The following is a 288358-nucleotide window of genomic DNA, read 5'->3' on the forward strand; positions in this document are numbered from 1 at the left end:
AAAATTTGCAAAAACACCTGGACACTGTGATGCAGACATGTCAGCTATATGAAGCCTTGCCTTCAAACAACAGCTATTTAATTAAATCTGTGCAATAAAGCTTTATTGGTGAGACTGTAGAGGTGGACACAGGTGACAATGTGAGAATGGATGGAGAGATGACAGAGAATAAACAGGAATGGGTCCTAGCAATATGTAGGTTAGTCCTAAGACACAAATGGCATATTTTAGGCAGAAGTGGGAAAAATATTCTAGCTGGATATAATATATAAAATATTCAAGGCAGCATGGAGTGATGCAGGATCATATATGAGTAATGACAAGTAACTTAGCATGGCTACGGTAGAAACTGGGTTCTGTAAAGAGGGGAGAGACCAGAAAGTAACAAGCTGGAGAGGTAGGCAGGGCCCAGATAATATGGAACTTTATAACCAGTTCATGATTGGGGGTTTGATCCTGAAAGCAGAACAAATCTTCATGAGTTTTTTTTTTTTTGCGGTACGTGGGCCTCTCACTGTTGTGGCCTCTCCCGTTGCGGAGCACAGGCTCCGGACACACAGGCTTAGCGGCCATGGCTCACGGGCGCAGGAGCTCCGCGGCATGTGGAATCTTCCCGGACCGGGGCACGAACCCATGTCCCCTGCATCGACAGGCGGACTCTCAACCACTGCACCACCAGGGAAGCCCCTCTTCATGACTTTTAAGTTGAAAAGTACAGTGGGCCTGGGCTGTCCAAACTCTATATATTCCAAAGGTCTTTAGGACTGGTCCTTGACCACTCTTTGGAGATAACTTCTGAGCTTGGAATATGCCACCTGAGAAGAGTATTTTGTATACCTGGGCTTTGGACCACACCATATAGCTTACACTAATAATGTGATTTATGGTGAGTGCCTATTTTTGTATACTTAGGGGCTTTAGGCTACACTACATCAGTTTGACCTTGGTGGGGAGGGCTGGAGACTGTGCCTACGTGCCTACATAACTGACCCCCAATAAGAACCCTGGACACCAGGGCTTGGGTGAGCTTCCCTGGTCAGCAACACTTCACACATGTTGTGAAAAGGCTGGGAAAATTAATTGCTGTCTGTGCTCCTCCACTGGGAAAAGATAGTTGGAAGCTTGTGCCTGGTATATCCTAGACTCTGCCTTATATGACTTTTTCCTTTGCCAATTTTAATCTGTACCCTTTAACAATAATAAACCTTAACCATCAGTATAACAGCTATTCTGAATTCTGTGAGCCCTTCTAGTGAATTATCAAACTGAGGATGTTCTTGGGCACCCCACACACAAGACATAAAAAACAACATTTACATTTAACATTTAAGAATTAATACAGTTGGTCATGAGAATGATGGATTTGAGGGGGCTGTTATTAGGGAGTCCAGAAAGGAGACGTAAAGGCCTCAATGAAAGCAGTATTAGTAGAGACGGGAGTGTTGATGACAAATGAAAAAGCCTTGATGACCGATGGTGTGTGCAGGGGAAGTTGGGGAGTAAGTGGTGTAGGAATTGGGATCAGCTGTCTTGAGTAACTGCACTTATAGTAGCTACATTTTCTAAGATTGGATGCAGACCAGTTCTGGAATAAGAAGGATGAATTCTGCTGCAGGTATGTCAGAATTAAATGCTTGGGCAAGATCTAGGTAGATAGGTCTAAGGGGAACATCTCCAATCTGAGATAGATGTAACCAGGTGTGGGAAACATCCCCAACCAGAATGTAGCCGAGGCTCTGGAATAAGAAAGATCACCCTGAAGAAATATGCAGAGAGCAATGAGAAGAGAGTCAAGTCCAGCACCTAGTGGCACACTGGCTGGTTGTTTAACCCCCATGTCTTCTGTAAGGCAAGGGGCCGTGCTGGCTCTTCTCTACTAAATTTCTCCTTACCTATGAAGGTCCTCTGGCTCTCCTCCAACTCAACAGAACACTTGTCTATTTCTTGCAGATTTAGTGCCTGTCATATCATAGTTACTCAAATACTTCTTTAACAGGGTGATTCTGAAACAAATTAAGAACAGCTACTACAGGGGGACCTCCCTGGCAGTCCAGTAGTTAAAACTTCACCTTCCAATGCAGGGGGTGCGGGTTCGATCCCACATGCCTCGCAGCTAAAAAACCAAAAAACATAAAACAGAAGCAATATTGTAACAAATTCAATAAAGACTTTAAAAAGCATCCACATCTAAAAAGAAAGAAAGAAAGAAAAAAGAACAGCTACTACAGGAAAGAGGTAACATTTTTGGCTACCAGAGTTGAAATCCTATGATTAGATGAGAAAATCATCACTCATTTAAGTGCCACGTACAGTTTGTCAGCTGGAAACAGTTATAAAAGTTGAGAAGTTGGGCATGGGAGGGCAGAAAGACATGCACAAGCCAGAAGGACTCTACTACCTTTTAGAGCTGGTAAATCTTTTACAGTAGATGAGGAATCTCTTAAGTTACGTCTAACTCAGCTATTGCCAGCACTTAAGTATTTCTTTGATGGTGTTCCACAGAATGCTCATCCCCAGAGAGATGCTTCACAAATAGAAAGTTTCTTTGTCAAGTGGGTTTGCGAAATGCTACATATGCCTGGAGTTTCATCATGCACAAGAGTACTCTAAAGACTCTGGGAGGGCTTCCCTGGTGGCGCAGTGGTTAAGAATCCGCCTGCCAATGTAGGGGACATGGGTTCGAGCTCTGGTCCGGAAAGATCCCACGTGCCACAGAGCAACTAAGCCTGTGCACCACAACTACTGAGCCTGCGCTGTAGAGCCCGCGAGCCACAGCTACTGAAGCCCACGTGCCTGGAGCCCGTGCTCCTCAACAAGAGAAGCCACTGCAATGAGAAGCCCATGCACCGCAACGAAGAGTAGCCCCCGCTCGCCACAACCAGAGAAAGCCCACACACAGCAACAAAGACCCAATGCAGCCAAAAATAAAAATTAATTAATTAAAAATAAATAAATAAACGTAAGTAGAAGCTTTAATCTTTTCTCCCACACCCCAGTGCATTTTCTTGTTTATTCCCTATGGTTCATGCACCTCTCTATGAAGACCCTAGATGATGTCCTGCCCCCTCCATTTCAGCTCTGACCTGTAAAATGGGTGAGAGGGAAAACCTTATATCTTTTATGAGAGTGGAGTTTTAAACTGAAGTAGAATTTTTTAAAAAGACTTCATTTTTAAAAAGCAGTTTTAGGTTTATAACAAAATCGAGAGGAAGGTACAGAGATTTCCCAAATACCTCCTGCCCTTGCACATGGGTAGCCTCCCCCGTTAGTAACATCACCTACCAGAATGATACATTTTTTTTTCTTTTGGCCGCATCCCGATCCCCAGGGATCAAACCCGGGCCCCCACAGTGAAAACGCCCAAGTCCTGACAATTGGACCGCCAGGGAATTCCCAAATGGTACTTTTTTTTTTTAACCAAAGATGGACTTACATTGATACGTCATAATCATTCAAAGCCCATAGTTTACCTTAGGGTTCACTGTTGGTGTTGTACATTCTATGGGTTTGGACAAAAGTATAACAACATATATCCATCATTATAATACCTGTAAAAAACAAAATTCAACCAAGTAAATTTAAAGATCTAATTGGCTCTGTTTTAACTTACTGTGAGTATTTAACTTACTGTGAGTATTTTCACTGCCCTAAAGTCCTCCATGCTCTGCCTATTCATCTCCCCCCAGCCCCTGCAACCATGGATCATTTTGTTGTTTCCATAGCTTTGCCTTTTTCAGAATATCATATAGTTGGAATCATATGGTATGTAGCCTTTTCAGATTGGCTTCTTTCACTTAGTAGTATGCACTATGGTTCTTCCATGGCTTTCCATGGCTTGATAGCTCGTTTCATTTTAGCACTGAGTAATATTCCATTGTCTAGATGTACCACAGTTTATCAGTTTACCTACTGGAAGACATATTGGTTGCCTCCAAGTTTTGGCAGTTATGGTTAAAGCTGCTAAAAACATCATGTGCAAGTTTTTGTGTGCACAGAAACTTTCATCTCCTTTGAGTAAATACCAAGGGGCGTAATTGCTGGATCTTATGGTAAGAGTATGTCTAGTTTGGTAAGAAATTGCTGAACTGTCTTCCAAAGAGGCTGTACCATTTTGCATTCCTGTTAGCAATGTATGAGAATTCCTGTTTCTGCACATCCTTGTCAGCATTTGGTGTTGTCAGTGTTCTGGATTTTGGCCATTCTAATAGGTATGTAATAGTACTGCATTGTTGTATTAATTTGCATTTCCCTGATGACATATAATGTGGTGCATCTTCTCACATGCTTCTTTGCCATCTGTATATCTTCTTTGGTGAGGTGTTTGTTAAGCTTTTTGGGCTGCTTTTTATTTTTTATTTTTATTTTATTTTATTTTATTTTTGCGGTACACGGGCCTCTCACTGTTGTGGCTTTTCCTGTTGCAGAGCACAGGCTCTGGATGCGCAGGCTCAGCGGCCATGGCTCATGGGCCCAGCCGCTCTGCGGCATGTGGGATCTTCCCGGACTGGGGCACGAACCCGTGTCCCCTGCATCGGCAGGCGGACTCTCAAGCACTGCGCCACCAGGGAAGCCCTCTTCTGCCCATTTTAAAATCAGGTTGTTTGTTTTTTGATGTTGAGTTGTATGAGCTGTTTACATATGTTGAATATTAGCCCCTTATTGGTCATATAATTTGCAAATATTTTCTCCCATTCAGTATGTTGTCATTTTGTTTTGTTGACGATTTCCTTTGCTGTGCAAAAGCTTTTAAGTTTAATTAGGTCCCATTTGCTTATTTTTGGTTTTATTTCCTTATTGCTCCTTATTGCTTTAGGAGACAGATCCAAAAGGATATTGCTACGATTTATGTCAAAGAGTGTTCTGCCTGTGTTTTCCTCTAGGAGGTTTGTGGTTTTCAGTTTTAATTTAGGTATTTAATCCATTTTGAGTTTATTTTTGTATATGGTCTTAGAGAATGCTCTAATTTCATTCCTTTACAGGTATCCGTACTGTTTTCCAGAGCACCATTTATTAAAGAGACTGTCTTTTCTCCATTGCATATTCTTGTCTCCTTTGCTGTAGAATAATTGACCATGAGTGCATGGGTTTATTTCTGGGCTCTCTATTCTGTTCCATTGATCTATGTATCTGTTTTTGTGCCAGTACCATACTGTTTTGATTACTGTAGCTTTGAAGCATAGTCAAGTCAGGGAGCATAATTCCTTCAGCTCTGTTCTTCTCTCTCAAGGTTGTTTTGGCTATTCAGGATCTGTATGATATCACTTATATGTGGAATCTAAAAAATACAACAAACTAGTGAATATAACAAAAAAGAAACAGACTCACAGATATGGAGAACAAACTGGTGGTTACCAGTGGGGAGAGGGAAGGGGGGAGGGGCAATATAGGGATGGGGATTAAGAGGTATAAATTATTATGTATAAAATAATCTACAAGTATATATTGTACAATATGAGAATATAGCCAATATTTTATAATAACTATAAAGTATAACCTTTAAAAATTGTGAATCACTATATTACACACCTGTAACTTACATAATATTGTATATTAACTCTACTTCAATTAAGAAGCTGTACTGTTTCTGATGAAAACTTATTCAAGTTGTAAGGTTGTACCCTATTTATTCCCCTATTGATAGGCATTTATGTTTTTTCCATTACTTTGCTGTTATAAAACTGTTAAAATGAATAGCCTTGAGCATATGCCATTTCATTTTTTTGCCAATATATTTTTGTGATAGATTCTTAGAATGGGATTCCTGAATCAAGAGGTAAATGCATATTGTTTTACTCTGTACTCATTAAACAACAACTCCCCTCTTCTTTCCTGCAGCCCCTGGTAACCACAGGGATATAAAGTTTTTTCAAAAACCACAAAACAGAAACCCAAAATGGATGGGTATCTTTATCCTTATATCTGTGTCTCTGAGTTTTCAGAATAATATCAAGATAATTTTTCAATAGACAAGCTTTCTTGAATTACAGTTTATTAATCTGATTTTGTCTTAATTTTTTTCTCTGAATCACAAGAGTTTAGGTTCTCATAGAAATTTGGAAAATAAAGATACAAAGATAAAAATAAGAATCGTGCAATTGCACCAACAGAAGATAACCAGTAACCATTTCGATATGCTTCTTTCATTTTCCAGATTTTTCTTCTTCACTCTTCTGCTTGTTCCAGAGACAGCCCCATGTAAGCATGTGTAGTGGGTATATGCATATAGATATGTCTATATATGGCTCTCTCTCTGTTGTATGATCTGTAAGTATAAAGGCAGTATTATACTGTAAATTTCTACTTTTTAAAGTATTTTTAAATGACCATTAAATATTCTTCAAAAACACTCTATATTAGAATGAATGCATATTTTACCATATGAAAATCTCATAATTTAACTACCTTTTAATTGTTGTATACTTAGGTTGTTTCTAGGTTTTTGCTCTTTGTTAAGGATCAACTTTGTGTATAAATCTTGTCTGAGGAGTTTATTTCCTTAGAGCTATTTCTAGAAATGAGTTGCTGGGTTAAAGGGTGTGCTGGTCTGTATCAGGATTCACTGCTCTATTATTTGTGGTCTCAAAAACTGGAGCATGTGCATAGATTCACATGCTCCACTGTATGTATAGAGTTATTTTATCTTCTAATCATAGAAGAGCACCCACTTCGATCACCTAGAAGAAATCATTTTACTCACCAAACATTGTAGCAACCTTTTGTCATAGACCAGGATGAAAACTGAAGATGTAGTTAGACTGAGACCAACACTAGGACACAGTTAACTGATATGCTTAACTCACCCTTAGCAAGTGAGATGCTTTGGCTCCATTCACATTGTGTCATTTCCCCTCATCTCTCAGCACATTCAACGGAGGCCCCTCTGGACCAGACTTATAATTTAGGTTATTTTAAATATGTTAATTAAGGAGAGAGTAGGTCATTAGTATATTTGGTGATGGTCTCAATGTTCCAATTATTTAACATATTTGGGAACAAATTATTCTGCATAAATGAGCTTTGCAGATGATTGAGGATAACCAGTTAAAACAGTAGTTTGGGGTACAAAAGTTCCAATATTGCGAACAGATTTCCTGACTTCTTAATTGTAATGAACACATCAGTATAAATGAGTTTTTCTCCATGCATAGTGATTGGGAACTTCTGAAAGCAAAAGTCTTTCTCCCTAAACCAGAAGAGGATCTCAGGCACAAAGCCTTGCAGAGGTGAGACAGACACAGCAGCATCTTCACATTTGAAGGAGGGCAGTGCGAGGTATGGACTCTTCATCAACTGGATTAATACATTTTTAAAAAATGTATTTATTTTTGGCTGTTTTGGGTCTTCGTTGCTGTGCATGGGCTTTCTCTAGTTGTGGCGAGTGGGGTCTACTCTTCGTTGTGGTATGTGGGCTTCTCATTGCGGTGGCTTCTCTTGTTACGGAGCACGGGCTCTAGGCGTGCAGGCTTCAGTAGTTGTGGCATGCAGGCTCAGTAGTTGTGGCTCGTGGGCTCTAGAGCACAGGCTCAGTAGTTGTGACGCACGGGCTTAGTTGCTCCGCGGCATGTGGGATCTTCCCAGACCAGGGATCGAACCCATGTCTGCTGCATTGGCAGGAGGATTCTTAACCACTGTGCCACCAGGGAAGTCCCCGGATTAATACATTATTGACACTAAATTGCTTTTCTGATTCATAAAAAAAAAGTCTTTCTCCCTAGATTTATGTGGGATATTTTATCCCCTGTTGCCCATGGAGACCTTCAGAAGAAAGAAAATGGTTTTTACCCCATGTTTTGGAGAGTCTGAAACCCATAAGCTGTTTGGACAAGCCTTAATTGGATACCTGTTTTGTGCCAGGCAAGCCAGTGCTGGGCGTTCAAGAGGAGAGACCTAGGTCTTGCCTTGAGGAGCTCACTCCCGTGGGGAGAGAGTAACCTCAGAGTGTGGCACATGGATGCCCTGATGCCGCAGGCTTTCATAGGAGGCAGACAGGAGTTTGGCACCATGTAGAAATGAATTTGAGTCTGGCTTCCCCTGCTTCTTGGTTCTTAGCTTCTCTGAGCCTCAGTTTCTTCCTGTGAAGATGGGGACACCAGGGGTCTGAGGTTGTGATAAGATCATGCACCGGATGCCCTTAGCACACTGTAGCAGGTGAGATGTGACGTCACCTTAGGTGCCAGTATCTTTAGGAGGGCTTGGCAGTGGGGATGGGGAGGGGTCTAGGGTTCCACTCTCAGAAGTAGTTATGACTAATTGGGTAGGGCTAGCACCAGGGACAAAGGGGGACAGATGTGTGCCACGACTGTCATCTCTTTTTGATACTGAGCACCTACTGTGTACCTCTTTCCGGCCTCACAAGGGCCCTCAGAGGCCTTGTTGCCCTCGACCAGATGAAGAGCCTGAGAAGGGGAGGGAGTGGAGTGGGGGGCTTGCTCAGACACAGCTGCAGCTTCACTCCCCTTTCCCACCACTGGTGCTCTGTCTTTTACCAGAACTCACTCTGTGACGTTGAGCAAGTCTTTGCCCCCCTCGGGAGAGCTGGTTTCAGGGGAATCAGGGACGCCAGGCTTCCCACATTTAAAGTTTTAAAGAGCGTTCCAGTCCCTTCCCCTCCCCCAAGTCTCCTCCCGTCGGACGCCCAGGTGAGCTCTGGGAGCTGCCCGCAGGTGATGATAATACCAACAGAGTATCTCGCATTTGCTCCGCGACCCGACCTGTGCTAAACTCCTTGCCTCCGTAATTCTCCGCAATCCCCAATCCGAGACATCCCGGGGCCGAATTCGCCCCGCGGGCCCGGCCCCCTTTCGTGATCAAGATGCAGAGGCCCCGACGGCCTCCCAGCACCGCCCCACGTGCCGCCCCTGGCGGCTCCGCCCGGGTCCGCGCGAGGGAGACCGGGGGCGGGGCCTCGGGGAGGGGGTTCGGCCGGGCTCGGTGACTACACTGGCCCAACAGACCGCCCCACTCCTGCCACCCTCCGATGGGTCCACTGTCTTTGTGCCCGTCAGTAGGGCTGTCGCTGCTGCTGCTACTGGGACCCGGACTCGGGCTCAGCTCAGGTGAGTGAGGGATGGGCCCCCTCCAAGGACCCAGGAGTTCCTGGGGCTCCTCCAGTCCTCCCCAGGGTGCCAGGAGCCCTGCCTCCCCAGCCCTCCCAGGGGATCCAGGAGCCCTACAGCCCCCAGCCCTACTTTCTGTGGTCCACCCACACGTTGCTTCCCAGCTTCATGGGATCCCTGTCCCCCCGCACCGTCCCCCCTGTCCTCCCCTAGAGCCCCTCATTCACTGCTTCCAGGGATCCAGAACTAGCTCAGTCCTCCCCCAGGGCCTCAGTGTCCTCCCCCAAAACCCTCTCCACTCACTGGCACCCTCTCCAGTGACCAGACCTCCCCATCCACCTGGCCTGGTGCCCTGTGAACTGAGCCTTCACTCCACCTGTCCCTGGGGTCTGCAGTAGGACCACCAGGGGGACACGAGAGGCTGAAAGGAGCAGGGGAAGAAGGGGCCCAGCCCTACCTGGGGTCAGGGAAGAACGCAATGTCCCCTTCTCAACCACCCCTAGACGTCACCCTCGGATAGGTCCCCTTGGCATATTACCCACAGGGACATGTGCAGACGCCACAAGCACAGAGACACACAGGCACAGGACGCCCCCAGCCTCATCTGGTCACTCAGGTGCTGGGCTCACGGACAGGCTCACACACAGACACAGGCAAAGACACCGCGAGGGAAACGCACACACCCACACACCCACACTCAGGGATACCGAGACAGCCCCATATGGACACACATACAGAGAGAAGCACACACACACAAACACACACACACCCTCAGACCCACAGGAAGCCTGGACAGCCTTGGCACTCCCAGCAGAGGCTGTTGTGGGCAGACACAGCAAACAGCCCCCAGAATGACCTGCCCCACCTAAGCTGGCACGGAGGGAGTGTTTGCCTTGGTTACAAATCCAGTGCTGGGTGTCCACCCATGCCTGGGTTCTCCCTAGGGCTGAGTCCAGGACCCTGAGATGCCAGAGGGTGGGTCAGGTCAGGGTGGGGAGACCTCTGGGGACAGCTTTAGGGTGTGGGTTTGGAACTGGGGTCCTGTCAGATGTGCTTATTTCTTTTTCAAGTTTTTATTTTATTTTATTTATTTTTGGTTGCACCACGTGGCACGCAGGATCTTAGTTCCCCGACCAGGGATGGAACCCACGCCCCTGCAGTGGCAGCACAGAGTCTTAACCACTGGACCGCCAGGGAAGTCCCCAGATGTGCTTAGACTGGGAGTGTTCCATGGGGCTTGGTGGATCCAGGGGTCAAGGAAGCTTTTCTGAAAGCCCACTGCATGCCAGGGGATCCGGAGCTGCCCGCAGCAGAGATCTGTCCAGGCTGAAGGGTCATGCCCATGAGCAGACAGTGGCACAGCGTGACAAGGGCCCCTGTGGTCACATGGGGGTGAAGCAGATTCTAGAAGGAGGTGATGGGTGAGCTGGGTGAGGATGGGGTGAGGGCACTTGCAGCGTGGGGTGTATGTGACAGGCAGTTTAACTGGAGGAACAGGACATGATGAGTGGGGTCCATGAGAGAGGGTGCTGGAGCGGGGGGAGGGTCAGCTCCTGCAGGGCCTCTGATCAGTGAGGACCCTGAGCTTTACCTGGAGGGGGACGGGAGCCTGGGGAGGTTTCAAGCAGAGGTATGGGCAACTGGGGGCAGCACTCAGGAAGTCCTGTGAGAGGAGGACGGGTCATCCAGAGAGGAAGGCAAAGCTTTTAACTCTAAACTCGTTTTTACATTTTGTTTCTATTTAACTTATCTCCAGTCCCCTATACGAATATGCTGCTTTTCCCACTGAGGAAAAAACAAAATTGAGGGAATTCTCTGGTGGTCCAGTGGTTAGGACGCTGAGTTTCCATCGCTGGGGACACCACTTTTATCCCCGATCGGGGAACTAAGATCCCGCAAGCCACGCGGCACAGCCAAAAAAAAAAAAAATTGAATTGAATTGAATTGAATTTTGGTTTGGACTCTTCAAAAAAGTCAGCATGATAAATTCTTGTTCCAGATAAAAAGACTTGAAACAGACATGATGATTAAAGGCAATGCAAAAATCTCCTCTGGATCCTCAGTCCTGGAGCAGTGGGCAGAGAGCGGGTTCCCAGGAATCAGGCCGACCTGGGCACGAGTTTCCGCTCAGCAGCTCACCAGCTCTGAGACCTGGGTTGGGTCCTTTTGCTTCTCGTAGCCTCAGTCTCTCCATCTGTAAGTGGGAGAATAGCCACCCACGAGACAAGGAAGTTGACAACAGATGTCGCCTATAAATTGGGGAGCACAGTGCCCAGTGCAGGGCGAGGTCCCAGTGATAGCATCTCCTTACCGTGGCTGATTGTGTATTTTGACTAAGCGCCAGAGTGGACTCATGGCCCTCACCAGAAGAAGGAGTGGCTCTGGGATTCTCTGATGCCCAGCTCACAGCAGGTTTGGAGGCCCCTTACCCCGAGCAGTGGACCCCTTGATGCCCCTAAGCTCTGTCACCCTGGCAGGCTCCCTTCCTCCTTGGGCAAGGAGGAAGGAGCACTGGATTGGGAGTCAGAAGCCCCCAGTCAGGTCAGGTTCTTGTGGGCTGTGTGACTTTAGGGTTGTCCTTCCCACCTGGGCCTCCTCTTTCTTCCATGTGAGATGCAGGGGTTCCAGTCGCACCAACTATGTACTGCTATGTGTCACAGCCACATGGGGGATCCAGAAAAATGGCTGGGATGTGGCCGCAGGGCCTCCCCGTGTGGGAGGAAGCTGTGCCGGGCAGTGAAAATAAGAGATGCAAAGGGCCCTGAGCCAGAGTCTGGAGGGCAGTGGTGGGAGCAGTGGAGACCCAGGGAGAGGGAAGCCCCCGCAAAGGAGCCCGCCTTGATGGCAGGGACTCTGTTCAGCTCACTTCTGATGTCCAGTGCCCAGCACGGGCAACTGGACAGACGTTTGATGCGCGACTTGCAATCTGACTCTGTCTGGAGTTGATAAGGGCAAAGGATTGGGGATCAGGGCATTCCAGGAAGAGGGAACAGCCTGTGCAAAGGCCCAGAGGTGTGAGTTGTTTCAGATGCTGTGGCTCTGTGACCTGTTTTCTCCTTCATGGCTGCCTTGAAGGTATTGATAACAATAGTTAGAGCTCATTGTGTGCCGGGTGCTTTACATGCATGATCTCATTCCATTCCTGGGAGTGAGATCCCCTGATTCCCCTGTTTCACAGATGAGGAAACCAAGGCACAGAGAGGTTGAGCTGTCCAAGGTCACACAGCTAGGAATAAGAAGCAGGATTCAAACTGAGACAGTCATCCAGGCCCTTTTCAGGCTGCTGCCCTTCCCCAGAGCCAGGGCAGCCCCCCACCTGCAGCCTCTAACATTTGTCTCCCCCTACCCACCCCAGCTTCCCAGAGGTCACATGTGCACCGACGTGGGCTCATAGAACTGGCAGGGACTGTGCACTGTGCTGGCATCCGCACCGCCATGGCCTACATGAACTACGGCTGCTATTGTGGCCTGGGTGGCCATGGCCAGCCCAGGGATGCCATTGACTGGTGAGTGCATGCTGGGGCCAGAAGGTTCCACCCCCTGGGGTCAGGAAGGAAATATCACCTTTGAGGAAATACCCCAAAACGAGGTTGGGGTTTGGGCTAGGAAGATCCCAGCACGCGGTACTACTTGCAGGCAGAGGGCATCCTGGGCAACACGGCCAATGAGGCCAAACTGTGGTGCCAGCTGCCCCCCCCCACCGTCTGGCCATGGAGTGATTGATTATGTTAGCTGAAAAAAATTGCATGTCATTGATCAGACTTATTATGCATCAGAACTGTTCTGAGAACCCCTTCAAGTCCTCACAAAACCCCATTTCAGAGATGAGGAAAGTGAGGCACAGAGAGATCAACTTGCCTGGGGCCACATAGAGGATGAGGGGTGGGAACTGAGATTTGAACCCAGGCAGCCTGGCTAGATTCACGCCCCCATCACTGCCCTCTGCTGCTGTGTGAGAAGGGCCAGTTCTGTGCGAGGCTGCAGGCTTGGATCTTGCCACGACTTCCTTTCATTTGCCCTCAGGGCCATGGCCATCCGTGGAGGCAGGTATGATGGTGATCCTGAGGCTTAAAGAGACACAGCCACTCACCATTTCCACTTAGTGCTGGTGGGGGGCAGGGGCGTGGAATGTGACTGTCTCTTCCGAGCTCGGAGGATGTAGCTGTCACTGACAGGTTTTTATCCAGCCTCGTGCCTTGGAGGCTCCTGCCATGGGCCCTGCCCTCCCTCCCACACTCTGGTTGTCTAGTTCCTGCACATCTTTCCAGGTGCAGCCCAGGCCTCACCTCCTCTAGGAAGCCTTCCCTGAAGCCCAGCTGGGCCTGGCACTTCTCTGGCTCCCAGAAGCCCCTCTCCTTACCCCACATCTCAGCACTTCTCGCCACACACGTGGCACCTGGTGGCTTGTCTGCCTCTCCCCGCCAGACTGGGAGCTCCTTGAGGGCAGAGTGGAATCTGGCTGACGTCTCCCTGCCAGACCCTACTGAGGGGTCAGCGCAGGGTGGGGCTGCTGGCTGGCTGGAAGCAAGAGCAGTGGATGATTGCACGATGGACAAGTTTACAGACATTGGTGGGTGTTTCTCAGGGAATTTGTATGTTATTATTATCATTACTGTTGCTTTCGAGGTGCTCTTCCGTGGCAGGCTGGACACCAGTGACAGCGTGGGGAGCAGGACAGAAATGGCCCCGCCCTCACAGAGGTCTTGGTCAGGGAGGACAGCTGCTAATCAGTCTTCTCCCTAATTAGGGTCTCATCAAAAACCTGCCCGGAGGGAAGGAACCTGGGTTTAGGAGAGGGTGTGATCAGGAGACTGTCAGAGCCTGGGGAGATGTGGGATCTGGATGGCATCCTGGGGGTGGGGCGGGTACTCAGGCTGAGACCTAGAGCAGGAAGAGGGGGCATGAAGTTCTCCCAGGCAGGGGGCAGAGTGTTGGCAAAGTCAGGAGATGGGGAGGGTGTGGCTCGCTCCAGGAACAGAGAAGAGACCACTGTGGCTGGAGCTCGGAGCCTCAGAGAGTGAGGCAGGCAGGGGCCAGGCTGGAGTGTGGCAGAGGGATGGAGGCAGCGCAGGACACACTGAGGTCGGTGGAATTATTTCCCAAGATGGGGATTCTCAGGGAGAAGGCTTGGACCAGAAGATGCTGTCACCCTGTGGGTCCTCACTCACCCGAAGTTCTGGCACAGGAGGGTGGCCAAGAGAGCATCCCTGCCTTCACCCACCCGGCGGTCTGCCTTCTGCCACCCACAGGTGCTGTCATTCCCACGACTGCTGCTACAAACGTGCCGAGGTTGCTGGCTGCAGTCCCAAGATGGAGCGCTATTCCTGGCACTGTGTCAATCAGCACATCCTGTGTGGTGAGTTCCCAGCATCAGACCCAGTAGCAACCACTGGCTGGAGCATAGAGGGACTTCCAAGTATAGGCAGGGCCCATCTCTCCCCATCTGCCCCAGTCTCCACTGTGCCCTATTGTCTGCCTGACATTGAGGCCAAGTGTCAATTACTATAGCTCATTTCTCCTGTGCTGTTGATTTTGTTATGGAAAAGGAATATTTCTATCAGACCCAGGAAAACAGAAGGTAGGTCAAAAGGCTGAATGCTTCAAGAAAAATGGGAATGGTGAGCCCATTTATTTGTCAAAATGAAGAGTACACCTGGGTCTGATGTATCCCCTTTGCTTCGCTCATTAGCACTGCCTGCCCCAGGGGATGTCTGAGTTTGCAAACCCTGGCCTCTGGCCAACAGCTTAGTCCATGATTCAGATTCTGTGACGTTGCCAAGCCTTGATCTCTCAGGGCCTCAGTTTCCTCATTGGTAAACTGGGGGCGGAAATCAAGCCGGCCTATTGTAAGGATGAAGTGACAGTGTCACTGTGCTTCATGCCTAGTAGATGTCATTAATGTCTGGTGAAGAAATGACCCAACACAGAACCTCCGGTGAAGATGACCAGGCACTATTTCACTGAGCAGGATTTGGGGAAGGACAAGAAGACAGTTCTGTGTAACCCTGAACCCCCCAAAAGAAAGTAATTTCTCTTTCAATTTTCTTTTAATCCTTCTAATTTTGTGAAATTAGGAGAAAGTCTCAGTTCAGTGTTACGTTAGCTGAAACATCCCTGGGTCACTTGCTGGTCCTTTTTAACCAAGAGAGTAGGTTTCTGGCTTATAACGTTATTCAAAAACCATTCTATTCCTAAATTTAATTCTGGCCTTAAAAAAATTCTTCATTATCTATCTATCTGTTTATTTCTCTCTCTATCTACCTATCTATCATCTGTCTTTAACCACAAGCAGCGTGTATTTAATGAGGATAATTATAACATAATCTGGTATCACTGTACATTTTACATGACCGGCCACTTCTTTTTTTTAAAAACTATTGTTAACTCGCTCCATATCATTTTATTTATTTATTTGTTTGTTTATTTATTTATGGCTGCATTGGGCCTTCATTGCTGCACACGGGCTTTCTCTAGTTGCGGTGAGTGGGGGCTACTCTTTGTTGCGGTGCGCAGGCTTCTCATTGTTGTGGCTTCTCTAGTTGCAGAGCATGGGCTCTAGGTGCCCGGGCTTCAGTAGTTGTGGCTCGTGGGCTCTAGAGCGCAGGCTCAGTTGTTGTGGCGCATGGGCTTAGTTGCTCCGTGGCATGTGGGATCTTCCTGGGCCAGGGCTTGAACCCATGTCCCCTGCATTGGCAGGCGGATTCTTAACCACTGCGCCACCAGGGAAGCCCAGTCTTGGTACTCTTGTTGAAAATCACTTGGCTCTTAGATCAGTGATGTCTCTGAGCCTGTTTCCTTACCTGGAAGATGGGTGTTGCAAAGATGGAAGAAGTTTTATAACGTGATAACCAAATTGGATGGAAGTTGTCACCTTCTTCCCTACCCTCTTCTCCATCCCTCATCCTCATCTGAACCTCTCTCTGACCCCCACTACCTCCACCTGAGAGAACTGAGGATCTGGTGTGATTCTCCACTAAAACCCCAGCTTCTGCAGACTTGTTCTCCTCTAGAGGGAAGGAGGCTATCCTAAGGGTTACGTAGAAAGATGTTCTTAGATATGCATGGATTCGCAGCTGTATATCCTCTGAGTCTGAATTAGGAGTTGGCACAGAGCAAAACTGAATTAATATGGAGACATAACATCAAGGACTGAAAACGCCCCAGACATCATCTCATCCAACCCTCTCACTTAGAATTGGGGAAAATGAAGCCCAGGGAAAGAAGTGACTTGCTTAACATAGTGGTGATAAGCCCACTTCTGGGCATATTCCCTGTCCCCAAACTGCCCCCTTCCACTATGGGTGGAGAGGAGAAGTGGGCCTTGAATGGGAAATGTGTTAAAGACCTTTCTCTTCTTCCTTCAATCATTTTTACAAACCATGTAAAAATGATGTTTGTAAAATATTTATTGGTGTGTCTGCTGGTGGAGTCTGTGACTGTTTGCAGAACTGCCCTCCCTGAACCAAACGAAGAGAACCAAAATATCTATTATGCATTTTTTTTTTTGCTAAAAATATTCTTATTCTGTTTGGAAACATTCTGAACATAGTTGTTTGCTTAATTATAGGTGTGGCCCATTTTCCATTTATGGGCCTGACTTAAATATATATTTTTTCAATGTTAAGCATATAATAATATTTACTGGCAGGGCTTTATTTTAAACTTAACCCTTGGGAGCTAGGTTTCCTCTTCAGTTTTTATTATTCTTGAATAACATGAAGCTGTTGGGCTCCTGAGGCCATGGAGCAGTGAGACCCAGCCTTGCTTTTGAAAGGATCTTTCTTGCTCAGGGAAAAGGGTGGGAGCACAAAGGAGGCATAGGCAAGGTCAGCTTTGTGACCTTGGATAAGTTACTAAATCCCTCTGAGCCTCACTTTCCTCATCTGTAAAATGGGAATAATAAAACTCTGGTGTTGGGTTTGTATAAGAATCAGAAACAATGTATGGCTTTTCTGTATTCTCCCAAAAATTATTATTGAGAATCTACTCTGTGCCAGGCTCCCTGCTAGGTTTTGGGCAAAACAGAGAAGCAAGGCTCTGTGGTCTAAAAAGAGGAGAGCAGTAAATAGCATCTGTGCCAATTGTTTTTACAAGTGCTGTGTCGGAAGAGAAAGCAGTGAAGTATTATACCAACTACAACATAGATGAACCTTGAAAACGTGAAGCTCAGTAAAAAAAAGCCAGACACAAAAGGTCACCCATTGTATGATTCCATGTATATGAAATGTCCAGACTAGGCAAATCCACAGACAGAAGGCATATTTGTGGTTACCAGGGACTCCGGAGAGCGGAATTGGGGAGTGACTTAATAAATATGGGGTTTCTTTTGGTCTGATAAAAATGTTTTGGAACTAGATAGAGGGGATGGTGGCAGAACATTGTGAATGTACTGAATACCACTGACTTGTCACTTTAAAGTGGTAAATTTTGTTATGGGAATTTTGCCTCAGTAAAAATGTATCCTCACCCCAGAATGCTCAGGGGTCAGAGAAGGTCTCACTGACAAGATGCCATTGAAGCAGAGACTTGGGGAATGAAGGAGTCGTGGGAAGAGGTGGTGGGAACAGCCAGTGCAAAGGATGAATGTCTGGGTGGTTTGAGGAGGATGAGGCTGGAGTAGAGTCACCCAGGGAGAGAGTAGTAGGTGATAATAGAATGATGAGGGCCAGATCCCCCAGGCCGTTGGAGGCTTTCCTTTGAGGGAGATGGAGAGCCAGGGAGGGTTTTGAGCAGAGGAGGGACATGATCCGATCTGCATTTTAACCGTAGTGCATTTTTGGCTGCTGCATAGAACATATGCTGGAGGGAGCAAGGGTGGAAGCCAGGCACCTGTATGAAGCTGTCCCAGGGATCTGGGTGAGAGGTGGCTTGGGCAGGTGGTGGCAGTGGAGATGGTGGAAGGGGGGCTTCTGGACATGTTTGGCTGGAAGGTGGAGCTGAGGGACTCGCTCATGGATGGGGGAGGGAAGGGGAACTGGCTGGAGTGTTCATGCGAGTCACCCTGTCCTTAGACAGCTGTCCTCCGCTTGCAACCCTGGAGCTTCAATGGCTCTTTCCTCAGAAGTCCCTACCCCACCAGGTCACATTGCTCCGAGGGTGTACATGTCTCTGTTGTGCAGCGGCCCCTGGAAATTTTACAGGCAGAAGGGCTGGCTCCTGCACCAGCTGGTTCATTTACCAATTTTTACATATTTTTATCTATCTATCTGTTCATCTGTCCATCTGTCTATCCATCCATTTATCCACATGCTTTTTCTGATTCAAACCTAATCCACCTTTCTTGTGAAAAATTAAAACATTCCAGAAACACTGTAATGTAGAAAGTTACACTCCATCCACCAGAGTTAACTAGCTTCTGTTAAGTTTGGCATCTTTTCCTCCAGATTTGTGCATGTGTAAACAAACAATAACAAAAATCAGATCACACTACGTATATTTTATTATTTTTTTCACTTAATATAGTGTCTTGGACATCTTGGAACATCTAGGTCAGCCTCATTCTTTTAAAGCCAGACAATCACCTATGGCAGAGTGTCTCCATCTTGACACTTTGGACATTTGGGGCTGGACAATTCTCCAGTGAGGGGGCCGTCCTGGGCATTGTAGAGTTTAGCGGCGTCCCTGGCCTCTACCAACCAGATGCCAGTAGCACCCCCAATCCCCCACGTGACAACCAAAGATGTCTCCGCACACTGCCAAATGCCCCCCGGGGGCCCCAACTGAGAATGGCCAGTGACACGAATGTACTTTATTTTGCAGAGACCATGGCTGTTCCTAAGTCTTTGTGCACTTGTGAGAGGGTTTTGTAGCATGGAGTCCTAGAACTGTTGGGTCAAATGGTGTATCTGAGGTGCCCTTAGAATTTATATGTAGAAAGGACTGGAGAGCAGCCTGAAAGGGGGTTAGAGAACTTGTCCTGGATGGGTATTTACTCGGCAGGAGCATTTAAAAAATGTAAATGGTGTTTATTGTAGAGGCTGGGGAGAGGCTAAAGGGAGACCTGGTAGAGATTAGGGAGGAGGAAGGCCACCAAAGTCCCCACAAGCCACCTCCTTTCGGCACTGAGTGGTATAGGTATTTTAAGTCTAACAAATAATGTAAACTAAACTTTGAAATAGCTGCCCTTCAAATTTGGTTAATTGAGATTGCTTTTTCCACGATGAAAGCACCGTATGGCTCAAAGTAGAAGAGTTTCAAATTACAAAATGTAAAAGTTTGGTGGGAAATAAAACTTCATTGACACTACCCAGACATCCATTTGATTAACCTTCTGGTGGTGGTGGTGGTGTTTTGTCTTTTTTGAGTGCATAATACATAAAAAACATAGCAGTGTGTTTTGTACCCCTTATTTTCCTCTTAAGTATAAGCTCTTTTCCATGTCATTAAAACTCTATTAAAAGAATAGATATATGTATAACTGAGTCACTTGCTGTACACCTGAAACTAACAAGATCAACTAACTAAACTAACTAAATCAACTATACTCTAATATATATATATATAAAAACTCTATTAAACAATCCTCTGTTACAAACTTGAACTTGTAAGGGTGGGCGAGTGCCCCGAGTTGACACCCTACTCCCTTCCTGCAGACAAGCCAGGAGGCCTGGGGTTGGGCAGAGCTGAGTTGGGGCCCAGTCCCCACACCCCTTCCTGGATTTTTCCTCTGTAAGGTTGGGGTGCCAATGGCACTGCCCTGAGAGGACTGGGTGAGATGGGGACCATAGAGCCAGCTCTTTGCCCAGTGCCTGGCTCTGCATAACTGCACAGTTAACGCCAGCTCCCATCATCCTGACTTCTTCTGTTGTTATCCATTTACTGAATTATAACCAAGGCAGTTTTTCTTTTCTGGGCCGCGCCGCGCCACATGGCTTGTGATCTTAGTTCCCTGACCAGGGATCAAACCCGGGTCCCCTGCATTGGGAGCGTAGTGTCTTACTCACTGGACCACCAGGGAAGTAAGTCCCTGGGAAGCTTAATAAATGAATTTAAGGGAGAAAGATTTTCCCTCTCAGTCCTTTGTTAGTTTTTCCAATTAGGCAAGGAGGAAGTATCAATTGCACGATAGTCTGACTGCTAGAGAGGGTAAACCTCTCTTACACTTGCTAATCTCCCTTTTTCTTTAAACCAAGACACTCCAATTTGGGGGCTCACAGCTTTCAGGTGGGCAACAGCATTTAACTAGACTTTGATATCAGGACTTTATCTTCATTGGTTTTTGTTGTTGTTTTTGCTTTCTTTGTTTTTTAGTCAGTTTCTTATATTTGTGGTATAAGATTTTGGTTTTCCATTTATGTCAGTGATAGAATTTATTTGATGCAATTTAATACCACTTAATATAATTAAATCATAATTTATTTAATAATTGACTGACTATTAGAAATAAAGGGGATTTAAAGCTAGCATCTTGAAGCTGCTATGGGTCTGAGTTTGGGAAACCCTGTGTGCAGTCATGCAGATAAACACCTTTAATCAACTCAGCTCATTACAGAGGGTCCCGGGCCCCCTGCCTCCTGCTTGACATCCCCCACCCCTCCCCCACTCATCACTCCATCCCCTCCTGGTGCTGCCAAGCTCTTCAAGTGTTGCCCTGAGAGAAGCTGATGAATTTTCTGAGTCTCATGCTTCACCTTGCTAGGATCTCCATGGAACTTGTGCATTTTAAGAGGGGATCTTTAAAGATTAGCTGACAGCTTAAGGAGGTCAGCTGCAGCTCATAAGCACCTGCTGTATGCTCTGGATTTTACTGACTTGGTCTCTTTTCATTCTCCCAACAGCCCTTAGAAGTAGGTACTTTTAGTATCCTCATGTGGCCCCTGTGGAAACAGCCTGGGAAGGATGAAGTGATGTGCCCAAAGGAACTATATCCATGGCCAAGCTGGCTACCTCCAGAGTTCATGCTTCACTGTGCCTCTGGAAGAAATTTGGCAAGATTTAATAGTGGGTGTTTTTTTTCCCCCCATTTTGTGGATAATTAAAAAACCCACAGTCAAAGGCAGATGACATATCCATAGCTGTTATACCTTCTAAATTAATAAGATACAACTTGAAGATCACAGAGTCTTTCCAACCTAAAGGAATGACTGTCTAGCAGTGGAATTCCCAAGGCAGAAGGAGATTTATCTTTGGGTGGCAACCTTTGCACCTCTGTATAAGGTAGGCCCAGGGTGGAAGGAAGAGATGGAATATATGATTGTTACCTAAAACAAACTATTTTCTTATTCAGTATCATGTCATGTGCATATAATGACATTTTACTTCTTCTTTTCCAATTTGGATACCTTTTATTTCTTTTTCTTGTCTGATTGCTGTGGCTAGGACTTCCAATACTGTGTTGAATAGAAGTGGCAAGAGTGGGCATCCTTGTCATGTTCCAGATTTCAGAGGGAAGTCTTTTAGCTTTTCACCATTGAGTATTATGTTGGCTATGGGAACAAACTGTTCTCTTGAAGGAGCATCTGAAAGAGACCTGGAGAGAAAAGGCAAAGAAATGCAGGTAGAACCAACATTGATGGAGTTACACGCATAGGGCCAAGCCCCTGCCGGGCACTTTACATAGGTTTTCTCACCCATGCTTCCCAATAAACCTGCAAAGCGGATGGTGCTCCCATCTACATGAGGACTTGGCTCAGAAAGTTTAGGTAAGACCACACAGCTAGGAACTAGCAGAGAAGGCATTCTGAAAAAAAAAAAAAAGCCTGGATGGTTCCCAGGCACCTACTGCTTATCTAAATGGATCCTTAAATGCACTAGTGTAATACTGACGCAGAAGAGAAGCTAAAAGGGCATATGGACTTTGGACTTCCTCTCTGAAAACACTCCCCTGGCAACTTCAATTTCCTTTTCTGTAAAATGGGCTGAACATCACCTCCTTCGGGAGTTATGACAAGAGAGATAATGTGGTGAACTGTCAAAGTGTCAGCCATCTGCAATTTATGCCCTTCCTTGTCCCCAGCTTTACTGGCTTCCCTTGCATTTATCTTCAAGTCTCTCCAAGTCCCTGCTCTAACCTCAGTTTTCCCACTTCTTCCAGGACCAGTGGAGGACAAATGCCAAGAACTCATGTGCAAGTGTGACCGGGAGATTGCTTACTGTTTAGCCAAAACTGAGTACAACTTAAAGTACCTCCTTTACCCCCGTTTCTTGTGTGGGAAGGATTCGCCCAAGTGTGACTGACTAGCATGACTTGAAATGTCTTTTTTGCACAAGGAAATAAAACTTCTTTTTGCGGATCAACAGCCTTATTCAGTTCTTTGCAGGAGGAAGCTGGGGCCAATTGTTAAAGCTGAAACCCTTGTGTTTGCTTTCACTCCTGTCCCGAACTTGGGGCTGGAGCCAGTTTGGTTTCCAGCTTAATGTCAAAAGTCCCACGCCTATTTTATAAAACCACAACTTTATGACTGTATTTATGACTGTATTAGGTTTGGTACCATTTGAGGTTCAACCTTTATGAAAAGAGCTGAGCCTTGTCTTCTAACCTGCTCCCGATGGCAGGTAGTCAAAAGTGAGCAAACACCTACCATGCGCTTGGCCTTGCTTTCGATTCTGGGTTGAAGCAATAAACAAAATGGCCACATGATGCCCAACCTTGTGAAGTTCAAGTCTAGTAGTTGTTAGCGCGAGTCTTCTGCCCTATCCCACTCCACCTTTAACAACAGTTAAAATTTATTTCCTGATTACAAAAGTAGTACCTATGCACTGCTAAAAAAAATAAATTAATAAAAAATAAAAGTAAAATTGAGAAATATATAAAGGAGAAAACACCCCACTCCAGTTCTCAGTCCACAATAACCACTTTTAGTATCTTAGTGTGCTGCCCATCGGTCTTGTCTATAATGTGTTAAAAGTGTAATTGAGACTCTATACTGTATGATTTTCATAAGCTTTTTTCCATTTCTCCATGTCTTTAAAAAAAATCTCTGGAAACTTCATTTCCAAATGTATTAGATACATTTCCAGCTGTACTAGATACTATTTTATAGACTGCTACCTTTTGGACATTGGTGATACTTCCTATTTTTATCAATTACTGATGTGGTGAGGATGCTTGTGAATAAATCTTTGCCCCCCTCCCACCCTTTTATTATTCCTTAACTGAGATTTGCAGAAATGGAATTCTTGCATTAAAGGGTCTGAATATTTTAAGTAGACTCCCCATTTTGACACACCAAGCCAAGAGGGTCTGAGGGCGGAGAGGCAGCCGGTGGCCCTGGCTCTGATATGCCTGTCCCTCCTGCAGGCGATAAGGAGGGAGAGCCCAGCCCAGCCTGTTTGCTCTCCACCAAGACTGCTTTGCAATCCCCACCCCAGACAGAGCACGCGTGGGTATTACTCATCTTTGAAGCATGATTTGGGGAGTGGGTGGGGATGGTGTGGGGGGAGGCCAAGGGGGGGGGGCAGGTGGGGAGTGCTGGACTGGGAGTCTGGCCTGGGCCCAGCTCCACCAGTGCCACCCAGCATCCCTCTCTTCATCTGAAAAGAAGAGTAACCCTGCGAGGCATGAGGCCAGGGACATGAAGGTATTGCATGCAGATCGGCTGGGCTATCAGCGTCTCCGGCAGGTCACGAGGGTTAAACAGGTAAAGTCAGGCAGCCTCAGGGCCTGATGAACAGACACAGGAGGAAAGAAGACATTCTCCCTCCTTTCACTTAAGAAACCTTCCGTGGCTCCTCCTCGGCTCAATGTCCACGTCAGGCTGGGGGACTTAAGTGTGACCAGTAGGTTGTACTGAGCAATGCAGATTTTCTTCATGCTTCCTAAACAGTTTATTTTTCTCTATATAGAAGTTTTACCTGTATAAAAGAATCTTTATTTTTATTTCAAGTAACTTCTTTAAACTTTCAGAAGCAAAGTTTGAGTGAAATCTTCAAAGATACAAAGGGTTAATGAATGGTTCATGGAGTCACAAAAAAACATTTTGGATGCCAGCTTATCTCTGCAGGGCCAGTCTTCAGGTTGACCGCCTTTCACACCTGCTGCTGTCACACTGGAAGGGAATCAAAGGCCACAGTTCATTTCATATTTACAATTACAGCACTTGGAGTAATTATACTTGTTGTTTTATACATCAGAACAGAGTGTACGGTGGGAGGTCAATGTACAAAATGTTTCCTTAAACAAATGGACTAGCCTGGATTTGACAAATTAAATTCGTAAAAACAAAACAAAGTAAACCCCAAAACAACAATTTTAAGTAGCACTGAAGCAGCTCGGCCTGATGTGAATTACTCTCCATGAAATGCCTGACATCCCACTCAATTCCCCCAGAAAAAGAGATGCAAACTTTCAACGATTACAAGTAGAAAACAGTGATGGCAAGTCTAACCACCATCATTCTAATCTTGAACTGAATCCTTTCAGAGGCTTAACTCTGAAACCGTGTAGCAACTCTTAAATAAGACAGAGTCGTCAGCCGGATTTTGGTTTTTCCTCTGTGTTTTTTATATGCAACTGCCATGCCTATGACAAAATCTCCTGTTCTCCTAAACTTAACTTAGAGGACAGGCCTGGGCCTGGGCTCAGTCTCAGGGCTCCAACTTGCCCTGGGAGCCTTGTGTCAGTCTCTGAGGTTATTAGCGCAAGCGGGACTGAGACCCACTCCATGTCCTCTGAGAACCCTGGGTCCCTGCCAGGTGTCGTGGACTGGGCCTCCCAAGACCCCACGAGGAAGGTGGCTGGGTGGGAGGCACGGTGGCTTTGTCAGCCAAGCGCTGGGGCGCCAGTCCCTGCTGCCACAGGCAGAGGGAGAAGACCTGGCTGTAGCCTTTGACAGACAAAGCAGCACCTTGTTTACCAGGGGCAGAAAATAGGGTGTCCGCTCCCCATCCCCCTCGCCACACTTAAGCATCAGAGCTTGGCTGGCAGGGAGGCTGGAAGAGTCCCTCAGAGGCTGGGCAGCGTCAGTCACAACACTTGGGTTTCTAGCCGTCGGACCTCCTTAACCACGTGATCAATGTTAATAATTGGGTTAAAGTACAGGGCCCAGTAAAACAGACAGTTGCAAACAAATTGAGGGATGAGGGGCCAGAACATGGCCACAAAAAGCCCCTGTGTTGATACTTTCCAAAAGTGGCTCCACATCCTCTGAGGCACAGTCCTGAAAAAGGAAGAGAAGCATTTGAGAGGCACAATAGTGATGGCGTTTCTAACGACAGCGCCGAGGCACTCAGACCCTGGGCCTTTGCCTGATGCAGTCTGGCTGCCAGTGCTGCAGAGACCTTGTTTCCTGTCCCCAGTGCCCCAGACATACCTTTCCTGACCACTCCACCTTCAACTCCCAGGACGCAGCCTAGAGGGTGCCTCCTCAGGGCACTGTCGCCCAGTCCCCACGCCTGGTCCCACAGGCGAGGCCTCCCTAGCACAGTCCCAACTCCACCTGCTTCTTCGCTGGGTCGCTCTTGTACGTATTTAACATAATCTTTTCTCTGCTAGGCTGTAGGCCTTCAGAGTATAAACTGTCTTCTTTACCAAAAGATCTGCGGTGTCCAGCAGAGAACCAGGGGCAGAGTAGGGGCTCAATCAACTGTGCCTGAATAAGTGAGTTCACTGAATTGAAATAAATGAGGGAGAGTCTTGTCAGGTTCTCAGAACTTTTTATAAGGCTGCTCCTGATGGATGAGGCCAAGACCCCTTCACGTCATGGGCTGTTTCAGGCTGAAAGGATGCTGGTGTGCTGATGCATTACTTCTGCCTGCCCAGCAGCCATACCCTGTCTTCTGGAAGCACCTTTTGAGTTTCCCTTTAGAGTGTCTCCCTCTCCTATTCTCTTCCATGTGGTCTGGTTGGGGCATCAGCTAGCCCCTGGTTGGGGGAGAGGCTGTGAGTGCACACCTGCATCTGGACACGGGGAGCCCACAAACCCCTGCACTTGTGGTGGGTTTGGGGTGGCAGGGGGAGGCTGTGACCCAGGCTGGGCCAATCAGAGCAAACGCATGTGAGCCTCAGGCTTTCACAAGCCTCAGAAGTGCTCTCTTTCCTCCAGGGCTGCTAAGCTGCTCAGATCGACACCCAGAGTGATCAAGGACCCCCAAACAAAGACGTTGTTGAGGCTGAACAGAGCTGTAAGGGGGGGGGAGGGGGAGGGAGGGAGAGAGAGAGAGAGAGAGGGAGAGGGAGAGAGGGAGAGGGAGAGGGAGAGGGTGGCCCTGATGACAGCATTTGGGTCTCTGGGTCCAGCCATGCAGGAAGCCTTCACTGGGCATGTCCCTTGGTAGGAAAGCCAATTTAGGTTGGTTTCTCTCACTTACAACCAAGAGTCACTTGACTCAGTGACTGTCTAGTCCAACTCTCATTTTATGCATTAATCCAGAGAAATTATCACTGTTCCAGCTGGTGGCAGTGCAGGATTAGAACTCATGCCTACAGAATTCCTCATCAAATCCCTTTATGCTCTGCCACACTGCTGCTTTCCGTAAAGTACCCTCTTCTTCTCACTTGTTTATTCCTCAATTACTGAAGCCCGTCACGCCCCGCGCCGCAGGAATTAGCCAGCACATCGCATGGGGAGAAGGCGCATGGGACGCACTTTGACAGTGAGCGCCACCAGAGCCACCCCAGCCCCAACACAAAGGCATTTTCCTGTTTGCTGCTTAAGCAGTATTTCTAAACCAGAGCCCGGGGCGTCTTCTCGAGTCTGAACAACACTCCACAGAGGACTTCTCCTCCACTTGGTATTTCTTTCCCAGTCTCTGTTGCTCCAACCGTCTCCTACATAAAAACACACTTACTTCAGTTCACTTCTTGACCAGGTCCTCCAAAAGGAGAATAATTCCAGAACTGAGAGTAACATGGCATTGACGATGAGAAACCGTGACGTCCAGTAATGGACCTCCAGCCAGTCCCAAGCAAATTCAGCAATCAGCTGGTATGGAAGGAAGGAGTACTTGACAAGGAATTCTCTCCACTGCTTCCATGTGGGCTCTCTAAGATCCTTTAAAAATAACACACAAGTAAATAAAACTACATAAAAATGGACACAAAAAATCATGAGGATTGACTTTTACACAAAATACTGTGGTTATCCCAGTGAGTTTTACATTTATTAAAACATACATACACATACACGCATATGCAACAATCTAAAATGAGATTTCCATCCACAAACTCACCTTGTAATAATTAATCTTACACTGGATAAATGTTACCAAAGAGGCTGAACTGAGATGCTTGTTATATAATTGTGGAAGCTCAGAAGTAAAAAAAAAAATCTAAGCATGAGTAATCTAAGCATTATTAATAATGAGGTTGAAATGAATAAAAATTAACCAGCTTTACAATTTCTTCACCACTGCAAGGGTAGCTCAAACAATTTCAATTCAACAGCTCATCTGTGGTAGAATGATAACAGGTCATGGGAAAAGTAAACATATAGCTTTAAAAAGTAATTTTGGGAAAATGAAAAATTTTCCTTACAGAATTAGCAGGTAATCTGTAACAAGAGCATTTAAACAACTCATAAGCATCCAGAGGCTAATGAAAGCCAAGCAAGACTGTGCACAACGGAGCAGACACTGAGCATCCCAAGAAGAAAGTCAGCGTGATAAGCGGGCAAGGGTTGGTGGGGCTCTTTAAAACGGAAAGGTCAGGGGGTCTCTGTGCTCCCAGTCCAGCAAGGGCAGGGAACAGCTGAAAACTGGGTAATCAGAGAAACACTGTGCAAAGGGGCTAACCTGCAGGCTTAAAACTACACCCAAGGCTGAGGTCAGTTAGGCAGGTATTTGATTCAAGTGTTTAGAAAAGGGTCTTTGGAGATTTAGGAATTCTGTTTCAACATCATATACGATGATTCCTATATCCATGTGACTTTTGATATAAACGGATCAGAGGGACTGCCCCAAAAGTACCAATGTAAAGGACATTACCCTCCGATGACCAACTAGACACAATCACCCTGAGTCAATGCGATCCACTGACAGTTCTGAAGGAATCCATCAGAGCTGTGGCGGGTAGCTATCCCTGCCAAAGGCCCTGTGGTCAGCTGACGTGATGACTCCCATCAGTGAGCTGGATGACAGCTTACTATTCTGAGGCCAACAGGACGGATACTAACCCTGCCTTGTGGTAGGACAAATAATCATCCTTTGGGGATCCTGTTAAGAGACAGATTACCAAGCTGGAGGGCCCACAGATCTAACCCTTGGGCAATCTGGACCTATGCTATCTTCTTTTATAACAGAAGCAAAGCTGGGTTTTTTTCCCCTAAATATTTCAAGTCCAGAGGGTAACCCCTCTTGCTATGCAATGCAGGAAACAAAACAGGCTTCTGGGAGTGGGGAAGTTCCTGCTGTATTTTCTTTCGTAGGGGCTCTCCTTGCAAAATTCAAATGAAGCCTCTGTTGTTTCCTCTTCCCTGACAGGCGCCAGCCATGTCTCCAATTCCATCCCACGCTGAGGAATGGCAGCATGACGCCACTCAAGGCCCTCTCCAGACCCACCAGAAGCTTGGTGATGACGTCCTCCCCGGAGCTGTCTTCTTGCAGAGGGCAGATGGTATGGATGAAGGGCAGGAAGGTGTCTGTGTAGTCAAACAGGTAGAGGTACAGCAGACAGAGTCTCGGGGAGCTCTTGAGGGCGTACAGCAGGAACAGGGACCTGCCTGGGTTCACGGCCTGCAGAGGATGAGGCGGGTGCAGGGACTTGTTACAACAATAGCTGCCCGCTCCCCACCCAGGCTCCTTCCGCAGTCTCACGCCCTCCTCCACGTGGTTTGCACTGGGAATGAATGAATGAATGAATGGGAAGAAGGGGCCAAGTAATCCATCTGTTAGGCTACGTTATAGAAAGATCCAGTCTCTCTCCATGGGTGGGGAGGGATAGGGGGATGAGAAGCAAGCTCCTAGGCACATTTAGAAGAACACAACCTTTCGGGAAAGTAATCAGTGGGCACCACTTGATAAAAAAATCAGAAGGCCTCACGCACAAAATATTTAGTGTTGCATTGTGCATAGTAGAGAAAAAGTGAAATCTGTGACCTCAGTCCTGAAGTTACTGTAGATATTTAGCCCAGAATTCATACAGCCATGGAGGAATGTATAGGAGGGGCGTTGGATAATGCTCACGTTACAATGTTAGGTGAAGAAAAGATCTAAGATGTGTAGCCATCCACCTCCACAGTGTCAGTGCCGTGAAAGCAGGGCCTGCCTGATTCAGGACTCAGATCCCCTTTCTAAAGGACCACCTGGCTCACAAGAGATGTCAGTACATGTTTGCAAAATGAATACAAAAATAAAACAGCTGTTTTAAGTACACTCAGAAAATTGTCTAGAAGAAAACAGAGCAAAACGCAATATTACCCATGTCTGAATCTCAGGTGGGATTAGGGTCAATTTATTTTCATTTTCTTCACTTCTGTAAATTTTGCTATAATGAATGTACATTTATATTTTTCCTGATTATAAAAGAAACTTAAAAATGATTCAACTTACTTGATGCTACTAAGCATCAAGTAAAATGGGCAAAAGATGTGAATGGACACTTCACCAAAGAAGATAGAAGGATGGCAAATACGCACATGAAAAGATGCTCATTATCACTAATCCTTAAAGAAATGCAAATTAAGCCAGTGAGATACCACTGTACACTAATTAAAAAGGGGAGGGATGGGAAGGAGGGCTTACAAAGGGGCGGGAAGAAGCTTTTGGGACTGATGTATACGTTCACTATCTTGATTGTGGTGATGGTTTCACAGGTGTGTACATATGTCAAAACTTAGCAAATTGTACACTTTAAATATGTGTATGTCAATTATAGCTCAACAAAACTGTTAAAACATATTCAACTTATTTGATGCTATTAGTGGCTTACCAATAAAGCTTTTAAAGTGTGATAACGGTTACATTTAAGAAGACAGTCCTTCTCTTTAGAGCTTCACACTAAAGTATTTAGGGGTGAAATAACATGATGTGTGGATATGCTTTGATATAATTCCAGGACTGGGGGTGTGGGGAGAGGGTGGAGGGGTACAGATGAATTAGGAGTGACCATGAGTCGATGCTCGTTGAAGCTGGGTATGAGTACTCTCTTCCCTCTATTTTTGTATGTACCTAACATTTTCCATATTTAAAAAAATTTTTAGGAGGTCCAACTTGTGAAATGGCTGATTCCAGGTCTGGGGCAGGAAAGGTACATGAGTAACTTGAACATCTTGTCGTGTGAGAACGGAAACTATCAAAGACTAATAAATCATGTTAAAAGGACTCATTAGCAAGTACGCTGTACCTCAATTCAAAAGTTAAATTTAAAAAATGGACTCAGGGAATAATTTGAAGAGACTACTATTCAAAAAAGATGGGACAGTTGGAGCATGAATTAGAATAACTATTGAAATGTATTCAAATACATCAAGAATGTCAAAATACTCAGTTATTAATAATCCTAAAGAAAGAAATTGGTCACTTTTGGAGGACAACAGGGAAGCAAATTCTGAAACTGGTAAGGAAATGGAGAAGATCAAGCATTTAACCTGCCCTTCTGGTATAAACTGTACTTAGGATAATCAAAATGGCTGTTGACAGAAGATTTCCTTTTTATTAAAGATGTATGTCAGCTAACAAGATGAAAAAGAAATGAGAGAGTTACAGTATCACCATTTGGCAACCCTTAATGAACTAATGGATCTAAACAATCAATGATCATGGGACATTATGAGCCTCTTGATGGAAGAAAATACCACACCTATAAAGCAGCCTTGCCAAAACACCAAACCTAAACCAAAGTAAGCCTCTAGTCCTAACTCCTAGATTATAGGATATGCAGGGGAAGAAGGGACCTGTTAGGTGACACCACAGAGAGATAACCGGCAAAGTACAAAACGTCAGAAAACTACAGGAGAAAATGATCTGGTTTCTTCAACAAATAAATGCAGGGTAATGACAGAGGAAGGGAGAATCTACAGACTGAAAGAGACTTAACAGACATGACAACCAACAAACAACCCAATTAAAAAAAATTCAGAAGACCTGCATAGACATTTTTCCAAAGAAGACAGTGAGATGGCCAATAGGCCCATGAAAAGATGCTCAACATCACTAATTATCAGAGAAATGCAAATCAAAACCACAATGAGATATCACCTCACACCTGTCAGAAAAGCCATCACCAAAAGCACCACAGATAACAAATGCTAGAGAGGGTGTGGAGAAACGGGAACCCCTGTATACCGCTGGTGGGAATGTAAATTGCTGCAGCCACTGTGGAAAACAGTATGGGTGGTCCTCAAAAAACTAAAAATAGAGCTACCATATGATCCATCAATCCCACTCCTTGGAATATATCCAAAGAAAACAAAAACACTAATTTGAAAAGATGCAGGCACCCCAATGTTCATAAGAGCATTATTTGCAATCGCCAAGATATGGAAGCAACCTAAGTATCCATCAACAGATGAATGGGTAAAGATGCTGTGGCATATAAATACACACACACACACACACACACACACACACACACACACACACACACACACACACACACAATGGAATACTACCCTTCCATAAAAAGAATGAAACTTTACCATTTTGCAACAACATGGATGGACCTGGGCGTATTATGCTTAGTGAAATAAGTCAGACATAGAAAAATAAGTAGGTATATTTTGACTTATATGTGGAATCTAAAAAATAAAACAAACAAATGCCTATAACAAAACAGAAACCAACTCACAGATATAGAGAACCAACTAGTGGTTACCAGTGGGGAGAGGGAAGGTGGGAGGGGCAAGACAGGGGTAGGGGATTAAGAGGTACAAACTACTATATATAAAATAAGCTATAAGAATATACTGTTTAGCACAGGGAATATAGCAAATATTTTTATAATAACTTTAAGTGGGGTATGATCTATAAAAATATTGAATCACTATGTTGTACACCTGAAACTAATATTGAAAACCAACTTTACCTCAAAAAAAAAAAAAAAAAAAGACATGACAACCAAATGTGGACCTTGTTGGGACCCTGGGTGGAACAAATCAACTGAAAAAAAAAAAGTAGGGTATTTGAATACTGACAAATTATTTGATAATATCAGAGAATTATTCATCCTGGGGGGGTATATTGTGGTATTTTAGTTTTGTTTTTCAAGAAGTCTTTACTTTTTAGGGCCTCTCCTGGTGGTCCAGTGGTTAAGAAAACGCCTTCCAATGCAGGGGACACGGGTTTGATCCCTGGTTGGGGAACTAAGATCCCACATGCCACAGGGCAACTAAGCCTGCGCGCCACAACTACTGAGCCTGCACCCTGTGGAACCCGTGCGCTGGAACTAGAGAGAAGCCTGAGTGCCACAACGAAGATCCCGCATGCCGCAACTAAGACCTGATGCAGCCACATAAATTTTAAAAAAAAAGTCTTTACTTTTTAGAGAGTCAATAAAATGTTTACTTATGAAATATATGCTATCTCAGATTCAAAATAATCAGGGGTAGCAGGAGTAGGTATTACTGAAATAAACACAGCCATGAGTTGCTGTCGTATGGGCTGATGGAAGTTTTGTACTATTATCCTGCTTTTGGGTATATTTGAAATTTTCCATAGTAAAAGTTTTTTGAAAAATCTAACTTCTAAAAATTATCTCTATATTGTAACGTAGGTGAGACATAGAAATATGGAAGTAGTTCTTCATTTTAAAGCAATGTTTCCCAACCTTTTTTTCATTATTACCCCTTGAGGAGCCTTTTAGACATTTTTTTCATAAGCCCTCCCCTGCCCCATGAATCGTTAACACCACAGACATACCGTGTGTCTGATTATGTCCTGTGGTCTTTGGAGGGCCACAAGTCACTGCAATACTTAACACTTTTCACCCCTCAAGAACCAATGGCCTTGGGGGCGATGCTGCTCCTATTGGGTGTGCAGGCTCTAAAGGAATACAGGTCCCAGAAATAGAGCCCGAAGGCACCCAGCCACTTGGGTGTCTTGGTTAGTACGAGACAAAGGGAGATGACTGGGTTACATGTTTGTAGGTCTGGGATCAGCTGGACCAAAATATCCCAACTCTGGGGCTACCTTCTGTCAGAGAAGGAGGATAAACCAACCTCCCAGTTAGGTGGTTACGATGACAGCACTGCTGTGGGGAGCTGTCCCTCTCAGGTCTGACGAGAACAGTGGCACTCAGGGGCAGCCGCACCGAGGGGTCTTACCACACAGCCTGCAGGCTGAACATCAAGCGACCACCCCTGGGGAGGGGCTGAAGCGCAGATCTGAAGGAGCAGACTGATGATAAGATTCTGCCTGCTCTTTACAGTGGGACCAGAATACCATCCCCATTCACTCTGGTGAATATTAAGTTTACTTTGACAGATTCTAAATAGAGGCTCATTGCTGGATACAGGACCCAGAAAGGTTCTGTCAGATATTAAAACCCACCACAGGTCTAACATTGGCTACAAGAAGTCCAGAATTTGACCGCATTAACAAAACTAATAATTTATGATAAAAGAGAAGTAGGGATTTTTTTTTTAAACTGACAAACAACACAGAAAACAACAAATCATCTATCTTAGGACCCTATCCCCATTCTTCAAAAATTCTGAAACTAGTGTTTTTTCAGCTTTGAAGCAATACATGCACAAAATAAACACAATTTTTTCAAACGGCACAGAATTGTATTAAATGACAAATACAATTCACCCTTCCACTCAAGTCTCAATCCCTAGATGAAAACATTGTTAACAGTCTGTGTATCCTTCCAGAGGTTTTCTATGACACATACAAATGTGTAGCTTTTCTAACGTGTTTTTCTTTATTTTCAGTTAACAACTTGGGTATCATTTCTTGTTAGCACACCCAGGGTCACCTCGTTCCTTTGTAATGGCTACATGTATGGGTGAGCTGTATTTATTTAACCTGTTCCTAACAATGGGTGCTGAGGTTGTTTCCCACGTGCTATTACCAGTGACACTGTGGTCAACATCTTGTTTAATAATTTCTGTGACTCAAACATTCAATTCTCACTGTGACTCTCTGAGGTCATTGGCTGAGGAGGAAACGGGACCAGGAGGCCCAGGGACTTGCTGGCGTTCCCACAGTCCGTGTGCCCTGGAGGAGCCTGGCGAGGAGACCGGGAGTCAGGCTGCCGAGCCCTCTCTTGATCACAGCGCTATGCTGCCTGTGCTCTAAATGCAAAGAAGTGAAATTGTAGACCAAAGAGTAGGGGCGGTTTAAACTTTAATAGTTATTGATAAACTGCTCTCCAAAGAGACTGCGCCAATTTAGGATCCACACACGTGAGTGCCTCTTTCCTCACGTTATGAAAGTTCTTATCCTTGATAATGTCACAGGTGAGAATGACGCCAGCGGGTTGTCTCATTTGTACCATAATTATCAGTGAGCATTTTTCCCCCATAAACTTATTGGTTATTTGTATTTATTTTTCTCCATGATGTCTTTTTTAGGGTATAGGTATCTGTACTCCAGACACTCTATGACTAATAAAAAATAGAGTATTCGTTTTACACTACAGTATTCGCTAAATTCTCTCTGTGAAGGAGAACCAGGTACAGTCACACTGAAGAACAATTTATCAGCATCTGGTAAAGCTGAAGATGTGCGTTACTTGTGACCCAGTAATCCTATTCCTCAGTGTATAGCGCAAAGAAAGTCTTACACATGAGCACACGAACTTTCCAAGAATGTCCACAGCAGCCCTGTTTCTCATAGCAAAAATGGAAATAATCTCAGTGGCCATCAATGGGAGAATGTATAAATGGTCATGCACTTGTGCAGTGGAATATGGCACAAGAGAAAAAGAGAGCCACAGACAAAAGCTACTTGCAGAAGGATAATAAGCTCAGTTCATGCCTTTTATGTTAAGGTTAAAAACCTAGAACATTGTTCCTAGAGCTGTGGATATATACCCATAACACAAGTAGAAAAATAGGCTCAGGAAGGATACACAGGCATAGGGAAAGTGGGGATGCAGGGGGCTTCGGTTTTGTCTGATGTATTCATGAGCAGTGGGCAGGCAGATAACTGATATCTGGTGCTCAATACTTATTTTCCATTGAAAAAATAGAGTTTACCTTGTATTCCCAGAGGTTTTGCGGGGGCTTCACACCCAGTGCTTTGACTCGCTCCAGTTCCATGAGGATGGCTCTTCGGTGGCTGCTGTTTTCTATGGTATATGGTGCCCTGGAAAATTCTTCCTCTGTCAAAGTTAAAAGCAACCTAGGGTGTGGGCAAGGAGATAGGAGGAGATGTCTTTTGAGATTACATCCTGGAAGCAAACTTTCCACAGTCGGAGTTCCACCTTATCAACACAGATAAACACTTTAGGCTTGAGGTAAGACACCTAACATATGAAATAAGATTAATAATAGCAAACAACTGAAAGCTTACTATTTGCCAGTCCCTCTATTTTTTAAAGTGTGTGTGTACAGAAAAAAAAAATTGGGAAGAAATCCAATAAAACATTATGACATTAAGAGTAGTTGTTTGGGGACTTGCCTGGTGGTGCAGTGGTTAAGAATCCGCCTGCCAGTGCAGGGGACACGGGTGGGATCCCTGGTCCGGGAAGATCCCACATGCTGCGGAGCAACTAAGCCCGTGCTCCACAACTACTGAAGCTCACGCACCTAGAGCCCATGCTCTGCAATAAGAGAAGCTACAGCAGTGAGAAGCCCGCGCACCACGATGAAGAGTAGCCCCTGCTCGCCGCAACTAGAGAAAGCCTGCACGCAGCAACGAAGACCCAATGCAGCCAAAAAAAGAGTAGCTGTTTGAGGATAGTGATTAAATAAAGATAAGTGTAGATCCCTTATCTGTTCCCTTTCATCAGAAGACGTGAATTCACCTCCACAGTGATTCCTTGTTAAAAGTGCCCCGTAAAGGTTTATTCCCTTTCACTCAACAATTCCAGTTTTGGAATCTCTCCTCTGGAAGGAAGACAGTTACAGAAAGACATATTGTATTAAGTGGGTAGAGAAGTTTCTTTAACTACAATTCAGGGCGAGGGTGGGGAGGTGGTACAACTTCTTACAAAAAACAGACAAAGTGGGAGTATTTTGCTTCCTCAATAGAGAGTCAAGTGTTAAAAGCTCAGTTCAGGGGGAAAAAATGGACCAGGGTGGGAGGTGGGGCAGTCTAGCAGTGAGTGGACTACACGTCTGACTCAAATGGGTTAGAGAGCGGCTGCCTGGTGGTCTAAGTAACACCCCTACGTGTTCCCCCTTCAAGGAAGGGAGGGACCCTAGTAAAGATGGACAGGGCTCCGGAAGGGGCAGGGGGATTTGCTGATGGGCAGAAGCAGGCTGACGCATAGCTCAGCGATGAGTGAGCTCCTCAAACTAATAGGTTCCTCAGAGCATTTGCACAATGTAGTCTGGTACCGTCTGGAGCAGAAAAAAGGGAAACACCACATATGTGTGCTGGTAGAGATTGATTAACAGACTCTAGCCTATACACATACATATAAACACAGGTTTGCTTAGTACAATCGTATTTCCAGTTTAAATAAATAAATAACATGTTATTTAACACATCTATATGTATGCCTGTATAAACATTGAAAAAAATCTGGACAGGTGTCCAGCAAGATGATAATAGTGGTTTTCTCTGAAGAGCAGGATTATGAAGGTATTTCATTTCTAATGTCCTACAATTCTACTTTATTATTTTAAAATAAATAAATATATGTTACTTTTATAATCAGGAAGCAACAAACAATTAAAATGTCAGTCGATGACATAAAATGGTTCAGCTGCTTTAGAAAACAATTCAATGGCTCCCCAAAAGGTAAACACAGAGTTACCTTATGACCCAGCATTTCCACTCCAAGACAGTACCGAGTATTGAAAATACACGTCCACACAAAAACCTTTATATACAAATGGTCGCAGCAGCACTGTTCCTAACAGCCCCAAAATGGAATCAATCCAAATGTCCATCAACTGAAGAATGGATGAATGAAGAATGGAAATACTCTGAACAGGCAAATCCAGGAGACAGAAAGTAGAATGGTGGTTCCCGGGGGCTGCGGGAGGGGAAAATGAGGATTGACTGCCTTTAGCAGGAGCTCTCTTTTTGGGGATGATGGAAATGTTCTAAAACCAGACTGTGGCGATGGCTGCACATATCTGTGAATATATTAAAAGCCACTGATTATACTCTTTAAATGGGTGACTTTTGGGGTTACGTGGATGGTGTCTCAATAAAACTGTTTAAAAAATGTCAGTGACGTATCAGAAGATTTTGCTTCTCACCTTCCATTTACTCTTTCAGATAAAAACCTGTCTCTGTAGAGAGAGGCCCAAGGGCCCAGCTGCTCCAGCCAGAGGACAACTTCTTCTGCTGTCCATGTGGCCACAGTCTTGTGCACCAGGAGGTCGTGCTCAGATTCCCTGCTGCTCCAGTGATACACCAGCAGGACCACCTGGGGAAAAGTGACATGGCCCTTATTCCACAGCAGGATCAGAGACGCCAGTTTCTAAATATGTGAGCGTGGGGCCGGGAAGGAAAAAGCTGAGCTGGAAGGGGATGATGCCAAGTCCATAGATATGGAAGCCGGCAACACCACTGCCACTGAGATCTGGGGAGCGTGACCCTTGGTGGGCTCATCTCTGCTGAGTCTCAGGTCGTCAGGGAACAGAGACAGGAATAGGACTCACTGCAGGGCACCAGGGAGCACTGCACCCTTTTCCCCATCAATTTGGCCAGTGTAACTGACTCGCGTGCCTTTTCTATTGGAAAATTTGTAATAGTTAGATTTTTGTAGCATGGATAGATCTTAAAAAGAAAATAGTCTCTACACTGGAAGTTAGTGAAGGGCTGTGCTCAAGACATGGCCTTGAGTTCCAGCTTTAACACCTTTCTGCACCGGTTTGCTCCTCTCTACAGCAGGAATAATAACAGTGCCTATTGCATAGGTTGTGAAGAGGATGAAATGGGACAAAGCTAACATTTACTGGGCTCTGAATATTACGTTGCATATACTTGCATAGGCAACATACCCAGGTTTCAATGTACATAGTGAATTACCACATTCGGTCACATCATTAATCATTTAGGGGTATTTCAACAGAACTGACTTCACGGGAAACTGTGGGAGGGAGGGGGACAGAGAGACATAAACTTACTGCCACACCAGTTAAAGCTGTGAGCACTCCGGAAAAGAATCCCCCTCCCCTCTGCTGATTCACTCGGCCAGTGTTGGGAGCTGAAAGAATCTTATCATTCCCATACTTCTGAAAGGCTGCGAGACTCTGGACTACATCATTATTCTGCTGAATGTCTGCAGATCGCATTCTAATTGCATCAGGAAATAATTTTTCAATGGCATCCCTATGGAGAACAGAAAAAAAAAAATCACAAGACAGTTTTTTGACTGAGTACACTTATAATGTTTAGAGGCCAAAATAAAACTACTATCAACATTTAATAATATATAAGGATTCTAGAAGAATGGACAAGAAGATTGGTTATGGCCCTGTTGGTAGCAGCAACAAATCAGAAACACCTATATGTCCACTGTTAGGGCAACAGCTAAATAAAACATAGCATATTCAAACATACAGTGGAAATACATTCATACAGTGGAAACATACATAGTTTTAAAAATGAATTTACTGGATATCACTGTGTATCAAAATGAATAAATTTATCCACATTGTTGAATGAAATAGTAAACTGCAGAAACACAGTACACCACTGATGTGAGGAAATATTTGCATTTCCTATTGGCACATAAATGTATAAAAGTATTTTTAAAAATCTGAAAGATGACAACTAAGTCATAACTGAAATTATTCTGAGAAAAAGGAAGGAAGAATTGTAAGATGGGGGAGGAGGGGTTGAAGGGGTCTTTATCAGCAATGTTCTGATTTTTTTAAAAGAATGTAAATGACTATATATGTACTGCTTATGTTATTAAAAATTAACTCAGAAAAAAGGTGCAGTTCAGTAGTGAGAGTGAGACCAACCCTCAGGTCATACTGTAGGCTCTTCATTTTCGATTATACACAATCAGAGAACCCTTCTTCAATTTAAGGTTAACCCGCAGGTAAACCAAGGCTGAAAGGTCAGAGCAAAGTGGTGTAAATACATCTCCTGTGAAAAAGAGAATGCTGGGTTAATGTTTTCAGTGGAACTTCCTGGTACTCTGTTGATAACAAGAAGGCAAGAGAAAAGGATTTTAGCCTCAAAGACCTCACAGGGACATGATGAACATTATGAAGGGAAGCAGAAATAAACCTGCTATCTGAAGGTCTTAACAACTGTTGTGTGATGCCATGCATGAGAAACTCTATTAATGTGATAAATGCAACAGAGTTTAGTCAAAGATTATGAAAACCAGCATCAAACCAGTTTTCGAGAATCATACAGTTAGACCATCTTCTCTATGAGACCTAGGGTGTTCTCAGTGAATACACATCAATAAGAAGTATTATGTGCATAGGGTTACAGACAATGGTCTGATAACCAGCGTTTCTTTCTTTCCCCCATTTATAATAAACAAACAAATCACGGTCACCTGTGAGGAAGGGAGTCGGGACTTCCAGGTCCCTGAGCTCCCTGACTCACATGCCAGCAGATCCAGAATGACCCCTGAGGCAGTGGGCTCCACCCCTCTGGCCTTTCCAGATGTGGCTGCTCCCAGTAAGAGAAACCACACTGTACAGGCCCAATGAGCTACCCACGTGAGCTGAGCATTACCTGAGGAGAATATTGACTTTGGGGAAACCTTCCCATTTTTCTCTGCATTCTGGACACTCTGTTTTCTTCGAAGAGGCCCACCACAGAGCTAGGCAGTGCCGGCAGAAGCTGTGCCCACAGTTCAAGGTGGTTGGGTTAACCAGGATGTCGTAACAGCAGTGGCAGGAAAATTCCCTAACAGAAATCCGAGGGCTGCTGCTCTGGAGAGGGTCCTCTTCCTCAAGGCTTGTCATGTTCAGATCATTCTGCGGAGACTCTTCCATCTCTTAGCAAATTCTGGGATCCACAGACATAGAAAATTCGAGACTCAGAAAACTGCTGCAAAGCATCGTGAAATCTAGAAAAAAAGAGACAACAACAGAAATAGGAAAGATAATATAGTAGGTGTTTGAGATTACAGTCATTCTATTGATATTAAAGCTCTGATTTTTATATGTGACAAATTTGGTTTCTAAAAATTTACATTCCATAAACCACATAAACATCACTAAATTTTTCTGACCTATTGTCATAGTTTCAAAAATTAGGTAAAGGGCTTCCCTGGTGGCGCAGTGGTTGAGAGTCCGCCTGCCGATGCAGGGGACGCAGGTTCGTGCCCCGGACCGGGAAGATCCCACGTGCCGCGCAGCGGCTGGGCCCGTGAGCCATGGCTGCTGAGCCTGCGTGTCCGGAGCCTGTGCTTCGCAACGGGAGAGGCCACAACAGTGAGAGGCCCGCGTACCACAAAAAAAAGAAAAAAAAAATTAGGTAAAGCAAAATAGTATAGTGGAAAGTTCAATGGACTTGGATGAGGGAGGCTGGAGAATTCTAGATCCTTCCATTCTGCTAACTTCCTTTGAAGATGTAATTTCTTTGGCCTCAGTTTTCTCAATGAAATTTCTGAAGTCCTTTCAACGTACATACTTTTAAATAAGCCAGCTTCTTGGCCCATGAAAATGTCTGGAGTCGGCAACAACAGATGTACTTCATATAAATAACAGAGTTTATCCAAACAAATCTGCCTTCCCCTTAGGTAATTAACTCTTTTGACACCTGATTTCAGAGGCTTCCACAGGAACAGTACCTGGAAGACAGTGAGGTCTGGTTCTCTGAGGTGCCCTGTGCCAGGTCCACTTGCCTGGGGCTTAATATCCACCCCCCCACACACCCCAAATCAACCGAAACATGCACATCCTGCCTTCTGGATCCCACCAGTTTGGTGCCACAGAAACACACTAATGTCACTAATATGCAAATGGCTAAGGACCATTCTCTTCTCATCCTTATCTGGGTCTTAAGGGATTTTTTTATTGAGAAGCAGTATGATGGTGCCATGGAGTTAGAAGCTCAACTCTCCATCTCCGGGATGGTGCCTAAGTTACCTGGGCTCTCTGAGCCTTGTTTCCTCAGCTGTGGAATGGTGCTTACAGTACACAAACCTTCAAAGCTTCTTGTGAGAGTTAGAGATAGTGAACTAGGGTGGTGGATGGTGTAAACAGGGGCTAAAGAAATGATTATTCAGATTGTTACTGGAATTAGCATGGCGTAGGCACTGGTGGGGAAGAGTTTCTCAATCTCACTGTTGTTACAGACAAGAAGGTAAATTGCTCTCGATCACCAACACTGGTCACGCAGAGAAGGGCTCTTTGCAGGCAGTGGTTAAGAACACAGGTCCCTGGGCTGGGCTGCCTGCATTCTTACCCCAGCTCTGCCATTTACTAGCTTTGCGCTCTGGATTTCTTTGAGTCTCAGGTTTCTCATATATAAATAGGGATGGTAATAGTATTTACCCCATTGGGAGGTTTTGAGAGTTAAGTAAGAGAATGCAAGTAAAGTGTCTGGCATACAGTAAGTAGACCATAAATGGTAGTAATTTCCCTGATTTTCAGGGAATTTTATCACTTTTTACAGGGCACAAATTTTATATAGAGCATGATAACACTATATTTTAAACAAGCAAATCTATAAACAAAGACTAGAAGAAAATACAATGAAGTATTAGTAGTTGGTTGGGTGGGGGAGGATTGTGATTTTCTTGGTTTTGGTTTTCTGTATTCACCAAGCTGTTCTTAATGAAAATGATGTTACGATAACTGCAAAAATATAGAGAAAATTATAAAAAGCAATCATATTTGCTCATTATTTGTATGTTTAGGAACATCTAAACATTTTCTAACTGCTTTCCTTTGGGCAGCCTCTTCAAATTACTAAGGAAGTAGGAGATCTTATATGTATAGGTTTTTAGAAAAAGGAATCATCATTTTGATAAAGTAGTTCCTTTATTTGGCTACTAAGGATTAAACAACTACCATGTGGACAGTATTATCCCAGGAAATAATAATTGGACCATTGCTCGCTACTGACCATCTCTGGGGAGCTGGGCACTGGCAGGCACTTTAAGTACATTCATGAGCACATCTTGATTCAGTGTTGGAAGAAGGATTATTATTATTATTATTATTTTTTTTAAGAAAGGGCCTCCTGCTCAGAGTCTCAGGAGACCAGAAATTGGTCACCCCAAAGCAGTGCCCCTCAAGCAGACCATTTCACAGGGAAACCATTAGGGAGTAAGCTGGGCTGGGCCCAGGCTGCAGGGCAGACAAGAGGCCGAGAGCACTGTCTCCAGGCCCAACCAGTTCTCCTCTGCCCCCTCAATGTTGCCTACCAGGTGACCCCCAAGGACACACCCTCCAGCTGACCCTGCAGGATCTTGCCCCCAGGCCACAGGCAAGGCCTGGATGGAGGCCAGATGTTCCTTGGCCTGGTGCCAGGCCTCCCAGAGGGCTGACACTGTGGCCGCAGCTTGCTTGCCCACCAGCCTGCCTGGCCCCGACAGTGTCCTCGGGTGAGGAGTGGGCCTGCCCTCGGCAGAGGCGTGACCACCACTGCCCACCCACAGACGGGCTGACACAGGGACAGGAGGCTGCAACAGGATCCGGTTTATTCTGCTTTGGAAGGGTGGTCCTGAGAGTGGCAGGTGCCACCCTGTCCGGGGCAGAGGGAGGGCCCAAGGGCTGGTTAAGGCCAGTGGTGGGAGACGCAGGGGGATAGGCAGCCCCTATAATGCAGTGAGGCCAGGTTGAGGCCCGGAGGCAGCTGTGGTAGGCCGGGGCGATGCCCCTGCGCCCAGGGTGGAAGTCACCGGGCTGGGACCAGGCCATGGGTACGGAGCCATGACCCAGGCCACATGGGCACCCCGGGAAGTGGGGCACAGGGTCACAGGACACGAAACATGAAACACAGGCACATGAGTAAGCACGTGGACAAGTGGGCACAGATTCACAGGCCAGAGGAACACCCGGTCTCAGCTGGACACATGGACACCATGGTGGTGCCATACAGACCACAGGGGACAGACACATGGACTCGATGGCCACAGGGGACAGCCCTGAGCCATGAACTGCGAGGGACAGGGGAAGGGGGCCTTTTGGCATGACTGCACTGGAATTGCGAGAAGGGGGTGCTGGGGGCAGCCCATGTGCAGACACCGGGGCTCAGTCCGTCTTCCACACTTTGTTAAGCAGCTTCACCACCTCGTCGTAGATGACAAACACGATGTCCACGTCCAGGCACACCCGGCCCAGGCGGGGGACGGTGCCCTTGTAGAACGCCTTGGGGCCCTCGTTCCTCAGGATCTGCAGGCCGCGGCCCCACGTTGTGTGGTACTTATGCGCCTCCAGGCCCTGCATCCGGGTCTTGATCACGTCCAGAGGAGTGTTACCACAGACACTGGCTGTGCCTGTGATGGCGCCAAACACACCAGTGATCAGAAGGGTTCATAGGGGCTTGTTGGGGTTGTCCCCTTGGTACCAGTTGTGCAAGGAGGTCACGACGAAGAAGAGAATGGCCTGGTTGGATCCCTGCTTCAGCACAGTGGCCACGATGCCCTGGCAGGTCCCTTTCAGCCCTTGTTCCCAAACGATCTCCCTGACTCCGTGGAAGAATCCTCTGTATTTGGGGCTGGGGTAGGTCTGGTCATGGATTAACTTCACCTTGATGGTCTCCATGGGGCACACGACCACCACGGCATCTGCCACACCAGCGCCCAGGCCGCACAGCAGCCCGCGTGTGCTGTCTAGCCATCCCTGGGCGTCCCGCATGTGGTTGCTGAGAAACTCGAACATCCCGAACCGGACGGCCGCCTTTGGGATGGAGCCGTAGAGCAAGGAGATGAGGCCGCGGTACAGGCCCGGTACGCCATGGTTGTGGACCGTCCGCCGCACGCAGTCCCCGATGCCCTCGTAGCGCGGCGGGTGCAAGCACTCGTCCAGCTGCAGCTGCGTCTTCACGTGCTTGGTGGGGAAGGTGATGCAGATTTCCGTGTCGCCTGCCAGGATCGCCTTCCCCGGGTGTGTGAGGGTGGCCTTCCTGGGTGCGGGCGCCCCTGCCGCCAGAGTGTGGGGCGTGGCCATGGTGGGCGGGGTGGGGGGCCCGGCGGCGGGCCCGGCGGCGGCCTCTCTTCTAACAGGGGTTAGAAGAGATGGGCTTGAATTGGGCGCTGTTCTTGGTGTTTCCTGGGGAGCAGTGAGTGATATACCTGGAGATACAGGTCTGATACAGGGTCTTGCGTGACTGGTTAATGAGAGGTGGGCAGATGGGAGCACATAAAAGTTTCGGAGGCATTGAGATCAGCAAAGCTGTCCTTGAGGATGATAAATCTCATCAGGAAGGCAGGCTGAGCTGGGACAAGGCAGAGGTGAGGTGCCGTCACTTCTGAGACTAAGGTGGCAAACATGAAAATGCAAAGAAAGGGATCAATCTATCCAAGAGATGTTACAAAAATCCTTTATGGGCTTTGGTGATTAGAGAGCAGAATGATCAAAGATGTTGTCTAGGTTCTAGAACAGGGGAAGAAGAACAGTTCTGCTGATAGAAATGAGTCACTGTAAACAAACGGAGCCCAGCTTTAAGAGAAGTAAGTTGAATTTCGGAAGAGTCGAGTTTGCAGTGATGACCAGAGCTCCAGGTAGAACTGTCTAGTGAGCAGGTGGAGATCTGAAACTGGAGCTGGGAGTTAAGGGGGAGGCCAAGTGTATGGATCTCGGAGTCATTTGAAATGACAACATACATGGAAATTAATTTCTCACAAATTAACCTTTTAAAACTAGAATGCACTAATAATTCTTAGTTTACCAGATCTGAAAGTTTATTTCTCATGAGAGAAAACAAATCACACACAGACATCAGAAGTGTATTTTATAAGTCATGTTTTGGGACTTCCCTGGTGGTCCAGTGGTTAAGAATCGCCTTTCAATGCAGGGGACGCAGGTTCGATCCCTGGTTGGGGAACTAAGATCCCACATGCCGTGGAGCGACTAAGCCCGCGAGCCGCAACTACTGAGCCCGTGCACTCTAGGGCCCGCGTGCCACAACTAGAGAGAAGCCTGCGTGCCGCAAGGAAAGACCCTGCATGCCACATAAATAAATAAATACTTAAAAAAAATGCAGAGGGAACAAAATATGAAGGATCTGTTTTTTTTAAAAAAAGTCATGTTTTGAAAAGCTGAGGTGGCCACTAACTCTGTTTTTTAATTGTCTTTGACAATCTAGAAACTGCATGGACTTTGATTACTTCTTAGGAATCTTGCTCATTTCATTTTACCCTAAATTCAAAAACTGGAAGTTAACAGAGAAAGAATGCACAGCTTAACTGAATTCAGCTGATCTCTTCTGCTACTTCTGTCTGTAAGTATTTGGGTTCTTTCCATTAAAGAAAGCAGTACTTTTAGAGGACGAAAGTGCCTCTTACGTGATAAAAAACTAGCTCAGATACTAGAGTTCCAAGTTGTGGCCTTCTGACTTGGATAAACACACCCTCCTGCACTGGCAATGGTTAAAGGCTTCTTTGAGGAGAAGGCCCAATGTTCCTTTGAGGATGCTGATAACTGTTCTCTACAAACTTGGCACACACACCAGCAGGTTGGAGCTGGTTTGCTGGCTGAGTTCCTTCACAAGGAAGCACGTGTTAGAACACGCCCGCAGCCTACTGCTCTTTCCACCTCGTCGCAAAGCCTCAGAGAAGGCTTGGGGGACATGGTTAGGACAGGGGCGAGAAGAATCATTCCATTCCCACTCCCAGTGCCCTGTTCACATGGAGACACTTTGGTTTGTGCTTAAACATCACATGAGGGCTTCCCTGGTGGCGCAGTGGTTAAGAATCTGCCTGACAATGCAGGGGACACAGGTTCAATCCCTGGTCCAGAAAGATCTCACATGGCCGCGGAGCAACTAAGCTCGCGCCACAATTACTGAGCCTGTACTCTAGAGCCCGCAAGCCACAACTACTGAGCCCGCGTGCCTAAAGCTCGTGCTCCGCAACAAGAGAAGCCACCGCAATGAGAAGCCCGTGCACCGCAACGAAGAGTAGTCCCCGCTCGCTGCAACTAGAGAAAGCCCGCACACAGAAACAAAGACCCAATGCAGCCCAAATATAAATAAATAAATTTAAAAATAAAATAAAATGATGGCTGGAACACCACATAATTGAAGAGCACGGCGAGACCACTGGACTGAGTCACTCTGAAGAGCTGCAGTTTCTGAAAGTTGAAGTTGTGTCTTCAACTGATGTCTGGATTGGCACTTCAGGGTGTCAGGGCACACTCTGAAATCACTTGCCAAGCTTGTGTTTGTGCACACGAGTGTTTTCCTGAAGGAAATCTATAGTTTTTATCTGATCTCAAAGGGGACCAAGACCCAAATTAGGTTAAGAATCATTGTTTATCCAGTGGGATAAGGGCTTTCTTAAAGTACCCACTGCCCTGGCTTCCTAGAGTGCCTGTAATGAGCCCAGGTGAGACTTTTCACAGTGTGGCTGCATTACTGTCAAGAGCAGCCATCCTCCGTGACCTGTCAGTCTCAACAGTGGTAGCCACTGCTCAGTGGCGACATCTAGTCTTTTTCTTCACGTGGTGCTTCTCTTTCTCCCCCTCCCTCTTGCTCTTTCTTTCCTCATCTTCCTTCTTCTCTTCTTTTCTATTGAATTTGGTGCCAGCATTAAAAAAAATCTCACTTCACATAAAAACCCAGATTCCTGGCTGCTTCTGAAAATCAGAAGATCTGGCAACACTGGGCTCTCCTTTTGTGTGACAAGAATCAGCTGAAGCTGAGTATCTGAGCAGCTGCCCCCTTCACACAGGGCCAGCTGGCTCCAGTTTGCTGCAGTCCTCACCCAGCTGGTTTCCTCATTTCCACTAGCTGCCTGACCCTGTGGAGATCTGTGTTTTCACAACCTGTTCCATAAGGTAATGCCTTCACGGTCTACCGATGAGTGTTTGACATTTCTAGTTAACTGGCCTTAGGTTAGAAAGCTTCTGGAGTTCTATCAGCTTACTTATTGCTGACAAAGTGATTGCTTATGAGGTTTCCCACACAATTTTCTACATTCTGCTTTAGCGTCAGAGGCTCAGTAGATTGTGTGTGTGAAAGGCTGTGGATGAACCTGAGGGCAGGGGCCAAGTCTAAAAATTCTAAGTCAGCTTTATTCTCACCATATTCTCACAGACCTAGCTCAAAATGAGTGAGAGTCCGGGGGTTTCCTATTTATCAAATATTTCAGTAGAGGCCTTTAAAACACTTATTTTAATTTTTTGGACCTATTACTTACTTCCTGGTTCTGAGAGACAGTGTAATGCATCTCAGTTTTAAAATCAGAAGACAGGTTCTGATTCCCAGCTTCACTACGAGCTGTGAGATCACAGGCAAGTTATTCATTCTCTCCAAGGCTCACATCAGCATATATAAGCAATGGGGTTACTGCTCCTGATCTCACAGGACTGTCCTGAGCATTAAGAGCACAGCACACAGGAAGTGCTCGATAAACGTGGTCCCTTCTTCCACAGCACGTTCCAGTGGGTGACATTTCCCAATCCATACAAGTAACGAATCCCTAAGCGGGTGGTTCTCATGCCCATGCCCCATAACCAACAACTTCCTCTACCATGTAACATTTACTTATTTATTTACTGAAATGACCATTTGCTTTTATTGCAAGAGACATGGACACTTTTATTTTTTTGGCTGCGCCACACAGCATGTGGGATCTTAGTTCCCCGACCAGTGATTGAACCTGTGCCCCCTGCAGTGGAAGCGTGGAGTCCTCACCACTGGACCGCCAGGGAATTCCCGACGATGTAACTTCTAAAACACCTGGGGAGATATTACTTCCAGAGGAGCACACCATCTCTAAAGTGGCAATGTCAAGAAATGGCATAAAATCTTAGAAAGCATTAACATGTGAAATATGACATGAATATGCACATATGAACAAACTGTACAGATGACTTTTTCTAGAATGTTCACGGGTTAGGTCTGTTGGCACAACTGATAGGAAACAATTATCACAAGATATCTATCACCACGACCCTATGTATGTTCTCCCAAAGAAATACCTAACTGACATGGTATAGTTATCTGAAAAGCCATGGAAAAAAAAAAGGGCTGGGACACATATACTGTCCCAATAATTCTATGTAACTGAAGACCCTAGAATGAATTTGGCTATTTTGTCCCTGGAAGGAAAGTTGTTGGTCAAGTGCTTCTCTGTGGATTTATCCAGAGGGTTATTCTCCAGGAGGCGGCAGGGGCACTGCTGTAACCTATTTCATTGTTTAATCACTCAACTCACATTTAAGAAAATTAATATAATAATTTTTATTGAGTTTATCAAAGAAGATTGCATTAATTCTGAGTTTAAGAATTTTTATACCTTAGCTTCTGAAGACTTCACTATGTGATGACTGTTAACTCTTTAGAAAGTGTAATTATCAAGCTGTTTGGTTCAGTGTTATATAATTATGGTTCTACCTCTTCACTCAACAAAACACTGATTGTGACTAAAATACATACCTAACGTTTTAGGAATAATCCTTTGAAGAGCTAATTTATTGGGATTCCGGCCTGAAAAATATGATCTCAATCACTTCTTACCAGGTTCACTGCAAGAATAAAAAGATTTGGGCTTCCCTGGTGGCGCGGTGGTTGAGAGTCCGCCTGCCGATGCAGGGGATACGGGTTCGTGCCCTGGTCCGGGAAGATCCCACATGCCGCAGAGAGGCTGGGCCCGTGAGCCATGGCCGCTGAGCCTGCGCGTCCGGAGCCTGTGCTCCGCAACGGGAGAGGCCACAACAGTGAGAGGCCCGCGTACCGCCAAAAAAAAACAATGAAAAGATTTTGGCTTTAGATGGGTCTCTAGTTAGTTTATTTCTTCTCATTACGTATTACCCGACAACAGAGAATAATTACAATTGCTGATATTTACTGAGCCCTTATATAATGTGAGAGGGACAACAATCTTATGGGATAATTATTACTATCATCTCCATTTTACTGATGAGAAAATGGAGACCTAATTAGTATAGGGCAGAGCCAGGTTTTGTTTGTTTTTTTAAACAACAACAACACAATTTTTTCTTCTTTTTGGCCATGCTGTGCAGCATGCGGGATCCCCAACCAGGGATTGGACCCATGACCCCTGCAATGGAAGCGTGGGGTCTTAAGCCCTGGACCACCAGGAAATTCAGAGCCACGTTTTAAATGACGGTCTGACATTAAGCCTGTCCTCGTAACACTACGTTGGTCTATGTCACATCATAGAGGGGCCGCTGCGAAGCTGAGAAATCCAAACTAGAATCTGACACCACTGCATTTTGGAACATGTGACTCCAGCTTGTGGCTCTTAGGGTGAGCATGCTGTTCCTCATATGAGATAAATAAGCAGAAATATTCATAAGAGAAATAGGGGTGAGGGTGCTTGGGTGAATCCCAATTTCTGGCACTCTCCCCAGTCCACCCCGGGACACCACTATAAACACTAGCAGAACGCTACAGACATTATCAAATGTCCAAAGAGGGACCACCCATTTCTAGTGATTATGAGATAAAAAGAAATGTGTCCAAATCTAAGCAAGGCAAAGGTCAGAAACAGCAAATAAAACAGAACATGGTATGTACTTCTTGGAGGTGGCGGAAACTGGCTTTCATTAACATAAGAGAAGCATTTCCAGGCTCTTCCTGCATAAAACTTTGTGTTTTTCCAACTCCAAATAGACAGATTTTCTTTCTAGACAGGGTCAGAAATCACTAGGGCAAAGGCAGCTAGCTAGCTCACTGGACACTGAGCTGCCTGCAATTTGAGACCCTGTGATTTACTGCCTGTGAGTGGTGGTGGGCAAGATAAGTGCACACAGGGAAGCGTGTCCTGGTCTCTCCTCTTTCGTGTCTGCTCTGTGGCATATATTCAACGACCTATCTTGTATGAAACACTGGAGATACCTAATGACTCAGAAAGTGATCAAAAACTACTGGTAGTTACCAGTAACCCATACCTTAGCTATCTGTTTTTAAACTATTCCGTTACAATTCACACATTCTAAACTAACGAATCCTTTTCAGGACTTGCACACTGATGGTTGAGTGCCTCTCTGACCAAATTCTGAGCTCCTGAAGGTCAGGAACCAAGCCAGAGAATTCTATCATTGTACCTGAGAGCTACTGGCACAAAGCTGAGTTCTAGATATTTGTAGCTGAAAATCAAATCCACAAATCTTTGACTTCTTTCACAGAAGTTTCTTAGAACTTCCATCAGAATCACCTGGGAAGTTTGGTGAACTCAAAGATATTTGGCAGAGAGGCCCAAGAATGTTCATTTTAAACAAGCCCCTTAGAATATTCTTGTGTACATGGATGTTTGGGAACTAGAGAGCTGTTACATACCAATAAACACTGAGATACCTAAGTATATGTGTCACACAAGGTACAGGTGAGATATTAACAAAATCAAGTCTAAATAACACTTCCAATCTCATTTCCTCTTCTCTCTAGTCCCTCCTCTCGCCACTGTCTGAATCATCCTCCTGGAGCAAAATTCTGATCAAGTCCTTCCTTTGCTCAAAACCTTCCCAACTGTGAGGCTATAAAACCCATGGTCATAAGCTTGTCATTTAAGAATCTTTATGGCCCCCCTGCAATCAACATAACTTTTAAACTAAGAGCACAAACTCTGGGGCCAGAATGCCTGAATTCAAATCCCAAAGCCTGCAATTATTAGTTGCGTGACCTCAGGCAAGTCACTTAACCTCTCTGTGCCTCAGGTTCTTCATCTGTAAAATGGGGATATGAATAGGACCTGTCTGATAGGGTTGTTGGCAGGATTAAATGAATTAATGCATGCACAGCACTAAGAATAGTGCCTGGCACATAGTAAGTGCAAAATAAGTGTTAGATATTACTATTATCCTGATTACCTCCTCCTCTTCACCTACTCACACATTATACTCTAGTCCCACTTATTAGTTCCTGCTCCTTGGGCATTTTTTCATATCACCCTGTTCCCTCCATCTGTAACACAGCGCCACACCATCTATGGGTCAAAAGTGTCCAACTGACAAGACCCAATTCAACTGTCACTGGAAAATCTTTAATAACTAACTCCCCTCATAACCCAAATTAATCCTTCCTGCCTCTGTGCACTAGTGTAACTTTTATTTGTGCATGTTTTCTTATCTCCTAGACTATGATTTCCCTGGAGAGGCTGAAACAGTATGGTCTTAAAGGTTAGACAGACCTGGGTTCCAAACCAGATCACATTTATCTGCTCTGAGCCTCCTATTTCCCATTTATAAGTTCAGGATAATAACACCTCCTTTGAAGGAGGCTTAAATGACAAATTCTATCTATAGATATTCAAAAAGTCTGCTGTATGAGTGATTGGTATTATTAATAGAATTATTAATAGTGGTATTTATTTAGTGCCAGCTATGTAGATAGTACCAGTGCCAAATACTGCAGCTTAAAAAAAAAAAAAGACAGAACTGCCCTGGAGAAGCACAATTTTTCCATCAAGTTTATGGAGATATGGGTTTGTATATCCCTAGGCTGGCTTGTTTACAAAATAGCTGTGACAAAAACAAACAAAACAACCCAACCCACACGTGCACTCTGCGTCAGCTCTGGGGTGCGTCCAGGGAAGACAGCAAAACTCCTTTCTATTGACGTTTCAGAGAGTGACATCAAGACCACCTACAAAGGACCGACAAACGGGCTTGGGTGGGGAGGACCCAACGGGGACTGTTCAGACCATGACAGCACCTGGCTCTTCCTCCTCCCCACCAAAGTTGGGGGGCCGCCTTCTGCCCGCCAAAGATCCCCAGCTTGACATGTCCTCTCTTTTGCCTTTTTTTTTTTTTTAAAGAAAACTCCCTTTTGCATAAGTCCAGATTTCTGAGCCGTGAACTCAGAATCACAAGAGCTGGGGCTGCGACTCCGGGATTTCACTTTGCCCTTTCTGTGCGTCCGTTACCCTCTTTTAAAACTAGAGCAATCGTTCAGCCTTGGGGCCGGAACGTGCCCGGCCAGTCAGACCTGAAGCCCAGTCTGGCGTCTATCAGAAGCCTGGTCAATTCTGTACGCGCTGTCGTAGGCTGCGACCCGCGCTCCCGGGGGCGGGCGCCCCGTCGTCTCCCTCCAAGGTATGTGGAAGCGACGTCCCCTCCCTCTCGCCCTAGGGAGATCCCGGAACTACAGGCTCGGACTCTGACCCTGGAGGGGACACAGGTGAGGCCAACAGACCGGCCGTTCCGAGGTGGGCTCTCGGGAAGGGATGGAGAAGCTGGCCAAGCGGGAGTCCACTCCCCGAGGCCAGGACCGCGGCTGCTCAGGACCGGGGCCTGGGAGGAGAAAGCCCGTGCACCCCTCGGAGTCCGTCCTACACATCCGCGATCCACACCCCGCCCCCAAATCGAGCCCGGGCCGGCCCCTGGCCATCCTCCGCCAAACCGCTGCTTACCGCCGCGCTCATCCGGGGGCCGAACTGGCCATCGACGCCCGCCTGGAACCCAGCGTAAGCAAAGGAAGAGATAACGGCTGCACTTCCGGAAATAACCTAGGCCTGACTGCGGAGGAGAGTGCCCCCGGCCCGCGACCATAGAGGAGAGGCTGCGCTCGTTCCCTAACCCCCTCGACCCCGCGCCCTCCCCGCTGCCTAGAGAGGCCACTCTTGGGCCGGGGAGGTCCGCGCAGGCGTACTACCGCCGGTCCCTCCCCTTACTCTTGGACGCACAGACCTTGAGCCAGGGCTTTACACTGAGAAGGTGAGGCTGTTGTGTCTATTTGATCCTCCAGAGTGGCTGTTATTGTATCTGCAGGAAACAGCTTTGCCCGGAAATTAAAATTATATTACAAGACCGTACTGTACTCGCCACAATTTTTTTTTGCCTTTACATTTTATGCAGAAAATCAGAGAACCATGGCTAGATTTCCATTTGCAGTATTAAGAAGAATCGGAATTAACATGACTTTCTTATCACCACGTTTTTGGTTTTTTTTGTTTTTTTCCCAGCGTCTTGGTTCGTTAAGAATTCATGAGGATTACCTGTTTTAAATCACTGGCCTGGAGATTGTTAAATCGATAATTTGGGATGATTTTTTTTCCCTAGCAATCAAATGGGCAAAGAGTAAAAAGATTGGTAATGTTCTGTGCTAGTGCCAGGAGTGTATGACTCATTTTCTGGAGGATAGTCTAGCAATAGGTATCAGCATATTTTAAAAAAATTGCCGTGAAAGATACGTAACAAAATTTACCATTTTAACCATTTTCAAGTGTGCAGTTCAGTGGCACTAACTGTATCCACATTGTGCAGTCATCACCACCATCCAGGACTTTATCATCTTCCCAAACTGAAAGTCCATACCCATTCAACAGTTACCAATAGTTCCTTCCCCAGCCTCTGGTAACCACCATTCTACTTTCTGTTAAAGAATTTGACTACTCGGGGCTTCCCTGGTGGCGCTAGTGGTTGAGAGTCCGCCTGCCGATGCAGGGGACACGGGTTCGTGCCCCAGTCCGGGAAGATCCCACACGCCGCGGAGCGGCTGGGCCCGTGAGCCATGGCCGCTGAGCCTGCGCGTCCGGAGCCTGTGCTTCGCAACGGGAGAGGCCGCAACAGTGAGAGGCCCGTGTACCGCAGAAAAAAAAAAAAAAAAAAGAATTTGACTACTCTAGGTACCACATATAAGTGGAATCATATAGTGTTTGTCTTGTTGTGACTGGCTTATTTCAGTTAGCAAATGTCCTCCAGGTTCATCTACTTTGTAGCATGTGTCAGAATTTCCCTCCATTTAAAGGCAGAATAAAATTCCATTGTTGGTATACGTGACATTTTGTTTATCCATTCATCTGATGATAGATGCTTGGGTTGTTTCCACTTTTTGGCTATTGTGAATTATGCTGCTATGAACATGGGTGTACAAATACCTATTCAAACCTCTCCTTTCAATTATTTTGGGTGTATGCCCAGAAGTGGAATTGCTGCATTATATTATAATACTATTTTTAATTTTTAAAAAAGGACCATACTGTTTTCGATAGTGACTGTACCATTTTACATTCCCACTAGCAGTGCACAAAGTTCCAATTTCTTACCTAATAGGTATGAAATGATATCTCATTGTGGTTTGGATTTGCATTTGTGATGTTGAGCGTCTTTTCATTAGCTTGTTGGCCATTTATATCTTCTTTGGAGAAATGTTTAAGTCCTTTTTAAATTGGATTGTTTGTTTTTGTGTTTTTGAGTGGTAGGAGTTCTTTATATATTATGGATATTTACGCTTTATCAGATATATGATTTGCAAGTTTTTTTCCCCATTCTGTGGGTTGCCTCTTCACCTTCCTGATAGTGTCCTTTGATGCACAGAAGTTTTTAATTTTGATGTAATTCATTCATCACTTTTTCTTTTGTTGCCTATGCTTTTGGTGTCATAGCAAAAAATCATTGCCTAATCCAACATCATGAAGCTTTTTTGCCCTATGTTTTCTTCTAAAACCCTTATAGTTTTGGCTCTTACATTTAGATGTTTGATTTATTTTGAATTAATTTTTATACTGTGTTAGGTAAGGTTCTAACTTCATTCTTTTGCATGTGGATATTCAGTTTTCTTAACACCATTTGTTGAAAAGAGTATCCTTCCCTCACTGAATGGTCTTGGCATCCTTGTTGCAAATCATTTGACCATTTATTCAAGGGATTATTTGGGGGCTCTCTATTTCATTAGTCTCTATGTCTTTATGTCAGTACCACACTGTTTTGATTACTGTAGCTTTGCAGTAAGTTGATATTTATTGAACTTAAATTACTTAAAATTTAAATTTAAGTGGCCATATGTGACCAGTACTTTCCATCTAGGACTTTTAAAGCTGATACTAGAAGGCAGAAAGATATTTCAAGTTTGAAGTTTGACTACTTGTCATATTGGTTTTCACATTTACTCTCTGCTGCTCACACTAGGAATAGAGGGCCTAATTAACTATATATAAATTTCCTTTCAATGAGTAGAGGAAAATGGACCTGTGGCACCTGGTGGGGAAAATATGGTCACACTCTTACTTGTTCTTTAGGGTTCTTAATATTTTCTTTTGGGAGAAAATGCTTATCTTCTTTTCAAAAAGCACAAGTGGTTCATACTCAGTATTTCTCTCAAACCTAAGGTGTGAATGCTGGGAAATGTGACAGCAGGTCAGAACACTGATCATATCTTACATTTATTCTTACAGTGCTTTACAATTCACATACATTATCACCACTGATCCTCAACCCTATTTAGTGGATGAGAAAATCGAGGTTTAGGAAGATTGAATAATTCCAGACCTAATAAATGGCAGAGTTAGCCTTTGAAAGCAGATCTTCTAACCAACTTTCATAGTAGGCTTTCGTGAAAGACCAAGGTGAATTCATTCACTCAACCCACGTTTATCGAGCATCTCGACGTGTCAGCAGTGTCGTAGGCTCTGGGAATCAACTGCAAACCACAAACCAACGTAAAACTCCATCAGGCAAGACCTAATCTGTTTTGCCCACCGTAGTACTCCCAGTAGCTAGTGCAGTAGATAAAGGTCTCAGGTTTGCGTTCCCCGTCACCTCTGTAAGTAACTCTCTTTTCCATTATTCTTATTGCAGCACCCTGCTCTTTCTTTTCACAGCGAACTTTGGGTTTCCAAGTGGCAAGTTCGATTCCTGCCTGACTTTCCCCTCTTCCCTCAAGTTAAGCTCCAGTGGGAGCTTGTCTTTTTTATTCCTCACTGTATCCCCACTCCTTTCAGGGTGCCCGGCACATAACTGGAACTCAAGAAATACATATTCATCAACTGGATGGATGTCATGTCACGCAAACTTCTGAAGTAAATGGCCCGGGCTTCCCTGGTGGTGTAGTGGTTAAGAATCCACCTGCCAATGCAGGGGACACGGGTTCGAGCCCTGATCTGGGAAGATCCCACACGCCGCGAAGCAACTACGCCTGTGCGTCACAACTACTGAGCCTGTGCTCTAGAGCACGCGTGCCACAACTACTAAGCCCATGTGCCACAACGACTGAAGCCCACGTGCCTAGAGCCCATGCTCCGCAACAAGAGAAGCCACCGCAATGAGAAGCTCGCGCACCGCAACAGAGTAGCCCCCGCTCCCGCAACTGGAAAAAGCCGGCATGCAGCAACGAAAACCTAATGCAGCCAAAAATAAATAAATAAAGTAAATTGTCCAAGTCTGGTCCTCACCAGTTAGACCACGCCTTGAAGGACTTTGATAGCCACGCCCCTCCTGTGTCCCGGGAAAGGAACCCAGCCTTGGCCCCGCCCCTGCCATGACGCAGGCACACGTGACGGCGCGCCGGCGCGCGCTGTTTCCGGAAGTCACCCCCGCGGTCTCCGCCGCCGCTGCTGCCTGCGCTGCTGGCGGTGGAACTTCGCGAGTGGAACGGCAGAGGCGGGCCGGACGGGGCCGCGGGCCTGGCCACTCTGCAAAATGGAGATAATCAGGAGCAGTGCGTGTCCGCCGTGCACCTCCCCGCGTACCCGCGGCCCCCTTCACCCGGCCTGCTAGGCCCGGAACACGGCCGGTCTGCTTGGCGGGGCCTGGGGCAGAGGCAGCCCCTCAGGGGTTTGCTCCCATTTTGCGCCTCTTGGGGGGCCTTATTCCTCTCTGGCCCATACACCCTTGGGGGCCTTGTCGTCTTTCTTACCCGGGCACCCCCAGGGCCTTATCCCTCTCAGGCTCGTGTCCCCGCGGGGCTTATTTTCCGCCCCTGTCTGTGCACCCCTCAGGGACCTGTCCTTCCGCCCTAGGAGACGTAGGAGTTCCCCGGGCCCTCCTTCCTTCCCAACCTAGTAGCCCGTGGGCAAGCAGCTAGGCCACCGGTTCTGAGCCTCTTCTCGGTTTCTCCACAGATTTTAAGAGTAATCTCCACAAAGTGTACCAAGCCATAGAGGAGGCGGACTTCTTCGCCATCGATGGGGAGTTTTCAGGTATCCCTCGCTTGCAAGCTTGAGGCTGGCACCTTGCAGTGCATAGCCAAAACTCCTGCACCCCTACCCCCTGCTCCCTTGCCCCGGACTTCTGCCTGCTGGCCGCTCCTCCCTGTTTGTAGCCTTGGGCAAGTTGCATGGGTCTCCACGTTTCCTCTTAAACGTTTCGAAAGCACGGAAGAGGTGAGGTGCGGTGGGTTTTGTGATTGGGTTTGTGGTTGTTAGACCTCTCAGGGTTGCAGATAGAAATTAAGGTTTTGGTGCTGCTTAAAAACTGTTGGATGTGTGTGAGACAGCTTGGGAGTTCGAGTCAGGCTTTTTTGTACGTGTGGTGAAATACACATAACATAAAATTGATCGTTTTAAAGTTCAGTGGCATTGAATACATTCACATTGTTGTGTATCCATCTCCAACCATCCATCTCCAGAACTTTTTCATCTTCAGAACTGAAACACTCTACCCATTGAACAATAATTCCCAACTCCTCTCTCCCCTCTGCCTCTGGCAACCACTGTTTCTGTCTCTGAATTTGACTAGTTTAGACATTTCCTATAAGTGGAATCATACAATATTTGTCCTTTGTGACGGACTTTAGGGTCGGACTTTTGCAGATAAATGAGGGTATTCCTCTAGGCATTAGTGGAAGTGTTCATTGCCTGCCTTGGCATGGGTGTGCATGTGTGTCTAATACTTTACTAACAGTTATAACTGCAAGATTTTTTCTTTTTCTCCTTTTGGATCAAAGATATCCACTTTTGGTATAGATAACACTTTTGCTACAAGCTTAACATGTTTGTAAGACTTCACCTCTTTCTAAAGGACTCCGTGCTGCGGGTAATCTTTGGCTTTAATTAAGTGTGCAGTTTCTAGTTGGAGTCAGTTCCCTGGAAAGCTAAGAGTTTTCACCGCAAATAATTGTCTCTTGACCTTGAGTATACCTTTGTTGTGTAGATGTTACTCCAAACTGTTGACCAAGACTGTACTCTAACAATAATTCGCATCAGTATTTGTTGATGTCTGAGTATGCATTAATCTTTGAAAGCAGCAAAACTTACTCAGCCATAGAGATTGTTTCCTTAAATCATGACTGTTTTGAAACCTAATTTTTTTTTTACTGAATTATAATTGACCAATTATATCAGTTTCAGGTGTACAACATAGTGATTTGATATTTTTATACACTATGAAATCACCATGCTAAGTCTAGTTACCATCTGTTAGCTACAAAGTTATTGTTGGCTCTATTCCCTATGCTGTGACATTTATTTTATAACTGAAACTTTGTATCTCTTAAACCCCTTCACCTATTTGGCCTTTCCACCCACCCCCTCCCCTCTGGCAACCATTAGTTTACTCCCTGTATGAATGTCTTTGTTTTGTTTTGTTTGTTTGTTTTGTTTTTTGGATTTCACCAATAAGTGAAATCATATGGTATTTGTCTTTCTCTTTCTGACTTATTTCACTTAGCATAATACCTTCTAGGTCTATCCATGTTGCAGATGGCAAGGTTTTATTTTTTATGGCTGAGTAATATTTCTATATATGTATGTGTATATATATGTATGTATGTATGTGTGTGTATATATATATGTGTGTGTGTATATATGGCATCTTCATTATCCATTCATCTATCTTTGGACAATTAGGTTGCTTCTATGTCTTTTCTATTGTAAATAATGATGTAAATAATGATGTAGTGACATAGGGATGCATATATCTTTTCGAATTAGAATTATTGAAGAAAAAATAATTTTTGTTTTCGTATAAATATCCATAAGTGGAATTGTTGGCTCATATGTTAGTTCTATTTTTAGTATTTTGAGGAAGCTTTATACTGTTTTCTATAGTGGCTGCACCAGTTGACCTTCCCACCAACAGTACATGATGGTTCCCTTTTCTCCACAACCTTGCCAACACTTGTTATTTCTTGTGTTTTTGAGAATAACCATTCTGACAGGCGTGAGGTGGCATCTCAAGATTGCTTTGGCTGTTCGGGGTATTTTGTGGTTCCATACAAATTTTAGGATTATTTGTTCTAGTTCTGTGACAAATGCCATGGGTATTTTGATAGAGATTGCTTTGAATCTGTAGATTGCTTTGGCTAATATGGACATTTTTACAGTATTAATTCTTTGGATTCGTGAGCACAGTCTTTCCATTTATTCCCATTGTCTTCAATTTCTTGCACCAATGTCTTATAGTTCTCAGAGTACAGGTGTTTCACCTTCTTGGTTAAATTTATTCCTAGGTATTTTATTCTTTTTGATGCAATTGTAAATGGGATTGTTTTCTTAATTTCTGTTTTTCATAGTTTGTTATTAGTGTATAGAAATTTACAACAGATTTCTGTATATTAATTTTGTATCCTGCAACTTTACTGACTTCCTTTATTAATTCTAATAGTTTTTTGGTGAGGTCTCTATAGTGTTTTCTATATTTGAAATCTATTTTAGACACTGAAACTGCCCATTCTCAAATTGAAACATTCACATCTCTAAATTCATTACTATAGAGTTTAGCTTGGTAGCCAGTGAAATTAATGCTAATTTTGAGAAAGTGAAGAAAGGAGCACTTCCAATTAATTTTAATTCATGAAAATATGAAATTATAGCACCATTGAATAGTTGACTGACATTTTTCCATTAGCATTTATTAACAAGTTAAAAACTTTTATTTCGGGCTTCCCTGGTGGCGCAGTGGTTGGGAGTCCGCCTGCCGATGCAGGGGTTCGTGCCCCGGTCCGGGAGGATCCCACGTGCCGCGGAGCGGCTGGGCCCGTGAGCCATGGCCGCTGAGCCTGCGCGTCCGGAGCCTGTGCTCCGCGGCGGGAGAGGCCGCAGCGGTGAGAGGCCCGCGTACCGCAAAAAAAAAAAAAACAAACTTTTATTTCTTAAAATCTAGGAATCAGCGATGGACCCTCGGTCACCGCATTAACAAATGGTTTTGACACTCCGGAAGAAAGGTATCAGAAGCTTAAAAAGGTACGTGGATGTGCTAGAAAAAAATTTTTTTTCCCATGTTGGTCCTGCATATGTTGAATTATAGAGGAATATAATCGTTAAACTTGTTCATTAATGTCTCAACCCCAGCTACAAAATGATATTTTAGTGGTATTTAAAACAACAGCAAAAATAATTGTTTGCTGGAAAACATTTTGGGGAAGGTTTAGTATTTTCAGTGTTAATTTGATTTACAGGAAATGTGATGTGGTTATTTTAATCATTTGGAAATAGGTTTACCATGACACTCTGGATGGTGGATAGGTGCCTAAGTTGGGAAAAATATTAAGAAATGTATATAAATTAATAATGCATCTGATACCTACTAGAGAATGGACTTGAGGATATGGGGAGGGGGAAGGATAATCTGTGACAAAGTGAGAGAGTGGCATGGACATATACACACTACCAAACATAAAATAGATAGCTAGTGGGAAGCAGCCACATAGCACCAGGAGATCAGCTCGGTGCTTTGTGACCACCTAGAGGGGTGGGATAGGGAGGGTGGGAGGGAGGGAGACGCAAGAAGGTAGAGATATGGGAACATATGTATATGTATAACTGATTCACTTTGTTATAAAGCAGAAACTAACACACCATTGTAAAGCAACTATACTCCAATAAAGATGTTAAAAAAAATAATGCGTCTGATAGATAATCTGTAATCTGTTCTAATTGGAACAAAGTTAAGTAATCAGAAAACCCACCTGATTGAGAATACTGTTGCTGACGTCGACTGTAGAGCACTGTTTTGACAGATATTTTATTTCCCTTTTCCAGCATTCCATGGACTTTTTGCTGTTTCAGTTTGGCCTTTGCACTTTTAAGTATGACTACACAGATTCAAAGTAGGTTGTTTTAATGAGTGGTGGGAATTCTTTTGTCATGGCGTAATGTAACGCCCTAAGTCTCCTTTTATCTTATTTTCCCCAGGTATATAACAAAGTCTTTTAACTTCTATGTTTTCCCGAAACCCTTCAATAGATCTTCACCGGATGTCAAATTTGTTTGTCAGGTTAGTAGTATAATTGAGTTGTTTTTCTGTTATGAATTGCTGATGAGGCAGTGTGGAAATGTGGAATCAGAATTCTCTCTAAAATTTGGTTCTACTACTAACTTTGCACTTTGGGCAAATCATTTCACCTCTCTGACTTTCAGTTTTAGGGTTGTAAATTAATGACACTCCCATCTTCCCTTTTACTTGAGAATGAGTTAAGGAATGAGATGTAAGTGACAGGCAGATGGAAATGAGAACGTGAGCTTTATCATTAGTAAAGCTGAATCTGAGACCATGGCTTCGTAGTGTGACTCTTTTGGGGATTTTTAATGTCTTACCCCTGAATTGAACCTACAGATCAGGACCTTCAGGCTTCTTCCCACCCCATTCTCATTGCACCCATCTCCAAGGGTAGAGCTTTATTTTCTGGAAGAGGCGGGTATGTGTGTATCCTCTTTGAAAAGAGAAAGCCCAAAAGGGGCTAAGCTATATATGTTCAGTTTCTTTTCCCAAGCTCACCAATTAGGAAAGAGAGGGTAGATAAAGACCACTGTTTCCTCCTGAGTAGGAGAGGGCTGACTTTACGAGCCAAGGTAAGGATACAAGGAGGTTCTCCTTTAGAACACCCTGTTTGGAGTTGTAGCTGATCTAGTAGACACTCAGTGAATATCAGTTTCCCCGTTCTCCCCTCTCTCTTTTTTTTTTTTTTTTTTTTTTTTTCTTTCTGCTCTCTTAATAATCTGATACAATGGATAAGGTGAATGTGAATAAGTGTATAGCGAATGGATATGTGATGAAAGCTGAATGTTGGCCTTTTCTCCCTCATGATCTTATGCTTGAGCTTCTCTCCCCGTAGCAACATTAGTTCCTTTGAGTCTTCCCATCTTTCCCTTTTCCTGCATGTAAGTAGTAATGCAGTTAAGAAAGCCTGGAGGGTAGGCTTCTGAGTGACTGAGTCATGTCAGGTTCTTTCTGTAATAAGGCAGGATATAAACAAATGAAATTGAGCATTAATTGTATATCTAGGGCTGAAGAGAAGGTAATTTTGGTTTTGTAAACCTGAATTTTTCTTAAATTAGCAAATAAACCATAGTTGATATTTCTTTACCCTGCAACCATTTAACAGCTATTTACCAGTCACCTTAGTATAGGATACTTAATTAAACAGTATTTGTAGATTTTCACTGAGAGAAAAATAGGCTCAGTTGGGAAATTTGTGTGGATGTAGTTTTCCAACAGTACCAGGAAAAGACAATTATTTAAAGTGGATTCCATGGCTTTAGCCAGGGGTTAATCAAACATGCAGACAGTGGCAATGAGATACCTTGGGGATGATGCTTTGTTCTAAAACACCAACACAAACACAGTTATTCTAGGAAATGAATTGGAAACAGATCAAAAGAACCCTACCCATTGTACAAAGCCATTCTGGGGCTACACCTGGAACACTTTAGGTAGTTATAGTAGCCAGCCACTCCTTAAAACAAAGAAAGACATCACAGACTTGAAGACAGGCCAGAGAGTAAAGTCTAAAATGGACAATGGGATAAAAATGGTACAATTCTCGGGTTTCCCTGGTGGCGCAGTGGTTGAGAGTCCGCCTGCCGATGCAGGGGACGTGGGTTCGTGCCCCGGTCCGGGAAGATCCCACATGCCGCGGAGTGGCTGGGCCCGTGAGCCATGGCCGCTGAGCCTGCGCGTCCGGAGTCTGTGCTCCGCAACGGGAGAGGCCACAACAGTGAGAGGCCCGTGTAGCGCAAAAAAAAAAAAATAGGTGCAATTCTCTGTTCTGGAAAAGCAAAGGCAGAGAAGAGGTTTAGACTCAGTAAGTAAACTTGTGAATTGTATGGATATGGTAAATGATAGTGTCTTTGAATTTTTTTCTTTTGTCCTCCATCTAAGGTGGATTTTGTTTTAAAATTCTATGGTGACAGCAGGGTTGCATCTTACAAGGAACTTATTAGCTTCTGGAGTCAGCGACTAGGGTGAAAATTGTGTCTGGTCAAAAATCAATCTTGAAAAGCTCTTATTACCCTTAAAGCAGGGAGAGTTTGGGGGCAAAATAACTTAATATGCTCTTTGAAAAATAAGCATCTGTATACATAGTGAGCTGCTCACACTGGGCGGGATATGGGCGAGCTACCTGAGAGCCAGGCACACTCCTGGAGCACGTGCCCGTCCAGTGGGGCGACAGAAGAACTGCATGGCATTGGCATTGTCTTCACCTCCTCTTTTTCTTCTCTTCTCCTTCCTTTTTCTGACTGAACATCTATAGTTGAATTCATGGAAGAAAATACATACGTGGTCATGAAAAATCGAGACCCTGCTGCTGTCTGTAGAGTAAAGAACGAGTTTCTTTTTTTATCCCGTCTTCCCCATGCCACTTCTTTCCCCATTTCACTCCTTTTATGTCCATATGTACATATACTCTTATGTCTACATATATATACATAATTTTAGCTTTTTTTTTTAATATACACAGGATCATAATATTCATATTTTATATAACTTGTATTTTCCACTTAACACACTGTCTTCATATTTCATAGTATGGATATGTTATAATTTATTTAACTGGAGTTTAGAAGTTTTCCAGTGGTTACCTATTTAAACAATGCTATAGTCAGCATCTGTGTGCAGCATGTCTTGGTTATATGTAGGAATGTTTTTATAGATTTCCTAGAAGGGGAATTGCTGACTCATAGAGCTTATATATTTAACATTTTGATAGATGCGTCAAATTATCCTCCCAAGTAGCCATGCTCATCTTTTGAATCCTGAAAATGGTACATTTAGGACAAACCAAAGATAGTGGTTAGTAAACCACAAATAGATTTTGTTGGTTCAAAGGGTTTTTCCTTTCTTTTCTTTTCTTTTCTTTTTATACAGCAGGTTCTTATTAGTTATCTGTTTTATACAAATTAGTGTATATATGTTAATCCCAATCTCCCAATTCATCCCACACCCTCCCCCCACCAACCCCTGGCCGCTTTCCCCCCTTGGTGTCCATATGTTTGTTCTTTACGTCTGTGTCTCTATTTCTGCCTTGGAAACTGGTTTATCTGTGCCATTTTTCTAGATGGGTTTTTTTCTTTATTATGGTAAAAAATACATAACCTAAAATTTACCATTTTAAGAGGCTTTCAGTTCAGTGGCATAAAGTACATTTTTTTGTGTGCAACTTAGAGGGTATTATTTGAGTGGAAAGTAAATAGCTTCAAAAAGGGGATAGGTGAATCTCTGACTCTGGATTTTTAAAGAAGGAAGTTAGGATGTTTTGGAGTCTAGTGACAGCAGGGACAAAAATGCCTTTCCATAATCCATCTTTTGGTGCCTCTGTCAGTGATGGAATATTAGGTGGGCAGAGTTTTAAGAATACTCAGGCATGGTAGATAAAAAGGCTTGTGGCCCAAGTCAGAAGTCATTGGGTCTTGTTCAGAACAAGATAAAAAGGGAAGATGTGGGCGGGGACTGGTTGCTTATTTGAAACCACAGGAAACCTGGACATGATGGAAAATGATGTGCCTGTACCCACACGTATGTGTGTGTGTGTGTGTGTGTGTGTGTGTGTGTGTGTGTGTATTTGGTAAGTTTGCCTTTTTATATCTCATCATATTTTAAAAAGAATTTGTGTTGGGTAAAAAGTATATGTATATATATATATAAAAGTATATACAGTATATGAAACCTTTTAACATAAGATTAAAAAGATAAGTAAGTGAAAAGTTGGAAGAAAAGAAAAATGAGGATACGATTACTGTGTTATGATTAGAACACAGAATTTGTGTCAAAGAAAGTCTCACCTTTTTGTCTCTGATCTTCCTACCAGCCAAGAATAGGGGGAACACACAATCAATTCTGTGGCCCATAGGATCGAAATAGGCCAGAGCTCAGGAGGAGTTCAGCTTTCCTCAGACTAGAGACCTCAGGACATTTCCCCTTCTGTTATCATAAAGAAATCACTAATGTAGAAGACCTTGTCTTCAGTGGCATCTCTAAAGAGAGTACTGGAACTGGTACAGCGTCCCTCAGCCTAGACTGATGGTATAATGTCAGGTAGAGGTCAGGAAGGTAGTTCTATGAGGGGTCAGATTAAAATGACTTGTGTGCTGCCCTCTAATGTTCTGACTTAAAACAAGAATAAAATTAGAGAAGCTACAGTGATGTTTCCCACTCTTCAGTCAGTTGAGTAAGAACTTTGTGAAAATTTTCCCATTCTTGTGTAGTATTATTTAATTAATATTTTTACTAACATTTACTTATATATTTTGACTTACCCTAGGTTTGAGATATGTATTTAATAAGTCTCGTTACTGGGAATTTTTCTCTATTTTGATCTTGAATGTAAAGAACATCCAATTAAGAGCTTGGGACTTCCCTGGCAGTCCAATGGTTAAGACTCTGCCCTTCCAAAGCAGGAGGCGCAGGTTCAATCCCTGGTCGGGGAACTAAGATCCCACATGCCACACGGCGTGGCCAAAAAAAGAAAAAAAAGATTTGGGGCTTTCAGAATCTAAGTTGAAGTGAATAATTGATACCTTATAACTTGTACATGTTTGCTACCTTAAACCTGAACCTGGGGTGAGATAATAGAAATACATTTAATTTTTATTTATAGTCTCCTAGTCAGTACAGCCACCAGGAGTTTCCTGCCGATTGGGAGAATATATGTTCACTAAGTAAAATTTTCTTAAATGTTGTGAAACAAAGGATATTTGTTTTATAGGCTATAAAGGAGAAGAGCCCAGATAGTTTAAGTGAATTAATGGATGATTTGGCAGCCGTGGAGTAGAAATGCCTTGTCCTCTGACCTTTAGCGTGCTGCCTTCTTGCCTGGTTGCCTTTGTTTACTTGCCTGAGTTCTTTCTCTGCTTCTATTCATACACCTGCCACGAACATCACCGAAACGCATGTTCTGTTTACTCTTGTTTCAGAGCTCAAGCATTGACTTTCTAGCAAGCCAAGGATTTGATTTTAATAAAGTTTTTCGCAACGGTAAGACTATGTGTGAACTCTCTTTAGAGCTTGTAAATCTGGATTTAGTTGAGAATTCTCTTTTTGTGCCTGCTGTCCGAGACAGGATCTCAGATTCCCAGTCCATCGTGTGCAGCCATGGAGTTTTTATTGTGCCCTTTTTTTAAGGCCTGAACAGGAGAGGAGCAGCTACTTCATTTAGCTCTAATGAGGCCCCTCAAGCTCCTGGTCTCACTGAGTGGAGCTTTTCTGTCGCTGGTGTGACTTGGTTTCCTGGCAGACCACCTGGGGGGACTGCATCCCTGTTTCCTTTCAGTGGTACAAGTGCTACGATGTAGCATTTTAAAAAGCAGCCGTATTCCAGTAATACAGAGATGGTCTTTGGAGGAAGAATGTCTACATAGTCTGCACAATCCTGATGGCTAACTTGCTGGCATGATAGACTGGCAAGCGGCCTGGAGGGAGGGACTACGTCCCTTCCTTATCCCCAGAGCGGAGCACGATTCCTCTTCCATATCAGGGAGGTGACAGTTAAATATTTGATGAATGAACACCGGACGTTAGACCACACCAGAGTGGTTTTCCTTCCTCCATTCATTTGTTTCCCGAAAAGTATTGGGGAAAGCCTCTGGTTTTCTCAGCAGTATTAAGTGCCTGCTGCTCTAAGGTCAATAGGTACTTTTCACTTAATTATTCTTGTAAATTGTATTCATTCCCATGGGGAATGTATTATTGAGTGAGGTAAGAAAGGAGATTTTTCTCAGCAAAGGTTCTAGAACAAAGACTTCAGCTAAAGTCTCTTCCCCTGAGCATGATATCCTTGCAGGGCCTTTAGCACCCATGTCATGTTGTTTTTTAAATTGCTTTAGTGGTGCTGCGTCTTCATGTCTAGTGATGATTTTGATTTTTGGAAATACTAAAAGAAATTTGGAATCCAAACTGCTTAACATGGTGGATGAACCAGCTGGGTAACACAGTTTGGGTATAATAAAACAATTTATTTGCTTTGGCTCATACTTGACTCTGAAAGCCATTATAAAACACAAGTTCCAAATGTAGTTAGAGCCCTATAATGGAATAGTTGCAGAAATCTTTTGAAGGAACTACTTTACCCAGACTCATATGAGTGTGTAATTTCCAGCCTGATGGTTTTATTTTCATAAAAGGAGAGAAACAGCTAAATTGGAGGATGCCTCACTCTCTAGTTTGTAGTCAGACCTTGTAATATTTTAGTCAGAGCTGCATCAGGGCTCCCAGGCCAACTGTTATTACCGAGACTCTAACCCCGTGCTGTTGTAGATGCTCTGTAATTCTCACCTAGACCTTCACTTCTCTTTTCTTATCAAATCTTGCCACTCAGGGTTCGCAAATGCCAGGCCCTTTTCTCCTGGCATTCTTCTTGTTAGTGCCTTTGACTTCCTTGTCTGAAGTGGAACCAGGTGACTCCTCTTACCGTTCCCCCTGCAGCCCTCCCAAGCACAGGTGGTTTCAGCTCTGTCTCTGTATCTGCAGCCAGGCAGTGGTAGGCATGCCACCTTCAATCCACTTGAGTTCCCTCTTCTCAGGAGCCATGCTTCTTCCCAGGGCTGCGTCACCAGCTCTGCCATCCCTCTTTCTGCTGACTTCCTGGGCGTGGCCTTCACCAGCAGCCCTGGCGACGGCTCATCGTCTTTCTCTCCACTCCTACCTCTCTCCTCCTTCTGGGTGACTCCAGCATCCACAAGGACAGCCAGCAAATGCTCTGTCTTGTCTGTTTCTTGGCCAGGCGGTCAGCAGTCCTCGCTTCTGCCTCCCCTTAGCCCTGCACTCCCTTGGTAGCATCATGGGTCTTATTAGCAATAACTGTGCCCATCTCCATCATTTCTCTTGTCTTTCTCTTCCACTTACTTGGGTACCTCATTTCAGCCATCAGTTGACCTCCATTGCTTTTTCATTATCGGTTACCTTCCACTCTCCTGTCTTGACTTCTCTCCTTGTCCACCTGGTCCATCATTATCCTTTCTCCCAGCCCTTGCTCCTCTTTCCCTCTATTGCCCTGGTCTAGCCAAGTCCCAGCCCTGGTTGGATCTTATCATCCACCTCCTCTATTTCTGAGCATCTGAATATTGCAGGCAAATGTGACACACCTGAGCTAATTTGTCACTTTAAATTCATGACCACAAGCTTCAAGAAAGGACTCAGTCGTGCTCAAAAATCCTACTTTTCTGACTTAGAAATTCCCTTTCCAACTCTCTGTGATGTCTGTCGCACTCAGTTGATGACCATGCCTCTCAATGAAAATAGAAGCCATCAGGGAAGAGCCACTTCGTGTTCTCACCACCAGACCCACAGGTCTCCCCCGAACCTGGGCTCAGCCTTTTCGTTTCTCTCCTTACAGAGAAGAGGAGTCCCTGCACCGGTCAGAGGCTAGTACCTGCCTCCTAGTCAGACACTGGCTCTTCCAGTTTGCCCTTCTCTCTCCTGGATATTTTCCCGTCTCTGCTGATCATTCCATCAACCTTTGTAAACATGCTTTGTGAAAGTGCAGAGCTTCTTAATCTAGGCCATGGCCGCCTTCCTGCCATAGATAGAATTCAGAAGTCTGTGAACTTGGGGAGGGCATTGTGGAATTCAAATCTATATTTTCTCTAACCTTGAACTGAATTTGTTTGTTTCTTCTGTTAGGAATGTCGGCAACAACCCAGCAGTGTTAGAGTAGCTGGGAGGTTGTCCTCAGTGAAATCCCAGGTATCTTCAAATGGCATTTCAGTTGTGACAGATATCTTGAATATTGTTTACCTTCATCAGTACTTTGAAATTATCATAGTTATGTCACCTGCCATTAGGTCTTGTTATTTAATGTGTTGACCAGGAAGCTGATTTCCTGTATTATTATCCCGTATTATTATATCACAGATTAAAAAAAGAATTTTTGGTAACTATTTCAATATAATTACCTTTCTTTACAATCTTGCATATTTTATTTTATGCATTTGAAAACATTATTCTGGGGAAGGGTCTGTAGATTTCACCCGACCACCGAAGGAGTTGGTGGCCTGTGAAGATTAAGCAGGCCTGCAGGAACATCTCTGTCTTGAAATAACTCCAACCAAAGCAAAACCATCCCCCCCTCACTTGATTCCACATCCCCTTTCTACTTCTGGCCTGTGATCCTCCCACTCAGAGGAAAGCATCTTGAATGAGATGTGTGTTCTCACTGTTCCTTCCTCTTCCCCTCTAGTTTTTTTCTTCACCCACCCCCAGCTGGCCCGCCATCTGCACCCCTCCAAGGACACTGCTGGTCCCCCGTGCCTGCCATGATCTCAGACCCCATAGATCCTTCTTTGTCCTCATCTTGTTCCACCTTTGGAGGAATTTGACCCAGTCGATTGCTCCCTCCTTCCCTAGACTCTGTCCTCTGGCTTTCAGACACTCATTCTCCTGGTTTTCGTCCCACCTCCCTCTGGACTCCCCCGCGTCCTGATTGGCTCATTCTCGTCTCGCCAGCTTCTAAATATTACTTTTCCTAGTTGGTCTCATATATTCCATGGTTTTATTTATTTTTTATTATTAAATTCTCATTTCGAAATAATTTCAGACTTATATAAATGTTGCCAGAATACCGCAAAGAATTCCTGATACCTTCCCTCTGATTTCCCAGGTGTTAGCATTATAATGTTTGCTTTGTTGTCCTTTCTCTCATTATATATGTGTATATATAATTTTTTTCCTGAACCATTTTAGAATAAGTTGCACCCATGATGCTCCTTTATTCCTAACTACTTCAGTGTGAATTTTCCTAAAAACAAGAGCTCTTATATAGCCCAGTAATCCAAATTAGGAAATTGACATTGCTACAGTACTGTTACCTCATTTGCAAACCTAATATAAGTTTTGCTACTTATAGCAAAAGAGGAAAAATAATTTCCCCTTGTCCAGATTCAATCCAGGACCACACGTTGCCTTTGAACTGTCATATCTCTTTGCTCTTTTAAAATCCAGAACAGTTTCTCAGTCTGCGATTTTAGTACCTTGACGTTTTTGCATAGTGGAGGCCAGTTATTTTGTAGAATGCCCCTCGATTTGGATTTTTTTGATGTTTCCTCAGACAAGTCCAAATGCATCTGTTCATCTCGGGCAGGGATACTGCACATGTGAATGTCTGTGCTGCTCAGTGCATCATATCAGGAGGCATATGACATCAATTAGCCGCATTACCGACGATAACTTTTTTTTTTGTAGTATGTAAAGTATGAAGTACACTAATATTGTTGTGCAGCTGTTGGTGTTTTTAATGTGGATCACTTTTTCACCAATTAGTTTTAGCATCCATTGATAATTCTTGCTTGAAACAATTATTATTGCTGACGAGTGATGATTTTCTAATTCCATCATTCTTTCTATAAAGTTTTTTAAGTGTCACATGGCTTTTAATGCCCCCCCCCCACGTCCTGATGACACCTACATTTATATCTCAACACCATTCTCTGGAGCTTTAGGCTTATATCTGCACCTCTTCATTTATATATACATCCCTAGATGATTTATTATATCCAGGAGGTAGCTTTTGATTTTCACCTCTTGGGCCCCAAGTCTATTCATTGCCTAGTTTTCCCCACTTCAGTAAGTGGCCCTACTGTTGTCCCAACTGCTTAAACCTAATAGTTAGATGTCGTTTTTTATTTTGCCCTTCCCTTTCTCCCTCACCCAAGTATGTTGGCAAGTTCTAGCTCTCCTATCTCTAGAATCATTCTCTCCATCTCTGTAGATTAGGCCAAGGTCATAAACTATGACTTTCTGCCTATTTTATAAATAAAGCTTTACTGGGACACAGCCATACCCATTCATTTACCCATTGTGTGGTTGTTTTCATGTTACAAAGGTCAGAGTTAAGTAGTTGCAACAGAGATCCCTGTATGGCCCTCAAGCCTAAAACATCTACTGTTTGTCCCTTTAAGGAAAAGTCTGCTGACCTCTGATCTAAGCGGTTGTCTCTGGCCTGGACATCTGCAGTGGACAGTTCCTTCCATCTGACCTCCCTACTTCCACTCTCACAGGAGTCCAGATGATCTTTTAAAAACATGGAGCAGATAATGTGATTGTCTTGCTTAAAACCTGATGATATCCCATTGCTCGTAGAATAAAGTAAATTCTTACGTGGCCTGTAAGGGGCTATGTAATCTTGCCCCATCCTCTCCAACCTGACATTACGCCATTCTCCTGCTTATGCTTCCTTGCTGTTTCTGGAACAGTCCAAGCCTTTTCCATCCTCTGGGCATTTATGCTTGTTCCCTGCCTGAAATACTCTTCCCCCAGATCCTTCATGTCTGATTCATTCTTACCCTGAGGTCCTCCCTCCTGGTGGCCTTCTCTGGTCAACCTAAGGTCATTCGCTTCACTACAGAGCAGGACAAGTCTACCTTGTTCACTGTTAGCTCATTAGTGCCTGATACAGTGCCTGGCACAGCGTAAGAGCCAAATCACAGTTTGTTGAAAGGAGAATGAATGAACGAGCGAATGGAGTGAATGAATAGACAAACACATTTCAAAATCATTTGTTTTTTCCATTGATTTTTTTTGAGCTGTAGTTAAATATGGTCTTTCCTGAGTCTTTTAGACGCCTTGGTTTGTTACAAAATTTTTATGATAAATGGTTACTTCTGCTAATGCATTGTTTTAAAAATTCTGTTCAGGAATTCCATACTTAAACCAGGAAGAAGAAAGACAGTTAAGAGAGCAGTATGATGAAAAACGTTTACAGTCCAACGGTGCAGGCGCTTTGTCGTACGCGTCTCCTAACACTTCAAAATGTCCCGTGACGATTCCTGAGGATCAGAAGAAGTTTATTGACCAAGTGGTGTAAGTTCCTAAACTGAAACCAAACGTGCGTTGAGTCACGTGTCTTGGAGCAGGGCTGACGTCTGTATCTCAGGCTCGTGCTTCACGTGCACAGTGCACACAGAGGTGTGATGTCTGAGGGGCAGGATTTAACTGTGGTGTATCTGAGTTTGTGTCACAGCTGTCAACTGTAAATCGAGTTCTGTGTACTGTACTTAGACTTCCCATGTGTCGCCAGGCAAGAGACTATCTTGGCCAAGTGGTCAGACCTGCGTGGACCACGGGCCTGACAGCCACCGTCCAGTCCCCATGAAAGCAGAGGCCCATCCAGATATTTGCAACACATCCATGTTTTTTTCTCTTGCAGTGAAGTTTCTGACAAGCAAATGTGCCCTCGGAGGAGCATCTGGTTTTGCTCTGTTTAGCTGTCAGTATAACTGCTTTACTAGTAAAGTAAAAATGCAAATCATTTGTATTGCTGAATCCTGGAGAAGTTGTTGAGAACTCATTAATAACAGCAACAAATGCCAAAATAAAGTATTTTTCTTTAAGCCTTACTGAACTAAAAAGTTATAACATGATTTGGTAAAATTACAGTGTCGTATGTTCTTGTATTTGGATTGCTTTTGAGTGTGATGATTCTGCTGGTTGACAACTTCATTCCTTAATGATGCTGATGGTCATGTTTTTATTCTAATTCCTCAGAGAGAAAATAGAAGATTTATTACAAAGTGAAGAAAACAAGAACTTGGATTTAGAGCCATGTACTGGGTCAGTTGCCCTGAATATTTTCATGTGTACTTTTTTTGGAAAGGTAGATGATTTCTGGCATGTGCTCCATTTGGTTGCTTAAAAATGCTTTCATAAATAGTCTTTTTATTATAGGTATGTTCCCAATATTTCAGCACTAACTTTAGCATTAACAGAATTGGGACCATGGTATATAGAGACACTGAATGAATGCTTTGTTCCATCCTGGAGGGGAGAAAACTGTTGTGCACCTTTGCTTTAAGTCATGCTCAAGAGTGGCATCATTATTGTAGCCTCGACTTGCGCTTCATACATAAAGGCTTCAGAAGAGCAGAATTTACTGTCAGGCTACTCCTGTTCCTTTTTTTTTTTTTTTTTTTTGCGGTATGTGGGCCTCTCACTGCTGTGGCCACTCCTGTTGCGGAGCACAGGCTCCGGACGCACAGGCTCAGCGGCCATGGCTCACGGGCCCAGCCGCTCCGCAGCATGTGGGATCTTCCCAGACCGGGGCATGAACCTGTGTCCCCTGCATCGGCAGGTGGACTCTCAGCCACTGTGCCACCAGGGCAGCCCTACTCCTGTCCTTTTAATTTCTCTCTGCAGTAAAAAACATCAGTGTTTCGTAGAGTCAGTGACTGAAACAGCCTGCTTTCCTTCCTTTTACTTTGTGACTAGCTTCACAGAAGTGTTTTAATACATCTCTCTACTTAAAACTCTTCATACAGCCACAGGAAGTAATACTTTGGTTAGACAAGAACTTCTGCCTCTTCTATAAAGGCAGTATAATAATAATAATAATAAAGAGCATTTCGATGAAGAAAAGTGGTGAGGAATCCTCCCACCTCAAACATCCTGTCTGCTCTTGTTTGCACATTACCTGTCGCTTCTGATGAAGTCTCCTTTAAAAATTAAATATTTTTCCCAATTTGAAAAAGAATAAATACATGTATATGAATAACTCAATCACTTTGCTCTACACCTGAAACCAACTCAGCATTGTTAATCAACTATACTCCAATATGAAATAAAAAAAATTCAATCCATCTTTATTTATTCTATCCATTATTATTATCATTATTATTTTAAATTTTATGTATTTTTGGCTGCATTGGGTCTTTGTTGCTGTACGTGGCTTTCTCTAGTTGCGGTAAGCAGGGGCTACTCTTTGTTGCAGTGCGTGGGCTTCTCTTGTTGCAGAGCATGGGCTCTAGGAGCGCAGGCTTCAGTAGTTGTGGTGCACAGGCTCAGTAGTTGTGGCGCACGGGCTAGTTACTCTGTGGCATGTGAGATCTTCCTGGACCAGGGATCGAACCCATGTCCCCTACACTGGCAGGCAGTTTCCCATCCACTGCACCACCAGGGAAATCCCCAATCCATCTTCTAAAAAAAAAAAAAAAAATTAAATGTCTTTCCCAACCAGTGCTTGGTCAGTTTGAATTTTCCTTTAATGAGCCAAAATTAATACCTTTTCATTTGTTTTTATAGGTTCCAAAGAAAACTAATTTATCAGACTTTGAGCTGGAAGTAAGTGTTTATATTATACACGAGAGCTCTGTGAGGGACCCAGGATTTAAAAACTAAATGTACTTTTTTAGCTCTTATTTCAGTTTTGATATTCTGCAGTGCTTGGTGATTTGACCGTACCATGTTCTTGGGCAGTGCTTTATTTTGTTATTGTTTTCCCCTAATTTCTTAAGTTGAATACCCACTTAATTTATTTCATACCCACTTAATTTATTTCCTTGTTATTCCTTCTTAGTAGATGTTGCAAAGCCTTTACAATTTTCTTTTAACTGTCACTTTGGCCTGTCCATTAACTTCTGGATGTGTAGTGTTTTTGTTCTTTGAAGGTATCAATATATGGTAAAGATTTGGTTTTAAGACCTGGGAAATACTCAGGTGAATGCTTTTTCTAAAACAGGGGTTAGGCCATGGGTAGGTTTCAGGAGGCCTATGAATCCCCTGAAACAATATCCAAAATTGTGTGTGTGTATTTTTCTGGCGGTGTTTCTATTGGTTTAATTATATTTTCAAGTGGATCTCTAACTCAAAAATTGAGTATCAGGATTAGACAGATGGATGTTTGCACTTGACTTTGTTTGGGGTTCTTGTTCTTTCGTTAGAGTCTGCCAGTGGCATGTATACTGGGAATTTACTTTGACCAAAACAGGAAAAGGGCCATTGTTGTTTGACCAGGCTCCTTTCCTCTCACGTTATCCTTGCCACGTACTCCACCCGAGTTCCAGATTCCTCTCCTGGGCAGATGAAACTACTTTGCCGGATTACAGCAGAGTTACTCATCTCACATCTCCCCTGTGCATGCCCCAGATCATCCAAAGAGACCTTCAGAATTTTTCTTAGGAAGTAAACATTGTGATATTTAGAAGCAAGATTTGACAGTGTAGTAATGAGTTGACTGTATTACGGGATGCCTGACATTTCAGAAGATGCCTAAGTCCTAAAAATATTAATTTGAAATCAGTTACATTCCTGTGTGTTTTTTTTTTTTTTTTTTGCGGTACGCGGGCCTCTCACTGTTGTGGCCTCTCCCATTGCGGAGCACAGGCTTCGGACGCGCAGGCTCAGCGGCCATGGCTCACGGCCCAGCCGCTCTGTGGCATGTGGGATCTTCCCGGACTGGGGCATGAACCCGTGTCCCCTGCATCAGCAGGCAGACTCTCAACCACTGCGCTACCAGGGAAGCCCACATTTCTGTGTTTTAAGAGGAGAGAGAGGGAAACATTTAGTAGCTGAAATTACTCTAAAGTCTTCCTAGTAGCGGTATTTATTTCATACTTAATAAAACTTAAGTAATGAAATTATGGCTATGTAGTTGTTTTTAAAATACGTAGGGTTTTAGCTGTTGTCTCATCTACTGACGTCATGTTTTCTTTCTTTTCTTTAGGTATCCCAAAGGCATTCATGTTGAGACTTTAGAAACTGAAAAGGTAACCTCAAGAATTATCCAGGGCCAACATCAAACGCATGAAACCTATGCAACAGTATGCAAATGCAAAATGCAATCAAATCGAGCAGTTGAAAGTCAGAGTTTACTCCTTGGCTCTGCTACATATGAACTGGGTGACACTGGGCAAGTCATTTCCCCTCTGCCAGCCTCGTTTTCCTCATTTGTGCATTGGGCATGAGCATGGTAATGAGCTATACCTATCTCACAGCTTTTTAAAAAATAGTTATCAAGTGGGTAGATGGAAGTGAACATGCTTTGTAAACTTGAAAGTATGCAAATGTTAGTACATGTTCTTAATCCTCACAGAAAGCTGATATACATGGTGTCCATGTAAAAATTGCTTCCTGTTATGTGGCCCAGTAAAATTAAATTTTAGAATCTGGGGCATAAACATAGCTATCATCATGTACTCCCAGGGTGCAGTGATAGAACTGTGATGGGTAAAGGTGGGCTGATGGTGAGCTAATAGTGCGTTCCTTCTACAGAATTTTAGAATTTAGTTCTTGTTGTTAAGTCAGATGTCTAATTAAATAAGAGATTAAGTAAATTAAGTCTTGCTAGAAGAAAAATCTCAAACTTTGACACAGGAGGTTTTGTAGTATATTTGATTGATACAAAATGCAGTATGTGAGAAAGAAGGTGCTAGTTATCTGACAAGTTACCAGAAAATCCAGGATTTTTTTTTTTTCCCTTTTTTTTGGCCATACCACACGGCTTGTGGGATTTTAGTTTCCCGACCAGGGATTGAACCCGGGCCCTTGGCAGTGAGAGCCTGGAAGCCTAACCACTGGACCACCAGGGAATTCCCCAGGATTTTTTTCTTATGTTAATGAAATGTAGAAATTTTTTTATCGAGGTGTGGTTAACTTACAATATTACAGTTTCAGGTGTACAACATAGTGATTTAACATTTTTTATAGATTATATAGAAATTATCTTAAAAACAACTATTTAGAAATTCATGTTCAAATGCAGCATCTTAGTGTTCATTATGGAGTGTCTTATTCTCACAGTCTGTTGATATTTATAATTGTCTTTTGGGGTGATTAATAAACCATGGGAAAATGTCATGGAAACACGGAGGTGGAGTTTTGGTTTGTAAAGCATCAACTCAACTTTTGGTGGCATTTCAAAATACTTTCAGTGTGTTTAGCCCATGAAGGACTGTGCAGTGAGAAAAACTGTACTTCTACTGGTAGCAGAATCTGAATTTTGGGGGGTAGGGGTCAGGTAGCTTCCAGAAAATTGTATATCTGCTTTATGTCTTTTAGAAAGAGCGCTATATTGTTATCAGCAAAGTAGATGAAGAAGAACGTAAAAGAAGAGAGCAGCAGAAACACGCTAAGGAACAGGTGATTGGATTATGTTCATTTCCTTTGGGTGAGAAATGGCTACAGAGTTGTAGATCCTGTGATAGATTCAATTTAATGAATATTTTTCTACTAGAGAAGAATCGAATTGGTAGCAAAACCTGGAAGAGAATGAGGGGAACCTAAGGTTAAGTAATTAGATGCAGCCAACAAAGTGAGGCTGGCATCATGGTTGACCAGTCTTCACTTCCATGAAGCAGTCTTGGAGAAGGAATTAGTGGTTATCATTTAAATTGTGTGTCACTGAGCTTCACAGCCCATTAACTAATCTTGCTGTGTCTAACTTCAGGCACAGTTACTAGTTTTCCTAAAACAAAGTTTAGATGATATGATTTGACAGATTAGGATGCACGGTCATATTTGCATCGTTGGAACCTCGCCCTGGTTGTCCTCTGGAGAATGGATTCGAGTAAGTCTGGAGGCAGGGAGACCAGTTCACCTGCGGAGTAACCAGCTAAGAGATGTCAGTGCCCTGGAACAGGAAAGTTAGTAGCAGTTTAGGTGGAATCTGGCCATCTTTAGAAGGTAGCGTCAGGAATTTGTGATTGGATGTGGGTGGTGAAAGACGAAGGCAGAAGAAAGAAGATGCTCAGGCCGGGAAGTTGGGCAGCTGGGTAGGCTGACATCAGTCCACTTAGATGGGGTGGCGGAGTGGTGTTGGTGGGGGAGCGCAGGTGGAGGAGGCCAGGAGTGGGTTTGGGCGAGGGTGGACGTCCAGCTCACCCATGCATAAAGCAGGGCCACATCAGACTAATGCAACCAGGAAAGACACAGCAAGCCTCTGTTAGATTTAGACAGTTTATGACTTAGAGAAGGTGACAGCTACACGTGGTGCTTGTCCCACAAACCAAAAAGACAACACTGAAACAAAAGGGGCCAGGTGACTGCAGAGTGAGCTGTGGATGCCCCATCGCCGAGCAGCCAACTCTAGACTGTGGCTAAGTGCTTTCATACTCTGTAGCTCTATTCTGAAAAGGCAGTGGGGCAGGAAGCCCCAGGCCTCATCAGAACCTGGGCAGCAGTGAGAAACTGTCTCATGACAGCCTCCCAGGCGAGAGAGGGAGGTGGCCTCCCATCCTCTCCTGGGGTGTTCCATCCAGATGCACATTAGTTACATCTCAAGCCTTTGCCTGCGTGGACTATCTGGATATGTGCAAGGTCACCAGGATACCGTGGTAGGGCTGTACCCCTACAGTGGACAAAGGTGTTACATTCTGCTTTTGAGCAGATGAGGTTTTCGATGTTTTGGGGGCATCTGAGCATTGGTGTCCTGTCAGCAGATTGTCGTGCTGGAGTGCAGGAGAGGGGTGAGGGCTGGACTTTGTTGTTGTTGGCAGAGAGACCGGGACAGGATGAGAGCACCTATCATATGCATGAGGAAGGAGCAGAGGGCCCAGGGTCGGATCCTGAGGACCACCAGCATCTGAGTGATGGGCAGAAGTGCAGAAATGTGCCTGAGGTTATTGTGACACCGCAACCAAGGGGAAGAGTGTTTGAAGAAGGGGATGTTGACAGGGTCTGATGCTCTTGAGAAGTAGAATGAGGACTGAGACATAGCCATTGGGTTTAGCCTTGGGAGTAGGTTTTTTTCTTCTTTTTTAAAGAACATTCTTTAAAAAGTTAAAATAATTTTAATTCTGGTAAAATGTATAACATAAACTTTACCATCTTAACCATTTTAAACTGTACAGTTTTGTACTGTAAAATATATTCACACTGTTGTGCAACCGTCACCACCATCCATCTCCAGAACTCCTTTCATCCTGCAAAACTGAAACTCTGTACCCATTAAACAATAACTTCCCATTCCCCCATCCCTCAGCCTCTGGTAACCACCATTCTACTTTCTGTCTCTGTCAATTTGACTGCTCTAGGTGCCTCATGTAAGTGGAATCGTACAGTATTTGTCTGTTACTGGCTTAGTTCACTTAGCATAATGTCATTTAGGTTCATCTGTGTTGTAGCATGTGACAGAATTTCCATTCTTTTTAAAGGCTGAATAATATCATATGTACTACATTTTGTTTATCCGTTTATCTGCTGTTGGACACTTGTGTTGCTTCTACCTTTTGGTTCTTGTGAATAACGCTGCTCTGCACATGGGTGTACAAGTATCTCTTTGAGTCCTCGCAGTTCTTTGGGGCACATACCCAGGAGTGGGATTGCTGGCTCGTATGGTAGCTCTGTTTCTAATTTTTTGAGGACCAGCCACACTTTTCCACAGTGACTGCACCACTTTACATTCCCACCAACAGGGCACAAGTGTTCCAATTTCTCCACATCCCTGCCAACGCTTGTTAGACTTGAGAGTAGTTTAAAGAGGTGAGCAACTTCAGTGAGGGTGAAGCGGGGGAGCAGGGGGCTTGCGGGTCCCTGGGAGTTGAACTGGACCTAGTGAGTGGAGAGGAGTCTTTAAGGAATTTAGCTGTGAAGAGACAAGAAGGAGAGTGGTTGCGTGGAGCTCAGATTAAAGGAAGGGGTTTCAAGATAGGAGAGAAATTGAGCCCATTTAAGTGCATTGGGAATAAAACAGGAGAGAAGAAACTGAATGGGGATGAGTCTCAGTGTTGTGCTATAAAAATTTTATAAAAATGCATTTGACCAGGAAAAAACAGTCTGAACATTCTTGATTTGACAGTCAGCTGCTGGGTGGGTCACCTCAGAATTGAATTCAGTATTGAGTTTGGCCAGCAGGTGGCAGCTTTTAAAAGTTTGTGTTTCTAAGGCAACTTGAGAGACTAGGAAATTTCAACAGTTGATGGGAAGTGATGGGTAAACCCTAGCACTGTTATTTTAGTAACTAATGAATAATTTGCCACTTTGCTCATTTTAAAACAGAAGAAAGTTATGTGCATAGATCATTTCAGATGCAGTTGTTTGGGGTGATAGCTCAAAGCATGTGAAACTAAAGCTATCTAACTCCATATAAAACTTCAGTCTTTTTTTTTTTTTGCCTAGATTTTAACCCGTTCAAATAAGCAATATGTATACGTCAATAGTGGTTTTTTTGTTTTGTTTTTAAATTAGGAAGAACTGAATGATGCTGTGGGGTTTTCTAGAGTCATTCATGCCATTGCTAATTCGGTAAGTGAACCAGACTTTTTAACTAATTTCATGAACATAACATTTAAGGTGAAATGCCCAGTTATCATTGCACATTAATCATCTGGTCACGTTTAGATTGTTTACCTGGTCTGGAGGGAGAAGTTAGAACTTCATAAAGACAGAATGTTGTTATAAGGCGCTTAGTGTGACATCGTAATTGCGGTATTATATCCAAACCATTTTTTTAGAAAGCATTTCTTGTAAAACGCAGGGGAGGATTATACAGTGACAGCCTTATGTGGCTCCATGGAACTAATATTTATTATTCTCAAAACCAATAAGAAGCAGAATAACAAACTAAAGAATATGGTGAGAAACAATCTAGTGTTTGAAGCGTTTTATTCCTTAATTAGAAGAATCTAGAGGGTAAAAATAATTGTATTGAGTTCTCTGCATAACTGTGATTGAATCTTATATCTCATAGCCTTAATAACATTTGATACATTTAAAAAAATGTATTGACCATTTGTGTAAATATGCTGGAGGGTTCTGTAATAGATAGGATAGACATTTCCCCTTGTTTCGTAAATCCTTTCAGGAAAGAGGCACCCACATCTTGAATAGATTAAACTGGGTCTTGCTGCTGGTTGTTTTGTGAGTTTTGCATCCGAGTCAGACTGCTTGCCTGGATGCTAAGTTGCCTGGAATCCAAGACTTTTCTTTACTAGAGTAGCTGGCCTAGGGAGAAGAAGTTGTTCCCCTGCAGGAGGAGTCATTTTGTCCCTTAGACGCTGAACTCTGCATCAGGGAAGCTTTACGGCCAGGCTCCAGGAGTCCATGAATGTCTCACCACCAGGTGCAGGCTTGTCAAACAGGAGCATCTGAGGAGAGGCAGCCACTGTCCCCCGTGGGGGCGGGGGGCTGTGGCCAGTAAACAGAAGTTAGAGAGCCTTGTGAAGGAGGAGGGCTGGCTCACCTGGAGCTCTTTCGCTCAAGTAAGTGACGTCATCAGAACGGAATAGAGAGTTGGATGAGCCTGGAGAAAAACCAAGGTGTGAGTCTCTTGAGAAGTGGCTAAGATTACGGGTATCCAGAAAAGCAGAGAGGAGTCACATTTGCTTACATTATACACTCTTACCAACCTTTAGAGCAGTGGTTGATTTGACTGAGGCTGTCCGTGAAACACAGAGATGTGGGGTGGCAGTTGGCTTTGAGCCCTCTTATAGCCACTGTGAGGGTTTAGGTAGCTTTTCCAAGATTGGGACGTTTGTTTGCCTTGTACAAACAATTTGGATACCTTAGCCTGCTGTGCCTCTGTTTATTTTTTCTCTCTGTTGTCTCTCTTCTGCAGAGTGATTCATAGTATGTTGCTGACCATTGGTAGTTCACGTCACAAAGCATACTGCGAGAAAAGCCCTATTTATTAGTGATCCAGACTTAAAATTTAAAAGTCACATACCTTAAAAATACTAACATAGTTAAACTCTGTAGAGCCAGTGAACAGTAGACTCTCTTTATATCAGATCAAATTCTTTTCCCATCACTCTTGGTAGTGAATCTGCTTTAAAAAATTTTGTATTAATTTTTCACCCAGAGAAAAGTTGCAAAATTGGTGCAGAGTTTCCATATATCCCTCACCTAGCTACCCCAATGTTATTATCTTACATAATATACGGTTATCAGAACCAGGAAATTAACATTGGTACAATATTATGAACTAATTTGAATTTCACCCTTTTCCACTAAGTCCTTTTTCTATTCACAATTCTATCTAGGATCCCACATTGCATTTACTTGTTATTTCTCCTTAGTTTTCTGCAGTCTGTAATTTTCTTTGTCTTTTATAACCTTGATATATTTTTAAAAATATTTATTTATTTATTTGGCTATGTCAGGTGTTAGTTGCGACATGTGGGCTCTTCCTTGCGGCACGTGGGCTCTCTAGGTGTGGTGCGTGGGCTCTAGAGCGCACAGGCTTAGTTGTCCCAGGCATGTGGGATCTTAGTTCCCTGACCAGGGATCGAACCCATTTCTCCTGCATTGGAAGGCGGATTCTTAACCACTGGATCACCAGGAAAGTCCCAACCTTGATATTTTTAAAGAATGTTGACTGTAATTTTGTCAGATGTCTCTCAGTTTGGATTTGTCTGATCTTTTCTCATGTTGGATTGAGGACATACATTGATTGAGGCTGGAATACCACAGAAATGACGGTTCAATGACGGTTCATGATATTGACCTGAATCACTTGGTTTAGGTGATGTCTGCTGGATTTGTGCACTGTAGAGTTACTGTTACCTCCTTTGTGACTGATAAATATTTTTGGAGAGATACTTCGATTGAGACAAGGAAAATCCTGTGTTTTTTTGTTTTTTTTGTTTTTTTGTTTGTTTTTTTTTGTTTATTTGTTTGTTTGGGGTTTTTTTGGCCGCACCACGTGGCGTGCAAGAGTTCCCTGACCAGGGATCGAACCCTTGCCCCCTGCGGTGGAAGCGCAGAGTCTTAACGAATGACTAGACCACCAGGGAAGTCCCGAAAATCCTGTTTTTCCTCAAGCTTTTGCCTGTAACCGTAGCATCTGTCGGTGGATCTTGCCTGCAGCCATTATTGCTGTGGTTTTCTAGTGGCGAGTCTGTGTTTCCCTCTTTCTTTCTCCATTCGTTCTTGGAATTCTTCTAGAAGGAAGAGCTGTCCCTGCTCCCCTGTTTATTTGTTAATTCTTTTTAAAATTTTTTTGGACTCAGGGAAATTTATTTCATTCTACAGATTTTAATCTACTTTTTTTATTGTTTATTTTGGGGCTCAGATGGTACCACCTTGGCCATTGGAGTTTCTTCAGGTTGACTCCCCCTGGAACAAGCCCCCACCCTTTTCTGAGCACGTCCTTACTTTCTGACATCACAAGATGTTCCAGACTCATCTTCTATTTTCCCTGCCTCAGCTGTAGAATCAATGACTTCTCCAAGGAGCCCTGGTTCCTTTTATTGGAGAATGGTGTTTCGAAACCAAGATCTGGTCCTGGGCTATTACTGTGGTGTTAGTGCTTCTAGTTCCCCTCACTGGACAGAGCTAAGAATGATACACGTGTGTAACCATGCATGTATACACACATTGATATTTCCATGTCTGACATATATGTATATATATTAAAAAATGCCTTTATACTGATAGACCTCAGATTGTAGTCCCATACCACAGGGTTTCTTTTCTTTTTTTAAAAAAATTAATTAATTAACTAATTTTTGGCTGCATTGGGTCTTCGTTGCTACGCGCGGGCTTTCTCTAATTGCGGCTGCGGTGAGCGGGGGCTACTCTTCGTTGCTGTGCTTGGGCTTCTCATTGTGGTGGCTTCTCTTGCTGTGGAGCACAGGCTCTAGGCGGACAGGCTTCAGTAGCTGTGGCACACGGGCTTCAGTAGTTGTGGCTTGTGGGCGCACAGGCTCAGTAGTTGTGGTGCACGGGCTTAGTTGCTCCGTGGCATGTGTGATCTTCCCTGACCAGGGTTCGAACCTGTGTCCCCTGCATTGGCAGGCAGATTCTTAACCACTGCGCCACCAGGGAAGCCCAGGGTTTATTTCCAACCTACTCTCTTTTCTTATTTGTACATTTTTTTCTCCAGCATTGGGAAATGCAGTTCTTATTATATGCTGTTTTCATAGTTCTGTTCTTATCAGCTTCCTTCAGTGTTGTTGAGGGATTCATTTATAATACAATTAGGTTCGTCTTTCAGGTTTGTATTCCATTTTGGGTTCCTTCCACGTATTCTCTGTGGTTTTAATCAATATTTGGTATTTTAGCATTGTATAGGTGTTCAGAATGTGCCCACACACTGAGCCAAAAGGACGGCTTGTCTTTTGGATTTGGGAGATTTTGTGTAAAATTATTTATTTCAAATAATTACGTTTAGCTCTGTGAGTCAAGGAGTGTTACTCTGAAGGGCCACTGGGACATAGTGAAAAGCTCCACTGTAGTGACCAGATGCTTTATGTTAAAAATGCTGTCACCTGGCTAGCTAAATCCAAGTTGATATTCCGTTTTCGTAGTTTAATTTTTATCAAAATGGACCAATTTATTGCACATATATTATACCTTACTGGTTGAAAAGCAGTGAATTTCATTGGAAATATTTCAGAACGAGCCCCATGAATTTTGACATAGATAATGAAGGAAACGAAAACTCATTCTACTTAATAAAATTAGAAATTAGTTATTTTTACCTTTTAGCATTGTTATGAATATATCTTTTGGAAATAAGTGAGTTGTTTTAAAGAATACACTCCGAAAATAGATATTTGGAGTTTGTTGACAAATTATTCGACAGTTCAAGGTACCTAGCATTTTCAGTTACTTTCTTGAGCTCTTCAATAAAAATTTTACTACTGATTCTTGTGGGTGGCAAGATGAATAAAAACGAGAGAAAAAAAATCAATGAAATCAAAGTCATTTGGAGTTTTACTTTGCATTTTGGATTGAACACCAGAAGAGGAATGAAGTCAGCCCAAATTTCTTTATTTGCATATTTTATACATTTTTTTTCCTTAGTGTCAAAAAGTAAGTTTAGTACAAAATCCTTATGGAACTGAACCATACATTTCACTCTCAAGTCCTGATATAATTTTGTACCAAGAAGTCTTTTCCTAATCTTGACTTTTTTTAGGGGAAACTTGTCATTGGACACAATATGCTCTTGGATGTCATGCACACGGTTCATCAGTTCTACTGCCCTCTGCCCTCGGTAAGTGACTTGTCAGCCTGTTTTAAAAATTCTTGAGTCTTTATTACTGAGAAAGTGTTCTCTGCTGGGTGCCATTTCCTTGTCTGCAGCATGCTCCCAGAGGGACAGTCTCCTGAACTTGGTTGTACATTTTTGAAGATATCTACCTACAAGCCATTTTAAGGGATCTTTGGTCATCTGCCATTGCCGGAGCACGGTTAAACATTTGTTTCATCGTGGCGCCAGTGGTTTGCTCAGTTAGTGCTGGGTGGGGGTTTCCTGGGCCGCAGGTGTGGTCTTCTAGTTTGATATTGCTAACAGGAGAAATAGCAGGGCCGTTGAAGGTGGGGTGGTGCTAGAGGTCATCTAGACTGGATCAGGTTGTGCAAAAGTCTTGCTTACCTCTTTTGAGGCTGCTTCCCTTAGGTTCTCTGTTGACCTTGGTGTTTTTTTTTTTTTACTCTTGGAGCCAGGCCATCTCAGTGCACCAAAGCATGAGCTTTGGGAAAAGAGCTTCTCTTCTATCTCCTCCTCTTCTGCTCCTTGACTGCCCGTGGCCTCGTCTCGTTTTCCCCTCGTCACTCTGTCCTCTCCTCTCCTGTATTTTCTCTCCATATTTTCTGTCCTTTAGTCATCTCACCCACTTCCAGGACTTCAGCTGAAGACACCCACATCTTTTTCTCCAGCTGGGATCTCTCCTCAGATCTAGGTCGTAATTCATGCTGGACCCCACATGTGTCTACCTGGATAGCCTTCAGAATGAGAGGTGTTTAAAATTCACATGCTGCAAACAAGATGTGTAACTTAACACAACCTTTCTTTCCTTTAGTCTCCAATCCAGTTCTTTCTCCTGATTCCTTTACTATAAATGATGCCCAGTCACCAATACTGTTTTTAACATCGGTTTGACCCTTCTTCTGTGCCCCAGATTTGGCCAGTTACAAAATACTGGCAATTTTGTCTCCGGGCTGTCTCTCACATCTGGATTATTTTCATTTCAAGTAGCAAGTAGCCTTATTTCTCATCTGGAGTTAGCAGAAAGAATCCAGCCAGGATTCTCTGTCTCGCTTTAACCTTCATCCCATCCTTTAAACCAGAGGTTGGCAAACTTGGTCAGATAGTAAAATATTCGGGGCTTTCCAGGCTGGACAGTCTTTGTCAGGACTCTCAACAGTGCCACTGTAGCCTGAAAACTGCCATAGAATGCAGTGCATAAACAAATGGGTGTGGCTTTGTCCCAGTAAAATTTTATTTAAAAAATAGGTGACGGGCCAGATTTGGCCTGCAGGCCATGGTTTTCCAACCTCTGCTTTAAACTACCACCAGATTAATCTTTTATGACTTCTGGATTGGATGATACCTACTTTAGAGTTCCGTGCCTTTTATATATCTGCAAAGCCTCAGTTACTTCATATTTCTTACGAGACATCGTTCCATCAGCATCTTGATTACTTTTCTTTGGAAAAGTCCAACACAGCACAGCTCTGAATACAGCGGGTCTGTTGCTTCCCTCCTCCTATTTCTGCAACCTTCAGATTGTCCCTGCTTTTCATAACAACTGTATCGCCCTCTGGGACTCAAAGACATCATAGTTGTGAGTCTCAAAACAAACATGATGGGTGTGAATTTGCATTGTGTACATCTAAAGAGCTAATGTTAATTTCAGATCATTCACTCCTTATTGGCCGAATGGTAGCAGTCTCTCTCACGACTTTTTGACCTTTAAAGCAGTGAAGGTATCTGTAAGGAAAGAGGAAAGTATTTAATACTGTGTTTATAGGTGTTTTGAACACCAAACAGAGCTTGGCATGTAAGATGCATTAAATATTGATTTAACAAATGCGAATCTTCCGACTGTGTCAGTTTTATAATCTCCTGATGTATGGCTCTGTTCACATCACTAACCCTGCTCAAAATTCTGAATTAATCCCACATTCTTTGTTTTTCTATGCAGTTGATTCTTTTTAGCCTGGCATATCAAGCTTTCTGTGATCTGGCCCAGCCTTCTTGTGTAATCTAGTCACTCGTTACCATCCTTATTCTCAGCAAGATTGGCTCATTTTTTCCCCTGGAAAGTGTCTTTGTATGTCTTTGGTTTGGGTATATAATTTCCTCCAACTTGAATTTTCTCTAGCTTTTCTCAATGTTTGCTATATATGGCTTTACCTGTCTTACCAAGGTCCAGCTTACACCTCTTCTGTGAAGTTTTCCCTGCCTGCTGCCTTGCCCAAGAAGTGATCTTTCCTTTCTCTGAACTCCCACAGAAGTTCAGAGAAACTTCTTTTTGTTTGTGTACCTCTTTTGTTGCATAAATTTTATCTTTACAACTTACTCCCCTTTTCCTTCTAGGTGATTCGCTCCTTGGACAAGGAATATAACCTTTATTTTTTTTTTAATTTTATTTTTCTTACTTTTTGGCTGCATTGGGTCTTTGTTGCTGTGCATGGGATTTCTTTAGTTGTGGCAAGCGGGGGCTACTCTTCATTGCGGTGCATGGGATTCTCATTGCGGTGGCTTCTCTTATTGCACAGCATGTGCTCTAGGCGTGTGGGCTTCAGTAGTTGTGGCACTCGGGCTCAGTAGTTATGGATCACGGGCTCTAGAGCGCAGGCTCAGTAGTTGTGACACACGGACTTTGTTGCTCTGTGGCATGTGGGATCTTCCCAGACCAGCGATTGAACCCATGTCCCCTGCATTGGCAGGCAGATTCTTAACCACTGCACCACCAGGGAAGTCCTGGACAAGGAATATAATTTTTTTATTATCCATGTCTAAATGCCTAGCATAGCACTTAGTATGTAAGCACTTAATAAATGTTATCTTGAATGTAACTAGTTTTGAATCAAATTCTACTAGAAAGAGCATATGATTTGTTGCAAAGTAGGAGGTGGGTTAGGATAAGCAGTTTCATCCCTTGCTTTATTACTCAGGTGACCTGAGTATGTTATTTAACTTCTTTGTGTTCTGTCATTGTTGGAAGGAGAAAATGGTTTTCTTCCATCTACCTTTAGAAGAAGCGATGACAATAAAGAGCAAGACCTATTTAAAATGGTAGAACTTTTACATATGCTGTTGTCAAATGTTGCATTTAAAAGTATACTAAAGAATCCATATTTGGGGACAGCCTTTTAGGGGAGAATCTCCTTTTAAAAGTCTTCTTGGTATTTCATTCAGCATGACCTTTTAGAAGGCACTGGTTTAGAACTCTACTGTATGCTGGCCGTGGAAGTTGCCATAATTCTATTTTTTTTTTTGCTTGTGAGGCTTTGTAATGGTATTGAGAGGTTACAGTCTTTATTGCATTTTTGTGTGACTTAGCATTGAAACCACTTATTCATGTATTGTTCATTAATTTAATGATAGCCATTGAAAAGCTGGTAAATATTTCAAGCTAGCTAAATAGTCTGTATTTACAGGCTTGAAAAGCTAATGGGAAATGGCAGTTGCCTATGAAGCATGAATAACACTGAAGAGAAGTATAGTTACAAAGGGTCAGGAGTATGACTGCGCAGTACAGTGTGGCAATTATGTATGTAAATGAGTTAATTCAAAATGAGAGCAATCTCATTTCAGCTCTAGACTTCCTGAGCAAATAAACTTGGGAAATGAATTGTCTAATTTAGGCACTTGCTATTGGTGCCACTTAAGCAGTTTTCTGAGTAGTTAAACAAGAATCATGTGTATTGGAAAGTCTGTGTTTTAGTGGCCATTTTAACCAGTATTTCAATGGTGTTTCCATTAAAAGTGTAACCTAATTTACAATATATTTCTTGCATGAACTGCTTTATTTTATTTTTAAAAAATTTTTAATGAAGTATAGTTGATTTACAATGTGTGTTAATTTCTGCTGTACAGCAAAGTGACTTGGTTATACATATATATATTCCTTTTCATATTCTTTTCCATTATGGGTTATCACAGGATATTATGAACCATGTTATTTAAATAACTCTACTAGTCTCACTATTATGATGAGTTGTGTAATAGAGCTATTACTGACAGTTTTCTACATATAAGAGAAACCTTTTTCCCCCTCCTATTTCAGCCATAAAATGTTCATATTTGTCTATTTTGGTTATGCAGAAGTTTAATATCAGGTCATATGATTCCCAGTCAGTGAGGAAATTGACAAGATTTTTAGAAAGTAATTATTAACGAGATATGGGCCTGACAGTTTAGCATAAAGGGCCTGTTTGAGGTATCACTGTTTGAGAAGAGAGCTATGGGACTTTAAATATTTATGTTTTAAATATTGTGAGTGTATGAGTAAAATCATAACAGGTCATCCTCTTTTTTTTAGGACTTAAATGAGTTTAAGGAGATGACAACATGTGTCTTCCCCAGGTAAGCTTTCTTTGAGGATTTGTCTTTCATTTATTTTTTTTATTATTTTTTAATAATTTATTTAATTTATTTATTTTTGGCTGCGTTGGGTCTTCATTGCTGCACGCAGACTTTCTCTAGTTGTGGCGAGCGGGGGCTACTCTTCCTTGCGGTGCGCGGGCTTTTCATTGTTGTGGCTTCTCTTGTTGCGGAGCACAGGCTCTAGGCACGCAGGCTTCAGTAGTTGTGGCATGTGGGCTTCAGTAGTTGTGGCTCATGGGCTCTAGAGCGCATGCTCAGTAGTTGTGGTGCATAGGCTTAGTTGCTCTGCGGCATGTGGGATCTTCCCGGACCAGGGCTCGAACTGTGTCCCCTGCATTGGCAGGCGGATTCTTAACCACTGCGCCACCAGGGAAGCCCCTGTCTTTCATTTAAAACAGTCATCAGAGCATCCATAATACAAACAGGTATTCAGTGATTTATTAAAACCATTAGGTCATGATGACAATCCCATTCACATAAGCTGGGAAATGGCTTAACAGCTCTACCTTTGTGATGGTTTGCTTTTACAATTGATGATTGATTTTGTTGTTAAAAATTAAAAATCAGAAACGACCTGAGGGTGAAAATGGTCAGCAGCTGCTTTTTTCTCATCCCACCTCGCGCTATCTGAGGAACTGGTGAGGTCTTCTTGAGTTGGCTCTTGTCTTTCTTGTATGTCGGGTGAACCTTGTCACGGTGAAGTGTCCAGTCGAGGGTATTCAGTTGACTATTGGAGACAGTTGAATATATAGTTGGACAGAGTTGAATACATCCAGTTGAGAGTATTCTGTAGTCAGTCAAGAACTGTCTGCCTAGAGAGTTTCTTTTTCTCAACTTTAAGTCAGTGCCTTAATCTGATAATGTCCACGGTTAGTACTGTGTGTTCTGATAGGTCCACGTGAGCCACATGGAGTCCGCAGAGCAAGGGTCTGCGTCTGAGGACCTGTCTGAAGAGGGCTGGTGGACAGTTGCTGTTTCAGCCAGGCTATTTCTGTCCTGTTATCTGCGGTGCTCACATTTATGTGAGAACAAACAGTTTTCATATTAGTGTCTCTTTCTTTTTTTTTGTTTTAGTATTCCAGTGTCTGAAGCAGAATAGTAAGAAATAACAACTATAGTATGAAACTGCCAAATGCAAATTTTGACCCTCCAAGATATTATGTCGAACAAATCTGGGTAGTGGTAGGAGATGGTAACAGCTTGAGAGTGTTAGACCTGCAACAGTAGTTGATCCATGTAAAAACATATGAGGATATTTAACTTACCCTTGAGGTCAATGTAGCCCATGCCCTCTCAGCAAATCTAGAACTTGTACTCTGGGTGTGGACTTTCCCACAGTCTCTTGATGAAGTCCCTGGATGAGGGGACTGAGTCCTCATCTAATGTAGCAGAGATGCCAGCACTAGGTTGGAATGGCTGATGTGCTTAATTCCTCTGTCCACTTTTAAGACTTTCATTTGAGTAAAATACATTTTGAACATTGCTATACATTTTGTTTACCTTATTAAAAATTCTTTTGCTTTTAGACTCTTGGATACAAAATTGATGGCCAGCACACAACCTTTTAAGGTATTTTTAAAATCTGAACTTTCAAGCTATAGTTTGAAATTTTCTGAATTACTGCTAAGAGCTTTGGAATTCTGGTCTATTGAAATGTCATTTTCAAACCCCCCCCCGAAAAAAAAAAAGAAAAGAAAGAAGGGAACAAAAAAGGAAAAAAGAAATCGGAAACAGACTAGAAATAAATATATCAAAATGTGAATAGCAGTTAGTTGTCTTTGAATGGTAGAATTTTGGGGTTTTTTTCTCCTTTATTCTTTCTGAATGTAAATTTTTAATATTATGTAATGTATTTTTGAATAGGTTACACATGCACACACTCCTTCATTTCTTTTCCTTATTTTACATATTTTGAATATATATTCTAATCAAGAGAATTCAGGTAAAAGTATAATCAGTTGCTACTTTCTGAAGTGACTTTATATGGCTGAGTGAAATGAATGCCAGAACAGTATAGCTTTCTGCCCAAAGGTCTGTAGATGTCTAACACATCTGTAAAAACCTTTCATACGGCTGTACTTTCCATATGGTGGAAATTAAACTTGCCGTTTCTCTTTCACATTGAAAAAAACAATGTGTTAAAGAAACACAAAACTCCTGTGTTTCTTTAAAGAACACAAGGGGGCAGTACTAGATGTTTTTGTTTTTGTTTTTTTCCTGACACTCAGTGAATCTCTTTAATGTATGTTGCACTGAGATGATGAAGGCTCATCATTCTCTGCTTACTGGTTTGCAGGATATCATTAACAACACATCCCTTGCGGAATTGGAAAAGCGGTTAAAAGAGACACCTTTCAACCCTCCTAAAGTTGGTGAGAATATAAAATGATCTTGAAAAGCCCTAAACACTTGGTGATAATTACGGATGTCTATCGTAGAAGAAAGGTGGAACTGTTCTAGAAATTACATATATTGTACATTTGTAGATTTTGGCTAAATTAACTTGCTCATGCCCTGGGTTGAATTACTGTTTTCTGAGTAAAGGTGGTCTTCTAATTCTACATCTGTTTTATGTGAGTAGGATTGGGTCGCCTGTTCATTGAGAAGTTTAGCAGTGGAAGCTTCAGGGCCTTTTTATTTCCTAATGCTTGGAATTCTCCCTAAACTTGATGTGTCTTTCTTTTTTATGGTGCTTTGTTTCAGAGGAGACAAAGTTGGTGATTAACTGCAAGGGCTAGAGTGAAAATATGCTTTCTGTCTCAGGAAAGCCCAAGAACTGGGTTTACAGATGAGGAAGGAGGGGCCCCAGCCCTTCCTCCTTCAGAGGTGGCTTAGGCACCCAACAGCAGCAGTGAGGAAAACCAAAAAGGGAGGAATGTTTCTTGGGGGCGGAGATGTTTTGCCACGTCTGGCCATGGCCCCTACCCAGGTATTTGGTGAACCTTCCAGGTGTTACTTCCTTGGTTCCTCTTAGCCTAGTTGTGCTGTTTGATACCGTAACTCACATTCCCTTAGCCGCAGCCTGCAAACTTCCCGAGACCTTGATAATAGGACTGATGGTTCAGAAATTGACAATGGAAGGTACTAAAGCAGCCAAGGCTACAGTTATTTGCTTCCCTTTCTGGAATAGTCCAAAACAGGAATTAAGAAAAGGGGGGGGGGGGTTGGTGGAGGGGAGAAAGCCTAGACCCTTTTCTCTAACTATATAATGGAAATAATTGATTTTGGAAATATGTGTTTCAGCTGGTGGCAGGGTAGAAGCTATGACTTAGTTGGGTCTCATGTTAAAAGACTTCTTTTAAGCTTAAAGTCTAATATTTGATACTTACTGAGTTTAAAGAATTCTTGCTTAAAGAGCACTGTATGGACATAAAAACAATTGTAGCCTTTTCATTATTAATTTCCACTCATGCTTTTGATTCTGTTGTAACCTTTTTGATATTCATTTCCAGAATGGTTCTAGGAAATAATTATCTATGAGTTATAGTTTTATCCTATTATTTCCGTATAATATTCTGGTAGAGAGTTTACTCTGAAGCAGCTTTCTCTTCTTAGACCTCATTCTCTCAGCATCTGTGTATATCAGTGTGACCAAAGAGTCATGTTATAAAATGGTCTCTCCTATGAAGTGGCCCCATGTTCCAAGGGCAGCATTACAGCAAGTTCTGATCTATTTTTGGACTTAGTTGTGCTTTCATCTTTAGATCTGTAAGCTTGGAGACATAGTAAAGGATAGTATTGAATTGAGCTGCCAATCTTGATTGGAGTCTTTTGCTTTTGGGGAGGGTTACCTGGAGGTATTGACAGATAAAAATTACAGAGCGTTTACCGTGTACCAAGCACGGTGTAAGAGCTTTACTTATATTAGCTCATTTGATCCTCACAAAAGCCTAAGGAGGGAGCTTTGATTATCATCTCCATTCTACCAAAATGGAGGCCCAGAGGGGGAGTGATCTGCCCAAGATCACATAGCAAATAAGTGGTGGAGCAAAGATTCAAACTCAGACAGTGGGACGCCAGAGGCCATGCTGTTAGTCATTACTCTGAAATACCTGTTGCGTCCCAATCAGAAGAGGAATCATTGTCACAGAGCGAGTTATGCATGATTGTAAATAGCACCCACCTGCGTGCAGTTGAGAGGCCTGTGGCTGAGTCTTTGATAATATAACGGAGGCATTTCTCTAGTCTAGACCAAAGCCCTTGTTTTCAGTGACTCTGTTATCTCAAGGTCTTGTGTGGAGAGAATTAAGAAATAGATAGGTTTCTTTCTGCCTATTTAGGATGTTTCTGCAGCACAGACTAATGCCATTTGGATTTGGCAGGGCAGTGCACTTACCAGTCTTCATGATTTGTGATGATCTTGGGAAAACTGTTTTTTTTTTTTCTTTTTTCCTCTTCAGAAAGTGCAGAAGGTTTTCCAAGTTATGACACAGCTTCTGAACAGCTCCACGAGGCAGGCTATGATGCTTATATCACAGGACTATGTTTCATCTCCATGGCAAACTACCTAGGTACTCACGATACATGTTTCTGTTAGACACACCGTGGTCCAGAGTGGATCTTCCCTGTGTGCCCTTTCCCTGGGATCCACTCACCCCGTGAGAAGTGGAAGGGTTTTGAGGTTGGAGTGGGAGGAGGGGGAGGATGTTAGGGCGGGGGATGGAGAGTACACGGGGAGAACCATCACCGCTTACCTGTGGTGTACTTGGCCTGGATAAGTACCTTTTACCCTTGCTGAACCATACCATTGATTTAAAGATATTTTTCAGTCTTTGTCTACTTGATTGTATATAATATTCTGCTTATTTTCATTAGGTTCTTTTCTTAGTCCTCCAAAGATTCATGTGTCTGCCAGATCAAAACTCATCGAACCTTTTTTTAACAAGTAAGTAATCAGGGTCCCAGTCCCCCAGCATTCTCTCACTGTGGAAGAGCCCAGTATCTGGGATGTCTATTAGGGGTGATTGGGAGGTCTAGGGCATTTTTAGATAAGATATTTTTCATCTCTGGTAACTCAGATGTTTTTTGAAAAATAGAAATTGACCTTTTCAAAAATAATTTATTAAATATATTGGCTAAATAAAAGAAAGAAAGAAAACATTATTGAAGGTAGCACATCTCTTCCAAGACAAAGAACTGGTGGTTTTGGAATTTAAATGACTCACAAGGGAGACTGTGTGTATGTGTCTGTGTACACAGTCAGACCTAACTTACCCCTAACAAGCCTTTATGTGTGAGATTATTATTTATGCTTGCATTATTATCTGATTAAATGATGTTCTTTCTAAGATGATGTTGGTTACACAGATGGCTTTTAAGATAATCTATGGAGAAGTTTTGATTATCATTGCATCCCGAGCCCTCATCTGAATGGATCCAATGAAGTAAAAGCTTGCTCGGATACCTTCATTGTTGGAGGAAGTCAGTGTGATTCAGGGAGATGTCTAAGTTCAGAGCATTTCCAAAGAATCTCAGATAGTTACTTCAAAGTGTGGTTTGTGCTTTCTTGGCACAGTTGAGGCTAAAGTTATGGATGTGATCCTCAAGCCGGCCACAGTTTGGCTCCGTGCCAGAGCCCTAAACCTTCATCTTTACCCCAGCTCTCTTCATGGGCTTGGTTCTAGGAGATTCAGGGCAAGCCAGACAGAACAGGGCAGCCCACATCGATCACTACTACCACTGAGAGAAAGAACTGTTTCAGGGTTGGTTTGGTTACATCATTTCCTTAACATTATATGCAGCACTTTACATTTCCATCAGTGCTGCACCGAGTAAGAATGCTGTCTCCTTCAGAGTCTGTATAAATACCAGTATCACAGTGCTTGTTTGTAGGTGACATGCTGCAGAGACAGATGTTAATTCCAACCATCTGGATTCCTATAGGCTTGGAATTTGTGTAGTCTGAGTTAGTGAATTTTATCATACTGTGGCTTCTTATTTTTTTAATCGTCGTTTTTCTTTTCTGTGGAAGTTCAGAGGTAAATGTGTTTGACTTTTCAAAACATCTTTCAAAGAGGACTGGGTAACAATGTAGTGTATATTGAAAATTAAGTTGAATTTTTCTGCATGGGAAATTAGTTCTGCTAACAGTTGAGTTCTAGCTGTCTATCCAGCTCAAAATAGGTTTTTCTTAGCTCTTAATTCTAATTTTGGGGGTAGTGTTTATCTTTGTAAATCTTAGGAAAGACAGTTATGTCATTGACTATGGAATCTGCAGGTGACACTAAATATTGTTTGGATTGGGCCTTTCCTTGCATTTTTATGTTTGTGTTTTTTTGTTTTTTTTTTGCGGTACGCGGGCCTCTCACTGTTGTGGCCTCTCCCATTGCGGAGCACAGGCTCCGGACGCGCAGGCTCAGCGGCCATGGCTCATGGGCCCAGCCGCTCCGTGGCATGTGGGATCTTCCCGGACCGGGGCACGAACCCGCGTCCCCTGAATCGGCAGGCGGACTCTCAACCACTGCGCCACCAGGGAAGCCCTTTATGTTTGTTTTTAAAAAATATTTATTTATTTAATTTTTGGCTGCGTCGGATCTTCGTTGTGGCATGTGGGATCTCTCATTGTGGCGTGTGGGCTCTTCATTGCGGTGCACAGGCTCCTCTCTAGTTGTGGCATGGGCTCCAGAGCGTGTGGGCTCTGTAGCTGTGGCACGCGGGCTCTCTAGTTGTGGCTCACATGCTCAGTAGTTGCAGCACATGGGCTTAGTTGCCCCGTGGCATGTGGGATCTTAGTTCCCTGACCAGAGATTTGAACCGTGTCCCCTACATTGGAAGGCGGATTCTTAACCACTGGACCAACCAAGGAAGTCCTGTATTTTTGTGTTTTTGATGTTAAGTTAGTTGTTTAACAATAGTTTCCAACTGGGAGATGTTTACTCGTGTTTAAATATTTAAAACAACAATCCTGCTTCTCCACTAAAATCAGCTTCTAATAAAATCAAGTGATGGATACAAACTGGGTTAGATAGAGGCTGTCTCTAGTTTTATCAGTCATCTGTGTGACCAAAATGAAGAGGAGTCAAAATAGGCTTTGATTTAAAAGTTTAAATAAGACTTTATATATTTCTAGATCAATTTATTATTGCTAATTATGTGCAAGGATATTACTCAGAAGAACTGGGCAGTAAACACATAACTTCACTTTAAATTGGGACTTGTGTCTATTCAGATTATTTTTTGCTGAAACCTAGATGCATATCAAAAATAGTTGAGGATTGAGGAATCCTCCTTTGATAGTGCCCTGAAAATTCTTGGCCACTTTGATTTTTTTTGCTCTATTTTTCCCCATCTGTAAAGGAAGAATCTTCATCTTCGAAGGGAAAAAAAATTCCAGCAGGATTTGCAGTGCAAAATAAGGACTGTTTTTATTCTGTGTTGGAATAGTTTGGTCAAGTACAGCTATCCATTCTTTTTCTTTTTTTTTTAACATCTTTATCCTATATCTCCTCCCTGTTGCATCTCCCTCCCACCCTCCCTATCCCACCCCTCTAGGTGGTCACAAAGCACCGAGCTGATCTCCCTGTGCTATGCAGCTGCTTCCCACTAGCTATCTATTTTACATTTGGTAGTGTGTGTCAGTGCTACTCTTTCACTTTGTCCCAGCTTACCCTTCCCCCTCTCTGTGTCCTCAAGTCCATTCTTTACATCTGCGTCTTTATTCCTGTCCTGCCCCTAGGTTCTTCAGAACCCTTTTTTTTTTTTTTTTTTAGATTCCATATATATGTGTTAGCATACAGTATTTGTTTTTCTCTTTCTGACTTACTTCACTCTGTATGACAGACTCTAGGTCCATCCACCTCACTACAAATAACTCAGTTTCGTTTCTTTTTATGGCTGAGTAATATTCCATTGTATATATATGCCACATCTTCTTTATCCATTCATCTGTAGATGGACACTTAGATTGCTTCCATGTCCTGGCTATTGTAAATAATGCTGCAATGAACATTGTGGTACATGACTCTTTGAATTATGGTTTTCTCTGGGTATATGCCCATTAGTGGGATTGCTGGGTCATATGGTAGTTCTATTTTTAGTTTTCTAAGGAACCTCCATACTGTTCTCCATAGTCAGCCATCCATTCTTAACCCATTTAGAAAGTGGGAAAGCAGCTGCTTCTTTTGACATCTCTTTTTGTGTTAATATTGACCTCATTCTTACTTAAACGTAGGTTTCATTTATGACATTAAACCTTGATTTTGTTACTTTTCTTCAAGATTTCCCTTGTAGAAAAACATCTAGCAGTTGCTGTCAACGTTATCTCAAGTGGTTGGTTTTAGAAAAATCTGTAATTTTTTCTGAGGGTTTATTTGTTTTGGCACCAGGCTTTCCTCAATGTAAGCTTAACCAAACATGCATAGCCCTAATATAAATTTGGATGGACATGAGACAATTACACATGCAAATAATATTTTGTTCTGCTCTCACCAGATTTATTTTTAAAAAGTAGACCTTGAGGGGAGATAAACTCCACCTATTTCCACATTATTCTGAATTAGCATCTGGCTGTGTTAGATGTGTTTTCTGGGGAAGCTTTACTGAGTCAACTATTGAGAAGATCCTGAGACAGTTGGTACTTGAGCAGAATGCAGACTGAATGCAGTACAGGGTGCTTTCTGAGCCCTGTTTGTCCAAGAGAACCTCCCAGCAGGACTTCACATGGTACCATTTGTCTCTTTCGTGGCCTTGGCACCTCCCATATTTCTCCCTTCCTTTTTGGACTCAGAATGAAAGTCCTAAGCTTGCTGAGCGATGGAAATCAGGGTGAGACCACTGCTAATGACGGGCTGTGTGCACTGTGCTCTTCCTTTATGTCATGGGCTCTCTGCTCAGGAAGTGGTTTACCTTCTTTTATGACCTTGGTCAGTTTTCATCAATGCATGGAAAACCAGACTTAGAGAAGAGCCTTTGGTGAAATCTTTTTAGTCTGGAAGGAGCTAAAAATACTCTCTGCTTTTACTTTTTATTGCACCACAGAAAGCACAAAATCAGACTTTTGCCTTAACGTTTTATTAACAGCCATCTGTTTCTGCAAGACACCTTGAACTCTTTTGTAGATAACCTTTTCTGAAGGGTTTTGGGGGAAGGTTATTTTCTATTTACCTCACTTCTTAGAAGGAGGAAGGAAATGAGCATGTATCTTATTTTGGCTAATTTCTAAGTAGTGGAGTTAAAAAGGAAGAACTGTCTGCACTTTACTGTACAGGATGGCTGCCTGGTGCTTGACACAAGTGTTTTGAATTTGAACAGGAGTCCTGTAGAAATCTGGGTCTTCCTGGGATGACATGGCTATATGTTCTATCTAAGCTGTAGGTGAGGAGACAAGCCATAAGACAATTTGTTTCCTCCTCTGTAAAAACAGGGGTGGAACTATTCCCTTCCCACGGAAGTTGTAAAGATCGCATGAGATGCAAAAGGATTTTGATAGTTCCTAGAACTTAGTAGGTGGCTAGCATATATTATTTTCCTTTCTTGAAATGCAAGAGAATTTAACACACTGGGAGATTCAAAACAGTAGATGTGGTAGCAGAATGTATTTTATGTTTTTAGTTTCATGATAGAGAAGAAAATTTGTTACCATGCAGATATAAAACTGGAGCAAATGTGAAGTGTCCGCTTTTCCAGTACTCACCTTTTAGTGTTTGCTTATGAAAAATCAGATGATGATGAAGTATGTCAGATTGGTACGTAACGGGAGCAAGATTGTTGTGATATGGAGCATTTTAAAGAGTTTTGTTATTCAAATGAAAATAGCAATTTATGGAAAGTTGTATAGGTATATAAAACAGTGATAAGTATAGAGTGGGAGGAATCATTGCGGCACCTGAAATAAAGCACACCGATACTTTCTCTTTTCCTCCGTGGAAAACAATCATGTTCCAGCAGCAGGTTTTTTCTTACAATACGCATGTGCTTCGTATTTAACATCAGAGAGATTTTAAACTGAAGGATTGTAGGAAAACAAAATACTTAAGATCTGCGCTGAACCTCCTTTCTTTCACTGGTACTGGACAGGCCCATGCTTATTTGCCTCACTTACCAGCACTGCCCTTCACCAGGTGACCCATGTGTCCGGAAGTGTAGACCCTGCTTGTCTCCCACTAGAGTGGTGCCTGACCCCCTGCAGGGAGGCCCTCACCTCACCTTCTCCTGTCCTGCCTGCCCCTCCTCATACAGAGGAGCAGAGGTACTGGAGCAACAAGAGGGCAATGCTAATCTGTCCTGGTTCCCAGCAATTGCTGTCGGGTTTTAGCATCCTGGGTGATGGAGCAAATGTGTCTTTACTGAGATCCTGTTCAGCCTGGTTATCAATAGAGTCTATTGTTTTTAAGTGTTACAGTAATTCCCCCCATGAAGCTTCCAATTTCCCAACATAAGCAAGAGTTACAACACAGTTTGTGCTGTTGGGAAGCCTAGCTGTGGGTGTCACAGTGCACCACATAATTGGTTTCTATTTGCATTTCACATGTTAGAATCATTTGATTAATTTCTACAGTAGAACTGCTTTACTTCAGGGTATCGTGTAGTAGAGAGCAGTTGTGGTCTTTGGGGTCAGGTACCTGGATTTGAATCCCAGCCCCAATCCTTATACCTGGGCCCCCTTGGGCAAGTTACCCTCCCCGTGCCTCAGCTTCCTCATCTGGAGTTGAGAACATTGGTACCCATTTGATAGGTGTGCCATCAGGGTGACATGGGAGAATGTATGTAAAATGCACGGTGGCTGGCATGTTGTGGGCCTCAGTTAGCTTGTCACTGCTGTGGGGACGTTTATACTTTGAAGACCTGCTTCTTTGACCAAGTGCTGGGAGCTTTTTGTTTTTATAGAAAATACCATATAATCATACCTTTAGTACTGTACACCCCCTATAAGTAGGGCTTTGTATTCAATTATGAGCCTTGATCAGAAAAGGGAGGGAGGGGAGGGAAAAGCATGCTTGTAACTAAATGGTGCTCAGGGAGAAAATTTGCCTGCGCATCTTTTTTGCTTGTTATTTTCCCCCGAGGCATATGGTCATATCTCAGTCTTTGGGCTGGGTAGCATTTTCAGTTGTAGATTTTTACTGGGAGAGGAAAGTAAAGAAATAACATTTATAAGTGACCCTTTGAAAGCTCTTTCTTTTTTATTTTTTTAAACAGCTTTATTGGGATATAAATTCACATACCATACAATTCACCCATTTAAAGTGTACAATTCAGTGGTTTTGGTTACCTGACATTATGCATTTTCTAAAATTATGGTAAAATATATGTAACATATAATTTGCCATTTTAACCATTTTTAAGTGTACAATTCAGTGGCATTAATTACATGCACAGTGCTGTGCAACCATCACCACTGTCTATTTCCAGAACTTTTCCTCACCCCAAACAAACTCCATAACCATCAGGCAATAACTCCCCCATTCCCCGTTCCCCTAAACCCTAGGTAAACCTCTCATCTACTTTTCTGTCTCTATAAACTTGTCCTTGTGTGAGCTGTTTCTTTTTGAGCAACTTATTGCTTCGGTGAGATCTTAATCTATTAAAAAGATTGCTATTTTGCAAACACCTGGAGGAGTTTTCTTTTCTATTTGCGTTGCTGTTTTGGGGAGTGGTGCCACACCCTCCGTAAGGTTTGCTCACAGGCAAGGCAGCAGGGGCCTCAGTCGGGGCCACCTGGGTTCTTATTATGCCGCCTTCTGAAGCCAGCTCTGCTTCTGTGAAGTGGGGGTAGTAAACATCCACCTTGGGGGGCCGCCCCGAGGCTGCAGAGTCCCGTCGGTCAGGCTGCTGGCATAGCACATGGCGTGGAGCAGTTGTGCTGAGTGCGGCTGTGACCGTCACTACAGTGAACTTCCAAGAAGATAAGGTGAATCTCATTTTTCCCGGTACTGGGGACAGTGATAGATAAACAAAGCGGGCTGTATGGACTTACCTCAGATCCTCGGGTGGCAGTCTCTCTGTGTTGACAGGAGGAAAGAGGCAGAAGTGTGTGGTGCCAATAAAATCTTTTTTTTATAGAGAACAGCAACCTAGAAGTCCTCTTAAGAAAGCACTTCCTAACTGTTTTCGTATCTTACTTAAAAAGGTCTTGCAGCGAGGTTGGATTGTGAATGAGGAGAGAATACGTCTCTGTGTGTTGGTCACACTCATGTGCACTGAGCCTCAGGATGCTGGTGAGGCTGTGTGATTGGTGAGCAGCAGAGTGAAGTGGACACCTCCTCCATTCGTCTGCCACCAGGAGCATTTGTGTTGTCGTTTTCCCCAGGAGCCCCCGGTCATGCCAGAGCGAGGAGGTCAGGGGAGGCAGAATGGAGGCGAATAATAGCAGTGCCGGGCTTCCCTGGTGGCGCAGTGGTTGAGAGTCTGCCTGCCGATGCCGGGGACACGGGTTCGTGCCCCGGTCCGGGAGGATCCCACATGCCACGGAGTGGCTGGGCCCGTGAGCCGTGGCCGCTGAGCCTGCGCGTCCGGAACCTGTGCTCCGCAACGGCAGAGGCCCCAACAGTGAGAGGCCCGCGTACCACAAAAAAAAAAAAAAAAAAAATAGCAGTGCCAATTATGGGACCCTTCCTTTCCGATGGGCTGGCTTTCCCAGGAGCTCGGTATTAGCTGTCCTTTAATTTTATGTTAATGGTGCTTGAATACAGGAGCAATGTCCTCTGTCGCCTCGGTTCTACCAAAAATGGATCTTGAACCAGGGATAGGGAACATAGCTCATCACTTATCCTAAACCAGTTAGAACTGTTGTGGACGCTGCTTCTTTTTTAAAACAAAATATATTATCCCATTGCTTCTGTCTAACTACCTATCTATCTACCTATCTATTTACTATTTTTGGCAGTGTTGGGTCTTCATTGCTGCACGCAGGCTTTCTCAAGTTGCGGCGAGTGGGGCCTTCTCTTCGTTTCAGTGCGCCAGTTTCTCGTTGCAGTGGCTTCTCGTCGTGGAACACAGGCTCTAGGCATGTGGGTTTCAGTAGTTGTGGCACGTGGGCTCAGTAGTTGTGGCTCGCGGGCTCTAGAATGCATGCTCAGTAGTGGCTCATGGGCTTAGTTGCTCTGCAGCATGTGGGATCTTCCTGGACCAGGGATCAAACCCGTGTCCCCTGCATTGGCAGACGGATTCTTAACTACTGAGCCACCAGGGAAGTCCCTGGACACTGCTTCTCAATTATTAAGAGTCTAGGGAGTAAGCCTTCTAATAGAAGCAGAGTCCGTTCTCAACCTCTTCCAAATTGTGCAAATTTTGGAGTCAGGTGCCATGAAGAGTAAGAATCACACTGTTACGAACGCTTAGAGCAGCCTCCCAGATTCTGGAAGACTTGAAACCAATTGCTCCCTAGTTTACCGAATGTATTTTTCCCTGGTACACAGGATGTATTTTATCCTCATATCCCTTAACCAAAGCCCTTTATTTTGTCCCAACTCATGTTCATTTTACTTTGGGTTTCCCAAATTACTAGGATGGAAAGAATCTCCAAGGATTGGCTTGGTTTGATTGCCCTGAAAGTTAGTACACTGATTTTCATAAAGGTGAAAGACAAGGCAAGTCTAGGGCACATTATAATATCCTGAAGCCTTTAGTGTGGGGCTTTTCAAGACTGGGAACTTAGTGCTTGTTTCCAAACTAGTTGTTGGCTTCTCCAGGGAAGGGGGTGCTTGCCTCAAGCTGATTTTGCCTTGTCTAATTTCTGCCTTGCAGTCTTGTTTGCCAAAAAGATTTATCAGGCAAGCTGCTACCGTGGCTTTGTCAAAAGGCTACATTTAGAGAAACCTTGAAGGGCACCCACTCCACATACCTCTACTTGGCATGCCAGCCCTGTGGGCCCCCAGGGGCTGTCCACATGTAGGCCCGTTCTAGCCTTGTATTTGCTCTGGTTGCTTTAAAGTACATGTCCCTCTGGTTAATCGTTACGATAAACAAGTAATTTGTTGAGGTTAAAAAAATCAATCCCTGGATATTTGTTTAAACAGCTTGCCTCCTCCATAGCAGGATATCATATTAGTTTCCTATGATTCTTATAACAAATCACTGCAAGCTTGGTAGGTGCCTTAAAACAACAGAATTTATTCTGTCACAGTTCTGGAGGCCAGAAGTTTGAAATCAAGGTATAGGTACGGCTGTGCTCCTTCCAGAGGCTCTGTCTCTCTAGCATCTGGTGACTGCTGGCCCTCCTTGGCTTGTGGCCACATCACTCCAATCTCTGCCTCCATTGTCCCATTGCCTCCCCCTCTTTGTGTGTCCTGTCTCCCTCTACCTTTCTCTTATAAGGACAGTTGTGATGGCGTTTAGGGTCCACTTGGATAGTTCAGGATATGTCCTCATCTTAAGGTCCTTAACCTAATTTCTAGTTATATCTGCTAAGATCCTTTGTCCAAATGAGGCAGTGTTCACAGGTTCTGGGAATTAGAATGTGGATATATCTTTTTGGAGGCCCACTGAATAGACATGTTGGTAGTGAAGTCAGCATTCTTAGGTATTCCTTGCCTTGTTTTGGCCGTGGCTATGAACAAGTAGGTAATAGTTATTTCCAAGACTATTTAACAGTTAATTTATACGATTCAAGGGTTAGCAGTGAGGGACTTCCCTGCTGGCGCAGTGGATAAGACTCCACGCTCCCAATGCTGGGGGCCTGGGTTCGATCTCTGGTCAGGGAACTAGATCCCACATGCATGCCACAACTAAGAGTTCACGTGCTGCAACTAAGGAGCCAGGGAGCTGCAACAAAGGAGCCTGACTGCTGCAACCAAGACCTGGTGCAACCAAATAAATGAATAAATAAATATTTTTTTAAAAAAGGGTTAGCTGTACTCGAAGAAATTTAGACTAGCTAACAAATATCTTCTCCAACGAACATCTTCCACGGTTCAGAGGATTTCACCTGCATTGACAGTAATTTCTGACAGCAGCCCTGAGGGGGTAGGTAATAGTGTCCCCATTTGAGAGCTGAGGCCATCTGCTGAGGGCCCCAGAAACCGCAGAGTCAGGGATAACCCAGGTCTGTCCGCAGCTGGGAATGGATTCTTCCTCCACAGCAACAGTCTCTAAAAGATACAGTTCTACAGTTAGTGGCACATTTTCTTAAGAGCTAATGCTAATATCTTTGAAAGATTTCTTTGTCTCTGTGTTTGGCTTGAGCAGTGATTCTAAAAGACATTGACTTTGACCCTTGGATTGTGGGGGACTGGTTTCCTCTGACATTTTACAATCTGCTGTTTTATAGGCCCTGCGGACGTTGCCTTTGTACAAGGTTTAGTTTAACACTTTTATTTGATGTACTTTGATATGGTTCATTTGATGGAGACTGTTTACATGAGCTGCTGGTTTTCTTTCTTCTTTCCTTTCTTTCCCCCCTCCTTGTTGCTTGCGTATTTCTCTGCTTGAGAAGGGACATGAGTTGGCTTCGGGACAAATGTCGGGTAATGCTGTATTTGTCAAAACATCAAGTGGCTAGATGGAAATTGCACGCGCCCCACCCCCCGCGTGAAATGGAAATAGCTGGTGCCCCAGTAACGCTCCTGTAGCCAGCGGTTGCCCTCTTATTTTACACGAGAGCTTTAGTGAGCAAAACAAATGAGCTTATTTTGTGAGAGATGTCTGCATGCTTCCTACCCTGGATGATAAAATCAGTTTTTTATAGCGCATAAATATGTATAATGATGAGCCCTTGCATACAAGGTTCTTATGAAGTGCTTTTACTGCTGTGCCCTGAAGGAAATACCAAGACCATTTGCAAGTACAGTAGAGCTGGCAGTCGTTAAAGGTTTCAATTTTCCTTTGGAAGGCTTGGGACTTGGGGTGAGGTACAAATTAATTCACTGCTCAGATTGTGTTGAGATTAGATTTTACTCGACATTTCGGTATTCCAGTCTTCAGTGGTATAAGAGGAGTGCAGTTTTACTTGGAAATCTCTTTTTTTTTTTGAGGTAAAGCTTTTTAGGAAGAGAAGTGTAGTCTTGATGAAAGCAGATGAGCAAATGCAAATTTTTACTCATTTATTGAAATACTGAGTTTCTAGATGGAAGAATGAGAAGCTTAGAGGCTGGAGGATTTTCCTTTTGCTCAGGCAGGACACCAGAATAAACACTGTTCTCCTTTATGAAGACATGCCGTAACATCAGACATCCTTCTAGATCATTCAGGCCTGTGTGTATGTGTACAAATCTGACCTACGTAAAATAAGCATTCAGACACCTCAGTGTCTCGCTCAACCCTGAGATGTGCTGAAGCACTGGCTTTCCTGATGGTGATCATGGTGTGTGGGGGCAGGTGTGACTGGAAGGCTCGATGCCCAGGTAGCCCAGATAGCAGCTCTTTCTGCACTGCAAACGTGGGAAGGTTGTCCTTTTGACCTGTGGCTCTATGGCTCTCTTCTCTGCTCGGTCATCCTAGTTGCCTTCCTCAGTGTACCCAAAGCTCTTCTCAGACAGCAACATCATTTCTTGTATCTGGACTCTGCCCCATCACACAAAGCTATAATTTTAATCAGATCTTAAAGCATCACCAAAAAACCCCATGGACAGCAGGCTCTCTGTTTCACATGGAGGCTTTGGAAGTAGCTCAGGTTAAAGCCCGATGGGAGTGGGTACCCAGCAGAGAGAAGGCAGGAGCCTTTAGTGTAGGGCTTGTAGTGGGAAGCTTTGGATCTGAGTCTGTCTCTGCTCCCATGATGGCCAAGGGTGAGCCACTGGACTTGGGAAAACCTGCTTCCTCATTCCTTGTATGACAGGACTGATGCCTGCCTGTCCTCCAGACACCAGAGGATCAAATGAGGCTGAATGTGCCATAATAAATACTGTTATTTTAGTCAGGAACTTTGTCCTTTAAAAAAGTAATATATATTTTTCCTGACTGAAACACAAATTACCCACTTGTAATTCCACCAGCCAAAAAGAAAAAAAAAAAAAAGCTGTCATTTTAGTGTTATTTCCTACTAGTGTGTTTTATCTCTATTTCATTTATTAATTGAGCTGTACTATTTATATAGTTTTGTAACTTAAAAAAACGCAGTAAAGGATTTTACAGAAGACAGTAAAACTAGTGGTTAGCAGCATCATGTCACTCACTGGCCTTCAGTGGTTTGTCAGGTGGATATATCATTGTCCACTTATAACCTAACCTTTGTGTTGGGCCTTTTGTCAGATGCACGTCCACTGCACTGCCCTGGGCAGTACTGGTTTTTCTGCCAGTTGCTTCTTAAAGTGGCCCTCAGTGCACCTCACTGATTCATTGTCTTTCTCTGCCATCAGTTAACAGCATTGGAAAGCATGCTGCTGCAGGAGCAAAATTAAATATTTTGTTTCATTTCTGAATAGAATTATTGGCTTTACACATAGACTCGGTCATGCAGAATTTTAACAAGCTGTAATGATCTTTTCGATTCCCCGAGGATTGAGCCTACGTGCAAAGTATTCCTGATTGACCTTCAGGACTTCCTGTGTGCATTTTTTTTTTTCAAAGGATATATCCAGCCATTTCTTTTCCATAGCACTTTATTTATTTATTTATGCCCCATGGCATGCAAGATCTTAGTTCCCCGGATCAAATCTGCACCCCCTGCAGTGGAAGCGCGGAGTCTTAACGACTGGACCGCCAGGGAAGTAGCCCTGTGTGCATTTTTGAATATCACCTTTGCCCTTTTTGCTTTTTTGAGCACAGCTGCATAAAACGGGTTAATACTGGCGCTGTTTTGCAATCCTTTTTTATTCACTGGACAACTAGGGAATGGTTCAGATAAGCCATAGTCCAAGGCAAGCTATTGTGTCATCAAAGAATAACGTTTGATCTTAGTGTACTTCTTTTGAGCTGCTCAGTGTGTTTTGTGGTTGCCAGAATCTGGCTCTGAAACTTGTTGGTAAGGTCGGAGAATTTTGATAAGGTTGAAGACATCTGATTCTTTGTATGTATGTGAGTGTTCCTCCTTCCAATGTTGGCCAGCCTTGGGTGCTGCTTTAGTGGTTAAAGTTGGTGATGCTGGAGGTGCTGATTTGTGGCCAAGTCACAGAAAGGGTTGGACTTTTGCCAGTGAGTTGCCAAGAGAGTAGTTTAAGTAATCTTTTTTTTTACTTTCTTCTTAAAAATGAGAAAAACAGCTGTCAGCAATAATTTTCCCCAATTTATCTCTTGCAGAGAACCTAGTTGCATGCCACAGTTCAGCTCCTGGTTTCCGGGAGTGGTGGAAGCCTTATGTTATTGCTTCCTGGATTTCGAGGTAGTCCTTGGTGTTTGTTGTAATCGTTTTGTGTTTTTCTAAGCAAAATGATTTACTGTAAACAAATCATTAAGACTAATACTTTTTTGGACAAGTTGACACAAGTTATTATTATCCAGCTGACCATTGAATCATCATGAATGGCAATTAACACAGCCTTGAACATACTCTTTTTCTGTGAACCCAGTGATTTCAGTTCCCAGATTCTGAATCAGTAGGGCTTAGGTGGGGCCTAGGAATTTACATTTCTGTCCAGATGCCGATCTGGGGACTAGGGAAGCACATTCTGATAAGTGCTCAAGGTTCTAGACTCTTAAGGAGCTTTATGTCTGAAATGAAATTCTGTGACTACGGGCCTTCTTACACAGTCTAGGTCACAGTGTCATATCGCTCTGGTCAGAAAAGAATGTTAGCAGATGGCTTTTCATGAGTGCCATGCAGCATATGGGCAGCAGAGGTGGGTAGCTGTTTGGGACATAAAGCCATTGTACACAGCCTATTCTGTGTAGCCTGTTAAATTGGCTGAGCTGAATTCATCCAGCCTGCTGAGTGAATGACCCCGAGTATGTTGTGTTCTACCCTTGGATCTTTCTAGACATGTTTGAAAGCCGAGATAAACAGCATTACCAGTATTATCATAGAACATTAACAAACTGACAAATGCCAAAAAGAGTAAAATTTGTGTCATAGCATCTAGAATATGAACTTGAGTCATGTAGTTTACCAGGATAGAATCCTGGTGTAAAATTGGCCCTTGTATCAAATGGGGATTTTAATTTTAGTCTTTGACAGAGTTCGTGTCAGTCCTTTGGAGAATAAGTGCTAAAATAATGTTTCACCAGGAAACTTGCAGGAACGTGGCAAGGGCCCCACACAGCCTTGAGTGTCTTTACCAAATTACAGCTGTCTTGAATCATCACTGAGATAGAAATAACGTTTCATGCAAGCCTTGGTCCGAATGTGTTTTTGATATCTGCAGATGAAAGGCCTCTTGGAAGAGACTGTTCTTCAATACAATCACAGGGAAGGAACATCCTTTCATGTGTTTATCGGCATTTCTGCTTGCCTAGTGCATTTTCTCATATGTTAAAATGAAAACTGTCCAGTCAGATGATCTACACGTAAGGTATTTTATCAAATCACTCTAGGGAGTCAATGTAGGCCTTTTGACGAGGCATGCATGCAATGAAATGTTTTAATTTTCCATCAAGAGGGCAGGGGTGCTACCAGAGCAGTGGCTTGCAAACCGTCTGACCTATGGGGGCAGGGAGGCCCTGGCGAGTTTACTTTGGTTCTGTTCCACAGACGCTCAGCTACAGTTTTAGAATTGGTTTCCCAATTGTATGGGGTGCAGTCTGCCAAGTCACACACAGAATTGGTTTTCGTGTTCTTCCAGGGTTTGGGGTGATTCACTTCTCTCTAAAGGCCAGGCATGAAGGTGGAGGCGTAGGGAATGAGTGAGAAGGGCTATTAATATAATTCATCTGAAATTTGAAAGGGGTTTCTATTTAGTTAAAGTATTGAGTAAGCAAACAAGGTAGTGTAGGATTAACTAACTTGAAAAAATCTTTTTGAGTGTTTTCACTGAGAATAAATTTTTACTTAGTTTAAGCAGAAATGATACTTAAAATCCAGATGAAATATTAGAGAACAAATAGCCAGTATAATGCTTGACAAATAGCCAGTATAATGCTCGACAAAAGACATCTTAAAAAAATTCTTTTTAAAATATTTGCATGGTGAGAGAATTGGGAAGGTCTGCTTTTTAACTGTCATCCTTGTTTGTATTTATAGGACAGTAGGTTTTCTAAGCTCATTGAGGCCACATGATCTTAGGAGGAAAACAATATTTTAAAAAGAAATAAAGCAATTGCAGACTCAACCTTGTGATTTCACTTTGTATTCGTCTCCCCCACAGCAGGTGAAGTAGTGCATAGGGTACACAAGATTGATTCTACTAGCATTTTCAATTGGACTTTCTCTAAGAAAATCTCTGGTTATTTCCCCTGGGCCTCTTGGTTCTGGTAGCCTCTATTTTCTTTCTTTCTTTTTTTTTTTAAATTTATTTTTTATTGAAGTATAGTTGAATTACAATGTGTTAATTACTGCTCTACAGCAGAGTGACTTGGTTATATATACATACATTCTTTTTCATTTTCTTTTCCATTACGGTTTATCACAGGATATTGAATATAGTTCCCTGTGCTATACAGTAGAACCTTGTTGCTTATTCTATTTTCTTTTCTTTTCTTTTTTTGGCTGCGCTGGGTCTTCGTTGCTGCGCGCGGGCTTTTCTCTAGCTGCGGCGAGCGGGGGCTACTCTTCGTTGCGGTGCATGGGCTTCTCCTCGCAGTGGCTTCTATTGTTGCGGAGCACAGGTTCTAGGCATGCGGGCTTCAGTAGTTGCAGCACGCGGGCTCAGTAGTTGTGGCTCACGGGCTCTAGAGCGCAGTCTCAGTAGTTGAGGCGCACGGGCTTAGTTGCTCCGCGGCGTGTGGGATCTTCCCGGACCAGGGATCGAACCCATGTCCCCTGCATTGGCAGGCAGACTCTTAACCACTGCGCCACCAGGGAAGTCCCTCTATTTTCTTTTTTAAGTTTAAAAAATAATAGTAAAAGGAATTTTTAAAAACAAAGTTTCCCAAAACGATTGGCGTTTTTTCGGGGCAGGGGGTGGGGAGTAGTTTTTATTTTTGGTTTAATGACATCGGTGTTTTACAAAGCTGTCAAAATAGTATAAAATTTCGTGCTTTTTTAAAAATTAAAATTGTACCACAAGTTATTGATGTTTTGAAGTTTTTGAAAATTATCTTGAAGTTAATTTTGATTGTTTAATATTCTGTTGAAATGATGAAATGTAATTTACCAACCCCCACATAAATTGAACCTGGAGGTTGATTTTGATTATTGGTGCATTTGATGGTATAGCAGTGAACATCTTGGTGATTCAGCTTTTATTCTTCTGTTGAAATTTGGGTACACGTTTTAAATTGTTTTTATGATGCTTGACTTTTATATGTTCCTTTAACTTTCACTGAAAGTTTTCTTGATGTGGTTTTTAAAGCTGGGAGCCATCTCTAAATTTACTAGATGGAGAATTGAAAATTATGTGAAGCATAAAAATAACCTTATAACCGAGGACTAACTTTTCAGGTTCTGGTTGTCAGTAGTAATAACAGTTACTTTCGAGGGGAACCTACTATGTGCTAGGTGCTTTATATGTCTCGTTGTCTTCTGGCATTGCAGGCAGTATTCATTAAATTGGGTAAACCAGCTACCAGAACCAGAATAGTACACTTGAGACTAAATTAGTGAACTAAAAATAAATTTGGTTTCTTAACCATAAGATTTGGTTTATTAAATTGTAGGCTAGGCAACAAGTTCTCAAACCACAGAGTACCAGGACTTCGTTTTTTCTGGCATTAACAGAACAGTGGTATTCATGCTGATGGTTCCATTTGTAAACCAGATCATGCCCTGCCTGGCTTTTGAATGCCTGGTAATAATGTGCCTTAATTGCGGGTCAGTGAAGCCAAACTAATTGCTTGTTGGGCACTTGGATTGCCTTTTTAATTTGCTGTATAATGTGGTCCCTACCAGAAATGCACAATATGTTATCTAAATAAAGCTCATTAAAATCATCTTACAAACAACAGAATGCCTGATATCTTGTCCATAATTATGCAAATAAAAGCAAATTGAATGGCATTACCGAGAGCTGTAACTTAGAAGTACTCTTTTAAAAGTGCCTTTGTATCCATTTTGGAAGTATACATAAATGATTGCTATGGTTTATATCCGTGTGATAGGTTTTTTTTTTTTTTAAGCAAGGATTATTTTGCTTTGCGCTCTTAATATGTTTTAAATGGCAGTAATGACATGAGCTTTTGAGACGGTCACTTATTTAAGACCATGCAGTTCACCCAGTAAGATTAGTATTCATCCAATGACTGCATTCAGTTAAAAAAAAAAAAAAAAAAGACATCAGTGACACGTTTTTAGCTCACAAAACACCAATCCATAGGGTTTACCTTTACAGTTGTGGGAACAGTTGTTCATAGGAGGTTAAGATGGTTAGCACTCTGTAGTACTTGTTTTCTCTCAGTTTCTCTGGACCAACAAGGCAGCTCTTTGACTCTTTGATTACTAATTTTTTTCATTTAGCTAATACATATTGAGTAGCTCCTGAGTGCCAGGGGCTGTTGTAGGTGTTGGCGGTACCAGTTTTTTTCTTCTATTTGTGATAAATATTTAGCCCTACAGAAAAATGTGAAGTGAATCTTAAGACCCTTTAAAATGATTTTAGAAATAGGGTAATATAATTAAGAAGCTTCTACAAAAGAATTTAATAGATGCTTATATGTTTATTTTTTTTAGCTAAATAAACATGCCTATATCAGTCTTTTTTTAATAGAAGTTAGTCCATTATCCGTTTTTCTTTTCTTTTGGTAGGCTATTTCTCATGAGAGTCATGGATATCCCCTATCTAAACTTGGAAGGACCAGACTGTAAGTGAATTTTTATTTTCTCGTTGCATCTGCATATTTAAGTGTGTGGTCTGGAAGGGATAACAGGAAAAGTATTACTGAAGAAAGAGCTTTATTCACTTAAAAATAGCCAGTGATTTTGTGGTTGATATGAATAGTATGCTTAAGTTAATGTTACCCTTGGGCCTTGATTAACTCATCTCTTTACTTACATTTTCCAGTTTATACATGAGTGGAATTTTAAAAAAATATGTCTTCTCATCATTACTTCATTTTCACTCAGAACTCTAACTTCGTAATTTTTTATAAATATATATGTAATAGATTTTAAGATGTGCTAGCCATGTCAATAACAGTACATTTTCTATTTTCCAGTTATTTGAGTATGTATATATTTAAGTTTAATGGGTGGATTTTTTTTTTTTTTTCATTGAAAACCTCAGAAAGCCAGTCTATTTGGGAGGTGGTTGCTTCTTCTGATTATTCTTTTCCATTGCTGTTTTCCTAGCCTGGTTTATTTGCCTTAATATATGCCGATAGGCATAGAGAAATGGGTGAACTACACTTTATACTTGATGATAATAATCATTGTAATAATAGTTTGAGTACATACTGTGTTGCACTCCATATTAGACTTACGTTTAAATCTGTCATTCTCACAGCAATTCTATGAGCTGAATATCGTCATCCCCAATTTATAATCATGCGTGGCTGGAGTGGTTAGGTCTCTTGTTTAGAGTTGCACAGTTAAGTGGTGGGTCTGGGATTAGAAAACAAGATTGTGACTCAGGACTGCCTCTGCTCAAACACAGTCCATTTAACTTGGATACTGCGTTATTATTATTATTATTTTAACTAAATAAACATATGGACAACTAGATTAAAAGGAGAAAGTTAAATGTTTAGTGAAACTTCTTGAACAGAGCAGTCTTTTTCTTTTTTTCTTTAAATAATTTTCCCAGGAACTTTATGAGCGAAGATGTTTCTGCATAGAATTGCTAGGGTTCAAATTGTTGTGGGTTCTGTAAAGTATCAGAGCGTGAGGCCTAAGCTCAGATGGCAGTGTCCTTCCAGTCAATCCCAAGAATGCTTTCAGGGGTCATTTGGTAATCATGAGGCATTCATAATGATTCCCCAAGTTAGCCAGGGCTTAGCTTCATCAAAGAACCACTGGTCTGTTGTCCACTTTTCAGCTATTAACCTTTCATCAAAAATTTGTCTTATAGTGCAGCCTAAACGTGATCACGTCCTCCATGTGACATTCCCCAAAGAATGGAAAACGAGTGACCTTTACCAGCTTTTCAGTGCCTTTGGTAAGTAAAGCACAAGTACAGCTGTACTTCTAGGATCCTGCTCCTCTTTTGGTCTAGATGGTCAAAGGTATACAGATGGCTTTAACTTGGGCACAAACAAGGATTAATATGCAAGGTTGTAGTCTCACTCATGGAATTTCTGGAGTTTGGTATGCTGCAGTCTTTGTGCTAATGTGATCTGAGGAACTTTCGCTAGCATCCCACAATAGAGTGCTATTATTAATCCATGGAAAGCAAGATACAGTTACTATGACTGCCCCTTACTGCCAACCATGGGAAATAAGTCTGGGCTAAGGATAAATTGTTTTTAAGATTAAATTCAGAGAGAATGTCTGTTTCATAAGGTCAGGCAGTTGCTGCTTGACATCGAATAGTCCAAGCAGACAAGCACAGATGTTTGAGAGGACCAAGATATGTGATATGTATGAGGTAGGGCGGTTCTTCTGTTACCTTTTTATCAGGTCAGGCGATTAGGTTAAATTGAACAGTCTTCTGATTAGGGTTTATAAAGGCCATTCTGATTGTAAGTCTTCAGCAATGTCTCTTTATTTTAACAAAGTATTTAAGCTATCGTCTTTGGAAATTCGTGAATAAAGTGGAGGCAGCAAAAACCTAAATGTCCAATAATATGAATGTTCAGTGAATGTTTATGTGTCTCCCCAACAGACTAGTATGTAGCCATTTTAAAAAGAGTTGAAGAGTTTGTTAAAAGATGGTAAAGTGTTTATATTTTAACATTTATAGTAAAAAGCAGATATAAAAAGTAAGTGAACGTAGGTATATTTCTGGAAAGTTATCCTAATCTTTTCAGATAGTCTAAATGACTTCTGAAATCCTAGCCCTGCTTTTTTTTTTTTTTTTTGGCTGAGTTGGGTCTTCGTTTTGGTGCGTGGGCTTCTCATTGTGGTGGCTTCTCTTGTTGCAGAGCACAGGCTCTAGGCACGCGGGCTTCAGTAGTTGTGGCACACGGGCTTAGTTGCCCCGCGGCATGTTGGATCTTCCCAGACCAGGGCTCAAACCCGTGTCCCCTGCATTGACAGGTAGATTCTTAGCCACTGTGCCACCAGGGAAGTCCCTAGTCCTGCTTTTTAATTTAAATGCAGGTACAGAAATGCAGTTGAATTTCACAGCTCATTTCTTTGTAAAGCTTTTTATGTTGTTTTCCATTCTGTATTGCTTTTATCCCGATTTAGTCAAACTTTAATTAGCTAAATTAAGCAGAACGCTCTGAGTAGAATTTTTTTCATTTTAATTAAAAAAAGATTAGCTGTGTGATATTGAACAGGTAACCTCTCTGTATCTGTGTTTCCTTCTCGGAGATGATGATGGTGATGATGATACTGCCTATTTCATAGGCATGTCATGAAGATTAAATGAGTAGATCCATGGAAGGCATTCAGAATAGTATGTGGCATATAGTAACTACTTATAAAATGTTAAATATTATTATTTATCTAAAAAACCTACAGGGTAGAGAGGTAAGGAAATAATAGTAAGTAAATTTTATAATTGAGAAAGTCCTGGCACCCCACTGTGCAGCAGGAAGTGAGTTTTTTCCTGTGGTGGAGAAACAAAGCAGTTTTCAAGTATTCCTAGCCTTTGAAAATTTTAGTAGATATTAAAAGATTATTTTCATTGCTAAGTTCTGGTGATGTTTACCCATTTTTTAAAATTCCAGTTTTCTGTATTTTTTTAGGAAGAGTGGTAGCTGATAGATCTCTGCTTTCCCTTGGTTTTCTCAAGCTCCCCGCCCCACTGCTCCTCTCCTGCCTCTCTTCAGGTCTCCTGCATTCCATTCTGTTTGTTTCGCTTTTTTTTTTTTTTTTTTTTTTTGGTTAATTAGTGGCACACATTATTTTTTTTTAATATTTATTTTTTTAAATTTTTGGCTGCATCGGGTCTTAGTTGTGGCACGTGGGATTGTTCATGCAGGCTCTTTGTTGCAGCGTGGGCTTCTCTCTAGTGTGGTGCGCGGGCTTCAGAGTGCATGGGTTCTGTAGTTGTGGCTTGCAGGCTCAGTAGTTGCTGTGTGCAGACTCAGTTGCCCTGTGGCATGTGGGATCTTAGTTCCCTGACCAGGGATTGAACCTATGTCTCCTGCATTGGAAGGCAGATTCTTAACCACTGGACCACCAGGGAAGTCCCGCATTTCACCTTTATTGAGGACTTGTCTCTGTATGTGAAAATCATTTTGTTCCACTATACTGCTTTCTGTCCCTCAGTGTTTTTCTTTTCTCTATTAGTCTGTCTTGGTTTCCTCTCTCTGACGCCATCTTTACCTCGTCCTCCATCCCCTACCTGTTTTCTTTACCTGTTTTCTTTACCTGACCTTGAGATCATCATTGAATTTTTCTTATTTCTTGCTACATTGATTCATTTCATGTTCCCCGTTCATAGTTCTCAGAGTTTGAATCTCTAAAAAGAAATAGTTGTGCTTTTTTTTTTTTTTTTTAGCGTACGTGGTCTCTGATTTTTATTAGTGGTCTTTTTTTTTTTAATATACCAGGTTCATGGATTTTGAGTCTTTTAGTACATGAACGTGGTATATTCCTTCATTTATTTAGGTCTTCATTAGTTTTTGTTTGTTTTTTTATTTTGGCCTGACTGCACGGCTTGCGGGATCTCAGTTCTCTGACCGAGGATTGAACCCAGGCCACGGCAGTGAAAGTGCCAAATCCTAACCACTAGACCACCAGGGAACTCCCTATTAGTGATCTTGATTGGAAAAAAGTCTCCAGCCCTGGCATGAGATTGGGTTGAATGATAAACTGCCTCAGGATTTAATCCAGAAGGATCTTTCTTTTGTTTTTAAAACAATTTTTAAAGCTGCTTCTTTTTTCCTGGTTTGTTGTTTTCTTGAAGTTTTTTTTTAATTTATTTTTGGCTGCATTGGGTCTTCGTTGCTCTGTGCAGGCTTTCTCCAGTTGCGGTGAGCAGGGGCTACTCTTCATTGTGGTGTGCGGGCTTCTCATTGTGGTGGCTTCTCTTTGTTGTGGAGCACGGGCTCTAGGTGCGTGGGCTTCAGTAGTGTGGCACATGGGCTCAGTAGTTGTGGCACATGGGCTTAGTTGCTCTGCGGCATGTGGGATCTTCCCGGACCAGGGCTCCAACCCGTGTTCCCTGCACTGGCAGGCGGATTCTTAATCACTGAGCCACCAGGGAAGCCCCTTTCTTTAAGTTATAACTGAAATAGCTGCAGTGGTAGATTTAAGTTTTAGTTCTCCGTAGTGCTGAGATTTTGATCAAATTTTAAACTAGCACCTCATCTCTCTTTAAATTGATGGATATTCTGAAATATATCAGATGTACAAATGGAATCTGATAGCTATCTAAATGGTTAAATGCTTACTTTTAATTCACTGTTGCAGGTAACATTCAGATATCCTGGATCAATGACACATCAGCATTTGTTTCTCTCAGCCAACCTGAACAAGTACCAATTGGTAAGTCTTTTGGACCTTTGTTTTGTGTATTAATGATAAGTGGGAGCTTGCCCACTTCCCAGTCTAAATGCTGTGGGTTCAGTCAGCTGATTCACAAGCGTTGCTGCCCGGTTTGTTTTGAACTTGTCTCTAAAATAAAGGAAATAATTAGTAAGTATCATGTGTAGATGAGAAAATAAGACAAATGTATTGATTCCTTAGATATACTATATCATATACTTTTTACTTTTCTATTCCTTTCCCGTTGCCCTTTTTCTGAAATGATTCGTATGTTTACTATTTGAGGGTTAGAAATAGCAAATTGAGAGGAATAGGGGACAGACACCAAAAGGTGATCCCTGTATTGACCTGTTTGCCTCTGTACTTTTCCCATTTATTTATAATTTTTTGTGGTTTATTTATTCCATTAAACTTGTGTCACATACTTGTTTTACAAACAAATAAACTGAAAGATATTTTATTTGCTTCTAAATTAGGATTGTAAAAAGGTGGAATGCTACCTCTCTTATTGTTGGACCCTAAATGATTTTGATATTAACCATCACAAAACAGTCTATTTTCATAGGATGAAAAGCTATTGAGTTAAATATTGAAGAAAATATATATTGTTAAGCTGCTTCTTCAGATAGATTTCAAGTTCCCTGGTGCTTAATAATGTAATTTTTCTTTTAATTAAATGAAGTGCCACAGACTAAAACTGTATAACTCTGATAATGTAGCTATATGAGCAATTATATGAAAATTTCTATAAATACACAAATTCAGGTCAGAGTATTTTTGGTATTTAAAAAGAATTATATAACCATTGCAAGAATATATGCTATGTTATAGAAATGAAAAGTTTAGGCTCTGGAGTCATATTACTACACTACCTTTGGTTGTGTGACCTTGGACACGGTATTTAACCCTGATAAGCTTCTGCTTATCTCTATAAACTGAGGATGATGTTATGGATTTTTTAGGGTTATTATGAGGGCTGCATGAGATGATTATGTTTATAAAGCTTGGCATCACTATGAACTTTTATTATGGTTATTTAGCAGTAGATTTCAATGTGAAATGTACTTCAGGAGCTCATGACACCAGGAAAAATGTTGGATCCAGGGTGTGAATGATATTGCTAGTTAAATGTTTTTTAATATTTGCTTATTTTTATGACCCATCCCCCCACAATCCTTAGAAAGACAGTTTACCTGGACTCCAAAGGGATTGAATTATTAGAGAATTAGTGGGGGGGCAGGGACCCTGAGGTTAAGACTGTAGTGAGACTTCGGTGTAGATGAGAGAACACTGAATGTTAACTCCCCACCCGAAATCTCGTCACACCTCACCTGCTCACTCAGTGTCACACTTCAGCTTCCTTGCTGGTCAGTCTCAGGAGCCATGCAGTGGGAGAGAAGGGGATGCGTAGGCTTTGAAGCCACGCTAACACGGGGAGTAGTAACCTACCTCCACCGCCTGTCAGCCATGCATTTTTGGGCATGTTACATAAACTCTATAAGCCTCAGGTTCCTCGTTTGAGTGACGCAGATGATGATAGTTAGTTCCTTTGTGAAATGAGATCATGGATGTTAAGTTCCCAGCAAAGAGCCTGGCACTCCACCAGCAGTGCTTGACAATTGGTAGTAATTATTGAAATACTTGCTTGGCCTCCCTTGCTATGAACAGTAAACATGAGTGTGTGTAAATCAGAAATTTGTAAGACACTAGTGAGTAGTGCTTAGTTGAAAATACAAGCATAATTCCTTGTTTATGTGTGTGAGGTGTCAGAGCTTCTTTTATTATTCCTGTTACACCATATTTGACGTGCAATAATGATTACTCCCTTACTTATTATTGAAAGTGTCTTTCAATAGTACAGTAGCTTTTAAGCTCAGTACTTTATTCAGTGATACCTGAAATCAGGGAGCTACATTTCAGAATCATGTAGGCACAGAAGTCCTCTGATTTGCTTGTTTGCCCATCTTATTCTCTGTTGGATCCTCCTCTCGTGCCTGGCACATGCCGTGGCCTGAGTAGATGTGTGTGTGAACAGGCGATGTGGGGAGTAGGCCAAGATGAAACTGTGACCTTCTTACCTTTTTTCCTCCTAGGTTAAGAAGTTAGATGACTGTTGTCTTTTGATACATGCGGCTGTACTAGTAAAGTCTAATTTTCCATGATAGTCTCTTTTCTGACACAAATGACAACTCTTAACATAAATCCCTGGCAGTGCACGTACTGTGCCTACGGACCTCAGTTTCTTTGCCAGCAGCCATCTTTTACTCAGCCATCCCCCATCCCCAGGGCTTGGCTTCGTCTTACTTGCCTCCTCGTCTCAGCCTAAACAACCGTGTCTTCAGATGTTTTCTCTGGCTCCCTTTGCAGGGGATCAGACCCCGTTCTCTGTGCTAGCCTGGTATCCTTTCTTAATATACCTTGCTTGGTTGTCTTCCCAGATAGACTGAGAGCAGGGACCATATCTCTTGTTTGCCATTGTGTTTTCAGTGCTTAGAGTCGTAATGTCTGATGTTAGTAAGTGTATGTTAAATAGTTGTTGAGCTGAATAAATGACATTCAAGGTGTTAGGACTTAGAAACGCCGTTTTGCACCTGATGGTTGTATCTCATGTCTCTCGCCTTTTGCTGTGATTTCTGAAATTATGCAGATGTTTCCCTGAAAGACAATGTAAAATTTGTTTTTTATAGTGGTAATTTTACCAATGAGAGAGACCCAGGGTATCTAATGTGCCGCAAATCCTATTAATGTTATCTTAAACAAATTACTTATTCATTTCAGCGGAAACAGAGGGCTTGTTAGATCAATAACGTAATGTTGGAAAAATCATTAAATGCCTATTTATATATAGCAGCTTGTAATGGCTTCTTTGGCTTGGTTACAAACTATTTTTTTTTTTTTTTTTTTTTTTTGGTTACAAACTATTTTTGATTTACACTTACGGAGTTGGTTTTTAACTGACACATGCCTTTTTCTTTTGGTAGTGCTAAGTCTAAGCAAGATTTCTTTAAAGCCATTTTCATGAATATGAAAACTCTTTTTCAGGTCTATTGAAATTATTAAAACTCTTTTACTGAGTGCCATTTAGTTCGATTCCTGTTGCGTTTTGTTTGCTGCTGCTGTGAAGATAAAAGAGTCCCTGGTTGCTTTGGGGTTCAGATAGTGAAAACCCATCCAAGCCATATTTTCATATTCTTCCCCTCTGGCTTTTCAGGGAAGGCAGCACGTGGCCAGTGTGGGACTTGATGCCATGGAGGAGATCACTTAGCCTCACCGTTTGAGAATTTTTCTCAGAGTAATCAAATAAGAAATCACCTGTAATGGTCACATCTGAATACCTCAGACACATTTAGGATTTTTATATATCTAATATAGTTTTGTTAAATGGGGAAAAGAGCTCAACAATATTTCAAATGTATTAGCCCTTCCTAGTCATACTCTCAACAGTTAGACATTGTCTTGAGTGTCCTTAGATATATTATAAGGCATTATCTCTCTGCTTGTAAGTTTTATAGAAATAGCTTGAGGAAAATAACCTTTTCATTTGTTTTGAAAAACCGGAGATTAGAGTACACCATGAATACTACAGGAAAATTTTAAAGAGCAAAAATTGATGAAGGCACCTTAGTAGAGGTAAAAACCTATTGGTTATTTTGTAAAGCCAGCCCCAGTTCAGGGAGTTACAGAAATTCCTGATATACTGCCTTAGGAGCTTGTTCAGGATGATTTGTTGGGATGGGGGCAGGTACTTGGCTTCACAGCTTCACTTCAGTCCACAGTATGAGTGTGTTTATATAAAATCATCCTTTTAAAAGCGTAGCTTTTGATTGTGCTGAACAGATAAATATTAGAGTTGTTATACGACTTTTGAGGCGATTATTTGGTACTGGATTTGCTAAAAAGGCTGCTTATTACTTTAAACTTTACCTGTGCTTTTTGTTAGCCTTTTAATGTTTACCAAATCTGTAGTGATAACTGTTTTTCATTCGTGGGATTGATTTGTGTTCTCATTTTTCCTCAGTCACTCTAGCTAGGGGTTCCTGATTTTGTTGCTCTTTTCAAAGAACCAGCTTTTGGCTTACTTCGTTTTTCTCTGTTGTTTGCTGGTGTCTGTTTTGTTGGTTTCTGCTTTTTTGTTTTCTTGGTCTTTTTTTGTTTTTTTTTTTTTACTTGCTTTGGGTTTACTTTGCTCTTCTTTTCCAGTTTCTTGAGGTAGAATGTTATGTGCTTTTTTTGTTTTTAAGTCTTTAAAATTTTTTGAGCCTGGCTTCCTATAGTTTAGCAGTCAGCCCGTGATTGGTCAGGTGTTGTGCTTGAACACCTGGAGCCAGTAAGGCTCTTTGCCAATGAGGTTGAGGAACATTCAGCATCCAACCTTCAAGCAGTTCACAGTCTACCTCAGTTTTCACTTTCGGCCGGATCTCCATTCTCCTGTGTGAGGGCACAAGGCCTCAAGCCCAGCTAACAGTGTGTGTGTAGCTAAGACTCTCTCCCAGTCATTGATTTTGACCTCTTTTTGTTTCTAATACAAGCATTTAAAGCTATAAATTCTCCTGTAAGCACTGTTGCAGGTGCATTCCATCAATTATACGTTGCTTTCATTATCATTAAGTTAGATACGTTTTTCTTTTTTTTTTTTCCAGTACGCGGGCCTCTCCCGTTGTGGAGCACAGGCTCCGGACGCGCAGGCTCAGCGGCCATGGCTCACGGGCCTAGCCGGGATCTTCCCGGACCGGGGCATGAACCCGTGTCCCCTGCATTGGCAGGTGGACTCTCAACCACTGTGCCACCAGGGAAGCCCGATATCAGTCCTTTTAAATGTACTGAAATTTGCTTATGGCCCATAAGATATGACCTATCTTGCTGAATGTACTATGTACACTTGTAAAGAATGTGAATTCTGCAGTATAACGTTTGATCTATCGATATAAATATCACTGTTGTTCAGATATTGTGTCTTTACTGATGTTTTATTTAGCAGTTCTGCCAGTTTTTGAGAGAGGGTGTTAAAATCTCCTATGATTGTGGAATTGTCTGCTTCCCCCTTTAATTTTGTTATTTTTCCTGTCATATATTTTGAGGCTGTGTTATTGGGTGTGTGCACATTTATGATTGTTTTGTCTTTCTGGTAAATTGACTCTATCATTATGAAATGTCCTTCTTTATCTTTTGTATTACTATTATTTCTAAGTCTAACCTGATATTAATATAGTCAGTCTGTCCTTCTTGTGTTTTTAATGTTTGGCTGGCATATCCTTTTTCTGCCATTTACTATCAACCCATCTGTGTATATATAAAATAGTCTCTTGTGGACAGCATATAGTTGGGTATTCCTTTTTATTAATCCATTCTGATAACTCTGGCTTTTTATTGGAGTATTTAGTCCACTGACATTTAATGTAATTATTTATATGGTTAGGCTTGTCATTTTAAAGTTCGTTTTTTGTTTAGTCCCTCTGTTTTTTGTTCCTTTGTTTCCCCCTTTCCTGTCTTCTTTTGGATTATTTGAAATTTTTAAAAAGAATTCCGTTTTAATTTCTGTATTGGTTTTTTAGTTCTATGCCTATATGCATTATTTTTTAGTGGTTGCTTTAGAAATTTCAATATATATCCATAACTTTTCACAGTCCACTTAGAGTTCATATTCTCACATAGAAGGTAGAAACCTTACATCCATATAGGTACATTTACTCCAATTCCTATTGTCTTCCAGGCTGTAATTGGCACATGTATTACACGTGCTTTGATTATAAATCCCACAAAGTGGTGTTATAGTTTTGCTTTAAGCAGTCATACATATTTTAAGAAATTAAAAGGGGGGACTTCCCTGGTGGTCCAGTGGCTAAGACTCTGTACTCCCAGTGCAGGGGGCCTTGGTTCAATCCCTGGTCAGGGAACTAGATCCCTCATGCTGCAACTAAAGATCCCGCATGCCACAGCTAAGACCCGGCACAGCTAAATAAATAAATAAATATTTAAAAAATTAAAAGGATAATTTTAAAAATTTACCCAGATATTTACCATTTCAGATGTCTTCATTCATTCCTGAAGATCCAAATTTCTTCAGGGTATCGCCTGAAGAACTTCCTTCAGTATTTTTTACAGTGCTGGTGAGGTGGCAACAGATTCTCTTAGTTTTTCTTTATCTGAAAATGTCTTTATTTTGCCTTCATTCATGTAGAATATTTTAGCTGGATATAGAATTCTGGGCTTTTCTTTCAGCATTTTAAAGATGTTCCATTGTCTTCTGGCCTCCATGGTTTCTGATGACAAGGCTACAGTCATTTGAATCATTGTTGCCCTCTATGTAACGGGTTATTTTTCTCTGGGTACTTTAAAGATGTTCTCTTTACCATTGATTTTTTAGCAGTTTGAATATGATGTACTTTGGCATGGCTTTCTTTGTAATTATCCTGTTGGGGTTGACTGAGCTTCTTGAATGTATAGATTTATGTCTTTTACCAGATTTGGGAAGTTTTTAGACATTATTCAAATATTTTTTTCCTGTTCTGTATTCTCTTGCCTCTCTGTTTGGGATTTCAACTACCTATATGTGGGAGACATTTTGCTATTGTTCCTGTGTTTCCTGATGCTCTTTTCATTTTTTTCTACCTTCTTTTTTTTTCCTCTTCTTCAGATTGGATAATTTCTGTTTATCTACAGGGCACTGACTCTTCCCTCAGTCATCATTATTCTGCTATTAAGTCCATCCAGTGAATTTTTAATTTCATATATTGTATTTTTCAGTTCTGTATTTCCATCCAGTTTATTTTAACCTTTTCTGTTTCTTGTTGAGATTTCCTATCTTTCTTTTATTTTGAGCCTATATTCCTTTACCTCAATGAACATATTCAGAATAGCTCTTTTAAAGTCTTTGTCTAATAATTCCAACATCTGTGTCACCTAGGTGTTGGTACCTATTGATTACCTTTCTTTTGAGAATGGACCACATTTTCCTGGCTCTTCGTATGTTCAGTAATTTGGGATTGTTTCCTGGACATTTTGAATGTTCTTTTGTGGACTCTGGATTCACTTATATTCCTCAGAAGAGTGTTGATGTTTTCGTTTTAGTTTTAGCGGGCAATTAGCTAAAACTACAAACCCCTTCATGCTTGTGGGAAGTGGCTCAGATCTTAGCTCAGACTGCTTTCAGTCTGCCACATGCATGGTTAAGGGTCAGCCGGGGACGTGGGCTATCTTTACACCACATTTGGAGTTCCCATTCTCTGGTTTCCTCTCTTCGAGGATTCCTTCCTCATTCTGTGTTGCCACTGGTTGCCCCTTGTGTCTTCCCCTGACTCCTCCTACCAGAAAGACATGGGATTTTTCTATCAGAGTTTTAGTTGCTCTTTGCCCTTTTTACTACAGATTCCCTTTAAGGCAGAGTCACATCCAAAAAAAAAACCCAGGAAATTCACCCTGTGGCAGTTTGCTTCCTCCAAGTTTTGACTCCCCTCCAAAATCTCCCTGTTTCTGCTTCTGTTCCAGAGCCTTTTGATACTTGTTTTTAGCATTTTTTTCCAGAGCTTATGTTGTCATCAGTGGAAAGGTTAGTTTGTTAGGAGGTGGAATGCCTTACCTTTGCTTTTTAATTGTTACCCTAATAGCATCTACATTTGACACAAAACTTCCTGCCATATTATACCATGCTCTACTACCTCTTTCTCTGTTTAATAACATTTTAAGAAAATCTAATGTTAATGCATTAAGAACCTGCTACTTACCTCCTTTAACCAATTAAAAGTGACTTAAGTTCAGTTCCTTTCAAATACACATATATACTGAGGGACAATATCCTGACAAAGTATTTGGTGTTTTGCTTCCATCTGTGCTACTTTTCATAGTTGGCTAGTGTGTTACTGTATGTTTATTCTTGTCGAAGAGGAAATGCACAAAACAGTCAAGAAAGAACCAGAAAACAAATGATGTTTTTTCTTGCATGTTAATTTTCCTAATCTTAAACTGTATTAGAGTTGGCTTACAACAATTATATTGAATTATAAATTTATAGCAATAAATAAATGAGTTCAACTATGACATGACTTTAAAATAAAAAGCTTGTTTTGGAGAGAGGCGATGGGTGACTTAACTTGTGGGTTAAAATGCTACATGATTTTTATTCTATAAGTACTGAAACCTGGAAACAATATATTTGTTTTTATATAGACAAGATTTTTTTTTATAGTATTGGCTTATGGAGTACTTTAGTTTGGTAAAGGAAAATCGTTATTAGTAAGAAGCATGCATGTCTCTATGTTTTGTGTAGATATCTTATTTGAAACCTTGTAAGAGCAACTGACTCTTCTTTCCCTCTCTAAATCGCTTAATCCACGAAAGGCACTGTGGAAATTTTTAATAATATTTATTAAGAACCTTCTTGTTTTACTAATTCCCTTATGTGTTTAATCATGAGAATTAGCAGCTTTATGCATCTCTGCTATGAAATCTGTATCAGGCAGATTTATTTAAGAGCGTGGCAGTAACTTGGACTCTTCCTAATTAAGGCATCAGCTGGTGTGAGAATAGGGCAGAAAGCTTCCTGACTGCCAGATAAGGCTTCCCGGGTTCTTAATATAATTGCCAGCAGTAAAGCATCAATGAGGAAGAGTCCTGTGGCAGTTTGAATGTAACCGGGAAAAATGCAGTGTTTGTGCTTCAGAGGCTGAATCTTCATATTCTGTTAAATTGCTTATTGTCCGAAGGATTGGGTTTGATTTTTTGTGTTTTGTGTTTTAGGGGCCATGTTATCTGGATCTAAGAACATTTGCTTTGTCAGAGTATTCAGGAAACCTATCAAATTTAGTTATAATGTCATTTGTTTAAAAATTACTTTTGTGGTGGTCTCCCGCCTCCAGTTTTAGAAGTAAATCAAACTCACTGTTGAAAATGTGAGAAATATTTGAAATTACAAAGAAGAAAACAATTCAACCATGGTCTCTCCATGTAGATATGAATACTAACAATATTTTGGTTAGTGTTTCCTGTCATTTGTTTTACTCTGTCTAGATAGTGTTTTCATAACATTTTTAATACTACTTGAGACCTGACTTTAAATGCATTTTTGGATCTGCTTTTTTAGTTAACATTATGTCACAAGCATTTTCCATGCCATTACACATTTTTCTATAAGAGTTTACTTTTTTTTTTTTTTTTTTGCGGTGCGCGGGCCTCTCACTGTTGTGGCCTCTCCCGTTGCGGAGCGCAGGCTCAGCGGCCATGGCTCACGGGCCTAGCCGCTCTGCGGCATGTGGGTTCTTCCCGGACCAGGGCACGAACCCGTGTCCCCTGCATCGGCAGGCGGACTCTCAACCACTGCGCCACCAGGGAAGCCCGAAGAGTTTCCTTTTAATGGATGCATTGTATTTCATTGTATAGGTACATGTAACTTATTTAACTATATTCCTTTTGGATGTTTAAGTTATATCCAAATTTTTACTATTTTAAATTAATTCTTTTTTTTAAATTAATTAATTTATTTATTTATGGCTGCATTGGGTCTTCGTTGCTGTGTGCAGGCTTTCTCTAGTTGGGGCAAGCGGGGGCTACTCTTCATTGCGGTGCATCGGCTTCTCTTTATGGTGGCTTCTCTTGTTGCGGAGCACATGCTCTAGGCATGTGGGCTTCAGTAGTTGTGGTGAGCGGGCTCCATAGCACAGGCTCAGTAGTTGTGGCAGGTGGGCTTAGTTGCTCCGCGGCATGTGGGATCTTCCCGGGCCAGGGCTCGAACCCCTGTCCCCTGCATTGGCAGGCGGATTCTTAACCACTGCACCACCAGGGAAGTCCTTAAGTTAATTCTTTAATGAGCATCTTTGTCTTTCTTTATATCTCTGATTATTTTATTAAAATAAATTCTGAAAACATGAAATCATTGGGTCCATAATGATCTTAAAAAAAACGGAAACAACTCATTTGTACCTCTTTTTTATTAAATAGTGATAATTTTTGTTAATGGAAAAATTTTAAAGTACCAAAAAATTAAAAATTTGTGTAGTGCCTCTTCTCTTCTCAAATACTATTGCAAAGATAATTGCAATAGTATTTGAGATTTACTTTTCAACTGTGTATATTATATTTAAGTATATATTTTACCTTATAATATTTTATTCTTTGCATATTGTTTTACTGTGTGTTCTTTTAACTTACCAGTGCTTCATGTCTATGTAATAAGTTCTTTTTTTGTGTTTAGTTGAATAACATTTCATCATATGAAGGTATCATCGTTTATTTAACCAGTTCTTTGCTGGACACTTAATTTAAACAGTTTTAGGACTCTTGACTCCTATTTCAAAATAAGCTTTTATTTATTCTTTGTATTGAGTGTTAGACTCATTCTGTCAGGGTCACTCAAAAAGCCCACTGGGATTTTTCACTGCTATTTTAACAAATTAATTCCATTGACATCTTTATTTAGAAATATTCAGTCTTAAAAATTCAGTCTTTATGACCAGGAATATGTATCTTTTCATTTACTCAGAAAATTTTGTGCATCTTTGAATGTAGTTGTATGTTTCATTGTTCTTGTTGTTTTTATCATACATACTTTTCAAGATTATGCAGAATAAGTTAGAAAGCAGGTTCCATTGTGCCTGATTTAGTACCACAGCCATAGTCAGCTCTCGGGAAGTATTTTAGGATGCTGGTGGTTTTAGGAAATTTGAAGCAATGAGATTAATCAGCCTGCTTGCTCTTAGGCCACTGAGAGACTAAGTTTGAGAATTCAACACAGACCCTGTGTCTCTGATTCTTATTCTTGAGGCTTCAAATGCTGTTTGTTGTTGTTTTGTCACCAGAAATAATGAACTGGTTGATTAAATAGGCTAGCTGTGTTAGTCTTTACATGTTAGCATTGTTTTCTCAGACATGATCCCTATTGTCTACAACCTTACTATTTTAAAGAAAGGAAATAAATTTGGTATTAGCAAATTTGAAATACTATAAGTGAAATGATTTTGGACCACTTCAGTGGCTGTTTCAGGATATTATTTTGTTACAAAAAATGTTACCAGCGAATCTCTTGGGGTGGTGAAATTATAGGAAAATTTTACTTTCGTGTGTTTTTTTTTCTATCTTCTGTTTTTCTTTAGGACAGATATTACCTATGTACTAAAATATTTAAGTTTAAGAATAATGTCGTAGTACTTTCTTTTTTATATGTGTGGGGGCACAGCAAAAGGAAACGTCCTGCTTCTGAAATGCTTAGACGTCTAGCATATTGTTGACTGTAGTTATTTTATGGTTATCTTTTTTCTAATCATGAAATTTATGGAATTAGTTTCTCTGGATTTTCCTTCAACTTTTTGGTTTAAATCTGCTATTCTGGGAAGGTGGATATGAAACATTTTTGATTTGTGATGTTTGTTGATAATATTTCCACTGTTGAGTATTTTTGCAACCTGTCTTTTCTTGTTTATCCTGGAAAGAAGCCCAAACATCACTTTAGTAGCAGGGTAAATGTCACTTCATCATGTTGAGCGAAAATGCCAGAAAATGCTAGACCACTGAAGTGTTAGAGTGGTGGTTACTCTAGCACTTCAGACCAGGGTTTTACCTTAACTTCTACACCTCATGTCACCTCATGTCAACATATCTAGATATTTAAGAGTGTTTTTCAGGTTTCATGATTATAAAAAGCAAGCATGGATTAAAATAACTGTTTAGTAATAAGGCTTTATATTACACTGTCCAACTAGTAGGAATGTCTTTTGTTCTTTCTTAATGTGAATTGGAGTAACGTGGGGAACATCATAGAGATTTGTTTTCTAATTGCTTCAAAGGCAGAGGAGCAAACTGCTACGGTATTGGGAAAAAGAACATAGAAAAGACACCAACACATGAAAATAAAACTTTGAAACTGAGACTTTTTTTCTCCTAAATCCTTTATTGGTATTATATAGATAATTTAAAGGAAAAGGAAATAAATTTTAATAGCGTATTATTTAGCAAAAAAGTATGAGCTACTTATAGGACATCTACTGATTTTAGTAATTGTTGTTTCCCCAAATATGAATTGTGTTATAGTGTGAGCAGGGTCACATTTAGGTGTGCATTTTTGTAATTATAGGTTCAGATGGATGTAAGCCTTATTAATTTATCCATGTGTATTGCTAGATACCTTGTATTTTTATGTTCAGTGTTCTTTACAGTAACAATAGAGAAGAGAATAATTATGAGGTATTTCGCAAGTTTTTTTAAAAAGATGTGTTTCTGGGAATTCCCTGGTGGTCCAGTGGTTAGGACTCCACGCTTGCACTGCAGGGGACATAAGTTCAATCCCTGGTCGGGGAACTAAGATGCTGTAAGCCGAGTGGCGCAACCGAAAATAAAAGGGGGGGGGGGTTTCATTTGAAAGCTGCAGTGTTAATCTTTGCATAAATATTTGCCTGTCTACTGTTGAAGAACCAAGGGACTGAATTTAGATGGGGAATAGAGATGAAATAATAAGCATTTCTGCACTCAAGGAATTCATGGTCTAGTGAGGCAGACAGGTATCTAGACAACTAGTGCATCAGTACATGCTGGGGGCTGTGATAAGGTACACTGCTCAGAGAGGGAGAACCAGTTCAGACTGACATGGAGACGCAGAAGAGGGTTAACAAGGAAGGCTTCCTGGAGGAGGTGGTGCCTGTGCTGATCCTAATAATGAGTTGGAGTTAGCCTAGTAGAAGAAGCCTGAGAAAGCTCTGGTAAAGAGTGGGACCAGCACATCCTTTGGTTTGATTGGAACAGGGGGTACATGTGGTGGAGTGGCTGGAGAGGAAGTTAGAAGGTGGAAACATGAAATGTATGTGTTAAAATTAGGAGTTTGCATCTTATCCCTTGTACAAGACTTCTGTAATGTTGATTTGGGGTAGTCTTTTAATTCAAGTTTCAAAATAATATATTGCATCTCACTGGTTTTCTTTTAAGTCTGAGGCTTTCAAAAGAATTTCCAGGTATGGAGTGCTTAGTTTGTCAACGTGAGCTGTTCTTGTAAAGCCTGATTGCTGTCAGAGGTGGCATCCCTGATGGCACTCTTCCACGTCTGTTGGTGGCATTGTAGCACAGGGTCAAAAATTGATGGATATATTCGAGCAGGTTCTATTTATTTTTAAGTGTCTAGGAGGTTGGTGTTTTTTGTATTTACTCTAGTTCAGAGCCTTCTCTTAGAGACTGAGGCCAAATTGAATTTATCTGCCACATTTATAAATGCTATGCAGAATAATAAATGGGCCATTGGCTTCCAAGAATCGGTGACAGTGCACTTCAGTTCCTAATTTAGAGTTCACGAAAATTAGCCCTTGACAAATAAGATTGCAAGAAAAGAAATCCTACTTGACGGATTCATCTTTGGACAAACATGTAAATGTTGTTTACACAAATGATACTGGAGCAAGTCAAGGTGGGAGAGAATAATTGAATGAATGAATGAATCAGTGCATACAGATGGCAAGTGTCTTGTGTTCAGAGGAAGGGAAGATGGCTTACGTAGGGCTTATCGTATAGTGTTCAATTGTCCCATCCAGGAGACTTGACTTCTTGAAGTGGGGACTGCCTCTTAGTCATTATTTTACATCCTTGGTATTTGGGACAGTGCTGGGAAGAGTTGGGGAAGACTTTGAGAAGAGGCCTTGATGGGGTCCTTGAGAGAAGGCTGATTCTGAGTTAGCAGAGAAGAAAGATGATCGTTCAGGCAGAGCCGATGTGGGCAGGAAAGAGGATGTTTATGACACAATTTGTCAGGCTGGCTCACCCTCTCACTGGGCTGTGAAATCATTTTAGTGAGTGTGACCAGCTTTTTTATAAAAAGAAAAAGTCAGAAAATGTCGAAGTGAGTCCCATCTAATAAAGATAGGTTTGCTTTTTTTTTCTTGTCTTTTTTTTTTTTTTTTTTTTACAAACCCTTGTGTTGAGAGCTTAGGTTTGCTTTTTTTAATGTTAAGTTTTTTTCCAGGTATAAATCTGTACATGCAGGAATACATGTATGTGTACTGGGTTGTAATAAAAATGTATCATTGTAGCTCATGGTCAAAAAAGTTTGAATTCATATGGTTTAGGAGACAGGTAAAGTTTTTATGTAATGGAGAGTCTTCTCTTCCATTTGTGCAGAGCACTATGGCAGGTGTTAGCAGTAGGGAGGAAGTAAAGGTGACTCTGACAAAGATCTCCATCCTAGGTGCTTCCTGTCTCTAGACCAGTGTGGGCTGGGGATTCGTGTGGACAGCATCTGGCAGGAGTGCTCATTCCTCCATTCTTATATCTCCGTGGACCTGGAGGAGACATCCACACTTCTCACCCAGAGAGGAACATTGTGGCTAAAGTGTCTGACCCCGCTCCATCCCCCCTGCTTGCTCCTCCTCATGGAAGGAGGCCAGTGGCGTATCTGATGGGTGAAATTAGGAAGAGGCTGGCACCCAAGGGCCTTTTTGACCAGTGGTGGGGTCACTGCATTGAAGAAGGCAGGCCTAGAAAACCAGCATCTGGGGTCTCTTCCTAATCTTGAGATTAGGAAATAGTTTAGATCTTAGAGGCTTCTTGCAACCATCAGGTCTTTTCACTGATGGGGTCTCCTGGTCTGGATTTCTGTAGGGGTGGTATTGGCTATGGTAGGAAGCCCTGTTTGGACCTCAGGCCCAAATCCATCTCCAACACAATCTACTAAGGGTCTTATGCTTTGGGGGAACATAAAGATGATGCTATGTTGTCATCAGTTCCTCCATCTTTCCAACAACTTGTTAGAATGCATAAGAGAGGATGATGCTCCCTAACTGCCAACTGGTACTAGTGGGAGATATAGTTGGAAAGGATGAGATTCTGAGGGCCTTGATCGCTGCCTCATCAAATTTCAACTTTGTGTGTGAGCTGCAGAGCGCCTTTTGGTGCACCCAGAGGTGTGTGGGTGTGAGTGTGAGTGATGACATGGTAAGGAATTTCTTTCATAAGGATGATGGGTTCTGCAGTGTGGGAGAACTGAGAGGCTGGCCGTGTTTCCAGAAGTAGAATGGCAACCAGTAATGACCTACAGTTAAAGTTTTTTCTGTTCTGTGATTGGTTTGTGAGGCTGTTTGTTTACTACCGACGTTATTTGGATTTTGCAGACACTGAATTTTCTAGCTTGCCCCTCTTCTGTGTTACTAAACTGTTGAAGTGCTTTTTTAAGTCCAGGTGTGACTTTCTCTGTCTTCATTCCATTTCACTGACCAGAAGATGGTGCTGTCGTACTGGCAACGAATCCACCTTTCCCTCTTCTAGTAGAACTTGTCACCTAAAATGCTTATTCATGCTAAGTAATGTGGACACTTAGAGCATGCCCTTTCCACAGTGTAAACCTCATGCAGTACGGCAGCAGTTAGGCAACATTTGCGGGATCAAAAACCTTCAGAGTCTGGAGCCTAGAGAAACCTACCACGAGGGTCTCCGTTAGGTGCTTGCTCAGGGCCACCTTTGCACTCAGGGTAAAGTGACACTCTTGTAGGAATCAGGATGAAGACCTCTGTTATTTGCTATTTGATCTGTGTGTAGTCTTCCATGATTTGGTTTGAAGATTTATGAATAGAGAGAAAATATTTTTTCCTCTTTTCTTTTTGTAAAAGATCTGAGTACCTAGAGGAAAACTCATGAATTAAAGTTTACCAGAAATACTGTGCTCAATTCATTGTTTCACTGGATACTCAATTAATTGAATTACCCAAGCAACGTCTCAACTTATTTTAGCCGTTTGGAAGAAGCCCGGATGGTATGATGGACTTGGAGTAAAATTGGGTGTGTGATCTTGGGTGCTTGACTTAACTTCTCTGAGCCTTCAGCTGTAAAATCAAGATGAGAAAATGCACTTTTCAGGGCTGGGAAGAATTGATGGAGGTAATAAAGGTAATGTTCTCACACAATGCCTGGCACTAGCTGCTTATTTAACATGCACTTCTTGCCCTATCCCATCCCCATTCAGAAATCCAGACATTAAAATAGCATTACCGAATTGATTTTATAAAAAGCGTGCATTGCCGCATCGTGGAAACTGTGGTGTAAACCTCGTAGAATGATGTGTCCCTCAGATAGAAGTGCCCTCCAGTTAAAGTCTTCTCCCACCTGCACCTTTTCAACACAAGACCAAAACTGCTGCCAAAATGATTTTTAGTTGTCTGTCCTTTGCTTTCCCGTGGCTTCCTGCGTTGCTGTTCTAATTCATCGTTTGTCAGTTGCAGTTAGGGGTCTCCCTCGGAGTCTACTCGGGGTCCCGACTTCACTAGTTCCTGGAGCCTCTTTCTGTTACAGAGGTCAGCTTTCGAGTAGGTTTGCATGTAATACCAGGACTCCACAGACACAGGAGTTTGTAAGATTTGCTGTAAGGTCGGGCTACGGATTTATTCCGAGTCAGTTTGGGAGGTTGGTTTGGACATGGTCTTAAAAGTACAGTCAGTCCTCATTACGCACAGATTCTGTGTTTGTGAATTCACCTACTCATTAAAATTTTTTCGTAACCTCAAAATCAGCACTCACGGAGCTTTTGTGGTCGTTCCTGGACATGCGCAGAGCGGTGGAAATGTGAGTCTCCCAACGCACGCGGTCCCCAGTTGAGGTTGAACAAGGCGATGCTTCTCATTGCAGCTCATACTGTAAACAAGGGTCCTTTTCACAGTCTATTTATTGCCACTTTTTTCACATTTTTGTGCTTTCTGTTGGCTATTTTTGCCATTTGAAATGCCCCCTCCCCCCAGTCATGGGGCCAAAGTGCTGTCTCTGTTCCCCAGCATGAGAAGACTGATGTGCCTTACGGAGAAAATGCGTTAGAGAAGCCGCATTCAGTCCGTTGTTGCTGAGTTCAGTAGTAGTGAGTCAGCAACGTATGTTAAATAAGGTATCTTTAAACAGAAGTACCCGTAAAACAAGAGTGTGTGTTGATTGGTTTAAGAAAGTGCTGTGGCCGAAGGCTCGCAGGAACCTAGCTCTAATCTCCCCTGGGGAGCAGTGGTTCAGTGTTGGAGGATACTTGATAAAGCATCGTAAGGAGCACGAATACTGAGACTGTTCCTTTCTGCCTTCATGTCTCCTCCGCGGTGTTCCACCCAGTGCTCTTAGGCAAAAGGATTCTGGGCTGCCTACTTGTTATTTTTCAGGGAGAGCTGCGAGAGAGTCCTGGCTCCTGCCCGATAGGAACACTGCTGCAGAAACGGGCTGCTGCAGGGCGCCCAGCCTTGCCTGGCCCAGCGGGCAGCCCGGGCAGTAACTGGCACAGGGGCGGTGGGCTTCTCCAAGTGCTGGATAATTAGGTGGATGGAGACCAAGGAGCTTCATTTGGTGAGATGAGAACCAGGGCCCGTCTCCTCAGTTTATCGTGACTTTGGGCGTTTGTTCTTATTACAGTTGTATGGCTAAAGGATCGAGGGTGGTTAAATTTGGTTGTATGTTGAACATCTGTGCCTGTAATTCCTACAGCTGTTGAATTTGACTTTCGTTGAAGGTGATTTGTCTTTATTTCTTCTTTTTCTTGATACCATATTTCTGCAGATGAATCCTCTCGTTGTAGATTTCCATCTTACCTTTTCTGTTGTGTGGTGAGGTTTGAGAAAACCCAGGATGTGTGGTTCACCTTGGCAGCCTCTTCGTTTCAGCAGAATTTAATTTGCATATTGGTCCCTTTAGCAGAGAAGGGGCCTGGGATGGGAGAAGAGTAAAAAGCTATGGAAGATTCACTTAATGCCTTTGGCAGGTACTTGGAGAAAGCAACGTGCAGCAGATTTGGTTGAAGGGCACTTGCTGTCCCATTACGCAGTCTTTCTTTTCACCTCTGTACACGTAACACATAGTCCAGTCTTTCCCAAGTGGAGCCCACAGTTAAGGAAAGTGTCACTTTTAGATCTGTTAGGCTAATCAGATCCCTGGATTCACTGAGCAGCTCTGACCAGTCATTTGGCATGGGGACACCTTCATGGCTGTGTGACAGTGAAGACAGGCGGCAGTGGATGTGGTGGACAGGCTGTGCCCTAGCAGATCGCATGGCTGGCACATCACTACCTTCACGTACCTGCCTGGGAGCTTGTTGCACAGACACGGCCACTCTGACTTTCATGTGGGTGGGTGTGTGCCCTACGTCAGGCTGAGAGCGATGGATGCCCTGCCTTGCTGGCCCAGAGGGCTTATCCCCTTCTGTGACCCCTGTGTTGACGGGACTGTATCAGTATTAAGTACTGAAACTGACAGGTCTTGGACAACTTCAGACATGGCTTCCTGCACTTTCCAGACACATCCTTATCTTTCAGATGGGCGGGAGTCATCTGTTTCATTTCTTGGCAGAGAACAGCCTTTATCCATTGGTGCCTTTACTTCCTCATCTGTAGAGGGTCACATTTAGTAAGAGTGGCAGAGGAACTTCATCTACATGTTTTTCTGAGAAATCTTTCAACTGAAATTCCATAGTGAGATTATCTCTAAGTATTCTGGATAACTTCAGTCAAGCAGAAACAAGGAAATACTTCATTTGAGACCACCATGTGTAAGCATATATATATATTTTAAGGAGTAGTAGTAGTATTTGTTCTGGAAAATGTCTGTCATAGACTGTTTTTAAAAATCTGTTGTTGTTTAAATTATCCTCTTCTTTCTCATGAAATTACTGAGAATTAATGTAGGAAGGCTCTTCCTTCCTCCCCATTACCTGTACTTGTACTGTGTTGGGTTATATTTAAAGGAGAGATTCGTTTTGATGTACAAATAAGAGTTTCAGTTTTTATATATATGTATAAAATTCTACTGTGATATCTGGTGGTACAAAGATTTAATGCATCTGAATGAGGAAAGATACACATAAAAACCATGGGGCAGGATCTGAATGGCACCGATGGCTATATTTTGTTAATGTTAACTCCTTGGAGAACTCGTATTGCTACATAAACACTTTAATGGAATACTGTTTGGAAAATTATATTTTTAAGTGGAGATAAAATGTTTTCAGTAAAGTATTTTAGGTACATTTAAAGACTTTCCTCTAAATTTTCATTGGATTTCTAATTCGAGTAAAGGGAGCTTTATCCCTCCTAGTCTAGTCCTTCTCTTACCTTTTTTTTTTAATGACTTTTAAAAAATTAATTAATTAATTAATTAATTAATTTTTGGCTGCGTTGGGTCTTCGTTGCTGCATGCGGGCTTTCCCCCAGGGGGCGGGGGCTACTCTTTGTTGTGTGTGGGCTTCTCGTTGGGTGGCTTCTCTTGTTGCAGAGCACGGGCTGTAGGTGTGCGGGCTTCAGTATTTGTGGCATGTGGGCTTCAGTAGTTGTGGCTCGGAGGCTCATTAGTTGTGGCACACAGGCTTAGTTTCTCTGCCACATGTGGTATCTTCCCAGACCAGGGCTTGAACCCATGTCTCCCGCATTGGCAGGCGGATTCTTAACCACTGCACCACCAGGGAAGTCCCCTTCCCTTCCCTTTTAAATGTTTGCAAGTATTTTGAAAAGTGATTATGTTAGAACTTGATCTTTGTCTTCTTACCTTGATAAATCGAATACTCCTAATGCCGCAGTTTAGTAGCAGCAGCAAACAGCTGCCCCTAGGAGTCAAGATCTTTCTTCATAATTCATGTTTGGACAGGAAAGTGTACCTGGTAATGAATCTTGATTACCTAAACTGCTAGGGGTGGACCAAGGGTATGATAATATACTGGTTTGCCCTCAGGCCCCAGCTCTTCTTTGAGAGCTTACTTACTGATGAGGAAAAACAAACCCAAACAAATTCATAACTAGGTAGTTGCCTTGGAAAAACAACAGCTCATGAAATGTTTTCAATTTCTTAGGCTAAAAAACAGAGAACTTAACTAAAGCTCACAGGTTAGAATCAACTGCCGTGTTGTATCTGGGCTCCCCTGAATGACTTAGTCCTTTATCTCCTTAATCCTTGCATCACTCCCAGGAGGCATACAGTGACAAGCAGGTTCTGTTTGGCCAGGCAGTTAGCTACTACTCTGTCTTTGATATTAAGTGGCATAATCATTCCATGTTCTCCAGAAATGTATAGCTTTTCCTAAGCCAGCTCACTCTCTACACACATACAGTATTAAGTTTGGGTTAGTGGGAGGGTAGATTCTCTGTGCTCAGAGGAAAGGGGCAGCAAGTGGAGATTATTTTTCTTTGCACCCCAGTCCCCACCATAGAGTTTCTGGTTTTATGACTTCACGTTAGAGAATGTGGTTAAGATAGTCCATGATATTTGTTGAGTCTTGCTCTGTGACCTGGTCAGTTTTTATAAATATTCCAAGTGTGTTTGAAAGGAGAGTACAGTTTTCCAATCTTGAAGTATAGGGTTCCATACGTGCAGATCAAGCTTGTTAAATATGTGATTCTAATCTTTTATTTATTTACTCATTCTTTTCCTTTGCTTGATCTATAAGTTTATAATTGGGATTTTGGGGTTTTTTTTTTAGCTCCTACTGTGGTTTTGAAATTGTTGGCTTATAATTCTGTCGGTTTTGGGTTTGGGGCATTTATTGTTCTAATTAGTGGTTTGTTGTTGTTGTTGCCCTGAACTCAATTTTGTCTGATATAACTTAATTAGACCCAAATTTTCCCCTTTTGGTTAGTATTTGCTTCATATCTTTTCTAGCCTCTTACTTTCAGCCTTTCTGCATCGCTTTAGATGTGTCTTTTGTGAATAACAAATAGGTGCACACTTGCTTTTCTTCAGTCAGAGAATCTCTGTCTTTTAGATGGTGAATTTGGTCAAGTTATCTTTGCTATTCACCATGCTTGCTTCTTTGTTCTTAACACCCCCTTGTGGAGCAGGCTTGAGGTGTGATTTCTCTTACAGACTTTTCTCTTCCCACCCACAGCCTTAGGCAGGGACAGACTTGGTTGCCACATCTCCAGGCCAGTTGGTGAGTCTTTTTTTATGTGCCCAGCTCTGTGCAGGGCCCTCAGTCCTGTTCTTGCCCCACACGGGCCTGAAACCGTGTCTGAGTCTCTGGCTTCTTGCTGTCAGGGCCTGTGCCCAGGTCTCATCCTCCCTGGAGCTGCCCCAGCCCACTCTTGCTCTTAACCCCTGGCTTCAAGTTCTCGCTCATTTCTGACACCTGAGGATTTCTTTTTCTTCCCTTTAAGCTCAGCTGTACATTAAAAAAAAGAGGAAAAAAGTCTTGGTTTCCTTTCTGGAGTGCTCCCTGCAGTTCTAGTGGGAGGAGGCTCTGCGTTTCTGCACCAGCTTGGCACCTTCCCCCACCCGTCTGTGGCTGAAGATCTTTCTGTAATGTTGGTGTTAGGCCTTTCTTGTCTTTACCTGGGGGACTACTTTTACCTCAGACTTAGCTCTTTTGTATTATTTAACACATATTCCAAGTAGAAAGCAGCCACATTTCTCTGTTGGTGTGAACTGATTGGTGTGGTTCCTTGTGTTCATTTACTGATGCATGACTCTGTCCAGATTATACCACGTGTCAGATGTTTGGGGGTGGGGGGATGGGACCTGTGGGTCATTGAATTTTTTGGCAACCCTGGTTTGCTTTCAGAGAACAGCCACAAAATCTTGAGTTTGGGGATATCTTTGCTCTGTTTATTGTTTGAACTCCTCTCCATGAGAGTGAAAGTTCCAAAGGGGCCAAATTCTGGTCGAAATGTCTTAGCTTATGCTTAGACCTCATCTTAATTATCCCAGAAAAAAAAAAAGTAGAGGAATTTGACATATAAGTGATATCAATACGGTATCACTTACATGTGGAATCTAAAAAAATTATATAAATGAACTTATTTACAAAACAGAAGTAGACTTACAGACATAGAAAGATTTATGGTTACCAAAGGGGATAGTGGGGGTGGCGGTGGACGGGAAGGAGATAAATTAGGAGTTTGGGGGAAAAAATAGAGGAATTTGGTCTATGGCATGTCAAATGTTCTATTTTACTTTGTTTTCCATATGAAAAAGAAAAGGGGATATTTAGGTTTGTCAAAGTGTGTTGTTATAGCAGCTTGAGAGAGCTGGAAAAGCAATGGAAGTGGGAATGAATTTATGTTAAATCTTTTACTTTCATTAAGCCATTTGGGGAGCCAGGCTAGGAAACCAGAGGGTAACCCATTGTGGCATAGTCACCAGACAGGGGAATACAATGGTGAGTCTCGGGCCATGGTAAACTCACGTTGGCTCTCTGAGGGGTGTGAGGAGGTGAGAGGCTCCTGCGGTCCAGTTGTTGGTTTGGTTAAAAAACCAAAACTGTTAAAGATACACAGGAAAGATGGAAGAATAGAATGAATCCTTCTGTGTACTCACCCACTCCCCTTTCAGCCACTATCATAGCCAGTCCTATTTCATGTCCACCAATACCTACTCTCTCCCTTTTTGTTTTATTTTGAAGCATATTCTAGACACCATATCATATTCACTGGTTCTTATTTCAGTGTATCTCTCAAAGACAGATTCTTTTTTTAAAAAAAAACACAGCCACAATGCTATTATTGCTTTAAAAAAAATAAATCTTTAACATCGTCAAATATTCACTTACTGTTAAAATTTCTAATTATCTCACAAGTGTCGCGAGTTTTTCTTTTTCCATTTGAGTCAAGATCCACATAAGGGCCACACGCTGTGATTGTTGAAATGTCTATTATGTCTCTTATTCTGTAGCTCTCTTTCTCTCATTTGTTGAAGAAACAGGGTCGTTTGTCCTGTAGAGTTTCTTGCAGCTCTGATTTTACTGATTGTATCCCCGTGTGTTGTCTTATATATTCTCCTGTCCTCCTGTTTCCTGTAAACTACTTATTAAATCTAGAGGCTTGATCCAAATAAGATTTGATTTGGTCAGGATGCAAGACCGCTTCATAGGTGTCATTGTGTTCGTCCATCGGGAAGCCCATGTTATCGGGTATCTCTCGTTTTGTGATGTGACAGCTGTTAATGATTAACGTAGATCCATTATTTCATTAGAGGTTGCAATAAGGTGATACTGTAATTCTGGCATTCCTGTTTCCTTTATTTGTAGGAATACATTCATAAAGAGGAACTCTCACTTATCTGCTATATGTGGTTTACAATTGGTATAGGAAAAGCAGAATATGTGTTTGATTCTTTCCTTTCATTTATTGCTCTTTTAAAAAGTGAGTTGATTTACTAGAATTGTCCAATTGTGACCAGTCGGTTAGCTATTTTGGTTTGCTATCACTGTGAACTCATGGACGTAATGGCACATAAACACCTACAATGCAATTCATCCAGGTGCAGTTTTAACCCTTACTAATGATCCAGTTCTCCCAGCTGTGCAAGTGAGAGCCTCTTGAGGTTGGCCAAGTCCTTTTGACCTGCCCTGTGACAGACAGATGTTCCAGGTTCATCTGGTACATGCTCTGCCCCAGGCCTGGAGTCAACACTCCTCTAAGGAGCTCTGGATACTTTTCATGGAAAATGGTATTTCAAGACCACAGTCAGGGTGCCAGAGTGCTCACTGTGCTGAGTTGGTCATTGTTTTTGAGCCTTTACAATAGACAGAGCTAAGAAAAAACATCTTCCTTTCTTTCAGATAAAATACATCGTGAGTTCAAACTGGCATTTCTGACTCAACATCAGGGCTAAAGTTTTTTTTACTTAATTTGGTCTTACATATATCTTCTTTCTCCCATACCAAGAATCCTGGTTCCCAGTGATACTGGGAAGGGTGGCAATAGAGTATCATATAATTATTCATCTGTTTTATCTCATGGTATATACCCAGCAGTCTCGGAATAACCAACCAGTGCAATCACCACCAGTGTGATAGAGAACAGTTCAGACTTTTGCAGTTCTGTTTGGCTTGGGCTGTTGTCCTTGAGGGACATACAGTTTGATAGCTGTTTTAAAGCCTTTTGGATTAGTTCCCTCTCTGTGAGTTTATGCCCCAAGCTGTATACATTTAGGCTCATTTGTTTTCTTTTTAGTTCTTAGGGATCTCTTTTAATACAATTACAAAATACAATTATTTTGTAATTATTTAAAATATTGTCACGGTTCCAAAGTCAAATTTAAAAAACAAGATATACTGTATTCAGAAAAGTCTAGTTTTTATCCCAGTCTCCTCCACCCTGTTCTCTCCCTCCCCTTATAAGTAACTATTTTTAAAAGTGTGTGTTTTATCCTTCCATTGTTTGTTTTTCTTAATATAAACAGGTAAGTAGACATATTTATATTCTTCTATTTCTTAGATAAATTGTAATCTATATTTACTTTTTTTTTCAACTTTGCTTTTTTAATTTCCCAAGATATCTGGGAGATAACATCACAGTAGTACTGCAATAATACAGAGTTGGATTTTGCTTTGCTAACCAATCAATTTTTTTCTTTTAATAGGTGAGTTTAGGCCCATTTAAATTTATTCATATGACTGATAATGCTTGGCCTTGGTTCTGTCATTGTTTTATAGTATATATGTAGGTATAAAAGTCTTTTATATGGATAGTTATTCTCTGTATGTCTGTTTTATTTATTATCTCTCCCCTTTAGTATGTTTTTTCAAGTTTTGCTTATTGCTTTTGTGGGTTTTTTTTTTTTTTTTAAGAGCAACTTAACATTTTTGTCCTGAGGGCTACCATATTCTTTTTTTTTTTTCTTTCTTTTTTTTAGGGCTACCATATTCTAATGCCATTATGTAATACCTTAGCCATGCCCCTTTTCACTGTCCATAAGTTCCCTCTGTTTGCATTGTGCTTGTTAAAACACCTTTGGCCAAAGCAGGTCCCATGTCAATCCGAGATTCAAGGGGAGCAGTAAACTCACTGCACCTCTTGATGGGAAGAGCAGAAAAGTCACACTGCAAAAGGTGTACATAAAAAGAAGGAAGACTTTTTGGCCATTTTGCAGTCTGCCACAACTAACATATAATATTTTAATCGTGTGTATTTTTAGTCATTATTTACTGGTTCCCTGCCAATATGAGCAATATTGAAATTAGCTAATAATCTCTTATTTTTCTTGCCTTCCCTGTCCTTTGCATCTGATTTGAGGAAATACCCTTTTACTCGCCATTACTAACTATAAAGAGGGCAGCACATTTTACTCTTCTTGTATGCCTCCCTTATTCTTATGTTTTCTCTTTTAATATCTACATTGTCAGAGCCATCAGCCATATGCACTATACTCTATCCTTTATAACCATCATTTAATGTTAGTCTTGCAGGTAAATATATATTTAATGCTCACTATCAGTACTTATAATGATGTTTCTTCAGCCAGTTTGGTTGTCTGAAGCTTTTTCTCTAGTACATGTTTTAGGAAGTCATGGGAAGAATGCTTCTGGAATTCTTTTTTTTAGAATAAATACATAAATAAATTTATGTATTTTTTTTTTGGCTGCGTTGGGTCTTCTTTGCTGCATGTGGGCTTTCTCTAGTTGCGGTGATCGGGGGCTACTCTTCGTTGTGGTGCGCAGGCTTCTCATTGCGGTGGTTTCTCTAGAGCACGGGCTCTAGGCATGCGGGCTTCAGTAGTTGTAGCATGCGGACTCAGTACTTGTGGCACGCAGGCTCAGTAGTTGTGGCGCACGGGCTTAGTTGCTCCACGGCATGTGGGATCTTCCCAGACCAGTGCTCAATCTGCATTGGCAGGTGGATTCTTAACCACTGCGCCACCAGGGAATCCCTCTTTGAGTATTTTACATATGACATTCCATTTTCTTCTGGCTTGAAGTGCTTCTCTCAAAGGCAGTCTGACTTTTTTCCCTTCTAAATGACTTGCTCTTTTCGAACGGATACCCCAAAGATTTTTTGCTTTAAAGTCTACTAGCTTTACTAGGATATGTCTTCAGGCTGGTTGTTTTGAATCAGTTTTCCCAGGTATGTGGTGTGTCCTTTCAGTGAGCAGTATTGCCTCTTTTGTTGTTTTTTGTTTGTTTGTTTTTTTGGTTACTTCAGCAAAGTTGTCATGTCATGAAATTTATTTTACTTACTTATTTATTTATTTATTTATTGCGGTATGCGGGCCTCTCACTTGTGGCCTCTCCCGTTGCGGAGCACAGGCTCCGGACACGCAGGCTCAGTGGCCATGGCTCACGGGCCCAGCCGATCCACGGTATGTGGGATCCTCCTGGACCGGGGCACAAACCCATGTCCCCTGCATCGGCAGACGGACTCTCAACCACTGCGCCACCAGGGAAGCCCCTTTACTTATTTATTTTTATAAATTTATTTATTTTTATTTTTGGCTGCGTTGGGTCTTCGTTGCTGCCTGCACACAGGCTTTCTCTAGTTGTGGCGAGCAGGGGCTACTCTGTTGCAGTGCATGGGCTTCTCATTGCTGTGGCTTCTCTTGTTGAGGAGCATGGGCTCTAGGCGCGTGGGCTCGGTAGCTGTGGCTAATGGGCTACGTAGTTGTGGCTCGCGTGCTCTAGAGTGCAGGCTCAGTAGTTGTGGCGCACGGGCTTAGTTGCTCCGCAGCATGTGGGATCTTCCCAGACCAGGGCTCGAACCCACGTCCCCTGCATTGGCAGGTGGATTCTTAACCACTGTGCCAGCAGGGAAGCCCTGTCATGAATTTTAACTTTCAGTATTGTTCTATTCATTGCATTTGTTTTTGTCCATGAGAACTGCTATTGTATCTGTTTGAATCTTCTTTGCTTGTCTTCTGTCACTTAGTTTCTAATCATTTTTAACCTCTTCGTTTCTTTTTGGTTTAAAATTTTTCCTCTTTTTCATCGTCTCTGTCTCTTAAGTCATGTTGCACCTATTCATTCTTGTATTCTTTCTAATTTAGTCTGCATTTATAAAATGATTTCTTTCATATCGAATTCTTTCTTGAGTTCTAATGTTTTCTTGAGTACTGTCCCCTCATTTCTGAGTATTTCTAGTTCTGATTTTGTTCTCACGTATATTATATCATTCTCTTAAATTTTTACAGTTCATTTCAAAATATTAGGCACAGCTTTCATCCCCTTTGTAGGCATGTCTTTCTGGCATGCTTTCGTTGGCCATAGGGATAATTTTTTTGCTTCTTTTTTAATAACTTCCTATGGGATTTGAGCACAATCCTTTTCTGTTACTCATTTTGACTTTTTTTTTTTTTTAACTATTAAAACCTCTGGAGAAACATTATGTTAGCAATAAAATATTTTCATGTATATGTATTTGAGTTCACTTGTCAGTTCTAGTGATTTAACGGCAATGAAACATACCATAGAATTTGCTACCTGAGATGGGTTAAAGCCAGTTCACGTTTGTACTGGGGACATTGGTTTAAAAAGGAAGTTAACATCTCCAAGTACTTAGGTTCAAGTTTTGTATGAGTTGCTTATGGCTGAGCTGTGAGAGACAGGAGCAAGTATATGTTTTAGAATTTGACCAACACAATAACAAAGGCAAGTTTGGTTTGAAGAGACAGTAACGGACAGGTAAGTGTTGATTTGGGGAGTTTGTAAAGATGCTTTTCTGCGTTTGTTCTGTGGACCACATGGTGTTTTATTACCAATAGAGAAGTTATATGATGAAAACTTAGTTTCCCCTTGGCATCTGTGATAATTAACAGCTTGATCTTATGTAGCTTTTCTGTGCTGTCTCATTTATACAAAACATCATTATCAAGTGCCCACTGTATGCCTGCTCGTTCCAGGCATACTCCTGCTGCAGGCCTTTTCACAAGCTGCTTCCCCCACTTGGAATGATCTTTCCCCAGGTATTTAGTGATTCACACTCCCTCACCTCACCTCTGTCACATCATTGCCCCACATTTCTTTGCCTTACCACTCCATTTGAAAGTAACTCTTCCACACCTCCCCCTACTTCTTGCCTTACTGTTCTCCAAAGCACTGTGGTTGTTTGATTTTTCATTTAGTTTGTACACTTCCTCATGTCTGTTTCCCCTTATTAGAATCAGAGGTCCATGATAGATCCCCAGTGCCTAGAACAGTTCCTGACACACACAAGGTTCTCAACAGTTTATCAAATTAGTGCATATATGCTGGGTGCTGAGGATGCAGGGGGTGAGCAACACGTACCCCAACCCCGTGGAGTTTGGAGTCTAGTGGGAGAGGCAGAAATTAGTTTAATAAAGTGTGGAGAGTGCTAGATGAGAGGACAGAACAGGAGAAACAGAGCTAGTCTAGGGGAAGCTTCCCTGAGAAAGAGAGTTTTGAGCTAACAAGTGAAGGAGTAGTGAGTATGAGCTTTGTGGTGGGGAGCAGTCTAGGCAGACGCAGCACCTTTTTCAAAGCCTTATCAGCAAGAGGGAGCAAGGCCAGCGCTGTGAGGGAGTGGGGAAGAGGTGACCGGGCAGCTGGGCAGCTGGGCAGGGCCCCATCAAGCAGGGCCTTAGGCCAAGTTACAGATTTTGTTCTTAGTGAGCTGTCTAAACAGTCATACCAGTCACAGCCACATAGATTGGGTCATAACTCAAGACACTGTGGTGTATCACAGTATATATGGTATATACAGGATTTTACAGGATATCCAGCAGGGAACTAGAATGATTAATGATGGGACCCATTTGTCATGGCCTACGAATGACTCCCTCATAGCGATTCTGTGAGACCTCAGATAAAATGAATATATATAATAAATAGTCCATATTTGTATTATTTATTAGCAAAGCTACAGTTCTGTAATATTTTTATTTTTAATAGTATATTTGCTGAAGTTCTGAAAGTATGTTTTTAGGTGGTCCTGGAAGAGAAGCATTTATTTTAGTTATAAGAAAAAAAAAAAGGAAAGAAAAAAACTCTTTAAAATGAACAAGATGACTGCTTTTATTGTTAGTTTCACCTGGAAAGGTAAAGTTTTGTAGAAGCGTATGGATAAAAAGAGATATCAGAGACCCTAAGGCAGAGTGCAAAGAGCAGGGCTGTTTGGTGTGCCGTGGCCTCACTTTGATTTCCGGGGCCTGGTTCTTAACGCGCTTAACCGGTGTTGGCCAGTTACTTATCCCGACTTTGCTGAGCCTAGGTTTACTCCTGTGGAAAACGAAGCTGAAATAGTCCTTTGCTCATCCATCTGTAGAGAGTCAGCAAGCCTCCTCCTCACGGAGACCCCAGTTGCCGGCCTCCCAGGTTGGATGAGGCTGAGTGAGAGGATTGTTGGTACCACACTTGGTGCAGGCCTGGCGCTTAGGAAGTGCTCCACTCCATGGCAGCTCTACCTCCAGCGTGGAAGATAATGTTATTTGTCTTACTGTGTTTTATACACAATTAGTGGCTTTTTAACTTATGCCTTCCAGGAGGAGAAAAGAAAAATCACTTATTTTTAGCTCTTAAAGGCTTTTCAGAATTACTTTTTAGATGCATTTAACCCTCTAAGTACATGGATCTCAACTTGAATCTGTTAAGCCTAATAATTCAGGAGGCAGAAGAGAGCCAAAGATATGTCGTCTCATAGTTTTCTCATGATTTCAGCGTGGTGATTCAAACTTACGTTATGTGTGATGTATTATTAGCTTCCCTCTCTGACTAGTGTTGGAATTCGTCTGCTGCTTGAGCACTTCCCAAGTAATTTTTTCCTTTTTTAATGAGCCATCAAATAGGATGTGGCTTGGGGTTTTCTCAGCAGTTGGAGTGGATTTCTGTTAATGTGTCTGGACTCTCTTTCCCTCTCCTTTGTGAACAACGGCATTCACTTCTGATCAGGGCATTAGGGGTGTGGGGTGTAGGCTGTGTCCCTAGAACAGGCCAAGCTGTTTCATCCTTGACCTTTAACAGATAATGGAACCTTGGACTTATCATCCTGTGTCAACTCATGGAGATAAGCAAGCTGTGTGCTTTTAGGTTTTGAGCTAGCAGTGAATTTTTAATTTTGTTTTATTTTTTTAAATAAGGGAAGACTAATGTACAATTGACAGGAAATACTTGTATAGATTGGAGATAATAGAAGAGTTAAGAACTTGTCATCTGATTTTTGTGTGTTCTTGGGACTCATAAGAAGGGAAGATGATCCAAAAACTGCCATTTTTTTTTTTTTTCCCCTTGGCCATACCGAGTGGCTTGCGGGATCTCAGTTCCCCAACCAGGGGTTGAACCTGGCCCCCCTGCAGTGGAAGTGCAGAGTCCTAACCACTGGACTGCCAGGGAATTCCCTCCAGAAACTACCTTTATTGAGCAACCCGTGATTGGGTGGCATTCAGAACTTTTGACATTGGTGAATTTTTTTTCCCCCCTCTGTGGTTCAGTTCTTTTCTACATTTTCTGCTCTCTGTATAGATTTCTTCTGTCTCTTCTTCTTCCTGGTTTAGCACAGCAGAAGAGCAAGCTTGGCTAGAAGATAAGCATTGTCTGCATAGCAAGTCAAAACACCATGTGCCAGGATGGTGGTAGCTAGATAGTCTGCCGCTGTGTGCTTCTGTGGTTGTCAGTGAAGACCTGGGTTTAAAACTCAGTGACCTGGTATGGTCTTTGGAAAAGCAGAATGACAAATTAAGAAACTAAGTCCAGCTCAAGGTTTGGGTTTCCTTATTTGTCATTTTGATTAAGCAGCTGTTTCCTTTCTCTTTAAGGCCTTGATCATCTTCATATCATACAGATTAATCTTTCTTTTTGTGCTTTAAAAAAGTGAATTTTTATAAAACCTACATAATTTGTGGTTCTATACAGGCACTTAATTATCTCTAAGTAGATCATTTTCCCAGCCTTCATTTTTTTCAAGAATTTGTGAAAATGTTAGAAAAATGCAGTACTGGTTAAGTTGGCTATTGCATATGTATTGATTTAAAAAGCTACCCTGGATGGCAGTTTACAGCTTTAGGAGGATATGTTGTTTCACTTGGTTTTCCTGCAGCCTTTGTTGAAATTTGTTTGGTGAAATTCATTACCCCATACTTTGGAAATGGCCCTGACCTTTTCCTTTTCCTCACAAATGAACACATTCTTTCAACCCTCTGCAGTGTGTTCTCCCCTGTGGGTAGAGTCTTCAGCTGCAGAGATGCTTGAAAAGCCTGCAGCAACGCTGAGCAGGTTAAATTTAATTGCTGGGTGTCTGGGAATCTGTTCTGAAGAGGAATGTTTCCACCATTTGTTTTTGTCATTGTTTTGTTGGGGTGTTTTTGTTTGTCTGTCGGCTCTGGGTGAGGATTTAAACTCTTCTCTGAAAGAAAACTGTTAGGAATATGTTAGCATGATAAGTTGTATATCTCAACTCTGGTGAGCTGTGAAACCCATTTCTTAGGGACTAGAAGTAACAAGGACATTTAACCATATTCTTCCTTCTTTACTAAAGAAATACGATGCCAAAATGTTTATTCCTTCAAGAATAGAAAAATATTTACACCCTCCCCCAAGGGTTGGGAAATGCACTTGTTCCTATGCAGCAGGATTCTACCTGAAACAGTTGCTTCTGTAGGCTTTTTTTTTCCCTCCAGCTATAAAAATCTCTGTGATTTAATACATTTTGCCCTCACACTTGTGTTAATATTACATATAAAAATGCTTTTCACATACTCTTAGATGTTGGTGATATTTGACCGAGTATTTGAGCTTCATATTTGTGGGTTTTAAACAATAATGATGATGATGATATAAGTTTATCTTTATTATTTGTTATACATTTGATAGCTCTCTTAAGTGATGGATGGGGTATAGTGTTTAAAATTTTGATCCCCCAAATATCTCTTCATAAGAAAACATATTGGAATGGAAAACAGTATGGAGGTTCCTCAAAAAACTAAAAATAGAGTTGCCATATGGTCCACCAATCCCACTCCTGGGCATATACCCAAACAAAACTATAATCCGAAAAGATACATGCACTCCTGTGTTCATAGCAGTACTATTTACAGTGACCAAGACATGGAAACAACCTAAATGGCCATTAATAGGTGAATAAATAAAGATGTGGAACATTAGCCATAAAAAAGAATGAAATAACGCCATTTACAGTAACATGGATGGATCTAGAGATTATTATGCTAAGCGAAGTAAGTCAGAAAGAGGAAGACAAATATCATTATATCACTTATATATGGAATCTAAAATGCGACACAAATGAACATATCTACGAAACAGAAACAGACATAGAGAACAGACTTGGTTGCCGGGGCCAGGGTGCGGGGGGGTGGTGGGAAGGAAGGACTGGGAGTTTGGAATTAGCAGTTGCAAACTGTTAATATATTGGATGAATAAACAACAAGGTCCTACTGTATAGCACAGGGAACTATATTCAGTATCCTGTGATAAACCATAATGGAAAAGAATGTGAAAGAGAATGTATATCTGTGTATAACTGAATCACTTTGCTGTACAGCAGAAATTAACAAAGCATTGTAAATCAACTATACTTCAATAAAATTTTTTAAAAATGTATTGGTAATTAGACTGTTTTGTCATTTGTGACAACATTTTAAAATAATCTGTTTACTTATAGCCAAAGAAAAAATTACTAAACAATCATGCAGAAAGTCATATTTATTGAATTAAGCTCGCTCTTCCCCTTCTCTCCACGCTCAATTCAGTAACTCTTAAGTGCACTGTTTGTGCTTTCTGTGAGGGAGCAGGGCCAGCTGAATGAGTATTCTAAGATGCAGGCTAGAAGTTGGAGTGCCCATCCATGCAGTGGGCACCTTGTCTGGAAGCCACATCAGGGGCTGATCAGTAAGGTCAAATAAGCAGATCGATACGTTGTTTACAGCTCTTTGGCAGATTGTAGCCTTGTAGGAGAGGTTCCTTTCTCAATGGAGATGGCTGTTTTGAGAGGTCATTCCAGGTAGGTTAAGTCTTCTAAGTGGATTATTTTATTTCTCAGAATAATTTTACTTAATTATTTCAGGATAATTTTATTTATTTATAATTTAGCTTATTCTTTGGAAATTTTGCCTTTTAAAAATTTTACCTTCTGGATTCTCGGAATAATTTTATTATTCTCAGAACGCTTTACTTTCAAGAATAATTTTTAAATTCTATCGAACGTTGAAAGTTGTCAGCTTAAGATGTTGACTTGCCTACATTCAGAAATGATATTGAGATTTTCGTTTAGTGTGTGATAACTCTGTTCTCTTAAGCCTATAGTTAAAAATGAAATGAATTGTGGAATTTTGGTTCAGCCTAGATTAGGATTTTTGAGGTTGAGCTATAGCCAAACACCAAATTAATCAAATAAAATATTGAGACTGCTCTGTCTCAAAGAAAATTTATTTGGTCTTTGCTGGCATCGAATCAAGCCTTTTGAGTATAACATTTTCAGCGTATTAATAATAGTATGCGTCAGCACAAGGAGATCAGCTCGGTGCTTTGTGACCACCTAGAGGGGTGGGATAGGGAGAGTGGGAGGGAGACGCAAGAGGGAGGAGATATGGAGATATATGTATATGTATAGCTGATTCACTTTGTTATAAAGGAGAAACTAACACACCATTGTAAAGCAATTATACTTCAATAAAGATGTTAAAAAAATAATAGTATGTGTAAACATATTCATAGCTCATAACCTTCCTCTGTAATTATCAAAAACTTTGCTATCCCACGGTCAGTTAAAAAGTTTTCTTTTTGAATAGGGCTCTCTTTTAATTATTAGAGGACACAGCACTGTGGGACTATGAGCCTGTGTTCCCTGCACTCAGCTTTCAGATGTCTAATTGGGTAACTACAGTAACAAAAATATTCCACTCTGTTGCAAGTCTAAGAATGCCAAATTTTTTGTCTTTTATTTTTAAAAAGTATTTTAAAAAATGAAATGAATACATGTTCATTACAGAAAATTGGAGGGAAACATACACACAAATGAGTTAAAATCACGTAGAAATAATCATCATAACATTCTGTTGGTTTCTTTTTTTTTTTTTAGTATTTTTCCTCTTTATTTTATGTGGGTATAATTGTACATGCTTTAATTTTTTCTATTTTTAATAATAGTTGTTGAGAAATTTTCTCAAGTTATTTAAGCTTGTTGGGGAAGGAAACAGTTTCCCTCTACCCTTTCTGGGTTCTTCCGGCTGGTCTAAGAATTAAATTGACACGAGACAGATTAGCAGGAGAAAACAAACTTAATTGCATACATTCTAGAGGCTCCGTAAGAAACCTGAGACCCTAGGATAAGTTAGGCAGTTGAGGCTTATATGCCTTCTGAGAGGAGGAGAAAGGGGTAGGGGTTTGAGACTTCAAAGGAGGAGGAAGGCAGTTCACATAGAGATGGGAAAATAAATGTTTGGTAAGCAAACATTTTGCTGGGCCCTGCAGAGACAATGGGACACAGACAGGACTGGGGTCTCCAGGCCCTGCTGAGTTCCCCCAACCTCACTTTGCCCATATCTTTGCAGACATCTCTGGCGGTAGTGCTCTTCCTAGATCAGGCCCTTTATCCAAATTCTTTTAGGCAGTTAAAGGAAGAGAAGGGGTTAAAAACAAAGACTTCCTAAGGGTTCTGTTTCTTAAAAATAATCAGCTTAAAATAATCCTCATGCTAAATAGACACATTTTGGGGTGGCAAATTTTGCTCCCCTACAAACTCTATGAAAAAATTTTAACGGGTTGCATTAGTTAAATAAACCATCAAGTTGATATACCATAATTTACTCAATAATATTCTTATTATAGAATTTTTAGGTGAGTTTTCATTTTTAATGCATTGCTTAATTTTAACAACACTCTTAAACCTCTTTGGGCAGAAGAATTTTGTGTGAAAGGAGGAACTGCAAATGCAAAATTATAAAATCTCTGGAATTTCACTTGGCCTCTGTCTATAACATGATAGAGCCAGAGAATTGGTTTAAAAAAAGAAGTTTAAAAATAAGAATTTCTCATATATTGTCAGGTTGCCCTGTATAAAGGTTATATCAGTTTATAATCCGTACAGTGTTAGGTATTTATCTTTTTAAAACTGTTCTTATCAGCCGTTCTTTTCATTTTATTTTTGGTATTTTCTCTTTTTACTTTGAAAACTTTTAAACCTGTAACACTATAGGTAAGACGGCAGCATTTGTTACATTTGCTTTATCTCCCCCTCACTCTGTACATATACACACACACATGCATCCATAATCTATACATATACAAGTATGTATATATGTATTATTATTTTTTTATTGAAGTAAATTTATGATATTGATACGATCTAATGTTTAGGCCATAATAAAATTTCTCCAAATGTCTCAACACTGTCTCTTACAGTTTTTTATTTTATTTTTTGATCCAAGATCAAGTCAAAATCATGTATTGCATTTAGTCATCATAATTCTCTTTTTTTAAACAAGTGTCAAAGATTTTATTCAACTCATTAATTAATGAAAAAACTAATAAGATGTTAAAAGCAATTCAAATGAGAATTTAACACACTAGACAATGTATTTTTACAGTCCTGTGAACAGAAATCATTTGCATAACTAGGGACAGGAAGCGGTTGTATTTCTCTCAATTTTCTACAATTTAACTTCTACAGGTTGTAAAAAAACAAAAACAAACACTGGTATTAGTTTTCCACTGCTGCTGTGACAAATTACCAAAAACTTGGTAGCTTAAAACAACACAAACTGATTATCTTACAGTTTAGTTGGAGTGTCTTACAGTTGGAGGGCAAAAGTCCCAAATTGGTTTCACTTGGCTAAGATCAAGGTGTCAGCAAAGCTGTGTTCCTTCTGGAGGCTGGAGGGGGGAATCCGTTTTTTTGCTTTTTCTCCACCTTCTTGAGGCCACCCCCATTCTTTGGCTCCTGGTCCCCTTCCTTCATCTTCGAAGTTAGTAGAGTCATCATAGCTCTTTAATCTAGAACAGTTCCCCAGCCTGTTTTTGTTTTTTATAACATTAACACTTTCTGAAGAGTTCAGACCAGGTGTTGTTTTGTGGTGTCCTTCCATTCGGGTTTGTCTGTCTCCTGGGATTACACGTGTCTGACAGGAGGGCTACATAGGCGATGTCCTCTTAGCACGTCACACTGAGGGACACACACTGTCTATTTGTTCCATTATTACTGATGTTTTGTTTGATAATTTTGTTAAATGGTGGCCTCAGAAATCTCCATTGTAGCTCTCCCCCTTTGTATTAACAAGTATCCTATGGGTAATACTTGTGCAAGGATGCCATTCAGATTTTAGTTTATGTTCTGCAAAGTGCACACTAGAATTATTTTGAGAAGTTTAATTGGTTCGTCTCATTTTGTGTGTTGTGTGCTTTTCTTATTGATTTGTGAGTACACTTTTATTATGATGATTATTCATTTCTAACATTTAGTAAGCCATTAGTTATTAGCTACTAGACACTGCTCTGAAATCTTCATAACGATTTTATGAAATGCAGGTACCATCTTCCCCCGTCATTTTACAGAAGAAATTGAAGCTTAGGGAGACTAATGCTGGGTTATGTATTTTGCAAATATTTGTCCCAGTTTGTTGTATACGTCTTAGTATAGTCTATTTTGCTACCCCAAAGCTTTACATATTATCATAGTAACAACTATCAATTTATTCTTTTATAGTTTTTGCCTTTGGTGTCCTACTTAGAAGCATTAAGTATTAAATCCATTAGGAATGAGGTTTGCTCAAATGCCATCTTATCAGTAAGTAGGGTTGCCAGATTTTGCCTAAACTAAGCATGGCCCAAATATTGTATGGAATGTACTTATACTAAAAAATGATTTGTTGCTTATCTGAAAATTCAACTTTAACTTGGTGTCCTCTATTTTTATTTGGCAATCCTATCAGTAAGGCTTTCCCTGACCTTTATTTAAAATTGCAACTCCCATCTCGGCACTCCCAGCTTTTCTCTTTCTCCATAGCACTATATATACCCAATGTATTTTACTTTTTTGTTTAGTGTCTGCACTCTACCACTGGAATATAAACTCCATGATACCAGGCTTTTTTAAACTTTTAAATGTAGGTTTAACATACATATAGAAAAGTGGACGCGTCGTTAGTATACCACTCAATGAATTACCTCAAAGTGAGCACACCCATATAACCACCCTACAGGAGGGCGAAGATTTTTATTCTCAATGTATTTTCAGTGCCTAAAATAGTACCTGACACGTAGTAGGTAATCAGCAAATACTTGTTGAATGAATCAATGATGTAGCCTGTGAGGTAGGCATTCAGGTTACTTTTGTCCAAATAACTAGTGAGAGAATTTATTGATTATTTATTGCTTGGTTCTTATCCCCCTGAAAAGTGTAATTTTTGATGAATTTGAATAGTGCAATTGTTTAGCTGTTCCCCCTACTGTTGAACATTTTGGAGGTTTATGCTTGTGGTTTTATATATATATATGTTTTTTATCCTTAAACATCTTTGTGCATTAAAAATTAGTCCTCATTTCAGATTGTTTTCATAGACTGGTTTCCTAAAAGAGGAATACTAGGTCAAAGGGTGCGCCCCTCTCATTCAGACAGAACACCCACTGACAGTCAGTGGACCTGTCTGCTGAAGATGGCACATGGAAGGGACCAACACCATCGCCTGTGTTCCCTGCTTCGGAGAACAGCTAGCAGACCAGGTGGCGAGTGCCTGGTCGCTTCCTTGACATCATTCTTCCTGGTTGGTAGGGTGACCAAGATTCCTCGGGTCTGAATGCCAGCTCCTCTCCTTATACTAGTTGCAGGACTTCGGGCAAGTCGTTCAACAGATTGCCGTTTTCTCTAGACAGTGATGGTAGCAGAGCCTACTAGGGTACCATATGGGATGTAGTCTCAGGAGGTGGTAACTGCAGCTCTAGGGGCAGGTGGCCTCTGCTGCTCAAAGCTCACCCAGCCCCTGGTCCAGATCATTTGGTAGATGAGCTGATGGATGCAAGGTGACCACTTCACTTTGGCCGAGAAATACTTGTCAGGTGAATGAGGATCAGGCTGTGAGCTTACAGGACAGGATTCCCACCTTCCCATTATGACCACAGGTATGCAGAGAAAGAGGGGTATTATCACCCCTTTCAGACAGATTGATTTGAACTGTGGGAGCACACCCTCTCAGCTGAGGCTGCCCTCGTCTTTCCTTGCTCATACGTGATACATCCATTTCTGTCACCTTCGCAGGAGAAAATAGATAACTGCATTACCCTTTTCTCACACCGGTCAGCTCTTTCCAGGATTGCTCCTATTCACGAAGAACTAACAGGTCCGTGAGTTTCGTGTGTGCATTGAGAGTATGAGTTGTCTTGTGTAAACCACTCGTGAACATGACATTTACCACCTGGATGCCAAGAAGAGGAGTCAGGGGTTTCTTTCCCCTTTTGGTGCTCTCACTACACCAGAAAGAATGGGTCGTTCATTCAGTTAATATTTATTACAAAGGGCCTCTGTGGGAGGAGGCTATTCTTAAACTCCACAAAGTACCCCTAACACCAAAGGGGAGCAGACAGGATGCTCAAGGGCACCTGGGGGTGCTGTGCAGTAGGGAGAGAGGAGGGGAGCGCATCAGGGAGCGCGAGTTGGCATTTCTCTGCAGTCTCGTGTTTTATTTAAACCATCCTTGCAAATTTGAAAAATTCCACTCTATAATACATCCATTTTATTTTAATATTAAAATGTTTTAAATGACCAGATTAATTATTTAACTTTTCCTCCCTGCTCTCCAGTAAAATCCATGCTCTGGGATGTCAAGCCACAGTTATTCAGTGGCATGTAATCATCGCAAGCCCCAGGCTGCTGCGAAGCAGAGAGAAATAGCTGTGTTAGATACTCTCTCTGGGAGAAATATCAGTGGTGACATAAAGTGACTGGAACATGTTCCTATCTAGAAGGACTAGCTGGGGTCTGTGCGCTCAGAGGATGGGCACAAAGGCCTGGGTTATGTATTCACTCGGTTGCAACTAGAGAAGCATCATAAAATTTTTAAACTTGCATGAATTCAAATGTACTCATTGGGGAAATTATTTTCTCGGTAGTGAGACTGGTTTTGCTTGTCAGTCCACTCAGTGAAAGTGAGTGAGTCGGTGATGAAATGGGAGCTAGGGATCCTGCTTTTCCCACGAGAATATCCATTCTCAAGTTCCGCCTGTCGGCTGACCCCTGCCGATTAGAAATTTAAGTGTGCTCACCCACGTGTGTCTTCAGTAACCTGGTCCTCACATGCAAGCCTGGTGTGCAAGAGGAGAATCAGCGGAGTGCTCTGACACTGGAGGGAAAAACAGCCACATTGGATGCTGGCATGACACCTCCAAAGGGAATTTTCAAGGGTAACTTTGACTAAACGTGGTTTTCACCTTTAGCCTCCCTGCCTGTCTTCTCCACACAGACACACTGTTGCACACATGCTGTTGCAACTCCACCGTGCTAGGTGCTTTCCCTGAAATGACCTGTGGACAGCACCTCAGCTCAAGGACAAGGCAACAGTTGCCCAGAGAGGTGAAGTGGGAGCCCAGTGGTAGGACTTTCCAGCCCCAGAGTGTACACTCATTCCATCGGGCCTTTCTGCTCCTACAGTTGTATTAAAATCTTTTAAATCATGAATTGCTCAAAAAGAAATTTTTTATTTTTAATTTAAATAATCTCAACAGGGAGTTCCCTGGCAGTCCAGTGGATAGGACTTGGCACTTTTACTGCCGTGGCCTGGGTTCAATCCCTGGTCAGGGAAGTAAGATCCTGCAAGCCACACAGTACAGCCAAAAAAAAACCCAACGGCATTTAGTCCAGACTTGCAGAGAACCAAGTTACAGGGTCTGCCTGTGCTTTTTTTGGCGACAGCAGTGAATCCCGGCTGCGCTCTGGCCTGAGCTGGAGAAGAGCGGGCCGAGATTGGAGTGAATTTTGCACCACGTCCGTGACTTTCAGGCTGCACTCAGATAGCTGTTCCCCATGTGTGTGTCAGCCCCAGGGTGGGCTTGTGGGGCAAGTGTGCGCCTGGATCTTGGGAGAAGGCGTTACGCGGCATTCCAGCTGCCCTCTGGGGATTCTCACTGCTCCTGCTTTAGTAAAATGTGGCAGGTCGCCTGGCAACCCCCAGCTGGTGGGGATTTTTTTCTACCTACTTTAGGAAAAAGCCCTCTATCAGCTCTTGGCTGACTACTCAGGGCGAAGTAGGAGATAAACTTGGCTCTGCAAGCCGACTTTCTCCTTTATTTTTCACACCTCTGCGTGTATCTTAACATTCGCGCTCTCCTCTGTTCTCATTTGTCTATCATTTGAAGGTAGAAGCTGGACAGTTTGCCTCCCAAATCAAGTCCTGAGGGGGATTGGTTACCGAAAACATGTTCTTTTTTTACATTAGTCAAAATTGTTTCATTTGTGAGTCAGACCCGTGGACTGTTGCACTGAGTGTGTTGTATATAGCCATGCACCTCCGTGCTGCTGATTTGGTTTTGACAGAAGGATCCAGTTGTAGCCTTAGAAGGAAGCGTGGCTTGTGCATTTCCTGTTGGTGAAGGCCTCTAACTGCTGCCCTAACCTGGTGCGGGACCAGTCTGTCTGTGAGTGCCCTGCAGAAACGTGGTTTGTAGAGCTTTGCAGCTCTGTCCCATGCAAGTTGCTGTCAGATACTCATATTTTTTCTTCATTGAAATCATAGCATAATGCTATGCAAAGGCAGGATAAGTAAATTCATTCATTAAACTTAAGTTTACATGCTTTAAAATGAGACTTTACTTATGTTAGAGGCATTAGATGTGGGACTGCAGAGTTATCATTTAAAGGGTGATAATATTTTTCTAGGGAAAAATAAAAGTAGAGAGTACTTTAAAATCCCTGAACGCTCCGTTATCAATCAGAAAGCATTCTGTGTTCTGCTCAACCGATACATGACCTTCAAAAGTTATTTTTCAATTTCCTAATTTGTGTTAAGCATTTTGATGTTGTCGGAAGCTCTTGAGCCTTTGGGAATTTTAAGATGTAATGTTATAAAATACACCCCAGGTCCCCGGTCCTTGGCCTGTTAGGAACCGGGTGGCACAGCAGGAGGTGAGCGGTGGGCAAGTGAGCCAAGCTTCATCTGCCGCTCCCCATGGCTCCCTATCGCTCGCATCACTGCCTGAACCATACCCCCCACCCCGCCCCCGTCCGTGGGAAAATTGTCTTCCACGAAACCAGCCCCTGGTGCCAGAAATGTTGGGGACCACTGCTTTAAAGTGTAGCAGTATAACAACACTTGCCACTGTATTCAGTTTCTTTTTTCATGTAAGTGTTTTAAAATGTAACACTTGACTCTTGTTTTCTAACCAGTCGATTTTCCATTGGATGTCCAAAACACACAAAAAGATCTACATTTACTTCTCCTTAGGATGTAGAAAACAAAATGACTGTTCAGAACAATGTAGAGATCTTAACAACTTCAGACAGGAAAGTTGACCAATGCCAGTATCAATTAAAAAAGAAAATCTGCCTTATTCTCCTGCTGGCACAATATTTCACAGGTTCTTTAAATGTTCAGGAGTGGTGAAAAACTTGTTACTTCTCTGAATTTGGGGAGTTGCCATCTTCTAAAAGCACTTCCTCACCGAATGGGAGAAGCTCACTCTCTGGCCGCCTCTCGGGCAGGCATGCTCTCCCCTCCCCCTTCCTCTCCCCATCCCTCTCTTCGTCCCTCTCTCTCCTATCTTTCCATCCCGCAGTCTCCTGTGTATGTATGTGCTTGACACTGAGCTACTTCAGCTGCTTTTGGCAGCTTAACATGCTTGTGTCAGACCCGAATGCTGCCTGTAGGTCTGACCACTGATGATGGCAGCGACCACCTCCCATAACAGGGAGACAGACTTAAGGATGAAGAAAATAAAGAGGTGGATTAGTCTTCTTAAACTCCTAAAGCCCATAGGGAAATGGTTTGGTGACTTAAAAGGAGAAAAATAATACAAGTGTAGAATGAATGTGTTAAAAGCCAAGATGGGGTGGGACTTTAAAAACCAAAGTAATTCTTACTCAGTTTTGTGCTGCCCCTTTGGCCTGTTTGGTGATCTGCAGGGTTTTACTGTGTGGTCTACAGACAGAACCCACCAGTGAAATAAATTAGCTGCTGGGCACATAGTGTCAGCAAAGGCAAAGAGTAAAACTGATGTGGAAAATAAGGCTAGCTTCGTCATTCTTTATTTCCTCATTGGAGAAGCTTGTGATTCTTTCTGTATACGTTTCTGAAGTCAGACATTGCCGGTTATAACAAATACCTTGCATTGTCCCAAGGCAACCTGTGGTCTGAAGAGCAGATTTCATTGCTTTTGTTATGAATCGATTCTCTCTCCATAGAGGCTGGACACAGTGCCAGTGAGGCTCCATGCAGGCACCAAGGAGGCTGGCCTGAGTGTTAAAGGAGGTTGTGTTGGCATTTTTTTCCTCACCTTTTTGGTGGTAACAGATCACATGCGGGGTGTCCTGGAGACGCTGAAGAGGCGAGTCACGTTTGATGCAGATTTCAGGAGGTTCTGCATCTCTAGATGGATTGTAGGGGTGGGGAGCGGGGAAGAGAACAAGGCAGGACTAGGAAGAGGGCTCTTTTCATAGGTAGCATCTTGGTGCCATCCTGAGAACCCTGAGAGGTTCTAGATTGGTAGCGTGGCAGAGAAGGGTTAACGAGAACCATAGACGGAGTTGTCTATATGGACAGTTTATATGGAATTTCTGTGACTCCTTACTAGGTTGCGAGAGGCCAGTTTGCTTCTGGGGACTGATACCCTCCTTCCCAGGGGTAATGACTCACCCTGCAGGTAAGATAGCTCAGCCCTGCCTGGCTGATAAAGGCCTGTCATTCTCATTCTCTCCCCAGGCCCCCTCCTTCCCTCCTGGGTTTCACTTGGTTAATGAATAAGCCTAGTCATGAGCTGTAAGTAAATTCTTTTATCAAATGAAAACCACATCAAAACATCCACAGAGAGACATTTAATGAAAGTGTAAATATTGCAGTACAGCATCTCCCGTATCTGGTTGGCTTATACACAAACAGACTTTAAGCTTTTCACCTATTGAAACCTTTAAGTCTGAAAATATGCTGCTCTGTGAGGCTTTTTGTAAACATGGTCTTGGGACGTGGAGAAAAGTTGGTGCATTTATGTGTTATCACAACAGCACTAATATTGTGGCAGATTTAATGCTTCATAAACAGCTCAAACTGCCAAGGTTAACAGTCCAAAAGTGTGGTGTTGGTGTGTGGGGGGACATTTATATTTGGTGTATATTCGTGTCTGGCATCTGAAACATCGCTCAGGAGAACCACTGAACCCTTCTTAACTCTGACTGCAGACCCGGCCACTACCTCGAGCCAGCAGTTCAGTTTACACACTGGCTCTGGTTGGTGAATAGGTTGTGTCCTAAAAGTTCTTTTGTTGACTAACCTTTTAGAACACAAAGCGCATTGTCGCACAGAAATGCCACTTTGAATGGTGGGTGTCAGTGAGCTGTGGCTTGTTTCAAACTTCGAGTCATAGCCCATCAGTGGGTCAGAAAATCAGTGCTAGTTGACGCCAGAATAAAAAAGAAGAGAGAAAAGAAACAATAGGAAACATCAGAGTGGGTTGCCTAGAAAAGATAGGTCTTGTTTGGTGACACTGTTGCAACTTAAAACCTACTGGACACTGTATGCCTTTAGAGCGCGAAAGGTACCCGTGTAGGGGGAGGTTGTATCAGCAGTGGGTTAAATCTGGCCATTTTCCACTGTCCAGCACTGTGATGTCAGGCAAGGGGCTTAACCTATCTGGGTCTCTGTTTTGTCATACTCAAAATAGGGCTGTTTTGTAGAGGTACGATTAGAGATGAAAGAGTGTATGTTAGGATTAATATATTAGGATATCATAGACCATAACGGTAATATATTAGGATTAGAGCTAATACAGCATCTGGTGCATGGCAACCTGTCTGTAAACCATGATTATTATTTATTTGTACTCCTTTGTGGTATATGTAGACCTTAAAGATACTGTCATAAAATAGTATAACTAAAACATGTACTGTTTAGTCTTCCCTAGAGTATAATTTATTCAGTGTTCCTGACATTTAGGATCTGCCATTTCACACATTCTAGGAGGAGATCTTTGATTTTACTTTAAATTATTCCTGTGTAGTTGAGACATCAATCTTAATTGTTTCCCATGAAGTGTGAAGAATGTTGCAAATTGCCTTAGGTCTTTCAGCTGTCTGTCAAGTTCGTCAATACCATTAAGTATGGAATTGCTTCCCAGCTCCCTATTGTAAGTTGTGTGTTTTCGTCTTTATTTAAAAAAACAAAAAAAGGTATTCTCTGTCTTTTTCTTAAAGTGACTCTCAATTCTAAACTTTTTGGAACTCCATCTGCTCCTGTTTGACTCCATCATAAGATCATTCTTACCTCCTGCACGTCACTACCCCATCTTTTAAGGAGCTGTGTCAGCATTTATGAAAACCTTTTTTTGTCTGGCTTGGGTTTAGAGCAGCAGCTGTGTTGACAGCTTTGAGGGGCAGGTTAAAAGTGTCATCGGAAGCCTGGCATCAAAGTCAGGGAGGTGAGGATTCAAATTCAGCTCTGCCAGTTCATTATCTTGGCCCTCTGCAGGTTACTCAACCTCTCTCAGCCTCTGTTTCCGTGTCTGTAAAAACAAGAGGTCCTGCCCACCTTGTGGGGTTGCTTTGAGGAGAAAAAGAGCACGGGTGGATTGGTAACTTTGCCTAGAAGGCCGCTGTCTCCAGCTGGGTCCTCGTAAGTCACAACTCCACAGCCTTTTCTGCCCTTCCTGTCCTCCCGGCCTCAGCTCTGGGGCTCTCGGGAAGACCCACTCCCTTTACCCAAAAACAGCCAGCTTCCGGGTGGGGCTTCCTACCCCAGATTCATCGAGCTCTGCACCTGCTCCTCCCTTCTCTCGGAAGTGGGGTCCCCACGCGTGCTCTGGGCCCCGTTTCCTCTCCAGGCCTTTCGATGTCCCTTATCCTCAGGCCCACCTGCTGCTTCTTCCAACAGTGAGAAAACCTGCTGAATCTAATCCATCTTTTCAAAAGGACTCCTAGAACCCAGTTCCCTTTGCTCCCCGTGACTTCTTTCCTTTTACAAATTCCAGTGGTCTGGATTCATCACCCTAGCCATCGTGCCCTCTCATTTAGCCGAGGTCCCCGGTGACCTCCGTGCCATAAAGCCCCGGAGCCCCTGTCTCCTCTTGCGTGGTTGCTCAGTACATTGACCCACCCTTCCTTCCTGGGCTCCACAGCCCGAGACTTTCTAAGTTAGTCCCCTCCTCTTGGGCCCACAGCGTCCCAGGCTCCCCTGCCTGCTCCTCCCCATCTATAAGGTGATTAAATGTTTGCTGTTCCTCAGAGTTCCACTAGGACTTCTTTTCTTACTCCACGCCTTCTCCATTCCCATTCCTGTTTTCCCCTTCAGTTGCAGTGATCTTGTAGGAACACACATCAGATCACACTCGCACCCTCCTGGTGACTAAAACCCCACGGTGGCTCCCTGTGCACTTAGCCGGAGCCCTGGAGGCGTGTCCATCATTCCAGCTTCACCTCAGGTCCTCCCCGCTCCCTCTTTAGTCTCCACTGTTAAGGTCGTGTTTCAGTTCCTCAGTCAAGACTGTGTCTCCTCACTCAGATAGGTCACTCGGTGTTCCTTCTGCCTGGAACACGCTTCCCTACCCCCAGTGTCTTTGACACTGTCTGCTCTCCCAGCCTTCGGTCTCAGGAAAGGCTGAATGTCTTTTCCTTAGGGAAACGGTCCCTGTGTCCTGGGCTTGACCAGCTAGCTCCCGCTGGAAACTCCAGAGCGCTTTTCTAACCCTCAGCACACGTGTGGGGCTCTGTGCCCTGTCCTTGCCTCCTGGCGAATACAAGGACCAGGTCTCTGATTCAGCCCCAGTTGCCCATGCATAGAAGATGGTGTGTTTGTTCATGAATGAATGGATAGATGAGTAAATGAACAAGTGAGAGTTTCATACATTAGCGTCTGTGTTCACGAACGGTGGAAGGGTGAATAAATGAACGAGCAAGAGCAGAACTAAATACATTTGTTTGTAAAGCAGTCAGCACAGCTCTTATATACAGTAAGTGCTCAATAAATGGTAGCTTTATTTCTTCTTAATCGACTTTTCAGCTGGGAACCATGAAAAGAAAAAAAAAAAAAACCCACCCAGGCTGGTTAATGCGAGCAGTGCTCCTTGGTGACACCCTTCAGTAAAAGTGGAGGCAGGTGGCAGAGGCCGTGGGAGCGAGAGCTTAAGCAGCAGCTTCTTTCCCACAGTCAACCTCGTGCTCCTCCTCATGCTGAAATCATCATTTCTCACCTCGATTCCTGTCTCCCTGGTGCTCCCCTACCAATCCTTCCTGTTCCTTTCCTCCTCCTCTAGATTGTAAGCTTATTCCGGGCAGGGACCATCTCTTCCCTTCCTCCACACGCCGGTGCCCAGCACAGTACCTGGAGCCAGTGTTTGTGGAATGAATGAATGAGATGCACGTTTCAGAAGCGGACTATGGTGTTGCCAGGAGAGTTAGTGAAAATTAATTGACTAAGTTTGGTCTTAGTTCAATTTTTAAAAATTATAGTTCAGACTTTTTGATTTTATACTTGTCCAGTATGGTTGACGTATCGGTTCCTGTATTTTCCACGTTTTTGCATGGGAAAGACCCCAATTCTAAATGATAGCAGTATCGCGTGAGCTTTGCAGACTCAGGTCTGTGAGGCCCCCCTCACTTCTCGCCCCCCAGTGTGTGATGAGCTATACAGCTCGCCGAATCTGTTTCACTGTAGAATATCTTATGGGCTTAGACACCGTTCTTTTAGTCTGAACCGTTTGTTTTGTGATCTAACAGCCACAGCCTCATTACTTAGGCCCCTACCGTGTGCCAAGCCCTGTGCTGAGAGCTCTGTGTATGTACTCTCTGCCCTTCCTAATAGCTTTCTGAGGTCGGTAGATATGCCCATTTTATGGATAAAGAAAGGGAAGCCCAGGGAGGCAGGTGACTTGCCTCAGGCAAGTTAAAATCGGGGGCAGGATTTGAACCTAGGCCACTGTGGCCTTGGAACCTGTGGTTTTCCCATTTGACTTCGTTGCCTCCCTTTGTGTAGATTTTAAGTAAATGTCACCATGTCTACAGGTCAGCCTTTGTCCAGTTTGTGGAGAGTGTTTTCTTCTCCACATCTTTAGTTTTTTTTTTTTTTTCTGCTACACCTCATGGCTTGTGGGATTTTAGTTCCCCAACCAGGGATCGAACCTGGGCCCTCGGCAGTGAGAGCGTGGAGCCCTAACCACTGGACCGCCAGGGAATTCCCATCCACTTCCTTGGCCTTAACTAGAGACTCTGAGGTGAAATGAGGTGTGGGAGCCGTGAGCAGAATGAGGGGGTGACGTGGAGAGGGCACGGAGTCGTAGGCGTGACTTGTATGTGGCGGAACCAGGACGGGACCCACTTCCTCTCCGGGCGCCTGTTGAGTTTGCTCTGGTCCTTATCTGTCACAGGGACTCACAGCACCTGCCCGCACGGTACCAACCACCCAGTGCCGGGGGGTACGAGCCTGGTTCTGTGAACGCTCAGCTGTTCTTGCTCTCACACTCTGCCCTTCACATCTTTTTAAGCATCGTGGCCTGAGCTTGCTCCCTTGGCCTTAGTGCATTTCATTTCCTGAGTGTCTCCTGCATGTCAGGTGCTGTGATAGAGGCTTGGGGAAAGCAGAAGTGAGTGAACCCATTTCCCTTCTGCCTCTTACTCCATTATTTCCGCTGTGCTCTTTACAGTGCTTGGATCTCTTTCATGTGCCTTAGTTTTCACTCTTTAGCCTTACTACTTTATTTTTTTATTTCTATTTATTTTTTTGGCTGCGGTGCAAGGCTTGTGGTATCTTAGTTCCCCGACCAGGGATCAAACCCAGGCCCTCAGCAGTGAAAGTGCAGAGTCCTAACCACTGGACCGCCAGGGAATTCCCTAGCCTTAGTACTGTACAAACAAACAACCAAGCAACCCTTTATTGGATAAGTATGCAATGTACGAAGAGCAAGGGACAAGGAATCACAAGCCCTGGGTCCTGACCATGTGCCCGGGGCAGGTGCATTGGCCTCGCCGAGTCTGCTGTCAAGGGCCGTTGCCATTTCTTTCCCAGCGTTGCTGTGAGGCTCAGGTGTGGCAATGTGCACAGACTGCTCCTGCCCAGGGGAGCCTGCCCTTCAGAGTCAGAGCCAGCTCTTGTTTCCAGCCCAGGACTCTTCATCTGCTGAACCACCCTTCCTCATGGAATTTTTCACTGAAGATGTTGTGAATATGTATCCTGGTTCTGGCTTTCTTCTCTTGAGTAGAAACAAGCTGACAGCAGGTACAAAAGCTGTGTTTCTTCCCTCCTTCCACAATGTCAGATGAAATTCCTGCCAAAGTACCATGGTAGAGCCCAGGCGCTACACGGATGAATAAGCTAAGGTCCCTTCCCTCCAAGAGCGCCTGGGTAAACGTGGGGAAAGAGTCAGCGTTGAAGTGAGGGCTGGACCAAGCTAAAGGCCCTGACGTCCTCTAGCAGGTTTGCACTTTATCTTGAAGACTCTGCAGGGTTTTACAGAAGAGGATGGACTGGCAAGGGTAAAATAGGGCTGTTGTCTCCTGGGCGGGCTCGCCCGCTCTCACCTCTTGGGCACCCTGGAAATAGCTGTACTGCAGTGCTTCTGACAGACCACCGATTCCTGTGTGCACCTTAGTATCCGCCTAGTTCTTTGTGTGGGTTGAGGGGAGGTACACCCAAGATCAGTTTTTTTGAACACAGGCAAATGTTCTTAGTGACCATTATTAGGGTTGAGTGTTTTTGTAAAGTTAGTTCTCCCGTGGAATCTGAGATAAAACCCTCCATTCTCTCTCTGGTAAAAGTCAGAAAATGGTCATGCTGTTGAAAACCCAGAGTTGATCAAATTATATGGAATATGAGAAAACTTCTGAATCTGGTATGTTCACATGTAAATAAGCAAGCAAACACAAAGCGATGTTTGGTGCCCTCCTGGTGTGGGGTGAAAACCCAGAATGAGGGCACAGTGGTGCAGGGCTCCAGGCTGGCGGCTGAGGGAGGGGTCAGGAGAGGTCATGAAGGGTGTCAGAAGTGGGCACCGTAGAGCATTAAAGCACACGTTGGTGGGTAGGGTGTAGGGTTTGTGTCTGCAAAGCTGGCAGAGGCCACTGTCAGCACACGTCACTTCGGGTGGGTGGTTAGCATACCAGGTTATCACGGAGAGATTCCTTCTGCTTTTTTCATAACTGTTGTATGGAAAGGTGGACAGACTCTGAGTCTCTTGCAGACAGAGGCATTTGCCTGTGTTAACTCTAAATGACACGGTCTGGGACGCTTCCAGTGCACATGGTGTCATGAAAAGAATGTAGCTTTGGTTTGGATCCCAACACTTGTCATCTTTGAGACCTTGAACTAGTCACTTCTTCTGAGCTTCAGTGTCCTTATCTACAGAGTCAGGATAATCCTTACAGGATTTTTCCATACCTGGCAGAATAAGTAACCAATAAATATTTCTCTTTCTTGTAACCATTGGATTGATAAGCATTATAGGTAATTCCCTTAGAAACTGACTGAGAACCTGATGTTGGCTGAGGGTAGCCACTGCAGAAAATGCGGGACTAACGGTGTGTGACTGCTTCTGAAGTTTCCTGATGCTCCCCCCACCCCACCCCCTCCAGCAGTTGCTGCAGTAAAGTGATTGCAGCCGCTTAATAACCAGGCTGCACAAATGTCCTCAGCCTCCCTCGGAAGGTCTGAGAAGCCTGGCGTTTCAGCAGCCGTGATTGTTTGCAGCACACGGACCATTCAGGGACACCTTCTTATCACTGAAGACATTGAAACTGGAGTAACTCTCACCTCGTCTTACAGAGCCCTTCTAACTTAGTCTCAGAAATGGCCCTTAGGAGTTGGACAGTGTAAAACAACAGCAAAACTAAACAATTTGTTTAAAATGTAATGAACGTCTGTGAAACCACCACTCAACCAAAGAGCTAAAATATTGTTAATAAGTTACATTTACCTGTTGTTCCTCCCCATCCCATCCCCCTGATCCCCTGTGGGTGGCAGTCACTCTTCTGAAAGTCATGCTGATCATTTTCTTGCTTTTTTGGTTCTCTCTCTCTCCCTCTCTCTCTCCCCCGCTCTCTCCTTCCCCTCACCTCCCCGCACCCCCCTTCGCCCTCCCTCTCCCTTTCCCTCTACAGATCTACAAAATGATACCTTACTGTGCTCCTGATTTGCCTTTGCCTGAGGTTGAGCAACTCTTTATATAATTATTGGCGTTATATGCTCCCTTTTCTGTGAAACGACTATGAATGCTTTTCGTGTCTTTTCCCCATTTTTCTGTTAGGTGTTCTCTTACTGATTTGTAGGCATTTTTATGTATTCTGGTACTAATCCTCCATCAGTTGTATGTGTCACAAATATCTTCTCCCAGTGTGTAGATTGTCTTCCCTCTCTTTAAAGTGTCTTCGGGTGGCCAAGAGTTTTCGTATTAATGTAGCCAAACTTATTGATCTTTTTTTTTTAATGCTTAACGTTTTTTGTATCTTCATAAATTCTTTCCTACTTCAAGCTCCGGAAGATATTCACTTCTATTTTCTTTTCAAGTTTTCAAAGTTTGCTTTTGACATTTAAGTGCTTCATCCATCTGGAGTTGATTTTTTGGCCTGGTGTGAGTAAGAATCCAATTTCTTTTTTTCTTCCTGTGGATAAACAATTTTTCCAACTTTTCCTTTTGCACAGTGTCATGCTGCCTCTGTCAAAAATCAAAGTTTCACAGATGCATAGGTCTGTTTCTAGGTTCTTCTGTACCACTGGTCAGTTTGTTTATCTCTGTCCCATTACTACACTGTCTTAAGTACTACAGGTTTACAGTAAGCTTTTTTAGCTATCGAGGCAAGTCTCCCTTCCTTATTCTTCTTCAGAAATGTTTGGGCTGTCATTGGCCATTTGTCTTCCCTTTAAAATTTGGAATCAACCTTTCAAATTCCACAGAATAATTGAGGTGTAATTTATATACAGTGAAGTTATACACTGTTCTGTTGCCCAGGTCTTCATCTTAACAAATGCACATCATCATGTAACCTCCACCACAATCAAGATACAGGACAGGTCCATCACTCCCAGAATTCCCTCATCTCTTTGGCGGTTGACCTCTTCCCCCAGTCCCTGGCTACCACTGCTCTGTGTTCTGTTGAGATTTTTCTTTTTTAATCTCATTTAAAATTTTTTCATTGTTTTATTAAAACGTTGGAATTTTTTAAACTGAAACTGCATTAAATTTAGAGATAAATTTAGGAAGGACTCTATGTCTTATGTTAAGTGTTCTTGTCCGTGAACATTATGTATCTCTCAACTTAGTTGGAGAGATTTTTTGCTTGACAGTAATGGAAGGGTCTACATTTTTAGAAAAAAATCTCAACATTTTAAGTAGTTCTTTAAAACTCCTCTAAAGGAAGCATTTTATAAGATAATCGTCCATCTAAATGGACACATAAATATACACAAATATATGTCAGACTTGCGACAGTGTTATGTTTTAGAAAAAAGTCACGTCTTGGTTTCATACCAGCCTTGTTGCTCACCCTATGAGACCATAAGCAAGCTGCTCGGCTCCCCTGATGCTCAGTCTCTTTATCTGTGTGATGACTAGAACATCTCTTCCTCATGGGGTGGTTGTGAAGATTAAATGCACAAAGTGTCGAGACAGCGGACCCGGCACAGTGAAGCCATGGATAGGTGAGACTGTGGGAGAGGAGCTGCTCTCACTCACCCACAAGGAACCAGGAAGGGCCTTCACCGTGTTTGGTTTTGCAGTGGCTTTCACAAAGTGGCACAGCCAAAAGATGGCCTTGAATCATTTTCCTGACAAATTTGGAAAAGGTTAATGTTACCAAGCTGCCTGAGCCACGCTGCTTCTGACAGGCGAGCTGGAATCACTGGAGGACACAGCTGACAGCCAATTCATTTTGCTGATTCATCCATTAGAAGGGTGGCTCTGGGCCAGAGCTTGGCTTCCAGATTAAAGGCCGAGAGCTGCAAAGCTGCTGGGACTTGAAGGAATGCTGGTAAATTATTGCCATGTGAAGGCCAGCCGTGGAAAGTAGATTGTTATTTGTTTCCCCCTTTAAGTGATCCTAATTCCAAATGTGCTCAGATAAATTCCCCACCATGGTTAGGGAATTTTTGAAACATTTGTCCATGGGGCTGAGAGCTACGTTACTGGAAACAATCAAATGCTGTTAAGTAGATCATGTTGGCTCCTTTATGACCCTATCATCACCTCTGCTTTCAGGAGGAATGTTGACTCAAGCCTACTCTTTTACTTGGTAATCCAAATTAAACTCGAGAGAGGCATTATTGCACATGTCATCCCTGTGGGGCACACTTCAAAATCAACCTGCCTGAGTAAGGAATGAAACTTAAAGACGAAAATCCAGGAGATGCTCATTTGCCAACGATCAGGACAGAATAATCATATAGAACCTGTGGGTTCTCATGTATCGCATTGATAGATGAACCTGTTTTAGTAGGTAGTCTCAAGCTTACAGGAAACTGCATAAAGCTTGCATGTGACAGGGTGAGCTCAAGAGGGTGGAAATTGTGTCTTGTTTTACCAAATATCTAGCATCGTCCCTGGGACAGACACCCAGTGAGCAGCTGCTAGACAGAGGCACCGATGGATGATGTTTGTTGGGTATACAGATTGTGGGGCAGTTAGACAAATGAGCCAAGAAATTCAGAAGTGTAGTCCGTTGAAAGCAAGAAGAGTAACTGTCCTGAGGAATAAGATTTTAAAGAAAGGATCCTGTTTCTGTGGTTCTCTGATCTGAGTGACTTTGGTCGATAGTGTATCTGCAGAGCTGGGTACTTTCTGTTTCCCTCCTTGTAGTGAGTCAGAGCATATGCTGTTTTGAGCTCATATTTCACTAACTCAATCTACTTCCTTGGGATAACGTGAAAGTTCTTTAATACCCTTAGGGTTGTTTTCTTTTCTTTTCTTTTTTTCCTGTTAAACTCTAGAGTGAATATTTGAAAAGTACAGCAAACTTCTTAGTAAAAAAGAATTTTTTTTGAATTTTATTTTATTTGTTTTTTTATACAGCAGGTTCTTATTAGTTATCCATTTTATACATATTAGTGTATATATGTCAATCCCAATCTCCCAATTCATCTCACCCCCCCCCACCCCCCCCCCGCCACTTTCCTCCCTTGGTGTCCATATGTTTGTCCTCTACATCTGTGTCTCTATTTCTGCCCTGCACGCTGGTTCATCTGTACCATTTTTCTAGGTTCCACATATATGCGTTAATATACGATATTTGTTTTTCTCTTTCTGACTTACTTCACTCTGTATGACAGTCTCTAGGTCCATCCACGTCTCTACAAAGGACCCAGTTTTGTTCCTTTTTATGGCTGAGTAATATTCCATTGTATATATATGTGCCACATTTTCTTTATCCGTTCATCTATCAATGGGCATTTAGGTTGCTTCCATGACCTGGCTATTGTAAATAGTGCTGCAGTGAACATTGGGGTGCATAATAAGAGTAGGTGTTTTTTCTTATTTTTCTTTTTGTTGTTTTATTTTGCTTTGCTGTTTAGATGGCTGAACATTTAGGGCATGACATTCTATAAACTCCTATTGTGCTGAGAAGTTTTAGGCAGATCTGGTCCACTTGGAGTGAAGATGAAAGTGTCAGGGGCTGGGTATGTGGGTAGTATCTGCCTCTCATCCAGTTGTCTTTCCCTGTGGTTTAATGTCTCTGAAGTACTGGAGTCCCTTGTCTAGTTCTGGTGTGTCCGTCACCTCTTGCTGCATTCTGCCATGCCTCATTTACATAATATTTACTGGGAACTACTCTGATCCAAGAACTCTGCTAGAAGTGGGTATACAGAAGTGGGTATACTCTATTTCAGACATCATGGTGCTTTTGCAGCTGCCCGGGTCCCAAGTCTGGCAGCCCCTGCCAGCATTGCCCGGCTCTTACGGTCTTGCTGCTAGTGTGGGTAATAACCAGTGGCAGTGATAGTGGGCCAGGGAGTGTGTGCTCACACTGCAGAAGCTGGAGCCAGCACATGGCGGCCCATCCTCCCGGTTTCCGTGGGTCCTCACTCCCAGGCCACCTGCACGTTCCATCCCCCACCCTCCAAGAAGGAGGCAGCAAGACGGACCCGGCCTTAGTCAGGCATTAACACCAAAGAGGGAACAAGCTCTAGTTTTCAGGGACTTCTGCCAGAGGCACATTACAGAGAATTAGCAGGCTTTCAAAGCAGAAGGAGAAGAGGCAGGTCTCAAGTACTGTGGGAATATCTTGAATCTGCAGAGTCCAAAGTGAAGTGCGGAACGGCAGGCAGGGCCCTGGCCTTAGGGTCGAAGCAGCCTGGTTTTGCCGCCCAGCACTGCCGCTGGCCCACGGTGCGGCCTGCAGCAATCCCCCCGACCTCTGTGCACCTGCTTTCTCATATTCAATAAAGACAATTCTCCCTTGCAAGTGCATTGTGAAGATTAGACATCATGTACGCAAAGCACCGGACACAGACATATGGTAGACCTTTGCTATTTGACACAGTGATCAGCACTGCTGTCAATATTGCTTTTCTTGTCATCTTTATTTTTAACAAAATAAGTGAGGGTTTACAGTTTTCCCTTAGTGGTTTTGTTTTGTTTTTCATTTTCTTACTCTGAAAAGGAGTAATTTTCAGGCCGTAATGCTACCTGCAAATATTCTGAAAATTAACGTTTTGCTTACATCATTCTGGTTATTGAATAGTTTACAGAGCATTTTCACACTGTAAGGGAGATTGAGGAGCAGTGACCGTCTCTTCTCCAGGTGAGAAAACTCAGATGTGGAGAGCCTATGGCCACCTGGCTTCTAAATGGCAGAGCGGGGTTGGGAGTGCAAACCTCACCCCAGGGCTCCTTTGACTACCTCAGTCCACCTTTCTGAAGTGACATCCCTGGGGCTAGGCGAGACTCTTTGATAAGGATTTTTTCTTTTCCTTGTAGCTGTCAATACCAGCAGATATGCAGAGAGCTATCGGATCCAGACCTATGCTGAATATGTGGGGACAAAGCATGAGGAGAAGCAGATCAAGAGAAAGTGGACAGAAGATAGTTGGAAGGAGGTTGAGAGAAAGCGGTTAAACACGCAGTGCATCTCCTATGCTTTGCAGAATCACTGTTACCACGCCAATAGGTAAGAGTTCTTGGCTGTCGATTTGAAAGGGCAGCGTCGTTCTAGCAAAGCTCTTCTCGCTGCTTCTTATAGGACTGTAAGTAGTAAATCTGACTTGTGAGAAAGACTTTTTTCTAACTTTTCACATAGTAACAGAAGTTACTACTCCATTAATTCCTTCTGTGCTATATAGACCATTTCAGTTAACATTCACAAAACCCTGATGAGGCAGACAAGGGGATACATCTTATTCCCATTTTAGGGGTGAAGAAACAGGGGCTCTCTGACTTGCCCACCATTTAGTAAGAAAGCCAGGGTCAGAGGTAAACTCTTCTGTCTGATCTCTTCCTCTTCCCAGGCTGCCACGTTGCTTCTGGCTGAGCTTCTGAACCCCTTTCATAGCCCACGTAGACACTGCACCACATGCCTGCTGTAGAAAGAGAACTTGATACACACTTCCTTTACTTACCTGTATTCCTACTTTCAGAAGATAAATGCTAGTGATATTTTAGAATCTTTGTGAAACTATAAAACATAGGGATAGAAATTGTGGGGGGGGGGAGTTCCTTATAGAAAATTGTAAAGAAGAGAAAAGTGTGAATTAACAAAGAAAAAATTAGCCGTAATCCCACCACCCAGAAGTAACCACTGTTAATATTCTGGATTGCCCTCCCTACTTTTTAAATGGTTTTTTAGAGATTTTTAAAATTGAGGTATAATTAACATACCTCATATTATAACATAATAAAATATACAGATCTAAAATGTTTAGTTCAAGGAGTTTTAAGTTACATATACACAGGTGACCACCACTGAAAGCAAGATGTAGGACATTTCTATCTCCCCGCCTCAAAATTTTGTTGTGCCCCTTTTCAAGCAACTCCAAGCCCCCAGTGTCCTAAGCAACTATTTCAAATTTCTATCACTGTGGATTAATTTTGATTATTCTTGGAATTTATAAAAAATGGAATCATTTGGTATTATGTTTGGCTTCTTTCACTTAACCTGTTTTTGAAATTCATAATTCATCCTTAATGTTGTGTGTATCAGGAGTACGTTAAATTTTTTTAATATATTTATTTATTTTTGGCTGCGTTGGGTCTTCCTTGCTGTGCATGGGCTTTCTCTAGTTGCGGTGAGCGGGGGCTACTCTTCGTTGCGGTGCGCGGGCTTCTCATTGCAGTGGCTTCTCTTGTTGTGGAGCATGGACTCTAGGCACGTGGGCTTCAGTAGTTGCGGCGCTCGGGCTCTAGAGTGTAGGTTCAGTAGTTGCTCCCCGGCATGTGGGATCTTCCTGGACCAGGGTTCGAACCCATGTCCCCTGCATTGGCAGGCGGATTCTTAACCACTGCACCACCAGGGAAGCCTGAGTACATTAATTTTTATTATTCAGTATTACTTCATTGTATGAATATACAGCCTTAACCTGGTCTCCTGTTGGTGGACATTTGGGTTGTTTCCAGGTGGGACTATTATAAATCAGGCTGCTATGAACATTTCTATAAAAAAATTTTTCTGGGCATATGTTTTCATTTCTGTTGAGTAAATATCTAAGATTAGAATTGTTGGTTCTTAGGATAGATGTATGTTAAACTTTATAAGAACAACCGAACAGTTCTCCAAAGTGGATGTACCATTTTATATTCCCCCAGTATTATATGAAAGTTCCAGTTGCTCCACATCCTTGACAACACTTAGTGCTGTCAGTCTTTTTTAGCCATTCTAGAAGAGATAAGATGGTATTGCATTGTGATTTTAATTTGCATTTCTCTTGTTGACCACCTTTTTGTGTGCTTCTTGACCATTCAAATATCTTCTGCTTGAGGTGGGTATTTAAGTTGCTTGCCCATTTTCTAATTAGGCTGTTTGTCTTTTTACTGTAGATTTGTAGGTGTTCTTTTATATATTCTGGATACACATCCTTTGTGCTACAAATACATTTTTTGAGTCTGGGGTAGTATGTTCATTTTATTAGTGATGTATTTTGATGAGCAGATATTTTTAATGTTGATGAAGTCCTATTAATTTTTTTTTGTTAATGGTTAGCGGGTTTTTTCCCATTCCAAAACTTTGCCTACCTAAGGTTACAATTATTTTCTAGAAACCTTTCTTCTAGAAGGTTTATAGTTTTAGCTTTTACATTTAAGTCTGACCCATTTCAAATTAATTTTGTATGAGATAGGAGTCAGGGTTTAGTTTTTTCCATATGGATATCTAGTTGTTCTGGCAACATTTGTTAAAAAGACTTTTCTTTCCTTGTTAAATTAACTTGACACTTCTGTCAAAAATAAATTGACCATGTATGTTTAGATCTATTTCTGGATCTGTTCCACTCATTTTTATACTATTCTTATGCCAATACCACACTTGCTTTTTTCTGACTTTATAGTAAGTCTTAAACTCAGGTAGCATAAACCCTCCAACATAGTTCTTTTTCATATTGTTTTGACTATTCTAGATCCTTTGTATTCCACATAAATTTTAGAACGATCTTGTCTTTCTTCACTAGACCTGTTTTATAGTTTTTACTGTAGAAGTCTTACATGTCTTATGTTAATTTTTCCCTAAATACTTACCTTATTTATGCTATCAGAAATGGAATTGTTTCTTAAGTTTCATTTTCAAATTGTTTGCAGCTTCTCTATAGACATATAATTAATTGTTGTATATTGACCTTGTATCCTGCAACGTTTTAAAATTCACTTATTCTGATAAGTTGGGTTTTTTCTTAATATTCTGCAGAGTTTTTAATTTACACAGTTTTATTTCTTTTCCAATCTTTATGTCTTTTATTTCTTTTTCTTGCTTTATTGTACCAACTAGCACCTTTGGTATATTGTTAAAGTGGGAAGAGTAGATATCCTTGCCTTGCTTCCAGTATTAGAGCGGGGAAGTTAGTTCAGTGTTTCCCCTTGAACTATAATTCTTAGGTTGTCCATACAAGTCTTTTTTCAGGATGAGAAAGTTCTCCTCCATTTCCAGTTTGCTAAGCCTTTGTATCATGAATAGATGTTGGATATTTTCAGATGCTTTTTCTGTATCTTTTAAAATTGTCATATGGTTTTTGCCCTTTGTAAGTATTTTGCATGACACTGATTGGGTTTTGAATGCTTAATTGGATTTGTATTCCTGGGAGAAATTCCACTGGGTCATGATGTATTATCCTTTTTACATGTTGGATTTGAATATACTGTTAAATATTTTTTTATCTTTGTTCATGAGGATGAGGAATATTAGATTGTAATTTTCTCTTTTTTTACATCTTTGTCAAGTTTTGGTTCAGGATTATTCTGACCTCATAGAACTAGTATAGTTAAGAAGTTCCTCTTCTATTATTTTGTGACAGTGTGTATAGGACTTTTTTTTTTTCCCTAAATTATTGGTTGGGTTTACTAGTGAAGACATCTGGGCATAAGAGTTTTTTATGGAAACGTTTTTGATTATGAACTCAATTTCTTTAATAGATATGGGACTATTTAGCTTTTCTATTTCTTCTTGTATCACTTAGGAATTTAGTTTTCCAAGGAATATTCCATTTTATTTAAGTTGTCAAATTTGTTAGCATAAAATTATTAGCTCAAAATACTCCCTTATAATTTCAGTATCTGTAGGATCTATATTTATGTCCCTTTAAAAATTCCTAATACTAGTAATTTGTGTTTTCTCTCTCTTTTCCTTGCTAGATGTTTATCAATTAATTCTTTCTAAGAACCAACTTTTAACTTTATTGGTTTTTCTCTATTATATTTGTGTCTTGCTTTTTCATTTATTTATACTCTTCTTATTATTTCTTCTGCTTATTTGAATTTAATAGTTTTGGATTTAAATGTTATTCTCCCATTGTAAGGTGGGAACTTAACTCCTCGATTTTATGTTTCTTCTTTTCTAGTGAATTTTCCTTTAGTTTCTGCTTAACTGCCTTCCACATATTTTGATGTGTTGTCTTTTCACTGTCATCTATTACAAAATATTTTCTAATTTCTCTTGTGCTTTCTTCTTTAACACATGAGTTATTTAGAACTTCTTTGATAATTATTGAGACTTATTTATGGACTGACATGTGGTCTGTCTTGGTGCATGTTCTATGTGGACTTGAGTGAGTGTGATATTCCATTAATATCATTTTAAGTTATGTTGGTTCATGGTTTTGCTCAGCTCTTCTATATCTTTACTGATTGGGGTTTTTTTGGGGGGGTGGTTGTCTACTTTTTCTTTTAGCTACTGAGAGTGGTATTGAAATCTCCAACTATGGTTGTGGATTTAATTCTCCATTAATTATATCAATTTTTGCTTCATGAAACTGTTTTGATAGGTATATGCCCATTTTGGATTGGTATGTCTTCTTAATGAATTGCCCCTTTTATCGTTGTGGAACATTTCTCTTCAGTTCTAGAAATAACCTTTTTTTGATGTTTATTGTGTCCTATATTAACATAGCCACTCTTGTTTCTTGTAGGTGTTTGCCTTTTACTGGCAACTTATTTGTCTTTATAATTAAAGTAGGTTTCTTATAAACAGCTTATGGTTGAGTATTGCTTTTTTATTCACTCTGACAATCCCCGCTTTTTATACTTAATCTAATTAATGATACAGGTGAGCCTGTCTTCCATCTTGGTACTTGTTTCCTACTTGTCCTGCTCGTTCTGTGTCCTTCTGTTTTCTGTCGCTTTTTGGATGAATTGTGTGTTATTTAGTACTTACTGATATTATAGCCTCCCATTTTATCTTCCCTGTCAACTTTTTGCTTATACGTTTTTGTGTTATTTTTTGTCATTGCTCCAGAGTAATGGTTGGCAAACTGTAGTCCATAGGCCAAATCAGGCCCACATGTTTTTTTTTGTTTGTTTGTTTTTGCGGTACGCGGGCCTCTCACTGTTGTGGCCTCTCCCGTTGCGGAGCACAGGCTCCGGACGCACAGGCTCAGCGGCCATGGCTCACGGGCCCAGCCGCTCCGCGGCATGTGGGATCCTCCCGGACCGGGGCACAGACCCGTGTCCCCTGCATCGGCAGGCGGACTCTCAACCACTGTGCCACCAGGGAAGCCCTATAAAGTTTTATTGGAACACAGCAGTGCCTATTAATTTACATACTGCCTCTGACTGCTTTGCATTACGGTGGCAGATTTGGGTAGTTGTGACAGAGACTGTGTGGCCCACAAAACTCAAAATGTTCACTATCTGTTCCTTTACAGAAAAGTTTGCTGATCCCTGCTCTAGAGCTACCCTGCCCAGTGGTAGCCACTGACCACATGTGCCTAACAGGTACTTCAGATGTGGCTAGTCCAAACTGAGATATGTTGTAAATTTAAAACACACACCTGATTTTGAAGAATTGATTACATGTAGAAATGATAATATTTTTGATATATTGGGTGAAATAAACATATTATTAAAATTATTTTCATTTGTTTCTTTTTATTTATGTTTTAATGGTGGCTCCTAGAAAATTTAAAATTGCGTATCTGGCTCACAAAATATTTCTGTTGGCCAAGCACTGCTCTAGAGATTATAATACGCCTCTTTAATGTATCCCAGTTTATCTTCAAGTGAAAATTACATTGCCTCATGAACAATGTAAGATTCTTACAAGAGTATATTTCCATCAACCCCCTCCCATCCTTTGTGATCTTCTGGCTCATATTTTGCTTCTACATTTTGTAAGCTTGATACGTTGTTGCTTTTGTTCCTTTTCTCTCTCTCTCTTTCTTTAAAAGTTAATACTCTTAAGAAAATAAGGGACTAAACTATGGGGGAGATGACATAAGTATAAACATAAAAATTCAGGCATAATTAAAAGGATCCAGTTAAGATTGTGCAGGGCCCTTATGGTTGGCTCTTTGACTCACTTCTTTGGCTCTAGAGAATTGATCTGAGACCTTGGAAGATACGTCACAACAGCCGAGCTTCTAGGGTTGGCTGTTAGTGTTGCCCATAGAGGTGGATGTCCATTTCTTCTGCTGTTTGCATTGGTATTGTGGCAGCAGGCTTCTTTTCTTTCCTATAATAGATTCAGAGTATTCAAGGAGTTTATAGTTGATTACTGGACAAAAGATGGGGCTTTGGGAAACTGGACTGGACATAAATTTGCTTGAGAAGGGAAAAAGGAGATTTGGTTTGGTGGCAAGAGCTCTGAATAAGTACAGGTTGGCATGGTGTTTGAAGAATCCTCCTTTACAGTGGAAGCGAAAACATTTAAGATATCACTAATAGATATTTAGTCCCCATAAATAAACACTGATGTTTGAAACAGTCCTGAAAAACAGATGCTATTACCATTCTCATTTTATTAACGATGTTCTATAATTAAAGAAAATGGTTTTCCAAAGCCACTTTGCCCTTACAGAGATTTGTTCAATCATGTCTAGGGGTTATGTGCCCTTTGGCTTATTTCAGCTGTTGGGAAAAACCCTTTGGTCAGTCTCTTCCTTCTAGCCTTCCCTTTCTGTGAAACTAAATTTCAGCCTTCCTTGAAAATGTAGTAGCTCCTGGGAATTCCTGCTTATGTAGGAAATGCTAAAGCATATATCAAACCTATGGTTTTCAGATTTCATATAATTTTCATCTAAAGTTAGCAGTTAGTAATTGAATGTGCATATTACATTAGGAAATAGAGGCCGGGGTGGGGAGCCCTTTAGAGACAAAGAAGAATTCTGATGAAGCAGACTGTGTTCCAGGACCCACTGCTTACACATTTATTCATAAATGGGCCTGTGGAGCAAGTGTTTTCTCTCCTCCGACTGAAAAATGCCTTAGAGACAACCAAGGCCACAGAGTGGAAAGGGAACTGACTTCTAGGCAGCTGGACAAACAAGGTTTCTAGCTTGGGTTCTTTCCCAAGGATACCTTGGGAAAGACCTCATTCACTCTTCCCTTCACTGAATACCAGCAAGAGCCCAGGATTTGTCTCTGTTTTCTCATCTTAAGTGAGGCATTTTGTCAGAAAGAATGTTAAAGTTCCTTCTAGCTCTTAAATTCCAAGTGTTTTTACACTGTACACAGTGTAGGGCATGAAGAGGAAACTGATACAAACTCTTGAGGCCCTTTGAGTTAGAGTTTTGAAAATCCCTGTAGCAGGAGAACTTTTGTTTAAGAGGTATATAATCAAAATAAGATTGGGTGAACCTATGAAAGCCCTTTACTACACTGAAATAATAAGGACAACACACCAAATAGAGAAAAGATCATTGACCCGTTCACTGGGTACTGTCTTTCAAACTCCCATCTACCATCTGTATACTAGAATTTCTTTGAAGCTCTTTCTCCCCATGATTTCTAGATGGTTAGATACCACTCAGTCTGTAGCAGAAGAAACTTGTACTCAGCCCTTTTTGTCCTCTATGTCTTGGTCCTCTGTTTGCATATTCATTGCTTTCGTGCTTCTGTGGCTCCGACTGGTGGCCTCTCACCTTCAGACCCCACCCCTGCCGCCCCACCCCCCATCTCAGAATGTTTCCCTACAGCCTGAGCCCCGCCCCTCTTACCATGGGGGCCCCTCACTCCCTCTCAGTGTTGACATCCCTTGTTTCTTTTTTCTTGCCCCTGGTTCTACTGCAGGAATCTCCATTTAGCTTTGACTGCTGCCCTGTTCCTGGTTCTCAGCTGCATTTTCCTGGGGAAATTTCCTTTTTTTTAGTTCTTGCTCTCTTCTTGGTTCTATAGCTTAGGAACTGACTTTACATCTGTGTCTTTATATTAACCAAATGACATCTCCACAATTTGCATATCCCTTAGCTTCTGGAAAGGACTATAAAAATTATCTAGTCTAGCTACCTTAATATCTTTCTTGTATTTGGGCAGAGTAAATGTTGGCAGATTGACTGTAGATCTTGTGAGTTACATATATTTTAGAAGAAAAAGTGTTTTCCTGTGACACTTTTTAAACCATTGGAGTGATGAATGCACATAATTTTTAAAAATTCACATAGTACAGGAGAATATGAAATGAAGGGGGGAAAATCCTGGCTCCACACTCCCAGTTCTTTTTCCCAGGGCAGCTACTGTTATCATTTTCTTCATTATCTATTATCACTATACTTTTAAATTATACCTCTATTTCTCATCTTCTTTGACTTATATATCTTGTTCACTTCTAAAAAAGGTTAAAAATTTAACACATATATATTCTGTCTCTCTCTGTCTCCCTTCTCTCTTTGGTTAGTGCTGTTAATTTATTTATTTTTACTACTTTTTTGTATCTGTACATTTGTGCTTTCTTGAGAACCTGATTCCAAGAGATGGTAACGGGTATACAGCATCTATAATACGACTGTGTAAATGCAGTATTCTGAAGAGAAAAAGGTGCATAATGGGGCACACAGAGAAGAAAATGTATTCCTATGCCATTAAAGCTTTGCTACCCAAAGGAGAATCTCCCAAATATCCCAGCCTTTTGTGTGTAGATGTTTTTTGAGGGAAGTAATCTTTTCCTTGAGTGATTTTTTTTTTTTTTGCGTATATAGTGTATGGTTAATAAACTCTGTAACAGTGTCTCTATTTTACCTTCATAATTGATAATGTTGCTTGAATATAGAATTCTAGATCCAAAATTTTATCCTTTCAGAACTTAAAATATGTTGCTTTCACCACTATAATCATTTATTTACTTTCCTGTTTTCCTTCAAGGCAGGTGCAATGTTTTCTCTGTCTTTATGTCCCTAGCACATAACCTAGAGTCTGACCCAGAGGATGTACTCAGATGTTTGGTGACTAAATGAATGAATAAATTCCTGAATGCCAGTCTCTGAGCTAGGTCTTTCATGTTTTATCTCATGTGATGCTCATAGCAGCACTGTGAGGGAGGTGAGGTTATCCCCATTTCACAGGACTCGTCCTGTCTTGATCACTGCTGAACTCCAAACAGGGCCAGGCATCTAGCAGCTGCTCCAAAAATTTTGGTTGACTGGATGAACAATCCAGAGTTTAAACTCAGGGAGATTAAACAATTCTCGACAAAGAACTGGAGCTTGAAACCAGGGTATCTGCAGAGCCCCGTTCTTTCCACTATCCATCATGCCCCCTATACCTTTTCCCAGGTCTGGTATGCAGCTTTATCCTCAAGGGAAGAAAGTACTCAAACAGATTGCATCTAGGTACATGCCAAATAGGGGACTATTGTCTTAACTCTAATCACCACACATCTAAGAAAACATCTAAGAGCTTGTGTCTTTTCATTTAAAAGTGATATCCTAGGAAGCAGAAGAGAGGCCCTTTTGAATTTCTGCTTTAAAGAATACCAAAACTTTTCATTACAGAAAAATTTCAAATATAAACAGAAGTAGAGAAAACAACACAACGAAGGCCTATCTAGCTATCACAAAGTGTCAACAGTCAGTGTGTGACCAGTCCTACTTAATCAGTACTCCTTCTCTCCCTCTCCCCTTCAGATAATTTTGAAATAAATCATAGACAGCAAATCATTTCAGTCATGAGTCTGAAGATCATGATAAAAGAGATAAGCAATCATTTTTAAACAAAACTACAGTACTTCTACCACATACAAAAATTAATAACAACTCTTTAATATCAGATATCCGGTGTTCAGATTTTCTTTTCACAAACTTTTTAAAATAAGTATTTTGTTTGACCTCTAGTTTCTAAACAAATTCACGTATCACATTTGGTTGATGTGTCTCATTTCTGTCTTAATCTCTGAATTCCTTCTCTCTGTGAATTCTCCCCTACCCCCCACTCCTTTGCAGGAGATTTAAGAAACCAAGTTGTTTGCTCTGTAGAAGTTCCCATATTCTGGAACATTCTTATAAGGTTGTATACCATGTTACCTTACTACTGTGTAATTAACTGGTAGTTAGATCTATACACTTGATCAGCTTCAGGGCTGAACTGAATGGCAAGACCATTTCCTAGATGATGTTGTATATTTCCTGTTGCATCACATTGGGTGACACAAAAAGTCTTCTTTTCTCTATTTTTGTGATAAGATTGATCAAGTGGGTTCAGATGTTGCTGGCCTGGTTCATCTAATATGAAGTTCCCCCAGCAGTTTTTCACCTGATGGTTTTAGTAGCCATTAATGATCAATGGCTAGATTCATTATTTCATGAAGGGTTGCAAAACAGTAATATTATAGTTTGTTACTTCTTTATTTATTATTCCAGGTGCTCTTATTTAAAATAAAACATTTCTTCTCATCATCTATTTGGTTACCTGCAGATATAGTTCATATAGAAAAAGCAGAACTAACTCTTTATTCTCACCCCCCAAAACACCTTTTTAAAACCAGTTTTCAGAAGAATTTGCTGGTTTCCTAGCACCTTCCGAAGGTGAGCAATGAGGTTTCTTTTGTTTGTTTGAATCATGGGTTTTTAAAATATATATATTTTATATATTTTAGTACATTACAGTTGCCATTCTTTTTGATGCTCTAATTATCTTGTTTCTGACTGGTGAGAACCATTTCCAGTTGTCTCTTGAGTCTTCTAATAGCCCAATAGTCTTTAATAGCTTCTTTGACTTCTGATGTTCTTTTTTTTTTAATATTTACCTACTTACTTACTTACTTATTTATTTATGGCTGTGTCGGGTCTTCGTTGCGAGGGATTTTGTTGCAGCATGCGGGATCTTCATTGCAGCACGTGGGCTTCTCTCTAGTTGTGTGTGGGCTCCAGAGCGCGTGGGCTCTGTAGTTGCGGCACGCAGGCTCTCTAGTTGTGACTCGCATGCTCAGTAGTTGCAGTGCATGTAATTGCCCAGTAATTGCCCCACGGCATGTGGGATCTTAATTCCCTGACCAGGGATCGAACCCACATCCACTGCATTGGAAGGCAGATTGTTAACCATTGGACCACCATGACTTTTGATATTCTTGAGAAGATATTCCAGGCTCTTTCTGTACATTTCCTACCTTATATTTGGAATCAGCCATTTCTCCAAGGGCCCTATTCCTTTTGATGGGAAATTGTATTTAGAAACCATAATCTGGGTTCAAAGGGTGTTTATTGATATTGGATTTGTCATTGTTTACAGCCTTTTTGAATGAAAAGAGCTAGCGTGAAAGTCTTCCCTCCATCCCTCCCTTCTTCCCTCCCTTCCTTTTTTTTTTTTTCAGGTAAATTTATACTGATATTTCCAATTCCAGTAGACCCCAGGACTTATTTAACTTCTTTTAATTTTGTTTCTCTTTTTTCTTAGGCTGAAAATTTTGGTTCCTAATGATAGTAAATTATTTATTTGTAACTTTACTACCATGTATAGTAGTTTTATCCTGCCATATATAATAGTTTCAAAATAACTCTCAGTATTGTTACTAATAATATAATTATTGAAAAGAATTTTATATTTTTGCTGTCATTTTTGTCCTTAGAGCAGCATAGTGATGAACAGTCAAATTACCTTATTTTAAAGCCACTTGAAATAATTCCTTTTTGTGTGGTTAAGCTGCCAACTCAGTAAACACTTAGGTTTGTTTTATTTTTACTTCTAATGATTCTCTTTTTAAAAATTTAACTTTGCCTTATAATTATGTAAAACATTTATGTGGTTCCACAGTCAAATCTACCAAACCTCTCTCCCTGCCTCCTCCAACTCGCACCCGCCACTCTTGCCCCAGCCTTATGGTGACCAGTTTTGTTGTCAGTATATCCTTCCATTATTACAAATATATAAACAACTGTGTGTGTGTGTGTGTGTGTGTGTGTGTGTGTGTGTGTGTGTGTGTGTGTATACCCCCACCTTTTGTTAGATGGTAATGGACCGCATGTACTTTTCCCCACCTTCCTTTTCTCACTTAGCTGTGTATCTTGGAAGTTACTCGTAGCCTCCTTCTCTTAAAATGTGATTCCTTACACTGCAAATGGTTTTACTGTTCTTCAGTCTCCTTAATAAAACATACTAACTAGCTAAACCTGGGTGTTTAATCCTAGTTTAAGTAATCAACCCTGTAGCAAAATTCATGAATGTTGTAGTAAGTTGCTTTGTGAAAAATTAATGCATGACCAGTGCTCTTGTTCGGATGAATCATTCTTCCTTTAACCTCTCTCATCTTCTTACCTCTTTCTCTGTCTCCATCAGTATAAAGATGTAAAGCTCACTGACACAGCATGCTTTTTGGAATATCTGCAGAACAATGAAAAACGAGAGAAAACTCATTTATGAAGCAGATTCTTCATTCCAGGCACTGTGCTAGATGCTTACATCATTTAAAAAAATTCTCTAACAACTCAGTGAAACCCTTGGTTTATTCCTAATTTATCTATGAGAAAGTTGAGTCTCAGAGAAGCTAAACAATTTCACTGAAGTTACACAGGATTCTAACTTATACGCCTTTTGGATCCATAGCCCAGTGCATTAAGTTGCCTCTTAGAAACCTGGCACATCATCTGCACTTAAGAGTGTGCGTGTTTGAAAAAGATGCTGTCTCATTTTAATAAATCAAGTTTTCTTTAAAAAACCAAAACCAAAAAATCCTAGGTTGAAGAAGCCCTAAGGTTAAAACATCCAAATTTCAAACTTATTTCTTTGGGGAGAGGCTTAGATATCTAGTTCCATAGATCATCAGTGTAAGACTGTTAGATATCTAGTCCCATAGATCATCAGTGTAAGACTGTCGTTTTTTTCATTTTTTTTTTTATAACTTTATTTATTTTTGGCTGCGTTGTGTCTTCATTGCTGCACGCAGGCTTTTTCTAGTTGCAGCGAGTTGGGGCTACTCTTTGTTGTGGTGCACGGGTTTCTCATTGCAGTGGCTTATCTTGTTGTGGAGCATGGGCTCTAGGCGCGCAGGCTTAACTAGTTGCAGCATGCGGGCTCAGTAGTCGCAGCGCGTGGGCTCAGTAGTTGTGGCATGCGGGCTCAGTAGTTGTGGTTCGCGGGCTGTAGAGCGCAGGCTCAGTAGTAGTGGCACATAGGCTTAGTTGCTCCTCGGCATGTGGGATCTTCCAGGACCAGGGATTGAACCCATGTCCCCTGCATTGGCAGGTGGATTCTTTTTTTTTTTTTTTTTTTTAAAGTAGAGTTCATTTTATTTATCTATTTATTTTTGCAGTACACGGGCCTCCCACTGTTGCGGCCTCTCCCGCTGCGGAGCACAGGCTCTGAACGCGCAGGCTCAGTAGAGTTCATTTTTATTTATCTATTTATTTTTGCAGTACACGGGCCTCCCACTGTTGCGGCCTCTCCCGCTGCGGAGCACAGGCTCTGAACGCGCAGGCTCAGCGGCCATGGCTCACGGGCCCAGCCGCTCCGCGGCATGTGGGATCTTCCTGGCCCGGGGCACGAACCCATATCCCCTGCATCGGCAGGCGGACTCTCAACCACTGAGCCACCAGGGAAGCCCCGGCAGGTGGATTCTTAACCACTGCACCACCAGGGAAGTCCCTAAATTTTTTTTAAAGAAACAGAAGTGACCCTGGGATGTACAAGCCAATATCAGAAGTACTGAGGTGTCATCCTTCAGATGCTCAGCTCTGGTCATCCCCTTAGTAGTGGCCTTTGGTGGATTGTTTGGTTGATTTTAAGTAGAGGGACTGCAGCACATCCAGAGGAAAGTGACTTAGTTATGAAAGGAAGGGGAGGTGTTGAGTCTGCTCAGCCTGGAACAGTAGCTGGAGGGAAAGGGCAGTAGGAACCACCATCAGGATTATGAAATGCCGTAATCAGAAAAGCAGTGGTCCTTTATCCTCGCAGAGGACTGAGGAAGAACCCTGAAGGGGATTAAGTAGCATTATTAGTCTTGTTTCTCTGATAAGAAAACTCAGAGAGGAGAAGTGTCTTGCTCCAGATCACAGAGCTGGTGCTGTCGTAGATGCTTTCGTGTCTTATAATAGCAGTGATATTTGAAAATTAATGTTTTCTTTCCACAGCTTCATGTTATTTATTTAATTAACCATAATTAAAAGTAATTATCTGTGTTTCTAATAATGTGTTATATTATTCGTTCTTTCTTCGTATGAGTATATGTTTTTTTAATGATGCTAACAACTGAAATTGCCCTCAACACACTTAGATGATAGGGAAGTGAAATGCTATTTTTCACATGTCTAAATACAAAACAGATTTCCTATTTGAGGTACTCAGGTCATGTGCAGTTAGGATTATTCCTATTTGTAGTATAGTTTTTGCTAAAATAAAGTGTGAAATATGTAAATCCTGTATTTAATTTCCAGGTGTAGAAATCTGGCAGTTCATTTTTCTGGCAGTTCTTTTTTGACACTTTATGCTTTTAAAAAATGCTGCTAGTACACTGTTCGCCAGCAGAAGCCAAAGTGCTTGTGTTTTGGGGGCTGGTGTGAGGATGCAGAGTGGCTGCTGTGACCCAACACCAAGTTTGTCATTGTACTGATAGGAGTTCCATGTTTAAATCCTGTCTACAGGTTTGACATTCATCCTTTTGTCCGTTCAAGGATCACTGAAGAAAAGATTTCATTTCATTCCACTGCATCACTGGTAGTTCAGAAGCCAGATGCTTGCCAGATAGGAGCCTTCAGATCCTGCCTTTTGTGCCCCTTTTTCCCAAATGCAAAAGAACTAAAATCTGCTGTATATTTTTAAATCTCCACTTCCAATGTAGAACTAATTATAGAATATAAGTAATGGCTAAATGGATGTTTACTATACAATTCTTCAAACTTTTCTATGTATTTAACGTTTTCCTAATGTTGGGGGAAAATGGAACTGTGCCTTCTAGAAACCTTGTATGTTTCCAACAGAGCAGGGCAGTTTGGGTGGTTCTTGATGATCTGCAGGTTCCAGGCACCTGTGAGCTAACAAATGGATGTCTAGGTGATGGCTTACCAGCCCCCCCTCCCACCCACTGGGGGGCTGCGGGAACACTCCCCTCTTACCCTTCCAGCCATCACAGTCATGCTATTCAACCTACTTATGTTGCTCACACCTTCCTCCACTCTTCTTTCTCTTCCTCACCTCCTTTCCTGATGCTTTGCAAAGATTGGGACAACTACCTCTGAAGACTGGGATCAACACCATCTCTAAAAACGTGAACCTTTTGCCCACTGCAGGACAGGGAGGGAGCAGAGGAGGCACTGGCATTTAAGTGTCTGCCATGTGCCAGGCACTGTAACATGTGCTATTTTGTTTTCTTACTTAATCCTCACAATAACCTATTTTATAATTGAGGAGACTGAGACTCACAGAAGCTAAAGGAACTTGCCCTGAGTCTCAAAACCAGTAAATGACAGAACCCAGATTTTCATCCCAGATCCCGTTCATGCTCTTTCCAGAATGCCTGCTGTCTTCTCACATATCCATTTGTGATCCTTCCCCACCACCAGAAGTGCCTTCTGACATGCTTTCCATGCCACAGGGAATCCTTGGGATTTCTTTGCCTTGGGGACTCTATAGGAAGTAAAAAGATAAAGTTGGGAGTTGTTGTTTACTCATATTAACGTTCCAGCACCTAACAAATGATGCGTTATGGTCACTCAGAGAAAGGTTTAAATAAACAAGTGAACAAGAGAACCCATAATACACTAGGAACACGTCTTCCTACCCAGCTTCTGATAGGAGAAGGCCGTGCAGACTGCTTTTTCCCTTTTGAACAGTATAAGGCCATGCTTGGAATACTTTCACTTGCTTTGCTCAAGGTCGGGCAGGGTGGAATGACATTCTTTTCATAATCATACCAGTATCCAGCTTATTTTATTGTCTTACCTGCTACTTAGAGTGAAAGAGCCATATGAAGGTGGGAGTAGACGGACTGTGGATGCCTTGGAAAATCTCAAGTCAGAAGTCCATTCATGCTTGCCTAATCACATATTTTAAGGGAAAGTAATTTAAAAGGAAGTCAAACTCATGTGATGCTACAGAAATCAGTATTCAGACCACCCTTTTTTGAGTGTTAATCAGTTGTCAAATAGTTGATGTAAAGAATCGGGGAATTCTTGGGAATGACCATGAGGTACATTAGTTCATCATCTTAAATGAATGATTCTAAATTCTTGGAAGGGATTAGTTTCTAGTTTGCTGTAGTCACAAATTACCCCCAGAAGGGTCTTCAAAAACCAAACCAGGATGCAAGAAGCATGTGGTTTCTTGGTGTCAGAACATCATCTGCTAGGTGGTCCTCTGTTCTCAGGGAGCTGAAATGATGTTCTCCATGTCAGGAGCAGCCCATCAGGAAGTACCTTGTTCTCTTCTCCTGGTAAAGCCATCCTAGTTGATTCGTCAGATCAAATTGTTAGTGCTAAAGCACTAAATGGAGATGATTTTGAAACTCGTACTCATTTGTATTAAAACAGTAGCCTTCTGTGTCTTTAAAAAACTGTTGCTAATGAATATGATAAAAGTGTCCACAGGTTCCAATTCAACCATAAATTTAATTTTGAATAACCATTAGCAATATTTGAGTCTGCAACCCTCATAGTAGCATCTTTCAGGATAAACATCTGTAATTGATTTCAGTGGCAATACTTCACCAAGTAATAAGAGTACTATATTTTATATTTTACCTTGTTTCAGTATAATCAGTTAATACTCATAAGAATAATATTTACTTTATTGATGCTACTTTAGAATCATAGCTATATTCTTTGATTCTTTCCAGTTGAAAAGCATAAATTCAGAGGTTTTGATTTGGGTCTTGTCTTTAATTTGTCATCTCATCATTAATTTGACTAAATATGTAATGTGAATGTCCATTTAGGATAGCTAAATTAGTGAATATAGTGATGCTATTAGAATTTAGAGTAGCATTGTCCACATGGTCACTAGGTTTCTTTCTGTTCTCTTCTTTCCTCCCTAGTGTCTCTCCCTCCGTTAGCGCAGATCATTTGGCTACAGTGGGCATCAGATAAAGTTTGGGTGCCCAAGCAGAGAGGGAGATTTGGATCCTTTCATGAGTAAGAAAACCCCACCTACCCCTTTCCTCTGTCATCATTTGTGAAACAGTAGTTTACTTCCAAATTTGAGCCTGTTCAGTTGACATTATGGAGTTTATTCCTTCTCAGGTTGGGTTTACTGGGTTTATGAGAAAACTAGAAACCACCAAGGATGACAATTTCCAAAGAGGTGAAATGTCTTCCAAAACATGTAGGATTAGGGTACTCATGCTAGGGCTTCCCTGGTGGCGCAGTGGTTGGGAGTCCGCCTGCCGATGCAGGCGGAAGGATCCCGCATGCCGTGGAGCGGCTGGGCCCGTGGGCCGTGGCTGCTGAGCCTGCGCGTCCGGAGCCTGTGCTCCACGGCGGGAGAGGCCACAGCAGTGAGAGGCCCGCGTACTGCAAAAAAAAAAACAAAAAAGATACTCATGCTATAAAATTTGTTGTTTTTTAGGTAACTGTCTTTGAATTTTTTTCTTATGTGTCATTTCTACTTACAAATGCTAGTAACTATGGAATACTGCACTAATTCATGTGAATGGAAGCGGGGGCTGAAGATTAGATTGTAGGAGATTCTTTTTTTTTTTTGCGGTACGCGGGTCTCTCCCTGTTATGGCCTCTCCCGTTGCGGAGCACAGGCTCCGGACGCGCAGGCCCAGTGGCCATGGCTCACGGGCCCAGCCGCTCCACGGCATGTGGGATCTTCCCGGACCGGGGCATGAACCCGTGTCCCCTGCATCGGCAGGCGGACTGTCAACCACTGCGCCACCAGGGAAGCCCACCCCCGCCCCCCGCCGTAGGAGATTCTTTTGTTTTTTTTTTTTTTTAATTGAGATATAGTTGATGTACAATAGCAGATACATTCTTTTAAGGAATGAGCGGCACCTATAACTGTGTGAACAACAGTGTTACCTGATAAAGCCACATACTTGTGGAGCTGGAAGGGACCTGGAGGTGATCTAGTCCACCCTCCACGATGTTACAAAGGAGAACAGGGGAGGGTGTGGTCAGAGAAACTGTGTCTTACTCAAGGTCACAAAGCCAATTAAGTAACAGAGCTGTGTATACCCATTTAACATAACCAGACAAGTAGTGATTTACTGTTGGCATAGTGGTTTGTCACACGTTAAGTGGATCTTTGTGAAGTCCTTGGCATTTTTTTTCTTTTAAAATATTTTCAATGAAATATTTGAGCATTGTTTTTTAAAGCCAAATAATATTTTTTAAAATTATAATAAAAAGCAGCAGTCCCCTGCCACCCACATTCTGTCCCTCAGAGGCAACCAGTTTCAACTCTTTCTTTTGATAATTTACCTTGTTTCCAAGTAATGTACTTATTGCCACTTCTTCATTTTTCTGTTTATCCATTGGCTTGCAAATACAGTAGTCTAGTCCATTTTTATGATCCTGTACTGTGTGCAAAGCAAGAACTGCCTGTTGTTTTTAAAGTTTTCCTCAGCTCTCTATGTTGTCTCTGTTTCCTCAGAGTTCTTCCTCTCTGAATATTGGTCTGTTTTGGTTTTTGTCTCTCGAAGCCTTTCTTCAAAAATGTGACTATTTGGGGGCATCCACTACTTAAGAAAGAACTAAAAAGGGATGAGAAGTTCTTGGAGGCAGAACTTACTGATGGTTTTGCTCTGTAGAGTGATGAGATGAGAAGCTGGCTTTGTAATTATGTATCTTTTCTCTGAGGCTTATGCTTTTCTTTAGGGATTGTGCTTTTTGCGATCTACTTAAGAAATCTTTGGCTAAACTAGGGTCATAAGATTTTTTTTTCTATAAGTTTTATAGTGTTTTTTGGTTTTATGTTCAGGTATACGATCTATTTTGAGTTAATTTTTATGTACAGTGTGAGGCATGGGTATAAGTTCATTTTTTTGCATATAGCTGTCCATTTGTTCTGGCACCATTTTTTGAGAATACTGTACTTTCTCTGTTCAATTACTGTACCTTGACTCCTTTGTCAAAAACTAGTTGGCCATATTTGTATGTGGTCTATTTCTAGATTCTGTTGTACTCCATTGATCTATATGTCTTTCCTTAGACCAGTTCCACATTGTCTTGATTTATAGTAAAGCTTTTTTTTTTTTTTTTTTTTTTTGGTACGTGGGCCTCTCACTGTTGTGGCCTCTCCCGTTGCGGAGCACAGGCTCCGAGCGTGCAGGCTCAGCGGCCATGGCTCATGGGCCCAGCCGCTCCGCGGCCTGTGGGATCTTCCTAGACCGGGGCATGAACCTGTGTCCCCTGCATCGGCAGGCGGACTCTCAACCACTGTGCCACCAGGGAAGCCCTATACTAAAGCTTTATAGTGAGTCTTGAAATCATATAGTAGATCCTTCAACTATTTTCTTCTTTTTAAAAAGTGCTTATTCTTTTTTTTTTTAATTTATTTATTTTTGGCTGTGTTGGGTCTTTGTTGCTGCGCGTGGGCTTTCTCTAGTTGTGAAGAGCGGGGGCTACTCTTTGTTGTGGTGTGCAGGCTTCTCATTGCAGTGGCTTCTCTTGTTGCAAAGCACAGGCTCTAGGTGCATGGGCTTCAGTAGTTGTGGCACACGGGCTCAGTAGTCGTGGCTCGTGGGCTCAGTAGTTGTGGTGCATGGGCTTAGTTGCTCCACGGCATGTGGGATCTTCCCGGACCAGGGCTCGAACCCATGTCCCCTGCATTGGCAGGTGGATTCTTAACCACTGTGCCACCAGGGAAGCCAAAACAATGCTTATTCTAATTCCTTCACTTTTCCACAAAAAGTTTAGAGTCAGTTTGTTGATTTGTACAAAAAGCTTGCTGGGACTTCGATGGGGATTGTGTTGAATCTATAATATCATTTTGGGGAGAATTAACTCTATTGAGTCTTCCCACTTATGAACATGGTGTATCTTTTCACTTATTTAGGTTTTCTTTGATTTCTCATATCGGAGTGTTATATTTTCCATTATGCAAATTTTACATATGCTTTACTGAAGTTGCCCCTAAGTATTTTACTTTTTGATGCTATTGTAAGTCATATATTTTTAAAGTTCAATTTCCATTCGTTCATTGCTAATAGAAAGAAATGCAGTTGATTTATCTATTTTGACCTTGTATCCTTGGATCTTACTAAATTCACTTATTAGTTCTAATAACTTTTTGTAGACTGTTTGGTATTTTCTGTTTAGACAATCATATCTGTAAAAAAAGGCAATCGTATTTATCTCTGTCCATTGGACCTTATGAATTTCATTTCTTTCTCTTGCCTTATTGCACTGGCAAGGGCCTCTAGTACAGTGTTGAATAAAAGTGGCAAGAGCCAACATCGGTGTCTTGTTCCTGATCTTAGGGCAAAAGCATTCAGCATTAAGTATGATACTAGCTGTAACGACTCAGTTCTTTTAGAAATTGATTTTCTGATTTGCAGCTTGGGGGAGATAAGCCTGACTGCTGGTGCTCTGGGTACTGATTGGTGGAAGGAAGCTGGAGCCCTCACTTCTCAGTATGTGGAGGATGCTGCTTCCCCATTTAGAAAGTTCTTAAGTGCTTGATCCCACTCTCCACTGCTGGACTTGGTGCCTCTCTGAGGGGATCAGTTTCTCCAGAGATAAAACCTCCTGTCCAGCTCCTATTGGCCTCGGGGGAATGCTAGTCCCCTGGCTTCACAGGGATGGAGGTGAGGATCCTAGGACAGCTTTTCCCCCTGTTGGCGTAGCACAGTCCTTATCATCTTATCATCTGCTTCTTCCAGGGATCTGGTGCCTGTTATTTGCTGAGACTTTGCAGGGCTCTATCGGGTGCATCAGCTTTTTATACAGCACTTAGATTTCTGTTCCCCCTGTATTGCAACACTCTTTGGCACTCTTCTCCTTACTTGTCCTCTCCAGAGAGAGTGTCTCCAAGGTGAGCTGACATCCTGTCCTCTCCTGCTGCCTCTCCTGTTCTCTGTGCCTTTGTAAGGATATTTCTGTCTCTCTACAGATAAATACCTGCGTTCAATTGGTCGTGTTTAACTTCCTGGAAATTTTTAAAAAGCAGTTTATTTTCTAAAGTAGTTGGGCTTTTGGTATGGGGAGGAGTCGTTTTGGTTTGATTATATTACTGGCATGATTAGTAAATCCTTTCATTGGAGCCAAAAGTAAATTTTAGTTGCAAAATTAAATTTCATCCTAGCCTCTGAAAATTTCAGATGTTCTGAATTCAGCTCCAATTAGTTGTATGTTGAGTGTAGGTTCTTAAATTTAGGAATTTGTATTAATGTCTTTCATGTTTCTTATTGATTAATCTTTTCTGTGTTGAATTAAAGTGAGTTAGCAATAAGGGATTGTTTAACCAGGTTCAAACCACATTCTTATAAAAAGTTTTTCTGATTGAACGTCATGGTTTCTTTGTAACCCAGAACCAAGTTTTCTCTCCTTTAGGCTAATTTATAAATAAACTGAGTAGTCACATATACAACACATTTGTATATCCTCTCCACCCCCCACATTCTTCCACAAGAGATGTTCTTTACTCCTGGGTACTAACATACAGACATACCGTACTTAATGTTGATTTTGCTTTTCAAACTCAACTTCTTTATTAGAAATAAGAATCACAGTTGATCAGCCATCTCTAAGGAATTGCCTTCTGAATTGGGCCTAGGCTATCTGACATCCTCCCCTCATCCATCCAGACCGTGCCCAAAAACACAGGAACAGTCATGCTCGTGGAATTTGAATTCAGCGTGAGAGTTTGTGAAAACAATAAAAATGCATTTCCTAGCTCCCACTTCCCCAGATTTTTCCAGTTCATTTTGCCCTGGGAAGATGGGGTGGGGAGCAAGGCTGTGAAGCATTTCAAAGAGCACTCGGCTTGGAGGACACCCTCAGATCTACCAGACCAGCCACACAACCTGGGGGAAGTCACTCATTCTGAGGATGAGGTTTCTTGCCTATAAAATGGGAGTGAAAACACATGTTCAGCTTCAAATGATTATAGACAAGTATCAAATGAGAGAATTTTGTAAATTGGGCGGCCCTTTAAAATGAAAGGTGGTTATTATTTTATCCAGCAGCATGAACTTCCCAGCCAACTAAAGGACTTATTCTGTCTTTAAGACTTACTTGAAAGCTACGGGACTAAAAACCGTGTGGTTCTGGCGTAAGGGAAGACAAATAGATGATGACACAGAATAGAGAGTCCAGTTTGTGGTCAGTTGATTTCCAATAGGGTTGCCATTCACCAGTTCCTCCCCGGCATCTCTGGGGACATTTATGTGTTATTCCAAATCATGAGAAATATCAGTTGAGAAATTAAGATAAAGGGGCAAAATCTGTGGGAATTAAACTTTAACCATCAGCATAGGCATTACTAGTTCAAAGGAATTCTCTGACATAAGGTTGAAAGCAAGCATGGAATCACTGTCAAAGGTTACGGTCAACATTTCTGAAATCAGGACAGGAGCAGGTAGGAGAGAAAGGGCCACAATCAAATCAGTCAGTCTTGCTTGTCACTGTTGCCATGTTGTTAAGTGTGTGTTTGTGGCCTTGTCTGCTACTAACAGTGAATCATTCTTGTAAATAAGAATATATTAACGAGATTACATACAGCAGTACACTTTATAAAAATCCTGCGAATCTTGTTCCAAGAAGTAAGTTTTGGAAGCAGTCCTTAAATTGGCAGTTTTGAAACAGGTACTGTTAACCTTGCTAGGATATCCGAATGTTACGTTGTCTTAATAGAATCCAATAGTGTTTCAGTGTTTGAATATTTGCTGTAGGCTACAGTCCTTGGTAAATACTTTTATAGACGAAATTCAGAGACAAAATGTAAATGTCACTGTGGAATACTCCAGTGTAAAATCATTCGATCTAAAATCTGAATTAGGACAAGCGGTATCACTTTTAACAGCAAAACGAAAATCAAGGCAAGCAGACAAAATATTTTCATCTCTAAAAAAGAAAATGAGGGACTTCGTTGGTGGTCCAGTGGCTAGGGCTCCGCACTCCCAATGCAGGGAGCCTGGGTTCGATCCCTGGTCGGGGAGGTGGATCCCACATGCTGCAACTAAGGATCCCGGATGCCGCAACTGAAGATCCCGCATGCCACAACTAAAAAAAAATTTTTAAATAAAAAAGGAAATGAGCTAATATAAAGCAATATGTAGTTTAACACCCAACTTGTATTTGCTTTGGAAACACTCGGAACAGTTTGATCAACATCAGCATAACATGAGAGAATCTTTTCTCTATCTGGAATATTGTTTTGTGACAAATATTAATGCTTGTGTGTTTTAAAATCTCATTTAAGAATAACTTTTAAATAATAAACATCTGTGACATCTTTCAATTTTTAACTGATATTTATTGGCCATCCATTTAGTGTTAATGTTTTATTCTTTTAATGTTTTCTGTTATCAAATGTCTGTATCAGGTAGAGATTATTTTTACATGTTTTTGAAATATATAATTTTGTCCTAGTATATGGGTTCATAATAATAGTAACCCAGGGACTTCTCTGGTGGCACAGTGGTTAAGAATCTGCCTGCCAATACAGGGGATAGGGGTTTGAGCCCTGGTCCGGGAAGATCCCACATGCCACATAGCAACTAAGCCCTTGTGCCACAACTACTGAGCCTGCGCTCTAGAGCCCACAAGCCATAACTACTGAAGCCCGCATGCCTAGAGCCCGTGCTCCTCAATAGGAGAAGACACCGTAATGAGAAGCCTGCACACTGCAACGAAGAGTAGCCCCCGCTCGCCACAACTAGAGAAAGCCCACGCCCGGCAAAAAAAAAAAAAAAGTAACCCATACATTTATTATTATATCTTACTTTACCGAGCTAACCCCTAAAATTTTATTTATTTATTTATTTATTTATTTATTTTTGGCTGCGTTGGGTCTTCGTTGCTGCATGTGGGTTTTCTCTAGTTGTGGCGAGCGGGGGCTACTCTTCAGTGCGGTGCACGGGTTTCTCACTGCGGTGGCTTCTCGTTGCGGAGCACGGGCAGCAACGTCCGATGGGAAATATAGGGTGTATGGGGGCAGATAAGCCCACCACTGGGACAGTGGACTAGGTGGAAGAGTGCATGTCATGGAATTCATTAAGGTGAACAGATACTGTCTTTGCAACTCGACTGCCTTGTGGAAGATAAAGCTAGAAAAGCCGACGGGGACCCAGATGACAGAGGGTCCTGGTTGCTGTGCCAAGCAGTTAAAATTCAGGTTGGCGGTAGAGAGCCGTGGAAGTCTTGCAGCTGGGAGTATCTGATCAAATCTCTGCTTTGGAAGAAGTTTGCTAACATTGGGAGGAATGGGTTTGAAGGGCAAGGGAGGCTGGGAAGAGTAGGACAGGGGGGACTAGCCAATTAGGATCCTGTTTTAAGAGTCAAGGGGCAAGATAGGAAGAGCGCCCGACAGCAGCGTGAGGAAAGAGCTGGAATGGTGGCTGAGAGTAAAACGAGCAGGACTGGAGGGCGTTTGGAGGTGTGGCCCATGGGAGGTGCTCATCATGTGGGTAGAATATTGGTTAAATGAGGGGATGAGCTGACGGGCTCAGGCACTGAAGAATGAAGAGGCACAGATGCCGACTCCGAGGGATCCTTTCCAGCCTGGCTGTCTGGAAAGGGACTCTTGTATCAGATGAGACATTCTGTTAATGGGTTAAGGCAGCTTCTTCCACGTATCTCTAGGCTGGCGATATACTTATTAGTCATGTGTAAGCACACACAGAGTTCAGTCCTAGATTGTGCCACAGCAAGCAGGCATCAGAAGATATTCCTTGAGGGAATTCCCTGGTGGCCCAGTGGTTAGCACTCCGCGCTTCCACTGCAGGGAGCATGGGTTCAATCTCTGGTCGGGGAACTAAGATCCCGCGTGCCGCGCAGTGCAGCCAAAAAAATTAAATTAGAAAAAAAGAAGATAATCCTCAATGAAATTTACTTTTCCTTATTTGTTTAAACATCATGCTTCCTCCAGTTTGTTTTGTTTTGTTTTGTTTTGCTTTTAACTTGGAAATAATTTCAAACTCTGTAAAAGTCACAAATATTACAAAGAACACCCATATAGTCTTTATCCGGCTACCTTGATTGTTAACATTTTGCTGTTTTTTGCTTTGTGTGCACACGCTCTCTCTTCCACCCTTCCCCTTCCTCTCTCTGTATATAAACACTCTGTGTTGCCTTCTCTCCCTTTTTCTCTCCATACCGCAGCCCCCAACACACTTATTTTTTTCTGAACCATCTGAGAGGAAGTTAGATACATCATGGTCCTTAATAGTTTCTTGTATAACTGTAGTATAGTTATCAACCTCAGTAATTTAACATTGATATAATACTGTAATCTACTGTTTATATCCCAGTTTTATTATTTGATCCAATATTATCTTTATGGCTTTTCCCTCTAGTATAAGATCCAGTCTGTCATAATGTGTTGCAGCTAGTTTTCAATGTCTCTTTGGTCTTTTTTATGACAACAACATTTTTGAAGGACACCAGCCCCTCACCCCACTTTTTTTCAGTAAGGTGTTTTTCCTTTGGGTTTGTCTGATGTTTCTTCATGATTATGTTCAGGTTATACAATCCTGAGTAGAATGTGCAAAAGTGATGCTATGTCCTTCTCAGGATATCAGTCTCAGGAGAGACACTTTAAGACCATGCAAATAGCCTACTCTTCATCAAAATATCTCCCCTGATTTAGCACCTCTTGATGATTTTTGCGTCAGTCATTCTTCACGTGATGGTTGCCAAAGGATGATTTGCCAACTCCATCTCTCTCTCCACCTTTACCATTTCCTAGTCAGCATTCAACCAGGACTAAGAGCTCTCCCTCCTCTCTCTGTCTCTCTGTATTATGTATCGGTATAGATCCATGGATTCCTGTTTTTTTCAATGGTTTAGAATTTATTACTGCTCCCTAATTATTTTGGTGCTCAAATATTTGGCCAGTGGTAGCCCTTTCCACCTGGTTCCTACATCCCTGTGACATGCCCCGTCATTTCTTGAGCAGTTTCCTACTTTCTGGTATTGCAAGATGTTCCGGACTCATTTTGTGCCTCTTTTACCCCAGCCGAGCTCATCTTGTGCAGCTTTTACCCCAGCCCTGTAATCAAGCACTTCTTCGAGGAGCCCTGTGTTTTTTCAGTGGGGTATGGTTTAGACATTAAAATCTGGACACTAGATGTGCTTATGGCCATTAGGTTTTTTGTTTTTTGTTTTTGTTTTTTAGGTCCTTTCAGTGGGCAGAGCTGGGAAATAGGGGCATGGATATACATAGATACTTCCCATACATATATGCGTACACATAAACGTGCACACATACACACGTACTTATTTTAGAAATCCCAAGCCCGGACCTATATCTCCAGTTCCATTACATCCCCACAGCGTTCTCCCTTGCCTTCCCCCATATCTGTCTTCTGACTACATGAATACATTTACTAATTTGCTGAGCATTATCATGTATCCAGATATTTTCAGAATTGCTTCACTCATTCAACTACAGAAGCAAACCTACTAAATAGTTCAGGATTTTTTTTTTTTGGTATTCCCCCCGACATTTCACCCAAGACTGGAATAAATTGCCCTTTTGCACTTTGCTTTCTTCACTGGAAATAATTTCATATCTGTTCTTTGAGATCTTCATTCTTTCTTGTAACTGCTTAGTTACATTGACTGTACATTGCATAGTTTATTCAACCAATTTCCTATGCTTAGACATTTAGGAACTTGGCAATAATATATCATAACAACAAATAAAGCTGCAGTGAGTAATCTTGTACATAAGTATTTTTGCATTGTTGGAGGTGCATCTTCTGAGTTCCTAGAAGTGGGATTGCTGGCTCAAAGAGTAAATGGATATAAAGTTTTGTTAAATAGTGCCACATTCCCTTCTGTAAGAGTGAGTTGTACCATTTTTCATTGTCACCAGCAATGTATGAGTGCCTATTTCCCCACTCTCAACAACAGAATATTTCATCAATCTTTTGGATATTTTTGCCAATCTAGTGGGTGAGAAATGATATTTCAGTATCATTTTATTTTGCATCATGAATGGAGTTGAACATCTTTTCATGTGTTTAAGGGGTGTGTGTGTGTGAGTGTGTGTGTGTGTGTGTGTGTGTGTGTGTGTGTGTGTGTGTGTGTGTGGGGTGAGCTATTTATTCATAGCTTTGCCCATTTTCCTGTAGGATTTTGGGGTTTTTTTCTTCAATTTTGAGTGTTACTTGTGTATTAGGGACATTAGCCCTTTATCTGTGATATATGTTACAAATATTTTCTCCTGGTTTGTCATTTGTCTTTTGACTTTGCTCATGTTATTGATAGCCATGCAAAAGATTTTTATGTGATCAAATTTATAAATCTTCTTATAAATTTGGATTGTGAGTTATAGTAAAGCCTTTTTCGACACCCAGGTTTTAGAGGAATCATCCATGTTTTCCTTCAGTATTTGTATCGTTTCATTTTTCACATTTAGATATCTAATCCATTTTGGCGTTTTTTTCTTTTTTATGGGTGAAGGATGGGCCTAACTTATCTTTTTCCTGTTGTCCACCACCATTTTTTTGGAAGTTCATCTCTGCCCCGGTAATTTGAGATACCACCTTTATCATCTGCTAGATTCCTATGTGCAGTTGGGGCTATTTCAGGACTTTGTATTTCTTGAAGTACTTTGAATGCTGGTGGTTCCAGCTGAGTTTTCATTAAACATTTACATCTCAGAGGCTGCTAGGTTCCAGGGTTTACAGCACAGAGGAATATTTAGGCCTCTTACCCTTTCACAATGGATAGGTGTGTCCTTACTATTTTCTTACTTAACACTTCCTGAATTTTCCAAATTTTCTGAAACCAGCTGAAAATTGTTTTAGTCTTTAAGAAAATTTTAAAGGTATTATCAGTTTTTAAACAGTGAACTTTAGCATGAATTTCTTTTTTTTTTTCATTTTAACATCTTTATTGGAGTATAATTGCTTTACAATGGTATGTTAGTTTCAACTTCACAACAAAATGAATCAGTTATATATATACATATGTTCCCATATCTCTTCCCGCTTGCGTCTCCCTCCCTCCCACCCTCCCTATCCCACCCCTCCAGGCGGTCACAAAGCACCAAGCTGATCTCCCTGTGCTATGCGGCTGCTTCCCACTAGCTATCTACCTTACGTTTGGTAGTGTATATATGTCCATGCCTCTCTCTCGCTTTGTCACCGTTTACCCTTCCCCCTCCCCATAGCCTCAAGTCCATTCTCTAGTAAGTCTGTCTTTATTCCTGTTTCACCCCTAGGTTTTTCATGACATTTTTTTTCTTAAATTCCATATATATGTGTTAGCATACGGTATTTGTCTCTCTCTTTCTGACTTACTTCACTCTGTATGACAGACTCTAGGTCTATCCACCTCATTACAAATAGCTCAATTTCGTTTCTTTTTATGGCTGAGTAATATTCCATTGTATATATGTGCCACATCTTCTTTATCCATTCATCCATTGATGGACACTTAGGTTGTTTCCATCTCTGGGCTATTGTAAATAGAGCTGCAATGAACATTTTGTTACATGACTCTTTTTGAATTATGGTTTTCTCAGGGTATATGCCCAGTAGTGGGATTGCTGGGTCATATGGTAGTTCTATTTGTAGTTTTTTAAGGAACCTCCATACTGTTCTCCACAGTGGCTGTATCAATTTACATTCCCACCAACAGTGTAAGAGGGTTCCCTTTTCTCCACACCCTCTCCAGCATTTATTGTTTCTAGATTTTTTGATGATGGCCATTCTCACTGGTGTGACATGATATCTCATTGTAGTTTTGATTTGCATGTCTCTAATGATTAGTGATGTTGAGCACTCTTTCATGTGTTTGTTGGCACTCTGTATATCTTCTTTGGAGAAATGTCTATTTAGGTCTTCTGCCCATTTTTGGATTGGGTTGTTTGTGTTTTTGTTATTAAGCTGCATGAGCTGCTTATAAATTTTGGAGATTAATCCTTTGTCAGTTGCTTCATTTGCAAATATTTTCTCCCATTCTGAGGGTTGTCTTTTGGTCTTCTCTATGGTTTCCTTTGCTGCGCAAAAGCTTTCAAGTTTCATTAGGTCCCATTTGTTTACTTTTGTTTTTATTTACATTTCTCTAGGAGGTGGGTCAAAAAGGACCTTGCTGTGATTTATGTCATAGAGTGTCCTGCCTGTGTTTTCCTCTAAGAGTTTGATAGTTTCTGGCCTTACATTTAGGTCTTTAATCCATTTTGAGCTTATTTTTGTGTATGGTGTTAGGGAGTGATCTAATCTCATACTTTTACATGTAGCTGTCCAGTTTTCCCAGCACCACTTATTGAAGAGGCTGTCCTTTCTCCACTGTACATTCCTGCCTCCTTTATCAAAGATAAGTGACCATATGTGCATGGGTTTATCTCTGGGCTTTCTATCCTGTTCCGTTGATCTATATTTCTGTTTTTGTGCCAGTACCATACTGTCTTGATTACTGTAGCTTTGTAGTATAGTCTGAAGTCAGGAAGCCTGATTCCTCCAGCTCCGTTTTTCGTTCTCAAGATTGCTTTGGCTATTTGGGATCTTTTGTGTTTCCATACAAATTGTGAAATTTTTTGTTCTAGTTCTGTGAAAAATGCCAGTGGTAGTTTGATAGGGATTGCATTGAATCTGTAGATCGCTTTGGGTAGTAGAGTCATTTTCACAATGTTGATTCTTCCAATCCAAGAACATGGTATATCTCTCCATCTATTTGTATCATCTTTAATTTCTTTCATCAGTGTCTTATAATTTTCTGCATACAGGTCTTTTGTCTCCTTAGGTAGGTTTATTCCTAGATATTTTATTCTTTTTGTTGCAATGGTAAATGGGAGTGTTTTCTTGATTTCACTTTCAGATTTTTCATCCTTAGTGTATAGGAATGCCAGAGATTTCTGTGCATTAATTTTGTATCCTGCTACTTTACCAAATTCATTGATTAGCTCTAGTAGTTTTCTGGTAGCATCTTTAGGATTCTGTATGTATAGTATCATGTCATCTGCAAAGAGTGACAGCTTTACTTCTTCTTTTCCGATTTGGATTCCTTTTATTTCCTTTTCTTCTCTGATTGCTGTGGCTAAAACTTCCAAAACTATGTTGAATAATAGTGGTGAGAGTGGGCAACCTTGTCTTGTTCCTGATCTTAGTGGAAATGCTTTCAGTTTTTCACCATTGAGGACGATGTTGGCTGTGGGTTTGTCATATATGGCCTTTATTATGTTGAGGAAAGTTCCCTCTATGCCTACTTTCTGCAGGGTTTTTATCATAAATGGGTGTTGAATTTTGTCAAAAGCTTTCTCTGCATCTATTGAGATGATCATATGGTTTTTCTCCTTCAATTTGTTAATATGGTGTATCACGTTGATTGATTTGCGTATATTGAAGAATCCTTGCATTCCTGGAATAAACCCCACTTGATCATGGTGTATGATCCGTTTAATGTGCTGTTGGATTCTGTTTGCTAGTATTTTGTTGAGGATTTTTGCATCTATGTTCATCAGTGGTATTGGCCTGTAGTTTTCTTTCTTTGTGACATCCTTGTCTGGTTTTGGTATCAGGGTGATGGTGGCCTCGTAGAATGAGTTTGGGAGTGTTCCTCCCTCTGCTATATTTTGGAAGAGTTTGAGAAGGATAGGTGATAGCTCTTCTCTAAATGTTTGATAGAATTCGCCTGTGAAGCCATCTGGTCCTGGGCTTTTGCTTGTTGGAAGATTTTTAATCACAGTTTCAATTTCAGTGCTTGTGATTGGTCTGTTCATATTTTCTATTTCTTCCTGATTCAGTCTTGGCAGGTTGTGCCTTTCTAAGAATTTGTCCATTTCTTCCAGGTTGTCCATTTTATTGGCATAGAGTTGCTTGTAGTAATCTCTCATGATCTTTTGTATTTCTGCAGTGTCAGTTGTTACTTCTCCTTTTTCATTTCTAATTCTATTGATTTGAGTCTTCTCCCTTTTTTTTTTGATGAGTCTGGCTAATGGTTTGTCAATTTTGTTTATCCTTTCAAAGAACCAGCTTTTAGTTTTATGGATCTTTGCTATCATTTCCTTCATTTCTTTTTCATTTATTTCTGATCTGATTTTTATGATTTGTTTCCTTCTGCTAACTTTGGGGTTTTTTTGTTCTTTCTCTAATTGCTTTAGGTGCAAGGTTAGGTTGTTTATTCGAGATGTTTCCTGTTTCTTAAGGTAGGATTGTATTGCTATAAACTTCCCTCTTAGAACTGCTTTTGCTGCATCCCATAGATTTTGAGTCGTTGTGTGTCCATTGTCATTTGTTTCTAGGTATTTTTTGATTTCCTCTTTGATTCCTTCACTGATCACTTCGTTATTAAGTAGTGTATTGTTTAGCCTCCATGTGTTTGTATTGTTTACAGATCTTTTCCTGTAATTGATATCTAGTCTCATAGCGTTGTGGTCGGAAAAGATACTTGATACAATTTCAGTTTTCTTAAATTTACTAAGGCTTGATTTGTCACCCAAGACATGATCTATCCTGGAGAATGTTCCATGAGCACTTGAAAAAAATGTGTATTCTGTTGTTTTGGGATGGAATGTCCTATAAATATCAATTAAGTCCATCTCATTTAATGTATCATTTAAAGCTTGTGTTTCCTTATTTATTTTCATTTTGGATGATCTGTCCATTGGTGAAAGTGGGGTGTTAAAGTCCCATACTATGAATGTGTTACTGTCGATTTCCCCTTTTATGGCTGTCTGTATTTGCCTTATGTATTGAGGTGCTCCTATGTTGGGTGCATAAATATTTACAATTGTTATATCTTCTTCTTGGATCGATCCCTTGATCATTATGTAGTGTCCTTCTTTGTCTCTTCTAATAGTCTTTATTTTAAAGTCTATTTTGTCTGATATGAGAATTGCTACTCCAGCTTTCTTTTGGTTTCCATTTGCATGAAATACCTTTTTCCATCCCCTTACTTTCAGTCTGTATGTGTCTCTAGGTCTGAAGTGGGTCTCTTGTAGACAGCAAATATATGCGTCTTGTTTTTGTATCCATTCAGCCAATCTGTGTCTTTTAGTGGGAGCATTTAGTCCATTTACATTTAAGGTAATTATCGATATGTGTGTTCCCATTCCCATTTTCTTAATTGTTTTGAGTTCGTTATTGTAGGTCTTTTCCTTCTTTTGTGTTTCTTGCCTAGAGGAATTCCTTTAGCAGTTGTTGTAGAGCTGGTTTGGTGGTGCTGAACTCTCTCAGCTTTTGCTTGTCTGTAGAGGTTTTAATTTCTCCATCAAATCTGAATGAGATCCTTGCTGGGTAGAGTAATCTTGGTTGCAGGTTTTTCTCCTTCAACACTTTCAATATGTCCTGCCAGTCCCTTCTGGCTTGCAGAGTTTCTGCTGAAAGATCAGCTGTTAACCTTATGGGGATTCCCTTGTGTGTTATTTGTTGTTTTTCCCTGGCTGCTTTTAATATGCTTTCTTTGTATTTAATTTTTGACAGTTTGATTAATATGTGTCTTGGCGTATTTCTCCTTGGATTTATCCTGTATGGGACTCTCTGTGCTTCCTGGACTTGATTAACTATTTCCTTTCCCATATTAGGGAAGTTTTCAACTATAATCTCTTCAAATATTTTCTCAGTCCCTTTCTTTTTCTCTTCTTCTTCTGGAACCCCTATAATTCGAATGTTGGTGTGTTTAATGTTGTCCCAGAGGTCTCTGAGACTGTCCTCAGTTCTTTTCTTTCTTTTTTCTTTATTCTGCTCTGCAGTAGTTATTTCCACTATTTTATCTTCCAGGTCACTTATCCGTTCTTCTGCCTCAGTTATTCGGCTATTGATCCCATCTAGAGTATTTTTCATCTATTGTGTTGTTCATCATTGTTTGTTTCATCTTTAGTTCTTCTAGGTCCTTGTTAACTGATTCTTGCATTTTGTCCATTCTGTTTCCAAGATTTTGGATCATCTTTACTATCATTATTCTGAATTCTTTTTCAGGTAGACTGCCTATTTCCTCTTCATTTGTTAGGTCTGGTGGGTTTTTATCTTGCTCCTTCATCTGCTGTGTGTTTTTCTGTCTTTTCATTTTGCTTATCTTACTGTGTTTGGGGTCTCCTTTTTGCAGGCTGAAGGTTCGTAGTTCCTGTTGTTTTTTGTGTCTGTCCCCAGTGGCTAAGGTTGGTTCAGTGGGTTGTGTAGGCCTCCTGGTGGAGGGTACTAGTGCCTGTGTTCTGGTGGATGAGGCTGGATCTTGTCTTTCGGGTGGGCAGGTCCACATCTGGTGGTGTGTTTTGGGGTGTCTGTAGACTTATTATGATTTTGGGCAGCCTCTCTGCTAATGGATGGGGTTGTGTTCCTGTCTTGCTAGTTGTTTGGCATAGGATGTCCAGCACTGTAGCTTGCTGGTCGTTGAGTGAAGCTGGGTGCTGGCGTTGAGATGGAGATCTCTGGGAGATTTTCGCCGTTTGATATTATGTGCAGCTGGGAGGCCTCTTGTGGACCAGTGTCCTGAAGTTGGCTCTCCCACCTCAGAGGCACAGCACTAACTCCTGGCTGCAGCACCAAGAGCCTTTCATCCACACCGCTCCTTAATTTGGGATGATTCGTTGTCTATTCATGTATTCCACAGATGCAGGGTACATCAAGTTGATTGTGGAGCTTTAATCCGCTGCTTCTGAGGCTGCTGGGAGAGATTTCCCTTTCTCTTCTTTGTTCTCACAGCTCCCAGGGGCTCAGCTTTGGATTTGGCCCCGCCTGTGCGTGTAGGTCGCCGGAGGGCGTCTGTTCTTTGCTCAGACAGGACGGGGTTAAAGGAGCCGCTGATTCGGAGGCTCTGGCTCACTCAGGCCGGGGGGGTTGGGTGGGTGGGGGGGGTGGGTAGGGAGGGTCACGGAGTGTGGGGCGGACCTGCGGCCGGCAGAGACCGGTGTGACGTTGCTAGCCTGAGGCGCGCTGTGCGTTCTCCCTGTGCGTTCTCCCGGGGGAGTTGTCCCTGGATCCCGGGACCCTGGCAGTGGCGGGCTGCACAGGCTCCCCGGAAGGGGGTGTGGATAGTGACCTGTGTTCGCACACAGGCCTCCTGGCGGCAGCAGCAGCGGCCTTAGCGTCTCATGTCTGTCTCTGGGCTCCGCACTTTTAGCCGCGGCTCGCGCCCGTCTCTGGAGCTCTCTTAAGCAGCGTTCTTAATCCCCTCTCCTCGTGCACCAGGAAACAAAGAGGGAAGAAAAAGTCTCTTGCCTCTTCGGCAGGTCCAGACTTTTCCCCAGACTCCCTCCCGGCTAGCCGCGGTGCACTAACGCCCTGCAGGCTGTGTTCACGCCGCCAACCTCAGTCCTCTCCCGGCGCTCCGACAGAAGCCGGAGCTTCAGCTCCCAGCCCCACCCGCCCCGGCGGGCGAGCAGACAAGCCTCTCGGCTGGTGAGTGCCGGTCGGCCCCGATCCTCTGCGCTGGAATCTCTCCGCTTTGCCCTCTGCACCCCTGTTGCTGTGCTGTCCTCCGCGGCACCCAAGCTCCCCCACTCCGCCACCCGCAGTCTCCGCCCGCGAAGGGGCTTCCTAGTGTGTGGACACTTTTGCTCCTTCACAGCTCTCTCCCGCTGGTGCAGGACCCGTCCCTATCCTTTTGTCTCTGTTTATTTTTTTCTTTTGCCCTAACCAGGTACGTGGGGGTTCCTTGCCTTTTGGGAGGTCTGAGGTCTTCTGCCAGCGTTCAGTAGGTGCTCCGTAGGAGTTGTTCCACGTGTAGATGTATTTCTGGTGTATCTGTGGGGAGGAAGGTGATCTCCGCGTCTTACTCTTCCGCCATCTTCCCGGAAGTCCCCTAGCATGAATTTCTAATAACTCTCCCCCCAAAATACTACCTTTGGTATTCTCCTTTTCTTCATATCCCCGCAATAAAAGATGTTTCCAAAAGCTGCATATAACACAGGTGAAGAGATGACAGCGGGAGGCTGGCCAGCCAGGCTTAACAGGCCAGCTGCTCTGAGCTCTCTCTGTTCTGCTTCCTATGGCTTCTGAGCACCACCACCTTCTTCACATGAGTGAGGAAGTGTAAGGAACAGGGAAGAGTAACATTGCAGAACTTGAATCATCGGGTAGCCCGAGTTTTTTGTTTTTGTTCTTGTTTTTTAATTTGGCTGTGCCGGGTCTTAGTTGCGGCAGGCAGGCTCCTTAGCTGTGGCATGCGAACCCTTAGTTGCGGCATGCGTGTGGGATGTAGTTCCCTGACCAGGGATCGAACCCTGCCACCAGCATTGGGAGCGCAGAGTCTTAACTACTGGACCACCAGGGAAGTCCCCCAAGTTTTTGATATGTAACATTTTAAAGCGTTCACTTCGGGACTTTGCTGGTGGCACAGTGGTTAAGAATCCGCCTGCCATTGCAGGGGACACGTGTTTGAGCCCCTGGTCCAGGAAGATCCCAAATGCCATGGAGCAACTAAGCCCGTGCACCACAGCTACTGAGCCTGCACTCTAGAGCCCGCAATCCACAACTACTGAGCCCACGTGCCACAACTACTGAGCCCATGTGCCACAACTACTGAAGCCCAGATGCCTAGAGCCCATGCTCCACACAAAGCCACCGCAATGAGAAGCCTGCACACTGCAATGAAGAGTAGCCCCCGCTTGCCACAACTAGAGAAAAAGCCCACTCACAGCAACCAAGACCCAATGCAGCCAAAAATAAAGTAAATAAATAAATATATTTAAAAATAAAATAAAGCGTTCACTTCCTAGGGAGGGCTGACACAGGAGCTTGCTCATGTTCTCTCTCTCTCCCTCTCCACACCCCACTCTGTGCCTGAATGGCCTCCCTTAGGGGGAATGACTAGATTCTTTATGCTTTTCATAACGTGGGGGCTATAAAAAAAAAACCTGTTTATAAGACTCATTTAGAGGAGACAGGACTCACACTGGCCCTGTGGTCTCTGTTATTATCAAGTTCTGATTCAGGGAACATATTTTCTTAAGGAGAATCAGGACATGTAACCTGATCTAATTCAACATGTCAAATCCTATAAAGCTTTTAAAATGAAGCCAGGTTTAATTATAATCTTGACAAGTCACCTTTTTGGAATGGAAGAGAATTATATGAAGGTGGGGTATACCTTTTAAGTGTTCAAATGCACGAGCGGTGTGACAGCCAGCAGACTCAAGAATTCTCCTGCTCTACTGTGTATCCATCAGGCAGCATGCAAGTAACAGTGCTGTCTTGTGATTTAATGTAATCCAGACTGTTATTTTGTTATGGTTGCTCTACTATTCTACTCTTCTGTTAGGGTAACTCTATCAAAATAAAGACCAGGAATTTTCTTTAAAATTTTTTTCTTTTAAACACTATGAACAGCTTAGATTTGTGTATATCTGTGCACAAGCCTGGTGTAGAAGTTTCTTCTGAATAAGCTTGTTGTGGGTAAACTTTCAGACTTCAGTTCACAGTAAGGTCTTCAACTTGCACCTCCAGGCAGCAGCTACCCATGTTGTTTGATTGCTAGTTAAGTGCTAATAGAATTAAGAGTGTTAAAATATTTTTATAGGTTTAGTCTTCCACTTACTCTCAACACCTTTCATGTTGTTCCACTTGCATTTCAGTCTCACAGCCACCAGCACAGTAGGAAAGAGAAATCTGAGTCCCAGTCAAGCAGAAGGTGTCCTGGAGGCCAGAGTATCAGGGGAGATTTCTGACACTGAGCTTGAGCAGACAGATCCCTGTGCAGAATCCCTCTCAGAGGGAAGGAAAAAGGCCAAGAAATTAAAAAGGATGAAGAAGGACCTTTCTCCGACAGGTGTGTATTGAATCTCACTAAGGTTCTAGAGCTGTGTCTTCTTTAATGTTCTAGAAACTCTTATTTGGGGGGAGAGATTATAGCAGGGCTTCAGTCGATAACAAAGCCTAAAACGGGACCAGATGTTTTTCAGATCATTTTAATTTAATTTGAGGAATCTCCGAAAAGCCCTGGCTCTTGATAGAGTGAGGCTTGGTGGGGGCCTCCTTGTTAAAGATGGTTAAGTCTGTTTTGGTAACCTTCTCTCTGTCCTCCACGGTTTAGAGGCTTTGCTGATGTATGTAAAGTCACCTCAGTATTTTAAATGTATATGTGAATTTGCACAGAGGCCTACTCCTACATGTGTTATTTTCAGTAGCAGAGTTTTCACTGTTCCCAGCAAAACCCCAGGCCACCTGAATTTCTCTCGTAAGCAGAATTATGTAAGGAGTAAAAGAAACAGGAAATGAACACATGTTGTATGCCTACTGTGTGCTAGACACTGGAACCTTCTCTTTCCTGATTGAATTTCATTCTCACAACAGCCCTGACATAGGGACTCATCCTTGTTTTAGTGATGCAGAAGTCTGGACTCAGAGAGGCGAAGAAATATGCAGGTCCAGGTAGCTAGTAAGAGCAGAATGAGAAGGTGAGCCAAGTCCCGTATCCTCTCTGTCCTCCAGACATGCTGTGGAGGCCCCATGAGCTAACCCAGCCCTTGGTGCACAGACCCTCTGCAGGACCCGAGTACCAGGCAAGGAAGGGGCTTGCTGGGAAGCCAGCATCTGTGAAAGGCCCTGCTCAGGAGATCGGGCCAGAACCTGGTCAGCTAGCAGACATGGTGACAGAAATTACAGCCACTGCTGACCAGGTGTTTGCTGATGACCCTGCACTGCACTTCATGCTTTTATTTTTTTTTCTTTATTTTTTCTGTTTTTTTTTAAACGAATTTATTTTTTATAGAGCAGGTTCTTATTAGTTATCTATTTTATACATATTAGTGTATATATTTCAATCCCAATCTCCCAATTCATCACACCCTGCTTTCGCCCCTTGGTGTCCATACATTTGTTCTCTACATCTGTGTCTCTACTTATGCTTTGCAAACCGGTTCGTCTGTACCATTTTTCTAGATTACACAAATGGGCGGTAATATATGATATTTGTTTTTCTCTTTCTGACTTACTTCACTCTGTATGACAGTCTCTAGGTCCATCCATGTCTCTACAAATGACCCAATTTTGTTCCTTTTTATGGTGGAGTAATATTCCATTGTATATATGTACCACATCTTTTTTATTCATTCATCTGTTGATGGGCATTTAGGTTGCTTCCATGACTTGGCTACTGTAAATAGTGCTGCAGTGAACACTGGGGCACATGTGTCTTTTTGAATTATGGTTTTCTCAGGGTATATGTCCAGTAGTGGGATTGCTGTGTCATATGGTAATTCTATTTTTAGTTTTTTAAGGAACCTCTCCTTAGTGGCTGTATCTATTTACATTCCCACCAACAGTGCAAGAGGGTTCCCTTTTCTCCACACCCTCTCCAGCTTTTGTTGTTTGTAGATTTTCTGATGATGCCCATTCTAACTGGCGTGAGGTGATACCTCATTGTAGTTTTGATTTGCATTTCTCTAATAATTAGTGATGTTGAGCAGATTTTCATGTGCCTCTTGGCCATCTGTATGTCTTCTTTAGAGAAATGTCTATTTAGGTCTTCTGCCCACTTTTTGATTGGGCTGTTTGTTTTTTAAATATTGAGCTGCATGAGCTGTTTATATATTTTGGAGATTAATACTTTGTCCGTTGATTCGTTTGCAAGTATTTTCTCCCATTCTGAGGGCTGTCTTTTCGTCTTGTTTGTAGTTTCCTTTGCTGTGCAGAAGCTTTTAAGTTCCATTAGGACCCATTTGTTTATTTTTGTTTATTTCCATTACTCTAGGAGGTGGGTCAAAGAAGATCTTGCTGTGATTTATGTCAAAGTATGTTCTTCCCATGTTTTCCTCTAAGAGTTTTATATTGTCCAGTCTTACATTTAGGTTTTTAATCCATTTTGAGTTTATTTTTGTGTATGGTGTTAGGGAGTGTCCTAATTTCATTCTTTTACATGTTGTTCAGTTTCCCCAGCACCACTTATTGAAGAGACTGTCTTTTCTCCATTGTATATCCTTGCCTGCTTTGTATAGATCAGTTGACCACAGGTGCATGGGTTTATCTCTGGGCTTTCTATCCTGTTCCATTGATCTATATTTCTGTTTTTGTGCCAGTACCATATTGTCTTGATTACTGTAGCTTTGTAGTATAGTCTGAAGTCAGGGAGTCTGATTCCTCCAGCTCCGTTTTTTTCCCTCAAGACTGCTTTTGCTATTCAGGGTCTTTTGTGTCTCCATTACAAATTTTAAGATTTTTTTGTTCTAGTTCTGTAAAAATGCCATTGGTAATTTGATAGGGATTGCATTGAATCTGTAGATTGCTTTGAGTAGTATAGTCATGTTTACAATATTGATTTTTCTAAGAACATGGTATATCTCTCCATCTGTTTGTGTCATCTTTGATTTCTTTCATCAGTGTCTTATAGTTTTCTGAGTATGGGTCTTTTACCTCCTTAGGTAGGTTTATTCCTAGGTATTTTATTCTTTTTGTTGCAATGGTAAGTGGGAGTGTTTCCTTAATTTCTCTTTCTGATCTTTTGTTGTTAGTGTATAGGTTAGTGTATAGTGCATAGATTTCTGTGCATTAATTTTGTATCCTGCAACTTTACCAGATTCATTGATTAGCTCTAGTAGTTTTCTGGTAGTATTTTTAGGATTATCTATATATAGTATCATGTCATCTGCAAACAGTGACAGTTTTATTTCGTCTTTTCCAATTTGTATTCCTTTTATTTCTTTTTCTTCTCTGATTGCCATGGCTAGGACTTCCAAAACTATGTTGAATAGTAGTGGCGAGAGTGGACATCCTTGTCTTGTTTCTGATCTTAGAGGAAATGCTTTCAGTTTATCACCATTGAGAATGATGTTTGCTGTAGGTTTGTCATATATGGCCTTTATTGTGTTCAGGTAGGTTCCCTCTATCCCCACTTTCTGGAGAGTTTTTTTGGTCATAAATGGGTGTTGAATTTTGTCAAAAGCTTTTTCTGCCTCTATTGAGATGATCATATGGTTTTTATTCTTCAGTTTGTTAATATGGTGTATCACATTGATTGATTGGTATATATTGAAGAATCCTTGCATCCCTAGGAAAAATCCCACTTGATCATGGTGTATGACCCTTTTAATGTGTTGTTGGATTCTGTTTGCTAGTATTTTGTTGAGGATTTTTGCATCTATATTCATCAATGATATTGGTCTGTAATTTTCTTTTTTTGTAGTATTTTTGTCTGGTTTTGGTATCAGGGTGATGGTGGCCTCATAGAATGAGTTTGGGAGTGTCCCTTCCTCTGCAGTTTTTGGAAGAGTTTGAGAAGGATGGGTGTTAGCTCTTCTCTAAATGTTTGATAGAATTCACCTGTGAAGCCACCTGGTCCTGGACTTTTGTTTGTTGGAAGATTTTTTAATCACAGTTTCAATTTCATTACTTGTGATTGGACTGTTCATATTTTCTATTTCTTCCTTGTTCACTCTTGGAAGGTTATACCTTCCTAAGAATTTGTCCATTTCTTCCAGGTTGTCCATTTTGTTAGCATAGGGCTGCTTGTAGTAGTCTCTTACAATGCTTTGTATTTCTGTGGTGTCTGTTGTAACTTCTCCTTTTTCATTTCTAATTTTATTGATTTGAGTTCTCTATCTCTTTTTCTTGATGAGTCTGGCTAAAGGTTTATGAATTTTGTTAATCTTCTCAAAGAACCAGGTTTTAGTTTTATTGATCTTTGCAATTGTTTTCTTTGTTTCTATTTCATTTATTTCTGCTCTGATCTTTACGATTTCTTTCCTTCTGCTAACTTTGGGTTTTGTTTGTTCTTCTTTCTCTAGTTCCTTTAGGTGTAAGGTTAGATTGTTTATTTGAGATTTTTTTTTGTTTCTTGAGGTATGATTGTATTGCTATAAACTTCCCTCTTAAAACTGCTTTTGCTGCATCCCATAGGTTTTGGATCATCATGTTTTCGTTGTCATTTGTCTCTAGGTATTTTTTGATTTCTCTTTGATTTCTTCAGTGATATCTTGGTTATTTAGTAATGTATTGTTTATTGTTTAGCTTCCATGTGTTTATGTTTTTTATGGTTTTTTCCCTGTAATTTATTTCTAATCTCATAGCGTTTTGGTCGGAAAAGATGCTTGATGTGATATCAGTTTTCTTAAATTTATGAAGGCTTGATTTGTGACCCAAGATGTGATCTATCCTGGAGAATGTTCCGTGTGCACTTGAGAAGAAAGTGTAATCACTGTTTTCGGATGGAATGTCCTGTAAATATCAATTAAATCTATCTGGTCTGTTGTGTCATTTAAAGCTTATGTTTCCTTATTAATTTTCTGTGTGGATGATCTATCCATTGGTGTAAGTGACGTGTTAAAGTCCCCCACTATTACTGTGTTACTGTCGATTTCCTCTTTTATAGCTGTTAGCAGTTGTCTTATGTATTGAGGTGCTCCTATGTTGGGTGCATATATATTTATAATTGTTATATCTTTTTCTTGGATTGATCCCTTGATCATTATGTAGTGTCCTTCCTTGTCTCTTGTAACATTCTTTATTTTAAAGTCTGTTTTATCTGATGTGAGTATTGCTACTCCAGCTTTCTTTTGTTTTCCATTTGCATGGAGTATCTTTTTCTATTCCCTCACTTTCAGTCTGTATGTGTCCCTAGGTCTGAAGTGGGTCTCTTGTAGACAACATATATATGAGTCTTGTTTTTGTATCCATTCAGTGAGCCTGTGTCTTTTCGTTGGAGCATTTAATCCATTCCCATTTAAGGTAATTATCAATATGTATTTTCCTATTACCATTTTCTTAATTGTTTTGGGTTTGTTTTTGTAGGTCCTTTTCTTCTCTTGTGTTTCCCACTTAGAGAAGTTCCTTTAGCATTTGTTGTAAAGCTGGTTTGGTGGTGCTGAATTCTCTTAGCTTTTGCTTGTCTGTAAAGCAGTTGATTTCTCCGTTGAATCTGAATGAGATCCTTGCCAGGTAAAGTAATCTTGGTTGTAGGTTCTTCCCTTTCATCACTTTAAATATATCATGCCACTCCCTTCTGGCTTGTAGTTTCTGCTGAGAAATCAGCTGTTAACCTTATGGGAGTTCCCTTGCATGTTATTTGTCATTTTTCCCTTGTTGCTTTTAATAATTTTTCTTTGTCTTTAATTTTTGTCAGTTTGATTACTATGTGTCTCGGCATGTTTCTCCTTAGGTTTATCCTGCCTGGGACTCTTTGTGCTTCCTGGACTTGGGCAGCTCTTTCCTTTCCCACGTTAGGGAAGTTTTCCACTATAATCTCTTCAAATATTTTTTTTGAGTCCTTTCTTTCTCTCTTCTCTTTCTGAGACCCCTATATTGCAAATGTTGGTGTGTTTAATGTTGTCCCAGAGGTCTCTTAGGCTGTCTTCATTTCTTTTCATCCTTTTTTCTTTACTCTGTTCCATAGCATTGAATTCCACCATTCTGTCTTCCAGGTCACTTATCCGTTCTTCTGCCTATTATTCTGCTGTTGATTCCTTCTAGTGTATTTTTCATTTCAGTTATTGTATCATTCATCTCTGTTTGTTGTTCTTTAATTCTTCTAGGTCTTTGTTAAACATTTCTTGCATCCTCTCCATCTTTGCCTCCATTCTTTTTCTGAGGTCCTGGATCATCTTCACTATCATTATTCTGAATTCTTTTTCTGGAAGGTTGCCTATCTCCACTTCATTTAGTTGTTTTTCTGCGGTTTTATCTTGTTCCTTCATCTGGTACATAGTCTTCTGCCTTTTCATTTTGTCTGTCTTTCTGTGAATGTGGTTTTCTTTCTACAGGCTGCAGGATTGTGGGTCTTCTTGCTTCTGCTCTCTCCCCTAAAAATATGGACTCTTAGAGCCTTCGCCTCTTCTCTGACATAGGAGCCTACATCACATGTGAAGGCAGCCACTCCACCATCCTGAGTTCCTTAGATGTGGCATGTTCGGATCCTATCTTTATTTTTTTTAATTAATTTTTATTAGAGTATAGTTGCTTTACAATGTTGTATTAGTTTCCGCTATACAGCAAAGTGATTCAGTTACACATATACATATATCCCCTCTTTTTTAGATTTCCTTCCCATTTAGGTCACCACAGAGCACTGAGTAAAGTTCCCTGTGCTATACAGTAGGTTCTCATTAGTTATGTATTTTATACATAGTAGTGTATATATGTCAATCCCAATCTCCCAATTCATCCACCCCACCCCCACCCCTGCACTTCATGCTTGATGGAAATGCTTTTGTTTAAATCTCTGAAGTAGGCGTGATGGTCCATTTTACAATTAAGAAAACTGATGCCTGAGAAAAGGCAGTGTCTTCTGCAAGTGGTGTTGAGAAAACTGGAAAGCTGCATGTAAATCAGTGAAGTTAGAAGACTCCCTCACGTCATACACAAAAATAAATTCAAAATAGCTTAAAGACTTAAATATAAGACATGACACCATAAAATTCCTAGAAGAGAACATAGGCAAAACATTCTCTGGCATAAATCGTAGCAATGTTTTCTTAGGTCAGTCTCCCAAGGCAGTAGAAATAAAAAGAAAAATAAACAAGTGGGATCTAATCAAACTTACAAGCTTTTGTACAGCAAAGGAAACTATAAAGAAAATGAAAAGACAATCTCCAGAATGGGAGAAAATATTTGCAAACGATGCGTCCAACAAGGGCTTAATTTCCCAAATATACAAACAGCTCATGCAACTCAACAACAACAACAACAAAACAATACAATCAACAAATGGGCAGAAGTCCTAAGTAGACGTTTCTCCAAAGAAGACATGCAGATGGCCAACAGGCACATGAAAAGATGCTCAATATCACTAATTATTAGAGAAATGCAAATCAAAACTACAATGAGGTATCACCTCACACTGGTCAGAATAGCCATCATTAAAAATCTACAAATAACAAATGCTGGAGAGGGTGTGGAGAAAAGGGAACCCTCCTATACTGTTGGTGGGAATGTAAATTGGTGCAGCCACTATGTAAAACCATATGGAGGTTCCTTAAAAAACTAAAAATAGAGTTGCCATATGATCCAGCAATCCCTCTCCTGGGCATATATCTGGAGAAAACTCTAATTCGAAAAGATATGTGCACCCCAGTGTTCATAGCAGCACTGTTTACAGTAGCCAAGACATGGAAGTACCCTAAATGTCCATCAACAGATGAATGGAAAGAAGATGTGGTACATGTATACAATGGAATACTACTAAGTCATAAAAAAAGAACGAAATAATGCCATTTGCAGCAACATGGATGGACCTAGAGATTATCATACTAAGTGAAGTAAGTCAGAAAGAGAAAGACAAATACCATGTGATATCACTTACATGTGGAATCTAAAATATGATACAAATGAACTTATTTGCAAAACAGAAACAGACTCACAGACATAGAAAAAAAATTTATGATTACCAAAGGGGAAAGGGTGTGGAAGAGGGATAAATTAGGAGTTTGGGATTATCAAATCCAAACTACTATATGTAAAATAGGTAAACAAGGTCATATTGTGTATCACAGGGAACTATATTCAATATCCTGTAATAAACCATAGTGGAAAAGAATATGAAAAAGAATATATATATAAATGAATCATTTTGCTGCACACCAGAAATTAACACAACATTGTAAATCAACTATACTTCGATAAAAAAAAACTAATGAAAGAAAGAAAAGAAAAGGAGTGAGGAAACAGCGGAGGCTTGAAGGTTATGTGACTTGCCCAAGATCACAGAGCCCTTAAGTCAGGCCTGCAATAAAGTGAGTACCTTTAAGCACAGTTACGTGATGAGGGGGATGCCTGCAAGCCAAAATTACTCCTCTCCTTTATCTTGCTTCCTGATAGTCACCCCTGTTAGTGGAACCAACAGTCAAATCAAAGGATGGGAGTGGAAGCCTGGAACTTGATTCACACTCAAGCCAAGAATCCATTGTGTTTCAGTTAATTCCTCTTTTTACATGTGGCTTGATCTGCCTGCAGGGCATTTTCTGAATCTCATTGATATGAATGAAATCAAAGAAGCAGCAAAAATGTCACAGATGCCTTTTATACATTATGCTAAAGCTTAACTTTAACTGAAAACTTAAACTCTTGTTTGAAGTCTGGGTCGTGTATTTTAACTGTCTCTTGAATCTGTGAGTCTCCCTTTCCCTCATTTAAGTATTAGAGAAGTTTTTAATCTGTAACATACTTAGTCTTCATCTTTGATAACTTGTTACCACTGCCGCATTGTACCTGCTTCACAAATCTTAAATATTAGCATGACTTTCAGAGCTCACCCCAAGCATGTTGCGGGGCGGGACACTTTTCCCCTCTTGTATAGCTTTCCTTCACATCATTCTCTTTAATTTTTTCACTTATCTGTTACTTCTCAGGGACAGGATTTTAGGTTTTTTCCCTTCTGTCTCAGCACAGTCTCAAAGGTATTAAAATACCTAATAATAGATTGCATCAGTAGATTAGCTCCTTTTATAACTTTCATCGTTTTAAGTGAAAACTTTCTATGAGTTATTTGGGGTTTTGAATTTATAATACCATCATTAAAATAGTTTTTTTTTCTTCCCATTGACAGTAAAGCTGTCACTGCCACAAGATTTGAGCTAAAAAAAAAAAAAAGATAGATTTTTGTACTTCTTTGTCAATCCAGCTAAAAAAAGAGAAGCATCTTGACAACTTTTAATTGAATCAGAGAACTTGAGATCATTGAGTTTTCTTCTGGAGCACCATTCACTAAGACCTTCTGACGCAAGGCTGGAAGTTTCCTGGATCCTCTTTAGCTGGTTTGTTTTAAGCATGTAGTCCTAATAGTATCAGCTGGATGTAGGTCAAGATATCGGGTGCTGGACTTGGTAAGTCATATGATTTTGATCGCTCATTTACTTTAAGGAGGTCCTAAAATGAGCGACAGTACAAAGTTCGGACTCTAAAGGGTCTGTATGAATCTCCCAAAGGTTCAGAGAATCCCAGGAGCAAAGAGGGCCTGGATTGATGTCGGCCAGAACTGGATTAGAGTGTCTGGTACAGTGTGGCTCTGTCTGTCCTGCACAGATGGGTTCTAAGGCATCTAGCCTGAGCGTTCCTACTGGGGACGTTATCTTGACAGGTGCTCAGATGATTCCCTAGGGTGCGTTGGTTGCCCAGTACACTGCTAGTGAAGGCATGAGAAACATAAAAGACAGCATTCCACCTGTAGGAAATGTTCTGTTTTCCGAGGGGAAAGTAGCACAAAGTACGGCCATAGAATATCATGTACCGTAGCAATCCCGGGACACTGATGCTCGATAAATCCCACACAAAACAGTGTCATTTTTCTTAGTTACACAATTTAGTATCAAAGATACACTAAGAGTTAAGTACTGGACACCTTCCAAGATAACAAAATGACTTAAGTTATAGAAGAAATAACCATTTATTGAGTTGATATTATATACCGGACATTGTGCTAGGAACGTCCTTTATGGTCTAGTCGTTATAAAAACCAAGTAAGGTGTAGATATCATTATATCTAATTTATAGAGAGGAAACCAAGGCTCACAGAATCACAAATATGCAAAGTCAAATACAGCTGTTATTGGGGGTGGCGGGGAGGGCTGTCTGATCCAGAGCAAAGGCCTTGTACCACTCTGGAAAATGTGAAGTTTATCCAAACTTTAGAGGAAACAAAGGATTCTTTGCAAAGGTGAATATTTCTGGCATCTGTTCTAGATCAGAGACAACTACCAACCTGGATTTTCTTGTGATGAAGTCATGCAGTAAAAGTCCGAGACATTATTCTCTTTTGGAGCTTTTTATGTACATGTTATGTACTTAGTAAATATTTCTCGTAACTGTAGTTGTTTCTATCCTATTTTCAGGAAGCAAATGTATAATATAAATCCCCTCCCTTTATATTTATTGCAGTTAGTGTAAATTGGTAATGCTGTCTGCTTTCCACTGGGGCATTCAAGGTATATTCTTCATTGGTATATAAAGGAAACAGCTCTGTGTGCCATTTATGCTGGAGTAAACTGTCCAAGAAATGTTCCCCAGACAGTAATGGATGGGTGTCCACAGCGCACTTGCTCTTGCTGAGTAAGTGAATTGTGTTCCAGTGGCCTGATGCTGACGAGACTGGCCAGTCTCAAAATAAAGATGGACTGTCCACTAGCCAGAGGCTCCGGCAGTGCCTGTTAGACAGTGTTCACGGAACAGGGCCGAGCTGTGGACTGTTCCTGGTGACTTTTTGTCACATGATAGAGTTGTTCCAAGTTTCCTTTCCACTTTACATTTAAAATCCAACACAGGGCTTCCCTGGTGGCACAGTGGTTAAGAATCCACCTACCAGTGCAGGGGACACGGGTTCGAGCCCTGGTCTGGGAAGATCCCACATGCGGTGGAGTAACTAAGCCCATGTGCCACAACTGCTGAGCCCACGCTCTAGAGCCTGCAAGCCACAACTACTGAGCCCGCGTACCACAACCACTGAAGCCCACGCGCCTGGAGCCCGTGCTCAACAAGAGAAGCCACCGCAGTGAGAAGCCCGTGCACTGCAATGAAGAGTAGCCCCCGCTCGCCGCAACGAGAGAAAAGCCTGCAACGAAGACCCAACGCAGCCAAAAATAAAATAAATTTATTAAAAAAAGAAAAACCCAACACATTAGAGCTTTACATGGTTTCCAAGAGCCGCAGGTTTTATTGTAGTCTTGACTAATCTGCTGAACCTTTCCAGCTTAAACCCCTAGGGTTACAGTATAAAAGTAGGGAGTCTACCTAGAACAGCGGTCTCCTTGTGCTGTTGGAGGTCTCCTGAAGTGAGGAACACGATCTGCAGTTGGTGCTATCGGTCACCTGAGCAGCCAGGCTAGGGATGTCCAGCGACCTCCCAAAGAACTTTTTAATTCCTCAATTAAAATGCAGATTTCAGCCTAACTGAGGAGTGTGCTGCCCTGTGGGGCGGCACACTCCCTGCACCTCCCTCTTCCTCCAGGCATACCTCGGGGGCTCCCCACACACCATCCAGGGGAGCCCTGCTTTCTTGGTGTGGATACCACCCCACGACCAGGCCCTTCGGAGCACTTCCTACTTAAAAACTCCTGTATGGCACCCCAGAGGATCTTGCCCTATACAGAATTCCACTCTGTAGGAAACGGTAGGACGGCAGATTTCCAGTGTGCTGTGTGGTTTTTCAGATTCACGTGAGGGGAGAGCTGTCTTAGCTCAGAGTTTCTCCCTTTCAACTCTAGTTAGATGAAAGGTAAATCAGCAGAAACAATCACCCTTTGTGTTTACCACTTTTTAGTTTCTTTTGTTGTTTCTGTTAACAAAAATAATGTGCTCACTATGAAAATCAGTAAAATGAAGGAAGCTAGAAAGAACATTAAACCCTAGTTACTTGATACTCTGTTAACAAGTATTTTACTCTGCCTATCTTTTTTTTTTTTTTTTTTTTTTTTTTTAATTTGTGTTACGTGGGCCTCTCACTGTTGTGGCCTCTCCCGTTGCGGAGCACAGGCTCCAGACGCGCAGGCTTAGCGGCCATGGCTCACGGGCCTAGCCGCTCCGCGGCATGTGGGATCCTCCTGGACCAGGGCACAAACCCATGTCCCCTGCATCGGCAGGCAGACTCTCAACCACTGCGCAACCAGGGAAGCCCCTGCCTATCGTTTTTATACATAGTTGGCATCATACTCTATATGTCGTTTAGTATCTTGTTTTCCCCCCATTTAAAAAAAAACTCTTGGTCAAATAATTTTAATTATCAGCATAATATTTCATATTAAAATCTGTTGGATTTTTTTTAAAACAACATTCCTCATACCTTTTGCAGGGTCAGCTTTATTAAGATACAATTTACATACAATATGTCATTACTTTTAGGTGTACAAGTTGATGAATTTTGACAAATATGTAGTCAAATAACCATCACTGTGCTCAAGAAATAGAACAGTTATTCCAGAAGATTCCCTCGTGCCCCTTTGCAATCAGCCCCTTCCCATCCATAGATCCCAGCAGCTGCTGATCTGCTTTCTATTCCTGTAATTTTGCCTTTTTCAGAAGGTCATTTAAATGGAATCATTCAATAAGTAACCCCTAGAGTCTTGCACTTAGCTTAACACATTTGACGTTTGTCTGTGTTCTTGCCCATGTCACTGGCTCATTCCTTCTTTCTGCTGAGTAGCAGTCCATTTTATGGACATATCACTGTTTATCCATTTTGCCTGTTGACATTTAGGTTGTTAGCAACTAAGAATCTAGCAGATATAAACATTTATGTATAAGTTTTTGTGCGAACTAAGTGTTCATTTCTTTGGGAAAATACCTAAGGCTGGAATTACTGAGTCGTGTGGTAAGTGTATGTTTAATTTTATAAGAACCTGGCCCACTGGTTTCCAAAGTGGCTGCAGCATTTTGCATTCCCACCAGCCGGGCATGAGGGCTTAGTGGCTCTGTACCTTCACCAGTGTTGGTATTGTCCTTTTTGCCATTCTAGTGGTGTGTACTGGTATCTCATTATGGCTTTGGTTTGAATTTCCCTAATGACTAATGATGTCAAGTATCTTTTTATTTGATTATTTGTCCATTTAAATTTCTTTAATGAAATGTTTGTTCAGATCTTTTGCTCATTTTTTCATTGGGCTGTTTGTTTTCTCCTTATTCAGTTTCAAGAGTTCTTATGTATTCTTACGTATTCAGGATACAAGTCCTTATGGGTGTTCTACAGATTCTTCCAGACTGTGCTTTTCTTTTCATTCTCTTAACAGTATCTTTCAATAGTAGAAGTTTTAAATTTTAACGAAATCCAATTTATCAATCTTTTTCCCTTGGATTATGCCTTTGTTGTCATATCTAAGAAATCTTTGCCTTACTCGATTGCAGAGATCTTCTCTCGTGTTTTCTTCTAGAAGTTTTCCAGTTTTAGGTTTTACATGCAGACATACTATCCATTTAGAGTTAATCTTTGTATGTGATGCAAGGTATGGCCCATCGTAGCAGGAGGCAGATGTCCTGAAGTATCTATTTAAAAAGAAGAATTGTTCCTGAATAATTCTTTGCACTCTAGTAACTAAACAGGGCTGTGAAAGTGAGTTCGCCGGAAAACCGACCGTAGCTCTTTGTCCGTTAGCTTTGAGACAGATCCTTCAACGGTCTACAGCTCTCCCTTTCTGGAAGGTGCTAGAACAAACACCAGCAGTGGCGTCCAGCTCCCCTCTGGTCTGGGTCTCCTTTACATGGTTTGTAAAGTTCTGTTTCCTCCGTACACATCATTCTTGCTCAGCAGCTGCGCATTTTAGGCAGCTCTCTGACTGCAGGCTGTTGGCTTCCTGGGCAGCCACCACGTTCAGTGTTGGGCCACCTTATCCCTAAGGGAAGGGGCCTAACGTGCATTAAAAACTTGCTCTGGGGCTTCCCTGGTGGCGCAGTGGTTGAGAGTCCGCCTGCCGATGCAGGGGACACGGATTTGTGCCCCTGTCCGGGAAGATCCCACATGCTGCGGAGCGGCTGGGCCCGTGAGCCATGGCTGCTGAGCCTGCGCGTCTGGAGCCTGTGCTCCGCAACTGGAGAGGTCACAACAGTGAGAGGCCCACGTACTGCAAAGAAAAAAAAAAGAAAAAAAAAACTTGCTCTGTGCCAGGAACCTGGCTGAATCTCAGAAGTCCTGGGTGGCATAAAGTAGCATCGAGTCCATCTTATAGATGAGGCACTGAGAGTTGCTTGGAGTCTTACAGCTAGTGAGATGGTCAGGCCAGACTTGCCTCACTTCACAGCTTTTGCTTATTCTGTTATTTCTCACTAGCTCTTCACAGAGTCGCTCCTGTGCGTTTGATGGCGTACCACCAGACTCACATATACTCCCATCCAGCTAACCACGGGTGCGATTATAAATATGACAACGCTGTTGCTTTTAGCCATTTATCTTTTTTCCTCTCAGCTAGTTTTAATTTATTTCAGCTCCCCACATTTGGCGTTGTGGCTTTTACCTTTAGAATGGCAGATTGGCTGCTGTAATATTTCTTTGATATGTGAATTGTAAAAATGCCCTTATTGATGTTTATTTTCCTCCCTACAATTAGGTGTTGTGTGAATGTGTGGTGGAGGAGGGGTCAGGCTGGTTTCAGTCTTATCATGGGCCGTCTGTAGTATTTAGTTGCTCTGGGGAGGGGAGTGTTCGTGTTTTGTTTCATTTTTCAATAACCTTTATTCCTTTTCTAACTGGATCATGGCACTCTTTGTCACGTGGACCATCTCCTGCCCATCTTCACTTCTCAGGAGCAGTCCGAAGAGATGCATGTGCAACACAGCCACGAGACTTGGGGCAGAACACTTCAAATGACCCCTCGCCTGCTCTTCTTATCCTGTCTGTCTGGACTTTATCTCAATAAATGAGCAGAAGTGGGAATTCTCACTCTAGTGGAATTCCCTGTGTTATTTCATGTGTTTGGACCTAGTTACCTTTAGGCATTCCTGTCACTGGCAGTAGCCACTGCCAGCCGAGCGAGTTCCCCTCTGTTTTTAGAAGTTACTCTCCACTTCAGGCATCATCACAGACCTCCCCCCTTTTGAACTCTTGGCGTGTTAGCGGCTGGGGCTGGCTTTGCCCTTTTCCCTGCCAGCCCTGCTCTAGGGCTTAAATAATGCATGATACCACGGGTACGGGAATGCCCGGTCGTGCATTTTCCATCGTGAACACGCTGTTTCCTGACTTAATTCCCATTCATTCGGATCTGGACGTTTGTGGTCCAGGCCCTGACCCAGTGCTGCTGCTGCTGTTGCAGAAAGTAGCTGAATGCAGAAGGGCTTCTAACTTCAGGGCGAAACTGTTTGTAACGGAAGAGACCCTTCAGTCCGAGAAGACTGTAGCCAGTGTTGCTGAAATTGGAAAAAGCTACAAGCTGCTTTTGCCCCTTTTGGGATCTCTGAACTCCCACTGGTCAGCTTCCCGCCACTGTCTAGCCGCCAGCCCCTGAGATTTCTCATCTGGGTGCCGGTCACCACGGCACAGAGGAACCCAGCCACCTTGGTGCTGTGGAAGGATCCAGACCCCATCTCAGCCACTCGCTAGATGTCTTGTATCTGTAAAATGGGGATATTGGTACCCCTGAACTGGGCTTTTATGAAGATTAAATGAACTAAGTGCCCAGCATGCTGGCTAGCAAAGAATACAGAGTGTGTTCTCACTGAGAGATACTGTCACTCCTGTAAAATCAAGAGGCACCCAAGCAGGGAGGCACTTCCTCGGCCCTGCCGCTATGTTTCCGCAGTGTGGCCTCTGTTTGCCGGGCACTGCTCTCCATAGGCAAGGCCCACCCGTGGACTCTCTCCACTTGTGGCCGTGCCACCGCCAGGCCCTGGCCCTGGTCAAAGCTGTCTTTGCAGCTAGTCTTTTTGTTCTCCCCCCCGGGGTGGTCCTCTCCTTGTTCACCTTGTTTTGTCCTCTCCCACCAGGAAGCATCTCGGACAGCTCAGCCAAGCTCTTTGAGGTCCCTGACACGTGGTAACCAAGACCTGAGTGGAACAAACCGCTGGTGCTGTTGCTGAGAAGGAAAGAAGCAGCCGGCATTTTTGGAAGCCATACTGTGTTTAACTGAATCCAATGTGGTGCAGGAGGGGTTTGAAACCAAGTGTGTGTCTCCTGAAAAATCCCAGTTTTTATCGTCAAGGCTGTGTTCCTTCCTCTTTAGCATCACCTGTCTGCTGGCGCTCAGCATGTCGTTGGCTGTCATGTGTACGTGATTAACCAGGTCATTACTTGTTGCTCATGTGAAACCCTTCCTGTCATGAATCTTTGTTTAAGAATCCACCTGATGGGGAAGGTTGGCCGTGAGATTTCACAGAAAGAGCCAACACTCTTAGGTGCTGTGATCCTGATTTGGGGTTGAACTCTTCCCTGCTTTGAGAGGTTCTCATCCACCATCTCATGCTCAGTCCTGGGGGCAGCCCCAGCGCGTGGGTATGTCTCCCAGTAGAGAATTCGGTTGTGTCTGCCTGCTTTCCACCATCGCTGCCTGAAAATATGAGGCTCTCAAGCTTGTTTTCCCAGTAGGAAAATCTCTACCGCTGTCAACACCTGCCTTGACCTTTGGGGCATATTTATTTAGAGTTTTCCCCCTAAGATATGAGTTTCTCATGGTGGAGTGTACGAGTGAAAAGTTAATTTCTGTTTTCCCATGTAGCACTGCTTTCAGTTTTCGTTATCTTAGCCTGATGTCTTCTCTGTTTGGTGGCATCTGAGGGTGAGGTGGCGTGTGTGCATGTGTGTGAAATCATGACAAATCGACACCCTGTACCAGCCCTTTCTCTGTTGAAACAGGTCACAACAGGGACAGAATCTCGTGGATCTGCTTCAGTAGATCTGCTTCATATAGATCATTGTTAGATATTTAACATTTTTGTATCGTGGAAATAAAAATGAAAAATGTATTTCCAAAAGATGAAAATTAAAGAAATTTTCATAGGATTTTGGTTTTTTCCTTTCTCTTCTTTTATAAGTGAATGACATACTTAATCTCTACATAGACATATTTCTCTCTAAAGATCACCCTTGAAAAAGCCCTGTAAGTCACTAAGCCTGTTGCTTATGGTTTTCTCTTTTTTTTTTTTTAACCTCTAACCCTTTCACCTGCCTTGATGAGTCAGATGCCTGGTGCTGGAGTGGAGCCCGTGGTAAATGGTGTAGGAGGGGCTGCATCTTTTTCTGGTGGGAAGGATCTGAGTTGTTACAGCTCTGATGAGAATCCCAGGTGTCGTGGGAATTCAGATTTGTAAAACATTTTCCCCAATTAAGGGCCTCTTAACATCTTCCCTTCCCCCTCCCCCTTGTCCCCAAAGTTATAAACCCAGACTTGGCATGAGGAGCTCCCACCCCTGCTCAACGCGGTCGCCAGGCACAGCCCAGTGGGAAAGTGTGACAGGAGGGTAAAGACAAAGGAGGGGGTTAGAGGGCGCTGCTGGACTCTCCTGAGTCATTAAAGCCTACGGGTAGAAACAGGTAGTACCTGACACTTTTTTAAAAAAAATTTTTTAACATCTTTATTGGAGTATAATTGCTTTACAATGGTGTGTTAGTTTCTGCTTTATAACAAAGTGAATCAGTTATACATATACATATGTTCCCGTATCTCTTCCCGCTTGCGTCTCCCTCCCTCCCACCCTCCCTATCCCACCCCTCTAGGCGGTCACAAAGCACCGAGCTGATCTCCCTGTGCTATGCGGCTGCTTCCCACTAGCTATCTGTTTTATGTTTGGTAGCGTATATATGTCCATGCCTCTCTCACTTTGTCACAGCTTACCCTTCCCACTCCCCATATCCTCAAGTCCATTCTCTAGTAGGTCTGTGTCTTTATTCCCATCTTACCCCTATGTTCTTCATGACCTTTTTTTTTTCTTAGATTCCATATATATATATATATATATATATATATATATATATGTTAGCATACGGTATTTGTTTTTCTCTTTCTGACTTACTTCACTCTGCATGACAGACTCTAGGTCCATCCACCTCACTACAAATAACTCAATTTCGTTTCTTTTTATGGTTGAGTAATATTCCATTGTATATATGTGCCACATCTTCTTTATCCATTCATCTGTTGATGGACACTTTGGTTGCTTCCATGTCCTGGCTATTGTAAATAGAGCTGCAGTGAATACTGTGGTACAAGACTCTTTTTGAATTATGGTTTTCTCAGGGTGTATGCCCAGTAGTGGGATTGCTGGGTCGTATGGTAGTTCTATTTTTAGTTTTTTAAGGATCCTCCATACTGTTCTCCATAGTGGCTGTATCAATTTACATTCCCACCAACAGTGCAAGAGTGTTCCCTTTTCTTCACACCCTCTCCAGCATTTATTGTTTCTAGATTTTTTGATGATGGCCATTCCGACCGGTATGAGATGATATCTCATTGTAGTTTTGATTTGCATTTCTCTAATGATTAATGATGTTGAGCATTCTTTCATGTGTTTGTTGGCAATCTGTATATCTTCTTTGGAGAAATGTCTATTTAGGTCTTCTGCCCATTTTTGGATTGGGTTGTTTGTTTTATTGTTATTGAGCTGCATGAACTGCTTGTAAATTTTGGAGATTAATCCTTTGTCAGTTGCTTCATTTGCAAATATTTTCTCTCATTCTGAGGGTTGTCTTTTGGTCTTGTTTATGGTTTCCTTTGCTATGCAAAAGCTTTTAAGTTTCATTAGGTCCCATTTGTTTATTTTTGTTTTTATTTACATTTCTCTAGGAGGTGGGTCAAAAAGGATCTTGCTGTGATTTATGTCATAGAGTGTTCTGCCTATGGAGCTGGAAGAATCAGGCTCCCTGACTTCAGACTATACTACAAATCTACAGTAATCAAGACAGTATGGTACTGGCACAAAAACAGAAATACTGATCAATGGAACACTATAGAAAGCCCAGAGATAAACCCACGCACATATGGTCACCTTATCTTTGATAAAGGAGGCAAGAATATACAGTGGGGAAAAGACAGCCTCTTCAATAAGTGGTGCTGGTGAAACTGGACAGGTACATGTAAAAGTATGAAATTAGAACACTCCCTAACACCATACACAAAAATAAACTCAAAATGGATAAAAGACCTAAATGTAAGGCCAGAAACTATCAAACTCTTAGATGAAAACATAGGCCTGGCACTTCTTTTAACGGAATGAACAAGAGGGAAAACCAGGGCGAGGCTGTGATTGGTGTACATACGAAACATACATCTAGCCTATTGAGCACGCCTGGCACAGAAACGCAGAGTGTGGGGTCGTCTAAAGATCTCCACGTGTGCAGGGCCTCGGAGGGAGAGAGATTGGACCCGTCGCTCTCAGGTGTTGAGAGTTTTTCATTGTCCCCTGAAGCCCAGTTCTCCCTGCTCAAAAAGCTATACAGACACACAGGTTGCACCCCTGTCAGTACTGGTTCAGAAGGGCTTGCGGGGCTGGGGGGAGTGCTTTCTAGAAAGGGCCTCTGCCCTAGAGCCTCACTGAATGTACCTGCATTCCAGCTCCGGCTGTGTGTTCCTGGGCATTATTTACCCTCTCTGAGGCTGTTTCCTCAACCATAAAAGCAAGATAATAAAACTACCTCATAGGGTGGTTGTGAGGATTAAATGAAGTCATGTCAAACGCCCAGCACACACAAGTGCACAATGAGTCACACTGATATTGGAAGATGATGCTTTTGATCTGAAACCCTGGTTGGAGCTGACATAGGCATGGTTGGGGAGGTGGGTGTCTGGCTTAGCATTAAATACCCAGCTGAGCCCTGGTATGTGCCCAGACCCCTATTTTCCCAACTGTATCAAATGACTTAAAGCAGGTGAACTGGGTTGACCATCTTCTTGGTACACACACACACACACGCACACATGCAGGCTGATGTCTCTTCTGGGCCTGAAACCGTAGGATGCTGCTTTGGATTTTTGATACGGAGGCTCAGGGGCATATTATGATGATGGGGCTGTGGTTCTGGGGTTACGTAAGTACTGTAACCAAACCTGGAGGTGGGGGTGGAAGTGGGGACCTCGGTGTTTCAAGTCATTTTGTGGTTCTTTGATTTTAGAGCTGGGATGGAGATTGAGTGCTGCGGCTCTGTCCTCTTTTTTTTTAACTTTGTATTCATCCTGTTCCCCCCCTCCAACATTTTATTATGAAAAATTTCAAACATACATAGAAGTTGAAAGAATTGTTCAGCAAACACCCGTTTCCTCCCCACCTAGATTGTACAGCTACCATTTTGCTGTATTTGCTTTATTACATAACCATTCAGCCATCCCTCCGTCCACCCATCAATTCATCTTAGTTTTGGATGCATTTCTAAGTAATTTACAAACATCAGAGCACTCCCCTCCCAAATCCTTGAGCATGCGTGTCATGAGCCAGAGTTTAATATGTGTTTATATTTGGGGATCACTGGGGATAAAATTTATAGTGAAATGCTCAGATCGTAAGTGTACCATCTGATAAGTTCTAACTAATGCAACACGATCTATCAAGATACAGAACGTCGGGCTTCCCTGGTGGCGCAGTGGTTGAGAGTCCGCCTGCCGATGCAGGGGACACGGGTTCGTGCCCCGGTCCGGGAAGATCCCACATGCCGCGGAGCAGCTAGGCCCGTGAGCCATGGCCGCTGAGCCTGCGTGTCCGGAGCCTGTGCTCCGCAACGGGAGAGGCCACAACAGTGAGAGGGCTGTGTACCGCAAAAAAAAAAAAAAGATACAGAACATCACATCACCATCACCAGAGAATATTCCCTTCTGCTGCTTTCCAGTCCACTCCTACCCACTCCCACCCCCAGAGGTTACCACTGGGCTGAATTTTTTCATCACAGATCAGTCTAACCTTTTCTAGAACTTCATGAAAGTAGAATCATGAAGTCATGCTCTTTGGTGTGAGGCCTGTTTCACTCAGCATGATGTTTTTGAGATTCATCCATGTAGCCGTGTGTATCCTTTTTTACCACTGAGTATGCACATACTACAGTCTGTGTATCCATTCATGATGGACAGATGCTTGGGCTGTTTCCAGTTGGGGGCTATGATGAATAAAGCTTCTGTGAACATTCTAGTACAATCTTCTATTTTATTTATTTATTTATTTTTAATATTTATTTATTTATTAGTTTGCCTGTGCCAGATCTTCATTGTGGCATGCGAGATCCTTGTTGTGGCATGCGGGATCTTTTTTTTTTAGTTGCGGCATGCGGACTCTTAGTTGCAGCACAGGAACTCTCAGTTGCAGCATGCGTGTGGGATCCAGTTTCCCAGCCAGGGATCGAACCCGGGCCCCCTGCATTGGGATCAGGGAGTCTTACGCCCTGGACCACCAGGGAAGTCCCCATTCTAGTACAAGTCTTCTTGAGAACAAAAGCTTTCACTGTGGAGGATAAATACCAAGGAGTGGAATTGCTAGATAGGTATATGTTTAGTTTTATAAGAAACTTGCAGATCTTTTGCCAAAGTGGACGTATCATTTAAACTCTCACCAGTAGCTCTCACCCTTGGCAACATTTGGCGTTGTTGGTCTTTAGCCCCATAGTATATCTCCCTGCAGTTTTCATTTGCATCTCCCTGATGACTAACGATGAGGTACTTACTGGCCATTTGTGTATACTCCTCTGTGAAGTATCTGTTCAATTCTCTTGCCTGTATTTTGTCAAGTTGTTAAGTCTCTCTACTATTAAGTTGTAGATGTTTATTATGTATTCTGGACATTAGTCCTTTGTCAGATAGTTGTTTTGTAGATGTTTAGTCCCAGTCTGTGGCTTGCTTGTTTCTTTTCTTTCTTTTTTCTTTTTTTTCCAGTTTTACTGAGTTACAATTGATGAATAACATGTGTAAACTTATGGTCTCCAATGTGTTGACTTCATACACTCACACATTGCAAAATTATCACCACCACTGCCATCACATCACATGATCACCACGTCTTTTTTTTGTGTGTGGTGAGAACATTCAGGATCCACTGTACCAGAAACTTCTTTTTTTAATTGAATAAATTGAATGATCATTGACTTACAGTATTAAATTAGTTTCAGGTGTATAACATAGTGATTCAATATTTTTATACACTACAGAATGATCGCCATGCTAAGTCTAGTTACCATCTGTCACCACACAAATTGATTACAATAGTATTAACTATATTCCCCAGGCTATACATTACATCTCTGTGACTTTATTTTATAACTGGAAGTTTCTCCTTGTTAATCTCCCTCACCTATTTCACTCATCTTCCCAAACAACTTGTTTGCTTAACAGTATCTTTACTGGGCAGAAGTTTTTAATTTTTTTTTTTTTTTTTTTTTGTGGTACGTGGGCCTCTCACTGTTGTGGCCTCTCCTGTTGCGGAGCACAGGCTCTGGACGCACAGGCTCAGCGGTCATGGCTCACGGGCCCAGCCGCTCCGCGGCATGTGGGATCTTCCCAGACCGGGGCACGAACCCACGTCCCCTGCATCGGCAGGCGGACTCTCAACCACTGCGCCACCAGGGAAGCCCAGAAGTTTTAAATTTTGATGAAATCTATTTTATCAGTTTTTAAAGAAATCTCTAAGTTGTGAAGATATTCTTTTGCTTTTCTTCTAGAAGTTTTGTAGTTCTAATGTTTATGTTTAATTCTACTTTCCGTCTTGAATGAATTTTTTGGTATATGGTATGAGATGGGAGTTGAGGTTCCCTAATTCCATGTGAACATCCAGTTATTCCAGCACCATTTGTGGAGAAGACCTTTCCAGTTGAATTGCTTTGGTGCCTTGCTCAAAAATCTGTCAGTCTGATAACAAGTGTGGGTCTTGAGTGTGTGTTTTAAAAGTGTCCTGTTATTATTGCCGATAAGAACAGCAGCACAGAGAGGATCTCACCATTCCTGCATGTGCAGTTCCCACTTAGACAATTTTGCAGCCCTTCTCTTGATGAGGAGAGGAAAATGCTATGACCCTGGGTTACTGCTGAGGCCAGGCCACTCTCTCCTGACCTGGGAAGCTAGTGCTCATTGAAAATAGTGCCATCTTTTTTAACGCTTTTTTTTTTTTTTAATCTCATGACTTAAGTTTCATAACTTCAATTGAAATCTTTTTTTTCCCCAAATGATTCATGGAGTAAATCTCTGCATCTGATTTTGTCGAGGAGGGGAAATAGAATACCTGAAGGCCAGTTCGTGTTTCTCCTGCTGAGCCATGCTCTCTTCCAAGTTGTCTGGTCCCTGCGGAAAGCAGTTCAGTTTATCCTCAGCCACTTGCCCATTTCTGCCTCGGCCTCCTGCTTTTTCCGGTCATGTCGTGAACCTGAACTTGATAAAGCTCTTGGTGTAGCTGGGCCTGGTGACAACATCCAGCGGCTGGGAGGTGTTTAAAATTGAAATGTTTTAGATAAGATAATCCCATTGAAAAAGAAAGGACCCCAAAAAGGAGCCCCCTTTTTTTCTTTCTTTTTTTGGGAGTGGGGGCATGGACCTTAATCTGTGTTTCATAAGAAAAGAGATTGAATCCCCATGTCTGTTTTTCTTAAGTGAGAACATAGGGAGATATTGGGCCAGATAGCTTGAAGGCAGAGTACCTTGCCTGGTATGCAAATTGTGGATTTGTGCAGAACCCTGGGTGGTGGGAAGCCTCATGCACCCACGCCTGACTTGTGAGACTTGGGTGGAAAGTCTTACATATTTCTGAGGCCAGCTGGAGAACTAGCTACCTGCCTTCTGACGCTTACCTCCTCCCCCAGGAGGATGGGTGGGGGCCAGTAGTCCTCCGCCCGGTTGCCTTGCAGGTGCCTCAAGCCCAGACGGTGGAATCTTCCTTACTGGCAATGGCCAGACCACTGGAAACACTTGGCTGAAAATGGTTCCCTCCCACGTTCCAGCTGGTGATGAGAGTAAAATCTCTTTGCACATCTGCCCTCCGTGCACTGCAGTCCAGTTGCCCTGATGTCATTACCAATACCCAGAATCTGGGAATTCAGAGTCGTTCATTTTACTCAGGAAGGACTAATCCTACCCAAGAGGCCCTCCATTTGTTGAATGGGGTAAAAATTAAATAGCGTCTTAGAGCGCTGTGCCTACAAGTTACCTTGACAAATGATCGGGACTCGGAAGGTTAGTCTTCTGCCCACTTCTGAAGGCTGGGTATAAGTGGGGAAAAAATGGAGTGTCCTTTGGGTGTTTGGGTTGTTTTCACAGCCCCGGAATTCTCCATCGTCCAGGTGACTTCATGTTCCTCCGGGTGTGTGTGAATCACCAGGCACTTGGCGTCCTGATGGATGCCTGATAGGAGCACCCCACCTTACGGAGCCTCAGAGCCCTCACTGTCTCCCTTTTCCATCCTCTCATGCCCAGTCAGGCTCTAGAAGAGTTTCCATTAATAACAGGCGTTGAGGAAACCACACATTAGAGACAGCCTGCTCGGGCGCATGGTGTCTGCTCTCTGTGATCGCACTGCCGCTCACCAGCTGTGTGAGCCCGAGGATGCTGGCTGAGTTCCTGGTGAGTCAGACCAGACCCCCGCCTGCTCCTCACTGGGTCACTGCGAGCTGCTGAGAGATGACAGGGAGTGACCGCGCACCATGGTCTCCCCCCACCCCACCCCATTCACTGCCATTGTTCAATTTCACTAGGAAAAACCAAGAGTCTCTGGAAGACACCCACCCTCTGCTCTCTAGAACTTTCCACTTTAAACTCCCCCTGCAGTATTCAACCCTTGCTTTTTGAAAGTAAACCTTCTTCTCTACTGCACTGTGTGTTTTTCTGTAATTGATCATGGGAAATATATATTGGGTGTACTCTTATTCTACACACTTCACAATTTTTCAGTGGGTAGGTACTCTCATCCCCACTTGAAGATAAAACTGAGACTCAGGTGGGTTCAGTCACTTGCCCTGGAGGTCACAGTCAGTGGCAGAGCTGGAATTCAAACCCCAGGATGTCTGACTACAATGCCGACATGCCTAACCACGACCTGATACCACCACATGTCCACATGAAGGCCGTGGCCTGGAGGGGAGACACAGAGATGGCAGCGGTGGGGTCAGAATGGCCATGATTAGAAAGCCTACAAATATCAAATGCTGGAGAGGGTGTGGAGAAAAGGGAACCCTCCTACACTGTTGGTGGGAATGTAAGTTGGTGCAGCCACTATGGAAAACAGTGTGGAGGTTCCTCAGGAGACTAAAAATAGAATTACCATATGATCAAGCAATCCCACTCCTGGGCATATACCCAGACAAAACTATAGTTCAAAAAGATACATGCACGCTTATGTTCACAGCAGCACTATTTACAACAGCCAAGACATGGAAGCAACCAAAATGTCCATCGACAGATGAATGGATAAAGAAGATGTGGTACATGTATACAATGGAACACCACTCAGCCATAAAAAAAAAAAAGTGAAATAATGCCATTTGCAGCAACATGGATGGACCTAGAGATTATCATACTAAGTGAAGTAAGCCAGAAAGAGACAGACATATACCATATGATATCACTTATATGTGGAATCTAAAATACAACTCAAGTGAACCTATCTACAAAGCAGAAACAGAATCACAGACATAGAGAACAGACTGGTGGTTACCAAGGGGGAGGAGAGTTGGGGAGGGAAGGACTGGCAGTGTGGGATTAACAGATGTAAACTATTATATATAGGATGGGTAAACAAGAAGATCCTACTGTATAGCACAGGGAACTATATTCAATATCCTGTGATAAACCATAATGGAAAAGAATATTTAAAAACAAAAAAAAAGGGCTTCCCTGGTGGCACAGTGGTTGAGAGGCCACCTGCCGATGCAGGGGACGCGGGTTCGGGTCCTGGTCCGGGAAGATCCCACATGCCGCGGAGCGGCTGGGCCCGTGAGCCATGGCCGCTGAGCCTGTGCGTTCAGAGCCTGTGCTCCGCAACGGGAGAGGCCACAACGGTGAGAGGCCCTCGTACCGCAAAAAAAAAAAAGAGGGAGACGGCAGCTGTGGAAGTGCTGAGGGATCCGGGTGGCCAGAATCCCTTTGCACACCCGAGTCTCATCTGGGCACAAAGGCTCTTGATATGTATGGCCGAATTGCTTTCCAATTTACACTCCTGCCAAAGGACTACAGCAGCAGCGTCCAGAAAGCCCTCGCCCTTCTCGTGAGCCAGCGAATCATTTCACTCACAGAGGAGTCCACAGAGCTGTGAAGAGACACGCCCGGGTCTTTGAAGCTCCCTGTTCCCAGCAGCATCAGCATCCCCTGGGAACTTGCTCGAAATGCAAATGTTGAGGCCTCGCCCCAGTCCTACTGAGTCAGAAACTCCAGGGGTGGGGACCAGCAGTCTGGAAACAAGCCCTTCAGGTGTTTCTGGTGCCTGCCCAGGTCTGGGAGCCACTGATCTTGAGGAAGCTGCCTCAGCTGAAGGGGAAAGGAACATAATTGTTGATAAAGCAAACCTGTGCCGGCTGGGGCACAGCCCAGGGCGAGGTCACGCCCATCTCTAGTTCACTTGAAGTGTCGATACCTCTTAGCTCCTTTGTATCTTTACTTTGGATAATTGGGACCATGTGGAAAATGTCACTCTTTCATGTGAAGGGTGTAGCTCTGGTAGACACTTCTTATTCAGACTTAGAGGTTTATTATGTGCCAGGCACAGTATTATTATCCCCTTTGTTCCCTCGGGAGGGGAAAGGGAAGCTTAGAGCAGTTTAGAAACTTCCTAAGGTCACACAGCTAATAAGTGACAGCCCTGAAATTGGAACCCCGTCCGTCTGCCAGAGCCTGGGCTCTGAGCGGCCAGTGGGGATACTTACATAACGTGGGAGCCTTTCAAATGATTGGGTTTGTTACTGTTGTTCTGGAATGTTCTGAAGCTTGGTCTCCAGTACCTCGAGAAGTGGCTTTCCCCTGCATCTTCTAACCTCAGACCCTGACAAGCCAAAGCAGGTCTTGGGCACACATAGCTCCTGCCTGGTTGACAGTCCCTAGCACGTTAATGAGGTGACCTCTTAACTTTGTGTGTGGAGGAAGATCTAGCATTCCAATTTCATTTAAATATTTATATAATAATTTTCAGAATTTATTACATTATATACATAAAACTATAAATTGACATGGACATTTTTTGTGCATAAGGTATTGTTTTCTTTATGTTTCCCACCACCACTGTATAATGTTGCTTTAATTGTCTTTCATCTACTTATACTTATTTCCTTCCCACATGTCAGTAAGATACACCTCCACTTGTTATAATTCGACTCGTAGGAATTGCTTCTGGAGTGTTCAGACTCCAGGCATCCCCTGCCAGGTAAGTAAGTCAGTGTGTGTCACTTGCCCGTGACACTTATTGTGGTGAGTTCTCAAATCCTGTCTCAAAGGACATGTGGGGGCCGGAGGCACTTGGCAGGGTGGGGGCTCTGAGGGGACAGGGACACCGAAGCTGGGCCTGGGTGGCTCCTCTGCTCCCACTGTCTCACTCAGGGGTGAGCCTACAGTTTGGGATTCACGCTGGCACCTGGCTACCCCTGAGGCTCCTTGGCTCAGCGTGTGGGCCATGGCGGCGGGTGTGCCAGCAGCCAGATTGGACGAGGTGGGCCTGGCTCTTGCCACCCCAGAGGGTTCCCTGCAGAGCCTCGGGGGGGGCCTGCGATCACGAGAGGCTCCAGATATTCCCTTTTGGGGCTGTGGAAGGGAGGCCAAGCGAAATGTGAAGAGGTGTCTGAAAGCCCCGAGGAAACCGGTAGGCCTTTCCAGAAGTTCTATTTGTGGTAAGAAACCTTGGCATGGGGCAGCCGGCTCGACTGTAAAAATAGACCGAGGTGCTGAGAAACGGCTCAATTCTGGAAGCCAATGCCCCTCTGCAGAGGAAGAGAGCTTGAGCAAGAGTAGGGGAGGCTCTGCCCCTCTCTGCTGCTTCCCTCTGAACCCCAGCACCAAAAAGAGAGAGAGAGACAAAAGCTAAACAGTTTGAAATGAACTCTTGAGTATCGCCATGTCTTTCCTGTCATAAATGGGGCCCCTGGAAACACAGGGCGAAAGGAGGGTTTCATACAAGTGCCTGGAAACCAAATGGAGCCACAGTCCATGTCTGCCAGGACCGGGCTCGCCATCACTATGTTCTTTCTCTCCTTTGCCTCTAAATGAGTGAGATGACTGAAAAAACAGGGTCCAGGGACTTCCCTGGCGGTCCGGTGGTTAAGACTCTGCACTTCCACTGCAGGGGGTCACAGGTTCGATCCCTGGTCGGGGAACTAAGGTCCCACATGCCCCGCGGAGTGGCAAAAAATGAAAAAGAAAAGAAAGGGAGAGAGGGAGGGAGGGAGGACGGAAGGAAGGAAGGAAGAAAATGGGGTCCAACGTGCAGCAGCAGGAGGGAGCGTGGCTAGACAGAAAATGTAGACCCGGAAGGGAGCAAAGACAGAACCCCTGAGAATGGCTGGTCAGGAGACCCTCCTTTACTACACCAGGCTGACAGCCTAATGAGGGGTTAAGATGCAACCATGAAAGGAGAAAAAGAGACAAAGACTCCTGAGGTCCTCCCCTGACTCTGGAGGTCTGCCATTGCCCTGTCTGTTCCGGGGCTCATGTCGCTCCCCTCTTGGGCACAAACTTCCACTCTCTTAGGAGGGCTGCCCTTGCCTCTCCGCAGCAGTGAGAGGACAGTAACCACCAGCTGCAGACGTCCATCCGATTCCTGACATCACGGTGGAAACAAGCCTGAAGGCGCTCTGGGTGGTCCTGAGTAACCCCACCACATTTTCCAGTACTCCTGGCCACGTTAAGGCTGCTATGAACAGACGTAAATGTACAGAGTCACCGACAGAGTTATGCTTCTTGGAAAGTGTTGCTTTATCTTATGGCCTGAGAAAAGGAGCTTATACCCCATGTATCCTCGACTGGAACTGGGATACGTCAATCAAATCCGCTTGCCACTCCTCCCCCAGAGATGGGTGGGGTCTGCACCTCCCTCCCTTTTCTCTTTTCAGCCAATAACTGTCAACGTCCAGCTGCGGCTTTGCACTCAGCTGCCACTCAGCCTGTTGGAGTTGAAAGGTCAAATGTCATCTGGAATTAGCAGCCCGGCTTACCAGCAGCTCTTCTGTCTTCGGAGAACACGAGGGCAGCTCTCAGAGGGCTTAGGCAGGGACTAGAGAGGGAATTCCCTCTCTGCCAACGGAGGAAGTTCACCCATCCTGGAGGGAAAATGGCAGGATCTGCCCCAGGACCTTTATAGCTGGTTGAGATCCCCATTCAAACAAAGCAGGTGGGAGAATGAAGGAGGTTGTCAGGAAGACAGAAAGAAAGCAGGACAGAGAGTACTGAGGGGGAAGGAGCCCCCAGCCAGGATCAGGAGGGCCAGTGCAGTGAGAGATCCACCTGCAAGCTGGATTCAGTAGGGCACTTGGTTTTGCACGCATGCACAGAAAAACCTTCATCCACATACAACTTCGGACTGAGTAAAAACGGGTTCCTTTTTTTCCGGAAGCATCCCGTTTCTTTGAGCCGAGCTTGTCCAATCATGTAATTCTGGTAGGGCCCTACCATTCACAGCACCCTGCCCTCCTCCGCAGGAGGTGGGCACATGACTCAGGCCCAACCAATCAGAGTGCTCCCTCGCCCTGGGATGGGCCAATCACTTCCTAGGCAGATGGAGTCGCAGGTATCTCGTGCCTGTTCTGGGCGCGGCACTGGAAGCACGTGGTCTGGGGTTGCAGGCAGTAGACCTTCTCCCAACCACATTGAGAACCCACTTATGAGAGACGGATGAACCAGTTTGAGCGAGCACATGGACGGCAGCCCTGGAGTCCGGGATCCATTTGTGCCCAGTGCCAGATACACCCCATCCTTTCCCGGTAAGTAAATCAATAAACCATCTCTATCTTGGTCTGTTACATTTTTGGCTTGCCACCACGAAATCCCTGACTACTACAAGGAATATTTGGGTACAGGAAGGACCCTACAGTCTGTGAAAGAGCTTGCTGGTATGTAGTTATTGTAGCCTTGCACCAAGAGTAAAACAGAAATGTTTAGCTTAACTTGAGAAAGTCGAGTGTCTCCAGCCCCTTGAGGAGCACCTTTTGACCTTAGTGTTCTGTCTGCAGCTACTGCTATAGGTCAGGGTGAGGGAATGAAAGCAGAAAGAAGTACCTCACCCGTAAAAAGGCCACACAGACGTTGAACTGACGAGCATCACTTAACCACCAGCGGAAGGCTGCTTTCTCTGGCAGGTCCTGGGGTTTGAAATGGAGTTCCCTGGTTAGGGGATGGCCCGTCTTTGCCAGAGCTTTCCCTCATACTCTCGTGGGGGTCTGATTAGGCTCTTCTCCACAGGGAGGTGGCTTTGTGCCTGAAGGCATCCGTCTGTCTGACCCTGCTCTGAGAGGGTGTTAACCAAACTCTGCCCGTAGCCTGGGGCAGCGGGCCTTCAAACACAGACCATCTGTTGTGCAGACCTTTCACTCTTTCAGTCCAGCCTTCCCTATCACTTCTGAAATTGGGCACGTTTCCCAAACTGACAATTGCCCGGCCCACAGTGTTCCTTGCTGAGTGTCCCTACAGGAGAGACAGGGAACACACTGGATAAAAACAGCAATCTTTACTCCCTGCCCTAGTAAAAGGACTGTTTTGCCAGGCTGCTATGCATGCCATTCGTGTCTTCCATTTGATTTCACATGATGAAAATTGTCTAGAAGATGGGCAGGAACTCTAGATGATCTCTTTCTAGAAGCATTGGAAGAAGGATGTTTTGTAATGAAGCAAATTGGAAGTCAAGCCCAGGCTTAACCACTTACTTGCTTTTGACCTTGGATAAGTTCTATGGACCTATGAACCTCAGTTTTCTGCTCCATACTGTGGGAATAATAATACTGCAGTGTTTAAGACTGGGTTGAGTTGTGAGTGACAGAGTTCTGAACTCGGTAGCTTAAAACACTCATGTAAAATACTCCTGTGGATGGTGGTTGCCAGGGACTGAGGGAAGGGGAGAATGGGGAGTTACTGTTTAATCGGTATAGTTTCAGATTTACAAGAGGAAATGAATTCTGGTTGCACAACAGTGTAAATGTATTTAATACTACTGAACTGTACCCATAAAATGGCTAAGATGGTAAATTTTTTGTTATGTGTATTTTAACTCAAAAAGTAAAATAAAATAATTTTTTAAATGTTTAAATAAAACTTAAACATTTTATTTACAATAAAATGTTGAAATAAAATTTAAAAAAAGAAGGATTCACTTTGTTATACAGCAGAAACTAACACACCATTGTAAATCAATTATACTCCAATAAAAATGTTAAAAAAAAAAGATGGATTAACCACCTGCTCCCCACCCCAAATTACAAGACTCCCAAGGCAGGCAGTCGGGGCTGCTTGGATGAGTCTATGAAGTCATCACAGACAGGCTCCTTCAGTTTTCCCACACTAGCTTCCATTTCAAAGGTCACCTCATAGTCCAAAAGAGCTGCTAGAGCTCCAGCCATTATGTTCCAGATTACAAGAAAGAAGAGCTACATTCTGACTCCCTTTTTAGGAGCCTTCCCTAAAATCCACAACAAAACTGCTTATATTTCATTGGCTAGAATTTAGTCACATGGGCATGTCTGGCTTCAAAGGAGTTTGGGAAAGGTAGTTGTGGTAGGAATCCTCTACTCCCTGATTCCTGGCGTTAACTCCCTTGTGTAATTCCCTCCCCTTGAGTGTGGGCCAGGCCTAGTAACTTTCTTCTAATCAATAGGATATGGAAAAAGTGATAGGATGTCTCTTCTGAGATTAGGTTACAAAGAGATGGTGACCACTGTCTTGATGCCCTCTCTTGCTCTTTTGCTCTGAGGAAAGTCAGTGCCATGTTGTGAGCTGCCTTGTGCAGAGACCCCCGAGATAAGTAACATGTCTCTGGTCAAAAGCTAGTGAAGACTTGTGGCCCTCAGTCCAGCAGCCTCATGAGTGAGCTTGGAAGAACAGTCTCCCCCAGTCTGAGCCTTCAGATGCCTGCAGTCCCAGCAGATATCTTGACTGCAATCTCTTGAGAGACCTGATCCAGAAAACCCACAAAACTGACCCACAGAAACTGTGAGATAGTAAACGTTTGTTGTTTTCAGCTAAGTTTTGGGCTTATTTGTTACACAGCACTAACTAACTAATATAGTTTTCCAGGTGGACACATTCCTTCTTCTTAGTAAGAAGGAAGGGGAAGATGGAATTGGGAGGCAAACAACAGTCACTGTCACCTGTACCTACCTCACAGGACTGTTGTGAGGATGAAGTGAGTTAAGTCTACAAAGTGCGCACCTGCAATCTGCCAGCACTCAGGAAGTGCCTAAGGAGAGGTGGTTGGTGAAGGACCACCAGCCAGGGTCTATTTCCCAGGCTTCTCACCAAGCTCTTGTAGGAGACACAGCTGTGCTGTGTCTAATATGTGATTTTCCCGGGCTCCCTCTCCCCTTTCAGACAGTTCAGACCCCCTCTGCAGATCCAACCAGTAGAATGACGACTCCTACAAAACCAAAGATCCCCAAGCCAGCTGGTGGGCTCACAGTGAGATTTTAGAGGGAAAGGGGCTGAGAGCCCCTGGAATCCAGTTCCCCCCGCATTTACAGTTTGAACCAGATGCTTGAGATAATTCAGCCTCAAGGCAGAAGTGGAAGCTGGACGCCCCTACCCCAGCAAGGAGAGATACCCCAGGTCTCTGCTCCACCTTCTTTTGCACCACTGTTGCTGAGGCAGAACCCAGAATTTGGAACATTTAGAGAGTTTCCTGTAAAAAGATTGTACTAGTTCAACCGAATTTTCTCTCCCCAAGAGGAGTTGAGGTCAGGTGTATGAGGTAGTTTTGAGTGAATAAGTGTCATATTTCTTTCTAGTTTTCCTTTAGGCAATTGGAAGTGATTCCTCTTGTCTGTCTAGAGAGACCTGAAGTCCTTGCAGTCCCCCAAGAGCCTGTCCTTTGTGGGTGTAACTGGGAGAAAAATCTAGAGACTGATCCCCTGGGTCCCACAGTAATGTGTGCACCTGAGGCAAGAATTGTCTCCCCCTTGTGTGATCACCCTTCTCCCAGGACGCAGGGACTTTGTCACCCTGGAAGAATGTGTACTCACGAATCATTTCACATATAATGAACTCCCACTTTTTCAGAACAGGTTGAGACCAAGGGCTTTCAGTGAAAACAACTGTTCTGTGGAGGGAAAAAAGCTAATAATAAGTCCCAAGACTTTTTTCTTAATCTCCTTCTATCATGATGGGAAGTAAAATGTACCAGTATTCTTGCTCCTGATTTTTATTAGTGAGCTAGGATATACGAGAACTTAATAAAATATTCACAGAAGGCTTAACTGCATTATTAAAAGCCTTCTTTCCCAGGCCTTTGAATTTTGTAAAAGCAGCAATTTCTTTAAAATCAGTGAGTGTGAGCGGAAACGGATGCTCATGTGGGGTATTACTCTTCTTTAATGCTGGGTTAACATGCTTTTAATAAATTTAAAAAATTGATTCTCATAAGTTTCTAGCATGAAGTTGCAGGTGCTTATCAGGGTCCTGCTTGTAAAATGCAAAGGAACCCAACCAATGTCAGAGCTGTATGAGCAGAGACTGCTCCCTAACGTCCCCGGGAGCACCTAACTTGAAAAGTCCAACGTGACCTGGAGGGATAAAGCACGGAGAGGATAAGCACTCTCATTTAGAAAGTTGTCGCAACAAAATGATGCACAGAGAGTTCGAATGCCCTCCCTTGACAGGGAAAGCCAACCGAGCTGTGCGAGCGTTGTGTGTGTGTGTGTGCGCGCGCGCACGTGCACATGTGTGAAAAGGTGGGACTTTGGGTGGGAGAAGAGTGTTAAGGAGGAAATTCATACTTTTATTCTGATAAGGAGCATTTATTACACAGTCAGGAGCTGGTATGTGTCCTGCTTAAGACTTCATGATGAGTAGTTGATAGCTGTTTAACTTAGGGACAGAGTTAGGACTGGTACCTGTTTTTCTTTACACCCCGCTCTGCCATTATATTCTCTATTAGTAATTTGATATGCTCAAAAGATAGAGTGAGTTGACTGCTTGCTAACAATGGGCCTCTTTCAGGTAGTGTCATCCACAGGAAACATTACCATTGGGTTTTTGTGACCCTGGCATCAGTATTTAGCTGGTGGCAACTCCCTGACATTCATCTTTTCAGACTTTAGGGGGTGGCCTTGTAAACCCAGAGCTAAAACTGCATGTACAAAGGTCCCTGGTCAAAGTGTGTCTGTGTGGGGACCCAGCACACACCAGGATTCATTGGGTTTGGCTTCCCTGTCTGGGCACATGGCTCTCAGTCTCACTGGCGATCATGTGTTTGCAGTGAACCATGAATATTCTCCTCTCTTATGTCTTCAGAATACGAGAGTCAGCCTCAGCTGGAGAGTAACCAGGGTCTGGATGGATGGCTGTCTCGGGCTGGACGGGGCAATCCAGGTCAGGGAGACCTCTGGTTCATGGGGTGGGTCACAGGATTTGCTGTGTGAAGCTGGAGGAAAAACCTGGACCCTGAAGAGGCTTCTATGGGAAGGCACCAGCTGGGGTCTGCAGGAGGAAGGGGGTAGCCACGGCATGTGGTTACTAAAAGCAATGACACACAGGAAGTGAGTGATTATGAGTAGGCTGTTTGGTCATCAAGTCAGTGGCCCAAGGAGAGAGGTTAGTGATGGGCCGTGTCTGGGACTCACCAGGGCATCTTTACATTTTTCTCCTTACACATTTGGAGGAAAACTTGTTGATTTTTTTTTTTTTTCTGTCATATGCTCAGCACTCCCAGAGATTTTTCATCCCAGGAGGCCGTGCTGGTGTTTTAGCAAACTAGGACTTCTCACCTGAAGCTTATAAAGCGCTAGATGGAATCCTAACAGCGATAAGGGCAGGCACTAATGCAGCCATGCTGTGAGCCGGGGATTGTCCTGAGTGCTTTGTGTGTGTTTAAGAGCTGACTCCTGGCTGAGAACAGGCAGAGGGGAGGGTCCAGAGGCTGGGCTGGAAGTAGCCAGGAAGCCTTCCCGGTGGGATTCCCTAGTATTAGTTAGATGAATAAGTTTTACTCCACAAACATGGGTTTTTAAAATGACAGAATCCTTAAAAAATTTTTTTAATTAAAAAAAATTTTTTTTACTTTAGAAAATTTTCCAATTTTATTGACATGTAATTGACACATAACATTGTGTAAGCTTAAAGTGTACAACGTTGACTTGATACACTTATATTGCAGAATGATTATACCATCATAGTATTAGCTAACCCCTGCATCACATCGCATAATTATCATCTCTTTTTTGTGGTGAGAATATTTAAGATTTTCTCTCTTAGCAACTTACAAGTATATAACACGGCATTATTAACTATAATCACCATACTGTACATTAGATCCCCAGAACTTACTCATCTTATAACTGGAAGCATAACTTTTGACCATCTCCCCATTTCCCCCACCTCCCAGCCCCCGGTAATCACAATTCTTACCCTCTGTTTCAATGAGTTTGGCTTTTTTAGATTCCACATGTAAGTGATATTGTGAAGTATCTGTTTTCCTCTGTCTGACTTATTTCACTGAGCATAATGCCCTCAAGTTTCATCCATGTTGTGACAAACGGCAGGATTTCCTTATTTCTCATGGTTGAATCATGTTCCATTGTATATATATATATAAAAACCAAATCATCTTTTTCCATTCATCTGTTGACGGATGCTTCCGTTTTTTCCATATCTTGGCAATTATGACTAATGCTCTGATGAACATGGGAGGGCAGATGTTTTCATTTCTTTTGAAGTGAGATTGCTGGATCGTGTGGTAGTTCTATTCTTAATTTTTTGAGGAGCCTCCATACTGTTTTCCATGGTGGCTGCGCCAATTTACATTCCCACCAACAGCGCACGAGGGTTCCCTGTTCTCCGCGTCCTCCCCAACACTTGTTATCTCTTACATTTTTGATGATATCCATCCTAACAGGCGTGAGGTGATATCTTTTGATTTGCATTTCCCTGATGATGAGTGATGTTGAGCACCTTTTCATGTACCTGTGACCTTTTGAATGTCTTCTTTGGAAAAATGTCTATTCAGTTCCTCCACCCATTTTTAAAACAATATTTATTTATTTATTTGGCTGCACTGGGTCTTAGTTGTGGCACGTGGGAACTTTAGTTGCTGGATGCGGGATCTAGTTCCCTGACCAGGGATCAAACCTGGGCCTCCTGCCTTGGGAACACAGAGTCTTAACCACTGGACCACCAGGGAAGTCCCCTTCACCCATTTTAAAATCAAATTGTTTTTCACTTGTTTTACTATTGAGTTGTATGAGTTTGTATATGTTTTGGATATTAACCACTTATCAGATCTATCATCTGCAACTATTTTCTCCCATTTCATAGGTTGTCTTTTCCTTTGTTCATCTTTCTTTTGCTGTGCAGAAGCTTTTTAGTGTGATGTAGTCCTACTTAACTAATTTTTGCTTTTCTTGCTTGTGCTTTTAGTATCATTTCCAAAGAAGTCATTGCCAAGAACAATGATAATTGCCAAGAACAAACTCCTTTTCAAGGAGTTTTTCCCTATGTTTTCTGTAGGAATTTTATGGTTTCAGTTCTTATGTTTGTCTTTAATCCATTTAGAGTTAAGTTTTGTGAGTAAGATAAGGATCCAATTGCATTCTTTTGCATATGGTTATCCAGTTTTCCCAACACCATTTGTTGAAGAGATTATCCTTTCCCCATTGGGTAGTCTTGTCAAATATATGAGAGGGTTTTTTATTTCTGGGCTCTTGATTCTGTTGCATTGGTCTATGTGTCTCTTTTTTGCCAGCACCATACTGTTTTGATACTATAGCTTTGTAATATAGTTTGAAATCAGGAAGTGTTATGCTTCCAGCTTTGTTCTTCTTTCTCAGGATTGCTTTGGCTATTTGGGGTCTTTTGTGGTTCCATACAAATTTTAGGACCTTTTTCTTCTATGTCTGTGGAAAATGCCACTGGAATCGTGATAGAGAGATTGCATTGAATCTATCTATAGATGGCTTTGGGTAGCATGAACAAAATGTCACAATTCTTTATTCCTCTCAATCAAATAGAACGCGTTGTGAGCCACCATCTGTTCAGTACTGGGGCTTCCCACCTTCGCTTCTCAGATTTAGGAGAAAGTCTCAGGAGCAAATGGGGTCAGACATGTACAGAAATGCCCTCCCATCCTGAATCCACACTGAGACTGCTCTGTGCTCCGACCCAAGCATCAGGAGCCCTCAAAGGTGGCAGCTCCTGATGCCTGCTTCTGAGGCAAGCTTGGGGACCAGGGTCTCTCCCAGGCGCCAGAAGGAGCTGTGTTCCTAGTATTGAGGGCCCTCACCCCCCATCTTCTCTCAGGGAGCTCTGTAAGGCCCCAGGCTCTTCCGAAACTTCCCTCCACCATGCCCACTTCTGTCTCCCCTCACCCCAAAACTCTTCCCTCCAGCATCCTAGAGGGAAGTGTTCCCTTCTTGGGGCTCACCTTCCTGCGTGTGCTTGCAGACTGAAATGCTCAAACTGGCCTTGCCCCTTGACACTGTAATTGTTCTTTATCACCCATTAAGCAGGGACCAGCTTTGCCTAGCACAGTACCTGCTATATAGTGAAAGCAATGACCTTGGGAAAGTTGCCCAATGATACCGAACCTCAGTTTGGCACTGAGGTCCAGTGTGCTTCGACACCACATGTCGGTTCTCTTTCCCTTGTCCCTGATGGAAAACCAGTTCCAACTGGCTTCAGTAAAAGGGTACCAATTGGCCCATGTTGCTGAAAAATGCAGATGGAGCTATGGCTTCAGGAACAGCTGGATCTAGGTACTCAAACGTGGCATCAGGAATCCCTTCCAGTGTCTTGTGAATCTAGTTTTCTCTGTGGTGGTTTCATTCAAGTGCACATTCTCTCCTTATAGTGGCAAGATGGCTGCCCAAGTTTTCAGTTTCCCAGGGGTAAGCTGCAACAGAAGTCCAGGTTGAGTCTTGTTGGTGCTGCTGATTGGGTCACCTGTCCAGTCCTGAGCCAGTCACTGTGTTGAGTGGAATGCACTGCTTTGATTGGCCAGGCCTGGGACCCACGGCCATCCTCTGAACGAGGAATGCCTTCATCTCTACCCAAACCTTGTGAATTGAGAGTGGGGGAGGGGCAAATCTTCAAAGGAAAACGCAGGCCCTGTTGCCAGGAAGAGGAGGCCAGGAGGCCAGGCAGACTACAACATCAAGTGCCACTGCAGCATCCTTCACCATCAGCTCCTGGCCGGGCCACTGGGGTCCTTAATCAATTGCTCCACCTCTTCCTGCCCAGGTTCACCTACCTTCACCCCAGCATAGGCTGAGGAAGTGGAGTGGGTGAGGGTGTTTCAGCACTTGGGGCCCAGGCCCTGCCCCACCTTCCAGGCATGGTACAGGGGGGTCCCCTGCCTCGGGGGGAGGTCTCTACTGGGTTGAATAGTATGCCTGCCAAATTCGTGTCCACTCAGAACCTATGAACATGACCTTATTTGGAAATAGGGTCTTTGCAGATGTAATCAGGTTATGGTGAGGTCATACTGGATTAATACAGGCCCTAAATCCAATATCCAGTGTCTTTATGTGAAAAGGGAAATTTGGACACAGATGCACACAGGGAGAAGGCCGTGTGATGAAGGAGGTAGAGACTGGAGTGAGGCTGCCACAAGCCAAGGACACCAAGCATGGCCAGCAGCGCCAGAAGCTGGGAAGAGGCAAGGTAGGATTCTCTCCTATGGCTTTCAGAGGGAGCATGGCCCTGCCGACACCTTGATTTTGGACTTCTAGCCTCCAGAGTTGTGATAGAATAAGCTTCCGTTATTATAAGCTGCCCAGTTTGTGATACTTTGTTACAGTAGCGGGAATCTAACACAGGGCCCTCCTGAGCCTACAGCATTCTTGTCCCACCCCAAGGACTTCAAATGGGAAACTGGCCCCCTCCCAGGAGGAGAAGGAATTCTCGGCTGATGAAAGACTTTAGCAGAAAAGGCCACATTGTGTTTGCAGCTGGGACCACTTCAAAGGGAAGGCCCTTCCCCAGCCCCAAAGCCCAGCCTCTCATCTCCCTCAGGACATCAGTGGTCAGCATGGTCCTCACTCCCCTCTTCTCCAGCTGCTCCAAGATCGAAAGCCCAGAGAGGGCTCAACTGAGCCAGTGACCTTGGTCAACTAGAGCTACGGTGACCAACGGGTCCCTGTGTGCCCAGGACTGTCTGGTTTTAGCACTGAAAACTCTGCATTCCGGGAACCCCTTGGTTCTGGGCAAGCCAGGAAGGGTGGTGCCTCTTGATAGGGTTGGGGTTGGTTTTAGCTCTTTGGGAGCAGGGGGACTGTGTCTTTTGTGCCCATAGGCATTTTTTTTTTAAAGATCTTTTTGATGTGGACCATTTTTAAAGTCTTTATTGAACTTGTTACAATATTGCTTCTGTTTTATGTTTTCATTTTTTGGCCCCAAGGCATGTGGGATCTTATCTCCCTGACCAGGGATAGAACCCCCGCCCCCTGCACTGGAAGGCAAAGTCTTAACCACTGGATCACCAGGGAAGTCCCAACCCATAGGCATGTTTTTAAGCCTTAATCGTGTGCCGATTTGTGCCTGGTGCTTTACGAACTATCTGATCCTCATAACACACCCGTGGCGGGGGGCGCGTGCTACAGGTGTCGGCGCTTTATAAGCTGAGGCTCCCAGAGAGGGTAAGTCCCGGGCGTGTAGACGGCAGGTCCTACGCCAGCTGCACCAGTATGGCCGGCGGCTTCCCTGTTCCGTGCCCTCTCCGCGGCAGTGGACTCACCTTGGAGGGGATGCCAGTGGGAAAGGCTGACCCCTGCACACCCCCTCACCTGCCGGATCAGGGTCCCCTGCAGATTGGAGCAGCATCTCCCTTTAACATCGCCCTTGCCTGGCCCCTGCTCAGGATCCCACCCGAGGCTCCCGAGCGGCATTGCCGAGCAGTTGGCAGCAAGGACTCGGGGCGCTTACTGCTTGGGTTTAAATTCAGATCGGCCGCCTGCTGTCTACGTGACCTTGGGCAAGGCACTGCTCTGTGCCTCCGATTCCTTGTCTAAAAGATGGGGGGGTAACGATAGTATCCTCCTTGCAAGGCTGCGTGGGGTTATAGCACAGGTGTCAGGGTTCTTGTGAAGAGGTTATGAGCTGAGAGGTCCTTGGGTCCTGAGCTGAGAGGACCTTGGGTCCTGGAGTCAGAGGGAGCCAGGTGCAAACAGCAGTGACCTCGGGCAGCACTTCACCCTGAACTTGAGCCTCCCATTTGTAAGATGGGGGTCAGGCAGCACTTTCCCCATAGGACAGATGTGAAGACGAAAGGGAACAGGCTGTTGCAGGTGACCCCAGCCAGCTCCAGGGTGAGCATCCGTCAAACGTTCATTGGATTGACACACAGGCTCGGGCCAAGCCTGTGATTAATTTAGACTGTGGGCAAAGTTCCCACAACCTTTTTTCTTCTGGTCCTTCAGTGGCCCCGCTGCACATGTTCTGAAGTGTCCCCAAACTTGTGAGGGGGCCAGCGCTGAGTGGCACTGAGTGGGTTGAGCGTGGGACACTCCCACTAAAGAGTCATTGGAAAGGCCAGGTGGGAGGAAGGGGCAGGGGGTCAGGAGACCCAGGGGCTCGGCTTCATCTGACCTCACGCAGCCTTAACTTCTCAGGCCTCAGTTCCCCATCTGCAAAATGGACGGAACTTGGGGTTTGGCACCTGGGGCTTGGACTGGAGATGGTTTCACCAGCCATTCCCCAGGGTGACTGGCAGGGTAAGTAATCTTCAATATTCATCATTCCCTCGACCAGGGCAGGGTCCCCCTCTGAGAAGGACCCCATGCTGGATTGAATGCTCTGCTGTCACCAACCTTGGAATTCATAATTTTTCAAACAAGGAACACTGCATTTTCATTTTTCGCTGGTCTTCACAAATTACAGAGACAGTCCTACCTTTGACAAATCTTTTCTGAACATCGAAGGTGTATGAGGCCATGCGGCAGGTACCAGGGGTAAACTGGTGGAAAAAGTTGACATTGTCTCTGTCCTCATGGAGTTCACAGTCTAGAAGGATTGCCGTGGGTTGGACAGTGGCCTCCCCAAAAGACATGCCCAAGTCCCAGGCAGCTGCGAATGTGACCTTATAGGGAAATAGGTCTTTGCAGATGTAATGAAGTTAAAGATCTTGGGATGGAATCATTCTGGATTTAAGGTGGGCCCTAAATTCAGTGACGTGTACTTATAAGAAAATGAGGGAATTCCCTGGCGGTCCAGTGGTTAGGACTTGGCGCTTTCACTGCCGTGGGCCTGGGTTCCTGGTCGGGGAACTAAGATCCTGCAAGCTGCCCTGTGTGGCAAAAAAGAAAGGAAGGGAGGGAGGGAGGGAGGAAGGAACGGAGGGAAGGAGGGAGGAAGGAAGGAAGGAAGGGGAGAGGGATATTTGAGACACTCAGACACAGAAGAGAAGCCCAGAGGGAAAGGCCATGTGAAGACAGAAAGGTCAGAGGGATGGGTCTACAAGCTGAGGAACGCCAAGGAGAGGCATAGGATGCATTCTCCCTAGAGCCTCCAGGAGGGGCCAGTCCTGCCGACGCCTTGATCTTGGGCTTCTGGCCTCCAGAACTGTCAGAGAATACATTTCTGTTGTTTCAGGTCACCAAGATCGTGGTGACTTGTTACGGCAGCCCTAGGGGAATGGATACAAGAGCAGATATACAGCAATCAACTCATCACACAAACAAACGTGTAATTGCCGGTGTGACAAGGGACGTGCCACGTGCCTGTGTGGGGGAAGGATTGTCTGGGACTTGAGGTTCCAGAAGGAGTTAACTAATGAAATGGGAAGAGCATTTCAGACTGCGGGAACAGCATGGGCAAAGGTCCTGGGGTAAGAGGTACTCGCTGTAAAATGGAGGGGAGACACCCCCGGCAGCTTCAAGCCATATGGGTCTCTGATGTGTTGTCTTGGCCACAGAAGGCTTTAAAAGGCCCCAGAACTGGCCAGGTGTCACTGCTCACGGCAGTAGCAGCGATTTGGCACGTATGGTTTCAGCCCTACCCGTTCCCATTTCACATGTTTTTTGTGTTACCAGTTTGGGCCCCTGAAGGAAATCTGTTTGCCAGGCTCTGACCTGCCCGGAGCCTCAGCCAGCATCTTCTGACCTGGTGGAGCTTGTGCCTGGTGGCGCAGGCTGGAAGAGCCGGGTGTTTGCCGTTCCAAACCAGCAAAGGCGAGACTTTCACTCTGCCTCTCGTGGCTCTGTGAGAGCTCGGCAAGACCTGGCTGAAGATGTGTGGAGGGAGCCAGACCTGAGGTTTGTGGAGCAGAACTTTCCCTGCAGGAGCTGGAGAGGCAGGCAGTTCTGTGGCCCTGGCTGTGGGGAAGGACACAGGCGGAGCCAGAGGGGTTTTGGCTTCTCCAGGAGGCCAGCTTCGTGACCCAGGACATGCCACCTCCATGCCTTTTCTTCTATCAATAGATCCAGAGAAATTACTTTCATCTGCTCCACCTCTGTAAACAGAGTTCCGAATTATACCTCCTTGGTAAAGTAGCTGTGAGAATTGAATGAGATGATTTACTCTTTCATTCAACAGATTAATTTTATTATTATTATTTTTTTTACTTTTTGGAGTTAGGATTTTTATAACATTTTTATAGATAGGTTTGTCTATAAAATATTTTCTGTTTTGGTTTTAATTGAGCTAACACTGGTTTATTACATAATATGTTTCATATTTCTACTTCTAGGTACCTACAGCATGCTCACCACCATCAGTTTAGTTTCCATAGGTCACTGCACTGTCCCGGATCCCCTTTACCCACTTCGCACCTCCCCTACCTCCCAGCCTTCCCTTCTGGTAACCCTACTGTTTTGTTCTCTGTGTCTACATGTCTGTTTTTCCACAAATATTTTATGAGCAACTACTAGGTGCCGGGCACTCTTCCAGATGCAAGGGATACCACGGCAAGTAAAAGAAGGCAGAACTACATGCTCTCCTGGAACTGATATTCCAGATCAGGGTTTTACAGACTACAGCCCAAGGGTCAGATCTGGCCAGGCATCTGTTTTTGCACAGACTGTAAACCAAGAATGGTCCTTGCATTTTTAAATGGTTGAAAATTAAAAAAAATTATGACATGGGAAAGCTATATTTTCAGTGTCCACAAGTAAAGTTTTACTGGCACACAGCCATGCCCATTTGTTCTTGTATTATCTGTGGCTGCTTTGGGGCTGTAGCCATCACGACAGAGACCACAGGGCCTGCAAAGCTGAGCGTTGTTACTCTCAGGTCCTTTATGGAGAAAGTTTGTCGGCTCCTCTTCTAGAATCTTGCTGTTCACAGTGTGATTTCTGGACTACGGCATCAGCACCACCTGGATGCCTGTTGGAAATCCAGAGCTCCTGAACCAGAATCTGCATTTCAACAACATTCCCTGGAGATGCCTGCCCCTGTTAAAGTGTGAGGCGTGCTGCCCTGAAATGCTAAGCACAGGGCCGCTTAGCTTAGTAAGAGCTCAATAGATCTTATCTGCTGCGGGTAGGCTGATTACTTCTTCCTAATTCCCAGAACCTGTGACTTTGTCAGTTACATGGTTAAAGGGGCGCCGCGGATGAGGTGAAGGATCTCGAGAAAAGGATATACACCTGGGTTATGCCGGTGGGCCCAATGATGTCATCACAAGCGTCCTTCTAAGAAGAGGTTGGGGGATCAAAGGAGAAAAAGCTGTGATGGGGGAGGCAGAGGTTGAAGAGGGAGGAAGGGGCCGTGCAGTGGCTAGAAGCTGGGAAACGCAGACAAATGGATTCTCCCTTGGGGCTCCCAGGAGGCGTGCAGCTCTGCCGACATCTTGATTTTAGCCTTCTGACCTCCAGAACGGTAAGAGAAACGTTTGTCTTATTTTAAGTCACTAAGTTTGTGGTACTTGTTGCAGCGGCGATAGGAGAACGCTAGAGCTGCTGTTACTATTATTATGAGTGTCGTTGTTGTTGTTATTTGTTGAGTGCTGGCTCGGCCATCCACCCACTGACTTGTTTCAGGCAAAGTATTGAATCTCTCCGACCTTCCGTTTCCTGCTCCATAGAATGGAGGGAATGCTTTTTCTTCCTCGAGGCGTGGTGGGGCTTCAATGAGAAGATGTGTGTGACGCGGCTTACACTGTGGGTGGTCATCGTTACTGACCTTGGTGGCTGGGGGCTGGCTCTGGGTGACCCTTCTACCCAGTGGGGAATCATGGTGGGGCCTCCCTCCTGAGGCTCTGAACCGAGACCCCAAGCATAACTCCGGGTCCGGGCCTCACTAAGGAGAACGCAGTTGTGTGGGCGGCCAAATGGGGGAGGGCGGAATCGGATCGCTAAACTGGGGGGGGCCACTCTGAGGTGCTTTGATTCAGGGCACTGGATCTTGGCCCAGCCCAGCTCCTGGGGGAGGAGATCACTTGTGTTCCCTTTCTTGCCCTTGCTCTTCCCTTGAGGGAATATCTGCATCTCTTTGACTTTCACTGTAGCAGCTGCAGACCCACTGAGGGACTTCTGCCCTCATAGGGCTGGGGGTTCATGCCGGCTCCCTGAGGAGGGAGAAAGGGCTGCTGACTCCAGGACTGCCCTGTGCTGAGGCCTCAGCTCCTCTGGGCCCAGTGGGGAGGCAGCACCCCGAGGCCTGGCCATGGAGCCGGCTTGCTGAGCAGCCTGGCTTTCTCAGGCTTTGCTGCTCCGGGCTCTGGGCTCAGTTAACTTGGAGCATTTATTCCACTGGATTGGAACTGGAGGGGGTTCTTTAAAAGCAAAGACCTGCTAGATTCAATGCGTGGGCTCCTGGCACCCAGCACAGGGCCTGGCACAGAGAGGAGAGTTGCGGGACCAGTGAAGGAATGACCAAAGGGGCTGAGAGGCCCCAGCACCAACAAGCAGGCAGGAGCCTCTGCCAGCCCCCAGGAAAAGCTGGGTGACCAGGTGTTCCCCCAGAATCTGGGAGTCCCTGAAGTGGCCCTAAACCTCCGAGGACTAGAGGGAGCATTTCTTTTTTTTTTTTTTTAACATCTTTATTGGAGTATAATTGCTTTACAATGGTGTGTTAGTTTCTGCTTTATAACAAAGTGAGTCAGCTATACATATACATATATCCCCATATCCCCTCCCTCTTGCGTCTCCCTCCCACCCTCCCTATCCCACCCCTCTAGGTGGTCACAAAGCACCGTGTGCTATGCGGCTGCTTCCCACTAGCTATCTGTTTTACATTTGGTAGTGTATATATGTCCATGCCACTCCCTCGCTTCATCCCAGCTTACCCTTCCCCCTCCCCGTGTCCTCAAGTCCATTCTCTACGTCTGCGCTAGACACCATATCCTCTTACTTGTAGATATTTCATGCAGAGTTTTGATGGAGCGTCCTCTTTGGTTATCTCTTGGGTCATGGGCTCCAAGAGCCCACCAGCCTGGTAGGCGGGGCTGAACTGATTGGCCCAGACGGAGTGTGGAGTGAGGAGAGACGGAGGTAGCCAGGCCCCAGCAAGTCAGGCAGTAACAACCCCACCCTGAGGGGCTCCTCTGCCCCTGCCCTGCAAGCCTAGGCCTTGGACACTTGCACGTGGAGACCAGGCCACAGCGCAGGTTAAGCTGGAGGTCTTCCCACTTCCCTTCCCCACCTGCCTCTCTCAGCCTCTGTACCAGAAACCCAAGATGCCCGCTGAGTGACGTTCAGGTGGCTTCCGGGTCTCAGTATTATTAACAAGGCGCTTTTTTGGAAATTCACATAAGAAAATTAACTGTTTGAAAGTGAACAGTTCAGCCACCTCTATCTAGTTCACAAATGTTTTTTTTATCACTCCCCCCAAGAAAAACCTGTACCCATTAAGCTCTCCCAGCCCTCCAGCCCCCAGGCCCTGGCAACCACTAACCTGCTTTCTGTCTCTGTGGATTGACCTATTCTGACCTATTTCATATAAATGGAATCATGCCATGTGGCCCATGCATTGGGTTGCTTTCACTTTGCATCATGTTTTCAAGGTTCATCTGTGTCAAGCCTGTGTCAGGAGCTCATTCCCAGCGAGCATCCTTTCCCATGGCTCCTTGGGCAAATGTTCTTCTAGGGAAACCCCCAGAAGCAGGGTTGCTGGGCTGTAGCAGTGAATACCTCACCTGCCCTCCTGAAGGTCTGTATTGTTTGTCACTGAAAGGGTCATTTCCCAACTTGGTATTAGTGAACGATTTCATTTGGGCCAATCTTAGGAGAAAAAAAAAAAATCGTATCTCATTATTTCAATTTGCCTTTTCTGATTACCAGTGCAGTTGAACAACTTTAGGAAATCTTCCTCTGTAATAGTGGAATTCTAGGTGCCTGTGGTAGAGGAATACAGGAGATGGGATAATCTGGGAATCAGGAATCTTCTGGATACCCTCAAATCTCACTGAGTGGGCAATTGCTAGGGTAGCCAAAGGTCCTGTGTTGTCCAGGACTGTCCTGGTTGTTTTAGCACCAAAATTCCCATGTCCCAGGAAATCCCTGAGTCCCAAACTGGGCATGGTTGGTTATCACCATGACTTCCTGTTGCCCCTGAACTTGGACCATGGGGCTGAGGGAGGAACAGTGACACAGAGTGGGAGCCCAGGAGCTCCTATTTTGCTGGGGGTCAGCGGAGAGGAGGAGAAGGAGGAGATGGCCCAGGTGTGTACTGCACATGCTGGCATCCTCTAGCAGAAATGCTTTGCACCCAGGCCCAGCTCATCCCGCACCTGTGCTGACCTGTCTGGTCGGGGCCCGACAGCTGAGACAGACGTCTTGGAACAGGGGCTCCAATCCACCCACCCAGCCTGCCGCTGCCCAGCTCACAGGGCTTTCGAGAGACAGGCAGCCTGGCTCCTTGCCACCTACCCAGCGCCCATTCTGGTGCCTCTCCCACCTCTCCACTCGTGCCTTAAATGCCCCTCCCTTTGGGATCTCCTTCCAAGGGCAAAGTTGACATCACCCCTGGGTCAGGTTAGGGGACAGCTGCTTAGCTGTTCGAGATTCAGGAGAATCTGTGCACTGTGTCTAGAGAGCTGGGAGTGGGCCAGGCTTCCACTGTGGGGGGATCCTTGGTGACACCCCCAGTAGAGAAGTGGCGTGAAGTGGGGTGAATGGTGAGAGGCTCGCTTCTTTTAAAAAATTTAATTTTATCGAAGTATAGTTGATTTACAATGTTGTGTTGGTTTCTGGTCTACGGCAAAGTGATTCAGTTTCATATATATATTCTTATTCTTTTTTCTTATTTTTTTCCATTATGGCTTATTACAGGATATTGAATATAGCTTCCTATGCTATATAGTAGGACCTTGTTTATCTATTTTATATATAGTAGTTTGTATTTGCTAATCCCAACTCCTAATTTATCCCTCTCCCACCCCCTTTCCCCTCTGGTAACCATAAATTTTTCTATGTCCGTGAGTCTGGTTCTGTTTTGCCAATAAGTTCACTTGTATCATATTTTAGATTCCACACATAAGTGATATCATGGTATTTGTCTTTCTCTGTCTGACTTGCTTCACTTAGTATGATAATCTCTAGGTCCATCCATGTTGCTGCAAATGGTATTATTTCATTGTTTTTTTATGGCTGAGTACTATTGCATTGTATATATGTACCACCTCTTCTTTATCCATTCATCTGTCAATGGACATTCGGGTTGCTTCCATGTCTTGGCTGTTGCGAATAGTGCTGCTGTGAACATTGGGGTGCGTGTATCTTTCTGAATTAGAGTTATCTCTGGATATACGCCCAGGAGTGGGATTGCTGGATCATATGGCCACTAAAGTATTTTAAGGAACCTCCATACTGTTCTCCATAGTGGTTGCGCCAATTTACATTCCCATGGACAGTGTAGGAGGGTTCCCTTTTCTCCACACCCTCTCCAGCATTTATTATTCGTAGACTTTTTAAAAAATAAATTTATTTATTTATTTATTTTTGGCTGCCTTGGGTCTTCATTGCAGTGCACGGGCTTCTCATTGCGGTGGCTTCTCTTTGTTGTGGAGCACAAGCTCTAGGCGCTCAGGCTTCAGTAGCTGTGGCTCACAGGCTCTAGAGTGTAGGCTCAGTAGTTGTGGCGCACGGGCTTAGTTGCTCCACGGCATGTGGGATCTTCCCGGACCAGGGATCGAGCCCGTGTCCCCTGCATTGGCAGGTGGATTCTTAACCACTGCGCCACCAGGGAAGTCCCTATTTGTAGACTTTTTAATGAGAGGCTCACTTTTTTAATCTGTCTTTCCATTTGTCCTTCTGTCCAGAAGGCATTATTTCCCTGACTCTACTGCCTAGCCCGAGACAGGATCCTGAAGATAAGGCAGGAGGACCAGGCAGTGTCCGGGAGTATATCTGGGGAGAGGGAAGATGTGAACTGTTTGCCCCCGAACAAAACCCCCAGATCAGCAGGCCCGGGGGAGGGGCAGGTGGTAAAACCAGAACTGAACTGGGAGGTGGGGGATTTGGGGAGCAGGCAACTCTGGGCTTGGCTGCAGGTGTCAGTTTAAATGTCCTCGTCTCGGGAGTGTGGGAAACCTTAGGACAATGACCATGTCTTACTATGTACCCCCTGTATTCCTCGAGCTTATCACAGGGCGTGGCACATCGTAGGTGTTCAGCAAATCATTTCTACACGGATGGACATAAGAATGGGACTAACACATCATGCCACCCTGGGCAAGTCACTTCTTCCCTCTGTGTCTGTTTCATCCTCTGTAGGATGGAGGGGGAATCCCTAAGTTTCCTCCAGTCTACTGTCTTGAACTGACCCTTCCCACCCCAGTGCATTCTTGGTCTTTGGCCACCGGAGGCCCCGAAGTGGTTTGTGGGCGTCACCCTGCCCTATAGGGGAGGCTTGGCAGTTCCTACATCTGGCCTTGGGATGTGCTGCCTGTGTGCGGGCACCTGGACCAGCCCTGCGCTCCAGAGACAGAGCCTCCCCCGAGAGGGAGCGCTTACGATGCTGTCGGGCCTCAGCTCCACTCCCAGGACTGTTGGAATAAAATCCAAAATCCTGACTATGGCCCAACCCTGGTGAATCTCTAATGCCCCACCCCCATCCCCTCAGTTCGCTCCTGCCTCGGGGCCTCTGCAATGCTGTTTCTGCTGCCTGGAATTCCCCCTCCTCCAATCTTCCTTTCACTGCCATCCACTTCACGCTTCAGGTCTCTGCTCAGATGCCGATTTTTTCAGTCTTCCCCTGACCCCACCCCGCCATGACTCTCCATCCAAGCACCCTGTTCTTTTCCTTCACAGGATTATTACAGTTACATTTTCATTATTTGTTCATTTTCTTTTGGGGACAGGGCTGGGTCTGTCTTGTTCCCTCCTGTAGCTGTGTCTGGCACAGAACAGATGCCCAATAAATGTTTGTTGAATGAATACATGAACGAGGACATTACCAGTCTTTGCTCCCATACCACACCACCACCATGTCCTGTTTCCACACTTCTGACTTACTGAGGGCTTCATTGGTGCTGGGCACGGTGCTAAACCTTCTATGTTGCAACCCTATGAGGAAGGTATCCCTAGATCCCATACTTCACAGATGTAGCAGCTGAGGCTCAGAGAGGTGAGGCCACAGGCTCCAGGTCACACAGCATGGAGTGAGGAAGCAGGATCCGATTGAAGTTGCTCCAACCTTCAAGGCCCATGCTCTGAATCTCCACCCAGCCATCCTGAGGTGGGTCCCCGTCCTGGCCCCAGCCCTCTGCAGAAAGAAGTAGGAGCTGGAGAATTCCACTGGGCCCCAGATGCTCCACCTGGACAGTGGCCTGGCTTGGGGTAGATCAGCCTTCAGGCTCTGGGTTATGTTCCACTGTTCCTCACTGCCTCCCAAATTAGTTCCACCTTCAGCCCAGGGCCTGTGGTTTCCACTTGTTTTCTGTAACCGGAGCTTCCCCAGCACTTGGCACTGAGATGCAGAACTCAGCACCGTCTCAGCTTCCCAATTTCCTTGGATGTTGAGATGATGTCAAATGATTTCACTGGCAGAGAAAAGCCCAGCTGGGGGTCAGTGGGCAGATCACCCCCCAGCCCGCCCCTTACTCAGGTAGGGAAGAAGCAGAGTGCATCAGCAGAGCCTCCTTTTCTTGTTTCATGCTGGCAACAGATGACGCAAATGAGAGCTCGGAGTGGTTGGGTGATTTGCCTAGTGTCACACGGTAAGTGAGAGGCAGGGCACAGTTTATACAAAACACCCAAGCTCTTCCTCCCAGATGCCTTTCCGGGTGGTGGACAGAAGAGGAACCTGGGGACCCAGAGTGGTGAACACCCAGACCTTGCCCGTGCAGTGCTCTAAGTTGAGCAGAAAAAGACCAGATTGAGTGCAAACAGTGATCAAAGCAATGCCCGCCAGCATGAGACAATATATATTTTTAGACAGTACGTGAGTCAGCCCTTGATGATTCACAGGCCTGGCTGGGCCTGCAGGGCAGCCCCAGGCCGCCAAGGGCAGGGCAGGAGATCAGCCACACCAGGGACAGGAAGGCTAGAAGAGGTTGAGGGCCACCTCATGCAGCCCCTCTTTGTCATCTGTTTTGTCAAGGGTTGGATACTTGAATAAGTGCTTGAAAAGGGCTCATGGTAACGGAACTAGAAGGTGGTGTTATAAGCAGCTTCACGTCACTTTATAACCACCCACACTGGGCTAGACGCTATGCTCCGTGCTGGGGAGACAGCAGCAAAGAACAGGACTGACAGAGCCCTGACCTCCGGCAACTTCTTTGTGGGCCTCCCCGTCTGTGTCGCAGTTCAGCTCTGCTGTTATTTTTTAAGGGAAAAGATGTTTTATTGAGATTTTGCTACATAAATAGCTACAAAAAAACTGGGAGGGACGAAGGGAGCAGCGGCTGTTTCCCGGTCACTAAGGAACCCACGGGCAGGGGGATTGGGAGGGAGACTGGTCATGGCCAGAAGGAGAAAGGATGCCCTGGTTGCTGTCTGGCACAACGAGTCTGATATGAGAGAGAGAAAGAGGGAGGGGTAGCAGAAAAGCAGCCGTAGGCAATATGTAAATGAATGGGCATGGTGTGTGCCAATAAAACTTTATTTATAAAAACAGGAAGTGAGCCAGCGTTGGCCTGGGGGCCATAGTTTGCTGGACCCTGTTCTCTAAGATGCTTCCATCCACTCCCTGGCTTCCCTTATTTGCCCCCCGCTGTGTGACTAATAGAACCCCCTCCCCACTGTGAACCACCTGAAACCTGGTCTCCTCCCAGGTAGCTTGCTAGTTCTGCAGGTAAAAACTGCTACAATGCTCTACTTTCAATTTTAAAATGTTCTTGTTTGGCTTCACAACCTCCTACACACAGGGATTTATGGATGTATTGGACTGTGGCCTCCTGGGGTAGCAACATCCACATGTCTCTCTGTCTAGCCTAGTGCTTGAGATGTGGTAGAGGGTAGAGAAGCCTTTGCAGAACAGACAACCCTAAGGCAGTGCCCAGCCCCATCTATCTTCTTCACTTTAGGTAGAAACTGGCAAGAAACAAACAAAAAAGAGGTGTGTGACAGGCCAGGGCCCCTTCTGGTCTTCTTCTCTGTCCCCCAGGGAGTCTGGGCAGCTTCAGTGTCCCTCCCCCACCCCAGGTTCACACTACAGGTCCAGCAGGAGAGAGAAGAGGGGCAGTGGGAAGCTCCCTGACCAGGACCCTAGCCCTGTGTGTAGTGGGCACACAGCACTGACCCTCAGCTTCCTCATCTGCAAAATGGACGGAGACGAGGCCCACCCCCCCGAGCTTGCTCAGAGGTGCACGGCTTGGCCTCTAAAATTCAAGGTGAAATGTCCCACATATTAATTGCATGTATGTATATATTGGTATATATTCGCAGACAGAAAATCCCCAACTTACAGTGGTTCTACTTACGATGGTTCGACTTAAATTTTTTACTTTAAGCGGTGTGAAAGCACTACAGATTCAGTAGAAACTATACTTCGAATTTTAATTTTGATCTTTTCCTGGGTGAGCGATACATGATACGCTCCTGTCTTGTGATGCTGGGCAGCGGCAGCCACGCGATCCCGAGGGTGAACAGCCGACACCCTTACAACCGTCTGTACTTCACTTTCAGTACTGTATTCAATCAATTACACGAGTTACTCAATTTTATTATAAAATAGGCTCTGTTAGATGCTTTTGCCCAACTGTGGGATAATGTAAGTGTTCTGAGCACATTTAAGGTAGGTAAGGCTCAGCTATGATGTTTGGTAGATTAGATATATTAAGTGGATTTTCCATTTACAATATTTTCAATGTATGATGGGTATATCGGGTAACCCTATGGTAAGTTGAGGAAGATCTGTATATATATATATGTACATAAATATAGAATATATATAAAATCTCCCTCTCAGGAAGAGCCCTGTCTTAGCAGCGCCACTGTGCTCAGTCATTGGCCCAAAGCAGCCTACAGACAGATTAACTGCTTCTTCTGCAGCTAAAAATCTATAACATTACTGAGAACTTGCTTTGTGCCAGTCTGAGCTAAGCCCTTCAGAGTCTTAATTTAATCCTCAAACAGTCCTGTGAGTTTGGTACCATTCTTTCCCCCATGTTACAGATAAGGTGCAGAGAGGTTAAGTAAATTGTCCAAGGTCACACAGCCAGCAAGAAGGATGCAGAACTGGACAGCTGGATTCCATGTACACAGCACCCCTCACACAGGGCCTGGCAGAAAGTGGTAGTAATAATAGCTAGTGTGTTTTTCCCAAAAGGTGGACCCAGGCCTGTGTGGACACAAAGTGCACCATACTATGGGAGATGACTACATTATTAGCTCCAAGAAAATGAACAGAATTTCAGTATCATCCAGTATCCAGTGTACAGTCAGATGTTCCCAGTTGTCCCAGTCTTTAAAAATATATTGCATAGGGCCTCCCTGGTGGCGCAGTGGTTGAGAGTCCGCCTGCCGATGCAGGGGACATGGGTTCGTGCCGCGGTCCGGGAGGATCCCACATGCCGCGGAGTGGCTGGGCCCATGAGCCGTGGCCGCTGAGCCTGCGTGTCCGGAGCCTGTGCTCTGCAATGGGAGAGGCCACAACAGTGAGAGGCCCGCGTACCGCAAAAAAAAAAAATATATATATATATATATATTGCATAGCTGCCTTTTAAAACCAGGATCCTATCACACCCAGTTCACACCTTGCATTTGGTTTTGTCTTTTCAGTATTTTAGTGTATTTTCATCCTGCCATCTTTCTTTTCTCCCATGACATTGACTTCTAGAAGGATCTAGGTCTTTCATCTTATAGATGATCTCAAATTCATATTGTCTAATTATCTGCTCCTGAGGTTGTTTAATGTTCCTGTGTCCCCGTATGTCCTATAACCTGGAAGGCTTAAGCCTAGAGGCTTAACTGGATTCTGATGCAACTTTTTAAGCAAGAATACCCCATGGGTGACGTTTTGTTGCATCATATCGGGGAACTCACACTAGCAGTTTATATCATTATATCAGTGATGCTGAGTTTATTAATTGTGGTGTTGCCTCCCAGTTTCTCCATATACACTCTATTGTCCCCTGTGCAATAGACCACCCATGGGGTGATGTCTTGGCTCCAGGTGAGTATCCTGTACCCGAATGGCCTTTCACCACGGGCTTCCACAGCCAGTAGAGATCCTTACCCAAATCACTTATTGTACTGGGGTCTGCAAAACTGATTTTTCTACCATTCCATCTATGTTTTTAGCTGGTATTCTTCTACAGAAAGAGCTTTTCCCCCCACTTTTTGTTTTTAAGTACAGTCAGTTCTCATTATTCATGGTAGGTAGGTTCTGTAGGGTCACCTTAAACACTGAACCATGGCTCTTAGAGGAAATACAGGGTTAGGTTCCTGTGAGCCTTGGGTCACAATCTTTTGGTCAACCAATCACTATATAACCTTGTTTTATGTGTGTTTCTGTTTAAAAGATTTTTTATTTAATATGTGTTATTGATCCATTAACATTGAATTCATGGCCAACAACACAAAATCTCATGCCTGAGTGAAACTTATCTAACGCATGTTTTTTCTACAACACACATCACAGCCTCTTCTTGGGCTTAGGAATACTAGACAGCACTTCACTATACTTGAGGCCATCTTAAGTAGCAAAATCACCAACAAAACCCACAAAAATGTGGGGAAAAAAACCCCCACGAAGAACCTGGCACTCAGTAGACCACAAAAAAGGACTTTTGTTTATGGTCTGAGAGCTGAAACAAGAAGGCAGGGTGTCACCTTGTTTAACTTCACCTGGGAACATGCATATCAGGGGAATTTTTTTTTTTTTTTTTTAACCACTTATTGCATGTCCAGGAATGACTGTGACAGTTGCTGAGAGTATTGATTTGGGGATTACAAATGAAGTTTAGCAAATAGACAAACTTGCAAATACTGCATCTGTGAATGATGAGGATACACTGTATCAGTATGGACACAGGAATATTTATTGACTGAATACCTTGCAGTTCGTTATAGTCACTATTTTTTTTTTTTTTTTAGATGTTCAGAACTCTCAGTTTAGCCAAGGTGAGTCCCTGTAATCTGGTTTTTGTGACCTTTGACATGATTCTTTTTTTTTTTTTTTTTGCTGTACGTGGGCCTCTCACTGTTGTGGCCTCTCCCGTTGCGGAGCACAGGCTCTGGACGCGCAGTCTCAGCGGCCACGGCTCACGGGCCCAGCCGCTCCGTGGCATGTGGGATCCTCCCGGACCGGGGCATGAACCCGTGTCCCCTGCATCGGCAGGCGGACTCTCAACCACTGTGCCACCAGGGAAGCCCCTGACATGATTCTTTTTGTCTTTGATAGCTTTCTTGCTTTTCAGTATAAGATATCCTAAGCCCACCTGGAATCAGCCATTTGTCCAAAGAGCCTCAGTTCTCAGTTAAGAAGAAATGATATTTAGGGCTTCCCTGATGGCGCAGTGGTTAGGAATCCGCCTGCCAGTGCAGGGGACATGGGTTCGTGCTCTGGTCCGGGAAGATCCCACATGCCACAGAGCAGCTAGGCCCATGAGCCACAACTACTGAGCCTGCACGTCTGGAGCCTGTGCTCTGCAATGGGAGAGGTCACGACAGTGAGAGGCCCACACACTGAGATGAAGAGTGGCCCCTGCTCGCTGCAACTGGAGAAAGGCCTCGCACAGAAACGAAGACCCAACACAGCCAAAACTAAATATTAAATAAATTAATTAATTTTTTAAAAAAGAGAAATGATATTTAGAAACCATGACCTGAGTACTAGGTGTGCTTATTGCTACTGGGGTGTCATTGCTCCTAGACCATTTCAGTGGACAGAGATAGAAAATGTATTTGTAAAAATCATGTACACATATTGATACATATTGATAATCCCAATTCAAGTTTCACATATCAAGAGTATTTTCTTTTTTTTAAATCTCTTTTTTAAATGAATTTATTTATTTATTTTTGGCTGCATTGGATCCTTGTTGCTGCGTGTGGGCTTTCTTTAGTTACAGCGAGTGGGGGCTACTCTTCATTGCAGTGCGCAATCTTCTCATTGTGGTGGCTTCTCTTGTTGTGGAGCAGAGGCTCTAGGCATGTAGGCTTCAGGAGTTGTGGCACACGGGCTCTTGAGCACAGGCTCAGTAGTTGTGGCACACGGGCTTAGTTGCTCCGCAGCATGTGGGATCTTCCTGGACCAGAGCTCCAACCCATGTCCCTTGCATTGGCAGGCGGATTCTCAACCACTGCGCCACCAGGGAAGCCCAAGAGTATTTTCTTAATTATTTTTTATTGTGATAAAATATTTATAACATAAAATTTACCATCTTAACCATTTTTAAGCAAACAATTCAGCGGCATTAAGTACACTCACGTTGTTTTGCAACTATCACCCACCATCTCTCATCCCAGAACTTTTCATCATCTCAAACTGAAATTCTATACCTGTTAAACAATAGCTCCCCATTCCTTCTTTTTCAAGGCAGAATAATATTCCATTGTATGTTTATACCACATTTTGTTTATCCATTCATCTGTGTTTACGGAGATTTAGTTTGTTTCTGCCTTTTGGCTATTGTGAGTAATGCTGCTGTGGACATGGGTGTACAAATACCTATTCATCTTAACTACTTTCACATTATATTTGTATTTCTCATCTGTTTTACTGAAAAATCTAGGCTCCTAATAACATTAGTTTTTACTCTTTGCTTTATCTTACAATATGTATAGAATCGTTGTAAAATTTTAGTAGTGGTGACTTCTAAAAATAAACCTACAGGGGACAAAAAGCAGATCCGTGGGGGAAGGGGAATGAGGAGTGCCTGCTTAATGGTTTTGGGGTGATGAAAATGTTTTAGTGGGTGTGTATTTCTGCCTTCCTTCTGTCTTAAGTAAACAAACTTTCTTTGTGTGCTGTCCCACACGTTATGCTGTCTCTGATAATAAACTTTTACAAAACAAAAACAAAAGAAAAAAATGTTTCAGAAGTAGGTAATAGCGATGGTTGCACAACACTGTGAATGTACTAAACGCCACACTGAAGTTTAATCTTTAAAATGGTTAGTTTTATGTTTTCTGAATTTCACTTCAGTTTTTTAAAAAACCCTACTGGGTGCCATTTAAGATTCCTTTGCATTTCTTTTTGTCCTTAGAATGTATCACTCTGAGGAAATGCAGTCAGATCACTGTGTTCAAAAGTTCTGAGATATACACTTTTCTCAGTGTGGTTATCAATCTGGTACACAGTTAGGTTCACTTGTTTCTCTTTTGTATTCACATTTGGGGTTTGCTTTTTTTCTTTTTTTTCTTTAATTTCTGGAGTATAAAGCAGTACACGAATAAAACAAAGTTAAAAAGCCTACCCCCATCCCGATCCCCTCTATTCCAATCCCAACCAGCTGCCTTTGAGTGACTGTTTTCATTGGTTTCTGTTCATTTTCTTTTCTTTTTGCAAAAATAAACATAATAGGTAGACACAGATATTCCTATTTCTTCTTGTCTAACACAAAAAGTACGATACTGTGTTCACCATTATATGATTTGTTTTTTCCACTTAAAATTAGAAGAAATAATAATTTATCAAATGTTGTAAATAGTTTTTTTCAGAGTTTGTGGTTTTCCTTTCATTTCTGTATAGAAACAAAGATCATGGAGGCAAGTTCCCCAAGGCTGTCAGGGATAACTGCTAAGGGGGTTGGAGTGGAGTTTTGAAAATGAAATCGCATTTTCTGGGTGAAGAAGGGGAAAGGCAGTTGGGAACAACATGCAGCAAACCAAAGAGGCATCAGAGGATGGGGTCCAGGACCAAGTCCCTGAGGCAGGGGAGGGGATGAAGTGGTGTCCCCGGTGCCAGGTGCTAGGGAGCCACTGAAGGCTCTAGAGCTGCAAAGTGGCCTGGTGGATCTGGTTTAGTGATAGATCCAGGGCTGGGAAGAGGCAGCTTAGAGGGGCAGCAAAGGCATGTCTGAGAGGTGCCTGTATTTCCCGGAACTCTCTCTGGGCTCTTAGATTCAGAGCCGAGGGCAACTCTGGTGTGTCCTGAGGCTTCTCTCTCCCCTCCTGCCCCTGGGATGGGCCAGGCAGTGTCTTCACCGTGTGGCCTGAGGTCTTCCTCTGCCCATCCTCCACCCCAGGGCCTCCCTGTACCTCCAGAAAGATCTAGGCCCATGAAAATGATGTGCCCACTTGTGGGGACTTGACCTTCAAGCTCACGCCTCCTTCTTGCCCCTTGGCTGCAGCCTTGATGTCTGTTCATGGGATCATCCCAGTGGGCTGCAGGGCAGGTAACCTTGGGCCCTTGAGGAGCTGGGGGAGCACCTGGGAGCAGCCGTCCAACCCAGAGCCCCCCTTCCAAAGCCCAGGAAGGGATCTGAGCCTGGGGACTCACCAAGGACCATGGTGACAGTGAGGGCAGAGAGATACCTCTGAGGGGAGCAGACAGGAGCAAGGTGGCTCCCAGGCCCCAACCCCCACCAGTTATTACAGAGACCACAGAGGGCCCAGGGCAGGGCGGAGAGGGCTGCCGGGGCTCTGCCTGGGTGCAGGGGCTCCTGTGACTCACTGTCCCAACACTGGTTCCTTGATGTGCTAGCTCAGTGGAGAAATCGCCCTGCCCCTGCCCATCCCAGTCTGGGAGCAGGGTGCCCCTTCCATCTGTGGGGTCTGGGATCACACAAACCTGGTTCCATTCCAGGCTGTGTTCTGCCAGGTGAGCCCCATCACACCTCTGAGTCTCTTTCATCCCCTCCCCCATAAAATAAGGGGATTATTTGACACGTCTGGGACATAGCCTACCTTCTGTACACAGTCACAGGGATGTCCACACAATTCCCTCTTGCCCCTTTATCTTGGCAGAGATGAAGGACCCTGGACTGCTAGAAAGATCAGAGTAGGGGCTAGGAGGTCTGCATAGAGCATGCCAGATATTCAACCAACAGACGCCCGCCATTCCTGTCCCCCTGGCATCCCCCTGCACAGGTTAAGCATGTCTCACACACACACACCCTTCCTTCCGGCCCCAGGCAACAGGAAGCCCCAAGTGACCCTGGGCAAATCTGTCCCCTTCCCGGCCTCACTTTGCTCATCTCTGGGGACAGAGTCGGATCCAGTGGTCTTGAAGGTCCTTCAGTGTCCAAACTCAAGGATTCTTTTTTTTCTTTTTTTTAATTAGTTAATTTATTTTTGGCTGTGTTAGGTCTTTGTTGCTGCCCACGGGCTTTCTTTAGTTGCGGCGAGCGGGGGCTACTCTTCATTGTGGTGCATGGGCTTCTTCTTGCGGTGGCTTCTCTTGTTGCAGAGCATGGGCTCTCAGTGCAAGGACTTCAGTGGTTGTGGCACACGGGCTCAGTAGTTGTGGCTCACAGGCTCTAGAGCACAGGCTCAGTAGTTGTGGTGCACGGGCTTAGTTGCTCTGCAGCATGTGGGATCTTCCCAGACCAGGGCTCGAACCTGTGTCCCCTGCATTGGCAGGCAGATTCTTAACTACTGCGCCACCAGGGAAGTCCCCCCATTTTTTTTAACAGTTGTATTCAAATATAATTCATATACCATACATTTCAGCCATTTAAGAGTACAATTCAGTGGTTTTTAGTATATTTACAGATATGTGCAACCATCACTACTACCAATTTTAGAACATCTTCAACATCTCAGAAAGAAACCTGGTACCCATTAGCTATCAGCCCTCCTACCCCACTCCCCACAGCTCCAGACACTACAATCTGCTTTCTGTCTCCTAGATTTCCCTATTTGGACTTTCACATGAATGGGATCATAGAAGATGCTAAATGGTCGCTTTCACTTAACATCACGTTTTCAAGGTTCATCCATGTCCTGGCCCGTGTCAGTACTCTTTATGGCTGAATGATATTCCGTTGTATGGATAGACTGCATTTTGTTTGTCTGTTTGTCTGTTGATGGACATTTGGGTGGTTTCTGCTTTCTGGCTCCTATGAATAAGGCTACAGTGAACATTCATGTACAAGTTTTTGTGTGGACGTAGTTCTCTTGGGTACATACCTAGGAGTGGAATTGCTGGATCATAGGTTAACTCTGTGCTTCACTGTTTGAGGAACCACCTGACTGTTCCACCGAGGGTTCCATTCAAGTTTTCCTAACTCCTCTGTTAGAGTTCCTGGAGTTAAGAAGAAAAGCGGCCCCCTGTCCAGCTCTACAGCCTGACGGATTGTTCAGGCCTGTTTGTCCATTCACATCCAGCCCCACCTTCTGGACTCTGCAATGCGCCAGCTCTGATGTCAGGAGGAGATCAGAGTGAAGAGAGGATGAGGATCCCAGAAAGTTCCATGTCCATTGCTTTAATCCTTGCCAGAGTCTACCTTGCAGGCACTGTAATATTATGGCCATTTTTTGGATAAGAACATTGAGGCTGGACTTCCCTGGTGGTACAGTGGTTAAGAATCCACCTGCAGGGAACACGGGTTCGAGCCCTGGTCCGGGAAAATCCCACATGCCGCGGAGCAGCTAAGCCCACGAGCCACAACTACTGAAGCCCACTCTCCTAGAGCCTGTGCTCTGCAACAGAAGCCACTGTAATGAGAAGCTCGTGCACCACAACGAAGAGTAGCTCCCGCTCGCTGCAACTAGAGAAAGCCCGTGCGCAGCAACGAAGACCCAACACAGCCAAAAATAAATTAATTAATTAATTATTTTTAAAAAAAGAATCTTGAGGCTCTGAGAAATGATAAAACTCACTGGATATCAAACAGCTACGTGGTGGCCAAGCTGGGATATGAACCCAGACTGTCTGAGCCCAGGGTCTGTGCTCGTAACCACCAGTCTACACTGCTAACACCCGTTGTCCCTGCGCTGGTAGGGACTGAGGTGCCCCTCTGCCCTCTGGCATCTCATAGGTACAGGGTTCCTGTTCTGCTCCGAGAACTTGGGGGGTGGAGTTCCGATGCCGATGTCTGTGACCCCAGGGGACAGTAGGGGTGGGGGAGGGGCCTGCCCCAGGCCCCTCATCTCAGTTGGCTCCCATGTCAGTTCGTGTTGCTTAAGCCATCTGGCTGATTAGCTATGGCTGTGTTTCCGGGAACATGAAAATGAGCTGATTCCCCAAACAGCTGTGCCCCTTGCTCCCTTGGCTCCCCTGCCTGCCTCCCCCTGGGGTCTGTCCTCAGCTAGAGGGCCTGGGAGGTGGGAGGGGACAGCTGAGCAGGGCCACACTCACGGTCGCCCCAAAAGGGAGGCCCTTTCATCCTACTTTACAGACAAGGAAAAGTAGGAAGGCCACTGGGGGCGTCACACAGGCCGGGTCTGTCCAGGGCATCTCCAGCTACCTCTCTGGGTCCCAGGAGGCCTTCTTTCTAACAGATTTATTGAGATTTACTTAGATCCCCCAAAATTCATTTGCTTAAAGTGCACAATTCTACCAATTTTAGTAAATTCAAGAGTTGTGCTATCATCACCACAGTCTAATTTTTCAACACTTTCATCACCCCAAAAAGAAACCCCGTGCCCATTCCATTTGCAGTCATTCCCACAGCTACCCTCAGCTCCAGACACCCACTAATCTACTTTATGTTTCTATAGATTTACCTTTTCTGGACATTTTATATACATGGAATCATACAACACGTGGTCTTTTGTGACTGGCTTTTTTCACTTAGTGTGTCTTTGAGGTTCATCCGTGTTATAGTAGGTATCAGAATTCACTCCTTTTTGTGGATGAATAATATTCCTTTGTGTGAATAGACCCTGTTTTGTTTCTCCATTCATGAGGTGATGGACATTTGAGTGGTTTCCACTGTTTGGCTATTGTGAATAGCGGTGCTATGAACATGCTCCTACAAGTCTACGCGGACGTGTGTTTTCGTTACTCTTTCATGTCGTAGATAGTCAGGTGTGGAATTGCTGGGTCATATGGTAATTCTCTGTTTAACTTTTTTTTTTACTTGAAGTCTAGTTGATTTACAATGTTGTGCCCATCTCTGCTGTACAGCAAAGTGACTCAGTTATACACATAGAGACGTTCTTTTTTTATATATATTCTTTGACATTGTGGTTTATCACAGGATATTGAATATAGTTCCCTGTCCTGTACAACAGGACCTTGCTGTTTATCTGTTTAACTTTCTGAAGAACGGCCAACCTGTTTTGCAGAATGGCTGCTCTATTTTACATGAAGTTTCCAGTTCCTTCTATATCCTCGCCAACGTCTTTATTATCTGTCTTTTTGATTCTAGATATCTGAGTGAGCGTGAAGGGGCATCTCATTCTAATTCTGATTTGCATCTTCTCTGATGGCTAATGACGCTGAGCATCTTTTCGTGGTCTTGTTGGCCTGTTGTAAAGCTTTTTCGGAGAAATGTCCGTTCACATATTTTGCTCACTTTTGATTAGGTTGTTTGTTTTCTTCCTGTTGAATTGTAAGAATTTTTTACATATTCTGGATATAAATCCCAGGAGGGCATTGAATGTCTGTTTCCAGTGCAGGTCCTGGGGGTGGTGAGAACCCACAGTGGGTCTCTGCCTGGACCACTGAGTCAGCTCTTTCTGGAGCCAGAGTCCCAAATGGCTCAGCTGGGGAGGGCTCAGAGGAAAACCTCAGGGCTCTCGGGGTCTATGGGCCCCCAGCTGGCTTGGGATTGTGGTCAGAGTCGGGAGTAAGTGGGGGTCTGTTCTTCTGACAGATGGGGAGATCCTCACCTCTGAGCCCTCACTCCTCACCTTCTCCCTTCGAGTGAGGGGGGTCTCTGTAACCCTGGCCTTGTCTACCTCAGAGCCTCCAAGCCTGACCTTGACCTCAGCTCCCACCAGAGGGCCTCCAAGTGGCCTTTTGGGGTTCATGCCCAGCTACAGAACCCCAGTCTGGGAGCTGTCAGCTCTCCAGGTTACCCTTTCCTCCATCCTTCCCCCACCTGGCCCCCTGAGCATTAGGAGCTGCTGCTTTGAAGATGTCCATGTGAGCCCAGAGGCAACCAGACCCCGTTTTGTTCACCCATCCCAGACACGGGGAGAAGGGGATGTGTCTGTCCCCCAGGGGCTGTGGTCCACCCTTACTGCTTTGGGCCTGGGTCCCGTGAACGTGTGACCCTTTGCTGGAGAAAATCCCCCAGCAAAAGGGGCTTTCCAGGGCCTGGGCAGAAGGCCTGGCTTTCGCTCTGGCACCTGATGTGGGCTGGCTGAGAGCAGCAGTGAGAGGCACCCTGAACAGCTGACACGGTCCCAAAGTGATGGCGTTAGAAGCCCTGGGTTCAGATTCCCTCCCTGCCCCTTGGCGGATGACACTGTTAACTCTGACTCCTCCTCCCTGAGCCCCACCTGGGTGTCACCTCCAACACCTCCTCCAGGTGTGGTGATGGAGTTGCCCTTTGGGCTTCTGTGGCCCCATGTATGGCCTGGGTCGCAATACTCGTCACACTGTCTACCCTTGTCTGTCTGTCTCCGTGGCTGATCTGGGGCTCCTGAAGGCAGGGGTGTGCCACGTTCACCTGTGTCCTTAGCTTCTCATCTGACCTGTCCCAGAGTGGGCGACCAGGACCGAATGTCTGAACCAACAACCCCTCCTCCCCTGGTGATCCTGGGTTCACGGATTCCGTTGGCCGGGCACAGGGTCTCAGGACGGGTGGGCTTCATCCTTGTCTTAGGTAGCCGGGGATGGTGCTGGGCTGGGCTCAGGGCCAGCAGGGGAAGCCTGTGGGGTTGGCCTCTTGTTCTGCGGTCCCTGCCAGTGTGTGGGCGGGGATTTTCTTAGAGCAAGGCCAGCCTGGGCTGGGTGCGTCTGCACGCTGATGCTCTGGGGCCTGGGGCTTCTCACCATCCTGGCTTGGCACTGATGAGGATTCCCCGCTCAGCCCAGCCCTGAGTGGCTGGCGGCTCCTTCTTGCCAGACTAGATGCCCAGTGCAGTTGCCCTCCCCGGCCCTGGGGTTTGCTGTCACGACTCTTCCATTTCCTAAAAGGAATGAAATCTGGTAGGCAGGGGACCAGGACAGGGTGTGTACAGCCGGGACCTGGATGGGTGGCCCAACCTCCCTATTCCCATCCCAAACTCAGCGGGTGTCACAGCACCGTCACACTCTGTGTGTTTCTTCATCTGTAACGTTGAGGTCAAATGCGTGTTAATCACTAGCAGTCAACACCCCCATCCCCCCATCCTGTACCCCCTGTACCAAGATAAGGGATGTGCATACGTTTTAAAGGGGTAGTGTGGTGGCCCATCCCCCAGGAGCTGAATTGCCTGGGTTCGAATCCAACCTCGGACCGTCACCAAGCAACTCTCGGAGCCTCAGCTCCTCGCCTGTTCTGGCTCTCTCTCGAAGATACAGAGTCATAACGTACATAAGGCACGCTCAGTGTGGTGCCTGGTCCACGAGTGCTCAGTGAATGCAGGTGCCAGGCAGCGGCGGAGGAGCCCCTGCAAAGCCCTGTCTCTCCGAGCCTTCCCCCGATCCTCGGTGTGCTGGCTGTCCTGTGGCTGCCTTCCCTCACGGGTGTGAGGTGACAGCCAGCGGCCAGGGGGCCATCTGCTTCTTGCTCACTGTCCTGGGGTGGGGAAGCCTTTCTTCCCACAATTGGCTAATGAGAGTCCTAAGTAGGGTTGCCAGATAGACTACAAGACACCCGGTTATTCAGATACACAATGAGTAAATGTTGAGTGTAAGTATATCCCAAATGTTACATGGATATACTTATACTAAAAAAAAAATGTATTTGTTGTTGGGCTGCAATTCAAATTTAGCTGGGTGTCCTGTATTTTTATTTTTGCTAAATCTAGTCCTGATTGTGCTTCACTCCCACCCGGGGCCTGGGGCCAGCCCTGGGCTAACTAATTTAGGGTGTGCAGGGTTGGGATTGATCTAAGCTAATTAAGGTTCGGGCTGGGGTTGGGAATGCATGTGGGGTCCATCTCTCACAACCACTGGCCTGAAGGGGCTGCCGGCGACATCACGCTGGTTCTCCACAATTGGGAAAGTGCCGGTTACCGCCTCTGCCCACCTGGAGAGAGACTTCACTGAGAATGAAAGGTCTGGAAATTCAGGAGATGTCTGAATCTCAGTCCTTCCTTGTCCCTCTTTAAACGGGAGTCTCACCCATTTCACAGATGGAGAGACTGAGGCAGGGAGCCTGGGAAGGGAGGTGACCAGCCGGATGGCTGTGGCTTTTCTGGCACTGGGACCGCTGAACAGCACCTGCTGGCATCTCTTCATCTGTTAGCATCTGGAATTTTTCCAGGGCTGGATGGTGTTATTCGTGCCTATCAACCATGAGAGTATGAACACCCACCACTTTTGTCCAGGAATGAGGAGGGCATTGCTAGTCATCGTCGTGCCTTCCTGGGGGCCCAAGATGCGCCGGCAGCCATCCTGGGAACTTTCAGGAAGTGAAATCCCCTGTGGGAGGGTTATTCCTACTTGCAGTAGAAGCTCAGACTCAGGAAACCACCAGCCCAGGTCACATGGTGACTTGGCCGCAAAGCTGGGGCTCAAATCCAGGGCTCCTGGCTTCTAATCTAAGTGGGGTTCTTTCTAGTCAACCGCCCACTGCCCGCCAGACTTGAGTTTCAAGATTTCTTCCCAAGGGAGATATGGGGGCACTCAGCACTGTAACCCCACATTGAGCGCTGGGTTGAAGGAATGTGCTGGGGCTTCCCCCACCTTTGGAAAGCCTGGAAAGGGAACCTCCAGGGTCTGAGGTTGAGAGAGCAACTGAGACCCTCTTCTCGGAAGCTGGACAGAATGGGGCACTTGTATTCCTGGCGAGGTATATGATGGTTTTAGTTGTACACGGGTGAGCCGTGTTTTATGTTTATAGTTATCAATTTACCACAAAGCTGTAGGCAGGGGAGAAGTGTAAGTACCCCTCAGAGTGATTTGACCACATAGGGATAGAATATTTCCATCTACAATAAATAAAGAATTGTTTTTAAAGCGGTCCTATTATGAAGGGTATTAGGTAAGTGATGATGGAATGATATGTGTGGATACAGCAGATCTTAAAGGCTAGGGAGCCAGTGATGACGTTGGGCAAAGTGGCCTTGGTGGAAGCAGCTAGAAGCCAAAGCCTCCGCCCTGGACTTCCTGGCTGTGGCCGCAGCCAAGCTCTACTGATGGGGTTGGAAAGAGTGACTCCCAGCTGGCCTGCCTCGGAGGTCAGGGTGACCGTGAGTGGCCAGCAGCTCCTGTGGCCCCTGGGGCTTGATCCCCGTGGCCCTTATGTGGGTCAGGGGCCTGGGGCTCCCCATCCCTAGGCTGGGGCCCCAAGGGACAGACTCCCTCTGCTGACATCTGGGGGAACCCCTCAGGGCTGCATCAACTTCCCTCTGGCTCCCCCCACTGCTTGCATCTGGCCCATGTGTGCTCTTTCATCCTCTTGGCAGGACTCTCGGGGGCAAGGCGGTGTGAGCTGTGACCCGTTTTACAGATGCCTCCTGGCCAACTGGTGTGTCTAAAGTGGCGTGAAGTTCAGACTGCAGGGGACTGGGTTCCAGCTCCACTACCTCCTCGCCGAGTCTCTTTTTTGAGGCCCTGTACAAATTAAATGAGATAAAATAGAAGGGCACATCTAAGCAGGGCCTTGCACACAGCAAGCGCCAGATAAGTGCATATTTTGGGTGTTGCTGTTGTTCAGACTCTGGTCTTCCTTTGTACTTCATTCACACACATTTTGGGAGTGTCCCTAGACATCAGGCTTTGGAGGGGCAGAGAGCCAGTTGCCCAGCCAGGTGACCTCAGGGAGGACGGCAGGTGACAGGGTGGTGTTTCCACCCACCCTCCGTGCCTTCCCTGCCCGGGCCTGGGCCAAGCTCAGGTGATGGAATATGATGTCTGGGAGACCAAGAAATGGGACAGAGACCCTTGGGGTCAAGCACTGTCTTAATGAACGGTCAGCTCTGGCTGGGGGGAGGGGTCACCCTTGTCCGTGCTTCACTCTGTGGGTCTGAGGTGCTTCTTCTAGGGGACGGGTCCCCAGCTAAAGGCCAGGAGGAAGGAGGGGGATCCCTGGGACACGTGGAGACCTGGCATGCCATCCCTGGGCGCTGCACAGTGTGCCATCCTTCCATCGTGGGAATGATTTGATAGCAGACATGCCCTTGACCCCTTCCAGGTATCAGGAGCATGGCTAAAGGTACAGACTTATATATCACTGAATGGGATCCACTTTTAGAGGCACCATGATAGAATTGACACTGGGTCCACAGGAGCTAATTCTACTTGGGGAAGAGGGGGTGGAAAGGGGGCAGGGAGAGTTTCACGGGTGAGATGTCTGCAGAAGACTTGGGACAAAGCAGTAAAATTAGTCTAAAGGGCTACTTATACTACCCACCCCCCCACAAGGTGGAGAGAGCAGCCTGTGCAAGGGCCCTGGGGTTTAAAAGCACTGTGATGTCCGCCCAGTTGGGTGGCATGAAATTCATCAAACTGTTGTTGCTTTATGGATGGAGTAAGGTTGGGGTCAGCTGAGAGATGAGTGGGCTGCCCTTCTGGGACGCTGAGCACTGTGTGTCTCCCTGCTCCCAGCACAGGTTGGAAGATCACGGTTTTTGCAGAAAATGTCTCAGTGGCTTTCTCTCCCTGAGGAACATTGTCATCTGGGGTCTAAAGAAGAAGATTGAGCCTCTTCGTGCTCCCCATGTTTGCAGACCAGCCAGAAGGGTAGCCCCTCCCCAGGTCTGGGGGCAAACGTTGTGTCCCCTGTAGGCTGGCCCCTGTGAGCAGAGCTGTCTGTGTGCCAGGCCCTGCTGACCCACGGCCTGTACGTGTGGATCAAGACACCCCCAGGCCGCCTCTGGGGCCACCCCAGCAGGGCCGCGGGCATCTGCTCCCTGGCCTGCAGCTGGGGCTGCAGTGGGAAGGCTCCTGGCTTCCTGCTGGTTCTTTCCTCATCTCCTTCCCCTCCCCTGGGGCATATAGGGGAAGGTAAATTGGGGGAGTGGGTCTTGTGCCTTTTCTGCTGTGTAATTTTGATGGGAGATCCTTGGCCTCTCTGAGCCTCAGTTTCCTCATCTGAAAAGTCGGGACACCACAGCCTGCCCCCCCGAGTCTGTTACAAGTGTGAAACGAGGCAGGGTTTGCCTGGAGCCCACCGAGCTGGACTTGGGACTCAGGCAGCTGGCTGTGGGGCAGTGCTTCAACCTCTGCAGAGGGAATCAACGCGGGCAAGTCCTGTGGGGTGCAGGGGCGCCCAGGAGGCACTATTTCAGACACAGCACTAAGTGACTTGCCACTAAGACATTTTTTTTTCTCAGATGTGAATAATTTCTGAAATCTGAGTGTCTTCCGAATAGCACCCCTGTTTCATGGGCACTGGCATTGCATGTGTTTATTGGTGCCCAGGTGCTTGTGGGCCACCTGGGAATGCAGCAGAGAAGGAGACAGATGAAGCCCCTGGCTTTGTGGAGCTCACATCCATGGTGCGGGGAGGTGGAGAGAAAGGAATACATTAGCAAGATTATGTCAGGGAGCCATGAGTTCCAGAAGGAAATAAAATAAGGCAAAGGGAGAGAGAGCAACCAGGGAGGGACCTTGGGGAGACCTGCCCTGGAGAATTTTGGAGGTAAGGATTCTCTAAGGAGGTGACTTTTGAACTGAGCCCTGAAGGGGGAGAATTAATACAGGGTCCAAAGATAGGCATCCCCGGCTGAAGTTGCCTGGGCAAAGGCCCTGAGGTACAAAATAGCCTGCAAGGTTGGCCCAATTGGGTGGCTTGAAGCCAATGAAGGTGTCACTTTACTAAGGAGTAAAGTTGAGGTCTGCTGAGAGATGTGTGCTCCCCACCACCCACACCCCCAGCTCAAGCTGTGGCAAGATCTGCTGAGAAAGCATTCCAGGCAGAGGGAATGGCATGTGCAAAGGTCCTGAGGCAGGAGGGAGCTTGGCACATTCAGGAGATGAAAGAGGGTCAGTGAGGCTGTTGCAGAGTGAAATGAGGGAGGGGGTAACACTCAGAGAGGTTGCCAGGGGCCACGTCATTACTGGATCTGTAGGCCTTGGGGATGAGTTGGGATATATATATATATATGGTCTCTCTAGATGCAGTTATCAGATCAGTAGCGGCTTAGAATGGAAGAAGGGGGTTACTTCAGCCCCGTGTGCCGTGTGCTTTCAGTAGAGGCTCTTGGGGGCCCCGGGGAACCAAGTCTCCTCACCCTGGGGAGCTCAGGGTTGCTGTTCTATGAGGTGAGGCTCCCAGGGTGAGGGGTGTAGAGGCAGCTGGAAACCACTGGCTGTGTCAGGGGAGCTGCTGCTACTTCAGGAGGACAAGAGAAAAGGGAGAGGGGGACCTGGGGAGGTGGCCAGAGGCCGGCCACTAGGGCTGCACTTCATCTGAAGCTGAAGGGCAGAGCCAGCCTCAGACAAGCTGTGTGGCTTGTACAGCACCTAGATTTCTCTGTCTCTGTCTCTCTGTCTCTCTGTCTCTGTCTCTGTCTCTCTGTCTCTGTCTCTGTCTCTGTCTCTGTCTCTCTCTCTCTATATATATATATATATGATTTGCAATGTTTAAAAACCAGGATTTAAAATAATCCAGAATTCTGACGTGCTTGAACAATGGGAAACCTGGTAGCCCTGGACCCACATTCCTGCCTGACAGGCCCCAGTTGGAATTGAGTGACAGCTTCCCAGTGTCGGGGGCCTGTGAGGTCCATCGTCCACAGTCTCCACCATTCCCTGTTGTCTCCCGCCAGCCTCCTTTCACTCCTTGGTCCCTGGCCTGGTCCCTGAGGGCAGGTGAGTTTATGGTTCTTGCTGGGGGCAGTGGGGAGCCACATTAGGGGTGAACCATTGAGGCCAGAGTGGCGACTTGGAGAAGATGAGGGGCGCCAGGAGCCCGGGGCATGGTGATCACCACCACCCTCCCTCAGGTGCCTACAAGTCTTGAGCCCAGGCAGTGGGCACGGGATGGAAGGATGGCGCATGCCAGCCTCCAGCCCAGAGTGGTTTCATGACGACACTCCGTGAGTTTGTCTCCTTTTCCCAGGCTGTCTCCATCCCCTGCCCCATCATGCCCTTCTAGCTGAGCTTTCATCCCACAAGGGACCCCTTCATGTCTGGATCAGACTGTCCGTAAACTGTGCCGTAAAGCTGGCCGGAAGGCTGTCAGCAGTAATTGAAGGCTTTCAACACGCCCCCAACCCCAGGGCCATCCCCTGCGCAGGAGTCTCCTTCCTGGACGCGTGGGTGGCAGGGAGGCCTCTGTACGGTCCCCAGGGCATCGCAACCCCTGCATTCGCCCCACGCCTGCATGGTCTTTCTTCCTTAGTCATGAACCACTGACCAGGGTTCCCGGTGACTCAGCACTCCGTTGCCGACTGTGGAAACCAACGTTCCCCAGAGCTTTGCAGAAGGAGCCTGTAGGGCCCAAGATGTCATTTCTAATCTGGGGTCTGCCCTGGCTGCACTGTGGAGGGGGCATGGAGGGAGCAGAGTAGCATGGGGCTCTGTGGGCCTCAGTGCTGTGGTCACCTCTACATGCTTCTAGCTACTTCTCTCTGCTCGCACCTGCCCTTGTGTTCTTGCTGGGTGTGGCCTTCTTTGTGAGGAAAGAGTACTTCAGGGAGAAAGGGGAGATGGATGGCTGCAGAATGAGGTGGGCACTGGCCGCATCTCAAGGCCTCCCAGGCAGCAGGCCTGGCTAGCCCCATTATACAGAGGGGGAAGTTGAGGCTCAGTCCCACAGTGATGCAGTGTTGTTTCTGAGCTTGACAGGCAGGAGTCCTTGCCTCCACTTCAAAGTCAGCACTGTCATCCCCTTGCTCCTCTGTGACATGTCATGTTGAGAAGGCCAGGCACTGAGGTGGGCTGGCGGGGGGCTCCCTTCCTCCCCCACCCCGACTGGCCATGTCTGACTGGTCCTTTCTGGTGGAGTGCTGGTCTTTGGCCTGGGCTCACTGGGCCCTCTAGTCATCTTTCCAGCCCAGCTGGTGGCAGGTCTTCAAGGGGGAACAGAAAGGCGTTTTCTACCCTGTATTTCCCTCCCAACTCATGCTTCAGCTATGAACATGCTTTAAAACGTAAAATCATCCCCATAAATAACATTTAAGTACCGAGGGCCTAGAACTCAATGCTTGACCTACAGGTTCCTGAACGTAACAGCTGTGTGACCTTGGGCAAGTTTCTCAACCTCTCTGTGCCTTGGTTTCTCATCTGGCAAGTGGGGGTGGTAACAGTGCCATATATTGAAGAATTTAACGTGCACAGAGTCCTTAGTGCAGGGCCTGGCACTAAGTCAGCTTTGTGTAAGGCTGTGGCCACCATACTTGACCTTCACAGAAACCCTGGAGATTTGTGCTGTCATTGGGCCCATTTTCTAGCTGAGGAAACTGAGGTTCAGAGCAAGTAGTGACTTCCCCCAACGTCAAGCCATCACTTAAAAATCTCAGGAAATAATAATGCCACTGAAGGGATCAGGCAGGGTGGACTGGCACAGCCGCCTGCCCAGGCACACTGAGGGACCACGCCTCCGTCCCCTGCAGTGACAAGCCCCCTCCCCAGGCCTCCCTTTGCCTAGGATCCAGCTCCTCCCCAGCCCCCAGACTCTGGGGCCGCCTGGGGAAACTGTTGTGGATCTAAGCCCTTCTTGGGAGTCTTCCCCTCCCAACACCCTCTCCCATAAGGAGCCATCTTAGTCACACACACACACCCCCACCGCCCCCAGTTTCCAGAAGATTCTCTATAGGAGTTCAAAACAGCCCTTGGACCCCTTTGAGCCCTGCCCTGCAGATGGCCTGATGGTCATGCGACCCGGTGTGGCTGGATTCCACAACGGTGGTTAAGCGTTATTTATTTCCTTAATGCACATGTATACACATACAGCTGTCTGGAAGGATTCCTGGGCTCGGAGGGGGTGTGAGTCAGGGCTCTCGCAGCACGCCTGCACGCTGGTGTCTGGGCCTACGTGAGCCCGCCCGTGCATATCAGCATTTAAAATTTAACAGCTTTATTATGGAAAATTTCAAAAATGTACAGAAATCAAGAGGTCCAGACAGTGATTCCCTCATCCCCACCCCTTGGCGTCATCATCAGCAATGTTTTGCAATCTTGTTTTATCACCTCCTTGCGGGCTCCCTCTCTTGCTTTTTTCCCTTTATGGCTGGAGTATTTGAGAGCCAATTGTAGACATCATACCATGCGTGCCATTAAAAAAAAAAACAAAAAAACCACACTTTTACTTCTGGGATAATTCTAGAGTCGCAGGAAATTGCTAAGACAGTACAGCGTGGTCCTACATACCCTTCACCCAGTTCTAATGGTTACACCTCACATAATTATGCTACAATATCAAAATTGACATTGGTAGAGAACACGCGCGTGTGTGTGCATGCGTGCGTGTGTGCATGCATAGTTCTGTGCCATTTTGTCATGTGTGTGGATTCACTTCACCACTATCACAATGAAGACTAGAACTACTCCATCATCACAAAGATCTCCTCATACAGTCACACCCGCCGCCCTGCCCCTGACCACCTCTGACCCCCTGGCAACCACAAATATGGTCTCCATCTCTATAATTTTGTCATTTGAGAATGTTATATAGATGGAATAATCTAGCATGTGCCCTCGGAGGTTGGCTTTTTTTTTTCCACGCAGCACAATGCTCCTGAGATCCATCTGAGTTGTTTTGTGTGTCAGTGGTTCCTTCCCTTTTATGGCTGGGGAGTAACCCACAATGTGGCCATGCCACAGACTGCTTAACCGTTCACCTCTTGAGAGGCGTCTGGGCTGTTTCCAGTTTGGGGCTATTCTGAATAAAGCTGCTGCAGGTTTTTGTATGGATATAAGTTTTCGTTTCTCTGGGCTAAATGCCCAGCCAGGAGTGGGATTGTATAAATGTCTGAGTTTATGTTTAGTTTGAGAAATGGACAAGCGCTTTTCCCAAGTAGCTGTACAGGTTTATTGTTTGGAAGAGAGGCACCTATTAGGAGGACCCCAGTGAGGCTGCCCCAGGACCCTGAGCAGCCTGTGTGCTGTGCTAAGTTCCTTTCCCACAGGGGGCGTTTAGTCCCCTCTTTCCAGAAGAGACAGCCAAAGCCCAGAGCTAGCAAGTGGGAACATCAGAATTTGATTCCAGCCCCGTCTGGCTCCAAAGCTGCGGGGTTGGTACCCTCCCTTGCTGGGTGGCAGGAATCGGTTTGGAATGCCTTGGGGAGCGAGCAGTGAGCAGACCAAGGGAGTTGGGGAGGAAGAGCCTGGCCGGGGGAGCACAGACCCTGGTGAGAGGAGGGGAGACAGAAACTGCCCACTCTCGTTGCCAGGCTGAACCAGCTCCCGCCTCCTGGCCTTCACACTGGCCCTTCCTCTCTCCATCACAGATGGGGCTGTTGATCTGTTGCTAACTGGGTCTCCTTGGCCCCAGTGGGTGGCCCTGCCTTCCCTGCCATGTAGGTTCCTGCAGGAGGGGACTCCCCCCCAGCCCCATCTGCGCGCTGGGACCTCCAGCCTTCCCCTATCAGCCTGAGAAGGGTAAAGCACAGAAGACCTGTTCTTTGCAATTCATCCTCCCCTGCAGCGAACTCTGAGCCTCTTTGCTGTGCTTTGGTGTCATGAAGATGCTGTTGGTGGCGAGGACGGCAACACTTACGGTTTCCCAGGCACTGTGGCCGGTGCTTGAATACGCGATTTCGTGTGATGGGCATGACCACCCTGTCGGCAGGCTTCATCACCACCGATTTAGAGAGACGCATGCAGAAGCTCCCACAGTTCACAAGTGGCAGAGCTGGGAGTCAGAACAGTGCCCTCTGACCCAAACTTGGGCATCTCCTGGCTAAGCCAGTTAGGACAGCCTGTCACCAATTCTGCTGAAGGAGTCTTATCTTTTGAGCCCAGGATGGGCGGGGCTGGGGCTCTGAGAGATCTAGACTCCACATGGGGGGTGGGGGGCCCGTCTTCCCAGCTGGGGGTCCATGGTGGTCCAGGTGGCAGTGCAGGGGCCCTAGGGATGAAGTCTCTGCCCGGCCCAGGGTTCCCGGCCTGCCCTTCTCCCCAGCTGGCCACTTCTTACCTTCCTAGCTGTGTGAGCCCAGGTAGGTGACTTAGAGTCTCTGAGCCTCCTTATCGCCTCCATGTGGGGAAGTCAGCCTTTCCCCTCCTGGGCTGGCCTAGCCCCCAGCAGGTTCCTAACCTGGAAAGTAGACAGTTGTTAGAAGGAGGACGAGTGGATTGGCATGTGAGCCCCCTGCCTGGGATCCCAGCCCTGGCCCTGGTCCCAACACTCACTGTAACCCTGGACAAGCCACTTTAGCTCCGGGCCTCTGTTTCCACTTAGCAAACATGGCTACCACGACAGGATTGAGCTGACTCGTGACGGCTCTTTGTGGACCATGATACACGACATAAATATGGAGCTTTTCTGTTCTATCAAACCACAAGTCTAGGGCTCTGTGTTTTTCCTTCTGAGCCTGCTTTGCTTTTGTGACTCCAATTTCATTTTTTAAAATTGAGTTGGGCAAGTATCTTTCTCATCAGATCACATTTTCTGTACACTGGGGGAGTGGGGAACAGAATCCCCCCTCTGTGTGCTGGCTTTGAGTTCACTGGCATTTCCTGAGTACTTTGAGTGCCAGGCTCAGCGCTGGGGATGGAGACGGGAGCTGGGCATGGTCTCTGCCCGCCAGGGGCCCACAGCCCACTGGGGGGTCAGGAGTGAACAGACCATCATGACACAGGGTGGTCTGTGGGGGGAACCTGGCAGGCCAGGTTAGGGAGAGGAGGACCTCTCAGGTGACTTCCTTGGGACACAGAAGTCCAAGATGAGTCATAAAAGATTGAGTGGGAGATGGACAGGCAAAGAAGTGGAGAAGGGTGTTGTAGGCAGAAGGAACATCACAGGCCAAGGCCTGGAGGTATGTAAGTGCAGTCACACGCCCGCCCACTTCTCCATGAGTCCCAGCTGTGTGAATTGCCCACATCACCGTCCACAGCGCTTTCCCTGCTGGAGGCTGAGGTTTACTGTAAGACGGGCTGCTTCTATCATGCCCAGTCGGCACCTTGGGCCTGCGAAGTGTCTTTCTCTATCCTTAAAGATTTATGACTCCATCTGTCTGTTCATCCATTCAGCCACCCCTGCATCCGTCTCTCTGTTCGTCCATTAGTCATCTATTCATCCATCTATCCGTCTTGTCTGTTTATCCATCTATGCATCTATTCATCCATGCATCTGTGCATCTATCTGTTCATCCATCCATGCATCCGTCTGTCTATCTGTCCAACCGTCTATTCATCCAGCCAGCCAGCCAGCCATACATTCAACAAGTATTTATTGAGTGCTGACGACATGCCAGGCCCTGCTGGGCAGAGCCTTCTCTGGGGCGGGGCAGGGCAGGTGATGAGCAGACGTGAGCTGAGGTTTGCTTCACTCCCTGCCGGAACCCTGCCCAAGACGGGCGCAGACTTGCCCCTGGAGTCCCTCCCTCCCCGTCCTGGGCTGCCTGGTCTTGTTAGGAGGGAGGTGGCCCTCGGCTCCCAGCTTGGGAAACCGTCCCTGACAATCTGCTCTTGAGAGCGTCACCTCCTCAGACGAGGGTGAGGAAATCACCCCAGATCCCAGATCCCAGACAGCTGCACACACCCCAAGGATGTGGGCTTCCTGCCACCCTGCTGAGAACCCCACCCTGGCTGCCTTTCTAGGGATGTTAACGCGGGCTCGCTGAGTCACTGCTGATAATGCTTTCAGCTTTGTCTCCCTGCCCCAGGCCTTTGTGTTTCCAGACAAAACCCTAAAGGCTCAGCTGCCCATCCAGCATATCGATAGCCCATCCCAGCTGGTCCCAGAGCCTCACAGCAGCCGTTTTAGTTATGTGACTTAAAGCAAGTCCCCAGCAGTAGTGCTTGGGAAAGCCAGAGCTATCACGAACCTCCCTGTGGATCCCTGCTGGCGTCCTGAGCCCAGAGGTCCATGACCTGGGCTCCTATCTGGCCACTCAGAGATTTGGAAAATTTGAGTCCTGTTTTAAAGTAGGGCCATTTCACACAGAAATGTGAACATCTGGCTTGTCCTGTAAACGGGAGGATTGGCCAACACTGCGCCCAGGTGCCAGCCTACGGGGGGACGGGGGCTGGGGCTCAGCAGGACTGCACGTTTAGGGGAATGTGGACGCCCTGGTATCCTGTTTCATGATGGAGAAAAGCGTGGAGAGAGGCAGGACTGAGTTGGTCAAGGTCAAGAGAGAAGGGCCAGCGCTGCCTCCTGCAGGTGCTCTTGGTGACCCCTGGTGTCATGACGTTGCAGGGTTGGGGCCCACTGGGGTGGCTTTATTTCAGCTAGAGGGCCCAACCATTCCTTCTGGGAGGGGTGAGCTTCCTGTAAGGGAGTGAGTTCCCTGTCCCCCAACCTGGTGATAAATCCATCCTGGGCCGAGCATACAGCATGGGGAAGGTAAACCTCAGAAGCAGGGTCAGAAGGGACCTCCTGAGGCTTTGGGGTGTTGTGGGCCTAGATCTCAGGGGGCAGAACTGTGCTCCCCCACTTTGAGATGGGAGGTGGGTTTAGAGTAAGACAGGTGGGCTTCAGAGGTGCTCTGAAGATGGGCCTGGGGGCTCTGAACAGAGCACCGTCTGTGGCTGGTAAGGGCCAGAGCGGTACCTCCAAGCCCCGATCCCTGGGTACATGGGGTGAAGCCTGACTTGGGCAGCGTGGATGAAGTTTTGACCCTGGGGGCATCCTGGTAAAGTCACTATAATTTGGGTGCGTCATGGAAACCTGACTCTGTTATCACGGGCCTTGTCTTTGGGACATAATTTCTCTGATAAATGCTCGTTGCGTACCCACTTTGGGGGTCCTCAATTCAATCAAAACACCATTCTTGCCTCAGGGAAAACACAGTCGGGGGCATAGGGAAGGCTTCCTGGAGGAGGTGGTACCTTGGTGGGAGTTGAGAAGGATGCAGTGAGCATTTAGCCAGGTGAAGCCCAAAGGAGAAGGGGCCCAGGCAAAGGGAACAGAAGGGACAAAGGGAGAAGGCACTGAGGCATGATGGCTCCCAGCCTGTTGGGGACAGGAGGACTGAGGTGAATTGGCGCCGGGGACTGAGGCTGGTGCAGTAAGTGCTCATTGGAGGCTGGATCAAAATGGCCTTGTCAAGAGGCTCACGAAGTAGGAGCTAGAAATTGACCCTGATGCCAGTGGGGGGCAATGAAAGGGTTTTCAGGAAGGGAGCTGGGTGCGTGTTATAGAGCCCTCAGCTGGGTATGGAGAGTAGAGGGTGGGAAGCACCACTGCGATGCCGAGAGGTGGCCATGGGTGGTGAGGAGAGGCGAGATGCGGAAGAAGGAGCCCTGGGGACCACTGACCAGTGGGGATGTCTCCTCTCTGGGAGGTGGGGACACAGAGCCAAGACCTTGGGAGTGACAGACTCGGGGGCAGTTCCCTGGAAGCCTCTCTCCCAAACACCCTACGAAGAGGTCCTGAGATCACTGGTGTTACCAGGTACATGGTGTAGGAGGCAGGGAATAGTTTAGATCTGAAGGATGATGACGCGCGCGTGTCGAGGGGAGAGTAGAGGCATCTTTGGCAGATGGCACAGCATGTACTAAGGCCCTGTGGCCACAGAGACAGAGAGGAGAAGGGCCAAAATGTGGCCTGAGTGGCCGAACAGGGAGCGAGGTGTGAGATGAGGTGGGAGGGTACAGGCGCCAGACCACAGGGACATGGGGGAGCCACTGAAGTGCTTTAGGTGGTGACGCCATCTGATGTGTCTGCCATGGTCACCAGGCTGCAGGAGGTGACATTCTTAGATCCGTCCAGGAGCTGGAGGTGAAAGGTGAACTCATATGACTCCCATAACCATAAAAAATCCTGAACTGCATATACATCATATGTATTCATTTCCTTGGGCTGCTGTGACATGCTGTCACAAACAGGTGGCTTAAAACAACAGAAATTGGAAGAAATACTGTTCAGTGTTAAAAAAAAAAATAAAAACAAAGAAACCCAGAAATTGTTTTGCTCGGAGCTCTGGAGGCTAGAAGTCTGAATTAAGATGCTGGCAGGACCACACTCTCTCTGAAGGGCTGTAGGAAAGGACCCTTCCTTGCCTCTTCTAGCTTCTGGTGTTCGCTGGCAATCCGTGGTGTTCCTCGGTTTGTGGCTGCACCCCTCCTTCATCACATCATGGGTCTTCTTCCCTCTGTCTGTGTCTCTTCTTATACGGATCCCAGTGATTGGATCAGGGCCTATCCTAATCCACAGGGACCTCATCCTGACCTGATTATATCAGCAAAGACCGTATTTCCAAATATGGCCACATTCACAGGTCCCCAGGCTTAGGACGCAGACATACCTTTTGGGGAAGGACACAGTCATCCCACAACGTCAAAGGATCCTGATTTTGTTTCGAAAACACACACGTGGTCACTCATGTTCTGTTTCTTGACGTGGATGCTTGTGTTGCAGGAGTTTTCACTCTGAAAATTGAGCTATACATGTATGATCCGTGCATTTTTCTGCACATGTGTTCTGTTTCAGTTAACACATGAACATATACACACATGCCGAGAACGGAGGGTGGCAGCCACTGTACCATGATGTTAATAGAGGCTTCCCCTGGGTGATGGGTGTATGGATTCATTTCATTTTCTCCCCGGATGTTCCAAATTTTCTGCCATAAGCATGTGTTAACCTTATTGCATAATAAATCCATGTGTATCATAAAAGAAGAGCCGGGATGGAACCCTTACTCACCAGTCCTTCCCTGAACCCAAAGCTATTGTAACAGGAGGTGGGGTTTGAACAGGAATTTGGCCTGCCCTTAGAATCTGTTCCAAATAAATATTTTTAGCCTCATTACCCACTGCCTTCAAATGTCCTGCTTATGAGTTGTGGCTCTGATGATCCAAACAGACGTTCTTTGGAGCTTGTGGCTTGGCAGTTACCTCACCTGTGTCCCCTTCCGGAGGGAGGATGAAGGTAATAATAGAACTGACCTCATGGGTGGCTGGGAGGCTTCATTGGAATAATGCACGTGAAACCTTCTGCACAGGGCGGGGCTGCCACGAATACCCTCCTGATTAGGAAATGCCCAGGGTACGGTGGCAGGCATCTCGGTGTCCTAGTTTAATGGTTCAGCTGGTCAGGGAAAAGTCCGGTAAATGAAACCTTGCCCCACTGCACATGGTCATCCCTGGGGAATGGTCGGGGGTGATGCGGGCCTCCTTTCGCGGCATGCTTTCCCGTTTTGCCCCGTTTTAATACAGCTTGGTGCTCTTCCCCCGCTGGCCTCCTTACCTGTTGCAGCTGTGTGCTATTTCATCGCATTTAAGGCCATGCGCTGCCATGACGGTTAAGTCATCACGGGAAGATTTAGAGGGGGCAGGTGGGGGTGAGGTGAGAAGGTGGCTGGACTAGAAGAGCCAGTGTTGGTGGGGCGAGGGGGAGGGGCTATTCTTTCTGCCCTCCAGACCCCGCCCAATGCCATAGGCCCCATCCACTGCCATGGACCACGCCCCTGGACATGGTGCCTCGCCAGGCCTTCGCTCCACCCGACCCGCAGCCCGAGGGCTTTGGAGTTTGAGCTGTGCCTTATTTGGAACCTGGTCTTTCCTTTGGTAATATCTGTCCATATTACAAATGCAGAAACCCTCTGTCCCAGCTGGGCTGCTGCCCAACAATAATCCTACAAATAAACTGGAACTCCTGGGACATTATTTATGTACAAGTTATCCTTTGCAACATTGTTTGTAAAAACCAGATACTGAAAACAACCTAGACCCTCCATCAGTAGGGGGCTGATAAAAGACACTGGCCCACTCCATATAAAATGGAATACTGTACTCTGCTGTTGTAAAGAACAGTGAGAAACTGTCTCTAAGCTTTATTAGGTAAGGAAAGCAAGATTCAAGACAGTATATAGTATATACATCTTTGCATTAAAAAAAGGGAGGGCTGGGCTTCCCTGGTGGCGCATTGGTTGAGAGTCCGCCTGCCGATGCAGGGGACACGGGTTCGTGCCCTGGTCCGGGAAGGTGCCACGTGCCGCAGAGCGGCTGGGCCTGTGGGCCATGGCCGCTGAGCCTGGGCGTCCGGAGCCTGTGCTCCACAATGGGAGAGGCCACAACAGTGAGAGGCCCGTGTACCGCAAAAAAAAAAAAAAAAAAAGGGAGGGCTGAGTATATATTTGTATCAGCTAATATTTGCATGAAGAAACTGTGGCTAACCACCGAATGACTAAACGTTACCTGTGGAGGCGGGGGTGAGACTTAGTGGTTGGGGCACACGGGAAGGGGAAGGGACACAGATTTGTTCATAGCCTGTTTTCTTTTTTGGGGACCCATGTGAACGTTCTAGTTTTCAAAATTGCTAATTAAAAAGAAGAAGTAGCATCTTTGAAACAAAGCACATTTTAAAGCAGCAGCTTGGGCTCAAGTGTCCCATTGCATCTCACTTCAGCCTCTGATAGCTGTGTGACCTTGGGCAGGTTACTCAACCTCTCTGTTTCAGTTCCTTCATCCATGAAATGGGGGTAATAGCAGTTCCAACTTTGGGCTGTTGGGAGGATTAAATGAGATCAATGTGCCCAGTGCCTGGCATGCAGTAAGCGAATAACAAGAGTGAGTTGATGGTGGCAGAGGGTCGGCTTTCTGAAAGCAGCACAGTTTGGAACAGGCCCCAAGAAGCAGGATGTGAACTCTAGCGCTGCTGTGAGCCCTCTTTCTCTGGTGTCTGTGTCTTCCCTCTGCCGCAGGGGCCCTGGCCTGATGGGAGCCACTTGTTACGTGACAGTGCAGTCTCCTGCTTCCCATCCCCTTGCTCAGTGCAGGCAGCATGGGGACATCTCACAGCCCTGAGTCCTGAGCGTGCATCTTCTGGGAAGCAGGGAGAAGGAGTTGAGTTCAAGCATGTGAGGATCGGTTGGGTTGCTGTGAATAGGGACTCAGAGTGGAGAGTGCCCTGGCTCTGGCCTCCTGCCCTGTCTGACCCATTGGCTCTGCTTCCTGGGGAGCATAAGTGTGAGGAGCCCAGGGTGTAGTTCTTGCATTGAACCCCACGACTGCCCACAGCCCTCATGCTGCATGGAGGATGCCAGCAGAGAGGGCACCGCCTGCCCAAAGTGGAGCCGTGAACACAGAGTGAGCCAGACTCCAGCCCTCGGGTCACAGACCTTCTCACCTCCTGCCCAGGGAGGGTTTTTTCCAGAAGGTTCTACCCACCATGGCTTTGGGGGCTGGTTTCATTGACTAAACAGCCCCTGTGCCTCACTTTGTTCACCTGTGAAATGGGGGTGATTGCCCTCCTGCCTCCTCTTCTTGAGGATAAGGTGAGGCTGGCTGTCACTTTGGAGGGACCAGGGGACCTGTGCCCTCATCTGTGTGTCTGCCTTTTTTTAAAAAATTATTTATTTATTTATTTATTTTGGCTGTGCCAGGTCTTAGTTGCAGCATGTGGGATCTTCGTTGTGGCACGTGGGATCTTTAGTTGCGGCATGTGGGCTCATAGTTGTGGCATGCAGGCTTCTTTGTTGCAGCATGTGGACTCTTAGTTGCAGCATGCGATCTCTTAGTTGCAGCCTGCATGCGGGATCTAGTTCCCTGACCAGGAATCAGACCTGGGACCCCTGCATTGGGAGTGTGGAGTCTTACCCACTGGACGACCAGGGAGGTCCCTGCCTTTACTCAGTGGAGAGAGTCCTGAAGTCCAAGTCAATGTGGCTTCTGTCACGTGACTGCCTTTAAAGTAAA

General features: G+C 43.6%; 3 protein-coding genes, 2 long non-coding RNA genes and 1 pseudogene across 12 annotated transcripts in view; 3 read left to right on the forward strand and 3 right to left on the reverse strand.

Annotated features, from left to right (window-relative positions):
- The first annotated feature begins 11001 nt into the window (after positions 1 to 11001).
- Positions 11002 to 22322, forward strand: LOC113626173 (group 10 secretory phospholipase A2). Its single transcript, XM_027117329.1, has 4 exons — positions 11002 to 11468; positions 12412 to 12562; positions 14306 to 14412; positions 22090 to 22322. Exons 2-4 carry the CDS (start codon positions 12492 to 12494, stop codon positions 22230 to 22232), a joined length of 321 nt encoding a protein of 106 aa, XP_026973130.1. The 5' UTR covers positions 11002 to 11468; positions 12412 to 12491; the 3' UTR covers positions 22233 to 22322.
- Positions 22323 to 23843: 1521 nt separating this feature from the next.
- BFAR (bifunctional apoptosis regulator) lies at positions 23844 to 52643 on the reverse strand. The gene is made up of 8 exons (XM_027117330.1): positions 52459 to 52643; positions 39699 to 40035; positions 38123 to 38327; positions 37250 to 37419; positions 35072 to 35216; positions 28491 to 28664; positions 26784 to 26986; positions 23844 to 25153 (listed from the first exon to the last, which is right to left on the reverse strand). Exons 2-8 carry the CDS (start codon positions 39959 to 39961, stop codon positions 24961 to 24963), a joined length of 1353 nt encoding a protein of 450 aa, XP_026973131.1. The 5' UTR covers positions 39962 to 40035; positions 52459 to 52643; the 3' UTR covers positions 23844 to 24960.
- Positions 40402 to 44980, reverse strand: LOC113626175 (tricarboxylate transport protein, mitochondrial pseudogene; annotated as a pseudogene).
- Positions 52644 to 56351: 3708 nt separating the features above from the next.
- Positions 56352 to 224292, forward strand: PARN (poly(A)-specific ribonuclease). 5 transcript variants are annotated; one of them, XM_027117331.1, is made up of 25 exons: positions 56353 to 56483; positions 56887 to 56964; positions 59867 to 59946; positions 60745 to 60812; positions 60898 to 60979; positions 65896 to 65956; positions 71608 to 71773; positions 72458 to 72523; positions 73988 to 74026; positions 75408 to 75450; positions 76742 to 76822; positions 79868 to 79924; positions 84543 to 84620; positions 88900 to 88943; positions 90491 to 90533; positions 91261 to 91336; positions 93365 to 93475; positions 93780 to 93849; positions 111610 to 111665; positions 112871 to 112957; positions 116326 to 116400; positions 158750 to 158818; positions 171059 to 171248; positions 207533 to 207726; positions 223281 to 224292. In XM_027117331.1, the coding sequence occupies exons 1-25, from the start codon at positions 56465 to 56467 to the stop codon at positions 223331 to 223333; spliced, it is 1986 nt and encodes a 661-aa protein (XP_026973132.1). In that variant the 5' UTR covers positions 56353 to 56464; the 3' UTR covers positions 223334 to 224292. The 5 variants fall into 5 exon arrangements, with proteins under 5 accessions (XP_026973134.1, XP_026973135.1, XP_026973136.1 ...); XM_027117333.1 differs by lacking the exon at positions 207533 to 207726 and having other exon boundaries at positions 56352 to 56483; XM_027117334.1 differs by lacking the exons at positions 207533 to 207726; positions 223281 to 224292 and adding an exon at positions 176419 to 176622 and having other exon boundaries at positions 56352 to 56483.
- Positions 224293 to 278610: 54318 nt separating this feature from the next.
- Positions 278611 to 286601, reverse strand: LOC113626180 (uncharacterized). 4 transcript variants are annotated; one of them, XR_003435073.1, is made up of 3 exons: positions 285909 to 286601; positions 280904 to 285088; positions 278611 to 280808 (listed from the first exon to the last, which is right to left on the reverse strand). It is a non-coding gene; the product is annotated as an uncharacterized LOC113626180 (long non-coding RNA). The 4 variants fall into 4 exon arrangements; XR_003435074.1 differs by having other exon boundaries at positions 284965 to 286601; XR_003435072.1 differs by having other exon boundaries at positions 280904 to 286601.
- Positions 285470 to 288358, forward strand: part of LOC113626182 (uncharacterized) — an 18950-nt gene continuing 16061 nt past the window's right edge. The window contains exon 1 of the long non-coding RNA XR_003435077.1: positions 285470 to 285590. This is a non-coding gene — a long non-coding RNA (uncharacterized LOC113626182). The remainder of the gene's footprint in view (positions 285591 to 288358) is intronic.

Source organism: Aethalodelphis obliquidens, unplaced genomic scaffold (assembly GCF_003676395.1).
Source record: "Aethalodelphis obliquidens isolate GAN/ISIS:26980383/991018 unplaced genomic scaffold, ASM367639v1 scaffold18, whole genome shotgun sequence".
In the NCBI taxonomy this organism is placed as follows: domain Eukaryota; kingdom Metazoa; phylum Chordata; class Mammalia; order Artiodactyla; family Delphinidae; genus Aethalodelphis; species Aethalodelphis obliquidens.

Coding starts and splice junctions, on each gene's coding strand:
- LOC113626173 (XM_027117329.1), top strand. CDS start 12,492: ATGGCCTACATGAACTACGGCTGCTATTGTGGCCTGGGTGGCCATGGC. Junction 12,563..14,305: donor CCCAGGGATGCCATTGACTG/GTGAGTGCATGC, acceptor TGCCACCCACAG/GTGCTGTCATTCCCACGACT. Junction 14,413..22,089: donor CAATCAGCACATCCTGTGTG/GTGAGTTCCCAG, acceptor CACTTCTTCCAG/GACCAGTGGAGGACAAATGC.
- BFAR (XM_027117330.1), bottom strand. CDS start 39,961: ATGGAAGAGTCTCCGCAGAATGATCTGAACATGACAAGCCTTGAGGAA. Junction 35,217..37,249: donor TCTGAAAGAGTAAATGGAAG/GTGAGAAGCAAA, acceptor CCCACACCCTAG/GTTGCTTTTAACTTTGACAG. Junction 26,987..28,490: donor ACGTCATCACCAAGCTTCTG/GTGGGTCTGGAG, acceptor TTATTTTTAAAG/GATCTTAGAGAGCCCACATG.
- PARN (XM_027117331.1), top strand. Junction 59,947..60,744: donor GGTATCAGAAGCTTAAAAAG/GTACGTGGATGT, acceptor TCCCTTTTCCAG/CATTCCATGGACTTTTTGCT. Junction 91,337..93,364: donor TTTCAACCCTCCTAAAGTTG/GTGAGAATATAA, acceptor TTTCCTCTTCAG/AAAGTGCAGAAGGTTTTCCA.